We start from the raw sequence: 283,970 nt of genomic DNA on the forward strand, positions 1-283,970 counted from the left end.
TGCAATATGAGCAAGGCATATGGGGGGGTCCCCCGGGCACAGTTGTAAATCTCATCCCTCAGTGCCAACAGATATTCATCATGGAAATGTTGGAAAGAATCTGCCACTTGAGGAAGGTTGGACAGCTCCACTGGTGCCCCACAAGCAGGCAGTCCCTGCACAGTTCTGGAAATGCCAAAATCCTGGCATGACTCCTGATGCCCAGAGTCACAGAATGAGAGTAACAGGTGCCAACTGCAACTTATTCAGAGGGAGCCACCCTCTTCTTGCTAGGTACCCCTCCCAAAATGGCAGCAGAGCTTGCTCTCCACTCAAAGGACAACCTGGGACCCTATCTCAGGTGTGCTGGGTGGCAGCAAGGCTCCAAGACCCAAGGGGTAGGGACCTCCCAAATTTATGGTCCCTGGTTGTTGAGAAGAAAAGAGGAAGATATTTGCTAGCAGTCTGTGTCCTTTTGGGTTTTGTCATGTCACAGAAGCCATTCTTTATCATATACTGAGGACAGATATATAAATATTACCATATATACCATGGCTTTTTCGACACCTGGGGCACCATCTTGTTAAGAACAGTTAATAAAAATCAAGCAAAATACAGTATGTTTATATTCAGCTCCCTTCATTATGCTCTGTATGAAAATGTCAGTTTTCTCATAAGTTTAGACTTTGATGTGAACTTTGCACACAATTCCTATATTCCACAAATCCTTATCTTGGCCAGGGCTGTGATTTTTTCTGAAACTTTACTCCAAATGAAAATCTCTTTTATAATCAGAATATTATTAAGGATATTAAATTGAACTAAGTAAATGAAATCAGAACTGCTTTAGAGACAGGATTCTATAATTAAAATCAGTGAAAAGTAATAAAGCTATCAATATCTGAGTACAAAAATGGCTGGAGTATAAAAAATCACTTTGATTAGGAAAAGATTTACTGCACAACTAACTCTGTTAATGAAAAATTATTTTTAGCCCCAAAATAGTATTTATATTCAATGGAGGCAGAGTAGGATTGTTTTACTTTTGGTATGATTCCCAAATCTTTTATCATCTGCCTCCAGTCTTTCCCCAGTTATAAAATTATATACCATATTCCAACTGGCAGAGATAAGCACTATATTGGAGCTAGAAAGAGCACTCCTGAGCTTCCTGACTTGTATGGTGTGATCTCCTCTTCTTATTTTAATCCACTGTCCACCTGCCCTTTTGGGGGGGCTGTAGTGCAACAATAGCCACTGCTGCAGCTGGTGACTTGCCGTGTCACTCCACCTCAGGGTGCAGAGCTGCCCTGTTATATCTCTGGGCTGAGGCAGATTTTGTGGACATACAAAGCACACACAGCTGTAGGATCCCATAATATGAAGGACTTGGAGAAGGAGATTGTTTGCTTTCTTTTCTATAAAAATAAGTTTGTGGCCATTTTCCATAAGGGAGAGTTTTCAAAATGTAAACCACTACAATATAACCTCATAAATCTGGATACCAAAATTCTGAAATTATGAAAAATCCAGCACTTGCTCTGCCATTCCAGGACCAGTCGCCACTCCCCCCTGCCCTCCCAGATGCGGAAGGAAATGCTTGCACACAGCAGCTGTTGCTGCCATTCACCACCCTGTGCTGCTGTTCCACGTGCAGTCACTGCTCTGCCCTACCCTTCCCCCTACCTCCTCCCTCACCCCACCCCTCACTCCATGACTGGCTGCTGCATTAGTTTAAAAAATCTGGCATTTTCAAATTTCCAGCAAGTACTTGGTCCCGAGCATGCCGGATTTATGAGGTTGTACTGTATTACAATTTTCAAACCTCTGGGCTTAAATTCAGAGATCCTAAAGTCTTCTGATATTCATTTGGAGCTGCTCATATTCAGCACTTCTCAAATTTACACCACTTTTGTTTAGTTGTCTCTAGTTGCATTTAAGGGCCCTATGTCACTGTAGCCTCCCATGCCTTTCCCCTGAACATCGCATGTGTTGATTCTTCTCGAACCTCGCTGTGGCTCCTTGGGTGACACGGCCTGGCTATTGGGGTAACTTCAGGTAGGGCTCCCGGGGCCTCGTCTGCCACGTCTGTGATGATGGTGATGTTTGTATCAGGAGAATGATGTTTGGTCCTGCCTCCCCTGGTGCCTTCCTTTGGTTGTTTCTGTTGTTCCTTCTTCTTGGGGTTCCGCCTCCCCTACACCCCGCCAGCCATGATGTTGTCACCTGTGTCATGGAGGTTGATGATCGGAACCTTCTTGGCGCTCGGTCTCTCGGGGTCTTTGGCCACAGACTAGGGGTGATGCTTCTTTGCCAAGTGTCCCCTACAGCTCCCCTTCTCAGTGTCTACATGGCATTCGGCCTTGGCAGCATTCCATCCCCTGGCGTGTCGCCTCCTCCCCGGGTTTGGTACCTGCTGTCCATCTGCTGCGTCCGGATCCTGACCCTGCTGGATCCAACTGTACTCCAGTCATCGCTGCTGCTTCCCTCAGTCCACATTGACCCTGCACGTAGATCCTTGGGCCCTCTCTGGCACTGTGTCCCTGTAGTAACCCCTTTCCGGGGATCCACTAGGTCCCCTCACTGGGACCGCTCAAGTGCTCCTGTCCATCCAGGCTGGTTGAGGACTCCACTTCCCATCCTCCTAGCTTCTCTTCCCCCGGGTCTTTAACCCAGGATTGGGTGTCCACCTGACCAATCAGCCCCAGTACGCTCTTATAAAGCGTGCCCAGGTCAATGTGGGAGCCACTCCCAGCTCTTCCTGACTTTCCCACTTTTTTCCTTTTGATCTTTTTCTGCGGCAGCTCCAGCCACCAGCTTCATTTTTGCAGCAATCGACTCCCAGTGGGGCATACCGCTGCCTCCCAGTCTCTTCAGGTAAGCCTTTTCCACAGTCACACACTCAAGTTTGATTATACTGCCACTGACTTCTCTGTGAGGCCCTGTTGGTGAGTTAAAGTATTCCAATTTTATAATAGGAAATGGATATTGGCACCAAGGATGTTCAAATAAGAGGCAAAAGCTCATATGACAAAATTTGCAGATGACACAATTATTTAGGTTAGACCAGACCAAGCCAGAGACTACAGAAGACTGTAAGGAACAGTGGACGACTCAAAAAAGGTAAGTAGATAGCCTGTACACTGGAAGATGAAATTCATTGTTGACAAATACAAGATAATGCACATTTAAGGAATAATTTGAATTAATCATACACATACAGTCCAATGAAAAATTATACTGTCAGTTTCATCAGTTCAGTTAGTCAGTGACTTCTTCAAGTGCCTATAAGTCTACTGTGGCATAAAAAAGACAAGAAACAAGCCCTGTAGAAATGACAGCCATAGATCACAAAAAAGGACATCCTTGGGTGCCTGCTGAAATGCACAAAAATGGAAACTCTGCTGTTAATTTATATTGGTGCAAGGTAATAGTTTCATAGTTTCTAGGGTCGGAAGGGACCTGAGCAGATCATCTAGTCCGACCCCCTGCCATGGCAGGAAAGAATACTGGGGTCAAATGACCCCAGCAAGATGTTCATCTAACCTCCTCTTAAACACCCCCAGGGTAGGAGCCTGCACCACTTCTCTTGGAAGCTGGTTCCAGACCCTAGCCACCCTGACTGTGAAGTAGTGCCTCCTGATATCTAACCTAAACCTACCCTCTGCCAGCTTGTGACCGTTATTCCTGGTCACTCCTGGCGGTGCTCAGGGAAACAGTGACTTCCCCAATGCCTGCTGATCCCCCTTGACTAGTTTATAACAGGCCACAAGATCCCCCTTCAGCCTTCTCTTTTGGAGGCTGAACAGGTTCAGGTCCCGCAGCCTGTCCTCATAGGGCCTGCCCTGCTGTCCCCTGATCATACGAGTGGCCCTCCTCTGGACCCTCTCCATGCTGTCAACATCCCTCTTGAACTGTGGTGCCCAGAACTGGATGCAATACTCCAGCTGCGGCCTGACCAGTGCCGCATAGAGGGGGAGGATCACCTCTTTGGACCTGCTCGAGATGCATCTGTGGATGCATGCCAAGGTGCGGTTGGCCTTCCTAACTGCATCCCCGCACTGCTGGCTCATGTTCATCTTGGAGTCAATGATGACCCCCAGATCCCTTTCCGCCTCTGTGCTGACAAGAGGGGAGTTCCCCAACTTGTAGGTATGGTGCCGGTTGTTCTTTCTGAGGTGCATCACCTTGCACTTGTCTGTGTTGAAGCCCATCCTATTCTCATCCGCCCACCCTTGTAACCTGTCTAGGTCTGATTGTAGCCTGTTGCATCCTTACAATGTGCCCACGTCCCCCCACATCTTAGTGTCATCAGCAAATTTGAACAGGGTGCTTTTTATCCCCTCATCCAAATCGCTGATGAACATGTTGAATAGTGCGGGCCCGAGGACCGAACCCTGTGGAACCCCACTGCCCACGTCCTTCCAGGTTGAGAAGGACCCATCCACTACCACCCTCTGGGTGTGGCCCACCAGCCAGTTGGCAACCCATTTGACTGTGTGGGTGTCTACACCATAGCCCCCCAGTTTCTTAATGAGAACAGCGTGAGAGACAGTGTCAAAAGCCTTCCGGAAGTCCAGGAAGATTATATCCACTGCTACCCCTGCGTCTAATGATCTGGTGATCTGATTGTAAAAGGCCACCAGGTTGGTCTGACAGGACCTGCCACTGATGAACCCGTGTTGGTTGCCCCTAAGCATGCAGTCCCCTGCTGGCCCCTCCTGGATGTGTGCCAGCATAATTTTCTCAAACAGCTTGCCTAGGATCGAGGTGAGACTAACCAGCCTATAGTTTCCCGGGTCCTCCTTCCTGCCTTTTTTGAAGATGGGGACGACGTTGGCCCTCTTCCAGTCCTCTGGTACCTCACCAGAGCACCACGAGTGCTCATAAAGCCGTGCCAGGGGACTTGCAATGACCTCGGCCAGTTCCTTTAGGACTCTAGGGTAGAGATCATCTGGGCCGGCTGACTTGAATACGTCCAACCTCTCCAGAAGCTCCCTAACTAAATCCTTGCTAACCCGTGGCCCAGGTGTGCCTCCTCCGGGGCCCGAGGGGGGCCCAGCAGGGAGGTGGCTGTTCTGGTCCCTACTTAGGAAGACGGAGGCAAAGAAATCATTAAACATGTTAGCTTTGCCATCTGGTGTGACGACCAAGTTTCCCATGGCATCCTGCAAGGGCCCCACATTACCCGGGACCTTCTTTTTACCCCCTACGTATTTAAAAAAGGACTTCTTATTGTCCTTAATCTGGGAAGGTAGCCCCAGTTCCATCTCTGCCTTGGCCTTCCTAACTACCCCGCTACATCCCCGAGCAACTACAGAATAGCCCTCCCTGGTGATGACCCCTTCCTTCCATTGGGTGTAAGCCTCCTTTTTAGCAAGGAGACACTCCCGGATGCTTTTGGTGAGCCACGGAGGCTTGTGTGCTCTCCTGCTCCCTTTGATTCTCGTTGGAATTACCTTCCTTTGGGCTTGGAGGATCGTCTCCTTAAGGAGCGACCACTCTCCTTGGACACCTGGCTCCCCTCCCCTCCGGGACCTCAGCGCTTCTCCAACTATCCTCCTTAGCTCGTTGAAGTCTGCCCTCCTAAAATCTAGGGCCGCTGCCTTATTGCATGCCTTTGCCACCTTGCGCTGGATGGTGAATTCCAGCAGGCGATGATCACTGTCACCCAGGTGGTCGAGCACCCGCAGCCCCCTCACCAGGTCATCACCCGTGGCCAGCACTAGGTCCAACAAGGCGTCCCCCCTGGTGGGGCTGTGCACCTCCTGGGTTAGATGGAGGTCCTGCACTCTGGCCAAGAACCTACGTGAGCGTTCAGACCTAGCTGACTGCTCTTCCCAGCAGATGTCCGGGAAGTTCAGGTCCCCCATGACTACCACATCCTTAGCCTTCACTACCTCTGTGAGCGGACCCAAGAATTCCTGGTCAAGCTCTTCTCCCTGGTTGGGAGGTCTGTAGTAGACTCCCACCGTTAAGTCCCTTTCCCGTTGACTGCCTTGTACTCTAATCCAAAGCACTTCAGAGTGCCCCTCCCCTGACTCCTTGCTAATTAACGAGGATGTGTATTCCTCCTTAATGTAGAGCACCATGCCCCCACCTCTCTTTCCTATCCTGTCCCTCCTGTACAGCCTATAGCCCTTGACATTGACCGCCCAATCATGCGTTTTGTCCCACCACGTTTCCATAATCCCCACTATGTCCGGGCTGGTGTCAGCCAGCAGGAGGGTGAGTTCCTCCTGCTTGTTGCGCATACTATGAGCGTTTGTGTAGAGGCATTTGAGGCCTCCTGTGGGTGTGTGTACTGACCCCCTAGTCCCAGCGTTACCCTGCCCCTCCCTCTTACCTGTTTGATTGCTTCGCTCGTCGGTCTGGGCTGGGCTGTAGTTGTGGGTGCTGTTTGGTCTGGCCGTCTGATGTTTCCTCTGCCCTCATCTTCCCCTTCCCCCGACAAGCCTAGTTTAAAGCCTGCCGGAGGAGGTCCGCCAACCTAGAAGAGAACACATGCTTACCTTTAGGGGAAAGGTGGAGCCCGTCCTATCCCAGCATCTCTCTCGTCGTGATGTGCCGGTCGTGGCTGAGGAAGCCAAAGCCCTCCTCGAAGCACCATTCCTGTAGCCGCCAGTTGGTCTCCGCGATGCACGTTTCGTGCCATCTGCCTCGTCCACTCATTGGCAAGATAGAAGAGAAAACCACCTGTGCACCCATCTCCTTCAGCACGCACCCCAGAGCGTGGTAGTCCTCCATCAGGCGATCAGGGCTCCTCCTGGCCGCATCGTTAGTACCCACATGGACTAGGACCATAGGGTAATAATCGGTGGGCTGGATTACGGTCTGGAGCATCCCTTTCACGTAATATATGATCAGTCAGTTAATTATTTGAAGGAGATGGGGAGACAGAAAGCTGGCAGCAAAACAATTTGCTGGCCAGATGGGAGAGAAGTTAGAGCTGCCTTGATGTCTATTTGAGATATTCCTATTCCATAGCCAGAACAGAATTCTAAGGAGCAATACAGAAGAAGATCAAAGCTCCTGGGAACTCAAAAAACCTCAACATTTAAAGTTGAAGTTTTATCTATTATTTGTTCCCTTATTATTTCAAAAATGAGTTGCAAAGCATAAAGTAATAGTCAAATCAGTTTGACTTTAATGTATGGCAGTAGAAATAAACAAATACTTGCTGTCTTTTTTTCTTTATTCATAGACTTTAAAGTGAGAAGGGTACATTAGACTTTAAAGTGAGAAGGGAGCATTAGATCAGGTGGTATAACCTTCCATTTTGAAATGTGGACACCAGAACTAGACACTGCATTCAAGTATCTGTCTCAACAACAAGGTAAAATCATTTCTTTTCTTTTACTCACTGCCCTTCCATTATATAAATCCAAGGGCTGCTTTTTGCTATAGCATTGTACTAAGAACTCATGCATTCATTTTACCATTACAACTCTTACAGGTTTTTCAGAGCCCGACTTTGCTAAAGAAGTTCTTCTGTTGTAGAATGGTGTGGCAGGGGGCCATCTCATGATTGGCAGGGCACCTTTGGTGCCTGCCACTAGTGGCCTGAATTTTTTGTCCCTAGACACAATGGGTGACATGCTCCTGGGATAGGGGGCTGCTTGAATTAGAGCAGCTTCAAGAGTCACTCTAATTGAAGTGCCCACTGCATCATACGTATGCAGAGTCCTGAGCTTCAAAATGGCAGTGGGGGTGCTTGGACTAAAGCTTGTTTGCCAAGCTTTAGTTAAAGCGCCCCCATTGCCATTTTGAAGTGTGGGGACACTGAATAGATGTGACACAGAGGCTGCTGGGGCACATTAATACACTGCAACAGATTCCATTAATTGAATTTGCTTCTGGTCAGCCTAGGCAGCAGGGGGAAGGGAGCCAGGGATGGGGTGGAAGCATGATGACCCATGACCAAGGGGAGGTAGCGCCCTGAGCTCTTTCCTAGTTTTACCTGCTGAGGGGACAGGGGTCATGACAGGGAGGGTGACTACTAGGCCTGTGTGGATAGGGAACTGTTCGATTTGGATTCGCCCAGTTCGAATGCCAAAGATTTGATTCAGAGATCTGAATCGTTTTTCCAATTCAATTCGGCCGAATCGCTTTGGAAGATTTGGTGCCGATTCAGAGATTTGGCCATGGAATAAAATGGGGAATCAATTAAATATCTATAACTTTGTTGTCTTTTGGCTGATTCAGATGAAATATGCAGGGATGGTAGCTTCTGCTGAGAGCATGATACTTGCCAAGATTCAAAGTGATAGGTGCAGAGGTTTCTGGGAAACTGCACCTCAAAGTCCTTAAAGCAAAACTCAAGTCGTCTGTGTATGTGTTAAGGCACAGGGGAATGAAAACTGCAGGGATGGTAGCACTTGTTAGCATTTGACAAGTTTCCTTGAAACTTGGCAGGCTTTGTAGCCTCCACAGGGTCTACCATCCCGGCAGTTTTGACCCCACTGTGGCTTAACACATACATGTGACATGAGTTTTCCTTTCAGGACTTTGAGGTGCAGTTTCCTAGAAACCCCTGCACCTATCACCTCTCAGCAGAGGCTACCACCCCTGCAAGTTTAATTTGTATCAGCCAAAAAACAAAACAAGGAAGTTATAGATATTTCATTGATTCCCCATTATACCCTATAGACAAATCGCCGAATCTTTTCTGGATCAATTCGGAAGCTCTGAATTGATTCAAAAAGCCTAAAGCTTTTAGCGATTCGATTTGGATTCCTAGATTCAGCCTCCAAATCATCCGAATCATCTCCGAATCCAAACTGTGATCCAAAGCTTTGCACAGCCCTAGTGACTACAAACTCCAAGCTCCGCACATCATTGGCCCACCTGCTGCCTAGGACAGTCTGCCCTGACTTACCTGCTATGCCTTTGACATTACAATAATTGTTATTAAATAGGTGAGGCTTCCCTAAATGTGGCCCTGGAGTCCTGAGCCAAAATACATGGCTCTGAGCCACCCCTACGCCATGTCCCATGCCTCACAGATAGCATCCAAATCACCCATAATTCCCCTGGGCCCTTTGCTGAACTGCACTGTCTATGGCCCATATTTGGCATCAGGTCCCACTGTGTGGGCCTCGGCCTCCTGACCACTACTCTGCCCTCCATTGGGACCACTACTCTGCCCTTCACTTTTGCCCCCTGTCACTGTGCCTCACCCATTCCACCCTATTCCACACAGCCCTTCAGGTCTCACTCAGGCCCTACTCTACATGGTCCTTCAGACTTAATCGCTCATACACTGCAGGGCTGAGGGGACAAAGAGCTCCCCCATCCCCTCAGCATGCAGAGTGAGGGGAGAATTTGCAGAGCTGCTGCTGCTCAGCCATAGGGCATTACCCAAGACAGAACCACTGAGCTAGACTGTGATCCTAAGCTCCACATGGCTAGGAACTTTTCCTCACTCTGGGACAGATCCCCCTTGCTCCCTGGAGCCCAGACCTAACTCCCATACCCCCTGCCAGCCCAAGACTGGCACCAGAGGAGCCTGGAGCTCCCCTTGGCTGCTGTAGGGGGGCAGAGCAGGGCAGGATGGCACAAGCAGCCCTGGATTCAACTGCTCCCTTTGGGAGCAAATTTGCTCCCAATGCGGGTGCATATGTAGACACATTCCTGGATGCAGTTTACAGTGTCTTATTTTAATGTGCAGTAACCTTAAGGCACATTAATTGCATGTGTAGATGCGCCCTGTCAATCTTCTACAACTGTTATTCCTAAATGATTTATTAATGATTTTAGATGTATTTCCAAATCATTTAATGCAAATCCTTGAATATCATTAAGTCTAGAACAAATCCCCTTAAAGCCCAAATCAAAGCACCCCATTTAATAATTCCCATTTGACAACTACTTGTTCTGTCAATGGTCCAGTTCCTAATCTATTCAATGTGTTTATGATTACAAGCAACCTCCGCTTAGCACTCTTAATTTGTTCCTGAAAAACCAAGCATTAAGCGAAACGAGTGTTAAGCAAAACCAAAAGTATTTGATGACCCAAGATGACCACAAGTGTTAATGACCCAAGATGGCAACTGCGAGCATTATAACGAAACTCGTTGAGCACCAAGTGAAATCAGGTATCAATTTAAAATTAACGTTATAGCAAAATAGCACTAAGCGAAACAGCATTAAGTGGGGGGTGCCTGTAGTACGAAATAGTGCTAACTTCTTAATTAAACTGTCATATGCAACTACATCACACAGCTTATAGAAGTCTCTTGTAGATTTAGAAAATGAATGCAGAGGGTCAGACATCCCCTCAGCTGGCTGCTTAGGTGTCTTGGGTATAAGTTATCCAGGTCTCCTGATTTTTGTACATTTATCCCTAGTTACTGAAAAGCTGAAAAATACACAGGTGACATATTGTCCTGTTTCTTTTTTAATGCAAATCAGAAATATTGATTTATTTATTATTTTGGCACCAGAATCTTACCATCACTATCTAATAAAGTGCCAAAAAAATTAATTACCACTCTACTCAGGTTAGGCATCATATAAAATATTGTAGGAGCAGTTCTGGGCTTTACAGTTTAAGAAAGATGTAGAGAAGCTGGAGAGGGTCCAAAGATGGACAGCATAAATGATAAAGGAGTTGTACAGCAACCTATATGAGAAAAGGTTGAGAGTGCATCATGTTTAGCTTTGAGAAAACAGAAGTGAGGGGGAGGACACACGATAGCAGTTTTTTAATATATAAAAGACTGCAATAAAGAGGAGGGAGAATAGCTGTTCTCCCTTGCTGCAGAGAACAGGAAACTTATACTGAAGCAAAGGAGATTTAGATGAGCTCTCTAGATTTCAGGGGTGAAAAAAACTTCCTTATGGTTGGAATAGTAGGGCAGTAGACTAGACTGCAAATGGAAGTTGAAGAATCTTCATCATTGGACACTTTGAAGGGGAGGCTGGATCTATATTTGATAGTGATAGTTAAGAATAGTGTTTCTGCATTTGTGTGGGGAGCTGGACCAGGTGACCTTTGAGGTCCCTTCCAACCTTATGACTCTATGATTCTAGGCCCATCCCTTTTGGTTTTAGCATACTTAAAACTCCTTATGCTCCATAGCTCTGACAGCCACTGATTATTTTTCAATTATGTCTTTTGATTCCTGTCAGTTTTTCACACATTTAAAATTATATTATGGTAATGGAAATCCACATGCATTTTCCCCTTTCCTATACATATTTTTAAAATCCAGTTGCTGCCTTTAGTTCCCTAGAATGAGCCTTTACCCAGACCTGTCTTTGTGGCTTTTTGACCATCTAATAAACTCGTTTTAGACAGCTCAAATTTTTTATTCACAATTTATTATCCTTATAAACTTACATAAGAGTCTTGTACTTAGAACACTTGCCCATAAATAAGTGACCTAGGCTTAATGCCCTCCTCTATCTGAGGGGCTTCAAACCCATATCAATTACTTCCCAAGAGAGTTTCCTGGTCACCCAAATAGATACTAGGCTAGCATGGGGACAGTCTCCCTCCCTCCGCCTAGTGATGAAGTGCCATGGTTCAGAAATAAGTTAAAAAGAGAGAGCAAAAAGGGGTCCCTGAGATGACCCCTGGGGATCTTAAACACAAGACATTCGGTTTGGGAAATCAGCAAGCTAACCACCAGAGTACAGTGGCAAGCCTATTGGTCCTCCTTATGCTCCCCCACTTGTTGGCCTGGCAGCCTTGCAGAGAAAGGGGCTGGGCCTTAGGCATTCATCAGTGCCCCAGTCACATTGTGGCTAGACCCATCCTCACAAACACTCCCACTTCATAGGCTGGAATTATAGGCTTGGCACATTATGCCAAGTCCCCATGCCCAGTATGGTGCGCTGAGCCCTGCAGCTTTGCACCCCAGAGCCCTGTTACTGGTCATCTGCACTAGCTAAATCAGTGACTCTCAACTGTTTTAGCCTCAAGCCCTCCTCCCCCGCCATAATTTTTTTAAATTTAGATCGGAGTGATTTTTTAAAAAATCTTAATTTATTAATTAAACCAATTTCTCAGATAAGATTTAACATTTAAAAATATACCCAATCCTGTTTAATATACATAGAGATATTTATCTGCTATCAATAGTGTACCCATAACCCACATTAATGTCCACAGAAGTCTCATGTTCTGTTCCTCTCTGCCTTTCAGTCTCTGACAGTTCCTTTGTTTCCACTAATGCTAAGCTTTTGTATTTCTTCGTCTCTATATAGTAATTCACCCCCTTCTTTTTGTTAGAACTCTGCATAATACACATCTCATTATCCTCTACACATCTTTTTTAATGTTAATTTTATTCTAAATTTATTCTTAAAAATTAGCTTATAGAACTTGCATGTCAATATTTAAAAAAAATTTATCTTTTGCAGGGAGTGTGTTGTAAAGTGTCTCAATTGCAGGTATTGGAAAAATGAGATTTTAATGTCACCTGTGGTACATTATTTCATCAAAAGCAATATATATTTCAAAATCTATAATGCTAACATGTTCCTATATATTAAAGCCACCTAACAAATTATTAGGATTAAATTCAATATTATTACATATAAGTGCTAGAGGTGATGTGTGCGATCTTAATTTTCACAAAGCGTTGATTATATATTGAATTTGACCTGAAAGATTACTTCAGCCATTCTAATATATTAAGTTTTGACTGCTGGCCAGTGTATTTGCTCTATTTTTACTCAATGTTTACAGTGAATTGGTGTTATCCAATATACCACGTTTCTAAACTGGCTAGTTTGGTAGTAATATTTCATGATTGGAAACATTTAATATTTAATGTTTGGAAGACAACCCCTGGGGGTCTTAAATCCAAGAAGTTAGTTTTGGAAAATCTCAAAATTAGGTTTGGGAAATCAGATATTAGGTTTGGGAACTTTTGTGGAAACCACTGCACAATGGAATTTTGCAATTTAGGTTTATAAATTCCCCGAATAAATGTATTTATCATAGTTTGCCATTCATCTAAGACATTTGTTGGCGCTACAATAGCGGTAACATTTGGAATAGAAAATTAGAGCTAAATTTCAATGGGTTTTTTACCTGGGGTGCCATGAAATTCAGAAAAATTATGGAGTTATTTTTTTAACACTACATCTCAGCACTGATATGATTTCCTCTGGCAAGGGAATGGGATATGTTATGTTTTGAACAGAAAAATATATATATACAACTTTTTTGTCAAACATTTCTCCTGCCTGGTTTTGTTTATTGTTTATCTGTTTATAGTTCATGGTTGTTTTGTATGCATTCCTTAACATATAACATTTAGAAATAGGGAACTGACGTGCAGAAATGACCACAATTCCCACATAACTCTGCAGTATTCACTTCTGTTTCTTATGACCTCGTAACAATACCACAGCAGCAACTGTACAGAAATATTGTACATCAGGACAGTGGCACAGGATTTACAGCCCAGTCTGTCCTGGGAGCAGAGGGCAGCACCAGCTGGCTCCAGGCTTCCTGCAGCTGACTCCTGAACAAAGGGGCTACTCCTGGTGCTGCAGAAAAAAATGGACCTTTATGAGAAACTTAATGGGTCAAAGTCAGCTGTCTATCTTATCCACCCAGCTGTCTTTGACTGGGCCCTGTAGCTCAAGGCACATGACCAAATTAAGAAACAATTTGCCAACACAAGAAATCTCTCAACAGCCATCAGAAAATAAAAGGTCAACTTGTGAAAGTTCACTGAACACAAGTGGGGATTTTTCTAGTCCTTAAAGGAGGGATTCTTAACTGGGGCGAGATTCTTTTAAGGTGCTGATATTCACCGTATCAGCATAGTGAGGTCCTCTGAAGGATGCCTCATTATGTCAGCACAGTGAGATCCTTTGAAAGGTGCCTCACCAAATCCTTTGGTGAGATCCTTTGGAGGGAGCCTGACAAAATGAGCACAGTAAGATCCTTTGAAGGCCACCTCACCATAACAGCATGGTGAGGGGCAAACACCTAATACAGGCTTCACAAGCTAAACCCAGAGGTTTCAAACAGACCTATTTAACATGCCAAAGATTATGGGATTAGGCCCACCATGAGATACTATAAGCCTCCCTTAATAAGAGAGGCCACTGAGGACACATCAATTAATTCTGGAGGACTAATAAAGAGAAAACAGGAAGGGGAATGAGGTTACAGGTTAATAACAAGGGATTCTGAAGAGGACACTAAACTGAGCACACCAGCCAGCACCCACTGCCCCCTGAATAAGTCGAGAGAGCCTGCAGACGCTGATCAATGAACCTCTGTCTGGAGACGTGAGCAGAGGAGTCGCAGGAAGACAGCCTCACACTTGCTCGTGTTCCTCCCAGCTGGAGCCTCCTTCCTGGTCTTGTAAATGGCCAGAGCCAGGAGGAGGTTGACTAGAAGGTCCTGGGGCTTGGGGGTATGGATGGGAAATGCATAACAGAAATGGTGTGGGAGGAGGCAGGAGAGGGGCTGCAATGTGGTGCACTTGAGGTGCGCACAGAGATGTCAAAAAGGGATCCCCAGGCTATGTTATTTTCCCCTGATCAAATGGGGCAAAGGAACCATATCCAGACAAACATGTTAGGGAGAGCTGCCTGGAGCCTAACAAAACCAGATGCATAGACAAGTAGAAACTCCTGCACTTGGGACAGAATAATTACATGCATATGTATTTGCTAAGTGTTCGAAGATGTGAAAGGTGAGGATGAAGATGGGCTTTTTTCAGTGGCTGTAGAGGACTGGACAAGGAGCACTGGCCTCAACATTCAGCAGGGGAAATTTAGGTTGGAAATTAGGTGAAACTTTCTATGAGGACAGTCAAGCACTGCAATGGGCTACCTAGAGACACTGTGGCATCTTCATCCTCAGAAATTTTCAAGAGCAGGTTGGAGGGAGACCTGGCTGGGATGGCTGAGTCAGAGAGGATCCTGCCTTGAGCAGGGGGCTGGACTAGATGACCTTGTGTGGTCCTTTCCAGCCCAATTACATGACCTTGAGTGACCAGAAGTTGTTTCCAGCCCTTGTTTCCTGTGAAAACCCCCTGGCCCTAAACTGAGAAAGGTTTTTCTTTTTCCCTTCCCTTCTTCTCAGCCTACCCCGATCCTAGAGAAGCAGGGCTAGAAGCGACCTCCAGAGGCCACCCAGTCCACCCCCCTGCCTGAGGCAGGATCATCCCATCCAACCGCCTCCCTCCCCCCGCCTCACACAACTCTCAGGACTGCCTCAGCCCTGACATGGGCAAATAAGGTTATTTGGGCAGATGTGATATCTTTTATTAGGCGCACTGGCCTCTGGCTTCTTGTCTATTCCATCTAGGAAGAGCACGAACCAATTGCAGATGCTTCCTCAGCCTGATGAAGGGTGTTTCTACCCGACAAATTGTTGCTTGCAAGCAGTTGGGCACAAACACCCTTCTTGAGGCATAGGGAGAGCCTGCTGGTGAACTGTGGGGTCTCATACGTAGAACAGAAGCCAACATGCAGATCTGTGAAAATGCAAATGTGTGGCAATGGGGATCAGTTGGTTTAATAAAAGATATCACATCTACCCAAAGAACATTGTTTGCCCGTCAGGACTGAGGCAGTCTTAGGTACAGTTTAGCTGAGGGCTGTGTGGGGTTGGGTAAGGGTGATCCTGCCTCAGGCAGGTGGTTGGATTGATAGACCAACATGCCTACCACCTATACCCCGGTATCTTTTATTAGAGCAACGAAATAGTTGGGAATATCGTTCTTTGCAAGCTTTTGGGCACAAATGCCCTTCAGGCACAGGGAGAACTGTGTGCTGGTGAAATGTGTGCTCTCATGGGTAGAAAAGAAGCCAAAATGCAGGGCTGAGGCAGTCTTAGGCAGAGTTTAGCTGAGGGTTGTGTGGGGTGGGGGGTTGTCAGCACCATACCTAGACTACTGGTGGCCCCAGGCAAATCAAGAATTGGGGCCCCCTTTGCCAGAGATAATAATAATAATTAGACAACGGGAAAAAAATTAGTGCTTTCAAGCCCCCTTTCTGTCCAGGCCTGGGTGACCACCTGGTTCGCCCATGCCCGTGTCTGGCCCTGGGGGTTGTATAGGGGTGACTCTGCCTCAGACCAAGGGTTGGACTAGCAGCCTGTGTTCTCCTTAGACCAACACAGCTACAACTTATACCCCGATATCTTTTCCTAGACCAACTAAATAGTTGGACAATTGCTGTTTGCAAGCTTTCAGGCACACAGGGCAGGCACAGGGAGAGCCTGCAGGCGAACCCATGTGGGTAGGAAAGAAGGCAAAATGCAGGGCTGTGAAAATGCAAATGTGTGAGGATCTAATACCAAATACCACGTCTCACCGAAGAGCCTGCTGCGAACCTGTGGGTAGGAAAGAAGGCAAAATGCGGGGCTGAGGCCGGCTTGGGTACTGCCTAGCGGAGGGCCGTGTGGGGCGGGGGCTGGCTCGGGGTGACCCGCCTCAGGCCGGCGCTGGGACTGTGGCAACCCGCGACCTCGGACACAGCCCGGGATCCGCGCCCGGCTCCCAGCAGGGGGCGCTGCTGCTCCTCAGCGCCCAGCACAGCCGCAGCCGCCGGGGCGCTTGACATCACCGGGAAGCTCCTCCTGCCCGCGGCTCCCCCGGCCCGGCCGGCCCGCCTCCGCGCTCCGCACGCGCGGTGCATGTCGGCGGGCGGGCGGGCGCGGGGCGCGGGGATGCAGTAGGCAGCCCGGCGCGGCTGCCCCGCTCCCGCTCCCGGCCCCGGCCCGTGCCCTTGCACAGCCCCGGCCGCGGGGGGCGATGGCCGCGTGGCTGATGCAGGCGTGCCGCAACCTGGCGCTCTCAACATGGCTGCTGTCCTTTTGTTTCGTGCATCTCCTCTGCCTGGACTTCACGGTGGCGGAGAAGGAGGAGTGGTACACGGCCTTCGTCAACATCACGTACGCCGAGCCGGCGGCGGGGGGCGAGCCGCGCAGCGAGCGCAGCGAGTGCGGGCGCTACGGGGAGCACTCGCCCAAGCAGGACGCGCGCGGCCAGGTGGTGCTGCCCGCCGCCCACGACCGCCTGGCCTGCGACCCCGCCACGCGCTTCGCCGCGCCGCCCGCCGCCCGCGCCTGGGTGGCGCTCATCCCGCGGGGCAACTGCAGCTACCGCGACAAGATCCGCCACGCCGCCGCCCACAACGCCTCGGCCGTGGTCATCTACAACGTGGGCGCGGCCGGCGCCAACGAGACCGTCACCATGCCCCACGCCGGTGAGTGCGGCCCGCAGCCTCCGCCGGGCTCCCTCCCCTTCGGCCCGTCGTCTTCACCCAGCTCTCCACCTGGCCGTCCATTCATCTTCGTCCAGCCCTCCGTTTATCCCGCCACCCATCCATTTCTCTATTCATCCCTCATCCATTCATCCCTCCATCTGTCCTGCCACCCATCCATTCCTGTAGTCCTCCATTCATCCCCGTCCATCCATCCTTCCACCCACGCATCCCTCCCTCCCTCCATTCATCCCTTCATCCATTCCTTCACCCATCCATTCCTCTATTCATCCCCCATCCCTCCCTCTCTCTATTCATTCCTCCATCTATCCCACCACCCATCCATTCCTCCATTCATCCCGGTCTATCCATCCATCCTTTCCTCCACATATTCCTCCAGTTCTCACATCTTCACCATCCATCCATTCCTCCATTTATTCCTCCTTTTCCTCCATCCATTCATCACCATCCATCTCTCCATCCATTCATCCCTCCATTTATTCCTCCATCTTTTCCTCCATTGATTCAGCCCTCCAGCTGTCTCTCCCTTCATTCATCCCTCCATCCATTTATTCCTCCATCCCTGTCACCCCCCAGTGACCCTGGAGCCTGCTGCCCAGGGTACGGTCCCAGCAAGTTGGGGTGATGTCATGGAGTGGGAGGGTCTGGGCTGGGCCCCCTGGTCTGCCCTGCCATCCCTTCCCACAGACTGACATGTCCCAGGTTACTGCTGGCAGCAGCTGCTGGGCGTGCCCCTGTCACCTCCTGGTTCCCTACCTCCTTTCCTGTCCTCTGCAGGGTTCACGGGCTCCTGGGTGCTACATGGATGCTGCTGGACAAGACAGCGGCCAGGACTTATGCACTGTCGTGGGTGTCATTGGAGGGTGGTAAAGTTTGGAGTGACTTGGGGGGTGTTTCTGGGCATGACCCTGCAAGGACCTTTGCTAGGTAGTCAGGGCACAGCAGACCCTGTAGGGCTGGGCTTTGTGACCAAGCCACTCAAGGTGGGAAGCCTACATGTCACAATCCCTACAAGGTTTGATCCAAAATAATGTTGTTTGTAGGAACAACTAATCAAATTTATTTTTAGGGACAGTTTTCTGCCAAGGGTCATTGGTCTTGTGTGCCAAGAGTCCATTCTATGGTGACTGAAATGCCAGCTATTTGGGAAATATGAGTCTGGGTTTGCATCTAGTGGTTAATTGTGCCCAGGTGTTTCATGCCTATTGAATCTGAGTGGAGTTGGGGATAAATTGTAACACATAGGATGCAAAACCTGATATTTCTAATGACATTTTTAATGCTATAAATGACCCAGAGTGGACGAGTGGAAAAGGAAGTTGTTAGTAACATAGTAGTAGAGTTACTAGCAAACAGTATACTTTGAACCTCTTGCACTCTCTCTTTGAGAGCAACTGTTCACCTGAGCAAGTTCATACACCTTGGAAGTGGTAGATTGGATCAGTGGAAGGCTATTTTTAAAGATCATAATGTTCCTCAGGACTTTTCATGGCTTCTTTATGATTAGAAGTTCCTACCCTCCTAATATTTTTGACTGTTCTCTATATACTGCATATGGTTAGGTAGCTGGTCAAATTCTACCCCTTATTTTTGTAAATATTACAGGTTATTTAACGTTATTTAATGAGGGGCTTTACATCCATAGGTACTCCAAGTTCAGGCTGTTTCAACACAAAATATCATTTGTTTGTGTCTAATAAGTTTCTCTGAAACTGCCAACATGTTGGATCAATTATTGGCTTGCCTGGTTTCTAAAGAATGCACTAAGCTCGTTTCCCACACAAATGTTGTTTTATTGGGAAAGAGTGGATAAAACAATCTAAATTCAAAGGTTCAAGTCCAAAAGGGGTGAAGCAAAGAGTCTTTGTTACTGGAAGTTGTCTCAGCTTTTAGCAACAGGGGAACTCCAATTGTGATACCTGACTCCTTGTAGTCTTTTCAGAAGCTTCTTTTCAAGTACTGAACTTGCGTCCATTAGGACTGCTGGGTTTTATCAGAATACCTAACCGTGTGACTCTAAATGCTGGAATAAAATTAAAGTCTTTTTTTTTTTTTTAATCTGGTACACTATGATCAGTCAAACTATTGTGGATTGAAGTTAATATATTGTTCAAATTAAATGCAGAATTTCTGTTTTCACTGGAAAATGTGAAGACTTGTGTTTTGTGAAGTTAGAGCAAAGTTCATGAGTTTACCTCAGTAAAATCCTATTGTTGGCACAATGAAAATGCCATTTTATGGTTGGGTATGATAAGGGGGAAGGAAAGAATTTGGGGTGTAGAGATACTATGTACTGCCTGTTTCAGAGCCGTCCAGCTGGTGACCACAAGCCACATGCAGCCCACAAGGAATTAAGCTGCAACCCTTAGGTTCTCACTCAGCTGTAGCTTCCCTCCCCCACACCTCTGTTGCAGCTGGAATAACAGCTGCAACAGCAGGCAGTCTTAGGCTTCCCCTCCTTCCTTGTGCCAGGACTGGGGCAGTGCAATGTAGCACAGGGAGCTGAGAATGAGTCTGGACTGTACCGGTGAGAGGGATGTCATACCAATGCAAGGTCTGTCTGTGAGGATGCGTGTTGCAGCAGGAGGGTGGGAATTACACATGTGCGGTGCAGCAGCAGAGGAAGGCCCAATGCCGTGGTGGTGGGGGGTGTCCATGAGGAGCAACTGGGGCAAAGGGGTGTGTCTGTGCTGCCCAGCTGCCTGTAGCTGACTTGGTATGGCCCACACTGCTGTGGCCCACAAGGTCTTAGAAGCTGGACAGCCCTAGCCTAATTGTATCTGGGTAGAGAGAGAGAATCTGGTTCATCCTTAACTGTATGTTACTATCCAGAGAGAGGGCAAAGCAAATGTAAACATGCTTAAAATCATAACTGATACCATTCTGAGTTGTTAGTGTTTTTACATTCATCTTACCATGGTGTAAATCATCAGACAAGCTGGAAAGATGATTTGAGTTCATAGTCTCTCAGATCAGTATGTGCAGCTTGCAGAGCTGACGTGGCTGAAGTTCCTATTTTAAAAGCTACAACAAATGATATCAAGCTACTTTTTCTTCTTCTTTATCCTTCCTTCTTTTCAGCCTTCATGAATTAGATCAAATGAACTCTGACTTTCCTTTATAGAACTTCTCTTTCCCAGCTTCGTAATGAACTAGTGGTTCCCGCCCCTTACTCGCAAAGGAATTTACTGTTACTTTTTGCTTTCTTTTCTCTACAATTCTCCTCTCCAATTTCTTCTGCCTCCTTTTTTTGGCATGTCAGTTTCTCTTGTTGTTTCTCTCCTGCTTTATACCATTTCACCTCTTCTTACTTGCCCTGCAGTCTTGTTTTAGTGCCCCAGCTTCTCCTTTATCATCTTCATATTGCGGTGTCTCCCAGCCACATTAGTGTCTCATCTTGCAGCTCTTCCCTCCCCGAAACTCTTTTTTTTTTCCTCCTTCCAAACTGCTGACATCACACATGCATACTGTCTGTTATACAGTTAGGATGCCTATTGATCAGCCTTTCATTTAGTCACTTAAATTACTTTTTCTACTATGCCTGCAAATTCTGCTGGGATTCAGGGTAGAGTTTCTTTCTCACCTTAGAATCTGTTCATCAAAATCTATAGGATATTGCAGGAAGATAATCTATTGTCATTTGTATTAGAGGGTAGATTACCAGGTGCTTTAGAAACAAAAATAGTTATTGAATATGTAACCCTATCATGGAGCTTTTTCACAAACCCTAAGAACTGTACTTGTCATTTTTCAGTGTCCCAAACAGAGGAATCAGAATACTAGATATGTACAAAACTCAAGTGTAACATGACATTAAAATCCCACTCTCCAAGAACCTGATTCAAAGCTTATCAGTAATCTTCGTATCAGGTGATAAGTAAACATCACAGTGATGTCGGAGGTCTGATTTCAGATGAATGTGTAGTGAGCCCTTAAGAGAGATTTTTTTCTTGATGATAGTAACAAGGAGGAAAAATTTAAAATGCCTTTTTGTGGAAGTCGGGTGTGCATTTTAGCAACAGGTAGTGAATTACTGCTTGTTCTTCTATTTTTCTTGTTTTTTAAATAATATTAGCTTTAGATTTAGTGGAAGATACCAGGGAGTTAGTCATATGTTTGTTCACAAAACTAATGACAGTCTATATGTGTGACATGTTCCTAATTTACTCTTAGCATTTGTCATTTGTTAACAATGCTGTGGGGCCAATCCAAAATCTGAGATGCAATTTCCATATAGCTAAAAGGGGCAGAAACAAAACCCAGAGTTCAGACCATCTTGATCTGTGCAATAAATTTACATACCAATCTGAACTTTACCAAATGTGTGTGTTTGTGTTTGGCTCTTTAGCAGATCTGTTCAGTTGTAAACTCTGATTAAAAACCTATCAGTAGTGCCTAAAAGATGGAATTATAAGATTTTTTTTTTTAATAGTTGATACTTAAACTTGAGGATATTTTACTTATTATTTGCTCTGTGCTAAGATGATTATAAATAGGCGTGGCAGAATTTGATTTTTATTTTTTAATAATTTTGACAGCTAAAATTGTTTGTTTATCGCATTGCTTTTGATTTTTATTGATTTAAATTTTCTGAGTTGTACAAAATTAGGGGCGTGGGAGCAATTTAGAAATAACAGTATACTGTTAAAATCTTTATAAAATCACATGTTAAAATATAAAAAGTAAATATCCATAAATCAATGAAACATGCTTGCTTTAAAACATTCTGTTCATTTGGTTATACATTTGTAAAACCATGCAAGGGCTGGGCTGGGCTCACCGGGAGTTTGGTGCCCAGTCCCCAGCTAGGACCTGGGCAGAGTGAGCAGCCACTGGGCTCCAGGCTAACAACAGCCCTGCCCATCCAACCCCTGCTCCCAGAGCAGGCCTACCCAGCACGGCTCCCGGCTCCTACAGCAGCTGTCCGAGCTTTTGCCAGAGGAGAAATGCGTGGGTGACAAAGCCAGGGAGGGTTCCCCTCGCCTTCCCTGCAGCAGCCACCATAATTTTGCGTGTGTGTATGCACACACTGCCCCCCTTACCCTCCCTGGACTTCTTACCCACATCGTGGATTTCTTTTGTGTCCCCTTCCTGTGAATTTTGATGATTATCAACAAATATTTTTCCATCAGTCTGGAGTGTCAGGTGAAATCAATATTACTGATTAAAAAATCAAATCCTGCCACGCCTAAGTATGGATCACTAGTTGTACATACACAAACAAACCTCAGAAACAAGGTAGTACTGGGATCTTTACCTTCACAGAACCCAAACTTTCTTGAAGAAATGTTTATACTTCTGCTAGAACAGAATCCCTCTGCATCTTCGTTATACATGCTGAAGATTTTTTTAAAAATGGGCTATTTCAACTTATAATGAGCTGCAGTAGAACACAGGAGCTCTTGGCTGGAATGTGCTTGGTTTTCATTTACATTTTTTTAAACCATGGAAGAATATAACTAGCAGAATTTCTGTAAGCTTCAGAAACTGTTTTGACTCGAAAACAAGGAACTGTTCATAAAGCAAAACTCCCTAAGAAGAGATTATTTTGAGGATAATATTTCATAATGTCAATTAGGGTCCTGAGTGTTCTTCCTCCTTTTCCCTTCATTTGAAATGAAGTAGCACTTATTTAGGTTTAAAGTATGCATTGGCAACTGCTGTGCATACTTTTATTTTTAATGCCATGCACTCTATACACATGAATCATATTACATAACTAGTACGAATAATAAAAATGTAGTTGAAATCAACATAATTTACAAGATTGAAGAAATGTCACGTTGGGTCCTTGGTACTATCAACATTGTGTTATTGGATTTGAATCATTTGCAACTAGGATACAACCACTACTTTTGTTTAGAATAATAAGTATTGTAAGTGTTCTCCAGCAGGCATGCGTGAGTCAGAAAATCTGAATGCCACTTTGTACTCTGCTTGTACAGTATGTTACATGAATCTATATGTTATCATATATGCTTAAATGTATATTATGTCCTGTTTTCAACAAGAAGAAAATAATACATGGATCTTTTAAATGGCTATAATGTTTAGATAGAATTTTTGCCAGTCACTGCTTCTTTCATATGACAAAAACAGTGTCTGTATCTTAATTTTGTGCGCTTTAGCGTTTTTGTCAATTTGGGAGCTCTTCGCTGTCAGCAACGTTTCCAGGGTTCAATATGTGGAAGTAGCTCTCGTCAATCCCTGCCAATCACTGTTGCTGTTATAAGAGAATTTTTTTTTAGTAAGAACTCCTGGTGACTTCACTGAGACCAGGAATTCATCTCTGGCTTCATAGTCCTAAGTCTCTCCTTCTAAATCATTTTTTGGAAGCAGTGGCATTTCCTTGCATCTTAATGGCACCACCCATTAATATGTCTCTGCTCATGAATTTATTTTAGCTTATTTTAAAGCTGGCTTGCTAGTGGGTTTCTCACTTGGAGGAGCTTCTCTAGGCAGCTTGTTCTACTGTCTTACTGTTCTCAAAGATAAGAAGTTGTCCCTAAGATTTGATCTAAATTCAAAATTTTCTTTGATGCAGCTTAAACCTGCTGCCTCATGTCTTGCCCTGGCAAGGGAATATATTTTTTCAGCTTTATGGTAGTCTTTCAAAACTTATTTCCTTCCCCCTCCTTCCAAAATCTTTTCTCCAAACTAAACATGCCCAGGCCCCTCAGTGTTTCTTCGTGGCCTTCATTGTAACCTCATTATCTTCATCACTCATCGTTTCGCCATCTTTCTTATAATACCGTGTTCAAAACTAGACGAGCTGAAGTGTATGTAGCCAGTGCCCAGCACAGTAGTTACATCTCCTTTTGGTGCATGAGTGCTTTTGTTAATGGAATCCAAAACTGTATTCACTTTTTTTTTTTGTTGGTTTGCCAGATAATCATAATGCTAACACCAAGTTATTTGTATTTATTATTTAAAAACAGAATTAAACATACTAACTACGCTTAACACCTATAAAGGCTGTGGCTTCAACCAGCCAAGTAAAATCAATTCTAAGAGCTTTCATTTCAACCTCATTCTTGTAGTATTTGACTTTGACAACCCACAAAATAACATATGGCTTATAGAACCACATTTCAGTCTGCTTCAGCCATGATATCTGGATTTATGCCTGTCTAAAAAAAAATTGTGGAAATGCAAATATCTCAGTGTGTATCCCCTAGAAAGGTGGTGTCCCAGATCCCTACCCAGATGCCCATTTAAGCATTGATTAAAATAGAATTTTACAGACTTTTGGGAAAGCAAATATTTATGGACCTGTTTTAGGGAACACAAACCAAGAGACTGGAGTTGAATATTTATCCCTTTGGATTGTTTTGAGATTTAATTCAATAATATCTACTTTCATTTCACAACTGGCCTTTGCAATTACAGGAAGATAGTTAATTTTGCTTAATATAAAATTTGCATTTGGATTTTAGAGCTTCTGAAAACTCTGAAATTAGCTTACAGTTTCTTGAACTGAGCCAGGAAAATGTGTGAAAATATTCACATTATATTGCTGAGTGAATTTAGGGTTATATTTTCAAAAGTATTTAAATAATTAGGGGGGGGCAAATCCCACTGGCATTTTTGTGCAGATGTCTTGTACTCCCCAAATACTTGAGCCATTTTGAAAATCCCACACAGTGCTTATTGAAGTAAGGAATTTATAACACTCACTTGAAGTAATCACAGTGCAGAGAGGCACTGAATAAGCTTCCCTGCTCAGATGCCAGGGAACCTTACTTCAGAGCTCTAACTCTGCTAGTATTCTAGTCTTGGGCTTCTCTTTAGTAGACACTGTCAGTTATATCTGATGGTGAAGTGACTTTGTGAGAGAGAGAATTGGTGACAAATTCATCATTCTTGTAACTCCCTCAGCCTTAATTAAGTTGTAAGAGGATGGGATGAGTTTGACCCAAGTAGAACAGCAAACTAGCACCAATTCTGTGTTCTTCAAGATGAAAGAAAAAGCTACTCAACTCATCCACTGTGCCTTTTAAATTCAGGGGTAGCTACATTGAAAGCTGGCACAAGGAAAAGTATTTGTCATAGCTGTCCTGGCATTAAATTTTGCTCTTAGAAAATTTACTTCAGTTTGCTGAAAACTTCTTGTTTTAATCTGAATCTCTTAAGTTAACAGCTTAATTGCTAGCTTCAAGGATCATTGAACTTAAGGAGGAGACCCCCATTGAGCTCCATGGGCTTTGGATCAGGATTTGTGGTCAGCCCATTAAAGCAGTAAGTATTGGTTCACATGTCTGGTTTGTAGATTACATTGACCCTCCAAAATTTCTAGTTTTATTGATCCTTCAAATTTGCCTTGCGAGTTCCAAAAAGTGATGTCTTTTCTCCTTTCACCCTCCAGTTATCTGAAACACCACACTAGCCATTCCTCAGCATATTGCTTATACAGTTGCTAAATTCTGCATATTTTATTTATTCCGTTGAGCTATCTGCAGAAAGTACGTTTGAATCAAACGAAGGAAAGCTTCCTCTGAAATAAGACCGCAGTAGCATTGCTTCCCACCTTTGGTGATTAATCTTGCAGGGCATTTTTGTATACTGTTTTTGAAAGAGTGGCTTACAACTGCAGCAGTTATCTCTTATTGTTTGTTTGTAGTCATTAGTAATTTGGCATTCCAATGATATTAGCTAGTAAGGCTGGTTATGATATTGTAACAGTGCAGTCTGTCACTGTTACTTTAACATAGTTGCGGCTCATTAACTGACACAGATGTATTTCTGCAGTGACCCCTGTTTGCATTGTACAACAGCATGCATTACCACTGGAATGCTTTAAACAGAAGAAATAAAAATGAGGCTGCTTAACTGTTGGCACTTTGAGAGCGTTCTTTCCTTGTAAAAGAAAAGAAACACTATTTTCAAATGTAACAAAAGGACTGAAAGAGTCCATTATTTCATCTAGTTCGTTTGGCAAATCAGGGAGCACACTATCATGCGAGAAGCCTGAGTTTCAATTGACCCCTGCCTCCTGTACACCATCAGCCAGGATGATGAAGAGTTTGATTATTATAGAGGTATAGTCCAAGTGCTTTACCACATTCCAATAACTTCTGCATGGCAGACCTACATAGAAACAGTATTCATTTCAGACAAGGCCAATTTCTGCACTTTCAGCTACATTTGAGTGTTAGGTACTTGGCTGCTTGTTTGATAGAGACAGGGGGACAATACCATCATTGAATCATATAAACTAGATATGGAAAGGACCCACTCATTTGTGTAATCCATCGCTTGGCTAATGCAGGATTAGTCTCCACAGTATATATTCTAGTGATAGTACAGTGCTTTAGAGCTTATTTTTGCATACCAGCTTTCCAAGAAAATATCACAGGATTCTTTAGAGTGATTGTGGGTCTCCATATGCAGCTAAATGATAGTAAAAGTAAGGCTAGTAAAACAGAAGTGATGTATTTAGGGATAATATTTTATTCTGAAAGTATCCACAGGTAGGAACAGGTAGTTTAAAATGGCCAGTACTTAATAACCACCATGTTCAGTAGCGTATCAATGGATGAGGGAGTAGGGCACAGGCCCTGGGCACTGCCAACGCATTCCCTGTCCCATTGCCCCTGCACCCTTTACCTTCCTTGTAGCAGCTTCAGAGCCAGTTCCAGCCGCAGAGAAGGCAGAGAAGTGATAGTGGCATGCACTGAAAAAGCAGCAGATGGAAATTCTCTGCTGCTTGGGGAAATGTAGCTTGCTTTTTGTTGCCAAAAATGTTCTTTTGGCCATTCAGCATCTGTCGGTGACAAAAATGTTGACATCTGCCCTTCCACACTGCTGGAGCTGGAGCCATTCAGGAAAGGTACAGGGTGTGGGAGGGATGCAAGTTAACAGAGTACTGCGCGGGTCTTAGTGCTGACCAGTAACGACTCTGGCCATGTTGCATGATTCGAGGGAAGACAGAATGGCTTATAGATTAAATTACTTCAAGGCAAAAGTAGCAAAATGGTTGATAAATATGTGGGGAGAACTGGAATTTCTGTTTTGTGGGAAATTCCATGATTTTAAGAAGTGTTCCACTCTACAGTAGAACAAAACTGAAATCAGAAATGAAATGAAATTCTAGGAAAAAATCTCATTTCACAGGTTCTGTCAATCAAAATATTTCATTTAGGTAAAAATGAATCATTTGTTCCAATTTCAACTTTTCAGATGTATGCTGTCATTTTTTTTTGTGTGTGTGAAGTCATTTTGCAGTGAAAAATCAAACTTTTGACTCAATACAAAGAAAGGCCTCTACCACGTTTTTAAAATTTCAAGATGAAATTTTGTCTATGCATCTGAGAGACCTTGCTCTTCTGACAACTCATCGTGGTTCAGTGGAAAAGTGGTTGTTGGTTTGATTTTTTTTTTTTAGAAGACTGCAGCCAGTTGTTCCTGATATATTATTTAGATTTATCTATGGAGGATGACCTTCAATTCATGAATTCAATTCAAGGGATATCTCAGAGCAACACTCTTGCCCCAGGTATAATGAATATAAATGCTGATGAAAATGCTGTTGTCTTTAAGGCAACTTAAACACTACTGCAATATAATTTACAAATGCATTATTTATATTTTGGCATCTGTTTAACCCACCTTCACCCTTTACATCCTTTCATCTGCCTTTCTCTATCCTTTCTATTTATTATCCCTACTCTCTGCAAGTCCATTCGTAGTGTCTGACAAAGTTTCTTGTAGCTTACAAGTTTAAAGGAGTTAGTCTATAAGCGCATCATTACATGTGCTCCAGAGGTGTGCATGGGGTGGGGGGGCACTTTAATGAGAGCCACTCTAAAGTATGTATTTAGCATCCCGCGCTTCAAAATGGTGGTGGGGGCGCTTTAACTAAAGCTCATTCAACAAGCTTTAGTTAAAGTGCCCCCGCTGCCATTTTGAAGTGCAAGGATGCCAAATACATGAGATGTGGGGACGCTGAATACATGAGATGCATGAGAGATAACGGGTATGGCTGGGATAGGCCAGGGGTGGGTTAAATATGGCCCACGGGCTGGATCTGGCTTGCCAGGCAATTTCATCCAGCCCACAAGTGCACACCAACTAATTGTACCCCACCCAGCCCTTTTGCCCAGGAGGGTGGGAGCGAGGCAGCCACATATACCCCCCTCCCCCACCCCGCACAACATGCCCTATTGTGCCTCACTCATACCTCATGCACGGAAGGACCTGGCCCAGCCAGCATGCATCTTTCAAGCGGGACTGCTGCTGCCACTGCTGCAGCCGATAGGGGACCTGCTTGGCTTCCCCAGTGTCCCAATTACACCAGACATCAGATAGAGAAGTGGCAGGGGCGGAGGGGGGAGCTGCAGCTGGGCAGAAGTATGGAACATGGGGCTGGGGGTGGCAGCAGTATGGACCCCATGTCCAGGAAGTCAGTGGAGTGCCAAGCTTGGGTGAGAATAGTGTGGGTGTGAGGGAGGGTGGTGGGGTGTAGGGACTCCCTACACACTCTTCCCATGGTGAAAAGCCTCTACTAGCAGCAGCAGCAACAGCTGTTGGGTGCTCAGGGTGTTTGTGTTTGGTGCAGGCCATGCCGCCCAGTAGTGCATGGCTCTGGCCAGCACTGTACATGGGGGCGAGGAGAGTGGCCCAGCCAGCCCACATCTTGCACAAAGCTCGCCATGGTGCATGTGCAGCTCCTATACTCAAGTGCCACTGGGGGAAGTGTTATGCAATGGAGCTGGCTGTCTTGGCTGCTTCCTGCTGTGCAGGTCCTGGGACTCCATGGGGAAGCAGGGGCTGAGGTTCCCCTCCACCCCAGGCCCTGCCTCACTCCTTTGCCCTGGGACCTCAGTCTGGCCCATTCATGCCATTTCCCTCCCCCATGCCCCTTTCCCCTCTCAGACTTAGCAGGACACTGCTGTCCTAGCTGCCAGGTTGCATTCCTGGCCCTGTGCATGTGTGCACCTGCGTGCATATGTGTGGCATTTATCAGTGACATTATTGGCTACACTGGCCAAAAAGAAGCTGATAGCTGATAATGTTAATTTTCCTTTTATTGGTGCCAGGCTGATATGCGACCAATATATAGGTACACCTCTACTTTAAACGGTTTTATTTATTGCTTGATCTTATAATCCTAGACTGGAAGAGACAGTACGGATGTTTTGCCATCATGATCATATTCTTTTAAATGGGTTAGGGATTACATTGGCCAGTCCTGATTTCACTGTAGCAGCACCTGGACTCAAGTGTCCACAGTAGGTGTTCCTTCTAACTTCATGCTTCTTTAGCTTACTTGACTCCTAAGAGTAAGCATAAAATACTAAAATGTCTGTTCAGTAAAGCAAATGCAGATTAAAATAATTATTTGAAATCCTGTAAATAGATTGTCGTATTAAGATTTTATGTCATAATTATTTCAGTCACTATCCAAGAAATTAAAATATTCCATGATCAATGTTCTAGCTGTCTAATAAGCTCCACTAGTTAAAAACAGAACAAAACAAGATATATGCAGGAGGGTTATAGCACTATCCAAGGTGATCTGACTTCTTTTAAGTTTTGTCCTGATTTTCTGCTGTATTAGTCAAAATATTTATACCTTTCTTGCTGCAGTTGCATTAATGTCTATTACAGTGTATTTTTTTTGTCTCCTTTTTTTTCTTTATTCCTTCAGAAATTGTTGTATCCTGTTAAATATGTGGCCATTTTTCTGTTGAAAATATGTGATTTTAGTCAGACAATACCTTTAAAGCAGGAAGAGTTCATACTTCAATCTGACTACAGTTTGTATTTCTATAAAATATATGCTTCTCCTTCTTATGCCTTTTGTAAAATTTTACTTTATTCTTAATGTATTTTACAATTTTATCAAGCTATATTTTCTTTTTCCTACAAGCCCTCTCCCCCCCCATGTATTAGCATAGCACTAACTCAAGTCGTCATCCAAATCAGGGGTTGGCAACATAGGACCTGGGGGCTGGATCTGGTCTGTGGAGCCCAGGGGGGTTTTGTGGCATTCGAGTGGTGGTGGGGGGCCTTGCCTGTGTCAGTAATCAGGCTTTAGGGAGCCTGCTCCATTGACGTGTCAGAACTGGGTTTTTCTAGCCTACAGGTTGGATAGGTTGCCAGCTACCGATCTAAGTGATTCAAGAAAAGAGAAGAAGGTTAACCAGAACCTGTTTTTTAATATTGTATTTACTTGCATATTAAAAACCACATACACTCTTTTCCCAAAACTCAGCCTTCAAAATAGGGGGGCATGTCTTAAGTGGGGGAGCTAATTTATTTTTTCCCTGGAGTAGAAAGTGGGATGCAGACATCACTGCAAGATGGTTGTCATGCTTCACCCTCTGCCAGCCTTGGGAATAAAGGGTAGAGTTCAGGATCAGAGCCACAGTACTGGTTCTCTCACAGTCACGGTTGCTGCAGTCAGGATCCCCTGCCATCAGTATTCAGCCATGCTTGGAGAAAATCTTTTCTTCATTTTGCCATCCCAAACAATGTGTGATATATGAGACAATATAGTCTCTCTCTCTCTCTCTCTCTTTCTCTCTCTCTCAAACCAGGCATGGGCCAAATACAGGCCATGGACTGAATCTCGGCTGCCAATTGATTCTGTCCAGCCTATGGTAGGTCCCTTGGTCCCACATGGCTTAAGTGTGGGGGGCAGCCTGGGGTGTGGTGTGTGCAGCTGGTCCTGCCACCCATGGGTGCACAGTGGGATGGGGTGACATGGCAGCTGGACTCAGCCTCTTGACAGTCCCCCTAGTACCAGTTCTCTCTGCCCAGCTGCTGCTGCCTGCATCTCCACTGCTGCTGTCTAACCGGACGCTGCTGCCCTGGCACCCTGACCTGTCCACCCCACAGCCACCACTGGGGGTGCCAGACTAGGTGGGTGGGCAGGCGGGTTCTCCATGGAGACTGGGATGGGACCCCTGTAGGCAGGGCATGCTCAGTTGGGCGGATGGGATGGGGCTACGGGTGGGTGGTGACAGTGCGGTGAGCACTGGGGCCCAGGGCAGAGCCACAATCCTCTCCTTGTACATCTCTTCCTACAGAACCAGCACCCATCACAGGGATGTGTGGGGAGCAGATTGTGGCTCTGCCTCAAGCCCTGGCCCTGCACTGTTACCACCCCACAATCCCTGCCATGCCTACTGGTCCTGCTCCCAGACCCTGTTCCCTGATCACCTGCAGTGCCATCCCATCCATGCAACTGAGCACACCTCGATGGCAGAGGTGCTGGGTCGGTTTCCATGGAGACCCTGCCCAGTGCTCCCAGTGGTGGGTGCAGGATGGATGGGTCTGGGGCCAGACTGGATCAATTCCACCATCCCTCCCACCCCTCCCCTGCCAGGCCAGGTCAGCATTCCCCGGGCCTAAATAATTCCCACCCCTGCCTTAAGCATTTCCCCGTTCATCTTTTTTTCAGATCTTGCATTCTTCTGTCCTGACTCCATTTGATTTCATTCCATTTTCCTTTCCATTATTTTTTCTCCCTTTTCTACACCTTTTTTGCTTCCATTACTTGTCCCTGTTTTGCCTCCTTTATTTCTCTGTCTGCTCTGTACCTGCTTTTCATCTTGTTTGCTTTTGCATCTTGTTTCTTTCCCTTTCCCTCCCTTTCTCCCCCTCCCTTGTTGCCAGGTTGACAGCAACAGCCAGGAGCTAATGCTTTACACATGGAGTAGGCTTTAAAGGGAAACTGACTAGGATTATGCAATTTTAGTTGGTTTCTCTTTGCAGCTGACTCTAAATTTAAAGAGCATCTGCTGACTGTTGCTTCTGGTTGTCAGCTATCCAGAGTAAGTTTAGATGAGTAATTGCACAAGTAATTGGGAAGTGTATGAATGGAAGAATGCCAACAATTTGTAGCATATCTACCCTGTATAATTTAGCTTTGTGCTATATTTATATGCCCTTTTCATTAATTCTTTAAAGAAGATTTTGAATGTGCTCTTCATGCCTATGTGGAAACCTCCCCCCGCACTCCTAAGATCTCATTGTTGAGTGCTGCAAAGGATGATTTAGAAAATTTCCCTTCATAACCTTTTTTTTTTTTAAACCCCAAACCCTGGCTTTTCAACGTGTGTGTGTGTGTGTGTAGTTCCTCATTGCTGTATTTTTCATCAAACTTAAACCATATGTTTTCAATCAGTTTTTTCTGTGTTTTTTGTGTTGTTTTTGGCAAGAAGTCAACAAATTCCAGAATGGAAAATAATTTCCAGTCAGTTCTAGGTAGCAGTACCGCCTTGGGTTTCTAAGGGAGCATAACCTCTTTGCCCTTTTTATGATAATCAAAAGGTCTAATTTCCATTAGTTTATTGTGTAACCATTTATCTTAGCCCCTTTATTTGTAGTAGACTCATAATGCAGTGTCATATTTCAATATCAGGCAGGCAAGGTTCTTTGGGTGAATCTGATATCTTATCTAATAAAACATATCAGATTCACCCAAATAACTTTGTTCTGCCCATGTCCTTAGACCAACATGGCTATAACCTACACCCCCATATTTCAATATCTAAATGCTGTGTACTGATTCTCTTACATACATACCTTACGTGACAGTTTGCAAAATTTCCCATTTAGTTCTCAACCAGTATGTTGTTTACTCCGTATAGCGATTATACGGTCATCCTTATTTTAGTGATTACCTGGGTCATAGTGCAAGTACATTTTCTGCCTATTCAAAGATGAGTGAAAAATTGACTGCAAAGCCATTGTCTTTGATCCTGAAGGTGTAACTGATTAAAGCTGTACATAGACTAGAATGTGAAAAAGAAGTTACTATGCAGGAATAAAGCAATGGTGATGATTTCTAAACACATCTCAGATGTGCATTGAGGCAGAACATTCTCCCTATGTATGGGGAATACTACAATAGAAATAGTTACTATAGTTATTTTTTCATGATTTAAAGATTTGCTTGTTTAGTGTCATACTAGGGAGCTTCTACGACAGTGTTTTTAGCTGTATTCGAATTTAATTTAAATATTGTTTAATATTAGCTACCTTCAGTTCCCTGCTTACAGCCTCAGTTCAAGAAAGTTTCCTGATCAAGAGCAGCAGCTATGCCCATTCTGGAAAAATGTTTTGTTGTTGTTGTTATTTGTCCTTTGAATTTGAAGATGACCATGATATCACTGGTTGGTTTGGTTTATGGGAGCACGTAGTGGCTGATCAGGCCACAACTTGTGCTTTGATCTGTCTGTGGTACACTGAACAAGAGATGCCACTCTGAGTTGCCTGATCAACAGCTAATGTACTGCTGTTGTGAGAATCATGCAGTTTGTGCTTCTGCTCTGCCTGAGTAGTTCCCTTCCACTCGTAGACTGTAGCTCCAGTATGGATGAGGCTCTGCCAGGTGCAATGATCATGAGATCTTCTCAAGGCTTAGGGTCAGTGTTGAAATGTTTCAAGGATGGCTTGAGGGAGTCCTTGAAATGTTTCTTCTCGCCTCCTTGAGAGCACTTTGCCTCCCTCAGTTTGCAGTAGAAGATCTTGTTGTCGTTTGCTCATCTGACATGTGGTAACATGGCCTGTTCATCTCATCTGTGATTTAAATCAAGAGTATGGATGCTTGTCATTCCTGCCCATGAGAGAACCTCAGTGTCTGGGACCTTGTCTTATCCTCATTAGTTTCCTCAGACCACCCATGTGAAAGTGGTTCAGCTTCATAGCATGGCATCTGTACACCATCCAGGTTTTTTGCATGCATACATCAGGAATAGCAACACACTGGCTTTGTTAGACCTTCAGTCTCATGGCCTTTGTCACTCTAATGTCCTGTCTGTGTGTTTTCTGCTGCTGCTGATGTGATCAGTGAGATAGCAATGCTTGGAGCATAGGTGCATCCAAGACATCTAGTTGGTTAGGCAGGCAGAAGACTGTGTTGGTGATGAGGTTGTATTTGGTGCATGTCCTCAACAAGAAGAACCCATTGCTGTTGCATTTTCCAGGCCATTTTTTCTGATGATGCCTGGCTATGCCTGGTGATCTGCACCAACTCTAGCATTAAAGTCACCAAGGATGATGAGCTTGTCTGCCTTCGGCATTCCTGTGATATGAGGCTCCAGATCTTCATAAAATTTGTCCTTAATCACATCTGAGTTGGTCATAGTGGACACATAGGCGTTGATGATAGTTGCACATCTTTCCCCAGAGAGTAGAAGCACATGAGTTAGTCATTCATTTCCTTTGGGAGATTTGTAACCCAACACCAGCTTTGTGTCTGTCTTCTTTACTACAGCCAATCTAGAAGTAGGTGTAGCTGGCTCCTTTTTCATTGAGCTGTCCTTCAGCTAGGCAAGTTTCACTTAGGGTCACTGTCTGAATGTTGAACCTGGCCAGTTCTCTACCAGCTAGAGCTGCTTTTCTCTCTGGACTGTCTGCAGTTGTACAGTCCAAGCACTGATACTGAGTGGTGTTACCTTTTGTCTTTTTTGTCACTTGTGTGATTTTCGACTGCTATAGTGGGATCCCCATCAGCCAGTGATGACCAGGTGTAGCAGGGCACTAGGGTGCCTGCTACTGGTAATAGTAATATGGGCTCAGCTGCCACACACCAGGGCAGTGCAGGTGTGGGTTGCTGAGACAACCAGTTGGGTCAGCTGACCAGAAGGGGGCAGGGCCTGGCTTTTATAAACAAACAGGCTGAGGGTGGAAGGCCAGTTCCCCTCTGGCAGCCTAAGACGCAGGAGCCCTGCTGGAGCAAGCAGGGCGGGCATAGTAAGGAAGCCGGATGGCTTGAGCAGTGTTGGCATGATGTTATGGGGTGGAGAGAACCCTGACAGGGATATGAACGAAGGATAGCCAGGTTGGCTTAGGATTTATGTTATAGCCGAGGGGCTTTGCGTTTTCAGTTTTGGTTGTGATATAACAGCAGAGGACTGGGCGAGGCTGTAGGGGTGGAGGAGGCCTCATGGGAGCTCCCCAGTAGTGTGGGGGGGTTCCTGGTGCTGGAGAGGGCGCTGCGTTTTGGGGTGTCCCAACCCCAGCCCCAGTGTGGGCGATATCGGGACGAGCCCAGTGTGGGCGTAGGCAAGAAGCCCAGTGGGCGTAAGACCCAGGAAGGCGGGTCTGGAGGCCAGGTAAGACTGAGGCTGCCTGAGCCCCAATTGGGAGAAGCCCAGTGGGCGTAGGACCCGAGGAAGTGGTCTGGGGCCAGGTAAGGCTGAGGCCGCCTGAGCCCCAATTGGGAGAAGCCCCAGTAGGACGTAAGACCCGGGAAAGGGGTCTGGGGGTCAGGTAAGGCCGAGGCCGCCTGAGCCCCGGTTGGGGGCAGGAGCGCGGGGAGCGCGAGGCACAGGCCCCGGTTGGGGGCGGGAGCGCGGGGAGCGCGAGGCACAGGCCCCGGTTGGGGGCGGGAGCGCGGGGAGCGCGAGGCACAGGCCCCAGGGAGGGCAGTTCGCATAAAGGCAAAGGCAAGCCCAGTGTGGGCAATATCGGGAGTGCGAGACAGGGCCCGGTTGCAGGCGGGAGCGCGAGACACAGGCCCCGGAGCGGGTGACGAGATAAGAGCGAGGCCCCGGAGTGGGCGACAGGAGCCGCGGGAAACAGGCCCCGGTGCAGCAAGGGCCACAACGGAAGTGAGGGGGCACCCGTGAGAGCGCAGGCGGGCAATTGGACAGAGCCCCGGTACAGCAAGGCACCATGCCAAAGAGGGCAGGAAGGCAGCCTCCCTTTAATGATATTTACCAGCAAGACGTGGCGGGCGAGATAGAGGGTGCATTTGAGACCTGATTTGGCACAGTAGGTGGGGGCGCTAGGGGAGGTCACGGCACTCCTAGGTCGTCCTGCGACACCAGGGTTAAGGTGGAGCAGACAATATTTAGGGTACCTTTTCTAGCCCCTTCTGCATGCTATGGAGGTGAGAGTATGATCCTAAATGGGGCTGCTGAATTCCACTGCTGCTTCAGTCAGTGTAAAGCAACCCTATGCCCTGAGCCACCTGTATGCAGGTCTGTAGATATAGCTCCTGTCTATGGGAGGATATAGGTGATGTTATGACTTGTGCATGAGGTGGACTTAAGTGAAGGGAAGTTGCGCAGAGTCACCCTCACTTTCTCATCCAGGCCTGTTTAAATCCAGTGACATAACAATGTTGAGACATCTGGAGACAAGTGTGGATGCAGTGGATGGCCATCAGGTCCTGCTACAGCTGAACTGATGAACTACACTGTCCCCATAGCTCTTCCCCACAGAAATCATGTGCCTTCACAGCAGGGGAGATGAGCATATCTGCTCAGCAGCCTAATCCAGCAGAGAGGGCTTTCAGGAGGAAGCCAGGTATAGCTGTCTACTCTGATCAGCAGTCTGGCCTTGCCCTTACTTTTATTTCAGGGTTAGTTCCCCAAGCTTTTCTCACCCAGGGGTAACCCACAAAGCAGCAGTGGCTGGGGTTTCAGGGCACCCCAGGCATGCCCTTCCTTGCAGTTTGTCCCAGGTGGCACTTCCTAGGGGCTGCTCTGCCACAAGCAGTCCCACCACAGTGACCTCAAACCCCAGTAGGGTGCAGTTTTCAGTCATATCCATACCAATTGTGAAAAAGGAAATGGACATGTCTATTTTTGCATCTTTTGTTCCATAGCCCTCCTCCTTCCTATGTAGCCTCACCAACTTATCAGCTTCATTTTGTACTGAGCAATTCAGTTGGTGGGGGATGCTGGGTGGGGCAGAGGGGGACTGCTTAATGTTTCTGGGGAGGGTGTGAATGTGAATATGAGTGTAGGGTGGAGCTAACTCTCTGATTAATGAGTAGATACTAGTACTATTGTTGGAGACTCAGTCATGTGGCAGGATGATGTTAATTAAGGTATGATGAGAGGAAAGAAACCTTCAGCCAACAATGGGGGAAATAGAACTAACATGCAAAATATTAAATATTCATTCATTGTTTAAATACATATTTAGTTACAAATATTCATCTGGTGCTAATTTACAGGTGGCAAGCTTGTATCTAAAAATGTTTAACTTTCTAAGTTACACTGTTTTAAGTTGTTCCAAACATCTATTTCATAATCACAGCAACACATGCCAGGACAGACATTAGCTCTGATTAATGAACACTTTCGGTGGGCTTTGTGTTGTGGCTGGATACATGTATGTACTAGTGAGAGCCCAATGCTAAGAGATGCTAAGTATTCTCAATGTGGAATGACTTCAGTAGGAAATGAAGTGGTTCCCATCTTCAAAAAGGGTAAGAAGGAGGACCCAGGAAACTATAGGCCAGTTAATCTTACCTTGATCCTGGGCAAGCTGTTTGAGAAAATTATTCTGCAACACATCCACGAGGGGCCAGCAGGGGATTTCATGCTTAGGGGCAACCAACACAGGTTCATCAGTGGCAGGTCCTGTCAGACCAACCTGGTGGCCTTCTGTGATCAGATCACCAAATCATTAGATGCAGGGGTAGCATTGGACATAGTCTTCCTGGACTTTCGGAAGGCCTTCGACACTGTCTTTCACCCTGTTCTCATTAAGAAACTGGCGGACTGTGGTGTCAACACCCACACAGTCAGTTGGGTCGCCAACTGGCTAGAGGGCCACACCCAGAGAGTGGTAGTGGATGGGTCATTTTCAACCTGGAGGGATCTAGGCAGTGGGGTTCCACAGGGCTTGGTCCTTGGGCCCACACTGTTCAACATCTTCATCAGTGACTTGGACGAGGGGGTAAAAAGCACCGTTTCAAATGTGCTAATGAGACTAAGATGTGGGGGGATGTGGGCACGCTAGAAGGGAGGAATAGGCTACAATCGGACCTAGACAGGTTACAAGGGTGAGTGGATGAGAATAGGATGGGATTCAACACCGACAAGTGCAAAGTGATGCACCTGGGGAGGAACAACCGGCACCATCCCTACAGGCTGGGGAACTCCCTTCTTGTCAATAACAGAGGTGGAAAAGGGTCTTGGAGTCATCATTGACTCCAAGATGATCATGGGCCGGCAGTGTGGGGATGCAGTCAGGAAGGCCAGCCGTACCTTGTCATGCATCCACAGATGCATCTCAAGCAGGTCCAAGGAGGTGATCCGCCCCCTCTATGCAGCACTGGTCAGGCCGCAGCTGGAGTACTGCATCCAGTTCTGGGTGCTGCACTTCAAGAGGGAAGTGGACACCATGGAGAGGGTCCAGAGGCGGGCCACTCGCATGATCAGGGGGCAGCAGGGCAGGCCCTATGAGGAGAGGCTAAGGGACCTGAACCCATTCAGCCTCCACAAGAGAAGGCTGAGGGGGGATCTAGTGGCCTGTTACTAGTCAGGGGGGATCAGCAGGCACTGCGGAAGTTCCTGTTCCCCCAAGCACTGCTAGGAGTGACCAGGAATAACGGTCACAAGCTGGCAGAGGGTAGATTTAGACTAGATATCGGGAGGCGCTACTTCACTGTCAGGGTGGCTAGGATCTGGAACCAACTTCCAAGCCAAGTGGTGCTGGCTCCTACCCTGGGGGTCTTTAAGAGGAGGTTAGATGACCACCTTGCTGGGGTCGTTTGACCTCAGTACTCTCTCCTGCCATGGCAGGGGGTCGGACTAGATGATCTACTCAGGTCCCTTCCGACCCTAGAAACTATGAAATGAGAATGAACAGTACTTTTCTGGAGGTCCTCTGCGTTTTGCAGGACTGGACCCTGTTCTGTCTCCTGTCTCTCCATGTATAATAAAACCTATTTAGAGCTTTTCCTATAGAGAATTATTACAGTTTTAAGTTGAAAATTAACTTGTGCTTCTACTGTTCTCTTAAAGCATTAGTCAAAACTATTGTTTTGTTGTGGTGATTCTGCTGTTTGTTAGGGCTGTGTGAAGTTTCAATCCCTGATTCAATTTGGTGGAGATTCTGCCCGATTCGGTAGCCGAATCTCTGAATCCAAATTGAATCAGAGGACCCTTTAATCTCTCCAAATAGATTTGGAGGACCAGAAGCACTTCCAGTCCACTTCGGGGTCCTCAGGGGAGTGTGCAGGGTCCCATCCCCTGTCCCCCGCCCCCCCAGCTTGGCGACTGGTGCCCCCTCAGTTAGGGGGCATCCAGGGGTCCCCCCATGGCCAATCGCTGAGCTGGGAGGTGCAGGGGCAGGCCCAGCACACTCCCCGGCAGGCCTGGAAGTGGAACAGAAGTACTTGCGTACTCCCCCCCACACTTCTGTAAGACAGTCTATGTGCCCCAGCATCACAGCGATCACAAGCTGCACTTATACCTTGAGATATGAAAACTTGTAAAGCTGTGTCTGAATCGCTGATTCTTTGAATTGGCATCAAATTTTCAGATTCAGTTTCGGCCAAATCAAATTGGAGATATTGATCTGAATCAATGATTCGAATCACTATCCCTAATTTGGGCCAAATCCAAATAGAATAGAGCCCATTTTGCACACCCCTACTGTTTATGGTTGCATAGTAGATCTATTTTAAGGATGCAGTATTTTGTCAACTGCAGGAAATAATTGAAGCTTCTCTCATGTTTTTTGTTTGTTAATAATTTTAGTGTCCCCATCAGAAAAAAGGATGAAATATGTAATATTTAAGCATCCTGGATGGAAGACACCATGGGTTTTACCTTGTATTTGTGAAAGAGTTTCATGGGACAGGCTTGATTGCATGACGATACCAAAAAGACTGATAGGAAAGGAGATGGCTTTAGTGTCCTATTGTAGCAGGAACTGAACTGATGTAGCTAACGTTAACATAAAGCAGGCTTGTCCAACATATGGTCGGTCCGTGGGCCGCCAGGCAGCCCTCCAAGCTGTTTTCTGAGGCCAGAGATGCTGTGATGGAAAATGAAAGTAAACGCTGTACTTTCGTTTTGTGGGGGTGATGTGCTACTGCTTCCTGTGAGGTCTTTGAATATGGCTCGCTGGCCCATTGGGTGATAAAAAGTTCACGATCCGGCCCCACTTTAAAAATGGTTGGGCACCCCTGACATAGAGTGTAGTAGTAGTGAAATGTAACCATGTTCGTCTTGTCCTGTAAGCAACTTGAAATTTCCATTTTGTATCCTTTTGCTTGACATAAGCGAATGAATTGTGCATGGCCTTTATGCCATTCTCCCACCCTTCACCCTTTCACACACTCATACATAGAGACAGGAAAAGAAGATTTAACTGCTGATGTAAGCAACAAGATGCCAAATGTAAGTTACCAGTCAGTAAACTAGTTAATAGATGGCTGAAGAATCCCTTTGAGGCTTAGGGCACAAAGGAAATAACGAGGAGGAGAATGGGCAGCGAGGACACTCCGAGGCTGAGATACCAACTTTTTGACCAAACTAACCTTGCACTGAGGTAAGCAGAAGATGGATGAGGAACAGCTGCAAAACAAAAACTGGGTATGGAGAAACCCCAAAGCACTGAAACAAAGGATGCCAGTACCTATAAAAGAGGACTTTGAAAATGCCAAGTTCATAGAATCATAGAAGTGGGGTTGGAAGGGACCTTGCAGATCTTCAAGTCTGACCCCCTGCCTGGGCAGGAGAAAAACTGGGCTCAAATGACTCTAGCCAGGTAGGCATCAAGCCTCTTCTTAAAGGCCCCCAGGGTAGGACCCAGCACCACTTCCCTTGGAAGTTGGTTCCAGATCCTAGCCACCCTAACTGTGAAGTAGTTCTTATGGATGTCTAATCTAAACCTACTTTCCAACAACTTATGGCCATTATTCCTTGTTATGCCAGGGGGCGATAGGGGAAACAAGGTCTCTCCCAAACCCTTCTGGTTCCCCCTAGTGAGTTTATAGACGGTCACCAGGTCCCCGCTCAGCCTTCTCTTGTGAAGGCTGAACAGGTTCAGGTCCCGCAGTCTCTAATTGTAGGGTCTTCCCTGTAGTCCCCAGATCATGTGGGTGGCCCTCCTCTGGACCCTCTCAATGTTGTTCACATCCCTCCTGAAGTGGGGCGCACAGAACTGGACACTACTCCAGCTGTGGCCTGACCAGTGTCGCATGGAGGGGGAGGATCACCTCCTTGGCCCTACTTGAGATGCACCTGTGGGTACGCGGCAAGGTCGGTTAGCCCTGCCAACCGTGACCTCGCATTGTCGGCCCATGTTCATCTTGGACTCAGTAACGACTCCAAGATCCCTTTCTGCCTCCGTGCTCTCAAGAAGGGAGTTTCCCATCTTAAAAGTGTGCTGCTGGTTATTACTGCCCAAGTGCAGCACCTTGCACTTGTCAGTATTGAAGTGCATGCTGTTTTTGTTAGCCCACCCCTGTAACCTATCCAGGTCTTGCTGCAGTCTTTCCCTCCCTACTAGCGTGCTCACCTCACCCCAAATTTTGGTATCATCAGCGAATTTAAACAGGTTGCTTTTCACCCTGTCGTCCAAATCGCTGATAAAGAAATTGAACAGCGCGGGCCCAAGGACCGAGCCCTGGAGGACTCTGCTGCCCACTTCTCCCCAGGTGGAATATGACCATCACCCTCTGAGTGCGACCCTTCAGCCAATCTGCAATCCATCTGACTGTGTAGGCATCAATGCCACAGTCGCCTAGTTTTTTAATGAGGATGGGGTGGGAGATGGTGTCAAAGGCCTTGCTGAAGTCCAGAAAGACTACATCCATGGCGTCACCTGCATCCAAGGCTTTTGTGACCTGACCATAAAAGGCAGTCGGGTTGCTTTGACATGATCTCGCCCTAATGAAATCGTGCTGGTTGCCCTTGAGCAACTCGATGATCTCCCGAGGTCCCTTCCAGCCCTAATGTCTATGAAATCTATGAAATCATCTCTGAGGCCAGCCCATCGCAGGTGTGCTCCATGATGATCTTCTCAAAGAGTTTCCCTAGGATTGTGGTAAGACCGATAGGCCTATAGTTGCCTGGGTCCTCCCTCCTCCCTTTTTTAAAGATGGGGACCATGTTGGCTATCTTCCAATCATCTGGCACCTGGCCCGAGCACCATGTGCACTCGTAAAGCCGTGCCACGGATCCTTCAATAACCCCAGCTAGCTCCCTCAACACCCTGGGGTGGAGAGCATCTGGATCCGCTGATTTGAACATGTCCAACATGTCTAGAATCTCTCTAACCCGGTCCTCCCCACCCTGAGGTCTGGAGGCGTTCCCCTCAAGTCCGTCTTGCATCACGATGGGGAAGTCCCGGTCCCTGCACAAGAAAACAGGTGAAGAATTGGTTAAAGAGGTCTGCTTTCTCCTCTGGCACAACCACCAGATTGCCCAGAGAATCTTGCAGGGTCCCCACGTTTCCTGGTGTTTTCTTCATCCTCCCTATATATTTGAGAAAGGACTTTTTATTATCTTCGATTTTGGATGCTAGTCCTAGCTCTATGTCTGCCTTAGCTTTCCTGACAGCCCCCCTACAGGCCCGAACAGAGGAGGTATACTCCTCTTTGAAGATAGCACCCCCCTTCCACCAGTTGTACGCTGCCTTTTTGGCAATCAGGCATTCAAGGACACCCTTGGTGAGCCGGGGGGCTTTTGGGCACTCCTCCCCCCTTGCTTCTTGTTGGGATGATCACCCCTTGGGCCCTGAGTTTGGTCTCCTTAAGGAACGACCACTCATCTTGGGCACTGAGTTCCCCTGCTCGAGAACCCCAGCATCTCTCCCACTAGTCTCCTCAACTCGTTGAAGTTGGCCCTCTTGAAGTTGGGCGAGTCTCTCAACTGCTGTTTCTTCAGAGCAAAGACGCATCTGTTCACCCCACTCCAAGCTGCTGTCTCCAGGATCTTTCTCAATAAGGCCTGGGCCGGCCACACAGTGCTATTATTGAACAACTGCTGCTGGTAACTATAATGCTGAATGGAATGGTTTTTTTGGTTTGTGTGAGCCTGTGTCTAATGTTGTGCATGATGATCTGTGTGTGTCTATATGAGTGGTGTGTCCAAACCTCTATGTCTAATTCATGTAATCAATAAACACAGCATTTTGCTTTATCCCCCTTTATAAGGTCTTGCTCTTGATTTGGCAGTTGAAATCTAAAGTAACACTGTATTCAAGTCCTGTTTCCATTGTGGAAGCTGAAACAAGCAGAAAAGGTTTTTGGAAATTCATAGGAAAGAAGAAAAAATCTAGTAACTTCCCTGATAAATAGGAAAGATAGAAAATGCTGTGAATTTTTAGTGACAGGTTATTTATTTATTTATTTATTTACAGGAAATCTCAACACTTTTAAGCCAATGTGTATGTTTCCAGCTGTTTGTGAACTTAATCAGCATCTCTTTAAATTAATAACCCAGTGTGGTTCCATCCCATTTATTTATATGTAAAAACATAACCTTTTAATCCCAGAAAATAAAACAAAGATAAAACCCAAACAGGTAAAACCTGGGAAATTCTAAAACCAAAATATATATTTAAGGAAACAAGCTAAGTTTGCCAGTTGACAGCTCTGTGCTTAGCTGTTAAATTTGTTTACAAAAACCATTGGTAATTATTAGTTGAGTACAATAAGTACAATACCACATTTAGTGTACTGTTGATTGATACTTTTATGGGGAATTTATTAATAATGTGTCCATAAAAATTATTTAGTTAATACAACCAAGGTGACAAGCATACATTAAAATAAACCAGTGTTGTTTGGCTGTACTAACATAAAAGTGTATTTCTTTGTAACTGGTAAGAAATATAGGCTATGTTGTGAATGCCTTTCAGCCATTGGTGGGCAGCAACTTGCATAAATAATCCTACAAATGCCTGGAGAGGGACTATTTGTGTAATAATTTATTAGACGGTTGTATTTATCATGTGGTCCAAAGTGATTATATTCTTTTTTGGCTGGTATGAATTTTTTGTAGCCATTGCGCATTAATTGTCTTACCTAAGTGCTTGGATTGCCTTTGTGATATTATAAATACATCTTTGGCACTGGATTTTGAAGTAAAGTTTTCAAGAATATATAGCTCAATATCTTGTCCTTGCAGGATCTATAACTGTTGCATCAAATGGAAAGAGATGAAGCTGAGTATGTAGAGTGTTGTTATAGGAAGGAGCTGAAAAAAACTTGTTGAGAAAACGTTCCTGTCTGCCAGGTGACCATGATGAACTGTGAGCAAACAATCACACAACAGCTGCAAGAAATATTGCTGCCAGCCAAAAATCATAGTTCAGTAAGAACTTCCAAATCTCAAGCAGACTTTGGCTAAGTATACTATAAAAAAGAGACGCACCATATTAGGAGAGAGATTGGAATACAGCTTTCACACCATTCTTCACTGACTGATACACTAAGAAGGAGTTGCAGTGACATCTTTATCAGCAGAGAAATGACCATGGTAGGTGTCTGAAGAACAGTTAAAAATTAATACATGTGTGTGCTGAAAGCTAGGAATTGGAATTATATGCCATCTAGGTTAATGTGAACAGTCCTCAAAGAAACTGTCATAGAAATGGGAGAAAAGGAAATAACCATACAAGTAAAGCGGAGATGATTGCCTACTTCCAATCAGATCAAATTTAAAACTAGATATTGCAAATAGATAGTTATAGTAAAATTTAAATATTGAAACTGGCATAGTTGGTTTGTTTTACTTAATTGTCTGGAAAGGAGAAAAAAGAGGAAAGGAAAGGAGTAATATAGAGCACTATATATGACTCTGTGCTTAACTTGCATATATTGCCTACTAAGATGGATGGTGGAAGTTGTGGATCTTTCAAAATTACTATTCTGCTAATCTCATTTAACTCCCTGTAACAGACTTAAAGCCATTTGCTCTCTGATGTCATATGGGTGGTGCTTTGAATTATTCAGTGAATTTGTTTAACTATCTATTTCATGCTCCATAAAATGGGCTGATGCCTGCCTTTGGGTTGTGTTGGACAGAACATTACCTAGCATATTCAAGATTCAAAAGTTTACTGTTAACGATGCATTGTAAATTGTACTTATTTTCTGAGGTATAAAGTGCTGTCTTTTTTGACTGGTCTGTCAATTTTTAGGATCCAAAGTCTAGATACCACTCATATGATTACTAGTTTATGTACTAGTGGTAGAGGCAGATAGCTTAGCCAGCTTCAAAAAGGACTAGACAAATTCATTGATGCTAGCTCTATTAGTAACTGTTGAACAGAACAATTGGAGAGGTTTCCTCTGGCATCTCTAAACTAATAATGGTGGATGCCAGGAATGGTAATGAATAGGGGATAGATCACTCTAGATATATAAGCATCACCCCTGCCAGAAACTATATGGGGGTAGATGGACCATTGGTCTGACCCAGTATGGCATTTCTTATGTACTTAACCAAAATGACAAGAACTTTAGAAACTGCAATATATGATATAATAAGGTCCTAATAAGCATGTAATGTAAATAAATTCTGTGTTAAATATAGCATCCTCTAACAAAACACTTGCAGAAGACTTGCACTTGGACTCAGTATCAGCTTCCAATATTTTCCATTATTTACCTTGTCCACTACTTACTTTCTCTTGTTTATGGGTCAAGGGCTAAAGACAGACATTCAAAGTGGCTGAGCCTGAATTGAACCAGTCTTTGCAGGTTAGTCTAACCTGGCTAGGCTGAACCAGTTTGTAACTGAACAGACATCCCCTCTGCACTGAAGGAAGGCAGGCAAATGCCTGCAATGGCTCAGGCTAGAAGCCAGGGGGTGCTAGAGCAGCCCTGTCTTACCTTCCACAGTGCTGAGCTGAGGGGGAACATGGGCAGGCCCCGACAAGACACTATGACTAGGGAAGGGTCCCCCTTGCCGCCTCCTGACCAGGGAGAGAGCCAGCAGGGAGTTGGTAACAGACTATTGAGTTACACAGCAGGGAGTTACACCGGGAGTTGTTAGCATTTATCACCCCATCAAACAAAACAAAAGCCTCCCTCATTAGTTCAAGCTCTTCTTAAACAACTTTTTCCAAGGAAGGATGGAGGGACATTACCAGTTACCTGTTGATTAACTCAAAAAAGCACTAAACAGATACTGTTTTGTCTGTCTTTGTCCTGTCTTGCACAGCAAGGACCGTAGCCAGCATGTGGTATGCTAGCTAATGCTGAAAGGTGTCTGTGTAAGGCAGAGGGGAGGGAGGAATCCCTGCCTGAGCAGAGAGTGGGGTGGCAGGTGGGGCAGGAGGAAGCCAGGCAGATGCTGCTGTACCAGCAGTCTCTGCCAGAGCTCCAGCCAGGGAGCGGGGGGGGCAGCCCTGCTGGGCTAGAGCAGAGCCCCGCCCAGAGTTGCAAAGCATCTGGGATGCTGGGGGACTCTGGTTTACTTAAACCAGGAAGGGGTCTGGGACAGACATTGCATAAACCAGTTTGACCCAAATCAGTTAATTCTGGTACTGTATTCAACCAGGTTTACCTCAAGCCAGTTTCAGCCATTTTCAAACTGGTTTATGTGCACTTCTGTTACAGGTTTAAATCAGTTTCTGATCACTTAAGCTGGTTTATATGTAATGTGTGTCCCTAGCCAGGAACAATCTCCTCCAATACTTGCCTCCCCTTCACTCACTTCCAAGATCCCTGATGCCTACAATAACTTAAGTGTCTTTTGGAAGCAGTGTCATTTATTCTTGTGTCATAAATAGCAACTTATCTAAATAGCAGCAGAAGTTCATGGTGCAGCCACAGCTTTAATCTCACTCTTGGCATCACACTTTCACCCCTGTCTGCCACCAAATGGCCAAGAGGCAAAAACTGTAGGATTAATTGCCTCTCAGTTACTCAGTGGCAGGGGAGGACGGGAATCACATGGCAAAAAGAGAAAGGTGAAAGTTGCTGCTGTGCCATGAACTTCCTCCATGATTTAAGTAGGTCCCTAGTTATAATGAATGGGTCATGGGGAAATCTTCAAAAGCCCTGGTGCAGAGGGGAAATTCCCCCCTCCTACCTATCAGCATGGTTTGGCACCAGCTTAGCCCCAACCGTACAGGAACAGTCCCTCTAGCTCAGGATCAAGCTGTCCCCTTGCATCAGCCCACATGGAGGGATCCCTGTGCTTCAGTGGGGGCCTCCCCCACCCTGGGCAGGGTCTCCTGAATGCAGCCAGAGGGTGAATTCCCCTTTTCCACCTCTCAACGTGGTCTGGCACTGGCTGGGACCTACCCCCACAGGTGCAGTGGGAACAGTGCCTCTAGCCCAGTGCCAGCCCAGATCCCTGTGCCTTAGTGAGGGGTTCTCCCATCCTGGGCAGGGTCCCCTGAGCCCTGCTGCTGGGTGCAAAGGGAGAATTCCCCCCTCCCACCCCTCAGCATGGTCCAGCGCCAGCTTAGCCCTGCTCCCACAGGTGTGGGAGGAACAGTCCCTCCAGCCCCAGGCCGAGCTGGTGCCCCACATTTGCCCACATGAGGGAATCCCTACACCTCAGCGGGCATTTCCCTGCCCCAGGCAGGGTCCTCTGAACCCTGGTGCTGGTGCAAAGGGACAATTCCCCACTCCCCTCTGCGTGGTCCAGATCAGGTACAGACCTGGCTGGAGAGACTGCTCCTCCCCCTCCTACCTAAACATAAGTGACTGGCGTGGGCCTCAGGAGGAACACATACCTGGGATTGGGGCTGGGGTGGGTGTCTCAGTTCCTTCACCTCCCCCCTGCCCCTCTGGGCTGACAGGTGCAGGCAGGACCATGACTGCAGAACAGAGGCTTTGCTCTCCCGAGGCGGAAGTGGGGACAGCCTTGCTCAGCTTGCTCAGACAGCACGGGCCAAGCCTAGCCTGCCCTGGGATGCTGGGGACCTGTGAGTTAACTTGAGTTGGGAAGGGATTTGGGACAGAAGTCCAATAAACTGGTTTAACCTAAGTCAGTTATGTTTGATACTATGTTTACCCAGGTCTATCTTAAACCAATTTCAGCCATTTTGAAACCAGTTTATGTGCACCAAACTTCTGTTCTGTTCCAGGTTTAACTCTGTTTCCAATCACTTAAGTTTATGTGTAATGTCTGTCCCTAGCCATAGTATGTCACTTACTCTGAGGCACTCGGACAGCTAAATTGGTTGTGTAGGCCTACACTGAGTGCATATACTTTGTGGCCATGTCCACATGAGCTTGGATGTTTGGTTCCTTGGGGACAACGAGCAGCAGGACATCTTGTGCCACTGCTCATTGTCCCTGGGGAATGCTTGTGTCACACGCTTTCTAGTACGCAGCAGGTTACCCTGGGTGGGATAGGAAAGGCTGTGGCCAGCACTGGGCTAGCTCATGCAACTGTACTTGGGGTCCTGGGGCTGCAGCAGTGGTGATTCTGCTGTTTGGAGCCTGGCTGGCAGCCGGAGTGTGGCTCCAGCTGCTCAAACTCTGGTTTTGGGCAGTACACGCTGTCCCCACGTGTGCCACTCTGCTTTTCCTTTGCAAGGGCTTTTATGACCCCTGGATATCCAGGAGTCAAAAAACGCCTTGCCCTGCTCCCTTGCAGCGCAGAGAACAGCTGCATTTGCGGTAAGTGGCACTGCAGACCTGTCTGTGGTACCACATGTACCGCATGACCGTGATCATCTGGACACGGCCTGTCATGCAAATACAATGTATATACTCAAGCTTAATAGTACCCTGAACCCGGTTGGGGTCCTAACTGTTACTGGAAAACATATCATACATAATAATAGATCTTTGCTATCCCCACTTATTTTTGCTTCTGTAAATTGGCTACTCTTAGAGGTAGTTTGGAATATTACCAACCATGATAATGCTTCTTAAATGGAAGCGAGGGAGTTTCATGGCTATTTACAGCACGTCTCAGCTGTGAGGGGGAAGACAACATTAGAGTGAATTAGAGTTTTATTTGAATTGGAGCTGTGGTGAGCATTAAAAGTGCTACTTACTGGGTATAGGTTGGTACTTCAAAAATACCCTTCTTCACAGTCTTCTAATAGACAAATTTTTAATGTATTAGCATGTATTATTTGTAATGTATTATCATGGGTTTTTAATGTATTATCTTGGAAGGCTTATTAAAATAGCACTTTAGAGAAGATCAGGTAGAGTTATTAGGAGAGCTGCAAGAATTGTTCAAAAAATTGTAAGCCAATTTTTTTAAGGAGTCCTAAATGTAAGCTCCTATAATCTTACTTCAGGACATGACATAAGCTCCAGCAGTGGGAGCAACTGATGCTCAACACCTTTTGAAATTCACAGTCTATGTAGATTTACTAGTAGACTTAAGCACAATATGAGTATGGGGTCTTAGTTGTTTGTTTCAAATATCCTGGTTCTGGAGTTTGTCTTATGACTGACTGATGTGGTGGTGTGATGGCCTAAAAGGAAATATGCAGGCAGGATTCTTTGGGTAGATGTGATATCTTTTATTAGACCAGCTAAATAGTTGGAAAAAAGTTCTTTGCAAGCTTTCAGGCATAAGGAACTTTTTTCCAACTATTTAGTTAGTCTAATAAAAGATATCACATCTACCCAAAGAACCCTGCCTTCGTAGGTCCTTAGACCAACACGGCTACATCCAACAACCCTAAAAGGAAATATGGATTTGGGGATGGGGAAATGTTTTGAAACCTTTTAACCACCATAGTTGACTTCTGGGAATTTGTGAAAACTTTGTGTTGCAGCAAAAACCCCTGCACCGATGGAGAAAAGCATCAGATAATCAGGAGTATTAACCTTTTCCATTTCTTGCCTCCTTAATCCTCTGCCTCCTCCTCATGGCCTTATCAAAAGTCAGAGGTGGTGGAACTACCTCACTATGGTATAACAAGACAGTTGAACTGGTAACTCAAGGAGTGCTGGAAAAACAACACAAACTTAAATATCATCATTAGTGCTGTGAACGATACTGTGCATAAATTAGACCTAACAAACCGCAGAAGCAACATACTGCTCAGGTTTTATAAATGCTTCACTGTAAAAGCATTTGAGCCAGTGAGAAATGTTCTGTTGCAGTTGCTGGGTGAATTGTATTTTTTCTTTAAAAGGGACATTATAAAGGGAAGGATACATGTCAAAACATCTGTGTGGGAGACATTTAAATATATCTAGGAACCAAATAGCTATTGAAATTGACCAACTGGTCAATTGGTCAACTCAAATAATAAATTCAAAGATTTATATTTACATAAAAAATCATGAAAAGCACACTTCTAGTAGTATAGTCAGAAAAGAAAACCCCACTTGGTACCTAACCTTTAACTTCATACTCCACAGCTGATTCAAGGCATGTAACTGTGACTCTTTTAACATATTTTGTAGTGTTAACTGACTCCTTATCAGAGTTGTTTGAAAATGTTCCATCTATCTTCTCTCGCTCTCTCTCTCTCTCTCGCTCTCAAAAAGTGGCCTTTTGATAACTGTATGCTTTTAAAAGAGTTTCCATTTTGATTTCCTAATTCTTAAGGAAAAATATAATGAAAAAATGTTAATTTTTATTGAAAGCTATGTGGAGGGAAATAATTTCCCAGCCAGCTACTACTTAATCCTGTGAACATTTAGAATTTAAATAGAACACAAATTGTACAGCTTGCTCACTCATTAGATTTTTCTGTTTTCAGCTTACATGTACACAGATGAGATGTATTTGTAGATATAGGATATAACTTTCACTGATACTTTGGTTTTTGATTTAATTGATCAGGCTATTTTTAATATCAGCAATTAAAGATGCTGTGTGTGTATATTGAATGTTGTGTATACATATAGGGCAGAACACCAAAGAAAAATAAACAAACTGGAAATGCTGTCAAGCAAAAACACCTTGTTATTCATATTATATTTAGAGTAATGTGGGTAATGACTTAGGGCTGTATCTTGCTATTCTTCAGAAATGCTCAGGGAAATGTTTGTAGGATTCTTCTTTACAAGCATTTTCTTTGGCATTAATTAAATTAGTTTCCTGAGTAAAATCATGTCCTTCATGACCTGTTATTTAGAGCAGTGGCAGCCAACCTTTTTTTGGAAATCATGCCACAAATAACTCCCCCGTACTCCTGGAGCTCCACTCTGATCCCTTTCCCATGTCCTGTTTGTTGTTCTGTCCTGTCCTTCCTACCCAATCTGCTGCTGCCTTTCTGCTCCCTGCCCTATCTGCCACTGTGCTTCCTGTCCCCGCCCCATCTGCTGTGTGCCACACAGAGGCTGCCTGTGCCACTTGTGGCACTCCTACTGCAGGTTGGCCACCCCTGATTTACCTAGTACCTAGTTTAAACAAACCTGTTGTTCTTAATATCCTAGAATTATTAAAATGATCTTTTGATTATTTAAGAGAAACTGATAGTATTGTATGCCACATGAAATTATCTGCTAAATGGGTTTCTTGGTATTCGGTTGAAGGCCTTCACAGTTTTAGAGTTCCTTTCATTGGCTTTTAGTATAGATTTCAGTGAGACCAGGACTTCAGGCTTTCAGAAAACTAGAGGAGACTCCATTTGGATATGAATTTCTCTTAGATTTTGCAGGTAAACCTGTTCCCATATTATTCTGCTTAATTGGAGATAAGTCAGGAAATGGTCTGTGTTCCTTCCCATCAGTAAGTGTACATGCCATAAAGGATCGAATTTGAAATGATAAAATATTAATCTCTGCCAAAAAGAGAGGCTTTGTAGCAGGAAAACTGTAGCAAACAATTCTACTTTGGAAGGGACTGTTTCTGAAAATACGTGCACAGCTTTACTCATGGGACTGTTTCTGAAAATACTTGCATAACTTTATTCATACATATACTGAACTTCCTCAGTCTACCCACATTTGTAGTTACACAGCTATGTGTGTGTTCAGGCTTATACGGAGCTCCGATTTCAGTGGGGTTCTTGGTGTGCATGCAGCAGTCAATCTGTCCAGATCACAATCCATGCAGAATTTTGGCCTAAGATAACTGACTGAAATATACTATGCATTTTTTAATTTAAATACATGGTTGCAACCCATTAATACACTGTGTGCATGTCTACATGAGATGCTATATCACGGTAGTGATGAACTGCAGTGATGTAGCTTGTTGCTATGGCAGTATAGCATAGGCAGGTGCTAACTGTGGCACCACCACTACTGCAGAGTACCAGCAAGTACTACATGACTGTGCAGTACCAACTGCGCAGTCAGGGGCATGTGTAGAAGTACCCACTATGTGAATGATAACTGATGTCTTCATGTAAGAAGAATGGTGCAGTTTGAAGCAACTTAACATTTAAGAAGCCCCCCTTTAAAATATTTTGCATTCTTGGAAATTTCACTTGAGGCAGTTTGCAAAGACATGTAATATCAAACCCATTTTATGGATAAAGACACTGAATCAGAGTGGCTAATTGACTCATACAGATTCTTACAAGGAGCCATCAGTATTGGGAATGGCTCCCACATCTCATCATTTCCATACTTGCAGCAGTAGAAGGTCACACAAACGGACCTAAAACTGATTCCTACGCATGACCCCGACTCCTCCTGTTCAGTTTTTCCAACATATTCTTCTTCTTTGGACTCATGCCAAAATGAGTTTAGATTCAGCTTACAAGTGAGATTCCATTACACTTTTCTAAATACTTGGGTAAAAGGAAATACAGTAGATATAATATAGATGGGTTTTAGCTAAGTATTTAGGAAAGTGTAATGGAATCTCACTTGTAAGTAATTGCACATATCAATCGTTTTTTTTGTAGAAACCCATTTAGAGATCAGGACTTCTATGAGGGAGACAGGGAGGTTAGAGCAGGACTGGATTTTTAATTTGCTTTGCAAATCTCCTAACATCTTAAAATCACTGGAGAAGGGAAGAGTAGACAAATGTAGTACCTTCTGGTAAGCTTCAAATTCAGTATCTAAGAAAAAAAATAAAAACTCCAGACAGCAGTGTTTGCAACAAACTTATTAAATAATCCTCCTTTCCCTTCCCTCATCCTTTTTTTTTTTTTGCCTCGTAATGCATTTAGCTGCTGAAATGCACTTCACAGGTTTGCATGCTTTTCATAGGCACATACACAAGTGCATATACACACCTGCTAATTCTAACACTTGTATCAGCAGGTGCTATAATTGTATGTGGAAGTGTTTTCATCTAAAAAAAAAAAAAAATGCAGGCCTCATAAAAGCTTGGCTGAAAATGTCAGCCCTTGTCACCAGATGGTCAGGATATTAGCTTTCTCTTTCATAGTTTTTGTTTAAAACCATTTTAAAATAAATGTTTAATGATTTCCACTGTGTAATTAGATGAAGTGATTAGAAATATTTTACACTGAAACTCTTTCATAGGGTAAAGGTATGCATTAAGTTTATAATGAAAAGAGTTGCATTAATTATTAACAGTCCAATATTTTCTGTCCAATCCTTGACAGGAACAGGAATATCTCATGTAGAATTAAAAGGTGATGAGATTAATATATTTCTCAGGGAGCCATTTTCAGGATTTATTGAAGGTTTTTCATATGCTGCATGTGACTTAATCTTCCAGGTACAATGAGGTTTTGCATTCTACTTATAAACGAATGGTGAGTTTTGACATTTGAGAGTTGGAAAATCACAGTTAACTGATGGAAAAAGGAATCCTGTCTCTTTAGTCACAGCACTCACAAATGGTGTTTTTTAACTTTCCTATAGTTTCTATATATATGGCAATATAAATGGGTTAGGGTAAAAGTTGGCTTATTTCTAGAAAGCAGTTATTTTTTCAGACCATTCTAAAAGGGTAAAGATTAAATGGAAAGCAGGTCTGGAAAATAAAAGTGTTTTTGAAAGGTATTTTTAATCACTTGAAAGAATTTTTTTAACCACAAAATGTGTTAGCAGTTTTATAGCTGTCTGTTGAGGTTTCTTTTGCTCTGTTTTGAAAGTTGTAATAATTTTTGGGTTAATTGATGGCATGCTACTTTTCCTGAGAGTTTATGAATTAAGTTTTGTTTATATTTTTATATCTTAATATGCTGCTAGTACTAGTTCGAAGGATAGCATATTCAGCATGTTAAGTGGCTCCTTAATCCTGGGGTCTGAGTGCCCATGGATGTTTAAAAACCATGTGTGCAGCCTAACTTGACACGCAGTTTTCACATATCCCAGAGTGCCAGACTTTTAAAACTTGCACATGCAGCCCAGTGGGGCTATAGGTAGGGCTTTTAACTTGCCAACAGGAGGAAGCCTATCTGGCAAGTTGACTACCTTGTTCTGCAGATGCCGTGAGAGCTCTGGAACAAAGCACTTTAAAATATCAGACCCAAGGAGCCAGCATTTTAAAGTGTTTTGCCTTACTAACCCAGCGGTGACTGCAGGGCAAGGCAGAAGAAGCATCTAGGCATGAAGGTGTCCAGGTTTCCAGCAGGAGAAGCCGCTCAATTCAATCTGGCTGGGATTATTGCAACCCAGGCGTTCTGTCAGCCCATTTTTGGCATTGGGCCTGGAGCTGTCCCATCCTGATGCTGACCCTGTCCCAGTGCTGATACTGATAGTCAGCTACCTGTCAGCATTGGCATGGGGGCAATCTATATGTTCAGCTTATGGTACCATACTGACCAGCTACAAAAATGTTTCACATATTTAGGGAATATCTGTGTGGCTGGTTTGCTATTATATGGTGCTGTGAATAAGATGAACATGTAGCATTGTTTCTATTTATTGGTGTGATTAACCAGTTAATTGCACCATTAAAATAACTTGTGCCATACCTCTTTGTGAGATGTTTGTACCTTGAGAGTAGAGCAACTAAAGTGTAGGACCAGTCCAGCATCTGACTCCTTTATGCTTTTTACACTTTTCAAGAAGCAGAGGTCTAGTGTGAGTACTGTCTAAAACTCTTGATTCTGCCTTTGAATCTGAAGTAATTCATGCATTGCAAGATTTTATCTTGGCTAACAAACATCTTCTGGTAAAATTATGTAAAAAGCTTGACTTAAATGTGTAAGTTCAGGGTTGAATATTTTGCTTTCTAGGGGTGCACTGATAAAGATTTTCTTGGCCGCTATTGATAGCTGATTGTTAACCAACCATATTGGCTGATGCTGATCCGATAACCAATATTTACATAATTCAAGCAATAATTCAAAGCATTTTAAATTACTGACATAAATAAACCTTTTGTTTGTTTGTTTTGCATTTATAACACACACAGCTAGGGGCACCTGTACACCAGCAGCAAGGTTACTCTGTGCTGGAATTCCAGATGAATCAAGTCTGCTGGAGTGTGTCAATGTTCATCAAATGAGCTTTAGTTCAAGCGTCCTCGCTGCCATTTTTAAGTGCGGGGAACCTGACACATGAGACACAATGAAGCTTTAATTACAGCGGCTGTCGGAGCCACTCTAATCAGAGTGCTGCACCCTGCCCTCTCCCCCCCACCCCCCAGTCAAAGCACATGTAAAAGTGGCCCATGCCAGTTGCAGCAGGCAGGGCTGGCTTAGCAGTGACTGCAGCTGGCTGTTCAGAAACCTTCAGCCCCTGCTCTTCTGTATGATGCCCTTGATCCTCAGTTTAGGGGCAGCTGCCTGAGCCTGCCCAGCAGGGCTGAAGGGGAAAGTGTGAGCCTTCTTGGCTGCCCAGGCCTGGATGGTCTCTGGGCCAGGCTCCCCACTGCCCTCCCTCTGCCCAGGGCAGGGCGACAGGAACATTCCAGGCCTGGAGAAGCTGGGCCACTCCTACCCCACAGCTGGTCCTCAGGTCTTGGGAGCTAGACTCTAGCAGGGGGAAGGGTTCCTTCCCCTCCTAGTGCTGCTGCTACCAGGGTTAGGACAAGACCGTGTGCCCTTCAGGGGAGACGGAATGGACCCAGCCCCAGGAAGGGCAGGACTGAGGGGCTGGGAGAGGATCCTGCTGCACACAGCGGGGGGCATCAGTTGCCCTGCCCCTGCCAGGCTCTGCCCTCGGCCCCTGGGGCACAGACCCCCAGGCACTGCAGGCTGAGTCATACTGGGCTGGGCTGGAGAGCTCTGCCCACCCCTCCCCGTCCCAGTCATGTCTCTGCAGCACTTGTCACATTTTACAGTGCCCGCCCTGGCCCCAGCCTGCAGTCTGCACCATGCCAGCATGCAGGACACTGCCCACATCCCCCTACATCTTAGTGTCATCAGCACATTTGAAACGGTGCTTTTTACCCCCTCGTCCAAGTCACTGATGAAGATGTTGAACAGTGCGGGCCCGAGGACCGAGCGCTGGGGGACCCCACTGCCTAGATCCCTCCAGGTTGAAAATGACCCATCCACCACCACTTTCTGGGTGTGGCCCTCCAGCCAGTTGGCGACCCAATTGACTGTGTGGGTGTCGACACCACAGTCCACCAGTTTCTTAATGAGAACGGGGTGAGAGACAGTGTCGAAGGCCTTCCGAAAGTCGGTGAGGGGATGGGAGTAGGGATGGAGAACAGCTTGCATCCAGATCTGGCCTTCTGTGCTCAAGGTCACTCTGGTTTACAAGAGGGAACCCAGGCATCCAGGGGCAGCGGTCCTGTGGGTGAGAGGGAACCCAGGTGTCCAGGGCCCCAGCCAGAAGGCATAATTATTAGTAAACGTTATCAGCTATAACAGCCCAAAAAAAGCTGATAGCTGATAATGTCGTTTCCCTTTTATTGGTGCCGATCCAATAGCCAATTGATATATCAGTACACCTCTATTGTTTTCATATATATATCTCGACATGAAGTTGTCTGTCTACGATTAGTTACTTTGAAAACCATTCTTATTTTTAAAAATGTAAATGTTAGACCTCTACGGTAGATACAGAATAGCATAGTTTGCTTTCAGTTACGTGGATGTAAAGCCACAGCCATTCTGATGAAGTAAACTCAGTTTGTATAAATGAACACTATGACATAATGTATATGTCAAATCAAGCTATTTTAACTAGTCTGACCAAAAAAGAAATGCAGAACTAAGTATTTTTATGCTGCAGACCAAGAATTGCTAAAAATACAAGTTTTAATATAAGGTGGTAGATTAATCTGAGAACTAGCTTGACAAGTTGTAGCCCAATGCAAATAAAAAATGTTGAGTTATAAACATCAAACATTGAAGCAACATGTGACAGAATGGCTGCTTGCAGATGTTAAAATAGAAAAAATGGTGCTTTAAATTCTGCTTGCTCCCATGCCGAGCCCTGCTTATGCCCAGAAGAGGCAGCGCATTAGTTGGATGCAGCTCACTCAACATCTGTATAGATTGGGTGCTTTAGTGCGACTTTTGTGGTGCTTTTATCTAAAAGTTGATCGAATCAGTTTTAGCTAAAAGTGCCAAAAAGCCCTGCGGAAGCATACAATCTATATAGATGCTGCGTAGCTGGGTCAAATTAATGTGCTGTTGCTTCCGGTAAAGTGTGAGAGGTTTTTGTTTGTTTGTTTTTAAACCTCTGCAAGCAGCCAATGTTGCCAAGTACCATTAGCATGATTTACCTTTTTTTTTTTAAAGCAACAGTGTCAGGTCACAGTCCCAAACATAAAGTTTGTAAAAACAATCTTTTTGAAGTCTAGCAGAAATATTTTCCATGAATTTTTTTCAAAAATGCCAGGCAATGACATTTACAAACTTTCCTCTGCAGCGTTTGTATCTGAAACACCGTAATATATTTGTAGTGCTAGTGCATGATAACTTAGTGGGATAGGCTTGAATTCCTTATAAATAGGGGCATCACTAATAACAGGCCCTTTTTATTGTCAAAAATAATTATTGAAAGAAACAAGTCTTACATTTCTTTAACTGTAATAAGTCGATCAGTTTGGTTTTTTTATAACATAAGTTAGAACACTCATTCCTTGTTAATATACATTTTAACCTGCCCATGTCTGTTTCAACTTACAACTCTGATTTTATCTCTAGCTGGGTCCTCATACTGCCTATGTTCATGCAGTAGGCTTGACAGGGGTTTGAACTCTTGGTTTCTAAATCCAGCAGTTGGACTGTTGCCTCTTTTCATCATTCAAACTAATGCCAAGTTTTTAATCCATTCTCAAAGATGCATCTCAAGTCTCAAAATGTTGAGCTAATAATGTATACTTTTGAATAAACTAAGATATGGAAGATATCTGTAGTGAGAATATGGGAATTTGTCTGTGGCTGCACTCAGATGTGCAGGCACCTGCAGTTTGTGGTGCCACAAACCGCATGTGTGGAATGTTAATCACTGCAAATTTGCTACCAGGACTTCCCAGTAGCAAAAAAAAAAAGCATCAGGAAAGAAGTTGCATGGAGCATGCAAAAATAGTGTGCGCCAAAATAAACTGAGGCTCTGGCTACTGGCCAAAGTATCTGTACTGGTCCATTTCTCCCCCTGCTGCTCCAGCGCTCCAGGAGCTGGGAGGAGTTGGTCCAGGGTAGTTCACCCAAAGTGGGACAATGTCCTGCAGCAAAGCACACATACAAGGGCATGCTCTGAGACACAAAGTAGCTGCACAGATTTGTGCCACTACTTGTTTGTGCAGTTGTTAGCACATGTTGCTGCCCATCTGGTTGAGGCCTATATGTGCAACTTATTAGTTCCATTTGAAATGACTGATTCTGTAGGTATCTGTACCAAACTGCAAACTTCATGCTTATGGTAAAGCATAGACACCAACTTGGAATTTTGGCAGAGGGGGCCTAAATGATGGACATGTGAAAAGTTTTATACATTTCAGGTGACAGCCCTCTTGTCCACATACTTAGTTCTCCTGTAGTAAAGATCACTTGTGTCTTTACTGCAGCTGTAGAAACGAATTTCAGGGAGGGGTGATGCAAGGCTAACCACTATCTTCTATTTAAAAGGGTACAAATTAACTGACGTAGTCTGAAAAGTACAGCCAGTTTGACTGATCATTGAAATGGGGGCAGGGGTTTTAGGTTGATGAGGGAGTTACCTAGTCCATAGAAGGATTAGATTTACCTGGAGTAGCTGTTCCTACTGACCAGAATTGGTTATGTTATGCATGGAAGATGCTGCAGCATAGGCTTTAGCAAATATTACTAGCAGAATCCATGTCCTGCATCTCTGAAGATTTTGTACTCTGATGTCTAGCACATGCTGAAGGCTTTGTTTCTCTGTCTTCATGATTGCTGCTGGCTAGATAAAGATAGCACAGCATTATGCACCTTTGTTTAGCTGTCTAGACATACCCCAGACAAACCTTAAGGCTGCTGAAGGTTGCCTGATTACAGTGACTGACAAGGGCCATTTCAGCTGTCAGGGAGAGCAGGAAAGCACAGATGTGTTAACAGTTCCCAGCCATGATGCATTTGCTGGAGACTGTAAAGAAAAAATATTCCTTGGGTAGCCATTTAAGCCATGGAAGGGAAATGCAAAATGGAGATGAGGATCTAGTCCTTATTTTGTCACTCTGGACTAATCTAATCAATCCCAGTGCCTTATGTAGTGCCTGTTGGAGGCAATGAATATTAGTTCAGGGTTACAGTTCCCTGCTTATGTGAATAAGCACACTGACTTTTATGCAAAAGTAAACATTTTAAGGTTTGCAAGCTAAACTTATCAAAGGTGGACTAAAACTGTGATACTTAAAAACATGAATTAGCAAAATTACTGTATTTTGTAAAGAATTAGGTCTTACCTTGCTGATGCTTGTGTTTTGAAATAGGTCAAAGCTCCTTTTGATAAGGGCACAGCTTTCTGCAATACTTTGTCTCCTTAAGAGCTGATGATTGTCTTGAAATGTGATTGCAGTTGTTGTAATGTATGATTGATTTGTTGTTTTATTTGATACTGATGGGATTTGTAACATCAGGGTTTTGTATGTATAATTGTGGCTTCACTCATGCAATATTATATTGCTTGTATTCCCCCTGGGAGATGGCTGTAAAAAGAGATGTTTCATCAAAGCACATTTTCCCTAGAGAGATGGAATATAATATACATTTTACAAAAACACAAAAGTGGATAAGTAGTGCCAGCCATCTTGGCTGCATTTCAGCTGTTACCCTGCATGCATTTCAATTCCACAACATGTACTAAAGGAACACTTTGGAGTTCTTCAATTGATGCGGAAGTTCTTGTAAGAAAATGCTTTCTGTTTTCTGATCTCGCACAACCTGAAAATGAATGGGCGGACTTTATTAACTCATTTTATGTTTTGTCTGTTTTCCCTGACTTTAAGGCAACATATTCACCTTTCACATTGCTTTGTCATGTCACAGTAGATTCTTACTCTAGGGAAGAAGAATAAAACATAACTTGAAGAATGCTTGCTTGTAAATAAAGTGTGCTGCACATTTGTTAATAAAAAATGAGTTTTGAATTTCACTGAGAAATATGAAAAGAAGATAACCATATAATACCTCAGTAATGGAGTGCTCTGAAGTAGTATCTAGTGCTACAGCTGTCAGCCTCTCTGTACATGCAAATATCAGTCGTACTGTCAGATTTTAATAATGTAAAATAGGTTTTCATCCTGGCCACGCAAGAACTCCAATTATAATCTCTTTCAATTCCAGTTACTGTACTCTAGGGCTAAGTACAAACATTCAAAAAGCCTGAGCCTGAATTAATTCAATCTTTGCAGCTTCATCTAACCTGTGTAGATTGAACCTATCTGTAAGTGATTAGATATTCGCTTTTGTTTCTGGAAATGCAGCCACATGCCTGCAGTGGCTCAGGCAAGTCCTGGGCCGGAGGGGAAACTGAGCTGAGGGATGTGACCAGGCCCTGGCCATAGTATGATTGGAAAGGGAATTAAACCCCCACTGGCCTACAGGGACCCCTGCCAGGCATTTCCCATCGTTGCCACTTGAGCAGCAGGAGCATGGCCAGCCCTGGCACCAGCCCAGCATAGCCCCCTGAGGCAAAGGGGGTAGGGAGGGGGTTTATTCCTCTCTCTGTTCCCTCTCCATCTGGGGCATCACAGCTAGGGTCTGCCAGCTGCTGCCTCTGCTGCTTGCTCCAAGCCAGGCAGACCCTGGCTGGCATTTCCTGGGGGAAAGGGCAGGGAGGGGGGGGAATAAAGCACCTCCCTGCCCCCTTTGCCTCAGGGGGCCATGCCAGCCAGCATCTGGCCTTGTCCCTGCCCTTGCCACTGGAGCGGCGAGAGGGGAGGGACCCTAACAGAGGCAGCAGCCCCTATCGTGGTGTCCCAGGGAGTGCATGCACCTTCCAGGTGTGGGGGCTGTGCTGTGGGCAGGAGTGGGGCAGGCAGAGCTACCACAGCCTGTGCAGGGCAAGTATTGCCAGTGGGGCTCGGAGGGGTGGCACTGGGGGGGGCTAAGCCAAATTTTGGGATGGGCATAGGCCTCCAAGCTCCCCTTAGCACCGCCACTTGCCCAGCACAGATTGGAGCAGCTCTTCCCACCCTGCTCCTGCTTGCAGCCCCACACAGTGGGAGAAGGCTTGCACTCCCCAGGACACCATGACAGGGGCTGTTGCCTCTGTCAGGGTCATTGCCCCCTTGCTGGTCCAGTGGCAGGGATGGGGGTGTGGCCGGATGTGGCCGGCATGGCTCCCTGAGATAAAGGGGATAAGGAGGCGATTTATTCTTCCCTCCCCTCTCCTGCCTGCCCAGCTGAGGTCTGTGCTGGTGGGACAGAGGAGGAAGGAGGGAATAAACCCCTTCCCTGCTCCCTTTGCCTTAGTGGACCATACCTGCCAGTGTCTGGCCATGCCCCTGCCCCTGCTCCAGCTAGAGATCAGAGGGACGGGGCCAGCCCTGCTCTCTGGAGCTGAAAGTACAGCCTAGCCGGGGCTATAGAGCATTCTGGGATGCTGGGGACTCTGATTTAATTTAAACCAGGAAGGGGTCTGAAACAGAAGTTCCATAAACCAGTTTGACCTCAATCAGTTAAGTTTGATACTGCATTCAACCAGGTTTATCTCAAACCAGTTCTGGCCACTTTGAAATTGATTTATGTGCACTGAACTTCTGTTGTGTTACAGGTTTATGTGCAACTTCTGTCCCTAGCCCAGGTGAATGGGTTGAATATCAATTTATCATGTAGTAGGGGGGGGAAATGGCCATTGCATGTTGACTAGAATTTGCATTGCTAATGATAACTTCACACTAGTGGTGTTGATGATTAAAGTTGAGAGAGCACTCTACTAGAGCTGTTACTCGTTGAAAGAATGTACTTTTCAAGGATTTAGTTTAGCTTGCTTACTCTTATTCCAGAGGTGACTTTGTTGTGAAAAGTTGATAAAAGCACAAAGCTGGCCAAATAGAAATATCAGAATATAACAAATGGAATTTTTCATCAGGTAGAGGGAAAAGCACAGCCTCCTTTTTAAGTGCAACAGTTTTGGTTGTGTTATATTTAAGGTCATCTTATAGTTGTGTAAATACTGTACTTTTACTGATTCATTTCCACACTGAACAAAAGTGGCACCAACTATCAGGCCTCAACTGGTTTAGCTCTACAAAGGTGACACTTTTCTTCCTATAGTGAGATGTCACACTGCATACATGGTACAGTGTTTTTGCTTTTTCCTTTTCTTTTACTTCCACTTTAGCACAGGTTCCAGACATCTCATATAACCTTGTTTGCTCATTTCAAGATCAGACTTAAGAGTAGATTTCTGCTTTAAATGGACTTGATGAGAAACAGCACACACAAAACACAGAAATAGGATGTTAAGGAAAACCTGCCAACATTATATTATGCAACGAAATATGGCTATATGTGCAGTTCCCATAACCAGTGAACTCAGAATCTATTAAAGCTTTTTTCCCTGAAGCTGCCCACAGATAAGTCATTGGGTTACGTGGTCTAAATTGCTAGCTTCCTCTCTCCCTACTTCTTTTGGTACGTTCAGTTTCATTCAGCTTTCTCTTGGTATTATTCTTATTCAACCTATCCAAATATTTTCATCTCTTAATTTAGGATTCTGTCTTGGGGAAGAGTAAATCAGTAAAATCTCTATCAGACAGACTTGCATTCCACTTGATAATTTCAGTTTGAAGGACGAAGTAGCTAAGTGAAACATAGTTACTGTAAGGACAAAGCAAGCATCCATCTAGTGAAGAAACATTCTGCTTTCAAGCATATGTTTTCATTAAAGACTATTTTGCTGAACATTTAAAAAAATATTTCTTGCCTTGTGCATCCAATTTAATGCATTAAGTATGAATGCATTTATTATAAGGTTGTCTTCATAAAATGTGAACTCATAATGCACTAATACATAGCTCTTTATTTTCCCTGTCTCTATAGTAGCAAGCTTTCTTCTTTCTGGCAGTCAACTGAAGTGAAGTGATAGGATCTTTTTATGGCAAGCGAGTGAATGCATTTGCATTAAGACAACAATGCTTAATCTAGAATTAGAAATAAGGAGCGTGCTTTAAATGCCTCTTTCCTTTCTGTTGGCTTTATTCTTTCTCATTTTTTTTCTCTGAAGGCAAGTATAAGGTAGTTTTGAACAACGAGCATCAAGAAATCTCAGTGCTTAAAAGCAAAGCTGCTTTGTTTTGTTGGTCAGATATTTTGTTCTTAAGGTATTCTTTGAACATTTGAAAGCTAAGAATTAAACTATCTAAAATAGCTGCAGTAATAGCAGCACTCACTTCTAACTTAGGTGGCCAGAAGATCATCTTTGCAATCAAGAGTTCATTGAAGAGTGTTTCTGACTGAAACAGGAAATTCATTTTGTACAAGTTAAGTATTTATAGATTGATTTGGAGCTACAGGTGCCCAGTACCTCTAAAACTCAGGCCATGTCTACACGTATTGCCTCCCTTCCAAGCTCAGGACCACCAAGAAAATAAGAGCGCCCCATTCACTCCTGCCCTGCTTGTGCCCAACCTTGTCAACTGGGCAGAGTAGTAGATTCTTGCATGCCCTCGTACTATTCTCTGCATCAGGATAATAAATACATACTAATAGCGCGGTTCTAGTCTGTAAAGTGACTTTGCAAAAAAGGGGTGTGCTTCTTCATAAGTTCTATATGAAATCAGCTCAATGTAAAAATAAGGAAGTCAAATTGTTCTACCTCTTTCATTATCGCCACTAGTAAAAGTGAAACTGTGTGCTTATTTTACCTGGTCAATCTTATTGTCTAAATATTAGGCCCTTCGTGATATCTGTACAACTCCATGGCTTGCCATGATTAGTCTGGATTTAACAACATCTATTTACTTATTTTTAATCAGTTAATAATGGATAAAAACAGAAGATTACTAAATATTAAAACATTTAATATTTAAATATTAAATTGGCTCTATTAGCTCTGCAGAAATCTTATTTTCTCACTCAAGTGGGTTGGAATGAGTCCAGATACACAGATGGAGCACATCCAAGTAGAAATATACCTCAAAAGAAAAATCAGAAATTTTTTTGCTCCTCTAACAGTCTAAGACTGTCTTGATCCTTCATTTAGCCTTAATTCTTTGTGCATGTCTAGGACTGTTTTTCTCATCACAAGGAGACATGGCTATGAACAAACATAGTTGGTGACTTTATTTATAAAAAAGAAAGCTGGCATTCTGAGAATGATACTAAAGATACCATTTTGCTGAAAAATGAAGCTACTTTTGACACACATAAGCAAAAAGTTGCCAATCAACTTTAGTCATGATTCAAAACAAGTGTAATAAGCAATTCTATTTTAAATATTTAATATTTTTAAAGCAGAATGTTTTGCAGTATTTTAATCATGATTAAGACCCAAAATATGCAAGGAATTTATAAACTTAGACCCCTGTGCCTAGGCAGAGTGCCACTAACTATGGTAAGGGTTCACTTGCAAGGATGGTATGAATTGAATATATTGGAAGTTAGAAACCGGTATACAGTCTCTTCCAATGGACGCATTTTCTCTCTCTATTAAAGAGGTGGGTAATTATTTTGACTGGCGAGCCACTTAAGTTTTGGTGAGCTATTAAAGGCCATGCACACACAAACTTTCAGAAGGTATCATTTTAACAAATTATAGATAAAAGACAAATCATATATTAAAAATCAAACATCTACTGTATTTTAATTTTATTTCAAAAAATATTTTTTGTCTCGATTTATGGGTTTTTGGGTAGTATGTATAGCAGTGATAGCATAAGAGCTCAAAATAAAGCCTTGCTCGAATATTGCATTGGAAGGTTGTAGGGGGTGTGTGTGGGGAAGTGTTGGGGGTGGCTGTGTAGGGAGGTGGGAGGGTATATGGGGGGAGTGTGGGGTGGGACTCTGGGGGGCTGCCTGTGTGTTAGATCCCAGGAGTCAGCTGGGGATGGAGGAATGGGAGGCAGTGGGCACAGCTTTCCTGGGTAGTGCAGTACACAAGTGGTCTGCTCCCCTTCCCCCCCAGTCTGGCCTGTGGCTGCCCCCTGCAGCACTCGACAGGGGGCTGAGACCTGCCTGCTTCCACCTGGGGCAGCTCACACCATGCTCCTGCCAGGGGTACCGCCCTGGTTCTGGCCAGCATGCACAGCTTCCCAGCAGAGCTGCCTTCCACCCACTTGGCTGCTCGCAGGTGGCTGCTCATCGTGTGGAGCGGCTGAGTGGGTGGAAGCTGGCCAGAAGCTGGAGCCCCACAAGCTGTGGCAGGAGTTACCTGGCTGCAGCTTCCCCCCTGCCTGAATGGGCAAATGGTGCCTAGCATATGTCCCCACAGCTGCTACTGCTTCTGCACATTATCTGCTGCCCAGAGTGGTGTTGCAGAGGCAGGAGGAGGAGGAACTGCTGGGGGTGGGTGGAGATAAACAGTACCCAGGCAGCTGCAGCAGCAACGAGACCAGCTGTGCCAGGAAACTGTGTGTGCTGCCTGGGGTCGGTGCCATGTCAGTGGCATTGGTGGGTGTGGGGCTGAGCATGGTGCAGTCTGCCCCACATGGGAGTAGGCAGGACTCAGCCACATGTGGAGTGCTGCAGGGGCAGCCACGGGCCAGATACAACCAGTTGATGTATTTTGCCCACCCCTGCTCTGTTACAATATATACTCCATAAGACAACCCTGATGACTACCCTTTAATTAAATTCTATATATACAAAATGTATACATTTTTTATAATTTTCCAAGTATAGAATGTAATTATTGGAGGTGTGCCTTAAATGTTTCCCCTTCCCACTGCTGCAGCAGGGAAAATAAATTATTTAAATAAGTAAAATTCACTTCATTCATCTAACAGTGTGAACACACTGTTTCCCCTCTTCTTTTGGGAGTTTTCCAGAGTCAGTCTTTAAGAATAAGTTAGGGTTTCAGAAACTAATTGGTTATGTAGATTCTTCAATTAAAACAAGTAAGTCTGCATTGCCTTCAGAATTGGGTATGCACAAACTGTTTTCCAGTGTTGCATTTTTAGTGGAAGATTTCCTGAATGTTAGATGAATCCCATCTTCAGAAAACATCCTGCTACGTAGCAAGGATTTGACTAGCATGGAAGGCATAAAGGAAGCGTTTAAACAATCTCACATTCATGGAATAAAACTATTACTGTACAAGTTTGATCTCTTTTAAAGAGAAAACCTGTACTTTGGAAGGTTAAGGCTGAGTGAATGACACCAAGATGTACCTCAAGTTGTAGATGCTATTCAGTAAGTAAAGCAAATGGATAAGATAGCTCAAGAGGTACAAAGCTTTTGGATGGTCTGGGATATGATCTTGGGTCCTTTACGAACTTGTGTTGCCAAACTTGTATGTCACATTTTAAAAGGACCTAATGAAGAGTGATAATATGGAAAAGAGAAGGAAAAAAAAACAACTCTTGCCATTTTTCTTCTGCCAGGAAATCAAGAAAGTTGGAATCCTCAAGTAGTTTTTGCTGGTTGGTAGGTTTATGGTCCTACTTTGTGTGATAGCCATTAAACCAGCCCTGAAAGAAGTTTATTTTGGGTCTCAAAGTTTGCTTAACATCTATCCCATCTATACAGTTGATCCAAAAAAGGTATCACCAATAAAATCTGGTTTTGAAATGAAAGTGTAGAGATTGTTTGACTTCTGTTTTCACTATGCTTTACATATTCGATCTGCACAGACATCAAATCTCACCAGTATCAGTAGTAGTTGAATCAAACACCATAAGCAACAAAAACAGAGGTTTCTAGCATTGGGGATTCATTACCCATGTGTCGGGGAAACAGGTTATATATAGGAATATAAAGAGGGTCTCTGCCTATTCTTGGTTTCTTTCTCATGACAGCAAAATGCCTGGGGACTGTTTTGAGAAGAAATAGTTATGACCAGTAGGTCTGTGAATTACACTGAACCACTACTCAATTATCCAACTTTGGCCCTATTCCTAAATTAGGATTAATCAGTGTAGATTACTACTGCCAAGATGCATCCTGCTGATACCAGTGCCACTTCTGACAGAGACAGGGGCCTGTCTGCTGATCTTGATACCATAGACCAGTGGTTACCAACCAGTGGATCTTGATCTATCAGTAGATCTTGGAGCCTCTTGGAGTCGATCTGAGGCTGGGGTGAGGGGGTGAATACCTGCGTGCGTGCATGCACATGCTGCAGCCCATCAGGTCAGTTTGTGGGGAGGGAAGGGGCAGGGGCTAGATCGAGGCCCCCGCAGTGAGGGATAGTGCCACAAAGGCAGGAGCACAGGTAAGTTGAGTGGGGCCCTGGCTGGGTGGGATTTACCTGCTAGGGCATACCCCCAAATAATTTTTTCTCCCTCTGCCTCAGTCTGCCCCCCAACCCTCCCTCCCTACAGACTTCACCTGCTGGGCGGAGGGTGGGGAGGGGGTAGTAACGGTGCACGGTAGGTCTTGGGTTGCTTTTAAATGTCAAAGGTGATCTCCTACTTAAAAAGGTTGGAGACCACTACCATAGACTATCGCACTGGCCAGGGAATTCCTATGACTGCCCTGTGCCTTGGCTTCAGGTTGGGAGGGGAATCTGTCTCCCAAACCATATGCTGGCCCATCCAGTGAAACCTGTTTATTTTGTCTTTCAATAGGAGGGAAAAGAACCAAACAATTTTGCTCTGACTCTTCCAAACCAAGCAAACGCAGACAGCATAATATGCAACACCATATCCCCCCTCCCCTCCCCCAACAATGAATTAACCTGTTAAAAACTGCTGCATGTCATGAGGAGGACAATGCAAATAGAGGCAACCATTCTGATGGTTTATACAGAGTCCTATCAGGTTGACTGCAATAACAGTTCTGAATCAGTATAATTTTCAAAGTTTTTCAAGTAATTAGGGTACATGAATGACATCAGATTTAAAAGATACCATATTTACCCAAAGAACCTTGTCTGCCTATGTCCCTGTACATAAATGACGGTTTTGATTAAGAGAATTTTCAAATTTAAAAACCTTACAAATGAGCTAGAAGAACAACGTAAAAGGTGCAGCAAGAATCTGATTTTGTATTTCAGGGGTAAGGCAGACAACTGACTGCCTCCTGCTTCTGTGGATTTGAGGGAGTGGAATGTTGTTGGCAAATGTTCCCTAATGCAGGTAAATAGCATAAGTGTTACTTGCATTTCCTTTTATCTTTGTACTCTTAATAATTTGCATATGGGACTGTATTGTTGAGAAATGTTTTTTAATTTTTGTGGTCCTGGTTTTTTCAGGCCCAACTATAAAGGAGCAAATAATTACATCACACTGGTTACATCAGCACTGGCAATAATTATGTATAATTATGCATTTCACGCAAGGCTCTTCTTAAAGTTAAAATAATCTACATTTAATAATAGTTTAGACCTACCCTTGTCAGTCACAAAGGAAGAATAACATTAAGCATGCAGCATGGCATCATTTGAATTGTGCTGCCTACCCAACAATAAAGTAGGATGGTTACTGGAACATTTCTACAACAGACTTTAAAAACAGTAGCTTTTTGTTCTCCAACCCCCATCACTTGTTATAAAATATTTCATCTGTTTTATTAACCACTTGTAGCTCGTTAATTTTATTAAGAATATTTGAACAAGGAATATTCTGAATATCTTGCATAAACGTGGTGCTTACATGGTAAATGTTTAACTTTAGGTGATGTTAAGAACAGAAGTGGATTAGTCATGTGAAAAAGGCTTGCTTTGTGTATGTCTGTTTTGGAAGGTAACCTGGATGAATATGACTTTAGTTGTTTTGTGTTAGAAGCATTCTGTGTAGTTAGATGGTGGGCTGTGTTTAAAGTGTGTGTGTAATGTAGCTGGCTTTGAAAAGAAAAAAACACATCATAAACCAAGTATAACAGTGATACAGTTGAAAAAGAACAGTATGATTTTTACAGTTTTCCAAACATTTTTTGCCCTTTTCCAAAAGTGGCCTTCTCCTTTATTTGCTACTCCTTGCAAAAGTCAAATATATGTATAACGCTTAGGTTGTTTCTTGGAGATGGTGTGAACAGCAGTAACATCAGCCAGAAGAGGCCTTTCAAGGACAGGACATGGACAAACGTTGACTCATGATTCTCTACTGAATTAATATTCTATGCTGACTCTTAACTGGATTCATCATAATGTTCAGCATAGATTTGGGAACCCTAATTGATTCTAAAGCACAGCAGATTCCATTGCCCCTGTCCTGCTGCCCAGAACTAATAGGCTGTTTTCCCCAGAGAGGAAAGGGATGACAGGAACTGATTGAACATCCTGGGATCTCTTGGATGCTGGAAATCTTCAGTGGGTGCAGCAGTTTTGCTCCTACAAACTGTCTGGATTAGATTAGAAAATATGGATTCTAGTTATTATCAGCCATACGATATGTGCAGAAGAGGGAAGTGGAAAAGCAGGGGCCAATCATAGGAACTGAGACCTGCTCCAGTGGATTGTTTTGATCTGTTTGGACCTTCAGGAAGCAAAATCTTTGGTCCATGTTGATCTAATTTGTCAGGTGGCTTTCTTTTTACTGTTTTTCTAATATATGGGCATTTCTTCACTGCTGTAAGTTGATTTTTTTTTTCTCTTTATGTGTTCTGTAAATATTTAAAACTAAAATTTGTTTTAAAAATGCAGTAATGTGAGGGACAAGACAGAGCAAAAACTGCCAAATGAGAATAAAGAATTTATTATTGCTTAAGAGATTCACAGATACAGTAAAAACTGTGTTGACTAGCATTTTACTAACCAGAATACTCTGTTAAACAGAATTTCCAATATCCCCCGATACAAATCCTCACTTGAGCAACCAGAATCTTTGCCAAGTCTATCCAGCATGAACATGTGCATCAAGTATTTGCATTACTAGTATGGCACTGTCTTCCATATAACTCTCAGATAACCAAAATTTTTAGATAACCGCCACCCCCCTAACCTCACTCATGCCAGATAACAAAGCTTTTACTGTACATACTAAGGGAATTTCTGAGTGAGCTGGAAATATATGTGTCAAAAGTAGAAGAGACTAACTGCCTGCCAGTGGAATAATTGTATAATTGATGCATATGTCTAGTAGGGATGCTTTTGCCGTTATTTAACAATCCACTAAGGAGGTCTCCCCATTGGATGCCAATCATATGGGCTAAATACCGACAGTCAAATAGCCCAAGGCTGAATCATTTCAGTCTTTGTAGGTTAGTCTAAGCTGCGTAAATTGAACCAATAAGTAAGCGAACAGACATTCCCTTTTGATTCTGCCTTAGGCCAGAAGCCGAGGGGTGCTAAAGCATCCCTCCCTGCGCAGCTGGAGCAGACAGTTTGGGCCAAGGCTAGCCTGCCCACCCTGTGAGGAGGTGCAAAGCATCATGGGATGCTGGGGGACTAAATCTGGCAGGGGTGTGAGATAGAAGTTAAATAAATTGATTTAACCTAAATCAGTGAAGTCTGATACTGCATCCACCCAGGTTTATCTTAAACTAGTTTTGGCCATTTTAAAAGTGGCTAGTATGCACTGAACGTCTGTTGTGTTACAGATTTGAACTGATTTTTGATCGCTTATACTGCTTTACGTGTAACTTCTGTCCCTACCCATGGGGTTTGATCTCCCATTCCACATTTAAATGTCCGACAAGTTTAGAAAGTTCTTATGGGGACATGTTTGTAGCCTTTTTGTAACAAAAATTGTTCTGAGCATTTAGCTTTTAGACTTGTGGTCTCAATTCCTCCCCTTGTCCTCCCCCAAAAAGGGCCCAATGACTCAAGAAGGAGGTGGTTGGTATAAACTGAGAACCTGAATCGTACTGTAAATGCAGACATTCTCTAATCTGTTTCTGGAAAAAGTCATTGTTTCATTAGTTTCAGATAGTGTCCTACCTACATTTTTTTTAGCAACTCCTTTATTCAGGCCTTGCTTCCGTTAATTAAGTGTACTGTTCAGCATGCCTTCAAATATAGACATGGTCCCTGATCCTGCAGGCAGACTGCTGTACTCGTGCAGAGCTCATTGAGATGCGACTCAGGCTATGTCCAGGTTCAGTTCTTATGCATATTGGAATGCAAGAGCAAGGCCATAGTTCCTGTGGTTGCAAAAGTCAGTGCCTCTAGCTGCTGTGCCAAACCAAAACAATGATGCTTTGAAAGATATTAAATCCTGCTGAATGCAGCCTTAATCAATTGAGTTGGCTTGTTGCAAAACAAGCCAATAGCATACCTAGTTGTATCAACAGGTGTGTCATTTGCAGGTCAAAGGATGTGATTCTTCCTCTCTATCAGCACAGGTGAGGGCTTACCTGTAATACTGGATGCCTGTAGATGTGCTGGGAGGCAGTGTAATTACAGAACATCGGAGCAGACTCGATTAATTAGCACACTCCAGCCAGCCTCCACATCTCATATATGATCTTCCCCATGTTTCAAAATGGTGTAATCGAATGAGCTTTAGTTACAGGACCCCTACCACCATTTTGAAGCGTGAGGATGCTAATACACGAGACGCTGTGAGCGCTTTAATTAGAGCGGCTCTGAGAGCCACTCTAATTAAAGTACCCCCCACCCCCAGAGCATGTGTCAAAATGCCCATTGTGTCTAAGTTTGGGTACTACATTTCAAGAAAGACGTGGACAAACTAGACAGAGTCCAGTGGACAGCAAAAAAAAGAAAAAGATTTGAGGTCTAGGAAACACGGTATAAGAGAAGTTTGGACAAATTGGGACTGTTTAATCGAGAGAAAAGAAGACTGAGGGGGATTTCATGAAGATCTACAAATACCTGAAGGCTGATTATAAAGAGGATGGTGAGAAATTGTTTTCTGTGGTCACGGGACAGGACGAGTAGCTTGGTTTTAAATTGTAAAAAGGAAAATATAGTTTAGATATTAGGAAGAACTTTCTAATTACAAGGGTGATGAGCAATAGATTGCTTAGGGAGTTTGTGAACTACCTACCCTTGAGCAGGAGATTTTGACTAGATGAACTCTTGAGGTCCCTTTCAGCCCTATTTAGCTATAATTCTATGCTTCACTTATATCCAACAAGACTATAGTGGTAGAAAATGTCTTTTACTATTATATTTATTCTAAAGTTAACTAGATGCTTTTGTTCAATTGTTTTTTTAAAGAAAAAGAGAGAATTCAGACTTTTAACTATTTGGAAATTTCTCTTCCATATTCTGTTCACTTTCCTGCTAACTTTTTGCTTTTCCCCACTCTACTTAAGAAAAGGAAATTGAGGTTTTTTTCCCTTTAAATTCTAGTATTTAAACATTTTCTGCCCAAGAGTGTGGGGGCTGCCAAGGGGTGCATAGAGATTCTGCTCCCTTCCATTCTTCCATTTCCAAACTCTCCGCAACCACCTAAGGAATACAGCAGCACCACACTAACTAACTGTTAGAAGGACTTTGCGCTTCAGATAGCTGCCCGCATGTGCTTAGTGATACTTTCCCACCGAGGTCCCAGATCCTTATGTACAGCTTCTGATGCAGCTTCCTTCTGGAGTGCTTAACAGAGTGATGATAAGTCAGTCACAACAAGGCTGTAATATAGTCTGATTTCCAAGTCTTCCCTTTCAGTTCCCTATATATTTGTTTGCCACTATTTTTAAAATATTCTGGTGATGGTAAAGAATAATTGGGCTGTACACTTAAGAACACTGAGCTTTGTTAGGACATCTTGAACTGATTCAAATATTTTGCAAGCATGACATTTCAGAGAAAATCAACCCCTGGGCTGGCTGGTCCCCTATCTCTGCATGCCTCAGGGTGGGGGCTCCACTGCAGAGCCCCATCACTGAGGCACATGGAGTCCCCATTTCAAGGTGCACTGCGTCCCAGCCAGCTGCTCCTCAGCTGGCTAGGGTGCAGTATGCATCAAGACTGAGGAACAGGCACCTCCCTGGGCTGGCTGCTCCTCAAGACGTAATGTGTGGAGTGTGCCTCGAAACAGGGGCTCCATGAGCCTCAGTGTGGGGGCTCTGCAGTGGAGTCCCCACACCTGAGGCATGCAAAGATAGGGGAGCAGCTAGCCAAGGGAGTTGCCTACTACCCTGTCTTGGAGTGCAGGGTGCCTAAGTGTGGGGGCTCCTCAGTGGTGGAGATGGAGGAGCAGGCTGCTTGCTGGACTGAACTGCTTGCTCCCCCCCCATCTCTGCGTTTGCCCCAGCACATGGCATTTTAGTATGTTTTGCTCCACATTTTTCTCAGGGTTGGTTTGTTTGTTTGTTTGCTTGCTATCAGGAAACTCTGGTAGTAAATATTGCCCCAGCGCTGCAAATTGGCTGTGCTAGGCATGGTTTAATGTGAGTGCACGTGGTTTGAAATGCTGCAAAGAGTCTCGTGGCACCACAAACTGCACTTGCCTCCATGTCTGGATCCAGCAGAAGAGAAAAAACAAGTACACTTTATTTTAGTACTATACAGAACTAATATCAGGTGGATTGAGGATTCAGAGATGGTTTGAAAGAGGCTTACCTTGACATAAAAACGGGTTTTGAATGAAATTGCAGTGTCAAGGTGTGTGAAAAATATGTAGAGTCATCAGGAGTGATGTTTTATTAACTATAGTACCAACTTCTAAATCACACTTTAAAAAAGATGCTGCATACCTATACTGCATTTGTATACCAAGACAAGTGTATTTAATAGAGGTGCACCAATATATTGGTGCCATATCAGATGGGCACTGATAAAAGGAAAATTTAACATTATTGGCCATCAGCTTTTTTGGCTGGTGTAGCTGATAATGTCTCTGATAAATGCTGCATGCATGCATGCAGCCGCAGCACGCACATGGCCAGAAATGCAGCCTGGCAGCTTGGAGAGCAGGGTCTGGCCAGTAAGTCTGTGGGGGGAAGAGACATGGGCCAGGCAGATCAAGGCCCCCATGGTGATGGGGGGAGTGGGGCTGGGAGCGGGGCAGGTGCTGCCCAGCCAGGGCAATGATTGTGACTCTGAAGCCAGGAGCAGGACAGAGCTGCAGGTGGTTCATCCAGGGGGTACAGGAGGGTGGAGGGGAGAGGGGTCTCCCCACCACTGTGCACACCCCCGGGGGATCACGGGTGACGTGTGCCCACCCAATTTGTGCACGGGGCAGAGGCAGGCTTCCCACTGCGGGCTTGGGCCAGGGGTTGCACTGACCTCTTCCTGGTTGGGGGCTGGACCAGGGCTGAGCTCAGCTGTGCAGAGCGGGCGGTGGCATTGGGAGGCAGAGCTACAGGGAATTTTGGCGTGGCCAATGCCCCTTAACACCAACCCCGCTCAGGACACTCTGCTGCCTTTCCCACAGGAGCCTTGAACTGGCCATGCACCCCCTGCCTACTCCTCCTGAGGGAAAGGCAGCAGAATGGAGTGCCCTGAACAGGGGTGGTGCTTGGGGTGCTAGAGCTACCCCAATATTCCCTGTAGCCTTCCCATAGCCACCCATCCCAATGCTGGCACCCACCCCATGCAGCTGAGCCCAGCCCCTCCCCCCCCCCACTGGCAAGAGGTCGGTGCAACCCCTGGCCCTGAGCCTGCAGCAGGCAGCCCACTTCCACCCTGATCACAAATCCTGGGGCGCATATGCCTCCCCAGGGGTGTATGCAGTGGTGGAAAGCCGTCCCTCCACCCCACACTTCCGAACAAGCCGTTTGCAGCTCTGGTCTGCTCCTGGCCCCAGGGTTGCATTCACTGCCCTAGAAAGTCAGCACCTTCCCCAGCCCTAGTCCCTGCCCCACTCCCTTTCTCACTGTGGGGGCCACGATCTGCCCTCCCCTCCCCCAGACTTACTGGTCAGATGTTGCTTTCCAAGCTGCCCAGCTACATCCCTGTAAATCGGCTATTGGATCGGTATCGGCCAATATGTCTGGTTAATAATCAGCCAATGCTACCACCCAAGAAAATCTTTATCAGTGCACTCCTAGCATTTAACTGTTTGGATTTTGAATGCAACTTCATAAATTAAAAATCTGAACTAAATAGTGAAGGGACTTGTCAGTTCAAACTGTCAGAAGCTGCCTTAATGGGGAGCAGTGTTCAAAAGGGAAAAATGGTATCCCTGCAGTATGCCAAGGCATGGAATGAATGTGTTTATAATAAGTAAGTGAACTTGGATTTTAGCCATCAGTAAGTCAGAATTATTGTTTTGGCATTATGTAAGTGTAGAGCACTCATGGTCCATTAGGGGCACTTTTTGTGGTAACAAAAACAATCTTTTAACTTTTCCATTGGTTCTGTTCCCACGAACCATTTTACTGATTTTTTTTTTTTTTTTTAAACTTGTTGTTTGTTTGCACAGTGCAACAGGGGGATGTATATGTTTTTAGAAAAGTATTAAGTTGATGAGTCCTTTAACAAAGTGATCCATTTGCACTAGGACATTGACCTATTTTTGATAAATTTTAAGAAAAAAAATTGATATTGAAGAGCTGTTGAACTGAGCAAGAAGCTTGTTGTGCATATCATGTCACTTAGCAAATAGGTTCACCTAACTGCTGATTTTTCAGTCTCTCATTGCCTATGTTGTACCACTATACTCAGTGGTAGCTGAACCCTTGACTTCAGTGGAAGCAGGGCTGGGCTGTGTTTTGAAAAGTAGAATGTGCCGCACTTTTTAACATATACTATTAATGGTTCCTTTCATATGCCTCAGACTAGTTTCTCTTACTAAGTATTTGTTCCCCTTGGTTTTTATTAATTGCATCCATAGTTCTTTTAGTAGTTCTCCTTTTGACACACTCACTTTTGAAAGCTTTTGTTACTGTGTCCATAAATTAGACTGTTGATGGTGCCAAATGTAATTGGTTGTCAGGCCATAGAGTCTTTCCTTTTTTTTTTTTGCCCCAAGATCTAAATAAGATATATAGGGCAGAGTGAACCTGAAGTTTTGGGAGATGCTGATATTTTCATGACACCACATCTGAAAAGTGATTGTTAAGTTTGCTGTGAAAGGAAGTGTGGTCGACTGAAATTCTTGCAATTAAATTAGCTAATTATCACATCAAAACTGAAGTCTGATTGACAGCCCTAAAAACATATGTCAGCATCTTTCCTGATTTATTGGAGTAAAATGAAGAGATTCAGGAGAAGACTGGATTGTTTTATCTGTGGAAGGAACATCTGAAGTAGCTTGTTACCCCATTTGTATCATTTTTTTCAAACCCTTATTACTGGCTGCAAGCAGCTGGAAATATCATATTGCAGTTTCTCCTGATTCTTCAACCCCAAGACAAAAGAGCTTCTCTTTATGTTTTTGCACTTTTAATTATGGTGTGAAGCAAAAGTTAATGGGAGGGAGCTGTCTGGTTTTAATAATCTTTTACTTTGTATTTCGGTTTCTTACAGTAAGTAAAATTCCTAGACTATTTCTATCATAAAATAATGGGATCTTGCCCACTTGTCATAGGTGGAAGGAATGAATATGTTTCATGTTACTAGGAGCATGTGACCAAGAACCAAGCCTGAGAGGGGATATGAGGAAACACGCTCTTAATTTATGTAATGACAGCTACCTTGATATTTTCAGTGGTTTTTTTCCGTTTGCTGTATAGTTCAGTTATACTGTACAGTGTTATTATCTTATTCAATTCAACTTTAATTTCTCCACTTAACCAGGATGGTTTTGAGAGAGCTACCCCATTAACCCTGCAAGAAAAATTTAAATTAGAATTGCACTGCTCTGCTGCCGTAAGACGTCTATCTACACATGCTCCTGGAGTGGGATAGGGGCACTTTAATTAGAGTAGCTCTGAGAGCCACTTTAGTTAAAGCCCCAGGAGCATCTTATGTGTCAGCGTCCCCACACTTAAAAATGGCAGTGGGACACTTTAACTAAAGCTCATCAAATCAGTTTTAGTTAAAGTGACCGTGCCACTGTTTTTAAGCATGGGGATGCTGATACACAAGATGCTAGATTCTGCTGGAGCATGATAACTACCGTGCTCCAGCAGACTCGATTAATCAAGCCTGCTCTGATGCACTGTAATTACAGTGCATTGGAGCAGCCTCACTGCTCATGTATAGGTGCCATAGTTCATGAAGTTATGTTCAGATTTCTTATTTTGGCTAACATTCAAAGAGTGAGTACATGCTATTTGTAGAGTACATGCCTGTCTTTGACTGTGAGAAAACATTAATAATTGTTGCATCTTGTTTGCATTAAAAAAAAGGTCTGGCGATGGAATTTAACACTGCAGGTATTAGTTTATCTGTCTGTTCACTGCTGATTACTGTCATCAGGTGAGAAGGCCTTGTGACGTATCTTCTAATCTCAGCATTTGAGAATTTATACACACAACTCCTATTAGCATTTGTCTAAGCTGTGTATGTGTATAACACCTAAATTAAATTTAAAATGTGTGAGAAGTTAACCTTGCAATTAGGCAGGCAAAATCCTGTATGCAAATAATTGTGTAGGTATTTGTTCAGTGACATAGGGTAATATCCCATTTCTGTTCTGATATGTTAGAACTTGGCACATGGGAATTCTATATGCCAACGTTTAGGTAACTTTTAGGTAACTTTTGATAAACTGTGTTGCTTTTCATTTGAAACTCAGCAACACAGAAGCTTTTCATTGAAACTCAGATTTATGAATTTTGAAATGCTATTCCTGGAGCAAGAGGTGATTGATGACAACTTACCTTCCCTAAAATATGAACATATAGGCAATCTTCCATAAAACATATATATGGGGAGTCTAAAGCTCTGCATATTCAGAGTTCTTGTTAAAGGGGAAGAAGAATTTAAACAATGTTTAAGATGCATAGGATGTGTATGTGTGCATGTGCACATGTGGGCGCGCATGCATGTGCCTTCCACTCCCCCCCCCCCCCACACACACACACGCACAGCAACAGAGAAGGGGAGAGAAAGTAGGGAGACAAAGAGTGTGCACATCACAGAATTTCACAATAATTTTTGGAAACTATTTTCATCAGTTTGTCCAGGCATGGTCAAACTGTAAAATTGTCCTTGACCTTTATATTTGTGTTTTAAGGAACTGAATCCAATCTGGTATGCAGTTATCTTTTTTGATAAATTCATTTTTTTCATTATTTTCCTTCAGTATAATTGCAAGCAAAAGGATTAATTATTAGTTACACAATCCAAAAACCATTACTTGTATTTATATGGATGTAACTTTATTTTGTCTCTAACCTTGCCTTTTTCCCCTATGTTTTTTCATTTGCTTCTTTGAAGTCTTTCTATCTTTAAAACACATCTCCCACTGAAGAAGCTAAGCTTCAAATTAAATGTGGAAATAGCATCTTGTCCTTGGGGCTAAGCCTCTGTCAACAAACAATTTATTGTAATCCTACTGGCATTACAAATGTGCTGGTTCTTTGTAGGATAAAGCTGTTCTCTTTAAAAGCTTATCATGCTAGAGAAACTCAATATTGTAAGCATAAAGCATCAGGTAGAAATGCTGGCAGGGTTTGTCTTTTTTTAATCAAATGTTTCAGAACTGATTAGAATTTCTCAGTGAAATGCCTCAGAAAACAGAGAAGCAGAAAGGAAAAAAAACCCCCAAAAAACAGAATCATCATGGCTTTAGTTATTATATTGCTTTTCACCAAAAAATGCTACAATTACAAAAATATCCAATCCTGAAAATAGACATTACCAAAATATGCTACTGACTTGGGAAAATATGTGCTTCATGTTAAGAACTTGTCATCCCACTGACTTTGGCTATACCTGTAGACTAAGCGTATCTATTAAGCATAACACAGCAAGTATTTAAAAACTACTGTCCATGGGGAGTAGATGTTTTGTTTGATTTTATTGGCCAGGTGCCATCTTTTCTCCTAATTTTTGTTACTTTATTTGCTTTAATTTTCCCCCCAATCCCTTTCTTTGTGTAAAGAAAGAAACTATTAGGTCACTGCATCTTGAAACTTCTGCTAAATAATGATGTTCATGAGAACTACCTGCTTAAAATCTCTGAGGGTGTTTTTTTAATTTATTGGTGGGGTAGGGTACTGCCACCCCTTTTGGGTACAGTGTTACTTTCTAAAAGGCAAGCTCAGCTGAAAGATAAGTCTGTAAAAGAATACTTACTTTGCAGCTTTGTGTCTGTCTGATTTTTGCATGTGTTTAGATATTTTATTTGTTGTTTTGTTTTGTTAAAAGAGAAAGATTTGGAAATCTTGACAAAAATGAGCCTAGAAGATATTTTTATTTTTTCTAAGTATCAAATATAACAGGAACCCACCTTTTTACTAATGTAAATATTATTCTGAAAGGTAGGAGTGAGCTACAAATAAAATAGATTTGAGGTTTTGTTTTGAAGAGAGCTTTTTATTTTATTTTATTTTCCATTCTAATATAAACTGGTCTCAGAGTTTAAAAAATAGGGTTTTGAGGCTTTCCTCCTCCCTTGTCATCTCCTCAAATCACCGTTCATTCAATTTGAAACATTTTGACTTTGCTCTGATTTGGCTAGCAAACCAAAATATCAATTATTTACACAGTTGTATTTTGCCATTTCTTAGTTATAAATGCTTTTCCCAGCATAGAAAACATCAATAATAATAATACTCTAACCATTCATTTGAGCAAGAATCCAGCAAAATTTCTGATATCTGAAACAATATATACATAATCATCAATGTGTATTAGTAACTATTTCTAAAAGTGCAGCCTTAAACATAACTGTGCCTATATACAGGGCACATATAGCTAAGTTCATCTGAGTATCTAATGAAGGGTTCACTTGTTTATTTTGTTACTATAAACAATGCACTAGGTGCTGTATCTTTTTTTCTTTATTTGTAGTAAGCTATGTGAGCCTCGATTCATGACAGGGATTTTGGCCAGGAGGGATCTACATAACAGACAGAAATGTTAAGCTCTGTTCAGAAAGAGAAAATGGGCATATTGAATTCCTCTCCTTTAGAAAAGGGAGGGGGAGAAATCAAATGAACTTGTATTTGTTCTAGTTTCATTACAAGTAATTTGATTCGACTTTTTGAAAACATTAGTTCTGTGTCAGCTAGGTAGTAACCCAGGGACTAACTATAGCTCTTCAGTTAAAAATAGTATAATAGATGAAGCAGCACAAGGCTGATATTGTTTCTGGCATAGTAGTCAGAGGGTGATGTTCTGTACCTTATTTGTGCTGAGTAGCTTTTTACTCTGAAAAAAGAGCAAGGCATTCCCCACCATGAGTACCTGGAGCTCGAATTAAAATCTGTTGTCTTGTAGGGGGTAAGCTTAGCCTTTAAAATGGAGACTGATCATTAGGTAGCCTTTCATCCTACATCAAAGGCTTTTGCATGAAAAGTCCTTTGTTACTGGAAAGGGTAATTGAACTATCCATTCTGATGAAATCTTATAATTTAGAGATACGCCTAATACATGGTTAGTACCAGAGGAACCTGTCCAAAGAACAAGCACACTGACAGCAGCCAAATTAGCATGGGATCAAAGTAATCCATCAAAAGTAAAGAGATATCTCTGCTAAGTATGTGCTTGGGCCCTTAATTGTCTACAAGGAATTTGGATATATCAGTTCATACTTAAAATCAAAATTCCCATGCTTTATTGCACAGGAATTCCAAAAGTAAAACAAAAAGCCTACTTCATGCTTCAAAGGAGGAACTTAATCTGAAAACTGAATATAGGAAATTGTACAGCAAAAAGTAATACTCATTTCTTCTTTCTCTTAACTATTTCACATCTCCTTTTAAGGCCCCCATTGGTATGGTATCTACAAATAACAGAGATTTTAAAAACATTATTGAATGTCTTAGACAAACAAATTGTGCAAGTCTTCTTGCATGTCTACCTCTTCTTCCTCACCCCATCCATCATTATCTTATAAAAAAGTGTAGGAAAGAAATATAGGAGGTTGTCTGGGATGAAATGGAAACTAACACGTGCTGGGAATTGGTCCTAGAGAGAAGTTTATGTGCTACTTTAATCCTGCAACCAGAATTAATCCTTGAGAGCCACTTTTGAGCCTACAGCCAAAGCAGCAGAAATCGCATGTCCAGCCTCAGAGCTCAAGCTGCGTAGATAAGAGGAAACTGAAGAAGGGAGAGTGAGTTGGGCTACTAAGGACAGCAATTAGTCTTGGGCCCTGGTGACAAATCACACCAGGCTCCAGAGACTTAGTTGTTGTTGAACCAGAGACCTGATGTAAATTTATTAAGATAGTTCTTTTCTTGAGGCCTCCTCAGAGGGGAATTTGTTAGTTTATTTTGGGCTGCCGCTTGGCTTGGATCTTTTATACATTGTACTGTTGGCAGGATCTTTTGGGAACCCCCTTTCCCTCTCCTGCTATGCTTACAACAGCAGCAGCAGATGGAGATCAAAGGAAAACATGGAGTTCCAGGAGACACAGCTGGCTGCCCAGCAACACCTGCAGGAAGCTCCCTTGGCAGAGATTGAGCTGCCTGTTACAAACAGACAGGGCCAGACTGTTTATCCAGCTGCGCTGCTAGAAAGGGATCCTATCCTTAAGAGTCATCTGAGCTTCACCCTGACTGCATTGATGCTGACCCAGAAGTGTCTCCTTGACCACTTCTAATGGGATGCTATTGTGGCAGTTTGGGAAAGAAGGCACCCCTTCCAAACTAGGTAGGTATAGGTGGTCTATCAGAAGTTGAATGAGGATAGGGATAAACCATACACCGCAGCAAAGACTGTCTTGATGGATTGCCCTAACCCAAGGTATCGAACTTGTCTGGCCTGGTGGGATGGATAAATGGCATGGGGCTAGTCCATGAGCTGGATTGGGCCCAGGGACCCCCTCCCCTTCGCCCAACATGCCTGATCTGGCAGCTACTCCAGCCAGTGTAAGATCCACGCTGTATGTGGAGTGTGCCGGAGTGCCTGATATGAGCGCCGCGTGTGGCGCAGTCCAGCTGGAGCAGCAGCTGTGCTGCACATGGTGTCTGTCCTGGTCATATTATGCTGCCCCTTTCTCCTGCTCTAACTAGCCTGAGACCCATGCTGAATGCAGTGCCTATGTGCATCATGGGCCCCAGGCCAGCTGGAGCAGCCACAGTGTGTGGTGCGTGTCTCGGATTGGGTATCATATGTGCCTGGGATTGTGGACCATGCTGCACATGGCACCTGTTGCAGGCACTCTGGGATTCACGCTGTATGCAGTGCAAGTCCCAAACCTGCTGGAGAAGCTGCCAGATCAGGTATGCTGGGGTTGGGATCCGGTCTGTGGCTGGATCGGTGCTGCAAGCATGTGCCATACCTCGTGTGGGTCTGACCAGGCCCAGGGGCAGCACAGTGGGCCAGATGACAAGGCTCTTCTTATGTTTGAAATCCCTGGCATAATCTCTTCCTGGAAGCTTGTTGATAGGTCAGAACTCTGTCCCACCTATATGTTTTCACATGCAGTGGACTAGCAGCTATGATGGTTTGGATCCGACAGACCAAACTACATGGTAGCAGGGGGAAGGGGTTATTAAGGGATGGTTATGACCTGAAGCAGATACTTGCACATCCTCTTAGCTGTGGTTCAAGCCTGGATTCAGTTCCATCTGTAGCAGCAGCTGTGGAGACAACAGAAAAATTTCTTGGGGCACCCAGCCTGGGTTGCAAAGCCTCAACTCCACAATGGGCAAGCTTGCCCAGGAACACTGGCAGTAACAGTTCTGCTGGGTCTCAGCCCTCTCTGAATACTGATTCAGACAAGGAGAGCTCAGTCATAATCCTGAAATATACTCAACCATTGATGTTTGCTTCCTGGGGTGCATTCTCCCTGGAACTAGGTCAAACTGTCCTTGGCCCAGTACTAACTGGGTGTACCACAAGGCTGAACCTTTTCAGAAATTGTACTGAATGCCTGAAGGAAGGGGGAAAGGATTTTTAGGGAGAGACTAAAGCTGATGATGATTGAAGTTTTTGTTTTGCACAACAGTGCTTTACGTCAAACCTCAGGTGTGACCTCACCCAAACAATTTCAAGGCTACAAACACCCCATCCTATATATGATTAGACGTTTTTCCACAGAGAGACTTCATATAACTCTCTAGTCAATAGATTTAAGTGGCTTTTCCTTTACATCATGCTGAAATAATCAGTTCATTATAAAGATGTTTTGGCTGCAGGCTCAAGAGTCTTTCTTAATGAAATCGTATGGTCTTCCTTTCACCCATTCTCCACTTGAGGGGGTCCTTTACCATACTCATGGAAAAACTCCAGCATACTTAGCGCGAGAAAAAGTCTGTTATGATGGTCCTTTCCTGGACCACATTCCACTGGAAGGATTATGATGTCAAGTTCTATCAGCTGACAGCCTGGTCATAGAAGGAGATGAGGTTGGTCAGGCAAGACCTTCCAGTAATAAAACCATGTTGGCTGGCATTCAGTAGGTTGCCTTCCGTTAGCCTGTTGCAGATGGATCCCTTGATAATTGTCTCCAAGAACTTTCCAGGGATGGATGTCAGACAGATATGTCTGTAATTCCCTGGATCTTCTTTCTTCCCTTCCTTGAAGATTGGAACCACATTGGCTCATGGATTATTATATATTATATTATTATATATTTATAAAATGCTTTGCCTTGAGGGGATTTGAGATATTTTGACTTGCTTACTGATATTTTAAGATGAGCAACCATGGAAAGTCCTCAGGGATGGATTTTTCAAAAGCACTTCTAAAGGTTCTGGGACTCTGATGGCCAAGCCTGTACTCCATCTTGGTCCCACACGCCATCGGGGACCTCAGCTGGCAGCTCCTCCATGGAGCTGTGGCCACGGACATGTATCTGGCACAGTTTATGCCTGCCCCCAACACATACCCATGTTCCTCCAGTGTGCCAGGTTGCAGCTGCTGCACTTCTTCTTCCAGAACCTCCTACTGAGGTTCGGGCTTTGTTTCTCTTCACACTTATTTATTTTCTCACATCCCATCCGTGGCCCCACCAAGCCCCAGGGCCTGCTGGTCAGCCTCCTTCTTACCCTGGCTGAGCTGGCCATCTATCTTACCAGGAAGGCAGCTCTGGCCGGGAGAATCCCCAGGGGCTGTGGGGACATATTCCTGGGTTTCCTCTGTTCCTGTTTTCAAGTGGAGCACCACTGGGCTTTTGAGAGTCGGTAGGCACTGTCTGGGGTGCTCTGCTCGGTGTCCCCAGAGGGTACACTTTTTTTAAACCTCTGTCCTCCCTGCACATCCTTTTGTCATTTTCTGTCCCCCATATTTAGTTGTCCTTGTCCTCACTAGCCCCCTCCCCCCCCCATTCATAGAGGCTACTACGTTATGTGGTGAGCTTAGTCCGCGCTCTAGACAGGACAAGTAGGCTAAAGGTTCTGGGAGCTCACTAACATCAGTGGCTAAAACTGACTTAAAAATAACTTAATCATGTTATATCCCTATGTTACAACCTGGCATAGGCCATTATTGTAAATTAGCCCTATTGGATATGATCTTTTCTTTTACCAACATGGATAAAGACAGCAAAATTTAGCAGTGTTCATATCTCTGGTTTTGGTTCAGGTTCATCTGCATATTTTAATGCCAAACTTTTAACATTTGAGAGAGTTTTGCAGTCAGGTATGACTGCTACTATTTGTCAGCAAACCAGCTAGACAAGATTAAACTTCAACAGAAGAAAAGCTGTTGTAAGTAAACCTGCTTCTGTTTCTGTTGAAGTCACTGCTCTTTCATTTCAAAAGGAGCAAGATATCAACTACAGCTGGACAGAATTAGTTTACCACACAGCTTTGAAAATAAATGTCACAAAGTTTGAAACCAAAGCAAGCATGTCAAGTGGATAGTTTCCATCTCGTATTGTATTTTCACCTCCAGGTTCTGAAACTTTTAATTTGAGTTGACGTATTGTTACTGATGGAAAAAAAAGTAAAATGGGGTCACATCATAAAATACCTTTTTGAGGGATTATAGTGTGTGGGAATTCAGAGTATTGCTTCATTGCCTCAGTAATCCAACCAGTGCTAAGACTATTTCTAAATTCCAAGAAGACTTCAGGCAGAAAATTATTTACAGAAATTAAGCAGAGATCCCTTACAGGTGACAACCTTTTGCAACATATTGGGCATGTCTAGACCTGCTGATTTAAGTCATATTAACCATTTTTAAGGCTCATTAAGGGCACAGGTCTACATGTGTGTGCCCTTAATGTATCTTAAAATTAGCATTTTTAAGCTTCTAGTGCCTAAATTTGATACTTGCTTTATGCAGAAAGCAGGTATTAACTTTAGGCGTGATTAGTTAAAGTGCCTTAACCCATGTGTAGACACCTTAAGGGGCCTTAGCACTGTCTGTGTCAACTGAGTGGGTCAGAGCCGAGCCCATGGGGCTCCACGCTGTCTCCGGGTGCCACCAAGACGAAGAAGCGGTGGGTGCTCTTCTCTAAAGTGTGGCGCTGGAGCAGCAGTTCTGGCAGCAGCAGTAGCTGTCGGTGTGCCAACTGACTTCGAACTAAGTTGGGAGCGGGATAAGGGGGCATGGGGGTTCATGTCAAAGCACAAAGGAAAGACCTCCCTACAACTCCCTGCAGGTGGAGGGGTCAGCGCAGTGTGGGCAGGGTCTTTGCTAGTGCCTCCCCTTCATCTCTCCCTCAGAGTGGGTTTGCTGGCTGGGCAATGCAGCCATGCACAGGCTGGACTCCTCATTGCCTGGCCAGGATTCAGGTGCCCTTAGAAGCCTAAGCTGGGGCTCCCGCTTGGGACAGTGAACAGGCTGGCAGTATGTCTGCCCCCAGCACCCAGCATGGCTTTCCCTGCTCCACCCACCTCTGTCCCGCACAAGCACCCAGCCTCCCTGCTGGGCACTGCCCGTGGGAGAGACAGCATGAGCCCCTTGGGGCTCTACGTGGCTCAGCCCAGGCAGGCTGGGTGCAATACAGGCAGGGGCTCAGCCTTGGATCAAGCAAGAATTGCAAGGGGTCTTTCCCTTGTGCTTAACAGAACCCCTCGTGCCTCCTGCCTCCTCGGCTGACTTAGTCCCAAGTCAGTCAGCGTCTGCACCCGCTGCTTTGTCTTGGCAGTGCCCGGCGGCAGCAAGGGGCCCTGTGGGCTTAGCAGCTGTTTTTGGTGAGATGTATGGATTTATAAACTGTGACAACAGAGTTCATAGTTCTTTTATATAAAGCATCCTGGAATGGTATAATATTTTTGAGGCTTGCCAGTAAAAATTGTGGCAAAAGTCAACGTTTGTCAAACAAGTGAGGTGGTATTGCATGTTTGTTTAATAATCAGCTGTTGGCTAAAGAAAGTTCTGTTGTTGAAAATACTAAGCCATTCAAGTATTTTATGAAATAGATATAGCACTTCTTCTGAAAGCTTTACAAGAAGCATTTAACTGAAGGATTAAACAGTATTTGCAGGCATGAATATTGGGGTTTAATGGCCAAGGTTTCTGACTAATAGCAATCACTAATTCTTAATAAATGCCAGGTGTGCACCTATCAGCACTCTCTTGCCTCATCTTCTCAAGGCTGAATTGATTCAGTCTTTGCAGGTTAGTGTAAGCCGTGTAGATTGAAGCAATAAGCAAGTGGACAGACATTCACTTTTGATTCTGGAAATGTAGCCACATGCCTTCAGTGGCCCTGGACAGAAGCTGGGGGTGTTAGAGCACAACTCTCTGCTCAGCTGGAGTAAACAGCTTGGGCCAAGGCTAGCCCGTCCACCCTGCGAGGTGGGATTTGCAGGGAGGTGCAAAGCACCCTGGGATGCTGGGGGACTGAGTTAATTTGAATCAGTATGTCTCTTTCCATTTCCAGATAATCCTTATTAGCTGTTTTGGTGCAGCTTAGCTTTTTTTGTAAAGACTGAGTTGAGTATCTCTGCCTTATTTGCATCTTCTGTTTAATCATTTGCCCTGTCTTTTTAACAGTGGACCGACAGCTTCATTGGCCTTTCTTTTCTGACCAATGTACTTATAGAACCTCTTCTAGTTGTCTTTAAATTCTCTTGCCAGGAAGTTAAATTTTTAACTTTGCCTTCCTGGTTTTATCCCTACAAGTTCTTGCTATTTCCTGGTACCCTTCCTCAGTGACCTGCCCATCTTTCCATTGCCCATGTGCTTGACATGCCGGGTTGTGAGTGGCCAGGTCTCGGGGTACTCAATGATCAAGGTGCCAACCAGGGTCAGGAGGAGTGATCAGGAGGTCAGTCTGAGATGGGGGTCTAGGAAGAAGCTGAGTCCGGAAGCCAGGAGATCAGGCAGAGAGCAGAATCAGAAAGCAAGCCAGGTTGAGAAGCCAGGAGATCAAGTAGAGGAAAGAACCAGAGTACAAGCCAGAGGGAACAGCAAAGCAGTGGGGGATCTGGTTGAGTCCTATTGCCCAGACACTTCCTTATTACCAGTCGGGTTTATATGAGTGAAATGGAGGGTCAGGTGACCTCTGCCATCCATTATCATGTCAGTAAATGAGTGGAGGACTAGGCCCTGCTAGAAAGTACAGAACAGCTTTTGACAAGCTGAAGAGTAGCAGGTTCAGATAAGTGGCTGTGCTGGTCAGGTTGAGGCCCCAAGTTCGAGGCTGTGGCCTGACATTGCGGTCCTTTACATTTGAGGCATCCCAGAAGCTCTTTGTGCAGCCACATTGCTCTCTTGCCAATCTTTTTGTGCTTCCATCGTGTCGGAACTGTTTTTTGTTTGGCTTCCAATACTATGCCCTCTAAAAGTTTCTAACCCTCCTGGGTGTCTTTATCCTTCAGTCTTTCTTCCCATGGCACCATGCTTATTTTCTCCTTGAGTCGGTTGAAATCTGCCTTTTTGAAATCTAGTAACTTAGTTCTGCTGAACTCATGCGTTCCCTGTCTCGGGACCAGGAATTCTGTTGTATAGTGATCATTTTCTTGCAAGTGTCCCATCACTGTCACATCCTTCACTAGTTCTTTCCTATTGGTCAGGAGAAGATTCAAGGTAGATGATCCCCTAGTTGTACCTTCCATCTTCTGGAAAAGAAAATTGTCCTCCACACAAGTTAGGAACTAGCTTGGCATTTTATGTACGGCTATATTATTCTTCCAGCAGATGTCCAATTAAAGTCTCTCATCAGTACTATCTTGTAATCTTTGTATAATTTCAGTGCCGCCTTAAGGAGTGCCTTTTTCTTCCTGACATGGTGGCTTAATAAATCCCCACTCTTATTGGTGCTATGTCTTTGACCTTTTATCGTCATTCAGATATGTTCTGATCTCCTTCCTCCCTCCTGAACCAGTGACACCTTCCTTCTGAACCAATGAACAAGTCTTTATTTTTGCCTTGAAAGGCAGCACCACCACCTTTTCCCCCAACTTTGTCTTTCCAAAACAAAGTGTGGCTGTCATTGTTGATGTTCCAGCTGTAAGAGCTGTCCCACCAGGTCTCTGTGATACCCATCAGATCTGTTCTTTTCACAGGCTATGATTTTTAGCTTCTGTTTGCTCCCCATACTTCTTGTATTTAGATGCATGCATTAGACATATTTTGCCTTCTCACCTACTTGTTTGTCCTGTGGCTTTCTGTCCTTTGCCCAGAATTGAGCTGCTGTTTCTGGCCTTTTTCCCTCTAGATTGCTCTGTTGTTGGAGGGTATTGTTCACTATGCCCCATGGAATTCAGTTTAAAGCCCTCATTAGTAGGTTGGCTGGAGGATACCCAAAGATGCTTTTTCCAGTTCTGGTTAGATGGATCCTGTCTCTTAATAACATCCTCCTCCCTACAACATCTGCCCCTTTTCAAAGAATCCAAAGCCTTCACTTTGACACAACCGTCTCAGCTATGCATATATTTCCATGATAGGAAGGTCTTTGCCTGGGCCCAATCCAAGTGAAACATGAATACTGCTTCACACTTTAATCTCAGCTTTCATTTGATGTTCAGTATTAGTTGCTGTTCGATAATGTCAGGTATTTTTTTTTCCAAAAGTCATTACTCGTTGTTTTATTGTGTTATTTCTCATACTATATAGGAAGGATAAGTTTCCAAATATATGCAAATATGTATGTTCCTTAACTTCTTGTAGCTTGTAAGAGGCTAAAATCTTGCTCGATGAAAAGGATCAAAATGATATATCACATGAAAATAAAAATACAACTAAATTTCAAAACTGTGTTTTTAGTACCACCCCACAACAGCTGTGGCAATGCAAAAAATAAACAATTTTGTAATATAAATTAGTAAATTGTATAATATAGCAATATATTAGCTGTAACATTGTCTTAAAAGATGACTGCTGAAAATAAATGATGGTCTTACTTTTCTTATTTGTATACGCTTATTTGTTTGACAGTAGGGGCATCAAGCTTGTTTAATCCCCTGGGCCAGTTGAGGACCGCAGCACTTCTTGCAGGTCAGATCTGGCATCCCCTCTGGTGGCAGGGTAAGCTGCAGCAATGTTAAAGATGCAAGCATTAAAGTTGCTGTTCTTTGCCCTGCCACTGCCAAACCACGTATCCAACAGGGCTTCATACTTGGGAATTTTGAGGCAGAGCCCATAGAGTTCAGGTTAGGGGTCAGGGATTGATCTGTTGGCTTGGAGAACTGTGGAGGTTAATGCTGCTGCTGCTCTTCCTTCCACTAAATTTCTGCTTTCTCCAGGAGCTCCACAGGCCGTAAGTTTGATGCCCCTGATTGACAGAATAATTATAATAAAATCCTTGTTGAAATATAGCATAAAAGATGGTGCAGTGATTTTTTTTTTATAGTCTGTTCTTAATGTAACTAATAATTAAGTTGGGTGATAGTAAATAGTTATTAACGTTGTGGTAGGCAATCTATTAAAGGAACTTGCTTTATGTGGTGGCATATGAGAAAAGCAGAACAGTGTAACTATGTATTTACGCACAGAGCCACATATTTCAAACTGAAGGCAAGCAAAGTACATAAAAATGCATCCTCATTATCAAAGTGCATTCACTGAAGCTGTGTATGAAAATTAGAGTGCTCATGTAAATAGCTTCTGAGGTACTTGGGCAATCAGCAGTTTGCTCCTACAGTTACAGTTAATGTGCCAGCATGTACATGTGCTTTTGCTTATGCTTTTTCTATAATAACTGGGGTTTCTGTGAGCTAAAAATCAAGTTCTGTGTTCTTCAAGCAGGTTATTGCAAGTAGTAAAAAAAACCAAAAAAAAAAAACCATTTCCACTCTGTTGTAAACTCCTTGGTTCCAGAATTATGCACATTAGGGATTTATACAGCACCTAGCACAATAGATCCTCCTTCCCAGTTGTGTCTTTCAGATACCACTTACATACAAATGGTAAGTAATAATATCAGTACTATGTCTGTCTGTAAAATGCCATCACATGCAAATCAAATGCATAAGATTTTTCTTTAAAGGAAGTTATCATTTTCTGCTATCCATGACACTACAAATTCCAAAATAACATCTTAGATTCTCAGTAAAGATCTACTTTTTTTTTATGAAAGTCCACTTTGACTAGTCACTTTGCAGAATCAAAATTTAGTGGTTCATAGAATCAATGAGTGGGAAGGGACCTAGACAGATCATTGAGTCCACCCCCCTGCCATGGGCAGGAAGGAGCACTGGGGGTGGCAGGGGTCATAAGACCCCAGCCAGGTGCCTGTTCAGTCTCCTCTTGAAGATCTCCAGGGAAGGTGAGAGCACTACCACTCTGGGAAGCCTATTCCAGGCTCTGGCCACCCTTACAGTGAAGTAGTTCTTCCTAATATCTAACCTAAACTTATCCTCCCTCAGCTTGTGGCCATTGTTCCTGGTGACTCCAAGGGGGGCCCTGGTGAACAGACTGTCCCCAAGTCCCTGCTGCTGGCCCCTGATAAGGTTGTAGGCATCCACAAGACCCCACCCCCCCTCAGTCTCCTCTTGCAGAGACTGAAGAGATTCAGGTCCCTCAGCCTCTCCTCATAGGGCTGGCCACAGAGGCCCTCAACCATGCGAGTGGTCCTCCTCTGGACCCTCTCCAGGTTCTCCATGTTCCTCTTGAAGTGTGGCGCCCGGAACTGGACACAGTACTCCAGCTGCGGCCTGACCAGCGCTGCATAGAGGGGGAACAAGACCTCTCTGGACCTGTTTAGTGATGCCCCTGTCGATGCATGACAGGGTGCGGTTGGCTCTGCCTATTGCTTCATCGCATTGGCGACTCGTATTCATCCTGGAGTCAATCATGACTCCAACATCTCTCTCTGCCTCTGTGCTGCTCTATAGGTCAGCCCCTAACCTATAACCATAATGCTGGTGTCCTCTCCCCAGTTGCAGCACCCTGCACTTGTCCTTGTTGAACCGCATCCTGTTCAGATCCGACCACTTCTCCAACTTATCCAGGTCTGCCTGGATGCGGTCCCTGCCTGCTGGTGTATTCACTTTACCCCACAGCTTGGTGTCATCAGCAAACTTGAACAGGGTGGTTTAATGACTATAGTCAACACAACACATTTATAGATCTTAAAACCTTAATTACCAGGACTTATCTCAAAGGTTCTGGTGATTAAATACATATCTTTGACTTGAAAGCAGAAAAAAATGAAGAATAGTATTTTAAAGGGCTAAATAAGTGATGTTGTATCACTGTCTGTGTATATTGGCTATGTTGGTTTCAGTAGAGCTACTTGTATGAGGAAAGGACTGCAGAGTTAGACCCTAAAACAATATAATTGGCCCCTTCATGTTGCTTTTAGTAGGCTCCCCTTACTAAGGGGAGAGTTGTATGGCATTAATATTTTGCATATGTGCCATGTAATTAAATACGAAGTAGAAACGTAGATGAAAAACTTTAGAAAGATTTTTCCTGCTGGTGAAAATACTTCTAAATTGTGAGCTAGTGAGTCTAGATTGATTCTTTTCTTCATTTCAGGATTTAGCAACTCATTTGTCACCAAAAAAAAAATTTAATCAAACCTTTTATTGAAATACTTATCTAATGACACCCTAAAAGTGTTAAATCTCCCCAAGGATTAAGATGAAACATGGGTTTGCCTGGAATGTGACTTTTGTAAGAATCTTCCAGGTACGTTCATGTATAATTAGGCTTTCCTTTTACCTGAATGAATGTAGTTGATATGCCAGAATTATCCTTATACCATTTATTCTTGCTTATAAAATATTGAAAGTCACATCATAATCATCTTTGCAATCTAGCATTTAATGTTGGTTAAAACAAAGTAGGGTCCTAACACCTGCACAAATTTGTAAAGAGGTAAATTAAGAAAAAAGAAAATAAGTTTAAGACCCATATTTGAAAGGCTAATATGATCCTATATTTTTTCAGGCTGCTGCTCCAGCAGTTTTGGAAAAGGAGCAGCTGCTGTGTGCATTGTCTGCCTCTTTACTAGAAAGTGCTTTATCATTTAAATTGCTTCCTTTAGAGGGAGGGAAAAATCCCATTAATCCAACAACTGCTGTTTTGTATAAACTTGGCACCAAGAAATATTTTTTAAAGATTCTAAAAGGACCATCACTCATAAGCAAAAGATGCTCTTAGCCTAGGTACAACTGATTTTGATAAAATGAAAAATGATCGAGATACACTGGAGTTTAAATCATTGTTTTAAAAACCCTTAAATACCCTTTTTGTGATTGAGTTGGGGTCATGTAGCCATGATGGTCCAGAAATAATGCAAGATGCAAGGATTTTTGTGGGTGTTGAGGAAGGGTACTTCATATTTTACAGCTTATCTATATATCCCTCCCAACTGTTTTATCTCCCTAGAGAAAACATCACCCACAAAAATCCATACCCTATTTGTTCATTTTTTAAAAAATAAGGTTTTATATAGATCTGGAATCTATATGGAATCTTATTTTAGATGATCTGAAATAATAGCTCTGGAATAATAGCTCATACATAGTGCAATATATGTTTCCACGTGCTCTTTGTACCATTTTGAACAAGTATACTGATTCTCATCATGTGAAATCTATTTGCCTTTGTGCACATGGGGAGAAGACTTTCAAAACTGGGTGTGAGGGCGGTAAAAAGAACATAAAATTCAGCTTTCCCTTCATTATTTTTATTAGTGAAATGTGGCATGATTCGCGCGTGTGTGAGAAATCAGATTACTTAGCAGTTAATTTATTTGTTGATGTACTTAGGGAGGGGGCTGGGTTGCAGTCCTTCATTCAGGAACAGATTCAGTGGGGGAGGGAAATTTGGAACACTTGCGAGCAAGCTGCTTCAATTCAGTGTTTTCCTTTTACTGATTCGTAGAGTTAAATTTCTGACTGTTGCCTATGGAACCTGGAATTAGCCAACAATGCATTTGTTACATTAGAACTTCTCCTCAAATTACTTTTGGAAAATAAAATAGAAATGTAAAACAGTTTAGGTTGGTTGTTTGTGATAAATTGTGGCTTTGTAATTTACTTTCACCATCTTTTCAATAATGAGATGTTACTGTGTGACTTATTATTTAGGAGTTTTCCCTCTCATCATGCCCTGGGTTCTGTAACAATCTGGAGCTGATCCATTTTGCTTTCAGCTTTTTGCTTAAAAGATCTCATTATTATTTCTTGTGGTTTGCAACAACAAACATTCAGGTTACATAGCAAATCCAGCTCAGGTTATGTTCCATGCATCCTAAATTGGTGGGAGGAGGAAAATACCGGACTTCTGATTAATGCTACTAATATCATTGTTGTCTTTTTTTTCCAGTTAGTTTCACTTAATTTATCATTCTTGGTATGTTGGGTGTTTAGCAGTTTACATAGCATGTACCAGATAATATACGGTCAGTAACAATGCCTGCATTCTTCAATGGAATCTTTTTCCTTTTATTAATGTAATGGATAGTAAGGAAGGTTTGGGATTGGTATGGTTGCTACTGCATGAAACAATATGTTGTATGCCAGAGGTGGGCAAAATATGACCTGCAGGGCTGATCCAGCCTACCAGCGTATTTGATCTGACCCATGGGTAGATAGCCACCAACTAATTTGATCTGGCCGGTGGGCGACCGGCAGCTCTGACCACCACGTGGTACTGGGCTGCTGCTGCCCAGCAGCATCAGGCATCAGCTGGGAGGGGCTTCTGCTACAGCAGACATGCAACAGTGTCAGCTGTGAATACTGCTGGTTGCTTCAGGAATGTGGACACAGCTTCTGCAGTTCCAGGTCAAAGCTTCCAACGCACCAGAAGGCCGGTGGCATCAGCTGTGGATGCTGTTGGCAAGTTCTGCATCCAGGCTCCTGAACCTACTGGCAGAGTCCACAGCTGATGCCACTGCTCACCAGCTGCAGTGAACTACAGCTCTGGCAGACTCTGGAAGGAGGGGGGAGGGAAGGAGAGAGAGACAGAAGAGGACAGAGAAAGAGGAAAGTGAGATGAAGAGAGGAGAGAAAAGAGAGCCAGATAGAGATGGATGTGACCCTCAACAGGTCCCCAAAACTCATTAAGTGGCCTACCAGCTGAAAGAATTGCCCACCCCTGGTGTATGCAGGACTGGGGAAGGAGGGGTCTATTTATTATTTGCAGTATAATAGCACCTAGGAGTCCCAGTGATGGATTAAAGTCCATTGTATCAGGTGTTGTATATCAATAGAAGAATGGAATTTGTTCAGACAAGGTGAATTCAGACTGTGTGGCATTCTGAAAGTAGAGTATCTTCATGAGGGAAAAGAAGTATACTAAACTTGTTACCTAACACAACATTGTTTAGGGTTTATCTAGACCTGGTAACTCAAGTTAAAGTTACAGATGCTTTTTTTTTTTTCATTAGGATTTTATTCATGTTATTTAACATGTACGCTTAACGTGTGTTAGTTACATACATCCTTTTTTGTCTAATGAAGGGAAAGCCTCAAAACATGCCTGAAGGGGTGAATTGCTGAGAACATAGGAGAGAAGCTAGGGACCAGAAAACTGATGGCTTGGAGACGCAGCATCACACAGAGTGTTTCTTTTTGGTTATGCTGATTTTTTTTTTTCCTCTATCCTGGGTTAAATTTAGGGAAATGTGTTTTATCCGTTCTGGCCAGTACTGAAAGAAAGTAGACTATCTCATTATACTTCTATATTATTTGCATTTGGAAGTTTCTATTTGTGGAAGGGATTGTTCTGCATGACCCTCTGTGTCTCTATGGCATTCAAAAATTCCTGAAGACTGACTGATGCTGAATGGTCCTTTGGAAAGGCTGGGGTTCTAGGATATGCAGGGAGATAATGATTCTGGTAGGTGCAAGTCCATGATGCTTGTATGACTTCCATATTGACTTTGTATCTGTGGATAATATAAAATGGTAAAATGAGAAAAGATTCTCCTTCGGCACATATCCTGACTAGGTCTGCACTGGCAAGAAAACATTTATTTTTACAGTGTGGTAGCCAGTTTGACATGTTTAGTTTACTGTAAAATGTAGTCAGAGGCAAGACGTTGGTAGTTCTATGCAGCTAGGGTTTGCCTCAATTGACTACTGGTATATGGAGTTAAAAACTGCAGAGTCTGCCTCCACTAAGGTTTTCTTTTATGTCTACCCTGTTTGGGGAAAAAAACCCACACGTATTTGGTATTAATGACATGGCCCCTGTGAGATTGGGTAGAGAGTGGTATCTTCTCCATCTAAGCAAAAGGTGTCTTTCCCTTCTCCTTTCCTTCACTTGGTTCTAGAGATACCTGAGGATTATCATTACAACTGGGGTAATCCCAGGCTCTCTAGACATGCCTTTCAACTTCCTCATGTTATCCTCTAAAATTGCCTTAGTAACCGCCAACCCTGCTCTAACCTTTAGACCCCCTAGCACATTTTACCTTCTTGCCCTTCTCTGTTTATCATAGGTTTTAGATCTCTCTCCAACTCATGCATGTTTTCCCAGTGTCCAGTGAAAAGACCAACCACCCAGCTTCTGATGGCTGCTAATTTAAAGTTTCCCTGCCAAGACTAAGTCAGAAGCACCAGGTTGAGCGTATTGTGACATTTTAGTCCTTAATACTGCCCCAGCCCTCTTTCTGAAGCACTTGGAGGACCTGAGCATGACTAACAAGCTCTTCTGAAAAAACCTATGACTGAGAACACTGGATCCTTTTTGGTGCAAGCAGCAAGTTTCTTCAACATCACTCTGTCTGAATGCAGTCTTAGAAATCCACATTTATGTAAGAATGAGTGAAGGGAGTAGGACTATTCAATCAAGAAAAAGCTACAAGCTTCAGATTTTGCAGTATATGGCCATCTGTATTTCTCTTTCTTTTCTTTTTTTTTCCAAATGAGAGTAATAGATAAAATTCTGGCATCACTTCATACAAACCAGTAGAATCGCACCAGCAGCCTTTGGCCTAAAAATTACCAGGCTTTCATGGTTTGAGGTTTTTATACCGCAAGTGCTAAGTATTTATTACTTGTTCTTATTATGTGGTAGTGTTTTTAGGAGAACTTCTTAAGACAGTGATTGAATTTTCCAGTTATTTTTTTATCTAAGATGATCACAGCTGATCAAAATCAGATATAGCAATGTGCATTGCTTTTTAAAATAGCAACAAACGTTTGGTTCCAGGGGTTTGTCAAATTAAACAGGGTTTGAATTAAATAGAAGGCTGACAGGAAATGTTAACAGCCATGTATAATTCAAGAGCAAAAAAATAAAACCTCAGCAAGAGTTCATATAATGTACACAACTATTGAGCAGCCTAGTAAACAAGCAAACTAGAATGCAGTATTCGCTGTGCTCTGTACATCATGTTAATACATATATCTCCGTGCAGTCATGGAATAGACACTGGCTCAACACTGGATGTTGAAGTGTGGCTTAGTTGGAAGCAAGGCAGGTAATTATCGAAGTTCAAAGGTGTGGACTGGTGGTTGTGCACAGTACCATGACAGAACATTTCTTGGTTCCTAAGCATTAAGTGCCTTGTCAAGATGCTTGAGTCTTTACGAAGCTTTACCTTTTGCCATACCTAATGTTGACGAAGTAGCACAAGCTTTGAAATAAATACTGGAAGTCATGCTTACATAAAAAAGTTAAATTTTAGCTAGGTATGATAGACTGTAACAACAGAAGCTTTCTTTTTCAGAATAGTAGCATAGCAGTTAGCCTATGTTGTGTTCCACAGTGGGTTGCTTGAACATGCTGTACTATTTCAGGCAGGCTGCCTCCTAAACCAGAAGCAATGTACCTGTGTCTGCACAGTGTTGTGGAGCTGGTAGTATTGTCACGTAGCAGTATAGCGGCTTCTGTGGTTCCACTGCCTGCAGGTTAAGAAGAGATCCATTTGAGGTAGTACAGTGTGCTGGGGACACTGCTCAGTACAGTTAACCATGTAGATATAGTCTTAACTTATTTTAACCAACATTCAAGAAGATAAGTGAAAGGTGTAGAATATTTACCACCCTCAGACTTCTGCACAGGATCCTAGAGGAGAGTTCTTTTCTCAAAATCTTCAGGATATTGTCATCATAGGTCCAGTGAACCAGATCTGGCTTTAAGTTAGATGAGTACAAATCGGAAGTGATGGCATTTTATTTACTGAAATCACTTTGCATTGTGTGATTGGGTAGATAGATGTCCACCTCTAGACTTGAAACTGGAATAATAAAATCAGGCAGGCTTAGATCTTCAGCACAGTAGTTGAATTAACTCTTATGTAGTCCTATTTTATGTCAACATTTTTGATGGAGAACTTAGTAAAGTTCTTTCCAAGGAAATGGCAAACCTTGTTAAGACTTACTTTTGCCATAGCTTCCAGTAGCATCATGTTTCAACTAAGGCATTCACAGTAAACTTACCTTGTTAGCTCTTTAGAAATATGGAAGTCAGTTTTCATTTGTCCTTTTAATGCAGCTGTCATCCATTAAGTCTCATGTAAAGGAAGAAGGAAAGGCTGGGTGGGTTAAGCTTTTGCTGGGAAGTCAGAAGTCATATGTTAAACATGTATAATAGGGTACAGTTAAAAATTTTGCAGGCGCACTTTTGGGCAGCTTTGAATCCTGACACATTGGAAAATGGAGCAAATGGTGTTGGGCAGAGATTTCAGATATCTTATTTAGTTCAGATGACTGCATAGCTGCCTGGTGATCTGTCGGTTATATCCTGATGAAGCCTCCCTTTTAATCCACAGATGCTTCTGCAGTGACTCTTGATTAAAAGTAATCAAAAATTTCTCATGGCCTTACCCTCTGTTTGTAAACAAGTAGACTGTTGACTAGTTTGATTGTTCTTCTGCAACGGCTTTGTATAGCCACTTTTCTTAAATTTATACTGAAGTGGGTGTTGAGGTTGGGGGAGGGCAAGCTAATGAGTTTTGGTGAGCTCTTGAGGGCCACAAAGGTAATCCCAGCCCTTGACAGATGCCCCCCCTCCCCCCGCCCTGGTTGCCTCCTAACCTAACCCCAGGAAGTATTTGGGCTGGAAGAGGGGGTGCCATCTTGGAACCAGAAGAAAAACCAATTCATATACTAAAAACCAAACATCTGCTATAACATTTTAATTTTATTTCAAAAATACTTTTGTCCCGATTTATGTGTGTTTGTATAGTCTGTATAGAGGCGATTGCATAATAGCTCAAAAATAAAGTCTTACACTTGATATTGTGTGGGGGGAGTGGATGGGGGGGTACGTAGGTGGAGGGGTATGTGTGTATAGGGGGTTTGTGAGGGGGTGTAGCTGAGTGGGGGGGTGTAGGGTATGTTGGGGGGTGTGAGCTTGTATGCAAGAGGGTTGTGGGAGGTGTGAGCAGGGTGTGGCTGTGTGAGGTTTGTGGGATGTGAGGGAGGGTGGGGGCTATGAGGACCTCCTCACAGCCCCTGCTGCCAGTGGCAGCAGCAGCAAGCAATGGGCCCTTGAACTGCTTGTGGCCCTCATAGGCACAGCTGCCAAGCAGCGTGTGATTAACCATTTCCTGGAGCTGCCCATGATGACAAGGAACGGAGCCAAGCTGCCCTCCTATTCTGCGGGGCTCAAATGCAGCTCCCAGGACTGGCATGCCACCAGAGGGAAGCCCCACACATCCACACCCACACCCTGCCCACCTGAGCTCCATGCTCCTGCCACCCTGCTGGGCGCGGGCCTTGGGCTCCTGCCAGCCCCGTGTTCCTGTCCAGCTGCAGCTTCCCTAGCTGATGCCTGGAGTAAGCGCTGCAGCAGGGACACAAGGAGGAGCTGCTGGAGGCCAGGGAAGCCAAGCTGGTTTGAAAATATTGACCTTAGCTTATCTGTACCTTTGGTTTCTTTCTTATAAAAGGAGGATAATAATACTTGGTCTAATGAGGCCGACTTTATTAACATTTCTCTCAGTTTGAAAGCATCCTACAAGTACAATGGATTGTTACTACTGTTAATAATTATTTCTTCCCAGGTTTATATCCTGCCAATTTTTTAGGGACATCCCTGAAGCCTGAAAGTACAATACATTTGTAATTCAGCTTATTGAAAAAAGAGTTTGGTATATATCTTACACTAAAATTTGTATTTCCACCCCCATTTGTTTGCATGTTTGTAGGCAAAATCAGAGATCTTTATACCCTGAAAAAAAAATTGTACTACACTATAGGGTTGGCAAAGCTGGTCTATTGACTGGACAAATGTTGTCAGTTGACCAGTTAATTGACTACGTATTTTTGACCAGTCAAAGATTATAACAATGTTACAAAAAATTACTGTTTTTCTAGTTTTCTTGACAGAAATATTATTTTATTGGGTTTTTTACACATTTTTAATGTTTGCTTTTTCTGTGTATTATTTGGACTTACTGGCAATTTTTTACAATTTTTGACCAGTCAATTGACCAAACCTTATTTGACCGGCCAAATACCCAACCTTACTATGCACAGTGATTTACAAAAAAAATACATGTTGTAGTCATCTAATAAATTGTGATATTATGAGATTTTAATTTATTTTCATTTGCCAGAGAGGCATAATGCCTCTTCAGAAACATTCCCTCACAGGAAGTTAGGCTATCTTGAGTCCTTTCTAATCCTTTGGTATATAACATTTCATACTGACATGGGAAATAGGATCTCCAAAAATGCATGCTGACAAATCTGAATCCTTTTATCAAGGTATCTTATTGATATATTTCTCTGCATAGCAGCAAAAGAGAGCTTAATATCAAATATAGGGTCTAACTGAGGGGTTTTGAATGTCAGAAGGCTGCATTTGGTTTTCAATGTTTTCTTGGAGCTTTTTCTCAGATCTGAAGATGTAGAAATCCTACATGCCTTAGCTATTAGAATTAACCTACCAGCCTTTGCGACTGCCAGATTTTGGGCCCTTCCATTGGGAAGAAGCCAGGAATAGAAACCTAAAATCTTCTCTTGCTTGCCTTTGTACCTTCCAACCCTTCTGTAATCCCCCTTTCTTCCTCAAATTCCTCTTTTTCATGATCTTACAACATTTTACTTTTTATTATAATACTTTGTACTATAATCAAGATGGAAGAACAGAATGTAGGATTTTTTTAATGCAGATTCAGCCTTAGCATAACCAAAATCCTGATTGGAAGGTTGGGCCCTGTCTGAATGCTAAGGAACAAAAAGTCGTCACAGTTGAAAGAAAACTGACTGATTTGCTGTTTCAGAAACAGAAGAACCTCAGCAATATCACAGTAATTAGCATGCAGTATGTGAAAGCAATACCTATGCTAGTGCAGGAAATGGAGTGTAAAATACAAGGTGCTGTAGTACTGGTGTTATTAATTCTTTATTAATAAACATTGACATTGTGCCATAACTTTTCCTTAGGCACATAAATACATGTCTCACATCTTGGTGGGTAACTAGGCATCTAGCTCCCGTTGATTATAGAAATCTTCGAGGACCTGGGCAGTACTCCCAGTCCCAAAAAGCATAACAGTTTTCTGTGGCACCTTACAGACACAGATGAGCTGTCAGTAAAATAGACTCTGGATACATTGCTTCTGACGTTGCACTGCATAATCACATACATCACTTTGAAGTGCTACTTGCATTCACTTTACACTGATGTAAATGACTGCACACAATGAATAGCAACGGGGAGTCAGACTCTTTGTCAGTGACGGCTATCCAAGGAGTCTGCTACTCACCAGTGACATCAAGTGACGTATAAGTGAAGGTTTGTTTTGGTCAGAGAGAGACTGTTCCAGCAAGCTCTGTTCTGAAAATTGCTTTCTGATTCCAAAAACTTTCGGTGTTTTGCTGGTCTGGAATCAAGGCCAAGAAAGAAAAGCCGTATCCGTGAGGTTCCTTGGCTTCAAAGAAAATGCTGTTTTGTTAATCAACAGCAGTAATCCCCTGTAATACAAACTACTTTGGTACATACACTTCCAAGACAATGAGAGGTTATGGAGTAGACAGGTCAGGCTTGAATGGCAGGCCGTTACTCTTTCCTTTTTCACCGTTCCGTTTATTCGCATTCTCTCTTGTTGTCATCTCTCTGGGCTTCTCCCTGATGATAGATCAATTTCTCCATCTTCCTTTGAGAACAGAAAAAAGGTCCATAAAAAAACATTTTTTGAGCTTTTACTACTAAACAGTCAAAATAAATGTCAAGGGTTTTGCCAGGCCCAGAGGCTTTGTTTTTTCAAGAGATGCATCTCTGTTGCATTAATGTTGTACAGTGATCCCCAGGTCTTCATTATACAGCACCAAGCTGACAATGGCAGAAATAGTAACATTTTTTTAGAGCCTATGTATTTAGTGCTGGATCAAGAATAGTTCTCCAGTACATGTAGTGAAATCAAGTTAACTAGTAGACTTTTTTCGTGAAAGAAGGCTAATCAATGGGTAATGCATAGGGGTGTGCAAAGCAGGCCATGTTCAATTCAGGTTCGGCCTGATTCGGGGGGACAGTGATTCAATTCATTGATTTGGATCACTGTCCCAGTTCAATTCGACCAAATCCAGATCTGAAGATTCAGTGCTGATTCAGAGACTTAGCATTTGGGCCATAGACACAACTAAGTGTTTTTTCTACGTACCTCAAGGTACCAGACACGGCTTGTGAACACTGAGATGGTGGAGCGTCCCTCAGGAGCACGGGGGGGCTTCTGGTACTTGTGGTCCACTTTTGGGTCTACTGCCAAGTGCGTGAGGGACACCCCATGTCCCCTTGGGTTGCTGGTCAGCCATAGGGGAACCCTGCATGGTGCCCCGCTCCCTAGACCCAGGAGGCACCAGTCATGGAGCCTAGGGCCTGGGGGAGGGTCCCCCGCACACTCCGCAGCAGACCCGGAAGTGGACTGAAAGTGCTTCTGTGTCCACTTCTGGGTCCACCACTGAGTGCACCAGGGACCCCCCCGCGCTTCTGTGGGAAGCCCATCTGCCCCACCATCTCAGCATTCACAAGCTGCCTGGTGCCTTGAAGTATGTAGAAAAAACATTTAAAGCTGTGTCTATATCCAAATCATCGAATCTCTCCAAATCAATTCGGAGGGTTCCAGCTCAATTCAGAGAGATTAAAGGGTCTCCTGATTCAATTCAGATTCAGAGATTTGACTGCCGAATCAGGTTGAATCTCTACCAAATTGAATCAGCGACTGAAGCTTTGCACAGCCCTAGTAATGCATATTAGCCATGGGTTAGATGCTTGATTGATTACTTCAGTACCTTGTGGGGCACAGAGACTATTTTTTATTTGTAAACTTTTAGAAAATGAAGATTCCCTCACTGCCATAGACTAGAAGGAGACTAAGAAAAGATCAGAGGGAACGCTGAAAAATACCGTGGATGATTTCAGTTGCTTCCTGTTTGTACTGGAAGAAGATTATGCTGGCCATCATCATGTTATAAATAGTTCTTTCTTTATGAATGCAGTCTTAAGTTTATCTTAGTTAACTTCATTAAAGAAACTTACAGAAACTTACAGCTGTGAACATCTGTCTTACAAATCTTAATGTAAAGAGAGCAACTTGAATTTAACAGTGCGCTTTCTTTAATCTGCATTTCCAGTCAAAGAAGGAAATTTCAGAACTATACTTAAGCTTAAAGAAAAAGAATCTGTTCTTTGAACAATTCCATTTTGAAATATACTTCTATCAAATAATAGAATATAATGATAATGATGTATAATGTAATAGTCTAATATCTTTTAAAAAATGTAGATATGCCAGAAAGACAAATGGGAGTTACAGTGCTTTCCTTTGTATTAGGTATACCAATATTTGTTAGTGGAAAATAAATTCATTTTTGCAGATGCAGTGTAAATTTCTTTCCCTGAAGTTGAAAATGTTCTGCAATAATGATAAGTTTTAAAAGGAAATCTTTTAAAACAATTGTTTTGAATTGAGGCTATTGAGCGCCACCACATTGTACTTATGAGAATACTGCATTTTTAAAAGATATACCATAAAGTCCACAGTTCTAATGTTATCCCTGACAATCCTTAAAGCATTGGGACTTGTCATCATTTTAAAGATGATATTCCACTTCCCCCATCTCAGGACAGTTGAGTCTACATCTCCCTTCCATTTGGTGTCCTGGAGTACTTAGAGATGCTTGAGAAGGTTAGGTACAGGTTAGATCACATCAAGAATGGCCACCTGATCTAACTTAGTTGGCCCAGGTATGGACCTTACACTTAGATCCCTAGTTAAGTTGATCTAAATGCAAAATGCTCAGCAGTTCAGGAAGTTTAGATCGGTCTAAAAATGGCCAACCTGGTCCAATTTAATTGCACCTCAGAGGCAGTCTGACTTAGATTGGGTCCAGCAAGGCCAAGCTAACTGAATTTCTGTAAAGTTCCTAGTGCAGGATTGGGGCTAGAAAAGCCCTGCTGCTGGCCCCATCCCCAGGGCTGCACTGTTCCTACCGTCCCCCCATTAGTCTATTTTTGCAAGCCCTCCAGTCCCTTGTCCCACCTTCCAGATGGACAACATCCACCCCCACCCTGAGCCCACTAAATCCCCCATCCTGTAAATTGCTCCTGGTGCTGGTTTTACTAGCGTTTTCTAGTGCTGGGAGCCAAGGAAGTACGTTGGTGTGGAGGTAGGGGCAGGCAGGATTGGGGTGGGTTGATTTGTTGGGAGGTGAGTTAGGAGCTAAAAATAGCCCTTGATCTGGTGTGGGGGAGCCCCTTGTCTCCACAAGCCTGCCTGTGGACCTTGGTAGCCCCACTGATCCTCCCAGAACCTACCAGCCCCCCTGCATGCCCCTCTGATCTAGCCCAATCCTCCCCACGGATCCTGCTTGTTCCCCAGCCCCTCTCTAAAAAATTTTTAGTAAAAAAATGTTGGACGCTGACCAAGCTGTTGGACATTGATCATAGCAGTGGATTTCAGCCTTTTTTTGGACAGAACCCATTTGTAAACATCAATGGCCAGTCCTGACCCAGTAAATAGTTTAAGTATAAAACAGCCCCCTAGCCCTGCTGGTGACTCTCACTCCCAATCCACTGCCCCCAGGCCCCAGTGTGTGGGAAAAGGGGGAGACTGATTGGGGGGGAGAGCGGGTCCCAAGCAGCCCCTTGCGGCAAAACCCATATTTTCCCCTTGAAAGGAGAATCCATTTTTAAAGTTTCTTTGTGACCCTTTCATGTATTCTTGCAACCCACTTTTGGTCCATGATCCACGGATTGGGAAACACTGGATCATAGCATCTAATTCTCTCTGGATCTCTAGCTTCCAAGACTAGCACTTGTATCACTATTCAAGATTACTTTAAATCTGATATTAGATGGGAATACCGTTGCAATGGAAAGTACTACTGACCACTGTACACACACTCTCATACTCCTGACATGCTCCTTTTTTCACTTATATGGAAATAAATGCAGTATCATTCACATTTGGCTAGAAATATACATGTTGCATTTGTCTTGGGACAACCTGTGTTCGTGTTTGCCCCAGAACAGAAATGACCTGGGATTGGCATGTATGCACATTGCCCTTCCAGTTAGGGTTTAGTGAGCAGCTAAATGCACTCCTGCTTTTCTGCCATTCATTCAATGATGCAACCCCAGGATAGCTGTTCAGACATACTTGGAGATGTCCCAGCACAAATTGTTAGTATTTCTTATCCTGCAAACCTCTGTAGGGTTTGTTCTAGGACACCAGATAAGGATGTCTGAACAACTGCACTTTGTTCCAGGATAAAAATAGTTTATCGCAGAACAAATTCAGCATCTATTTGTAGCCTTTGAGTCCAGTCTTTAGCCCCATTATTATTGAATAGGATTAAATTTAGAAAAAAACAGTTCACCAGCTTTTACTTTCAGCTTTTTGTGTTGGAAAACATCAGGAGGCACAGTGTGAAGAGCCAACTTGAGGCGGCAGCCGGCTGATTTTGCAAGGAGATCGCAGGGCTAGCTGCCATTTTGCAGGCTGATCGTGGCAGGGTCCCCCCACGTCTCTGACTGAGGGACCCTCGTGGTCCTGCCCCTCGCTGCTGATTGATTGGCTGTAAGGGCTGTCCATCATAATATAGCCCTGGCCCTCGCCACTGATTGGGTGAAAGAACTGTCATGCATCCCCACCCCTCACCACCAATTGATGGAGATGGGTGGGGCCACATGACAGACAGCGCTCTCAGACAGTCAGCAGTGAGGAGAAACAGCCATCTTGGGCACCCCTTCATGCCAGCAGCTCTTCCCCTGCCCCCAGGGATCCAGCATTTTATTTTCAGTAATTTTTTTCTTAGATTTTGCAGACATTGCCTGATTTCATGGACAATGCCAGATTTGATGATCTGATGGTCTAAATGATTTGATGGTCCCCTTTGGTTTTGAAATCTGTGAATCTTCACAAAAGTCCTAGTGCACAATCACAATTTTAGTAGGTCCCTAGTGATGATTCATAGATTTCAAAACTAAAGGGGACCATCAGACCATTTAGTCCTGTTTCTCAAACTTGCAAATATACAACCAAGAGGAAGGACGATAGGAAATATAATTTGAGGAAAAGAAAAAAGAAAAAAATGAAGAATATACTTAGAGGTATTCAAACCAAAGGTGTTTTCAAGCCACTAATCTAGTCTGACTACCTGGAAATTACAGATCATTATATTTCACCCAGTTGTCTCTGTATTGAACCCAATAACATATTTGAATAAAGTATCCCTTCCACAAAGGCAGCTAGGCTTGATGCAACAGCCTTGAGGGGTGGAGAATCTACCACTTCCCTTGGTAGTGGTTAATCCCCCACACTGCTAAAACTGCATTTCCTCCCCATGAATGTACTTGTAATCAAATCTCTCAGTCTTAAGCTAAACAGACTGAACTCTAAAAGCTGTCAGACCAAGGCATTTTCTCCATCTGTCATATTACTGCATCATTTTCCCTGTACCCTCTACACCCTCTACAACATTGATTGGCATCCTTTTCAGGTTGCAGGCCAGAATGACCCAGCTCAGGTCAAAGATGGGCAGGCACAGATGTGTACCACTTCTGCTCCTGTGGCCTGAGGAGAGCTCCCATAGCTTCCACTGCACAGCTTAGGGAGAGCAGTTACTGCTGAAGCCCAACATCTATGGGCTGCATGGCATGGGTCCATGGGCTGGATCTGGTCTGTGGACCCCACAGGTTGCTGACCCCTGCTCTACAATTTTTCAGCATCTCTTTTAAAATAGACCCTAGGATCCAGCAGTATTGTGGTACTGATTTCAGTCACCAGTGCTGTATACAGAAGCAAAATCACCTCCAATTCATCATGTCCCTGCTTTATACAGCCAAGAATTGAATTAGTCTTCTCTTCTCTTCTCTTGATTACATTGAAGCTTGTGTTGAGGTTTTTATCCTTTATTGATCTTAAATTATTTTTAGAATCACTGCTTTCCAGGATATAGACTGCCCTTCTGTGGGTGTGGTCTGCATTCCTCATTCCTAGATTTATGATGTTGCATAGGGTGTATTATAAAACACGTTTTATTTAGTTAGGCCCGACTCACCAGGTGACATCAAGTGCAGTTTCACAATGGTGCTCTGCCAATCTTATTGTAGTCAGACCTTATTAGTAATAACACATTGATGCCCTTTTGGTATGTTTCTAAGCATGGTGTTGTCCTGACCAACAGTTAGGAAAATATTCCTAGAGATGTTGCTGCTAAACAACTGTTGCTTCTACCAGATATTGCTGCAAGAGATGTGATAATTGCGTTACCCAGAATTTTTGTCAGCCATGCCTTTGTATTTTAGATATGATGCTGCTTCTATTGTAGTTTACTTCCCAGGGAACAAACCTAAATATGTTTGAGGGAGTTATAAAATTAACGTATCTTAACATGTATGTGCCTCTACTGTATTACCATTAGCAAACAGGATTGTAATGTATACAAAAAATAGTATCTTATGTAGTGTTTACTGCTGTGTACTATACTAACAAAAAGGGAAGAGAACATGGTGCAGAGTCAGGAAACGTCTTCCTGGCTTGGCTATTGGTTTGCTTTGTTACTTAGGGCGAAGTTCTCCACTTGAAGAGACCATATTTACCCACCTCATTTTGGCTAAGTACAGACAATCAAAAAGCCTGAAGCTGAATCGATTCAAACTTAGCAAGTTAATCTACACTGCGTAGATTGAACCAATAAGCAAGTGAACAGACATTTGTCATGCTCCAGCTGGACTCTGCCAGCTTTGCCTAGCAACAGGTGCCGTCAAGCACTCTCTCGCCTCACAGTTTGGAAAGCCCCTATTTGGTTTCCTGCATGGCCCCTGGCCATGTGCTAGAAAAACCCTGTCCCCTGAGGAAAAACCCACGAACATTTTGGTGGGAAAATTTGACCAATCAGGGTTTGAGATTGGGCTTGTCATCTGGCCTATAAAAACTGGGGTGGAGTTTTCCACCAGGAGGAGGGCAGACGCCAGAGAGAGAGCACGGCAGGTGCCAGAGCATCCATTGCTCAGTCAGCTAGCTAGAACAGAAGCCAGAGCTTCCACTGCTCAGTGGGTAGGCCTGGCCAGCTTCCCACGGCTTCTCCTGTCTCCAGAGCAACTGTTTACCGATCGGTTCGTTTGGTTCTCAGGAGGTCCGTCATTTTGTTGTTTTTGCCCTTCACCCGACCCGAGATCCATTGTTTTGCCTTGCATCCATCCCTTCCGAACGGGATAGATGTTCGTTTATCCCCACCCGAACCAAGATCCAGCGTTTTGTTGTTTTCATCCTTTCGTCTCTTTCTTGAACCGGGACGGAATCCACCCGTGCAGCCACATTCACACCGGGTGGTGCACAAGTGAGAGACGTTGTTTGTCGTTTGTTCGGGACTGAACCAAGTGTGAACCAAGTGTAACTGCCTGTGCAGCCATATCTACATCAGTGGTGCGCATGTAAGTAAGAACTCAAATAAAAGAAAATGTTTTGGAACCGCTGCGAATCCACCTCTCCCTCTCGCAACTTAACATCAGGGGATAGAACCCACCGGGGCAACAGCCGCAACCCGGCTCGCACGCCACACAACATTCACTTTTGATACCGGAAATGCAGCCGCATGCCTGCTGTGGCCCAGGCCAGAAGCCAGGGAATGCTAGAGCATGCCTCCCTGCTCAGTTGAAGCAGACAGCTTAAGCCAAGGCTAACCTACCTCCATGCAAGGGGAGTTGTGGAAGAGGTCCAAAGCATCCTGGGATGCTGGGGGACTGTGAGTTGACTTGAATCTGGAGGGGAACTGGGAGCTCAGTGAACCGATTTAACCTAAAGCAGTGAAGTCTGATGCTACAGCTATCCAGGTTTATCTTAAATGAGTTTTTGCCATTTTGAAAGCAATTTATGTGTGCTGAACTTTTGTTGTGTTACAGATTCGAAGTGGTTTCTGATCACTTATGCCAGTTTATGTGTAATTTCTGTTGCTAGCCGTTAAGTACTGTAGAAGAGAAAAGTTTCCTGATTACAGAGAATAACATGCAAGCTTTCTGTGGGATCAGAGCCCACCATTTATAGAGAAGATCAAATGCAGAAAAACAGTATCCATGGCACTAATAGTGCTAGTCCAGCACACCAGTGCATTGTTAGAAGACAAGGACAGAGTAGGTTCAGTAGTGATGGTATTAATAGATAATTTTAACTTCTACCAGACATTGTTTTAACATATGAATTAGGGCTCAGGTTGATTAATTACTTATGCTATCTAGAAGTGGACAAGATTAAATTAGCCCCATGCTTGGTTGCAAAGCCAACAGTTGAATCAGTCCATCAGTCAACAGAAAAATAATTTAGCTGAAAAATACAGGGAAAAATTCCCAGAAGTCAAACTCCCACATTTAAAAATAATACTAAATATCTGGCATGCATTGTTCAAATATGTTGTCCTGAACTATGTATCTGTTTTCTGTCTTTATTACACAAATTAACCATGCTAATTACTGAATTTCACCCTTAGAGAACTCTGGCAGTAAATCTGACCAGTGGAAGAAATTGTATTTCTTTTTCATGCTGTATAAAGGAGGCCTAAAATTCTTGATTTTTGTTTTTCTGTAGTTTTGTATATTACAAAGGCTGATTTTTAAATATAAGTTGTTAACTTAGTGCTGTCCCTTATTAAAAAACTTGTAAATGGATTTTGAACTGGCTTATACTGATGCAGGAGATATGCATCCATTTCATGAAATCAATTTTAGAAAACAAATTGTAGTTAAACTGGCAGTAATGTGGGAGTGTTGTGATAGCTGTGATGGTCCAGAACATATGTGAGAGGGAAGAACATTTAGGGTTGATATATTTTATTGTACCAACTTTATTTTCTTCGCCCAAGAAAATCCAGGCCTCTTGCAAGTAAACATATATATTTTAATATTGGTAAGAAGTAGTATTTTCTTTTCCTTTTTGCTTTTTATGTTAAACTGTAAAACCTTGCCTACACCATAGGATTTCACAGACAGCTAGAGAAGAAGGCTAATGGTGTTAGAGTTACTAACAGAATAGAATGAATTTTGTTCAACCTAGGCCTTCTCTCACATACACCGCTTTAGTCTCTTGACTTCAGCATGAGAACTAGGCCCTCTATTTCTGTAAACATTCCCTTAATTAAAACAGCTAAAAGAAAAGCTCTCTTTGTTATGTATTCAGCAACTCTGCTCTTTCAAATAAGGATGGAGAAGCTCAGGTTAGAAATTTCTGAGTAACCCCGGGATTCTTCTAGTAATAACATGACATTCCTACTATTCCTAAAGTAAAATCAAGCAAGAAAAACAATAGTAGTTTTGAGTGTTTGTTTCATAAATACAACCATCCAAATAAACTGATATATTAGCAGCCCTCAAGTTGACTAGCTCCTTTCAGTGCTTCTGATAGCGGCACCAAAACTAAGTCTTGGAAATGAAGAGAACTAGAGAGTTTAAAGGCTAATACCAAAACACTGACTGCGCATTTGGTACCACGCAGTCCCAGTGGCACGTGGTTATTTTTAGATACTACGTCACAGTACCTCATTGCTACAGCGATGTAGCATTGGCATCACAGTTTGTGCCTGCCAATGCTGTGTCAGCATAGCAACAAGCTGCACCACCATAGCTTGTGGCTACAGTGACGTAGCATCTCATGTAGAAACATTCACAGTGTTGTGTACTTAACCAGCACAGTTTACAGCACTGTCAGTCCTGTGGTATTAATAGGGTTACTGTTCATCCTGGTTTTCCTGGACCATGTCCTCTTATTGGGTCCTCCCATCTCCATCTGGACAGTTCTTTAAAATATCAACAAATGTCTGGGATTTTGCTTTTCTCAGCATCAAAATTTTTCCTGGCACTTCCCAGCTTACCCTAGCAAGAAGCTGCTTGGGGCTGGGGGGAGTGGAGGGAGGGCAATTGGAGGCAGGGGCATCACGTGTCTGCAGGCACACACACATGTGGCCAGCATGCAACAAGGCAGGATGATGGGAACAGGCCAGTGGTTGGAGAGCCGGGGCTTGGAGACTGTGTGTGGCAGGGATGTGCGGAGGGCATGGGTGTGTGGCGGTGGGGGGGGGAGGTGCCTGCCGGCACTGAGGGAATCTGTCTGGGTCCTAGGGCTGCAGCAGGGTGGGGGAGGTGCCTGCCTCTCCAGGGGAGGAAGAGGCTGGGGTGGCCCTTTTGGGACATCAGGGAACTCTGTGGTGGGGCCAGCAGCACCAGGACCTGTGCCTGTGCTCTAAGGGGCAGGGCAGCCAGGAGACACTGCAGGGCTGTGGGGAGCAGGAGGCTGCAGGTTGGAAGTGAGGGACACTGACTTGGGAGTAAAGGGCAACAAGGGGGTGGGGGATTGTGGGTCAGGAGTGCAGGGCACAGGCAGTGCCAAAGAGCTGTGGGTCAGGAGTGAGAGTTATCAGCGGTGATGGAGTGGGCTGTGGGTTGGGAGTGAGGGTCAGCAACATGGCCCGGGGGGCAGGGTACTATGGCTTGGGAGTGAGGGACACAAGAGACGGACACATCACTGCTCCCCCCCCCCCCCATCATATTACTGCTCCCCTCCCCAACAAGTGTCCTCTTTTTTGAAACGGAAATATGGTAACCCTAGGTATTAACAGTCAGCCCTTTAGCAGCTGTTTTCCTTTTGCTGTTTGAGTCAGCTAAATAGATTATAGTTAGTTACAAGTAGACAGTGATGGATATCGTTAGTGTGCAGTTAACAAAAGTGCAGCTGGGTTTTGAAGTTGATGGTGGGGCTGAGAGAGACTACACTAAGCAATTAATGCACTGAACCAGCATGCATAAAACTGGTTCTTTTTTACAATGTGAACACTAGACCACACATCTGAGCTGATACTATGTTATATAGTGAAGTGAGTTATGCATGTATCTGATATGTCAATAAATGACTATACTAATACCAGTAGTTACTTTCCTGGCTGGATTGTGGCTTTGTGGTTGAGACTAGTACAGCCTTGTTCTGGGGTTGTGGTTGGGGCAAGGTTGAAATTTCAACAAGGAGCAGCTAAGGAATAACTCCATATGCCCTCTTTCCTTTCTCCTGGCCCCTTACTTTCAGCGAGCATGAACTGCTCTTTCTACTTTTTTTCTTTTCCCTACATACTTCATTTTTCATGCTACATAAAGCAAACACTACATGTTGCCAGACTCTAGGCCCTGCGCCACCCATTGGTGCTCCATTGGATGGTGGTGACAGTGCTGTGACTAGCAACTGTTCTGTTTGTTGGTGGTGGAGCAGTGAGGTTGTTGGCTGTGGTTTGCTAATTGGTAGGGGATAAATTGTTGGCTCCCAATTTCAGCCTGTCCCATCCCTTCACCCTTAATCTAGTTCTTAGATCTCTAGTGGGGGTGCTGGTTTGATTAGTCACTGGCTTTGGAGTCCAGAAGGGAATTTTCCCATTAGCAAAGTTTTCAAACTGCTGCGTAGAAGTCTCTAAAATCCATCCAGCCTTCAAGATGAATTACAAAGATGAACTCTTCATTACAGTTACAACTTAGACAGGTTCTAGCACATCTGGTGAGTTAGAGGTCTGAGCCCTTCTCACCCAATGGGCTGCATAACAATGGCGCTATGTATGTCTTAGCCATAAGCATGCACAACAAAGAGGTGCACCCTATTGTCTTTTATCTCTGACCTAGAAAGTAACTATTTGGGACTTTGATTTCCGAAGAAACTAAAGGTCTAAGCATGTATTGGGTTAGGGGACATCTCAGGGTAATAGTACCTCAAAGCCACTGGGATCTGCTGGATCCACACTGGAATAACACCTGCCTGGTATTGTGAATAGTTACCCCAGTTAGAGAATAGATTGGAGTGTAGCTGCAGACTGTATTTAGTCATCCTCTGCTGTTCACATCTCGCTGTTCACACCAGTGCATGTCATCTTTTAGTGTTTTGCAGTTTGTTGGAATTGCATTGATCACAGTAATCAATAAAAATTACCTTACATTCCCCTCACATTATGGAGGAAAATATCAGAGCCAACCTTAAGAGTGGATGATGCTGGTGACTGCCCAGGGTAGTGTGGTCATGGAGCTGCCACACATGTACACACATAACAGCACTCTCCCCCCTGTCCCATCCTGGCCGATTCCTGTCTCTGGCAGGAAAGCCCAGTCTGCCCCATAACCTCCAGCCACCATTCAGAAGGAGCCAGGCCAGACAGTGCAGGCAGCTTTGCCTCTGCCTGCAGCAGTGACTGGGGGGCAAAATACAAGTTTGCCCAGGGCACCATTTTCCCTAAGGCTGGCTCTGGAAAATATTGTGACTATAACAAGAGGTTATAGTTATAGGAGTTATAGGGGCTTGAGGGGTGGGGGGCGTGTTCTGGAGTGTAGGAGGGATTTTTTGTTTTTAAATAAACGATTAAGTCTTAAATCATGAGATGGCAGTCACTAGAAGGAAAAAAAAAATGTCAACTAGCCATGCCAACCTATCTAGCACCTGTACGAAAAAGTGCATAATATGATAAACAGCTTGATGAGGGTATTTGGGACAGCTTCTAGTTGGAGATTCCTCCCTTGCAATTATTTTGTGTTATAGATCTTATAGATTTTTAGGGTTGGAAGGGACCTTAGTAGATCATTGGGTCTGACCCCCTGCCCTGGGCAGGAAAGAGCGCTAGGGTCAGATGACCCCAGCTGGATGCCTATCCAGCCTTCTCTTAAAGACCTCCAGGGAAGGAGAGCACCACCTCCAATTCCAGATTCTGGTAACCCTTATAGTAAAGAAGTTCTTCCTGATGTCCAATCTAAATCTGCTCTCTGTCAGTTTGTGGCAGTTGTCTCTAGTTACCCTAAGGGGTGCCCTGGTAAACAGAGCATCTCCTATTCCTTCCTGCCCTCTTTCCTTCCCCCCCCCCCCCCCAATGAATTTGTAGACAGCCACAAGGTCACCTCTCAGCCTTGTCTTGCAAAGTCTCAAGAGATCCAAGTCCCTCCATCTCTCCTTATAGGACCTTACTTGAAGTCCCCATACCATACAAGTAGCTCTCCTCTGGAGGGCCAGAAGCAGGGTGTGGGGGGGGACGCAAGGGGGCACACGGGGATGGAGGCTGGAGGTGGGGGGGGGTGCACAGGGCCAGAGACAGAGTGGCAGCACTGCAGGGTGCTGGGTGGCAGTGCTCGATCCCTGTCTCCCCCTACCCCCATCATTCATGACGGGCAATTTGCAAGTAATTGAATATTTGGTAGCCTTGTGACTTGACATGCTAAGTGTTATGATTTCATGTAGGTTTATAACTCTTGGTATGGGAGCAACCGCCATCATTTTTGATCCCTTAATCGACCCACAGCAGCAGCCAGGGTTGCCACTACCTCTTTTTTTTTTTGCTAAGCTCTTTTTCCTTCACAGGCTTCTCATTCCAACTTACCAATAAATTAGGAGGAATGGGCAAAGGGATTAGCAGTGAGAAGCTGAGGGAGGCTGAGGTCACAGCTTCATAATCATGGTGGCCAGTAGGAGAAACTTTAGGAGAAACCCTTCTGCCTGCTATAAGCCAAGTGCGAGGTTCCCAGGGGGCTGTTGGTGGGTATGAATGGTGAAGAGTGTGTGTGTGTGTGTTAGATTCAATCTCTGACACTTCGTAGGTATCCAGAGAGGACCTCAAACACCAGATTGACTCAGGTTAGTTTAACTTTTCAAGACTTTATGCTTGATAGATGATGAATTGTTGGGGTTGGAACTGGGGCTAGAGCACTGCTGCTGTCTATCAATCTATAGCTAGCATAATGACTGCATGATGAAGCACAAGCTGTAAGATATTAAATTAGCTGCACATTTAGGGTATATACAGAAGTTCAGGGAGGTTAAGGGAAGGTTAGATTACATTAAAAATGCCCACTTAATCTAACAGTTTGCCCAGATGTGGACTTTATGCTTACTTCCCTAGTTAGGTGGTGGATCTAAGTGTGAACTGTACAGAAGTTCAGGAAATTTAGATGCATCTAAACATGGCCAACCTGATCTAAGTTAATGGTATCTTAGACTAACTCTAATTGAGATTGGGTCCAGGGAGACTGATCTGCCTGAACTTCTGTACAGTTCCCAGTGCAGCCCTGGGGCTGGGAAGGCCCAGCTACTAGCCCCAGCCCCAGGGCTGTACTTTTCCGATTCCTGCCCCCCAGCTATTTTTAACCTCCTGACCCCTTATCCCACCTTGAGACAGACTACCCCTCCCCAGGGGACCAACCATCCCCTCAGAGCCCACTAAACCCCACATCCTGCAAGTTGCTCCTGGTGCCAGTTTTATCGGTATGCACTAATGCCAGGAGCCGAAGAAGTAAGTCAGGACAGGGGGAGGGGCATACAAGATGGGGGGTGGGTTACTGGGCAGTTGTTTGTCTGGGGATGGAGGGTCAGGGGGCTAAAAATAGCCCCTGCACCCTGGGAGAGTGGGGAAGAGTCCCCCAAGGACCCCACTAGCCCCCCTGATCCCACCAAACCCTCCCAGACCTCAGTAGCCCCTCACAATCCCCCAATCCCACCACAGTGACCTCCCTGATCCCCTCCACAGATCCTGCTTGTCCTCCCAATCCCCCCAACTGGTGGACCCCACTTCCCCCCAATCTCCCAAATTCCCCCCTAGAGACCCTGCTTTTCCCCCTGGTCCCCTCAATTCTTCCCCCCACAGATTCCACTTGCTGCCCCATTCCCCTAAGCCCCCCACTAGCCCCCCCATCCTGACTTACCTTAAATCAGATGGCCATTTTTAACTCAGTCTAACCTTCTTGAATGTCCATACATAGTCTTACTCTGATTTATGTTGGGAGCTAGTTGATTTACCTTCAAGATCCTAGGAGCTGGCAATAAATAAGGTGATAAAAAGCTACTCTTGTCTCTGTCTGGGGCCTGTAATGATCAGAGTCCAGCCAGACCTATAGATCCAACACTGTGGGAGAGAACATCAGCAGTATTAGCTGTGTGGAAAATATTTTTAAATGGGGTATTTCACTTAAAATCGGATTTCTGCACATTTTTCCAATGTTATATTGCTCTGAAAGGTCTTAGGTCATGTTTACTTGGACATTAGTAATCCCACTGATTTCTGCATCATTTTCTCTGACTTGTCTGAATAAAGTGAATGGGATTTGGCTCATTTAACAAAATAAATTGCTTCCAACTCATATTAAGCAGAAAAGCTCATGTCGAGCTGCATACCAAAGAATAACATTTTTTTAAAATATTCTTATACTTAACTTCTAATTTCTTTGTGTGTTTTGAATATTTGTTCTTCATAAAGGGTGTAATAATTAAAAAATATACAAATTAAAAATTAATAATAATAAAGATTAATTTTTCATACGATCTTTTCATATGAAAGCATAGTAAAGTTTGAGTATTACTGTTAGCAATCTTATTTGCTTTAATTCTGAATTTTCAGTAGATCTTTGTGCAAATCAACATTTGTTTTTGTGGACACATATTTCCAATATATAGATCTGAAGCTCAGATTCAGTAAGGTATAATCAGTGGCATCCAGCCTAGTATTTGATGTAACATAATGTATACCTTTTGGCATATTTTACTCATTGTTTTTGAGTCTGTTGGTTCCCAGATTTATACAGATATATTGTTGCCAAAGACCTGATTTTTATTTTTTGTGGTGCCAGTCAGTTATTATCTTTGGAAGTTCACAGAATCAAGGCACCCCTCAATAATTTCAAAGCACCCCTTAGAAAATCCCAGACCTTAGTTTTCACTTGTTTTTTTGATTATAGAAAAATAGATTAATTCTTTTGTTTTGCAACTAAGAAAGACAACATCAGATCATAATGTTTTTAATACTCTGGATTCCTGTTTGAAATCTCTGAGCTTATTTTGTGAATCATATTTGCACACCTAATAGTGCTTGGCACCCTGTGGCAACTTTGAAAGGACATGAATGCACCCCAAGGTGCCACAGCACCCTTTTTGAGAATCGCTGATCTAAGGCATACAAGAATAATTTAACTCTTAGTGGGTGTGTCTATCCAACACATTTATGCAGAGCTGCCTAATTAGCTCCACAGTAAACATCTCCACCTCTATCCAGGCGGCCCAATTAGGTCACACAAAACTAATAAACTCCACCACCAGTTAATACTTTTAAATACAAATACTATTCTGTGGTGCAGTTTTTTTTAGCGTGCACCAGTGCATGTGTAGACAGGGACCAAGCTGGCTGGGGCATGAGGATGCTTCAGTGCAAGGGCTGCCTACTGGCTGTCTCTGCACTAGACCACCTTCATGCACCAGCCACCCCCTCCACAGCATGTTGAGCTGGGCTGGTGGGCTGCCTTTCCTCCCTTCTCCCAAACTTCCGCTATCCGGGCTGCTCCAGCTGGGCTCGATGTGCTGCAGTCCCGGGTACGCACATATACGCAGCACCCAAGAGCATTAAAGTCTGATGCAGTGAACAGCAGAGTATGTTGCATTGCATTAATAGCATGTGTATTTGCATCCACAGAGCCCAATACCCGTTTGTATCTGTATAGAGTCGAGAGTATACAGAGCCCACCTGAGAACACTGACTGTAGATATTTGCATTTGAACATTTATACTTGACATGAAGGCGTCCAATTAGCTCTCATTAGAGAAAGATAGAGAGGGCAATTAATTATACTTAAGATATTGTACAATACGGGGTCATGAAGTAGACTTCAAATGAATGATTTTCAGTCAGGAAACGATGAAGAAAGACATGAAGTATTAAGAATTCCTCCCTTTTGGCCTAATTACCAACTGAAATATTTCAGACATAATAGATCTAGAATTACACATGTTTGGGAATATAAAGGAATCCCAAAATGAAATCCTTGTAAAAGTAGGATCAAATTAAGCATGTTTAAATCTGACATGATTTCTGCAATAAAAATAATCCAAGCATTTGTTTTAGCTTGGCTGAATCTCCATGAATAATATTATGTAGGTAAACAATAGAAGCAGGCCTCTGTATCACAGAAATGTTGAGTATAAAGTAGAATTGATCTGGAATTTTTCATAAGATCATTTCTTTTCTCTTCTTTGTTTTTTTAAAAAAAACTTGTATTTTACACAATATTTTGCTGGAACTTCCAATTTCCTTTTGGGAGAGTCCGAATGAAGTATTTCATTTTAAATTATTTCAGTGAAACTTTGTCTGTCTAAAAAGTTGTGGGTTTTCAGGGGAAAACGCGCCAGGAAGTTTCCAATGAAACATTTTTCATCAAAAATGTTGACTCATCAAAACCAAAACTTCCCAACAAGGGATTGTTTTTTACACAACTTCTGTTGAAAAATGTTTTAGGCCTAATATGGGATTTTTGATGTGAAAGGTCAACCTGTCTCACTATAGCCACTACTGTAGTGGTTAGGACATTCACCTGGGATGCGGGAGGCCTGAGTTTCTAGTCTTTCCTCTGCCTATTTTAGGTTTCCGCTGCCAAATGAATGCCCAAGCCACTGGCCTGTTGGCTGTGCGGGAGTCTCTCTCTGGCATGGTCAGGGATTGAGTTTCCTTACTGCTGCTGAAGTACAGTTTGGTCCTCTTCAGTCCTCAGATGGTCAAGCAGAGGAATAAGAGGAAGCCTGTAAAATTTCTCTGATTGAAAACCCCATTCATACCTATTTAGTTGCACTGTTATATCTTCACGCTCTGTAATTGGTCATCTCTGACCTAATCAGTTCTTATTTTTCCCAAATCAATTGAATACATTAATTTGTTCCCTCGTTGGTTTTTCTGTCAGTTCTGTGCACCCTTGCCCCCAATCAAAACCATCCCAGGTCTTCTGATTGTGCTGGTTCTTTTGGGGAGAGGGGGCAGTGTTCTGGCTATGAGCCTGTTCCCTAAGCATCAGGTTGCGTTCCTGCTTGTGGACCCCTAATTTCTTTTCCCTTTCTTGTACTTTCAAAGGGGTAGTTTTGTTTCCCATTCTGCAGATACAGCAGCAACTTCACCTACTCTGCTTGCTCTCTGTCTCTCCCTTGTTTCTGTTATAGGAATAGCAGTTCTTACTCCTTGCTACCCTCTCCTATCCCTGCAGAAGTCCAGTATGACTGGAAATTGGATATTCTTGTGTTATATTCCTAATTCCACCCTTCTTCTCAGTGCAGCCTTTGACAAGTCACTTAATACCTTTGCTCTGGTTTCTCCACTTGTAAATGGAGATATGTTTTTTACAAGAGTGCTGTGTATATTAGCTAGTTAGTATTTTACCCCACTATGAATGCATACTGGTAAATAGCTATCTGGTATGACTCCATGGTTCAGCAAAGCTTTTGACAAGGTTTCACATAACCTCCTCTCAAACAAGTGTGAGCTGGACAAATGTGAGCTGAACAAAACCACTTTAAGGTGGATAGCTGGATAGACACCTGGCTCAATAGCCACAAGCAAAGAGTGATTATAAATGGATCCATGTCAAAGCAGCAGGAGGCTTTGAGTGGATCCTGCTGGGGTTTGTCCTGGGCCCAGTGCTGTTCATTGTGTTTATTAATATTTTGAATGCTGGAATAGAGAGCTTCTTGAGCAAGTTTACAGATGACATGACAGATGGCAGCACTATGGAGAAAAAATCTGGGAGGTTTGGTAGATCAGACTCAACATGAGTCTGTAGTATGATGCAGCCACACAAAAGGCAAATGCTGTCTTGGGATGCAACAATAGAAACATTAGGTGCAAGACTGGGTATGCCTCATCTGGAGTATGATGTGCAGTTTTGAGCTTCACATTTAAAAAAGGTCATAAAGAAGTTAGAGAGTCCAGAGACAGGTGACAGAAATTATAAAGGGCTTGGAGTCATACAAGGAGAGGTCGAAGGAAATAGGCATACTCAGCTTGCACAAACGGCACCTAAGAGGGGATGTGATAGTAGTTTTCAAATAGCTGAAGGGCTGTAATAAAGAGGTAAAACACATATCCTGTCCTGCTGCAGAGAGTAGGACGTGGACCAGTGGCTTGAAGTTGCGGCAAAGTAGGTTTAGAGTGAATATCAAGAACTTCACTGTTAGACTGGTGAGGCAGTGGAATAGATTAACTTGAGAAGTTGTGGAGGTGTTCAAGAAATGTTGGACAGACATTTGTGAGGGATGATCCTAGGCATAGTTGTGCCTCTGTTCTTCTATTATGAAGTTTTGGCTCTGGACCATGATGGTTGCTGCATAGGGTTGGAAGGGAATCCCCCCCCCCGTCCCCTTTCTGCTACATGTCAGGGTTTTCTAAGCCTTCTTGAAAAGCATCGCATGTTAGCTGCAACCAGAGCTGAGAACTGTGACTAGGGTGTGCCAATGCCCCTGCTGGGACTTAAATCCAGACGTTCCTGGATAAATTGTCTTGCCACTCAAGGTCAGACCAGTCATCCTATTTGGAATCGGGAAGGAATTTTACTCCATAGTGAGATTGGTACAGACCTTGGATCACTTGAGTATATTTTAATAATTTTTGCAGCAGCAGGACATTGACTGCCATGGTCCCCCTACTTTATCTGTGACAGATTAGGGGGTTATTTCTTGTAGTTGTGTCAGGGTTGACTGTAGTTTTGCTAATAGGTTAGATAATGGTTTTGTGTGGGATGGTTTGGATACGGATGATGCTGCCTTAGGCAGGGGGACTGTGGAATGGGTTATCTGTGAAGGCCTGTTCCAACCCGACGACTTTGTGATTCTATAAAAGTTAGTGGAGTAGTTTCTGCTTAGACTACATTTAAATTTTGCTCATCGTACTTTATATAGATTTCTTTTACTAAGAATGATAAATTACTCTTGTAACATTTTTGCACTGTTAATCTGGTCATACCATAATTTTAAGGACTTCACAAAAGGTGCTTTAAGTTCCACTATTGTATTGCATAGACTGAGAAAAATCTTGGGGTATTGTGAAATAAAACCAGGATTTCAGAATCTAAGCTTGTAGTGGAGTAAATAAGCAGTGACAGCTTATTTATCAAAGGTGTGTATAGATAAGAAAACAAAGGAGATTTCCACAGATCTTCATAGTAAATTACCAGCACTGGTAATGAAAGTATTTGACAGGCCATGATATGAAAGAGAAAAAGGCTTTAGTGGTATCTGGTAGAACTTTTAGCACCTCTGTGTTTCCAGCACTGTTTGTCCTATGTGATCTGATTAAAATAAATACAAATATTAAGAGTTTTTTTGTTGTTGATTAGGGTGGCTGATTGGCTGGAGTTACTAGCAGGCAACAAAATCCAGTAAAAATTTTGAGCATTGTGTATCTCACTTCTTTCTACTTATCCTATCCCTACACTTTCTGCACATGAAGTCAATCTGCAGTGAACTAGTAGGTCCTTATCAAGACATGCATTAAGTACAAAAATAGGAGCAGAAATATATTTGCCTCAAACCAGAAACTGGCTGGAGCTTTGGGCTCAGAGTAGTAATCAATGGCTCAATGTCTAGTTGGCAGCCAGTATCAAGTGGAGGGCCCCAGAGGTCAGTTCTGGGTCCGGTTTTGTTCAATACCTTCATCAATGACCTGGAAGAGGGCATAGAGTGCACCCTCAGCAAGTTTGCAGATGACACCAAGCTGGGGAGAGTAATAGATGCGCTGGAAGTTAGGGCTAGGATTCAGAGTAACCTAGACAAATTGAAGGATTAGGCCAAAAGGAATCAACAACAACATCATGAGGTTCAACAAGGACAAGTGCAAAGTCCTGCACTTTGGACAGAACAATCCCATGCACCAGTACAGGCTGGGTGCTGACTGCCTGGGCAGCAGCTCTGCAGAAAAAGACCTGGGGGTTACAGCAGACAATAAACTGAATATGAGTCAGCAGTGTGGCCTTGTTGCCAAGAAGGCTAATGGCATACTGGGATTCATTGGTAGGTGTGTTACCAGTAGGTCGAGGGAAGTGGTTATTCCCCTCTATTCAGCACTGGTGAGGCCAAATCTTGAGTACTGTGTTCAGTTTCCACCCCCCCACCCCCCCCACTACAGAAAGGATGTGAACAAATTGGAATGTGTCCAGCAGAGGTTGACAAAAAAGGTGAGGGGGCTGGGGGACATGCGTTATGAGGAAAGACTGGGGGAACTGGGCTTATTTAGTCTAGAAAAGAGGAGACTGAGAAGAGACTTAATAGCAGCCTTCAACTACCTGGAGGGGGGTTCAAAAGGGGATGGAGCTAAACTGTTTTCATTGGTGGTAGGTAACAGAACAAGGAGCAACAGTCTCAAGTTGCAGCAAGGGAAGTTTAGGTTAGAGATTAGGAAGGAGGGTAGTAAAGCACTGGAACAGTTTACCCAGAGAGGTAGTGGAAGCTTCATCCTTGGGGGTTTGCAAAACCTAGCGAGACAAAGCTTTGGCTGGGATGATCTTGTTGGAGCTGGTCCTGCTTTGAGCAGGGGGTTGAGCTAGATGACCTCCTGAGGTCCCTTCCAACCCTAACTTTCTATTATAGTGAGTAAGGTTGTTTATCATTGGAAAGATCACAGCCAGTATTGTGTTAACTCTTTGTCATCTTAGCATGAAAGCAATTCACCAGCCACATTTTACACTGGAGTCTTTTTATTGTTCAGCTAATGTCCAAAAAGAAAACTTCAATTGCAGTTGCTTTCTACTGTAGCCAGTCATTAAAAGACCAGCAAAGAAAAGCTCAGTTGATATTAATTACCCTATTAAACAATTATGCTTCTGCAGTGAGAAGTGGTGCATAGTAAAAAGTAGCTTAATAATTTAAGTAATAGATGTTCCCCTCTTTAAAAAGAAAAAAAAAGAATTCATTTCATAAGAACGTAACACTTATTCTCCTTCTACCAGCTGCTGCATTAGCTCTAGCAAGAGACGTGATTTGGAGGAGAATGCTCTGGAAAAGAGTCAAGGGAACTAGGGGGGTTATGAGCTAAGAGGTAGGTGCCAGGATAAAATAGCCAGTGAGAGAGAGAATAAGCTATTGGATCTCTCCCCCTTTTTCTAATTTTTAACAATTAAGACAATATCATGGAAAACCTTTCATAATTGCAAGGCAAAGGCTGTCGATTCAAATAGGTAAAAGGTTTATGTTTTTGTAGCATCACTAGCTCTTGCTCACATGCGCATACATATGGCATCTTTTTTATCTTGCTTTTCTTTTGTCCCATCTCTCCCTTCCTTTCCCCCTGAAAATGGTCTGATTCTGTGTGATGTGTCAGAGAACAGCAGGCAGGATCTGTCCATTATCTTCTCCACTTACTTACCTCTACTATCTTTATGCCTTGAAACCACATGGTATAGAGCCTGGTTCTTCTCTAATCCTGATGGTTCTCATTCCTCTCTTTCTGCCAAAGAACAGAGACCCTACTTCATCTTTCAAGTAGTACCCAACCTTCTGTAGGCAGTGTGGTTAAGGTCTCTTGCTTTGGCATTGAAGTACGAGTTTAAACCTCACTCTACATTCCTGCTAAAGGCTACCCCAGTACTGGTAATGATTGGTGTTGAATCATTTAGGCCAGTAAGTTAAAGATGGCCAGACTGGATGATAGCCATTCCCTTAAACTGTTAACTGTGGCACCGGTGAGCTTTACGCACACTAGTCTAGGCAGCTGTCTGATCTTTTTGTTTCCACCCATGCGATTTCCATTATCTACAGCTGACATAATCTTTTATCTGCCCATGGGGGAATTCAACTTTCAGTCCCAAAGTTGGGCACTTCTTTGATAAATTGTATTGTATCTCTAATGCCCTGCTTTAATTGGGTTCACATGTTGCAGCTCTGAAAGAGCTATATCCTCTGACTTCGCTAAAACTAAAATAATAGTTTGATTCTCCATGAACTGTAAACTAAAGGATCTCAAGTGAAGGACACCAACTCATTTACTAACGGTATAAGAAATAGAAGCATTAAGCTAGTTCTGACCACTTGTTATGGCCAGAAGGAATTCTAGGGGACATGAGCTATGAATCTATAAATTCTGTTCAGTTTTTGAAGTAAATGTCCATCACAACGGTGTTTGTTTCTGTTTATTTTACTTTCTCAAGCTCATAAATATTGTGTTGGGGAAAAATGATTTAATCCAAAATAAGGACAGATTTTCTACAACTTCTTGTGCCTTTCCGTGAAGCATCTGATACCAACTATTTTCAGGGACAGCATAGTAGATTCAAGAGATATTTAATCTGACTCACAAGGACATCTCCTAAATTCCTGCTGGTTTCTGTGTTCACTGTAGGAGAAACCTTTATTTGCATCTTAATAGCAAACTTCTGGAGAGAACATGTATGCTTCCAAAATCTGAATTCTGCTCACATAATTCAGTTAATTATTTCCCTACCTGAACTGACGCAGTTGCCAAGCCCCAAGAGTGAAATCTTCTTTCCTGCACTGTCAAAAACCTATCACATTTGAAAGCCTCAATCAAGAACTGACAAAGCATTAAAACAGTAGCCATCTGTTATAAGGCCAGACTACTAACTAGGCAAGCAAAGTAACATTTTCAAGACACTCTCTGAAACTCCCAAAACAAAATTCATAAATACAGTTTGTTTGTTTGCCAAACTATGGTGCAGGTGGCAAACTTTCATAAATCTTCTTTGTACAGCCTTCTCTGCTTGCTCATTTCCCAGAGGAAATGCAAATTCTGTTCAGCTGTTTTTGAGTTAGGCCGACAGCCAACTTTTTCCAGTGTTTAAAAAAAAAAAACAATGCTACATTCCCACTTTGTCTTTTCGCCCACTGCAAACCCACAAATTAATCAACAGCATGTGAACTTTGAAACTGGCAACTTGACATCTATATAGCCCACACTGGGCACATCTGCTTGTTCAATTAATGTGCTTTAGGTAATATGCATTAAATCTAGTACCTCCATTGTGAGGTAGTGGAAAAAAGTGCATTGGCCTATTTTAATGAGCATTTTCAAAAGAGCACAGGTGTTTTGGGGATGCTTTAATGCACATTAAAAAAAGCTAATGTGCATTAAAGGGCCTGTGTAGATGTGGCCAATGACGTGATTTTCTTGACCAATTTGGGGGGGAAAACAGTTTGGATAGTTAAGCTGCTTTCCATTCCGCAAGGCTTTACCAGTTAATTTTTATGAGGGCAGAGGGAGATCATATATCCCTCCCTTTCTATACATATGCTTATATTCCTGCCCTTCCTTACCCACCTCAGTCACTTTTTTCCTGCTTTTTTCCTCGTCCGCAGCTGTGCTCTCCTCCATGCAGTCCAAGAGCTGGATGAAGAGCATATTTTGGGGGAAAGGATGAAAGGTACTGCAGACACACCAACCCTAGCGTATATGCAGAGATAAAGAGGCTTGTGTGCGAAGAACTTTTTCTCTTACAGTCTAAAGTGTGGAAGAAGAGGAGCTTTCATAGGGTATCCATTGGTACATTATGACTCTACCTTTTACATCATATTACAGAAGAGTTGCTGTCCTGTTAGCTTCCTCTTGCACAACTCACTCAGCTATATATATATATATATATATATATTCTCAAATTAAAGTGATTTAAACCATCTTGATGGCCTGCAAATTCTACCTAACTTGTTTTAATAACAACATGGTAAGACAAAGCTTTGATATGTTAAATGTTTCTTAAATGAAAAAAAGACACAAAACCCATTCATTGAAGCCTGAATACCTTTGACTCATGAATCTGCATGATTCATCTTGACAGCTACTTAAAGACGCATGTCAAACTCTGGGTTAATTTTAGCCAGAAATAGAAAAGAGCTATGTAGGCAATAAACTGCCACTAAGGCAGTTATCACTGAAGATATGGGCTATGAAAGAGATTTACATTTTAACACAAGAGAAACAGCTGTATGTATTTTCAGATAACTTTTTAAAAGAATGGCACAGTAGGCCATGTAAATCCAGTGCTAGCATTCCTTGTCTTTGCTGTATTTGCATGAGTTCCCCACAAGTTAGGCCTTCCCCTGTGTAATTTGATATTGAAACTAGTAAGAAACACATGTTTTAGTAAACACCAGTGGAAAATGTAAACTTTTTCATTGTTCCTCTTTTCTTTGCAAGATGATATCTAGTATTTAAAAAATCTGAGAATGATAATCCAATCAACTGAGTCATAATATTCACAGTACCTAAGAGCTGTGGCTAGTAACACAAAAAAACTTTAAACAAATGATGACTTTATATTCAAACTACTGTGCTACTTTTCCTGGAAAACTTTATATACCAGAGGTGGGCAAAATACATCCCAAAATACATCCCACAGTGGGTCTTTGTCTGGCCTGTGACAAGTCCCTTGGTTCTGCTTGGCCAGGCATAGTCTAGCGGTGGCACATTCTGCTGCCCCATGGCCACGCAGTGGGGCTGGTACAGCTCTGCAGCTGCACTGCCTTTCTAGGCACCCCCAGCAGTGGTAGCTCCTTCTGGCTGCTGCCACCACTGACCTTAGCCCTGTGGTACCAGCCGGGATCCATGCTGCACAGCCCTGACTGCACATGCCCTGTGCCTGCTCTAGGCTTACCCACCCAGGCTCAGCAGCAGCAGCATGGGATAGAAGCTGTTGCTCAGCATCCAGGAGGAAGTAACTCATCCCCCCTCACCACTTCCTGGCCATTCCTGTTGTAGCTGCCTGGAGCCCATGCCACGCTGGGCTGCTCTGCATCAGGCTGCCCAGCAGGGCAGCGGTGGCATTGCAGAGCAGAAGGGTAGCGTGGTGTGGCACAGATTCCAGGAGGCTGCAGCAGGAACGGTCAGGCAGTGGCAAGGGGAAGGGGCCATTTTTACTCCCCCACGCTGAGCAACAGCTTCTGTCCTGCACCACTGCTGCTGAGCCTGGGCGGGTGACCCTGGAGCAGGTGTGGGGCACACAGGGTCAGGGCAGTGCAGCATGGGTCCCCACTGGTACAACAGGGCTGAGGCCGGCGGCAGTGGCAGCCAGAAGGGTTCACCTAGAAAGGCAGTCCAGCTGCAGAGCCGCCCCAGCCCCACTGCAAGCCCAGGGGGCAGCAGGATGTGTGTGGGAGGTGTGGCGCGGGCTGGGACAGGGCTGTGCCCAGGTTCCCACTGATCCACTCAGGCGAGGGTGAGTGCAGACCAGACACGTCGTGTGCTGGGGCTGATCACTGCTGTCAGTGGTGGGGAAGCACCACAGGGCTGTGGTGGGGTGGGTGCTGACTGGCTCAGGGGGGTGTGTGCAGGGGGCTCCCAGGCACATCCCACCATATCCTCAAATTCTTCCCCAGAAACCCCATTTCCCACACCTTCCCCCACCCATAATCCCACACCCCACAAACACTGCACCCACCCCCAGACTCCTCCCTACACGCACACCCCCTGTACACATACGCATGCACCTCTGGGGGAAGCATCACTCACTGCTACGCGTGCACACCTCACCACACATGCACACCCACACCCCCCACGCACAACCCACACCTACCCCCAGCCACCCTCCCCCTGCACAAATCCCACAGTCCCCCACAAGCCCCATACCCACCCACACATCCACACAAACATACCCCCTACAAACCTTCCATACCCACATCCACATCCTCCCTCACACCCCATGTACACACACATTCACACACACCCAGAGCCTCCCAACTCCATACCCCCCCTACAACATACAAGAGTAAGACCTCATTTTGAGCTATTACACAATCACCTCTATATACACCACACAATCAATCACACACAAATTAAGACAAAAATATTTTTTTAAATAAAGTTAAAGTATGTTATTGTCAGTGTTTGATTTTTAGTATATAATTTGGTTTTTTTCCAGTTCTAAGATGACAAACCCCCTTCCCAAAAGGAGTACTTCTGCAGGCAAGGGGAGGGACTTCTGGTGGCAAAAGTTGGGGGTTAGGTGACAGGACTTCCAGCCCCAAGATGGTGACCAGAGGGTGGGGCTACCCTTGTGGCCCTCGACAGCTCACCCAAACCCATAAAGTGGCCCTCCAGCTGAAATAATTGCCTGCCCCTGATATATATGCTCATGATGTGCTACCTCCCTATCTTTGACATTTCTATTTTCACAAAAGACGAGTATATTTAGCATAATTTCCTGTATTATATATATTTATCATCTTACAGTATGTTTTATGGCAAGGCACAGTGTTCAGTTTCGGTAGTAGGCTGCAAGCTGAACTTTAGCTACTTAAGTAGGTTCATTCTGTGGGGTTTGGGTGCTGCCTGCATGTAACCCATAATTTGTGGTAGTTGGTCTACCAGTAGGAGAGAGAGTGAAACAGGTACAGACTGAAAATGCTTTAAAAAGTCCCAGGAAAGGTTTAGATTACTGGAGGTAGGGAAGGAAGGGGGTGAGCAGCTCCTGGTTTCCTCTAACTGGCCAATGGGAGTAGAGAATCTGTGAAACAAGGTGGGGCCACCGCTTGAGTTCCCCAGTTCATTTCCTCCTCCTCCTCTTTCTGGGAGCTGTTCCTCACTTGAAGACTGATCAGTTCTCCCAGCAGAGCAGCTGGATGGATGGGAAAGGTATTTTTGGCAGAGGAAAGGGGAAATATTTCTGGCAAAGGCAAAACAGCAGAGGTGCTACTCTCCAGCAGGTAGAAGGGGCCACCGGGCTCTTCCAGCTGCATCCTTGGCTCTGCTCTGAGCTAGCACAGACACACACTGGAGCCCCTTCCCTGCCCCCCCTCCTCCCAGCTGGGTCCCTCTGCTCGGCAGGGCTCACGTCCAGGATGCAGCTACTGCCACTCTGTGCTCTGCTCTGTGCATGTCCCCACCTGGGCTTGGGGCTGGTTTCGCTCCCCCTCTCCCCACCCGATCCATCCTTTGCTCCTGGGCTGCCGCAAGTGAAACCTCTGCCCCAGGCTGGGAAGGTACAGCAGGATTACCCCCTGGCTGGGAGGGGGATTCTGGGGGTCCCGGGCCATGCTGAGCTACAAGCAGAGGGAAGACCCTGGTTGGGGTCCCATGCAGGTGGGAGAGGGGAGGCAGGAGGGGTTTAATCCCCCTCTGCCTGAGCCTGCTGTCCCATGCCCGCCCGCTCCCCCCCCCAGCAGGAAAAGTTGGGCAGGTGTTGCTGTGCCCTACCAGGCAGACCAGACTGTTCCCAGCTGGGTTTTCCACCCCCAACCCTTTGTCAGCCAGCCCTTGCTCCGGCTAGAGAGCAGGGAGACAGGGCCAACCCTGCTCTGCTCAAGCAGACAGGGCAGTTCAGCCCAGGGCTGCAAGACGTCCTTAGATGCTGGGCAACTGTGATTTAACTTGAACTGGAAGGGGTCTGGGACAGAAGTTCCATAAACCGGCTTGACCTCAATCAGTTAAGTCTGATACTACATTGAACCAGGTGTGTTTTACAGTAGTTGTGGCCATTTTGAAATAAACTGGTTTATGTGCACTGAACTTCTGTTCTGTTACAGGTTTAAACCAGTTTCTGATCACTTAAACTGGTTTATGTGTAACTTTTGTCCCTAGCCCAAATTTGGAGGAGTTTTGATAGCTAATATGTGGAACTGAGTTCCAAAAAAGCAAGTCCAGTGGACTGAGACAAGGCCTTGAAAACAGTTCTCTCTCCTCCCCACATCTCTTTTTCTTTCTTTCCACTAGGATAATTTAATAAAATATTTGAATTTGAAAATGTCCCTTGAAAAAAGAATGTTTTGGATTTGGAGACATTCTCTGCCCAGTCTTTATGTACTTTATTATAAGATTTCATAAGTCATAGTCTAATTGTACTGAAAGGTTTAAGGCATTAGAGAATCCTTGCTTTACTGTTGCGGATGTGAACAATTAAATGTGGCCCAGGATTTGTAAGCCACCTCCATTATATACATCCCCCATAAAATATATTTATCTTTATTAAACCCAAGAGGTAAGAAACAATCAATATAATTACATTTAAACAATTAAATACACTTGCATTTTAGCAATTTCCCTTTCCTGTTTAGTTGTAGAAAGTTATTTCAGGAAAACCATCTTTCTTTTGGTGCTCCAGATGGTATTAAAGATGATATTGCATGCCCTTACTGGAGAAGTGAGTCAGCTCAATTGGGAACTTTTGGGGAGAATCCATTGAAGTCATATTATGGGGTTTGCACGGGTTTTTTTGGTTTAATTTGCATGCTTTTTTGTCTTCAGAAAAAAGCAAGATCAGGTCATAGACAGCAGCAGTGAAAGGCTGGCTAAAATTACGTACAGCTTTAGTTTGTTTTTCTCACTTGCAGTTTGCATGCTGAAAACTTGTAGGCACAACATGTGGCTGGTGCCCTTATTAACCACTTTGAGACCTGGAAAATTCTCACTAACCTAGTAAGGATAGCATTTTCAAATTCTGTTTCTTTGGTCACAGATGTCTTGCAAGGGTATATTCGTCCCAGCTGGTTAAAATGGACTCTTGTTAGATGCAAGGTAGAGGTTCACCAATACATTGGTCCAATATCAGATCAGTAGTGATGTAAAGACTATTTGCTGCATGGGAGATCAACCTGATGGGGCCAGTAATTTGACTGATAAATGCCTGTACTGCTCACAGCCACAGCGCAGCACTCGGGTACTGAGCAGCAGAGTCGTCAGCATAGAGAGCTGCCTCCAGCTGGTCAACACCTGCCCCTGCCCCCTCCCTCACTATGGGGGGCGTTGATCTCCCCCATCACGCCCCTTCCCTCTCCCCTTCCCTTCTATCGCAACAGACTGACCAGCTGAAGCCAGCTGTATCAGAAATCGGATAATTATCGGCCAATCTGCCTCCTTAAATATCAGTATCAGCTCCAAAAATCTCTACCAGTGTTCCCCTAATACAAGGCACAAAGAGGAAGATGGGAAAAAATTTAAATATACCAGGGAAGAAAATTTACACACTCCTGAGGGGGAACAGCCAGAATCTCAGGGTCACACCACAGATATTCAGGGTACTTCTGAGCTAGTAAAAGAAATTTCACCTGATCACTTCATTTCACTTATTGAGAGTATCTTCAGAATCTTCAACAGGGAAGTTGTAGTTTTGGATTTGCATGAGCAGGGCTTGGTACCCTGTTCTAAAACAAGTTTCCTGTAGGATATTGGGCAGGTCACATAGGGATGGACTCTAAAAGGTTTTTAGGCCCTTAAGTATTTATAAGATCAGTGAGATTTTTAGAAAAGGCCAACAAGTAGAGATGACTTCATTGGACATTAGATAACTAACCCACGAAAGCATTTTCAAATGTCACACTAAGCACTTATCTGGAACATTAGGTGCCTAAAAACTAGGCCTGCACAAAGCAGCAAATATTCGATTTGACTTCAGATTCAGCCAGTTCATAGGGACAGTGATTCAATTCAGTGATTCAAAACACTGTCTCGATTCAATTCGGATTTGGAGATTCGGCCACCAAATCAAACGGGCAGGAGTGTGGCAGTGGCAAGCAGGCTCTCCCTATAGCTGGCCCGCCTGGCCTCGGAGTCCCGGCACTTAATAAAATAAATAAATAAAGCCCCAAACTGACTTGCTGCAGGATACCTGTTATTTGGATTCAGGGATAAGATTGGTCTGATCTCAATTACAGGACTGCTGGCACAGCCCTTTCAATTTGCAAGTGTGCATGGAGCCCTAAAGAGTGATCCCAGGCTCCACACGCAGTACAGAAACCATAGTTCAGCATAGGACCATCCTAAACAATGGTTTACAGGTGCTAGGTGGGGAAACTGACCCGAAAATGCACTTGGGTTTCTACTTGCGAGGTAGGAGAAGCCCGTTGACTCTGTGCCATGCATTCAATTTAAAGTGCCATACAAATCAGCCATTAAAATTGGAACTTCTTCGTAACTGGTTTGCCATTTTATGGTGTAATAAATTGGTTGAATGTGTGGTGTTAACACATTCATCTCTTGATAAATGTTATGTTTGCTATGGTCCTTGACCTCTCTTGTCTCTTAGTTCCCAGTCAGGAAGTGAGAGCTAGTAGTACATGGTTCTTATCTCACAAAGGTTGTATTTATTGTATTATAAATACAATAAAGATTGTGAAGTATTAGTATGCGGTGTTGGGATGCAAATAAGATGGCCATCTTAATAGTGTATCTGATTTGCATAATTAGACTTCTGTTCATCCAATTTTTCTTCCACATGTTGCCAAGCACCTCTCCCTCATCAGTGTCCAAAGACAGATGGTAGTCATGTCTTTTAAATAAAGCATATCTGATAGATCTACGTGTGGATACTTTTCCTTATCTAGCAACATTTTCTTTTATTGCTAAAATAATTTGTGAGCTCACCAGAAACTCTGAAATGCCCTAATCACATTGCTTTTCCTTGAAATATATCAAATTTGTATCACTCTTTTCAATTTCGGTTCATGTGATTTTTATACATCATATTTAAACAGCATGTGTCCAGATTTAAATGAGCTTTGTTTATTTTTATTCACTTCTGTGCAATTTGAGTTATGACCACTGCACAACAATACCACTCTTAGACTTCAAAATGATCTATGTCCTCTTCTTATAGGCTAGGAGGAAAGAAAAACCCTAATAGTGATCTATAATGAAGTTACAGTTTAGTGTGAGAGCCAGGCTCATTAGGAAGGAAGTTTAACAGATAAGCCCCCAGAGAACAGATGGGTTCAGATTACGTTCATAATACTGTGTACAAAAGTTACACATAGTACAAGACCAACTAATGTCTTGTAAGGAAAGTTAAAAGTGAGAGTGCACATTATTGCAAGAGAAACCAATACATAATCAAGAGTAATCAGATTGTCTCTTGTTAATAAACTAGAAAAAAGTCATTTTTTACTATAAATCTTCACAACATGTCAGACTGTAAATCCCCGTGGGATTTACTGTTTTTGAAGAAACTTATTTGGTAACACCTGAGCACCCTTCAAATGAAATCCAGGGACTGAATTATTGAAGTGTTGAGGAAAAATATGCTGTTATTCAAAAGAATACCAAGAGTGGTAAATTCTGCTTTTGTATGTATATGCAAAGCTCTCATTGACTTGAATGAAAGTTGTGTATTCCCATTTTAAAGTGAAATTTAACTTCATGCCGGGCAGATATTTCAGGAAGTTTTCTGTTCAATAGGAACCAGGGCTGAGTTTCTCAGTGCCTGACATTCTGTTTAGAAAGCAGAACCATTTTCTCACCATTTTTTTTCCTCCCATGGTTGTAAAAGCTCTCCTTTTGTTTCCCCTAGCTTAGGGACGGATTCTTACAAGACCTTTACAAAGGTGGGCAACTGCTGGAAGGGGCACAAAGAGCCACTTCCTCTTGCTTACATTATCTGCACAAGGGCATATGAGAGCTGTGCTTTTTACTGCCGGCCAGAACTTGTTCTCCTGCAGCACCCTGGGGATTTCCTCAAGAGACTACCTCAGCAAAGCCAAATTCATCACTCAGCTTCTAGGTCATTACAGCTAAGAGCTGTCTCTTACTTTGAAACCTTATGCAGTTGAAGCATTCTAGCACTTAGTATTGCTTGATCAAAAAGTTCCTTTCAGAGCCCAGTTTGGATATGTTTTTTTTAAAAGTTATTTTTAAATACTTGAGGTACAACCTAGAAGCTATGAACAAGAGCCAAGAGCTTGTGAGACCTGATACTGGCTTTGACATTGTGACCTTTCTGTGCCTCCCTGATCTGTAAAATGGAAATGATCCTTACTTGGTGGTGGTTTGGGATTTGATTATTATATGCATAGTGATTTGAAAGTATAAAACACTATTGTAATTATGCTGGTATAACAGGCTTCTAAAGAGGGTTATAGGTGACAGTTTCTGTGGGATCTGAAGTATATATCCCAGTGACCTGAAAAGAGAAAAATTGTTGACAGAAAGGTAGACATGCTGATTTCCAGGTAGTTAGAGATGGCTAGAATTTAATAGCTTACCACAACCCACAATATTCAAAACAATGTACTTTGCATTTTATCTTCATTGTCATTCCAAGATTCACACCTCTAAAGGCAAAACTGGCTGTAAGACTGGGAAAACAAAGGGAAAGCTTTTAAAACCATGAGCAAAAAAAAAAAAATGTTTAGAGAAACTTGTTCTGCTTTCCAAGAACCATTTTTAGAATAAGGTACTCTGAGTTTCTCTCTTTTTTTGGTGAGAGGCAAGGATTTCTTAAGGTAATATCTTTTATTGGACCATTTGTATGGTTAGAAGTCTAAGTTGGGATAAATTAGATAAGCTTTGAAATACAAGACATTCTTCTTCAGATCCCAACTATGCAGCCGATCCCAAAGTTATCCGAAAAGTTATCATGCTAAGAAATCCTTGTCTGTCTTATAATTCCTGGATAATTACATCTACACCATTCTTCAAAAATATTTTTTTTGCTTCAATCTCTTAAATCTTACTCTATTCTTAATTCATAGCATCTGACAAAGTAGGCTTTCACCTACAAAAGTTTGTCTCTTTGAATAGGGTGGATCTGATTTAAATCACTGGTCAGGAAGCCTTGATTTAATCATTATTGTTCTCTAGAAAATGTGCATTCTTGTTTGATATAACTTTTATTAAAATATTCCCCAACGGGGTCTCTTTTACAGCCTGGGAAGCCTGCTGCCATAATAGGTTTTCCCTTCTACCATACCATTCCTTCACTAGATCTCAAATGAGTGGAGAGACTATACTCAGAAACTTACCCCTCAAGGCCTCTGGAATATTCTGCTCAAAATGTTTCTGTTTTGTTTCTACTGCCCCTCCCTCCTTGCATTTATCTCCAGACTCCTCCTCCTTGCCCAGATCTACTTCATCCCCAAAGATCCTCTATTCATTTAACTTTTGAAACTTGCACTTTTAGAGAGAAGTAAGGGCTTGACTCTTGTCTCTCTGCGAGTTTGTGTACACATCTACAAAATCTACAGTCTGAGACTGAAACTAAGCATCACAGAGATGCTTAATGGGATCCTTGAGACTGAGCACTGAGTCCCATTGTGTAGAGTAATTTTCTTTAATCTTTACCAATCTATAAAGGAGCCTCTGGGAACCCCATAAGATTGGTCCAGTGATATAGTTCATGGCCGGATGTGACCTTTTTATGAAACTTTTCTAAAAAAAAGTTACATGAATATATTGTTTCAAATAATATATAATTAGAAGTCATAATCCCTATTCCATGATGATAGCTTTGAGCTCTAACATACCTTAAATTAAAACTATCTTTATATAGGTTTATTGTTTTATAAAGCATCTTAACAAAATAAATAAATACAATACAATGAAATAAAAAAATCTGATTTAAATAAAAATCCATTTTTTAAAACCATTGGTTTTTATCCACCCTGTCTTTGAACCAGTTGGCTCTAAGGTGGCACTTTTTCCTGCCCTGCTTTCTGCCTGACTTCTGATTTAACGAAGCTAACTACGTCTCTTCTATTCTTAGGATAATCTACAGTGCTCCATCACGCTGACAGGAAAACTGTCAACTGTCGTCAGCCACTAACAAATAGTGGGCTGAACTTAAATGTATGCTTTTTGTTCCTGGGCCTGAGATGCTCTCTGAAGAGTTGAATTTGAGCAGGAAAGTTGACAGCCCTTACGTTGTGAAAAAGAATTAATTCTTGCTGAAGTATATACCATCTCCTAAGAATATATTGGCTTGCTAGTATTTTTCATGAGCTGCCTTCTGAAAGTTAAAGCAACTGTTAAATAATAGTTCTTTTTCCTTATAAACCTTTATACGGCGTCCTAAAGCAGACACATCATGCTCGTTCTGTGAAAAGGTCCAAACAACTCCATGTTGAGATGAATGAGAGTTCTCACCCCTCAGAATTATTGTTTCAGACCACCTACACACTGATGTTTCACATTCAGGAGATTATCCCTTCTACTGTAGGAGGTGGAAATGTAATTATCCTTAAAATAAATGAACATTTGTATTTGGCAGAATCTGAGCTTTCGATTAACAACATCAAAGAGGCCAGGAATCTGACACCCCTACACCAGACTAATAAAGTATATGGAAAGAGAGCAAAGTCGATGCTTATATGTACTAACCTGTAATTCTTTGGGGGGTAGAAGAGGGATGTAATTTACTTACGTTTTAAATCGACAGAGAAAAGAACCTGTAATGAATCCTTTTGTGCTGTGTTTCTTGACCTTCAGCCTCCTAATCTCACTCACTTTCTAGCTCTATATTGACTGTGCACTGGAATCTTTATTGCAAATGAACATAGAATGTATCCAGCATCACCTGGATACAATTCTGACAATACTGATTCACTTTGTTTAACAGCATCAATTGCCTTGGGATGACTTTTGCTCACAGTTAAATCAGTGAAAATCCAGAGACATTCCAGTAACTCTGAAGGACTCAGTCTCAGTTTAGAATAAGTAAAAGCTGATTTTGATTTTTTGATCACAAAAGGTTTTTCTTTTGTGTAATTTCTGTCTTACTTCATATCCTGAACCACACCAGTAGGACCCAAGGGAAGCCATGGCAGGACCCTGCAACAGCAAGGCCTGCCCGGTCCTGCCCCGCTCCCCCCAGGAGGAAGCCTCTGCCTAACAGAGGTTTCTGGCCTGGGACTATGGGGCTGTTCCCATCTCCCTGCACTGGAGTGGGAAATTCAGGTAAGAAAGGGGAGGGCATTGAGGCAGAGGGGGACCACAGGCTATTGCCTCAGTTTTGGGGACCGGGCTGGCTCCTGCTAGGTCCTGCCATCGTGGTCATGCAGCCAGGAACCATGTGGTCCAGGAGCCACTGGTGGGCGGGCAGGAAAGTGGCAGTAGGGCTGGGGGCGAGTGGAAACAAGCAGATGTACAGGAGCACAGGGCCAGTGCCAGCAGGGCACTGGGGGAGGGGCCAGGAGTGGGGTGGCAGGAGTGTGGGGTGCAGGCTGGCAGGGGTCTGTGGAGCCTGGCTGGGCTACACCAGCAGGGAGAGAGGGGACCTGGCCTGGCTCTATAGAGTCTCTGCTGGCCAGGACCCCATGCTCCTGCTGTCCTGCTCTGGGCCACTCCAGTGCTGGCCCCGGGACACTGGCATGGGCCTCATGCTCCTGCCCAGCTCCTGCTGCCATGTGCCCACTCACTCTGACTCCCCCCAGCCCCGCAGTACAGGCGGGGATCAGTGCACACAGTCCAAACCCCATGTGCCCCACACTCACCCATCTGGGCTGGGCAGTGACAGCATGGGACAAACTGCTCCTCCGCGTGGAGGGAAAGTGGCCTCTCCCTTTCCCGGCACTTCCTGGTGCAGCCACTCAGAGCCCGTGCGGAGCTGTCCTGCATCTCCACCACATCACTGCCACCTCTGAGCTGCCCTATGGGGCAGCAGTGGCAGTGCAGAGCAGACACAGAGCAGCCCTGTGTGGGCTCTGAGCACCTGCACCAGGAAGCACCAGGAAGGGGAAGGGCCACTTTTATCCCATGCTGAGTAGTAGTTTTTCCCACACTGCCTCTGCTGAGCCTGAGCCCCACACCAGCTCCGAGCTCACCTGTCGGGGCTGAGCAGCAGCAGCAGCTGGACAGAAACTGCTGCTCGGCATGGGTGAAAGTGGCCCCTCCCCCTTGCTGCCACTAGACAGTTTTTGCTGCAGCTGCCCCAAGCGTGTGCTGTGCTAGGCTGCAGTGAAGCTTCTTCACCGCCACCTTGGGGCTGCCCAGCACAGCAGGAGGGATGGCAGGACCAGTCCACACCTTGGATGCAGCGGTGGCACGGGGTGCTGGTGGCGGGCATGGCAAGGCAAGCTTCCCCCCCTGCTCGTGGCAGGCAGCAGTGGCATGGGATGGTGGGTAGCAGCACTCCCAGTAGGGAGAGGGAGGAAGAGGGGAGGAAAGCAGCTGCATGCAAACTCCCTTCCCCCCCTCTTCACGGGATCCTGCAGCTGTGCAGGGTGGAGTGGCAGGGGGTGGGGGCGGGTACACGGCGCCGCACTGGGAGTGGCGGGAGGTGGGGCACATGGGGCTGGATGCGAGGGTTGGGGGGGGGTGCACAAAGGGCCGGAGGCAGAGCATTGGCACCATGGGGCACTGGGTGGCAACGCTCTATCCCTGCCCACCTCCCCATCATACATGACAAACAGTTTGCTAATGTATTATGGGTGTTTGATTTTTAGTATATAAATTTGGGGTTTTTTTACTGTTCTAAGATGGCAAACCCTCTTCCCCAAAGTAGTATTTCCAGGGGCAAGGGGAGGGACTCCCAGTGGCAAAGGTCAGAGTTTAGGGGTGGGACTGCTAGTCCCAAGGTGGCAACCAGGGGGCAGGGCACCTGTCAAGGGGCGGAGCTACCCATGTGGCCCTCAACAGCTTGCCAAAACTTGGTAAGTGGCCCTCCGCCCAAGATAATTGCCTGCCCCTGACCTACTGCATTTGAAGCAAAAAATGCTCACATTTGCATTTTTCAAGGTTATGTCAATATCTCCTATGTGAGTCTCAGGAGCCCTGGAAAGTGGTGTTCATGCCAAGCCATGACACTTGCTTCAGTTGTACAATCATATTTGCGGTAGTAGTATGCTGGATCAAACTACATAACTTATTCCAGATGAAACCAGAATCTTCTACTTGATTTATCTGGCTTACTGCTCGGCAAAACTAGAGTAATTACCCTACAGACCAAGAGAAAGATTCTGTTTTTGTTGCTGATACCCCGTTACCACCATGCTGCAGCTGTTTTTTTCTAACTGTATCTTTCTTCCATCCTAGGTGTAGAAGATGTTGTAGCGATAATGATTCCTGAGCCCAAAGGAAAAGAGATAGTGAGTCTGCTGGAGAGGAATATTACTGTGATGATGTACATAACAATTGGAACACGCAACTTGCAAAAATACGTCAGTCGTACCTCAGTGGTATTTGTCTCCATATCCTTCATTGTGTTGATGATAATCTCCCTGGCATGGCTGGTCTTCTATTATATCCAGAGATTCCGGTATGCGAATGCCAGAGATAGAAACCAGGTGAGTAGAATGTGAGTGGGCTTTGGCTTTTGTCCTGCACTATTTGCAGGAGTCATTTATCCTCACAAAAGAATCTCAGCATGTTTAAAATGTAAATAACATTAAAATAACATTAAATCTGTCCACGGAAGCCTTAACATGTAATGGCAAAGAAAGAAGGGTGGTTGTGATAGGGGAGCCAGCATTTGAGTGAAACCCAGAGACCTCTCAGCAACAAGAACAGGGCTCAAGAAGCAAATGAATTAATGAATTGTTCCTTTCCTGGAGAGTATACAGTGGGAAATACATAGCATAAAGCAACACGTGTTATTTCTTTCACACAGGATGTTTAAATATTGAAATAATATGTCTGCTGACAGTTTGCCCTTCCTCCTCCACATACACAATGCACAAGAAATAATCGGAAAAGATAATGCTGTGTCCAACAGAAGATATTTCCATAGTAAATTTGAGAGCTGTAGAAATGCACATGCATCTATTAGTGAATCTAAGCTTGAAGAACAGGTGACTAGAGAATAGTTAGGAGTGTGACTTTGCATGTTAAAAAAAGGGGGGGGTATGCTTTATGACTAACAAATTAATTAAGGTGGAAAAAGTGTTTCCATTTTAAAATATTTAGTTCACAATCACTAAAATTTGCCTGTACAAGTCTTTGTAGAAAGGCGTCTACATTGATATTGCAATGTAAATACTGTAATGCTAGTAATTAATATTCAATAATTGCTTTTCATTCTGATGGCCCCCACAAAATATGCCATGTCTGCAGAATTGCAGGTCAATTGTATTTCATATAATTTTTTTTTATATACCATATTTAAACAACACAGGTAGTCATGTTAAAATGAACCTTGTTCATTTTTTACTCACTTCCATATAATTTGGATTACTGTTGCTGCACAGCATACCACATTCATACTTCAAAATTACCTACATTGTCCTGTTATAGGATAGGAGGAAAGAAAATCCCTAGACTCTGTGGAATGCCAGGTAGGGATAAAGGCTTGCAGGGTGGAGCCCATAGCAGTTTTGGATTGTGAGTTTGGAGGAGGGTCCTCACTTGTTTGTAAAGAATCCTGCTCATTTTTCACAATCTGCAGGTGATAAATAATAATTAATTGCACTGTATCCCAACCGTTGTTTGAAATCTCATTCTGCCAACTACTTCCAAAAGCAGTCTTTACAAGAGAAAACGTGTACTATATTTCACCATTGAGTTTTGGCACATATAATACAGTTCTATTTGTGGGCTTTACTTTCCTTACTGTCTGTTTATGAACTTTACAGAGAAGGGAAACGATGAGGGATAATGTTTGTTTCATCATGATGGATATTAGAGCACTCTACAGTATACAAATAGCATATAGGAACCACTTGACCACCAGTGAAATTCTACCACTCTCTGGGATGGAAAACAGCTGTCATTTATTTAAAGACCTGAAGGATAAATTCTTCACTTAAAAATATGTCATGGAATTTTAGATAGCAAGACTATCATGATCTGAATTGGAATTTAAATAGCACACAAGTGACAACTGATTCAATCTGACCATCACAAGTATTTTTTTCAGAAGTTCTGGGTGCAAAAGTGCACCTGTGCCTAATTTATGCATGTAGATGCTATAGGTGTGGCCGGTCAAGTAATTGCATAATAAATAAAGAGTTCAGTCCAAAATTGGTCATTTCTGTGTGAAGGGGTTACAACAATCAGAGGAACTATGCATGCAAATTAGCAATGTAAATGTACATGCATTAGCTTCTAAAGAACAGCTGTGCAATGTCCTTGGCACCCAGTGACATAGATCCATTAGTGCTGAGCTACAGAACTTTAAAGCAGATTTTATTTTTCTGACCAAGCGCAAATTGAATTATGTACTGAGCTACTAAAACTATGTCACCATTCTTAATACTAACCCTATTCTTGGGAACCAAGCATTTGAGGCATAACAAAGACCTCTTGTTACAGCAGTAAATTATTTATAACTAAGACTTTTTTAATTAAGCACATTTTAACAACACCACTCTAACGATGCCATTGAAATCACAATACTTTCTTTTGTGCTCTGGTATTGTCAAGGAACGTTTTCAGTTCATCCTTTGCCTATTATGCTGGACAAGGTACTTTATCCTTTCACTGGTCCTTATTTACTGCTATCATTTTTCATCTGAGGAGAAAAGCTAAGACCAGCTCTTTGTGGTGGTGACTGTTACAGGGTATAAACCAGGGGTGTCAGATATACTGCCTGTGGGTCAGGTCTGGCCTACAGAACCTCTCTGTCTGGCCCATTGCTACCCATGGGCACCAGAAGTTGGGGATGTGGCCTGCCACAAAATCTGGGGCTCTTCAGCCACAGTCATTGGTGGTATGCTTGGCTCTCTACCTCTGCCTCTGGAATTGCTCCCCTGAACTCCACGCTGCTGCTGGACCCTGCTGCTGCAGTGGTCATTGCAACAGGCCTCATGCCCTGGACTGGATCCATCCTGCAAGGAGCCATGCAGTACAATCTGGATCCAAGTGAAGTTGACATTCGTGGTATAGTCACTTTAAGAGTCCAGAAGGTGCAACTACCCTTGCTTGCTGATGAGGTACAGATAGAAGGGATCAGGCCACTGAGCAGATCCCTAGCTGGGAGCATTAAAAAGGGCTAAATGAAAGAGAGCAAGGGACAGAAAGATCTTGTGGAAGCTGGAAAACCTTAAGAGCCTGAAGGAAGAAAGGCCATGGCTTTTGTTTGTTCGACTTCCTTTGCTGAGGAGGGTTTCAAACAACGGACATGCCTGGAGCTTGGAAACAAGTATAGCTATGGCTCATGAGACCAGCTGGCAGGGGACACTGTTAGTTCACAGTGATGATGAAAGATCCTATGCCTTATGTGTTGGTCCTTACCGTAGTGATGTGGCTTGCTTCCAAGTCAAATATATACTGTCTGCCTAACTAAATTATTCCTACAATTTTAATAGACTCAAGTGTTTTTCATGTTCTGTTGTGAACTCTTGTATTATTATTACTAAGGTATCTGCTGTATTCCTTCTCAAGCAGATGCCCTTTCCATGGTAGCCAGTAAGCCTTCCACATGCTGTGTAGAGGTCAAACTCACCCTTTTCCTCGGTTTCAGTTTTCTTAGCACAGAAATTAACAGTAAGGTACCAGAGCTCAGCTCAGCTTAAAACTATTCCTCCAGCTAAGCTGCTTCTAGGCTTCCTCAGAACTACTCATACCCCACCTTTTCTTATTCCCGTGAGAGTGTTACCTGCTGATTATGTTGTTAGAGGGTTGATTGGGTTCCATGGATTTATTACCCCACATGAACATAAGGAAGATAGGATTGGTTCAAAGTTGGCTGTTCTAGGCAAAATCTGCCAGACTGTTAAGATAATGAAACACATTAGTATTAAGTAAGAAAAAAGAGTGCTATGTTGCTGCTTAAAATGACAGAAAGACTGATTTTTGTCTCAGCAATCATTCCAGGGGCTGACTCAGTGCAGTTTGGGTTCTGCCAGGGCAGAAGGAACACCTGCTGTCTCAAGATCCCAAAATCCTTCCATCTCAGATGAGGTCTGTAGTTGCTTTTTAATCCTACTTTGCATGGAATATTTTTAATTTCCAGATCCATGCCTCCATGAGGTATAACATCAAGAGGGCAGGTCAGTGTACTATGTTGAGGCCTAGCCAAAATACTGAACAACATATCTGTTGTACTTCTTGCCTGTGCCCCCCCTCCTTTCTCCAATTTCTTCTGCACCCCCAGATTGAGGATTTGAACCAGGAATAAGCAAGACTGCAAACCTCAAGCATTCAAATTTAGACAAGACCTGGGAAGTCATGGGAGCTGAGTTATAAATGGTAATATTGAAGGAAAAAGGTAATAAAAGTTGGGGGCTTATTTGCCCTGTGGTTTTAGAATGTTTGAACAGAACATGCTCAAAGTCTTTTCAGTCGAGGGCTAATTTTAATTTTTGTCAATTCATATTCTCTAAAACACCAAATATGACATTTGCAATTAAAATCATGAGAGTTGGCAGTACCAAATAAAGTCAAGTAAAACAGAGAGGAGTAGAAGCTGTGCTGGCAACAAGCAAAAACATGCATGTATACCAAGCAAGGTTTGAGTCTGCTCAGGTAGAACAGGCTGCAGATGTTCAAAGGTATGGAAAACTCTCAGGGAAGCAGAGGAGAGACAGGACAAGAAAAAGAAAAATTCTTACATCACTGGCATTTGGTCAGAAGAAACTGTAATGATACATGTATGCTTCATTCTTTCTCTGTTTTACATCCCTTTTGTGACTTTTACTGTAAGTAGTTGTCAAAAGAGCTCAAATCAGACTTTCCCTTTCTGTCAGGGTTATCTCTCTCTTCTCTGCTGTTTTATTTTTCTTATCTTTGACATTTTTGTTTGGTGCAAGGATAGATTAACAGCACTCCTGTCCTGAAATCCTGTATCTTCTTCTGTGTACAATAGAGAAACAGTTTGTATTTCTTTGCTTGAGTAGAGTTTAAATCTCAGTCCTTTTGTCATGGTACTTAAAGGGTTTTGCCATTATAATCTGTGTGTGTGCCTTTGTATAAAGATGCTATGCTTATTTGCTAGAGAGGCTTGACACATGCACCATCAGCCAAGTTGGAAAAGCATGCTCCGAGTCCCCACCCTAGAGTGCACTAAATCTGGTATTGCAGACTGGCTGCCTAGCTCTGGCAGGATCTGTGATAGTTTAGTCAACTGTGGTTTCATTAAATAGGGTTTTGATATTAGAGACCTTTAAAATCCACTGCATTTAAGCCAGGGGCTTCAGAGGAGGGGTTAACATTTTGCCAAATTTTCATTTTTTCAGCCAGTGCATCTGTGTGCTAGAAGTTCATTGCCAGGGTGTTGATACCAGTACATGCCAAGACCGGTTGTCTGTATCTACTGATCAGTTGTCTTATACTTATTTGTTTGCCTGGCTTCTTGTAAAGGAAGAGTTTGAAAGTTTTGAAATCTGGTGAGCTACATGTGCTTTTACAGGATGGGTGAATGGTAATGATAGCTCCGTCCTGACTGACCAAGAAAAACATTTTGACCTTTGCCTGGAGTAGAGAGTGATCTGGTGAAGATTTATGGAGGAACATTTGTTTCCAGTGTTCAGATCTAGTCCGGTATGTGGCTGGCTGTGTATATGGGTCCAGAGATGATCCATGAGAGAGAGGTTGCAAGCAGTGTTTTGAACTTCTGAGTGAGGTCTCTGACACTTTAAGACATGATGGGATCTAATCACAATACCAACAGTCCCGCCTCCTGATTTGCCATATATGCATGGCAAAATAAATGTACGTCTTTGGGATTGGGGATTAGATCCCAGTTGCGTTTTATTTGCTGTTGCAGGGGGAGCCTGGGATTATGAGCCCAGGCTCTCCCTGTACCAGCAAAACGAAACAGGCGTGCTGGCAATCAGCTGATTGTCATTCGGGGCCAGGAACCAAACAGTTCCCATCCCCAGCTAACAATCAGCTGATTGTCAAAACCCCAGCGGGGCTGCACAGGGTCTCTGGGATTAGGCTGCCACAGCCTGATATCAGGGTCCCCAAGCTTTGGGAATGAGTAAAAACCTGTGTTCCACTTATCTGGGCAGCACACAGGTGTGGCTGGTGAACTCAGACTGGTGGGGCGGGTGGAGCGTCCCACGGGGGGAGGGTTTGCAGCCGGTGGGGGGCGCTTGCAGCCTCCCTGCTACTGGCCAGAGTGCCCGGCCAGCTGCAAACCCCCCCACTCCCGGCCAGCTGCAAACCTCTCCCCCCTTACCACCCCTCCTTGCTCCTGTGGGACACTCCATCTGCCCCACCAGTCTGAGTTCACCAGCTGCGCCTGGCACCACATGGACCTTTAAAAGGTCTGGGTTGTGGGGAGCCTAGCCTCAGGCTGCCACAGTCCAGTGCCAAGCTCCCAGTGTGCTGGGATCTAGGAAACTGTATGCCACTCAGCTGGGCAGCATGCAAGATTCTGCTGGGTCCTGGGGCAGGGGTGCCACATGTTCAATTTAAGGTGCAATACAAATGAGCCACAAAGTTACTCCACATACACATACATACATGTGGACTAACTGTATGGCTTATTTATTATCACACCTTAAATTGACTTGCATGCATGGCTGGGTTACTATTTAAGGTGTGATTAATCTGTTAATGGTGTTTTAAATATAAAGCCTGTTGAGGGCCTGAGAGACATTTTCTTCGTGGCTGTTGTGGGCTCCCAAGAAGACAAGCCTTCTGAACCCCATCATCATGTCAGACAGTTTCTCTGAGGTTAGCTGTGTTTGGAGGCTGTAAAATGATGGGAAGGCCTACTTTTGAACATGCAGGTAATTTGCTCCAGCAGTATGCTCAGTGCTGTGCAAAACACAAAGATAAAGACAAACCCTGCCCTGAACAGCTTAGAGCTTGTAAGACAATCATAGGGAAGAAAAGACCAATTATTTGGGAGAAAGTCAATTTAAGATGGGAGGGGTTCCCATTAGCACTCGCCCACGCCATCTATTAGCACTTGTTTTCCCAAAGACGGGAACAGACATACTTTCCACGTTACCATTCCATCTCATCAGTCAACATTGCCCTCCCTGAAGGACCTCTAGGCTGGACAGTCTTAACTCCTACCAGCCCAAGCCTGTGTCCCAGTGTTAATGAGATTATGAGTTTTATAATCATAAATCCCTAAACCTCACATCAAACTACTGTAAATGTTAACACTTCTTAACCTTGTGGGCAGCATCTGATTATGATAGCATGTATTTCAAACAAAAGCAAGAATGTTTTGACAGTATGACTTTATTCCAGCATCTACTGATGAAGGAGCTTTCTTTTAAAAAATTGATCTAATTTTTATTGAAATCATGAACTTGCCATCATTTGAGTTAGATAAGAAGAGGCAAGCTTGAAAACAAACAGATCAAAGTTTTAAACCAGTCTTTAATCTTGTTCTTTTCTCTTGAAGAATGTGCAGAAGAAAGACTGGATTATCTCATTGTAGAAGTAATAAAAAAAAAAAATCATAAAAAATTCCAGATATCAGACATAATGGTTCTTGTGTTTCTTTTATTTTAGATCATCAGGCTGTCTTTGATTTGCATGAAAGAGACAAATAGTTTACAAGTCATATTTTCAAATCTTGTCTGATCCCTTTGTTCAAGGCAAAGCTAGATGAAAAATGTAACATGTTTGTTGTATAACTACAAGATACTTTCTGGAATAGAATAGTTAATTATGGTACAAAATTCACACTTACACCTTCTCTTGGAAGTGAATAAAAGTTCTATGTCTTATGTCAGAGCTGAATTTGTTCTCTCACGTGTGATACTGTGATCACATTTAAACTGAGGTTTATTAGGCTATGATAAAATCCCTTCCTGTTGCAGGTCTCCAAATCCAATAGGCTAAATATATCTTTAAAATTAAATGCACTGCTTTTAAATGTATCAGAATAACAAGGTGGGGAAAAAGTTACCTGTGAATCAATTTGGAGGTGTGATACACCCTCCCTTTATTAATTTCAAGATCAGTTCTGGTTGTAGTTATTTCCAACAAAAGCAGACGCTTTGAATTCTGACATAGGCAGTGTTCCAGGCCTTAAGTGTAACGTCCTCACAATCCTCTGCTCTAAAATTTCCATGTATACAGTGATAGGAATCAGGATCCAAAATCCACACTGATCAAAAAACCAGCATAAGTGAAATCGGAAAAGGGCATTAGGTATCCAAATATGTTACTTAAGTATGATTCCCCCCGTCTCTATTTTAGTGAGATTGCACATGCAGACAGAAACCTTAGGATGATGACATAGGCGAACACTCAGTTATGGAACGTGAATTTACTACTGAAAGACATGGAGTTGTGGCTCCCTTCCACTGTTGGTGTTGCTGATTCTGCAAAGCAGTTTTGCATTTCTTGCTGCTGTAAACAAACACTTCCCAGTTTCTGAGAGTGTGTTCTCATTTGGCAGTTGCTTCACCCTTTGGGTTTGTCTGGAGATGCAGCATGAATACACAGACCCATACAGCACTGTAGCTTTTACAAATGGTATGAAAAAAAATATATGGCTAGGAAGTTTCACTGGGAAAGCACTTACAATTCAGCATCAAAGATAGAGAAAGGTGAAAAGGACGAAAAGAAAAGCAAAGAAACTGAATATGCCATATTTACTCACATTGAGCATGCCCCTGTATAGAACATGTATCTTGGTTTTTAAGAGGCAGAATGAAGAGAAAAAATATTCTTTGCAGATACGGAGTAGCAGCAGCTATGGAGCTGAGCCTGCTTCCGAGCCTGCTCCCAGCCCTGCATGCTGGTCTGGGCCTCTGAACTGAACCAGTGCACTGAGTCTGGGCCTGCAAGCTAGGTCCAACCCAGCAGGCTGAGTCAAACCCCGCATGGGTATGGGACTGTGACAATTAACATTTCACCAATCCCCCACTGCCAAATTTCTGTATGCACGGGGATCCATTTTTCTTGCATGTAACGTGCATCTGAAGTTTCACCAGCTGCTTTTAACTGGAGGACATGGGGCTCAATGTATGGTAAAGGGTTCAGCACTGACCCTGCAACTCACACTGTGCGGGCAGACTTCTTGCACCTGCATACAGCTCCATTGAAATCAGCTGGGGCCCCCACACAGGTGCAGTCATCTGCAGGTACTATCAGCTGCTGACCTAGTGAAAAGCACAGGAAGACATGCTTCTGCACAAACATTGAGCAACAATTAAGAATAATGATTGACATTTAAATGTACTTGTATTTTCTTGAATGAAAACCACTGGTGTTTCAGCATATCCTTTTGGAATAGCCGAATAGTATATTAAAGATAGGGGAACTGGGATCAGAATCTCATCAGAATGGAAATTAAAGCTAAATACACACAGTCAAAAAGCCCCTGGCTGAATTGATTCAACCTTCACAAGTTAGTCTAAACTGTAGGTTGAACCAGTAAGCAAGCCAACAGACACTCGATTTTGATTCCAGAAATGCAGCCACATGCCTGCAGTGGCACAGGCCAGAAGCTGGGGGGTGCTAGACCACATCGCCCTACTCTTGTTGAACAGACAGCTTGGGACAAGGCTAGCCAGCCCACTCTGCATCCATACTACATCCATCCAGATTTACCTTAAATTGGTTTTGGCCATTTTGGAAGTGGTTTATGTGCACTGAACTTCTGTTGTGTTACAGATTTGAACTGGTTTCCGATCACTTTTACCGGTTTATGTATAACTTCTGTCCCTTGCTGAAGAGAAGTATTTTTCACTGTGCCTCAATTTTTTAACTTTTGGTCTAAATGGCTTGCTCAAAGCCATAAACCAGATCAGAAACAAGGGTGGGAGTACAGTTCAGGAGCATCTTCCTCAAAAATATTTCATTAGTGTTATTTAAGAGAAGAATAAATTGGTCCCCCAATTAGCAGATTGGTTCATACAGATCGGTTTTTACCTGCAGGCCATACCCAAAATAAAATGATTTATTATAATCATAGGCCCGTGCTTGTTCTACATTGAATCTACATTATAAGTACTTTCCCCAGTGGAATTTACTCATCAATAACTGAGGAGCCTTTAATCCACGCAGAATTTTAAAATAAGTGGTTTTCACTTTCCTACAGCATCCTCACTGGCCCCATCAGTTTATTTACACAGCATTTCACTGTTTCATGTAAAAGTTGTGTCAGATTATTAAACAGCTTCCCAAAAATACGGTCATTTCTTCTGCATAAAAATATGCTTTTTACTAAAGAGGATTTTTGCATTTTCAGCGCCGTCTTGGGGATGCTGCAAAGAAAGCTATCAGCAAGCTGCAAGTCAGAACAATCAGAAAAGGTGATAAGGTAATTCTTCAAGGTTTTCACTTGAAAATGGAACTTGCAGAGAGGCTCCTTTCACTCTTCCAGGAAGCGGGAAGCAGAAGGGGGATGACAGCTACCTGTTCACACTAACAAATACCCCACAGCCAGGGGAAGAGTGCTTATAAGCAACTTAAGGATGGAATAGAGCAGGGAAGGGAAAGGAAATAAAAATACAGTAACAGTCTTTTTAGTCTGACCTGTAAATATGTTACTGTTAGAATTTACAAATCAAATTCTCCAGTTGTCATCACTCTGGCAAACCCCACATTGGCAACAATACTGAAGTGTAAGACCTACGGGACTGGATCCCTGAGGAAAAGCTTTTCTTTTCTTGTTTGTCTTCACATATACCATGTTTAATTCTCAATGAAAAATTAAATTCAAGAGGGTTACAGGGAGCTGGGGGCTTAGGTGGAACAACTGCTTTTCAGTAACTATTCATCTCCCTGTTCTTATCCTACAGTAAATGAAAGCTAATGCAGGAAACTTAACCTTTTTGCATTCAGGGGCAAGCTGCCTCACTTTACCTTTCACTTAGAGCCTTATTACACATTGCCCTTTGAGCTGGTCCAAATGTTAATTGGTGTTAGTGCTAGCTTGAGTTTGAAACAATTCACATTCAAACCCGTAGCCTTGAGGGCTGAAAGGTAAGTCTGGTGTTCCCTTCCCTACCATCCTGGGCTGTTCTCGGCCCCTAGGGCTCTCCTACACCCCTGTGCCCTCCTGGCTGACTTTCAGCCACCAGTGCTGTCCTGGGGGAGCAGGCAAAGAAGGGGATACCCCCCTGCCCAGTCCCTCCCACTGGTGCCAGTCTGTCTCTCTTTTCTGGACTGAATCCAGTAGGGTAGCAGGTCTAGGTGGTATGTGCACACAAACACATAGCCTAGAATGGCTACACCTTAGTGTAACACAAGCTGGGTAACGCAGATCAGAGAGAAACCTAGGCTGATGTGACGTAAGTTTAAGATGCCTAAAGAGTGCATAAAACTAATTTCACATGTTACTGTGTGGACAAACCGAGGGTTAAGAGCTCCAGGAGCCACCTAAAATTAATATGTAACAAGGCCTTAGCGTGGTGTAACAGTGGACAGACAGACAGTTATCATGGAGCAGCTGACAGAAGTCTCTACCCTTTGTTAATTCACCATATCTTATTATTGTCCATACCACTTAGGTTCATGTATGAAGAGATTAGCTCACAAGTTCTTTAAAAAATAATGTAATGAACACTCTTCCCCACCCTTTCTCTCTGTCTCTTTTCATAGGAAACCGAGCCAGACTTTGATAATTGTGCTGTTTGTATTGAAGGTTACAAGCCCAATGATGTTGTCAGGATATTACCTTGCAGGTAAGTTTAGTATCAAGAAGAGAGGCAGTTATAGTTCTGATATGTTGCTTTTAAGGAACATGGCCTCTATATTTAGACCTAACTCTGATCTCTGAGAACTCTTCAGATAAAATTATCTGAGAATTTACATTATTTGGATTATGTGCTGTAATGTATTCCCTATTAATCTGATCTGTTTTATAAATTTAAATAACTTTAAGGAGTAGCAAGAACCATGAAGAATCAGAGCCTACATTTCTCAGTGTTCATGTTTGGCATGAGATTAGGTCAGGCTTTCTGGGTAAGTGTAGGGTCTATATGGTAACCTTATAATCCCAGGAAGCAGCGCCCCCAAGAACACTGCACTCTTCCAGATGAGCTGCTTCCTGAAATGGAAGCTCACCATGACATTGGAAACTTTAGCATTGAATTACCTCTGGCACTAATAAACTAATAAACTAGCCTGCATGGCAGGAGGCTGGTGGCTACTCTACCTTGTGTAGATCGAGGCCCCCGTGGTGAGAAGGGAGTGGGGCTGGGGCAGGCACTGCCTAGTCAGGGCAGAGCAGGGCACGGGACAGAACCACAGCTTGTCCAGGGTGGGGAGGGGAGGGAAGCGGCTACTGCCACTGCGCGCACCCTGAGAGGGCATTGGGGCATGTGCCCCTGGACCTGCATGTGGGGTGGACTGGGGCCAGGGCTGTGTCAAGCTCTTCTCAGTGGGAGAGGCTGGGCCAGGCTGCAGATGGCAACAGTGCTGAGACGGGGGGCTAGGGGGGCTGCAGCCACCCCAAAATTCACCATAGTCCTGTTCCCAGTGACACCGCCACTCACCATGAGTGCAGCAGCAGCCTGCCCTGCCCCGCATGCAGATCCAGGGGCACACGCCCCCCACCCTGCTTTCCCCAGATGAGCTGCAGCTCCATCCTGTGCCTGCCCCATAGATATAGACTGAGTATTAGGCTGACAAAGTGAAGGCATTTTTGCTACCATTGTTCCCTCATAACTAGAAAAGCTGTAGGTTTCAGGCTATTTAGAATTCTTTTGGGGAGTTCTGTGCGCTTTTATATTTTTGTAAGAGCCGGATTGCTACATCTGTGGAATCTGTAAATTTGTAAGATCTTCACTTAATAAAAAAGGAGAGAGAGAGGCTTGATTTTGCTGTCATTTGTACCAGTTTTATGTTAGTACACTAATTCGGTTGACTTGCGAGAACTTTATTCCTGATCTAAACTAGTACTAAGGATAGATTCTAGCACAAGACCACAGGTATTGCAACTTATTCTGCTGTACTTCTTTCCAAGAAGGTCTAACTTCACATTTAAAAATTCAAACGCAAAAAAAATTCCCAAGAGTGCCTTGAAAATAAAATTAAAGGAATTATAAAATAATACATCTTGCATGGCATACATTAAAATATAGTCAAGTATTCCATTTCATGCCCTTTGTTGTATACAGGAATAAACACTGGATTTTTTCTTCTACTTGAAATAGATTCACTAACAAGAGTGTGTATTCCTTTTCAGCTCTGTAGGAAATATGTGCTTCCCTGTTACCAGCTAGGCAATTTTAATAATTTATTTGCCCGCTTATTGTTATCACTCAGTAGTCAACCAGAAACAATTACTTAATTATGAATTAAGCCAAATACAGATCCCCAGCATTAACTTGTTAAACAAGTAGTCTTTTTCCAAACATAGGCACAGACATGTCCCTTATTCTGGCAAAAGTACAGAAAATAGGAACATTGCACAAAACTTAAAACTTGGTTTAATAACCAGTATTTTCCTGTGGAACTATAACCAAAGTTAGGAAATTTTATACAAAATATACAGGTAATCCCTTTTGTGGCAATTACACAGAAGAACTACATGTTAGCAACATCTTTCATCATTATAAATCACTCAGGTTTTGGTTATGCTTGGTGTTATGAACAAAGTTCAGTTGAAATGTATAGTATTAAATAAGGCTGAATAGGAAACACATAGTCAACTTTTGGCCGTCTTAAAAGGTTGCTTGGAAATGACTCAAGCTAAAAGGTTAGTAGCACATCAGTCTTGTATACACAGTTTGAACTTTAGCAACGTTGAATTAAGAAAGCTGAAAATGATTCCCTCCCAAGTAGCTACTTTATGGAAACCATTCTCTCTACTATACGTGTTTTCAGTAGTAACATTTAATATATTGATAGGCATTTGCATACCCCAGTAGGTAACTTTATTAACGAATATCACTGTTGTTGTCAGTTAAGTGCCAACAGCGTGCTGAGTGCTATTTAAGAAATAAAAATAAAGCCAGTCCCCACATTCAGAGCTTACAGTATTAAAAAGAAACCAAAGATAAGCTGCATTGAGCAACTGAGAACGGAATGAATATTCATAATAATACAAAGTCTGTGTCAGGTTAAAAAAAAAGACTATTATGTAAGGGAAAAGCACACTCTCTTCACACTGAGTGTTTATTGCAGAAGGGAGACAAAGGCCTGCAGATATACATATATATGCTCTTTCAGATTTCCACCATATGCCTGCTGGGGGCACCTTGTATATCTAGCATTGGTACATTAACCTGCACTTCAGGGAAGATGTTAGATTCTCAACAAACCTTAGTAAAACTTCCATTTCCTTTTTTCTAACTTGTCTAAAAGCCAGCACCAGAACATTAGAGCTCAGTGATCTGGCTCAGTTTAAGATGATGTTTCTGACCCAGAAATTCATGTATGCTTTACAGATTGCGTATATGAGAGGTTGCCTCTTTCATCAAGCAATATTGCTCCCACCATTCTTACTAAAGGGACTCAACCTAAAGTCCCTTTGTCACAAAGACAAGAGCAGCTGGCAGAATGTTCTCCATGGGTCCTGTTCTTTGGAATTTCCTCTTCTGTGCCATGGATCCAAAATTACCCAATTGTGTTGTTTTTCATGGTGTACTGTGCAAAGCCCGTCTCCTTTTCCCAGACTTTTGGGGAGGGAGTTGGTTGGAACTTGTGACTGGGGTCACATTTATCTGTCTTCCTTTCTTTCAGGATGCTGTCAAGTTTATTTTTGTTTGACATACCTCAAAAATAAAATCATATTAAAGAAAGCTGTGTAGAGCCTTGGATCGATGCATGTAATGTATCAAATATACTTGCCTGTTTGTTTAGATTTGTGCATCAGCAGCTCTCCCACTCAATCACTGCATCTGGTAACTCTCTTGAGGCTTCTTTTTTAAGATTTGTGCTGTCCCCAAAATGTATATTGAAAATCCATCTGTCAGTACAGGCAGTCCTCGGACTTATGACACAATTGGTTCCTGAAAATATCATCTTAAGTCAAAACGTAACTCGGAACCAATTTTCCAATAGGAAACAATATTATAAATGGGGGATTGGTTTCTGAACCAAAGCCCAGTACCCTATTTTCACCAAAAATAACCCAGAATTTTATATTCGATTATAGATGAGTAATATAGCTACATTGATGTATTTACATGTTGGATATGCCCCTATTCACTGATGCACTGCATTCAGTGTCAGGGTCAGGTTCCTCAGACGGACATGGCAGCCTCAGCCAGCACTTTTGTTGTCAAGACTTTACGAGTAGGAGTCTCTTCAACAGTGGGTGCATCTTCTTCCTCTGCTACTTTTTACTGTTCATCCTGAATGATGCCTAAACTCACAGGAGCATGGTGTTTATCTTGATCCTCCAGCCAAATGATTAACAGCCCATAGTCCCTGAAGCGAAGCCATGGCTCATCTACCTACTCCCCCACGGGGAGGCTGGCAGTGCCCAGCTGCACTCTGGGGGCTATGGGCAGCCGTGGAAGAAGCTGCAGCTCATCTGGCTGTTCCCACCATGGTGAGACAGGCAGTGCTGGGAGCAGGGGCTATGGTCACGGGAGAATTTGCAGCTTGTCCAGCTGCTCCCCCCATGGCGAGGTGGAAGGCACTGGGAGCGGGGCCTCTGCCCTGCTGCTGCTTGTCCAGCTGGGGATGGGGGGAGGGTGGGATGTAGGTGCGGCTTGCTGGGTGGAAGGCGCTGGGAGCGAGGGCTCTGCCCTGGCACTGCTTGTCCAGCTGGGGCTGGGGAGCTCTGGGTAGAGGTGCTCCACTGCCTTGGACAAGTGGTGTGCAGCGGCAGAGCTGCTCCAGCCTCCCTGTGTCTCCCAGCTGAGCCGCAGTTTTGCTCTGCCCCAGAGAACGGTGGCAGGGCATGGCAGGGCCTTGTGCCCTGGATCTGCTTGGGCAGCCTAGGCTGGGGCTGCTCCAGGCGGGTGGTGGGGAATTTTAGGGTGGCTGCAGCTCCCCTATAGCCCCCACTCTGCCAACCACCCCACACAGACCCGGGGCACAAGCCCCCACCATGCCCTGCAGCTGCCACCACTCAACGGTGCAAAACCAAGGCTTGTCCAGGAGGCGCGGGGAGGCTGAAGCGGTTCCGCTGCTGTGCACCGCTTGTCCAAGGCAGCGCAGCACTTCTCCCCTGCACCCCAGCTGCGCAAGTGGTGGCAAGCCAGAGCCTCCACTTCCAGCACCTTCTGCCTGGCGCACAGCCCTGGCCCTGGCCACCCCACGCAGACCCAGGGCACACATCCCTCCATGCCCTCCCAGACCTGCAGCGTACAGTGGTGGGAGCCATCCCACTCCCTCCCCACACCCCACTGCCCCAGCTTGGTAGCGCTTACCCCAGTCCCAGGCACAATCCCTCCCTCACTGCGGGGGCATTGATATGCCTCCCCACACCTCTTCCCTCCCCCTTCCCCCCCCACCACAACAGACTGTCCAATGTCATAAAGGTGAAACCCGTGTCAGAACGTCGAAACAGTGTCAATTCACAAATGTTGTAAGCGGTATTCGATGTAACTCGAAATGTCGTAAGTCAAAAACTGCCTCTACTTCAATAGAGAAATGTCAGAGCCACACAAAGAGATATTTTTAGCACATTGATTATTTCACCGGCTTCTTCACTAAAACGTACTCTTTACTTGCAGTGAAGTCAGTGATGGGTATCCTGCCTTTATTTATGCCATACCAGATAATACAAGAGGGGAGATCCATTTCATTTATACCTTTTGTTCTCTATGGGACCAGATCTTACGACTTTTTTTATTTTTAAATTTCACTCCATGGACCACAGCATTTAAATTGACAGGTTGAGATAACATAGTGTACTACTTGGCTTTTGCATGTTGTACTGAAATAAGTTTCGGTTTAATAGCCAGTTTTAAGAGCAGCAGTAGCAAGCATCATTAAAATAGGTTTTTGAGGGCATTGACACTGCACTGAATGTAACCATGTTCCAGTGTTCCCAGTATGCTGTCAACTGTCCCAGTCCTGTCTTGTCTGTGATCTCAAATCTTTCTTCATTTTTTCTTCCCAATATTTGGGGATAGCCAGGTTGCTGGTACTACTGATGCTGCTTTGTCTTCCTCTTACTAACCACTTCCTTCATTGCACAGCACTGTTGCCTTCTAGGTTATTATCTCAATTTGTGTATACTAAGACTAGTGGTATTTCTTATTAATCTCTTTTTCTCTTTGGTCACCTTGTCTCTGCATTCTGTATCCTGCCCTGCCCTCACTCACATTCTTTCCCTGACTTCTATTCCATTAACAACCCTGCTTCACTGACCATTCTCCACTCATGATTTCCTCCACATATATTACTGAAGAAACCTAAGCATTCTGCAGAAACCCAAAACTCTACCCCCACCTCCACGTCTGAGGCTTAGTCTCCCTGACTCTATGCATTTTTTCATGTTCTGGCCCCTGTGTTGCTCACGAGAAAAGCAACAATCTATGCAGGCTTATTCCACTGCATATTTATCCTCTTTAATCAACTTACTTATCTTACCTTGAAAAACAGTCATACTCATGTACTCTTCACTAAATCCCATGACTACACCTGTAACTCTGCTGAACCCTTTTCATGTACCTTCCTAGCATCCCTCGGTGTCCTGGCATGAGATTTAAGCAACTTGTTCTTGCTCTTATGACCCTGTGCAATTTAGTTTTCTCTCTGCTTCTGTCTCACTCTTGCCTCATTCCTTGTTTCTGACTAGAACCTATGTGATGATAAACTTTCTAGTTTGCTTGCACTTCCAAAAATAAAAAGAAGATTTCAATAAAGGACGTTGGGTAAACCTAAAATGAAAGCTGCTCAAAATGTTTAGCAACTAAAATATAAGGAAAAGAAATCAGCTTGGGGCCAAACAGAGCATTTCATTTGACCCAAAATGTTTTGTTTTAAAATGCTTCAAAACAAAACTTGAAATGGTATTTTAAGACACTTGGGGTAAATTTGTTTTCCTCATTTCAAATCAAACCATTTCATTCAGAAAAGTTGGTGTGAAATGTTTCAGCTTTCTCAGAATATTTTTTCATAGTCTCCTCTGCCTCCCTGTCCCCACTGAAAAAGTTCTGAGGCTCATTCATTTGTCCCAAATCTGCATTTTTCAACAAAGTGTTGTGGCAAAAATAATTCACCTGGCTCTACTTCTGACCTCTCTCCTTCTTGCCTTTTTCTGTGCCGATCTCTGTGGTTCTTTCTCACCGTCCCCTTCATTTGGAAGACTCCTTCTGAACTCGCTGATAGTTCTTCCAACTTCATCTTGTGCTTTAAATTGTTTCAAAGTTCACGTCCCCAAGTGAATTTCAAACATTTAATCCTAAAGACTGCTGAGTTTTCTCAAATGACTGCATCATGTTATTGTTGTCCTTCCATCTTATTCTTTGTCTGTCTTTTTCTACCTGCTGTGGATTATAAAGTCGTCAGGGCAAGGATCCTCTGATTGTTTGTTAAAATGCCTTGTATGTGCATGGGAATGTAATATGGAATAAAAAATAAAACAGAGCTTCACAACAAAATTTGCAAAAATAGATTCCTCACTTACCCGAACAAAATATATGCACGCATAAAGAGATCATTTTGGCCTCTGATTTGTAATGAATTCACAGAAGTTTAGGGCTGGAAGGGGCCTCAGGCTTTAAACATACACATCTAATTTTGGATCCATTGAAACTAACACATTTTCTAACCGATAAAATGATCCTTCAATCTGACCAACTGTTGTACAAATAGGCTAAAACCAGTTAAACTATAGTGTATCATTTAATTTAGTATTTGAAGCAGTGCAAAGAGATATGTCACAGGGTTAAGTCATTTGACATTGATAGCTTTCCTTTAAGAGTGTTGTTCTATAAAACCAGCTGGCCTCAAGGAGAGCAGAACTTCAGTTCAATGCTTGTAAAACATGAAAATTCCAAATTTTCTCTGATTAACAGTCCTTATGAAATGCTGTAATGTGATCTGTAGCCTCATTGAGGTTTGCAGAGCTGGAACTTGAAAACAAAGGGGGACTTTCAAGTCTGTGTTGGAATGACCTGACCTTATTTCTGCAAGTTACATATTCTTGATCAGAAACAGATTTTTGTCCAGTTTTTTTCAAGAGCATATGAATATACACGCTCTCTAAAAAACCTGAATTGATTATTTTGGCCAAAATTAGCTTTAAATGTTGGCGCTTATGCTAGCATATGGGTTTGAGTACATTATTAAAGAGAACAAATCAACTAATTAATAATATTTAATATAGTTATTGCATATAGCTCAAAAACAAGACATTGACTTCCAGTACACTACATAAATCAATACACTCAGGGTAATTTGACTGAGCATAAGCTTTAAATGTAAATTATTTATTGGTTCTCAGTCACTGGTTCTTAGAGTAGCTCCTCAGGGATTGTAAATAAGCTATATATTGCAATGCTTTCACCAACTGGAAATGTTTGTCTGATGATATGCTGAATACAAACCTCCTGGGATAAAGAGAAGGCAGGGATTAGATACTACAGAGATTGAAATTTGATGCATTATGTGGTTTTCCCAACAAGGCAAAAGCTGTTTTAGAAAAAGAGTTGTGAACCTTAGTAACCTTAGCAAAGTAGTGGCTTTAACTTTTAAGTATCATGATACTTCATTTACATGAATCATGATGACATGTAGTGTTGGATGAGGCCTGACAAACTTTTATGTCACAGCCAATTGATATAATTAGACTAGATTCAGCTTCCAAGAAGAGATCTGCTGTCTGCCATAGCAGTATGAAGTCAGACTCAGAATAAAAGGAAGTATTATCAATTCTCTTTTAACTTTATTCCCAGAGGGTCCATGTCTACAAGAAAGGGAGCTGAGTTGAGTGAGTAAGGGTCTCAGATTTCATATACTTCTAGACTAGAATTTCTACTACTATTTAATAAGAAATCCAGCAAGTATACAGAATGATGCAACCACATAGTAAGAGTAGTTAAGAATTAACAATGATGAAAATGTACCTCAGTGTCTTCCAACTAGTTGAAAGACTGTTATATATCTTTTTATGTGAGGAACAACATTGGGGTTTGGTGTTGTTTGTTTTTTAAATATTGAAATGGAATACAGAAGCAAAATTATTACTTTGCATATATTGGACTTTAAATATATAAACATTCCTGTACATGAGATGATCCTGGCTTTCTCAGCAGTAACATCTTCTGTGCAGAGATAGTATTTCTGTTATTGATGATCTGCTAACTCAACAGATAGTATTAGTTTTGTTGGCAGATGTGCCTTTTTCTGGTAGGTCGTGACTCTAAAAAATACCAGTGAAATACATGTGTGGGTTAGTGAAGACCCAGTGAAATGCAGAACACAGGAAAATATGTGTTTTATATGCCTGTCTTCAGCAGTGTGGACAATACTTCAGCAAAGTTCTGCCTGACTGAAATATGACATGCAGTGGTACTACTTGAAATATTGCCTTATATACTTAAGAGAAGGCCTTTACACTTTCCCTGAAGTAAGCCAATTGGATTTAGTCTGCAGCATTTCTCATTTTAATTCATATGTGTGTATGGATCCTCCTATTTTAAAATAAAAATGTCTTATTTTAATTTTGTTTAAGTCCTTTGTATTTCTGTCCAATTTTTGTAGCTAGGTAAGTGTATAGTTCTTGCACAGAAACCTAGATGCCAAGACCACGGGTATACTGTTTTTAGATCAGTACAGGTAGGTCAATGCTAACAATAGAGTAGGTGGTATTATAGACTGAAATAGGGGTTGGAAATAGGTACAAAATATCCTAATGCAGATGAAGCTACAGGGCATGTTCAGGCAGGAGCAAACATACATATGAGATAAGCTGGTGTGTCTTACTCTTGGCTAAATAAATTCAGTGTCCAAGATAATGCAAAAACAACTGTTTAGTGACAGAAAAGAAAATAGCAAATATTCTCATGAAAATCCAAACGTGAATAGGAAGAACAATTTTTTTTTATTATTTTAATTTTTTTATTTTTTTTACAAAATACTCTGACTTTCAGGAGAAGAGGCCTCTGCACCAGAGTCTAAACTGAGACCAAGTCTCTGCCTCAACACGCCTCCATCCAGCTGCAGTCAGGTTCTCCCTCGTGAAAATCTGGGCATATGGACACCGTCTCTCTCCTGGGGATAGATTCCCCTCAACTGAAATATTTGCAGGATAACTTACAAACAAACCAGCCAAAGCCTGGCCAAAAGGCTGCACATGTTGCAGTAATTAAAAGGAGTGAGGAGCTCCCATTAGGCTCTGCGTGGGCACTCCCTTTATGGAAAATCTCTGAAAATCAGACACAAAGACAGCAGATAATTTCCTCACTGAGCACCCTGGTGCTCCCTTAGCTATCTTGAATTCCACACCCCACAGCACATCCTCCTGAGAAGAAGCAAAGGCATCCATAAAATGTACGCATTCAATCAGGGGTTCTGAAAGGGGTGTTGCAAGAGCCACGGCAGTGCAGTACGAGATCCCCTGTGTGAAGAGGGAATTGCTCTCCTCCCCACTCTGCACCTGCCCCAGCTACCCCAACAGCACCTGCAGCTGCTCCTCTGGGGACTGCCGCTACTGCTGCTGTTGCCTTCCCTGCCCCCGGGCAGCCCCTGGGCCAGCCTCCCCCATGCTCCCAGCAGCATGCTCTGCTGCAAGCAAGCAAGCTGTTGGATGCACCGCTCAGCTTGTCCCCTTCATTTCTTCCATGCTCCGAGGGACTACAGGAATGGTCACCAGCGTGTGAAATCCCGCAGGAGCAACCTGAACACCAGGAGCTGCCCTTGCCCCCTGAGCTACAGACCTGGGGTTGGAAGGGGGCAGAGAGGGGAAAGAGCAGGGCACGTCAGAGGGAAGTCTTGCCCCCTCTGCCCTTAAGTGGCACCAGGCAGCTAGACTAGTAGTTCTCAACTGTTTTAGCCTCAAGGCCCCCCTCCAGATATTTTCTGAATTTGGATCTATCTCAGTGATTTTCAACTCAGGTGCTGCAAAATTCAGAAAAGGTATGGAGGGGGCTTGGGGATAAAAGCGTTAAGAGCCACTGGTATAAAAACTAACCCTTTGCTTAAAGAAAGATTTTTTTTTAATGTCAATTTTTTTAATAATAAATCTCAGCCTGGTGTGATTTCCTCTGGCAAGGGAATGGAATGTATGTTTTGGAAGAAAAAAAAATTATATCTTTATATACACACACATGCACACCTTTTTGCGTGTAAGAATGAAGTATCCTGCCAATTTTAATCCAGAAAAAAGTGTGTCCCAGGTATCAAAAGTCTGGGAAATACTGCATTAAATGTTGATTTATACAGCCTCATTTTTGGCTGGGCGGCTGTAGGTACCTTAGACTCATGGTCAAGAAACTATGCTACCTGTAACTGGATAAAATGTGAACAGGATGCCTTGCATCATCCAGATGCCTTCATTGTCTTACTGGCCATCTTTTTCTGGCTGAAGGAACAGCATCAGCCATACGTTAGGAAGAGAAATATACAGCAAGAGTGCTTCATTTCAACAGCTGGTGGTTTAGGAGCAGGAAAATAAAAGTAGTAGAGGTTTTACTTTTTCTTGCTCTTATTTTTCTTTCTTTTAGGTATTGTCTTTTCCCTGCTTCTGCCTTTTGACATTTTTCCCACAAAAAGTGAGGCAGTACAAAGCATGATTATGGGATCACCTTTGTGTTCTGGGGCCATCACTAGAGAGAGACCTGTGTGATTTGACCTTTACTACCAGTCGCATTCTCTTTACAAGTATTATCGCTTACAGTCTATAACAGTTTAAGAAAGTTGTTTTGTTGCTTACATGTAACATACTATTTTTTTTTCTTATTTTTGGTATCTCTAGTTTGTATACATCTTGCTGGCACTGGCAGGGGGCTGTGCACATACCTAAATGAGATAAAAGGGAAGGGCATTTTATACTGTGTCCATGCCATTTTCCAAGCCTCTCGCATATGACAAAACCACACTTTCACCACCCCCAGATTTGACCAAGTTCAAAAGAGACTGCTAGGACTTACTGAAAAACTCTTAACCTCTGTTGGGGTGGATGGGAATTTAAAATATCTTGCTTTTCATTGCAGGCATCTCTTCCACAAATCTTGTGTAGATCCCTGGCTGCTAGACCATCGCACCTGCCCTATGTGTAAAATGAACATTCTAAAAGCTCTAGGCATTCCGGTAAGCATGGCATGTGGCCGACCAGCCACAAAGTGAAAACCTCTCCTGCTTGGGCACATGCCCATCTGTTTCTCTGTCTAGGTTTTCAAACCACCCTTAGTGCTATGGTACGCTGATTTATTTGGCGGCGCGCAAGTGAATAATGCATCCCATTTTTGCTTCCCATTCTTTACACCCACCTGTTGGGAAGGGTTGGGGGTGGGTATGCGTGTGGTTTAGTTTGTTGACCGTGTTTGTTTGTTTAAGGATTTGGATGGATTTCCACGTTCTCAAGTACACCTTTTCCGCCTCTAATGCTGACCACCAGATTTATGGCCCTTCTGTGATTGGTCCCATCCCTTATCTTACAGCATAGTTGCAGTAGGCTTCCTGCTTATGAAACCTTTCTCCCAAATAATTAAACATGGAGTGAATCGTATGATATAAGGACACATTAGACTGTTTGTCACCCAGTACATTCAGAGCTGTTTAGAAATCTGCAAAAAAAACCAAACTGAATTGTTACTTGAATTTTCAAATTCAGATGTTGCATATATCCAGTATTCCTAAAAGCTGGTATTATAAAGTTCACTGCCTCCTCCAGCAATAATGAAACCATCTATGCATTGGGTGGAAAAGTAACTTATGACTGTACAGTTCAAAGCTGAAACACTGGTAGTTGGTGGACTAGCAGCTGCTCCAAATACCATCCCCAAGCAGAGGTGGCAGTATGCCAGTTTTATATATCTATGTCTGCACAGTTTTATAGATCTGTGTCTACACAAGTGAGCTGTAGCAAAACAAAGGAGAGTATATGAATAAATTAGGACAACTAATGTAGCTACCTCCAAGTGCAGCAATGAATTGTCACAGAGATATAATCCAAACAGACTACTGGGATGAAAAACAAGGCTGGTAGCAAGTGATGTTTTATTACTCTATGGAAAAATGCAGAAGGAAAAAAAAACCATGCAGGTGTGTTAATTAGCTTAGAACAATCAAAACTAAAACTGCCTATGAAATTATTATTATATCACTATATATAAGCTATATATTTTTTCTAATATACAAATATATTGTCCACAAAGTAAAACATGAACAGAACATTAATATTACAATCTGAAGCATCTGGAGGTTAGGAAATGTCAGAATTAAGGTTGCCTGTGCAATTCAGCATTGTGTTATACTCTAATTACTTGATCATACAATTATTTTTTCATGGGGTCCCTGACTCAGTGCACAAGATAGGCAGTACTCGCTTAGTGAGCAGTTTTACAATATTTGATTTTATCCTCATTTAGTGTATGACACCATGTGTTATTTCCACATCATGCAGTCTGTGCTGAATGTAGAATTGTTCCTTTTGTCATGTGCGTTTCAGTGGCTTTATTACTGCAGTAGCTGAATGCTTCACAAGAGTCCAAAGAAGTAAGATAGAATTATTATCTGAATTTTACCCATGGAGGATGTAGTCAAGTCTCCGATAATTTTACGTGTCCAGTTTGATAAGCTTTAGGCCTGATTTTTCAGATGTGTAGTATCATCTACCATTTTTATGTTCTTAGTACAGTTCATATTTACTTCAGTTCTAGTTCTGAATGGCAAGCAGTTCTGCAAATGTGACTTGTTGTGACTCAGATTCTAGAAAATAAAGAATGTATTCTCATTTACATGACCTGCCCAACACCACATGCAAATTGTATGGCAGAAGCAGGAGTACAGTCACGTTCTCCTGAGTGCTACTGAGGAGCTTTGGTAACCATGAAACATGAAATCATAGAAAATTGGGGTAGAAGGGATCTCAGGAGGTCATCTAGACCAACCCTCTGCTCAAAGTTAGATCATCCCCAACTAGATTATTCCAGCCAAGGCTTTGTTTAGCCAGGTCTTAAAAATCTCCAGGGTGACCTGGATACCATTGGTTAAAAACCTCTGGGTAACGTGTTCCAGTCTTTTACTACCCTCCTAGTGAGAAAATGCTTCCTAATATCTAACCTAAACTTCACTTGCTGCAATTTAAGACTGTTGCTCCTTGTTCTGTCAGTTGCCACCACTGAGTATGGTCTAGCTCCATTCTCCTTTGAACCCCTCTTCATGTAGTTGAAGGCTGCTATTAAATCCGCTCTCTGTCTTCTCTTCTCTAGGCTAAATAAGCCCAGTTCCCTCAGCCTCTTCTCCAAAGTCATGTGCCCCAGCCCCCCTCACCGTTTTCGTTGTCTTGCACTGGACTCTCTCCAATTTGTCCACATCCTTGCTGTAGTGCAGAGCCCAAAACTGAACACAGTACTCCAGATGTGGCCTCACCAGTGCTGAATAGAGGGGAATAATCCCTTCCCTTGAGCTGCTGGCAGCACTCCTACCAATGCAGCCCAGTATGCCGTCAGGCTTCTTGGCAACAAGGGCACACTATTGGTTCATATTCAGCTTATTGTCCACTGTAACCCTCAGGTCCTTTCTGCAGAGCTGCTGCCCAGCCAGTTAGCTTCCAGCTTGTACCAGTGCATGGGATTGTTCCATCCTAAGTGCAGTACTTTGCACTTGTCCTTGTTGAACCTCATGGGATTCCTTTTGGCCCAATCCTCCAATTTGTTTAGGTCTCTCTGAATCCTAGCCCTACCCTCCAGAGTATCTACTACTCCTCCCAGCTTGGTGTCATCTGTAAACTTTCTGAGGGCGCACTCTGAGCATGGCTCCACAGCCCTGAGCGCAGCCCCCATGCACCAAGGAAAGCTGGCACCCCTGCAGCCCACCCTGCCCTGCCCCACACGGATCTGGGGACATATCTGCCCCCTCTCCTGTGCCCTCCCAGGGTGCATACAGCAGTGGGAGCTGCCCCCCCCCCCGCCCTGCACCACCTAGACGAACCACAGCTCTGTCCTGTGCCCCACCCCTTCCCCACTCCCTCACTGTGGGGGGCATTCATCTGTCAGTGCGCTCCCTTCCCTCCCTCCTTTCTGTCCACCACGACAGACTTACCACTGCATGCAGCTCTCTATGCTGCTGGGCTATGCTCCACACCACCTACATGCTGCGCTGCAGCTGTGTGCATGCACAAGCATTTATCAGCCAAATTATCGGCCACATTAGGCTGAATTCCGATACAATCAATGTTCTTTATATCGGTGCTGATCTGATATCAGACCAATGTATTGATGCACCTCTAATGTTTATACTTGTTTATACCTTTGATTGATTCTTTGAGTGAGCGTTGGCCATGCAGGAGTTCTGTGGGTAAAGCAGTGTGTGTCATTTAAATAAAGAATAGAATCACAATAGAGACCATGCAGTTGCCCCAGTGGGAGAAAATGAAGGTTATACTTCATTTTAAATTTTGCAATCTTAATTTTTTTATTCTGTTTATTTGCATAATTTTTTTAATGTATTTTCCCAGATTTCTTAGAAGCAAAACTGAAAAAACTCATTGCGTCATTTGGAAACCATGCTGACCACCACATGGACTGACAGCTAGTTAGAGCTGTTGGATCTATATCATGGCTCTCTATCACTTAAGCTATTGGAGTACCAGCTAAGGTTAGGCTGTTACCATTTATGTGGACCAGGCAGTAAGAAGAAAGTGACATACCTTTTGTCCTAAAAGTTTAGACCAATTTGCTGACAGCAGAGGGATGCAGAGACTCCAGATTACTGGATTCAGGAGAAGGGGAGTGCTCTCGTGGTTACAGACCTTCTGTTTCTGCTTTGCTTGTACAGTTGCCAAATGGTAACAGATCTCTGCTGAGCATATGTAAATTGAGAATTCCATATATTCTGCACTTGGATGAATCTGATTGGAACTCCACAGGCACAACCAAAGGCACATTCCTGGCACAAAGCCATCAGCTTGCCAAATTTCAGTCCCTGGTCCAAAGTGTTCGGGTACTAGAGCTTTGCAATGAAGTGGTTATAGGATTTTGTTTAAAATGGACAAAGCAATAGGATTCCAAAAAAACTCAGCCATAGGCTGAAGGCATATACCTATCATGTAAAAAAGCAGCCTAAGTAGTTAAAGTCATAAGCAACTCCAGACCATGTTTTATAAAGGGAAATATTGGGAAAATTTAACTATGGGCAGTACTTTCAGCTGTTGCAGCATATGTTATCTTCCTGCCAACTGTATGCTTATTGCCTATATTTTGCAAAATTGGCTTATGTAAATATAAATGGTGTGGCTTTTCCTTCTAACAAGAAGGAACAATATTTTCTAATTAAAATGGATTTAAAAAGGTAGATCTAAATTTTTAATCAGTACATGAAAATTTGGCAGTTTAGACGCAATTAACTATTTCATAGTCAAGATTTTCAAAATGTCATCCTGAAATAAGGTTTTAATGTAAGTAGCCAGATTTTCACATGTTCTCAGCTCCTGTCCGTTGAACTGGACCTCCATTACAAACCTTCACCACCATTTAGGTCAGTACAAGTTTGGCCTACATCCTTCTGCTAGTACCTGTATGTGCTCTTAAAGCTTGGTATCTTTGCATCAGGGTATTTAAAGTGACTCTCCTGTCTTTAAATTTCAAAGAGCTACCTCATTTTCAGGATGATAATGTAAAAAAATTCTCTCCTTGAGTCCTCCTCTTTTCTTTAAATGTGTTCTAAATATGCTGCACTTTTTGTAGTAGGTTGGGTGAGTTGGAGCCCTTCATAAAAAACGTGGTACACAATATGCAAAGGATATTTCAAAGGAAAGACTCCCATTGATTTCAGTGAGCTTAGCTCTGGATCAGACGCACAGGGTGCACCGGTACAGGGGACGAGAGAAGCCAATACAATAAACAAAACTTACCTAATGTACTTGTGTCATTCAGACAAAGAGTGTCACAGATAATGATTTTTAAAGAACAGTGCTTCATATCATTATTATTAAAGTCTGTTACTTAATACAAAAGTAAAAGTAAAATGCATGAATAAAAGTATGAATTACTTTAACTACAGCTGCCCAAATATCACTACTCAATGTTTTGTCTAGCTTTTCGTTGGAATTTCCTATTTTAAGGATTTAAAAGTTGCTGAATAGAGTCCTGTTCTCAGAGAGGAAATGCAGATACAAGAGCAGAGAGCAGGGATCAGTCATTGGAAAAAATAATTCAAGCATTTTTGTAAATACAATGCTAAAAAAACCAGCCATTTTTTTGTTAAATCGTTTAGAACTCTAAACCAAATTTGATTCTATTATGACATTTCAAAGGTATATATAACTAAAATGGGCTCTCCAACCACTGAAAAATGGGGGAAGGGGAGCTAAGTTTTTGCCCAGCAACTTTTGATTGTGCTTATAAAACGAAAATATACATTGCTGCACTCAAAAGAATGAATACCAGTTAAATGGTTTTCAGTAGAATTTCTTTTTCCTGAATATTCAGTATGACTTTGTGCCAGCCATTATTTAATCTCTTCTCCAGCTCTGAGTCTGCCTGCCTGTGAACTAGCTTTTTTTAATTTTCTAGTTATGTACTAATGTTTATCCTGAATTTGAGTCTGTGAACAAAAAAAATGATCTGAGCATTTTAAATACACATTTATTTCATTAAAAACTATGGCAAAAGAAAAGATGTAGTAATAGAAACAAAAAAATCCAAGAAATTCAAAGGAAAGGGTAAACTTTTCTAACATCCTGTTCCAGCAGAACACTTAAGCATATGCTTTACCTTATACAGTGGAATAGTCTCACTCCTACTCAGTTCAATAGGATTACTCCTGTACCTAAAGTTAAGCACATGTTTATGCACTTGGCTGAGTCAGATCATAAGGGCCGGAGGAATTTAGATGTCTTAAGATGTTAGCAGGCAGCTAATGAGATTTACAAAAGGGCCTCATGAGGTTATAAACCTAAATATATTAAAAATGTTGGCCGTAAGTGTTTGGTAACTCCTAAGCTTAACAGTGTGTCTGGGTACCTGCAGTTCCAAATGTTCCTCTTTCTACGTGCAGGATGTGAATGCACCTTCTCATCAGTCATCCCCTTCAGTTTTCTTTGTCATTATTTTATACCACAGCATAAAGAATCTGTTTCTGGGGAACAAATTGTATATATCCTTGCTGTGGAGAAAAGGAAATATGGCACCTCTGCTGACATGACATGGCATATTTGTTGGCAGAATTAAAACATTTTTTCCTGTGGCTGTAGGTAAGCAGTTTCTAACATAACAGCTACTAATGTGCATGGGGGTGCTTTCCAGTAATCACCCTTATGCGAACATGGGAGGAACCCACACAGAAATACTTGGAAGATCGCTAGAATTTTATTTTAGTTTGTTCATCACTTTTTAATTCATGAGGCAGTACTTAGAGAAAGCTAGTAGAAATCTCAGCACTTAAAAACAGAAGCAAGCTATCTAGCATTTTTCTTTCAGAGCATAGTCACATGCTTGCTGGATATGTCATGAGTTTTAGTTTGGAGATGAAACTTCTGTTTTATTTTTGTGCATTCTTGTTATGTTTTTTAAATATACTTGGCTTGTCTGAGACTACAGAACTGGGAAGACTGAGGATAGCATATAGCTCCTGAAATTCTTGTTTTCCTGTTATTTTCAGCTAAGAGCAATAAATGACATTATAGGCAAAATATAAAGCCCAGGCAGGTATTAACATGGTAATCACAATATAAATCATAATATGCTACATGTTCAGAGAATTTTTTGTGGGATAAAATGGCAAACCAGCCACAAAGATGTTCCACATATGGTTTGTATCAAGCTTTAAACTAAATGTGTGGCATATGTCCTGGACACCTGATTGTTGGCACTGGGCATAGGGCAGCCTTGAGGCCTGGACCCAAGACCTGAGGTTGCCCACTGGCAGATCCTACAGAGGCATCCCTAGGTCCTACACCTGAAAACTGGAGCTCCCCTCTTCCTTGCTGCACAGGACTTGACATGTCCTTGTTCAGGGGACATTTAAAGCTGTAGCTGATACTACAGGGTGGGCAGCTGGGTATTGGAGAACTCCCAACCCCCAGCCATTGTGCAGCTGGGGACAGGAATTTTATACCTGATCCCAAAAATCACACGGCCTGCCATGAACATCTGGTGTGGCAGGACTTCTGATTTTTGGAATCAGGCATAAAGTTTTTCAGATCCCAACTGCACAATTATATTAACATCTACCAGCAGCCTTAACATCATAAATATTTTCCATTATATAGCCAGTTCTCTTTATTCAGCTTTTTCTCCCACACACAAATGTATGTGCCCACTAGTAATTCTTGTCAGTTCCCTATCTTTACTACAAACTCTGTGATACCAACTCAGTAGAATATACAGTATTTTCACACATGCATCCTGTTCCAGAATATAATACATACTTTGGTTTCGAAAGGCAGAATGAAGGAAAAAGAGATGGTTCCAAAGTAATGGCAGCATAGAGCAGAGGCAGAACATTATCCTCTGCTAGCTCACTCTTCCTTTTCCATTTATTAAAGCTGAATCCCTAGCTGCTGCTGAGGGTTAGTCTCCATGGGTAATGATTTTTGAAGAAAGCTAAAGAATTGCTAAGTCTGAAATAGCAGGAGAGAGACCAGATGCAGCTACCAGACTTCAAAAATGCCCTTTAAAAGGTTAGCTTGATTAGTGGAACATCAAGACCATTAAAAAGGAGAGAAGATCATTAACACCTGTGCAGTAAAGAACAAAGAGTCATTAAGTCAGTTGACTCCCTCTCTCCCTGTTACTATTCAACTGCTCTGAATAGTAATATACTAGCTGCTGTACTGAGGAGCAGGAAACAAAGCAGGGTTCTTCTATCCCTGGCAGAAAATCAGCTTCCCTGCTTAAACCAGTAATCTCAATTTGGGGGGGAAGGTATGTGTTGTATGTGAGAAAATGTGGTATTATTTTGGGAAAGGAATGATTTAGAAGGTACAAATTCTCTTCCGTAGAGTGCCTGGGTTTATTCTCATAATCTGACTCTGCATAAATGTACTCATCTTTGACATCATACTTTACCAAATTTTGAGAGAAAAATATATTATAGATGGTAATACTTTTTTGTGATAAACATTTCTCCACATACTCTTAAGTCTTACCAGATATGCTATTAGGAGGATATAAGTACACAGAAAGCAAACTAACTGTGTATTTGTTGGATGTCACCGGAACTTTTAAATATTCATAAGTGGTGCCACTGAAATCGGTGAGGTGACATTATTAGCAGTCGGTAAATGATTTAAAGAGAAAGGTGCAGAGGAAATTAAATGTATTGTGCTATGAAAGCTCATAGTTTCTTCTTTTTATTTCCATTAGCCAAATGCGGACTGCATAGACGATATACCTCCAGATTTTGAAGCTTCCATAGGTGGACCTCCAACCAATCAGATTACAGGAGCTAGTGATATAACTGTGAATGAAAGCTCCGTAGCTTTGGATCCTCCTGTCCGGACCGTGGGAGTGTTACAAGTCATCCAGGATGTAGATCCCTTTCCCCAGGTTGGGGAGGGTAACTTCACAACAAGCAGTAAGTTTCTACTCCAAGTAGAGTTTGCACTACTTGTCATCTAAAAGCATTATGCAGAAACTGAAATAACAAGGCAAGTTTTGGAGGGCATTTTTTCCCCTGGAGTGTTTTCATTTCTTTAAATTTGGCTGAAATCTAGAGGAGATAAGGAACTTGGCTCAAAGTGGCAACCTTGAGTATCATGTAATACTACTCCATCACACCCTTCCCAACACTGTACCAGTGAATGTATTAAATATGATAAAACAGCAAAATAAAACTGAAGAATCTCTGAACAAACTATATAAAGCAACACACAATAAATTAAAGTGCTTTGGTCATCTTTGGAATTTACTTCAGTACATGTGAACTCTTTCGCCTTGTTCTTCTATGATAACCTATACTTATGCTCTAGCTCCTATGTTTAATATGCTTGTTAGATGCATTTTCTGCTTAGCTGAGCTGGTCCTTTTCTCCTTGTCTGGCTTAATTCAAAATACTGTTTTTACGTGGGTGGCCAAATCACGTGACACTCTTAAAATAAGTAGTTAGAAAGGAAATACTGCCATTGTTTACTTATTCATATATTAATTCCTGAATTTGATTTTCTTTAGTTCTTGCTTATTATTTATTCTCAGAAATCATTTATTCGTAACTGATTATTTGAGCTTGAGCAGTTTGTGTGCAAATCATTAACTCTGAGGCATTCACATCTCAGAAGTGTTGTGTTCTGCAACTCCCAGACCTGTCCAGCTTTAAACTAAATGTGTGGCATATGTCCTGGACACCTGATTGTAGCTAGGAGAAGGAGGACGTTTAGCAATTCCAGATGTACTTAAAATGGGAAGCTATTTGTGCTTCAGTAGCATAATACAAAAGATGGGGTTATAAACATTTTCCCTATTGTATGTTCCCTAACTTTGTAATTCAGAAACAATGTATGTTGAATTTCTTTGTGCTTTTTCATTATTTTCTTTATATCACTTGGAGTTTTACAGGCTCATTGTATTGGTATCTATTCATCTTTTCAAAAGGAGTATTGGTCAGAAAGCCTATACTGAAAAACAGATATTTTTAAAAATTCAAGAAGTAACAGTTTACTAGTTGTTTGTCCAAAAAGAAAACATAGTAGGAGTAATAAGTGTTTTTACCCTGTTTTTTTCTAGTAATTTTTACTTTTTAAATGGATACATGTATACTAACAATCCCCAAATACCATCCCCATCCCCTCTCCCTAAATAACATCTTACATTTAAAAAAAAAGCTTGTTAGCTCAAATGAGTGTTAGGAATTCTCACTTTTGGACAAAAGTAAAAGGCAACTAAAAGGCATCTTTCTGAGCAGTTAATCCATACTTATGTGTATATGCACTTATGTATGTGTGCTTGCATCATGGGTGTGCTGGTGGGCAGAAAATACCCATGTGCCTGCCTGACCTAGGATACAAGAATGTGACAAATACTAGTTTAGGTACAGGACTTGCCAAGATCCTAGGCTTGTAGGTATTTTAATCATCACTATCATCACCCTTGCTTAGATATTTTATTACTTTTTGTGAATGGAAAAAGAAGGAAAATAAAATGAGGTCCAAATGAGAAATAGCAAAAGCAGAGACAGCGCAGGGTGGGCAGCAGCAGCGAGGAGACCCTGGCATTGATCTCTGCTCCCTGCAGAGCCAGGTTGTGTGGCAGGGCAGTGCTGATCCCTGCCACGCAACCTAGCTCTACAGGAAGCAGAGATCTGCGCCGGGGTCTCCTCACTGCTTCTGCCCAGCCCACGCTGTCTCTGCTTTTGCTATTTTTCATTTGAACCTCATTTTATTTTCCACTGCCTGCCCCACGCTGCTCCATATCTCTGCTCCCTGGGAAGCCAGGTTGCACAGCAAGGACCAGCACTGCCCTGCTGCGTGACCTGGCTCCATAGGGAGCAAAGATCCGCACTGAGGGTCTCCTTGCCGCTGCTGCCCACTCCCTTCAGCCCTGCGTTGCTGGGGCAGAGTGGGGTGGGCAGCAGCAGCAAGGAAACCCCTGGTGCAGACCTCTGCTCCCTGCGGAGCCAAGTCACGTGGCAGGGCAGCCGCATACAGCTGTTTCCCAGCAAGCCCGGCTCCAAAACACCAAAATTTTCCGAAATATTGCCAAAACATTTTGGATGCCTCATTTTGTTGCAGAGATGTTTCAAAGCCTTGTATTTTGATCTGTATTTGGTGTTTTGGGTTCCAAAATGGCCCAAAACACCCCTGAAATGAAACAGCTGCGAAAATGTCACACAGCTCTATCAGACACCCACTGGAAAAATGTGGCCTGCCTTCTTTTTCTCTGCACTTATGAGTGTCCTGCACATGCTAGGCCAATGCCTTAGGGCTAGTGCATGAATCAGCATGTAGACCACTGTCCCCTGCATCTACTCAAGAACCAAATTAGCTCCAGGCATAATATGGAGAGGCTTCAGAGCTAGGGGGCCATTAAACCAACTGAGGGTTGTAAGGAGTATCCACTAGTCCTTCCTCTTCTGACAGCAAGGGCTGCCTGGCAAGCTGGTGTAGTGCCAACTACACTGATTCTACTACACAAAGAGCACCCTTTGATTTAGCTGCTTAATCCAGTCTTAAGCTTGCTTTGAGCCAATGGAGCATTGCGGTGCTACTGACCCACTTTCTAGAGATTTTGTATCTAAGAATGATGCCGTTGCCGAGATACAAAAATCAGGTTGTTCTCACATTAGACTGTCAATTCCTTATCCTCATAAAAGAAAATACACCATCATAGACTGAACAAATGTACTGGTATTTGTTTTCCTTTGTGCAGATGGCAGCAGAAGCCAAGTACACTTGTCACAATTTGGAAAATCTATCTTTGGCAGGCAAATTCTGTTGGATCCGTGGGACTCTTTATATCTGTATTAGAGTTTTATCATTTTTTCTAGACCTGTGTGTTTCTAGTAACTTCTAAAATAGAGATTCATAGTGAAACCATTTTAAAGTCCAATACACAATCTCAGTTCTCCTTTTTCAGAATGGCGTGTAAAGCTTTAAAATTCCTTGGCGGGGTGTGTGAGTTTGCACCATTTCAGCAACAAATCCACTCAGGAACTGAACTTTGTTATTCATTTTGCAAGGGCCTGACAAAAAACCAAACCCCTTCAGATTCATTTGGAAGTTTGGGGTTTGAGTTTCAGAGATAATGACAACTTGCAACTGGGGGGAGGTGCATTTGCTCACAGTTACAAAAGTTAGGTTCTAGAGCTCCGGTTTAGCTCAGTTGCAGGACACAGTTAGGACACAACCTATACTGCGGTTTTAAACCCAGTTGTAACCCAGTCAGAGGATAACCATGATGTAATTGTCTTTGTTAGGACTGTTATATCTTGCTTTAGAAAACAGATCATAATCTTGTTCATTAACTGTATTATTTTCAGAATGGTCCAGGCACTATAAGCTCTCTGTCCCTTGCTTGAACATGGCCTGTCTGTGTTTTACAGCTCTGAATACTGCCAGTAATTTATGGTGAGGTATTTGTTTTTTGGCCTTAGTGTTAGTGACAGCAGAGTACTCCTAAGATGAGGCTGCATTAGAGATTTTTTTCTTGTGATTGAACATGTGCAAACTGTAACAGTGCGGTGTGGATATAGCATATCATATCCAGACACTGAGCTCTTGGGCAGTGTCCCTGCTTTCGTGGATGGCTTCACTTATCCCATGGGAGTGCTGGTGCATCTGGAGGTAAGGAGCTTGCAGTCCTTTCATTCTTCAAAAATTCATTTCATTTTAATTTTGACTTTTTTTCTGTTTTGCTGTTTTGGATGAACTGTGTGGTTGCAGTAATAGGTTCTTTCTCCTTTTTGTCTCCAACTAGGAGCCATAGCCAGGATGCCTCTTACAAGGGGTCAGCTGGGGAGTACATTTTCAGAGCACCGCAGATCAACTCCTATTAACTTGTGTGGACTCAGAATTTCATCTAAGTAGTTTTGCGAGGTCTTAAATTTTACTTATGTATATGCGCTCAAAGGACAATTTCCGCCTCTGAAAAGAGGATATTTTTTTCAGGGCCCCAAACAATTCTTCTAAGCAATGAATAACTGGATGGAGTTCAGTTTTATTTATTGTTCTAAAACATATTTTTAGTGCTCCTCACTAGGTTAAGTACCTCCTGGATGACAGCAGACAGCAAGGACCAGCACTCTTTCAGCCAGGCATATTAGAGCAGCCAGCAAAGCACAACCTCAATCTTTATGGCCTTTGGGCACAGCCAACCATAAATATGTAACGTTTATTCTTGTTAACAAATCCTGTTGTTAACAGAAAAGATCGCTGCGTGACTTTTCAGGATTCTCATCCTTTTATGTTGGGGCACGTGACTTACGAGGAGAGGATAGGGGAACTGGGCTTATTTAGTCTGGAAAAGAGAAGATTGAGAGAGGATTTAATAGCCACCTTCAACTACCTGAAGGGTGATTCCAAAGAGGACAGAGCTAGACTGTTCTCAGTGGTGGCAGATAACAGAACAAGGAACAGCTGTCTAAGTTGCACCAAGGGATGTTTAAGTTAGATATTAGGAAAAACTTGCCTACTAGGAGGGTAGTAAAGCACTGGAACAGGTTACCCCGAGAGGTGGTGGATCTCCATCCTTGGAGTTTTTTAAGACCTGGCAAGAAAAAGCCTTGGGTGGAACAGTATGGCTGAGGATGGTGCTGCTTTGAACAAGGGGCTGGACTAGATGACCTCCTGAGGTTCCTTCCAACTTTACTTTCCTATGATTCTGTGATTCTTAAGTTCAGCTACAAATGTATGCTCTAATAGTGAGCTGATCTGTGTTAATAAGTGCTGTCACATTTTGAAACACCATTAGCTGTTTAGAGGAGGCTACATTCTACCTAAGTACTGATGGTGTAGTAGGAGCTGGATTGTGGCTTTTGGCTATAGCCCTGAACTGGGGGTAGTGCCTACTGGCAGTGCCAAGGGGCACTACCAAATGAGTTTGACTTTGGGCAGCACAGGAGAACTACACATTTTGCAGCACCCCTTGGGATGCTGATGAACACTTTCCTTTCTGCAGCTTTCAGTGTTGGTGCAGAGAAGAATTAAGACTATATTTCCAGTCTTCTCTTCCCCACATTGGAGGCATTTCCTCCCCCTCAGACAGTCTTTTTAAATTTCCCCAAGCACAGAAACTTCAGCGGTTTTAAACAAAGAATTCCCAAAGCTGGGGTGGAAGGCCCCTTGCTCGCTTCCCATCATGCAGTCAAGCTTCAGTCCAGTATAATTAACATTAAATAACTTGATTTAAAATATCCAAGGTCAGTTACAGAATAGCAACAAGCATTCAGTTAGTTATGTTAGCTAGTTGACATGTGGAGGGGGAAAAGCATCCATTCATTTTTTTTCCATCTATCTGTATTTTCAAGCTTTGTTTACTTGAGCATATCTTATTCTTGGTAAGAGCTATAAATCCTGTTAGCTTTTCAGGCTATGCAAGCTCCAGAGGACTACACATACCAGCCCCCACAGCAGGCTGACCTGTTTGAGAGTGACTGGCATAGAACTGCACAGACCTTCCAGCCCCCCCTGGGGTGAATCAGAGCCTTCAGAGGTAGGGGAGTTTTGATGCACAGATCTTCCCTTTGGTGCACAGAAGGTCTCAGCTGTCTCTGACATTTTAAAGAAAGAATTCCTGAGGCAGCCCTCTAATGGTGGAGGTGAAAGGGGCAGAGTCCCAGTTTCTGTCCCGCTGCTTCTGCCATTAATCACAGAACTTAATGCAGAAGTAATTGTTATTAATTTATACAACAGTAATGTCCATGGGCCCCAGTTGAAATCAGAGTTTAATTGTGCTTGGTTTTGCCCTTACCATAATAGAAAACTGACGGACCCTATTCTGAGAAATACGGAAGAGGCAGCAAACAAATCTAAAGAACGAAGTGGAAGGGAAGAAGGAAGGATTAAGGTAGACAGCATCATCAGTCTTACCTTCACTTAGTTGAGGAGAGGGAACAAGTTAATGAAGGCATGACAGGACCAATAAGTAAACTGTATGGCCTCTGTGTTTTCTTAATTCTCTAGGACTATCATAAAGCAAGCTACTCTTCAGCCCCCTACATGTGTACATGTATTTGGGTTTATGTGCATGAAGTCTTCCTAGCTGTTTTGTTTCAATAGTAAAAACTTTATTTCAGCATTCCAGTAGGTTGGAAAGCAGTGTAAAATAAAAGGTTTTTAACTCCTATGGGAAGCCATGACAGAAACTCAGTGTTTGCAATAATTTGGGTGCTTTTCATTTTTAAGGGCCATGGCTCTGCTTATACATGAGTAAATTTACACATGGAAGTAATCCCCTCCTATTGTGAGTGCTCAGTTTTCATCAGGAAACATGACTTAAATGTAACAGGAGGGAAGTGACCGATTTCAAGAAGCGTCTAAAACTTTTGTGCTTTAAAGCTATTTTCCAGATTTGTTTTTGGCTTACCAGTTCAAGTTCAGGGCTTACAACCTAATACAAGTTTTAGAGAGCAGTTCACTTCAATTTTTAGGTGTGGGTTTTTGTCAGTTCTTCTTTTGACTTGGGGCTGTCCAAGTGGTGGTCCATGGGCCCCTGCAGCTACCTCTCTGACTGCCATGCAGCAGGGGAGGGGTGGCATTGTGCACTGCTGATGCTACAAACTTGGCAGGGAATGAGGAGTCTGCCCATTCAGCCCTGTGGCAAGGATTTAGGAGCCCACCTATGGCAGGGGTTTGGGAGCCTGTGCTTTGGTGCTGCCTCTGGTGGTGGCAGGGAGATCCTGGGAGCCTGCCCCTGAAACATATGGCCCATGCAGTGTGCAGCGCCCAACCTCTATTTTAAGTGAATCAGTTTGATGGGCATAGATGACGTAAAGTGCAGGTAGTGTAGTGATATCTGCCTGAATTTGCTGATGACTTGAAATTGTTCCTCTGGGAAGAATCACTGCCCCATGACTGTCAATGGGGCCCTCCATAGTACAAGGAAAACAGAACAGCAAGTCATGCTGGTCAAAAACAACCTAGCTGCTGAGTTTAGTAGTGGGTGGGGACTTCCTGCTGTCACAGACTCTGGAAGGGGGAGAAGGTCTCCTCCTGCCATCTCAGAGAGGTAAGAGGCGCCCTTTTCAGCATAACATATATAGGACAAAGTTCTAGCTCTCCTTAGTCAGTTCTTAAACATGAAATATGTGAATCTCCAAAGTACAGAAGGGAAATGCTGTAAAATATACTCAAAAATTGGTTTCCTGTTTTGAGACACTCAACAGGCTAGCATGCTGTTGTCTTCATTTTCATTTAGATTAATATATCCAAGGCCCTTCTCTCTCTGGAGAGAGCACAAGAACATGTGTTCTGTTGTGATAACAGTTAAACCCTATAATATAACATGTGGTTTCTATCTGAAAACCCACATTTGGAAATCTGTGATGTAAATATTTCTCTTCCATTTGCTGCATTCTGATTAGCATGATGCTGCTAGATGACAAATAAAAAAGGGCTTCTTATAGGAAAATACAGGAACAAGATGAAGCCAACTAGAAGAGTGGGGGAAGCTTATGAAATGATGATGAACACTTCACAAGCACATATTTCTTTTATTCTATTAATTGCAAAAGCAGTAAGCTGATTAAAAAAAAAAAGTAACCCTGATTCCTGATTTAATTATAAAATGATACAGCAGTATCCTATTAGAATAAAGTGCCATTTCACTAACATCACAGGTAAATGAGCACTTTTTGCCTCTTGTTTATGGCATATTTAACACGTCTGAGGCATTCATGCAGGAGCTTTTGTTGGTTTGCATTATAGGGACATTTGAGCTAGCTCATGTACTAGATGTAGTAGCATCTGTCAGGGTTGATTTATTCTGCTGAGATAGTAGCACAAAGTAAATTACCCCAGACATAGCAGCACCATGTTAGTGTGCCTGTACTGTTCCCAGTATCCAGTTTAACTCATACATTGTGTACAGACATGCCCTGTGTCATTTTTGTGCAAAGTACAAAATGTAAATAGTAATGAGATTTTTTTTTTCAGATATTTTTCTCATGTATGAAAAATATCAACCACTAGAGATGCAGTAGTCTTACAGTAAGAGTTGTTAGAAAAGATGACCCTAAGCCAATCCTCCACTGGAATTTCTAATGCCTGCTCTCCCATCTGTTAAAAATTCATAGTTGGAAGACCTATTTTAAAGGAAAAGCTACTAAGAAACGCTGGAATGGAGGGATCATATTTTGGATTGATCATACTGGACAGTATTTCTTTAAACTACTAGTAATTACTGTACATTTCACTCAGTGACTGGAAGCACAGGGATTTGTTTGCAGGAATTCTTTATAAGGCTAAAATTAATGTAGCAATAAATACTTCAGTTTACATGTCATTAGCAAGGATCACACTAGTGCTTGCATGTAACTCTTCCTTCCCTGTGGAATTTGGCTTAGGCACAGTATGTTTGTTTTCATTCTGACGGCTCTACTGCTAAATTAAATAATTTGGCAATATTTAAGTTTTTGGGGGGTTTTTTTCAAATCCCAGTGACATTCTTCCATCATATGGAAGGTTTTATTTTAAAACAAATACTTTTAGGTCACAGTACTCAGCTAAAATACTGCATTTAAAATATGAAACAGGTATTTCTATGTTTGATGGCTACAGATAGGTTGAAATAAATTAAACAGAGGCCAAAGCTTATCAGCTTTAAAACAGCAGTCAAAAATATGACTGTGTGTAAAGTGTAAAGTAACACTTCCATAGATTCAGTATGTCTGATCCTTTTAGAAGCATTGCTTGCAAGGAAGATAGAGATATAAGTAACACACCTCCGGGGACCAGATGATCCAGTCTTCTAGGAACCTCTGTTTCCAGTTTTTTAATGATTTATTCATCTTTCCAATGTTTTTAAGAATTGCTGTATACTGCTAATTGCAAGACCTAGATGGAACTCTTTGGAAACAAAAATATTCTTTAAATAGAATAGAAATAGCAAAAGCTTTGCAGTTCTGCCTAGTCAATAAGCACCCTGCTGTCTCTCAGCTAAAAAGTCAGTTGAGTCTTTTTGCTCATTTTGGGTAAAATTACCTTAAAACACAAGACTTGCACCTCTTCAGTCCCATGTAAGGCTTTTGTTGTTCTCTACAGAGAAAAATTTTATTTACTGGCCCTGGGGGTGCTTCCTTGAAGCTTCATGTAAACTGGTAGTTGCACCTGGATAAAGTTCAATGAACTTCCTGGGACTCCCCAGCACACTGCTTGCACCTAAGAAATTGCAGGGCCCAGATGCCTTTATTCTGGGCTGTTCTCATGAGTTTTCCATCTGAGCAACTTGTTAGTGCCAGAAAAATGGTTGAAAAGTTGTCCATGTGGGACTGAACTAAGACTAAAAACTCATTTGAGATAGGCCAAGTAATTGATCAGATGATCCTCATCTTCATTGCTACTAGACTGGGCTAGATTTGCCTTGGTGACCTAGAACTGAGACTGAGCTAATTCCCTCACCTTAGTTGTTCTTCTTTTTCTCACCTTCTCCTCATTTTGGTGTGTAATCGTCACATCTCAGTATCCCTGGAGCAGGCAGTTTGTTCTTCTCTTTCATTTTATGAGTTATATGAACAAAGCAAGAAAAAAGGTGCTAATTAAATACACAGGCAGGGAACGCTCAGTTATTTAAAGACAGTAAAATAGAAACCTCAGCTTGACATCTTATAAGGTCAGGTCAAACTAAATCACTTCTTACCTTTGTCTTGAAAGTTTGGTGGTGTGGGGAGGTGAACAACGCTTAAAATTTAAATTAGTGAGTTTAAAATGTTTTATTTGAAACACTTTGTTACCTCAGTTTCAAGTAAGGGAAGGGCCAGAGTTTTGCCCCCTCCCCTCCCCAAATCTGTTATAAGGATATTTTTAAATAAGATTTTGAATCTACAGGCCGGATTTGAGATGCTAAAGATGATTTTTTTTTAATGGATAAATCAAACGCATTGATCCATTTCAGCATTATGAAGAACCATATTTGAATTAAAAGGAGGTTCCATTTCAACTATTTCAAAGGTTTTATTGGGATAAGACAAGGAAAAAAAAGTGCCTGGTAGGCTGATACTTAATAGTTTTTATAAATATGCATTTGTATGTGCATGCATTTATATGTACCCTCTAATTTCTTAGTTTGATGATGTGGAGCCAGCCCTGCTGAGAGAGATAAGATCTTGGAGCCTCCTGACTCAATTACACAGTGATTCCACTTCCAAGTCCTAGTTTACTTCATGTTTCAGCTGGACATAATTCCTTTTAGAATTGCATGTTTTTCCCTTTGTAAAATTAACTCTGTTTTTTACTTAAATCAAGAAATATTTCCACATCCTTTTAGCCAAACAGTAAAAGCTCCCTGAAGATGACTCAGAGGACATATAATATGTTTTATACTGTCCAAAATTGAAGACATACAGCCTGTCTTTCTGACCTAAGGAAAAGAACAGCGATCTTAATTTAAAAAAACAATTGTCTCCAGATGGATTAAGTCTATTAGTTTCATAGCCTACAGACCCGCAAATGTATAGGTCGATGGGGTTATTAAACATCCTTAGACCAGAATGTTGTTGTGCTATTCGGGCATGCTTGCATATTGTTACTAAATGCTCAGTGAACTTTTATGCTCAAGAGAAAGGAGCGCTCCTCACTGTACCATTCTACCTCTCTTCTCCCGCTTCCCTGTCTAGCCTTGGTTGTACCAGATTTATGGATGTGCCATTGCTACCAGGTAAAGTGGACCGGACACACACACATGTTCCTCTGGCACCATTTTTCAGTGCAAAACCGTTTAATGTAACAGTATTGTTGGAGAGGCACTCAAAATTCCCATGAACGAGAGCTGTGGGACAAAGTCACCCCCATACAGAGCACAAAGCATGGGCATACTTAAATCCCATTTTACAACCTCACATTAAATCACAGGCGCTTTAAGCGCTGCATAGGCCATCTGCACAGAGGTAAACTTCAGCTGAAGTCTAAACCCAACAGCATGAACTTCAGCATTTGGAAAAATATTGACAAGAGAATTAAAAGTCAGTTGGCAAGCAGGGAATGTTTGGTTGCTGCAATAGAAAAAGGATCAATGTGATGAGGATAATGAGTTAATGGAGCATTGCAGCTGGAAGCATTTCTAGTAGTCTTCTCTAAAGAAGGTGTGGTGTGAAATGTGTTGCAAGAGTTTTGATTGAGGGCCTGGTAGAAAGTGTAGCCAATTACTTATATCGAGGATGCCAAAATTCCTAAAATCTTTAGGGTTTTTGTTTTGGTTTTGATTTTTCTGTAAATCAGGCCCTGTAGGTTTTATCCAACCTCCAGCAGTCAGTCTGCAGTGGCAAAGGGAGAAACGTGATTTAAGATTTTTGTTTTCCCCCTGAAGTAGCTGGTCAGCTTACTGCTACCAAATATGAAAGGGATGATAAGATGTGTTTGCCTGCCATGGTAAGGAGCTGGATGTGGAGACCTGGCAGGACCCTTCCAGGCCTGTGTTTCTAAAGTGTCTAAGAATTTCTCCTTAAGAACGGAAAAACACTCGGATGGAAAATCTTGTTCTACTTCAGCTACTTGTGAAACTTCCCTCCCAGCCGCTTGTTCCCACCCTCACCTCGCCCCTTTTTAAACAGCATTGTTGCTTCTGAGTCCGGAGAAGATGAAAAATAAGAAAGAACAGTGTCAGGTTTCTTTACCTTGAGGGATGTGTTTAGTGTACCTCCAGCACCAGCTGGTGATGAATTGTATTCATTGTTTGTTAATGAACAATAGAAGCAGCTTGTTGATTTTGTGTGTAGATCTGGAGGTCTTCTACTTTCCAGTGATCATGGTGAAAGATTGCACTTCCAGGAGTGTATGTGGGGATATAACCTCTGGAAACAGTATGCTAGAAACCATGCAGAGACCATTTTCTTTCTTTAACAATCACAAAGAATGTAACAGAAGATGAAACTTCATGCAGAATTTTTTAATCATCCTATAGTCTTTAAAAGGAATTACATCTCTGTTATAGAAGTAAAGAAACTGAGAGGAGGGAGATTATTCTTTACAGTAAATTTAGAATTTTGAAGTAGTTTCTATCTTCTGTTTTATCATAAAAGTATTATCTGCATATTATACTATATGCACTATGTTCATTAATGACCTGGAAGTGGATGGAATAGAAACTATGCTTATAACATATACACATGAAGCCATTCTGCAGAGGCTGGTTGCAAGCACTCCAGAAGTCTAAATTAGAATTCAAAATACTCTCGACGAGCTGGAGAAATGGTCTGAAATAAATACAATGCAGTTCAATAAGAGCAAGTCCAAAGTACTGCAATTAAGTGGCAATAGTCAATGGCACAAACACAATATGGAGCATGCCTGTCTAGTCAACAGTTCTGCAGATAGATAAGGACCTGCAGATTATAGTGAATCATACATTTAACATAATTCCACAATGTCACATTGCAAAAAAAGCAGACATCATACTGTGGTTTATAAACAGGAGTGTGGTATATAAAATACGTGAAGTAATCCTTTCACTATGTCCGGTATTGGACACCACACGTCAGGAAAGACGTGGACCAGTTGGAGAGAGTCCAGAGGAGAAAAACAGAAATGATCAGAGGTGTAGAAATATAACCTATGATGAAAGAGGGAAAGAATATATGTTTGGTCTAGGAAAAGAAAAGAAAAAGAAGAGACACATTATAGTAATCTTCTCATTGTACATCTTGTTGTAAAGAAGTTCGTCTGTTGTTCCCCATGTTCCCTGAAGACAGAACAAGAAGAATTGTAAAAATAATTGTAGCTAAACATTAGGAAAACCTTCTTAATTGTAAGAACAATTAAACACTGGAATATATTACCTAGGGAGGCTGAGTAATAACTATCACTAAGGGTTTTTAAAACCAAGTTAGAGAAACCTCTAAGAAGAATGGTTTAGATAGCATTGAGTCTGCCTTGAGTTCAGGGTATAGATGATGTCTCGGGGTTCTTTCCCAACCTATTTACTGTGACTTGATGATTCTCTAAAAGTTCAAAGACCTGACTCTCACTTCTGTTTGTTGCTAATGCATATAGTGATCATTGAAGAAGTTCATCTTCTACAACAAACTTTTTCATTGTTGCCTTAATGTTTTGGCTTTGTAAATTCACGATTTAAGGGACTTTCTGTAGCTGTTCTTAAAATTCCTTTATGATCAGAAAAGTGATTGGTAAAGTGACACCTACCTAACAGAGTAATATTCATTTGCTTTTACAGCAAAAAGCAATTTTTACTTTCTAATTTTCTTAGACTCCGTACAGCTATAGAAGAGGCAACCTTCTGACTCACTGTTGTGACTCATGCATCAGTGACAAAATTTACTAAGTTTGAGTTGCAGTATATAGTACAGGGTTTGCAGGATTGTCAGTTTTAACAATCAGCCCCATAAACTAAGGTTAAAAACAGATGTGGGATTTCTCCCTGGGCAAAAAGCCTTTTTAAATTCTGAAATCCTACAGAGGTGCATGCCTGTTGTCCTGCTTTAAGTACCTCTAAATTATCAAAGATTACGTTATCCAAGATAACGCTTTTCCCAAGGAAATCAAAGCTAACTTGAGTTAAATACCATTCAAGGACAGCTGTGTTCTGCACCTGTTTTGCTGAGAGTCAAAGCCAGGGACAATCAGACCCAGGCTAAACCCCGACATCTGTTTTTACCCTTAGTGAACTTGATCTCACAACCATGAGAAGGAATAAATTTGAAACTCCTCAGTGATTTTTCAATGCAGATATGTACATCCAAGTTATTTGAATTGAACATTTTGAATTAAATATTTGGTTCATAGGTGCATTGTTGGCTAATTCCAGGATTTTTGGTTGTAGCCGTGTTTGTCTAGGGACATAGGCAGGCAAGCTTCTTTGGGTAGATGTGATATCTTCTATTAGACCAACTGATTAGTTGAAAAAAAGTTCTTTGCGAGCTTTCAGGCACAAGCACCCTTCTTCAGGCATAGGAAGTCTCTGCTGTTCTGAGATCTCCAAGGGATGAAAGAAGCTAAAAGTGTGACAAGATGTCAGTGAGAATGTAAATAGGTAGAAATTAGAAAAAAAATGGAAAGAAAAGGGAAGGGAGAGAAGAGGGGGAAATAATGCCAAAGATAAGTAAGGTAGAATCTGTTGTAATGGAGTCCTCCAAGGTAAAAAAACGAGGCAGTCTGTGAAAAAGTAAATAGCTGGAAATTAAGAAGACAAAGGGTAGAAAAGGAGGGGAGGGGTGGAAGTGGGGGAGGGAACAAGTGTAAATGGTAAGGTCAAGCAAGTACCTAATGAATTAGATGTCAGGCAGGTTCTAATGTGTGATAAATCCAATGTCTATATTGAGTCCATGATTTTTTTGTATCCAGTAGATTTATGAAATGAAGTTCGTAGGCTCATCTACAAAAGGGGTTTTGTAAATTCCCTTTGAGGATTAGAACTAAGAGATCGGAGAGGGAGTGATTATCTTGTGAGAAGTGTGCCCCCCACAGGTAATCGGATATTTTTGTCTTTGATAGATTTTCAGTGTGCGCTCATTCTGATGCGCAGTTGTTGTTTTGTCTGTTCTACGTATTTTCCATCAAGGCATTTGGTGCATTGGATGAGATATATGACATTTCTGGAGGCACAGGTGTAAGATCCAGGAATGGCGATGGTTTTGTTATGGGGTAGTTATTGTGGGAGTGTTGGAGCATGTTGGCAGGCTTTGCATTTCTTGCCAGCAGGCAGGACCCAGCAGGACAGGGAGGAACAGGGCCAGGCAGGGAAACTCCTTACTGCTGCAAGCCCCACGCTACCATGGCATAGTGCCCCCTGCCCACCCAGCAGCAGCAAGGGCACAACTCCATGCCACTACCCCTGCTACTGCCGGGTGGGAAAGAGGTGCCTTGCCAAAGTTGCACGAGGCTTCAAATGACAAGGAGTTTCCCTGCCCTGCCACACCAGGTCTCGCCCACTGGATTGCAAAGGCATCGGGATGGCAGCAGGGTGGGGAGCCCACAGGAAGCAGCCCACCCCTGCCCCATACACAGATCTGAGGGGCACATGCCTCCCGTTTGCCCCCACTTCCTGCCTTGCTCCCTGCCCTGGCCCTGCAACTGCACATTCCAGCCCTGAGCCCCAAGCCCCACGTGCCGCCCTGGCTGGACAGGAGACCCAGCCCTGCCTAACACCCTTTCTCCCTCCTTATGGAGGACTCAATTACCCCTCTCCCCACCAGACTTACCTGCAGGAGCTGCTCTCCATGCTGCCTGACGGCCATGTACACATACATGTGCACATGCACATGGCGTCCCCTGCCTGATTTCCCTCCTCCTGCTCCCCCCAGCCCATTGCAGGCTGAAACTCTGCCAGCTTGCAGAGAGTTCTTTGCAAAAGTGCAAAATCCATGTTTTTCTCAGTTTAAAGGGAAAATCCATGGGTTTTTGCATTTTTCCATGGGAAATGGAAAGCCCAGATCCCTGATTATGATTTACAGATTTGTTTATAGATTATTTATTTGTATTATTATAGCACCCAGGATTCCTAGCTGTGGTTAACTCCATTATGCTAGATGCCATGCAGTGACAAAACAGTAATGGCTGGAAGTACTTATTTAATTTGCCTTAATGCATGAATCATTTCAGTTGTTATGAAACTTCATTTTTTAAGTTTTTTGTGCAAAAAAAATAGTGTCCATCTCTAATCAGCTCAACAGCAGCATAACCAGTGTTAAATTTGTTGGATGTCTTACAGGAAAGGAAAGTTTTAAGAAGGGCTTTGAATAAAGATAACAACATGAATTTTTCAAGATTTTTTTTTTTTTTTAAATACAGAACTCAAGCATGAGGAAAAACATATTAAGAAATCTTAAAGGTGCTTGTTTGAAAACTTAGTGAGTGAGGGAGGCCAGCATGAGGGAGGAGATTGGCCAACTGGAAAAAGGAGTCAGCTTTTTTTATTGCAAACGAGAGCTGAAAGGTAGGAATAGGAATAGACAGCAAAAGGGCTGGTACTCAACTTCTGTTTAATGAGCTAGAGAAGTGGTGCAATATAGGACATTCAAAGACTAGGTGACATGATCAAAATGTGGAGTGAGGAAAATGATTTTTGCAGCAGCAGTCTGCATGTTTGAGTGTGACAAGATTGCTCAAAAATTCAGAGACAACAAGAGTCTCTCTGGAAGAAAGTTTTAGCTACATGGATGGCTAGAAGAATCCAGAGCTTTGAGATAGCATGCAGAAGAAGCTGCAAGATTTAGATCCTCTGGATGTGAGGATTAGGAGAGAGATCCAGTTTGAAGATGTTACTCAGGTTATAGACTTGAGCAGTAAGCAGGAGACAAGGGATCACGGTGTGTGTTGCTTTGTTGGTATTTTGGATTTTTTTTGTAAGCTGAGAGAGACTAAAGTATTTTCATACTGTGACAGAAAAAGGAAAGAAAGGAGGGGAAAAAAGAAGAACAAGGGAGACACGAGAAAGATCTGGAGATGGGTTGGGAGAAAATCCCCAAAGCAAGCAAGTAATATTATCCTAGATATGGTTTCCCTGATGAAAGTCAAAAGCTTCCTGTACTTTTGTGCACTGCAAGCCCTTCCTCAGTAGCTCTTAACCTTTTTTACTGGGGTCTAACTCCACCTGCCCCCCGCCTAGACACACACACGTTCCTTGCCATGAATCAACCAAATCCCACAGTCTGCCAGGAATTGTTGGGCTGCGGACACAGTAAAAAGACTGACTGTGGATTGGGCTGCTGTTGCTTAGAGGCTGTTTTTGTGGGCTTAGGTGTTAGGTGTTGTGGTGGTGTTGGAATCATCAGCTGAAGGTGGTCTCTCTGAAGCACTGCCTTCCCACAATGTTTGTCGCATACTACCTGTCTGCTAGAAAAACTGCATGAGCAAAGCACTGTATTGAGTGAAGGAGGAGTAGACATAGAAGCAGCTAAAATAGAATCAGTGATGGTGTGGAAGAGGTAGGGAGAGGACAGCAGATGGGGGGAAAAAAGGGAGGGAGAAAGATGCTTCTTCTTTATCCTGCCATAAGTCCTGCTAGCATCCCACAGCCCATTGTGTGAGAATGACCCAGCCAGATGGCTTCCACAAGCCAATCCCACTTTGAGATCCTCGGTTTGAGAAGTTTCTCATTGATTGTGATTCCCAGCTTCACATACCTTGAATGTTTTGTGTGATTGCAAAAATATTTATTGAAGTGGTTTGCACATCCTTACTCTTCTCTCCATGGAGTATGGGGCTATATTTAATATGTATACAAACATACTGAAATTTCTCTTGACATTTCATCAATATCTTTGTCAGGACATGATTAACAACTTTTTGATGGGCCTAAATGGGCCTTTTAAGGTTTTACCATTGCAGTATTTACAAGTGAATTATATAGCACTTAATGATGATCAGCAGTGGCAGCCTGTCAACTTGCTAAGTGGCTCTGCTGTGCTTTCACTTTCCAAGATGGCATTTCATGTATTATACATTTGCTGAGACATATCATCATGGGTTAAAATCATGCAGGTTTCCAACTCAGAACATCTTTGAATTATATGGCCATTTGGAAGAATCTAGTGCCAAAATATGGAAACTATGTGAGACTGCGTTCTAAATATTTCTACACCTACTGAGCAAAACAATAGCTTTATCAAATATGTTAAAACAATTGTAATGGTTATGAATTGTAATGATTAGAAAAGTTTCCTTACAAATAGAGAATAGGACACTAGAGACCTGTAGCCTGTAACTTATCAGAACTATAATCAGTCAATTAATAATAGTTATAGACATTTCAAGATATTGATACTCAAGAGATATATGTGGAACTTTATAAAGAGGTTAGTTATTCTTGTTACAAGGCTTCAGGCCTATGAACACTTAAGCATTTGCAAAGCTTATTCACCCAAGTAATACATTGCATTGACTTTAATAGGTCTTAGGCCCTTGAGCAAAGTTACACAGATACTCAGTGTCTGCAGGAGCAGGACTGTGTATATTGTTATATTCCACAGGAGGAAACAATGACCCTTGGCAAGAAAAAGGGTCTATTATGGCCTCTTTACTACATCCTATAGGCTGCAATCATGGAATGATAATTATTCGGTACTTTGTATAGTATCTATCCCAATATGGCCATAGTCTTGTTGGGCCTTAAGGCATTTCTTAAGATAATAACTATTAATTATTATTAATATTCTTTAACATTATGGTAACATAGGGATTGTAATAATATGAAAGCAAGTATACATAGAATAAAGATACTAGGTTTTCTTGTATCACACAGTTACATTTGTTGTTTATATCACAGGTACAGTTTGTAGTGCCAGCTATTACTAATGTCACCCAACACTTCCCAGTAGGAAACCCTGTTTTCAGCTGGCTATAACTTTACCCATCTTTATAACCTGGACTGAAATTGCATAGAGCAGCTATCTGCTTCAGGCAGATTTTTGGCTTTCTTGAAAATTTTGGCCAAAATGGTTCAGCTTTTTCTTAGAATGAGCAGGAAAACATACTGCTTTGCTCATGTTAACAATTCTTGCCTCTATTGCTTTGAACTCCTCTATATCCTGTTCAGAACAGGGAATTAAAATTTGTCTTGGGTTTGTGCCTTTTGCCTTCCCAGTGAAGAACTGCCCACGTTTTGTTCTGTAAACAATGGGGGGTGCAAAATCAACATTTTTGTGTGCTCAGTAGAGGGTTTTTTTGGAATTGTACATAATATCTTAGAGAAGTTGGACTAGAAAGAACCTTGCAAGGTCTATAGTCTCTGGGTGCCTGCACACGAGCCAGGAGGCTGTTCCAATGTGCTGTAATTACAATGATTAATCAAGTCTGCTCAGTTAATCGAGTCTGCTGGAGCATGGTAATTACCACGGTCCAGCCAGCCTCCGCATCTCATGCATCAGTGTCCCCACACTTCAGAATGGCAGCAGAGGCACTTGAACTGAAGCTTATTCAGCAAGCTTTAGATAAAGTGCTCCTGCTGCCATTTTGAAGTGCAGGGACACTGATACACGAAATGCTACAGGTGCTTTAATTAGAGTGACTCTCAGAGCTGCTCTGATTAAAGTCCCTCCCCCGACAAGCCCCAAAGCACATGTAAAAGTGACCTCTTATGGGATGGGAGTGGGCACAAGGTTGGAGACCATGGAACCTAGATCTCTTGAAATCTCAATGATCTCTTCTCCCCTTCCCAACTTACTAGTGAGCTGCAGGTGGCAGAATGCATCTGATTCAAAGATAGGACAGAGGACAAAATAAGAAGGAGGAAACTAGTAGAGTGGGATAAGGAGTCTAGAGCCTTTTACATCCTGTTAGATAGGCTCCCCATCTCCCATTTTGGAAACAGGAAAGAGTGATCTACATTTTGGGATCCCCCAAGCTTGGGGGACTGGTACAACTAAACTTCTGTTCCCCCCCCCACCTGCTTCACCCTTTCCTTCAGGCTCTGAAGGAGTCTGGCAGTATTGAGACTAGAAGGTGCAAGGGTCTCAGATACATTGAGAGTTGGACTGAGAACCATAGGGAGGCTTTGATTGATTGGGTAAGGAGACTGGGACTGGGGAAGACAGAGACTGGAAGCCAGACGGATGGAGGGGACCCCTGAGACTGGAAGAGGTGATTGGTGCACAAGGTGATTGGAACAGTCTGGAAAGAAACTAGGAGCAAATGTGAAGGAAGATGAGGCCCATGCAGAGGGGAGACGAAACAAAAAAACAACTTGTAAGCAAAGAGACAGTTGGGGCTTTCTAAACAGAGAGCTGGGGACAAGAATCCAAAAATGAAAGAGACTGGGGCAAAGAACAGGCAGTAAGTAGAAGGGAAAGACAGATAAGTTTGGCAAGGACACTGGAATAGGCAAAGTAATGTGATCAGAACTAAGAGCTGGGGATGGCTGAGAGTGCTATGATAGACCAGACTGAACTGAATTTCCAGGGGGCATTCAGTTTGCTTTTTTAAAAAGCTAAAAGATGACACTAGAAGACTGTTAAAAGGGTTCAAAATCAAGCACTAGGAAATGCTGAAATTAAAGTTGCCTATGCAACCTTAATTCAATCATCTATGCATTATGATGTAGGCTTTCATTGCACCATATCCTTTTTTTTGCCAGAAGACCCATAATTCATTTACTGCACAAGAGAGACCTACTCTGAACATGACTCAGTTGTATATTGAAGAAAGCAGGATACCTGCTTCATTTGTAGCAGTAGGGGCAAGGGTTGGCAGGCAAAGGAAGACAGATCGCATGGCAATGGCAGCTGAAGGCTGCCCTGGAAATCCAGATTCTCCCTCTGGGTGTGCTCCAGAGATCTTGGGTGATGCTAGTCGAATCACTTAAAACAGACTTTTCATAGATGGACAATAATTACCTGGCAATGTCTGAATTGATGCCCTGGCATTTGATTTGCTGTGGGTGTCAGCGTTTACACTACAATTGAAGAGTGCTGTGTGTTCAATGCATTGAAGAGTTATATAATTCTAAGTACCCTGAAAATCCAGTCCTAAGTATCTGAAATGGGGCACTCAGAATTAGTGGATACATGTGACATTAATCTCCGCAATCTCACTTCCTTGTGTATAAAGTGGTGAGAACAATATCCTACCCTCACACAGGGCTCTTGTGAGGATAAATTGTTTGTGAAGTGCTAAAAAACTGTGATGACGAGTGCCACAGAGGAGTCAGTGAGGAATTTAATAATTCTGTCCTCAGAGGACATTGTGAATTGTATGCAGTAGAGAAGGCCTGTGGCCACCCATTGAACAGCAAGAAATCAAAAATGTTAAATACCTGCCCATGAATTGATTTAATCAAGGATTTAATCAACCATAAAGGAGTGAATCAATAATTTAGGCTGAGGGGAATTTTCAATATAATTAATGGTTTAATAATATAAAGCTTAATGCTAGAGTTCTAAATATAAGTGGCCTTGTTTCTGATTACTGACAGATGCCTTTTGTGAATTGCAGGTGAAAGTCTGAATATTATTTTTAGATGCCTAAATATGGATTTAGGAACCTAGCTTTAGGTCTGGAAGTTTTGACCTTAGAGTGCAACCTTCAGTAGAACATAGAAGATGGCATTGGGCAGACCCAGGTGAAGCAAGGAGAATGAAGCTTGGGAGAAGTGACTGTCACCACCATTTGATGAGATAATCTCATCATGATAACAGGGCTGTGCAAATAATTTGTGCATAAATATGAATCCACCCAAAACAGTTATGTTCAGGTCCCACCAAAGAAACCCAAACACTGAGTTTAGATCAACATGCACTTTACTCACAACACAGACAACATCTTTTCATCATGCCGATTTCTCCACATCATGGCACCCTACATTCTGCAAGCATCAAGAAGACAGCGACTTTCCCACATGGCCAACCAGACGAAAAGACAGACTACTCTACCCCATCCCAACAGAATATGTCCCAGGGTAAATTCCAGGTCAGGGATGCCGATCTTAGTGGTGAATAATAGAAGCTCAAATTCTGTGAGTTTCTGCAGTTTATGGCAGAGGCAGCAGAGTGTCTGCATCATTGTGCTAACAGTAAACAAAGGATGGGATGAAATCCTTATCTAATTAACATTTGTGGGAGTAGAGAGAGAATTCATCCTAGGAATAGAATTCAACGAAAAGACACATGGTGGACAGTTTCTGACACATTAGGTGACCTGACAACACAAGAGAGCTGCCTGTGTGGTGTCTTGTCTCAGTATACTTACTTTTCTTTTGATAGTGCACAATAAAATTGGAAGGAGTAATAGTTACAACCCATAGCTGTAAAATTTGTAGGATCTGTATTACTTGGTAATCAACCCTGATTGATTTGTTTGCCTGGCAGATGTTGGATTTGGGACCAGAATGTATGTTACTGAAACAAAACTTAAGGACCATGAAAAAACCAGGCATCAATATGGCGATAAAACAGAATGAGACCCAAACCTTGCTCCAGATCTATGAAGAATTGCAGCAAGCATGGTTGCTGCGCAGTAACATAGAGCATAGCATAGCAAAAGATCAGGAGCATTCTGAATGCATAGACTTTAATTTTTAATTCATGTTAAATTCCAAAAGCATACTTTCCTGCCTTTCCTTTTTTCCTCTAGATCTCTCTCTCAGTTGTTCAGCAGGTGCCTCTCAAATGAATCAAGAATCTCCTGGTTTGTTATCTATTTAATGTACCTCAGACACATGCAGGAAGTGAAAGCGACTTTCAGATATATAGCAAACTTAGAAGGAAGTCCTTTAAATTACCCATACCCATGACCATGTTTTAACACACGTGAACTGTTCTTCCACTCCTCTTTCCTGAAAATACAAATAAAATACAGTGGACCAAATTGCACACAGTGTTGATTGACTTCAGTGGAATTCCTCTGGTTTTACACAGAAGTGGGTTCATAATCCCTAAGTACTACTTCATGGCAACATAACAGTCTGGCCTTGATTATTCCTTGAACTATACCAGATCTATTCCAATGTGAGACTACTGATTTTATTGAAGTCACCCTGGTGCAATGCTTGTGTGGGACAGCAGGGAGGCACCGTATGTTGAACACTGAATAAATTCAGTTGAGAAATGGACCTATTTGGTTGCCAGACCTGCATCTACATATGCATGGATACTTGCGTCTAGTTTAAAGCTGTCTGGTTCCAGGGCTTTGGCTGGATGAATTTCACAGTATAATGATATGAGCTTCCTTATCATCCAATCCAGATTTTAGACCTTAACTTCACTTTATACAAGCTGAGGATCTGGCTAGAAAATTGTAATAAACCCAAAATTTTGTAAGATGCCTGAGAGGTCAATTTAATTAATAATGGTTTTTATATGCCCTCAAAGCCAGACTTCCATTGTCATATATAAGTGTCAAGTACCTCAGTCACTTGCAGATCTGTAGGACACCGCCTGCCGATAGACTAGGGTGGGACTGTTTCTAATTGGAGATCTACATGCCCACGTTCATCTGCCACAACTTGAAGTTAAAGGAGTTGGTTCAGTACCTGTGCATGTAGTCCCATGAGTAGTCTGACCGTCATCCTGTGAAGGTCCTACATTCCTGAGGGCTCTGCCACCCCTAAACCCTCGCCCGTTCCACCAGGTTCTGATCAGCCAGTTGGTCTTTCAACGTGACCTCAATTCCAATCAAAAAAAAAAAAACAAAAGTCAGGAAAAGAAGAAAACAAACAGGCACTCCTGGCCTGGTTTATTTTTCTGGCTGCTTTTAGCCAAGAGCAAACCAAATTGACCTTTGTGAGATCAGTCTCTCTTTGGTGGCTCTGAGCCTTTTGTTGAGGTTGCCACGATTCCCTTTTAGCACATTAGGTCCAACTGTGACACCATTTTTGGCTTGTGCCACTTTTACGTGCTTTACAGTACCGCAAAAATCTATAGTACCCCTCTATTAGGGATATTACGGTAGAAAACTCTGCCGGCCAGCTCGGCATGGAAACAAACAGTTCTGAGCCCCACCCAGTCAGTAGTCTTTGCTCTAAGTTCCCTCTGTAGGGTTTACTCTCGCAAGAGTCTCCTACCAGCTCTCCACGTGGCTCTCAGGGTTCCACGTAGCGTATGTCGGCGCACTTCTCCTTCTCCTCCTCCTCCTCCTCCTTCCAGTTCTACACTCCCCCCTCTTTCCTGTCCCGGGCTCTTCTTTATACTGGCATGGAAGTTCCCTGCCCCTCCCCTCCAGAAACATGTGGGTAAGAGAGATTTCTGCCGGGCTCTTTGGAGCTTTGGACCTGGGATTGCTGAGCCTTTGTTTAGCCCTTGTGCTTTGGAGCACAGTGACTCTTTCTCTTTCTCACAATAAGGAATGGCAGAATTAATTAAAGTATCAAAGGATGGTACAAGAGAAGTATAACTAGCACAAATAAAGAGCATCATCTTAGAGTTAGCAGCATGGACAGTATATAAATAATAGGCATGTGCAAAGCGGCTAGTATTCGCTTCAAATTCAGCTGATTCAGGGGACAGTGATTCAATTCAGTGATTCGACTCACTGTCCCGAATCAATTCGGCCTCCACTGAATCTCCGAATCAAACAGCCCCCATCCCCTGTCTGCTCTCCTAGCCCCGTCAATGGCTGCCCCACCTGGCCACAGCGTCCTGGCTCTTAAAAAAAAAATCCCTGCACTCGCCAGCTGTTGCTAGGCAGGTGAGAAATCCCCACTGCCCCATGCTGCATGGGGGACTCTGACGTGAGCCCTCAGAGACCCCGATGGCCACTGCAGCTGTGGTGAGTGCGGGGCTTTTTTTTATTTGTTATCTTTAAGAGTCAGGATGTTGGGGCCAGGCAGGGCAGCCATTGACAGGGCTGGGAGAACGCGAGGGGTCAGGGGATGCTCAGGGGATGGGGCCTGGCGGAGGTCCCCCCATGGTCCCCTCCCACATCCTCCAGCCCTGCCCCCTACTTAGCAGCATGAAGTCTGGGTCCAGCTCCCTACAGCAGCGAGTGGGGACTTCCTGAATCTCCAGATCTCTCCAATTCTTTTCCAAATTGATTTGGAGAGCTTTGAATCAATTCAGACCTTTTTACTGGTCTCCCTGCTTGATTCAGATTTGGAGATTCAGCTGCCAAATTGGGCCAGATCTCCTCTGAATCAAATCGGCACCTGAAGCTTCGCACAGCCCTAATAAATAAGTGTTCCCATGCTCATTTTTCGTTACTGCCTGATTCATGTGACTGTCCAGGTTTAAAAAATTTGTAAACAACTAGGTGGTTTTATGCAATGTTTAATTGTGTACATGAAAGACTGGATTCTTTAGCAAACTGAATTAGCTCATAGACCATTGCTAAAATATGAAGGAACAGAGATCAACTCCCCACTGAATAGCCTATTGCTGTAGCCTGTGGTTTTAATCCAGAAGAAGAAAAGAATTTTGACTTGAGTTACACTTTTAGCAGCTGAATTATAACAGCTTTCATTTACAGTGTACTAAGACATACTTTCCTGGTTTCTCAAGGGAGAATATAATAACAAAGTAATACGTGAAGGTCCAGGGCTGGGAAAAAGCAAGTCTAGCCAAATTTTATTTATAACATGGAGAACTTCTAGTGTACATAGGCTTTCTGATATTTATGCTTATGTGATCTGTTGAACCCCTGGGCATTATGGCAAAAGTGCATGCACAATCACTGGCCCTGTAAGCAGCTACTGTCACTTTCACACTTCCATTGCAATTGGAACAGAAGAGGCTGATTTGGCCCAAAGTGTACTGAAGAGCAAGTCTGGAGTTGTCCTATCTTGCACTAGCAGGAACAGTTCCCTGGACCATTCCATGGACCCAGGGTCATCTGCTCCAACCGCACCCCAGGACTGCCTCCTGTGCAAGGGAACAAGAGCAAGTTGTAGAATTAGCTACATCAGGGGTGTGAAACGTATGGTCCAGGGGCTGGATCTAGCCTGCAGAGGCATTCCCTTCAGCCTACAAGGCTCCTGGCAAGCCAGGGGCAGGATCTGATTCAGAATCTGAGGCTATGGGTCTCATTGGGTATGGCTGTCACTGGTAGCGGGGTGAGCACAAGCTATGCCGACACAACCCCACATACCCTGCAGCCACTTGTCCCATGGCCACTCGCCCTGCTTTCTTCACGACTGGCCCTGCTGCTGCCTCTACCACGGCTGGCCCTGCTACCTCTTCTGCTTGCATCACAACCATCAGCTATGGGTCTTCTAGATCCTACCCAGAGCACGGAGTGAGTTTGATGCCACCTGAGCTACACTGACTTACATCTCTCAGGGATAATCACTAGCTGCCTTGTTAGAAGAAGTCAGTGTCTCCTTGACATTACTGGAACTGATCTGAAAGGATGGAGCTGAAGCCTATTATTTTTCTGACTCTCTTTTTACTAATAGTTTTCTTATTCCAAAATCTATACAACTATTCAGGCTATGAGGAAAACCTTTAAGCATAGATAAACATTGTTCATCTGCTGTCTTCCTTTTAAACCACCAAAAGTAACTAAATATTATCTATCCATATTTCTCCTGAAATCAATACCCACAAGATAATATAACTGTTTTTTCCTAATAAAATTACAAAGAGATGGCTGCATCATTATTGTATTATGCCATATGCAGTCATAGCAAAATAAGTGGTGGAGCACCAAAAAAAAGTTGAAGGTAGAGCATAGGTTAGAAATATTTTTTTTGTTTTCTTTCAGGTTTCTCGTGAGGGGTTAGGACACAACTGGAGATTGTCTACATAGAATTAGGCATACTGAGACGTGCAGTTAGCCTCTCCAGCTTGAAAGGAATGTGACACTGGAAGTTATGCGACACAACACACAATGCTAGTTATGTCCTTTCAAGCTGGAGAGGCAAACTGAGTGAGGTACCTCTGGTAGATGGTAAAACACACTCAGGAATCTAGCTTAGGATGTGCTGCTTTGCCTCCATCTGCTGCAAGCCCATGTCACAAAAAGCTACAGTTTCAAACGTAAAATATTATGCTGCACATTGTTAAGCAGGTTTGCCTCAAGCATTCTAAAATCATGGCTCAACTCACCCAGAATCACAACTTTGCCTTTAAAATCATGAAATTTTTATAGAATCGTAAATTCAGGGTTCTTTTTATTTCCTTTCTGTTCCCATTTTCAAGCTTTCTTGCACAACCACTAGAGCTAAAAAGACTGTTTTAAAAAAAAATCTCAACTGTGATTCTCGCCCAGTTCTAAGAATGGAGGCCTTAATATTACAACATTTGCAAGATTTCATATGAGTTCTTAATGGCACATACTATGTGATTCACCGTTTCTATATTCATAAATAGGAAATGAAAAATGGGAATACACAAATGCTGGCTAAGCTGCTTGATACTTGCAGTTCAGCCAAAGTTTATTTGCCTCCTACCCTGAAAATCTCACTGGTTGTGCTGGTGTACAGTAATGTACATCTGGTAAAGAAATAACTGGGAAGCCTGTATTTTTATTAGTACAGCTAAGTGGGACAGTTGGTAGACATCAAACATTTCTGGAGAGCTGTATGTGATCAGAGGTCTGAATGTATTACTGAGCATATTGGCATAGACATCATTCATCTGGAACCCTGCTTACAGCCAGATAGAAAATTGTTGAAACTCTTGTCTTATAACTCCTGATGTTATGGGATGTCACCCTCTGTCCACTGAAGTCACCTGGACAAGTCTTATTATTTCTCTGGTGCAGGATCATGCATTAAATGCACAGAGATGCATCTGTTTTCTTGTGTTATTCACATCTTTCAAATGAGATTCAGCACTGAGCCTGTGAAGAAGAATGTAATTTCACTGTGAAGAAACTGGCTTTCCTTTACATTTTCCTTGCATCCTTTCTTTTGAATGTACTGGACTGAAATGATGGGGCTCCAGCATTCAATTCTAAAGTTCTTATAGCATATGAGCAAACCTTTTAAAAGAGGAAATAGATTAATATGACCCTCAAAGCATTGTCTGAATGTTAGTTTTCATGACCCATTGCATCTGACTGAATTTCATTCTCAACAATGTAGTTTACAGTACCAGCACTTGGACAACAGGTTATTTTTTCTTTTTTATGAAGGCAGACTTTACCCAGAGTGTTATGTAATGGCTAGTGCAGTTCATTTTTCCCCCCAAAGAAAATAACCTTTAATGGCAGAATGGAAGTAAACAAGTTTGGAAAGTTTTTACCATCTCTGAATGTGGAAACGTAAGAACTAGGCACGTCTCCACAACCATTCTCTCCATCTGTTGGGACACTGATGAGATCTTTCTTTCCGTGTCTGTGTGGCCCTGAAAAAAAGTGAATCCTTGAATACCACTGCAGCACCAAAAATGTGTATACTGTAGTACTACCACATATGCACTGGAGAGCCACCATGATGGTTTGGCATAACTGTGGAGAGCAGGCCCAAATCAGGTGGTTCAACTTCTCATCTCATACCTAGTTCAGGTTAAAATTGCTTTTGTCTTGAGAACCCTCCAGCTGTTCGTTCTAATACATGATCAAGCAATGTAATATAATGAATGTATCATGTTCTCAATGTAATGTAAACTAACCTCAATTTGTCTATATCATCTTTTGTTACATTTTCAAAATCCTATTAGTTATAGAACTCCCATTAAAGCCCATTGGTCTAAAATAGTATATTTTAGGCCCAGGTAAGTTTTGTTACTAAAAATGCTGTCATAGGTTTAAATACTATATGACTTTGTACTTTTTCACTGTTTTGATCCAACGAACAATTCAATATAATTAAAGCTGTTTTTCTGCATTATATGTTACGCATTCAAAAACTATTTCCTTCACTTCCAGTGGCAACACTGAAGGTCAAGGCAAATGATTTCAGGCTTTTACCTTCTGTGATACTGATGAGTATATACTAGAGGTGCACAAATAAAGATTTTTTTGGCTGATACCGATGACCAGTTATTAACCAGCCATATTGGCTGATACTGATCCGAGAGCCAATATGCAGCCTGCCAGCTTGGAGAGCAGTGTCCAGCTGGTAAGTCTGTGAGGAAAAAGAGGCATGCAGGGAGCAGGGCTATCGAGGCCCCCACAGAGAGGAAGCGAGTGGGGCTGGGGCAGGGGCAGGCATTGCCCAACCAGGGCAAGCTACAGGGCGGAGGCACAGGCAGCTCATCTGGGGGAGAAGTGGGGGGGTGGCTCCCCACTGCTGCGTGCTTTCCCAGGGGAGGTATGGGGGGGGCATGTGTCATGGATTTGTGTTCAGTGGGAGGGCAAGCTGCCCACTGCGGGCTCAGGGCAGGGGCTGTGCTGGCCTCTTCCCAGCAGGGAGGCTGTGTCAGGGCTGCACTAGGGGTGGGGTGGGTGGTGGGGGGCATTGGGAAGGGGGTCTACAGGAAATTTTGGGGTGGCTGTAGCCTACCCTATACCACCCCCCCCAGCGCTGCCCCTTGCCCACCGCAAGCACAGCCCCAGCCCAGCCCCACTGCTGGGAAGAGGCCAGCACAGCCCCTGGCCCTGACCCCACAGCAGGCAGCCCACCCTCACCCCATGCAGAAATCCAGGGGCACGTGCCCCCCATGTCTCCCCCAGGGGTGCACGCAGCAGTGGGATCCCCACACACACACATGCCCCAAGCAGGCCATTTGTGGCTCTGTCCTATGCTCCACCCTGCCCCAGCCCCACTCCCTCCCTCACTGTGGGCGCCTCAGTTGGCGCCCCCACACACACACCTCTTTCCCCTCTCAGAGACTTCCTGGGCAGACGCTGCTCTCCTAGCTGCCCAGCTGCATTCCTGGCCGCATGCATGCTGCAGCTGTGTACATGCACATGGCATTTATCAGTGACATTATCGGCTACACCAGCCAAAAAGAGCCAGTCGACAATAATGCCAATTTTCCTTTTGTTGGTGCCGATCTGGTCAATATATCGGTACACCTCTAGTATATACAGAGATAAAGGAGCATGAGTGTCTAATTATTTGTCTTCTAGTTATATATAAAAAGAGGGAAGAAATGATAAGCAGGGATTGATTTTAACCTTTACTTACCCAGCTGTTCCTAACTTTTCTTTCCAAAGTCTCACCTCTGACAGGAGCATGAGAAACTATATACACTTTTTCTTTAATAACCACTTTTTTAAGATTCCACAGGCATTGTGAGATGGCTGACAGGAGATTGTAACATTTAATTTAGGATAAATGAGCAAACTGCATGTTTCACTTTTCTGGCTTGCTTAAGGTATTGTTTGAATATCTAAGAAATTACAATTTTGTATCTGTATTTAGACTTTTTAGTTTAAGTGTTAGTCTAGCTTGGTTTCTGTCATCTAATTATGAGCTCTGAAAAATAAAGAAAGGAAGAAGTGCTCTAGCTTCATCAAATATTATCACCCTAATTAAACAGTTTTGCCAGCTATGAAAGAATCGCCTTCTCTCTGTACTGTCGTGGAGAGATGGCCTCCTAAGGTCATTTAATATGCAGATTAGCCATTGGCTTCAACAGCAGTTGGATGCATTACAATAAGAGCTCAGGCTACGAAAAAGTGTGGTTCATTCTATTAATACAGCATAGAGAGAGATCTGCACTCAAGTGAAGGTTAATTGATCTGTCTCTAAATTTAATCAAGATCAGGGTGGATTAAGAAAAAAACCCCTGGGACTCTGAGTGAGATGTCACCAGAGTATAGCTGCAGGTCTTTGCAAAAGAGATTATTTTTTACTGCTTTGTCCTTAAAGCAATGATTCTCAACCAGGGTGCCATGCGATCCTTTTAAGGGTGATACTCAATATTAACACTTTTAAGCATGCAGACTTCTACAGGCGATTCAGAAAACAAACCCAGAGATTTCAGATAGGAATCCATCGTATCAAAAAACACTCCAAGTTCTGAGGCTTTCTGAGTTCTTTTGCAACAAAAGAAGACTTGCTCTATCTTTTTTCCATAGTTAAGGAAAGAATAAATGCTAAGAACTGGCATTTTCTGAAGGGTGCCTTGAGTCAACATGATTGAGAACCAGTGCCCTAGAGGGAAGACAGGAGGCAAAGACTCTTCTGCCCAATATGGAATAGACTGCGCTGCCTGGATGGAAGAACCCAGGAACTGGTGGTTGCCTATGGGACATCTGTTGATCAAATGCCAGCTAAGCAGCTTAATCCTGCCTGGTATATTCACCTCTTGGCCACTTTTTTATTTTTTTAATGACAAGCGAAACTGCTCAGATGACCCATACTTAAACACGCTTTGCTAGCATAAAATGAATGAAACAGCACAGAACAGAAACAAAGAAGTGCAAGCATGCAAGGAAATGTGTTCTTACTCAGTTGCCTTCCTTTAACTTCCTTCTGAGGTTGTGGCACACAATAAATAGGAATCCTACTTATTTTATAACTCTGTTCCCAAGCTAAGCTTTTAAGCCTCTAGTTTATATGGTGTGGGGAAAAGAGTACAATTTAAAAAAAAAATCTCCAATAATTCTGAGAGTCTAGAAAACCAAACCAAACCTATTCTTCAGTGAACCTTGAAAGGCATTGATGGAACGATATGTAATGGTCTAGGGAAGATCTGGTTCCTAGATCTCTTATCTGCCCACCTGCCTTACTACTAATTGGTACTGCCCCATAAATTACTTCTTTCTTATTTAATGCACTTTATTGTTTTACACTAATCAAGTTCAAAAGTTATTTGGTTCTTTGTGCTAGTCTCTGCTAATTCTGGGAAAATAGGCCTTAGCACAGAGATATAATTTCCCTAAATATTTTCAGTATACTTGCAACTCATCTACAACTTGGAGTATGTCTGTGTTTAATGTGTGTAACCAACTTAGGGATCTCCATGGTGTTGTAGAGAGTTGATGGGGACTGAGAAGAAGTATCTATGGATAGGGGCGTACCAAATTCAGGGTGGCTGCCCCCCAATTTGATAGGCAAAATGCTGGGTTCAGCAGCCATTTCTCAGGTGGAGGGCAGCAGGCCTCACATGCCTCTAATTGGCTGAGGACCCTGGTGGCCCTGCCTATCACTGCTGATTAGCTGTGAGGGCTGCCTGTCATGTGGCCCCTCCCATTGCCACTGACTAGTGGAGAGGGGAAGGGCTATATGACAGGCAGCCATTGCAGCCAATTAGGAGCAAGGGGTGGAGGCAGCACTCAGACTCTCTGCAGTCCTTAAAGCAGGCAACTTCACCCTGGTGGACTGCCACAGCACCATGAAAACTACTGGCTCCCTCTGAGAAGCCAGCACTTTCTTTCTAGTATTTTTTTTTTTCTTGTGGATTTCAGGGGCATTGCCCAATTTTGTGGGCAATCCCGGATTTCGTGAAATGGACAAAATTGCAATTTTGGTAGATCCCTATCCATGGAGGAGAAGGGTGATTTTGGGGACCAGGGGACAGGGCCAGGAGCCTTTACAGGACTGGAAGAAATGAGTGAAAGTTCTGGTAATCTTGTTTTAGTCACAGGTAACCCCTGTCTGGGTTTTGTGATTTCTAAAAAAAAATTTCAGGCAAAGATTGATCAAGAACAACCTTCAGGATCCAAGCAGACATCAAGGAGGTTTGGATTCAGATTTCCAGAGTACCCCTGCATTTAAATAACTGTGGCAAACTGATGTAAGGGCTTGAATGTCATTCCTGTCTCTGTTCTTCTTTCAGATGAACAGGAGCCTACTGTGAGCAGCGACTCAGATATTTCATTGATTATGGCGATGGAGGTTGGACTGTCTGATGTGGAGCTTTCCACTGACCAAGACTGCGAAGAGGTGAAATCTTGAAAAACAAACAGCGATTCCTCACTAAACTAAATGGTAAGGGTGAGGGGAAGGGACAGAGTCAGCTTTCAAAGATTTGGACCAGTCACGCGCGCACCTCCAGAACACTATAACTCCAGTGCACTCCATTCTGAGATGGCCATGAAAAGCAATAGCAACAGTTGTGTCTACCTGGATGCAGTTTCATCATCTACATATGTCCATTTCATTCATATGGAAAATGAAAGTTGATTGGTTTCCCACATGCTTAAGAACAGTCATGTACCTCTTCAGTGGCTCATCAACATGCAACTAAAATGACAGCTTGAGTGTTTTCTACGCCTGTTCAATCTTTTTTCAAAAAAAAAAAAGATGATGATGATGTTTATTTATAGTTCTTTCTGGATGGACACTTTCTTTCTTTGACTGACCCCAGCTTTTTCAAGAATTCAATCTGGAAATTTGACTTCCTCTTCTCTAGTCACTTCATGATCCGTCTCCAGGATTTGTTATTGCCTTGACATTTCTGCATGAAGTATGCATGGCTTCACTGAGAAATGGTGCCTCAGCACCCTGTATTAATATGAAGCCTGCTTTCATTAAGATTTTAAATCCTTTTGAAGTGGTTCTCAGAGATTATATCTTCCAGAGGCCCTTATCTTATGAGCTAAAGCTCTGAATTAATTGAGGTTGCTGACTTGTTGTTTAAAACTACATTATGTTGATTTCTGTTTGCAGAGCTCCATTAAAGGGGCATACGGTACCACGTAAGGGTGAGAAAAACAACAGCATTAGAATTCGCCTGTCCTTGCGATCTTTTGCTGTGTTGTCTGCCATTAGCAACCTCCAGTGCATTAATGCTCTTCCCCATGGTTCAGTAGCTGATGGAAAAGGTTCTACTTTAAAATCCGGTACTTCCTTAAATTTGAAAAGAAACCTCTGCCCAGCAGGCCAGTGAGTGTATGTGCAGTTTCCTAAGGACACTTAGTAACCCGTTTGCTGTTTGTGTGACTGAAGAAAATACAGTTAGGCCAGATTTGAATGGGGGAATGCCCTGTAATATCACAGAAAGAATAAATGGTGAAAGTAGAAGCTGGTGGCCAAAATGTATACCTTACTTTTTCAACTGGGTTTTTGTACATCTTTGTTATCAGCTCCAAGAATCTAGGTGAATCCTTAGTTAACTACTCTCTAGAGACCCCTGTATACTGCGGTGATATAAGACACTTATCATACATTTGTGGCTGAAAAATGTCAGCAAAAAAAGTCGGGATGTTTTTTTCTGGTCGGAGATAAAAATAGAGACATCATACGAATGCTAAAATCTAAGTTGTTTTAACCTATGCTTATGATTTTTTCTATCTTTGACTACAATTTGTAGAAATGTGCTACTTATAGCTGGGTATTCAGAATGCAATTTATGTTTCAAAAAAAAACTATTCAAGTATGAAAAAGGACTTTCATCTTGTCATTATACTAGAGTGAACAGTCTCAGTTGACAGTCAGATGATTCAAATCACATTACCCCCTGTTGAGTAGGTCAGTAAAATCAACAATACAGCTCATATCAAAATTTCAAGGAATGGAAAGCTATTTTCATTTCATTGTGTTAAAGCAACATCTCCAAATAACACCATTAGGTTCTTTCAACATTGTCATTTTAGTCCTCTTCATACTTTTAGTTATACAAATTTACTTCCTGCTGAAAGTTGACATATGAGATTTTACTCAGAAAAAAATTAATGACAATTTAAAAAAAAATAACTGATTCTTTCTTAAATTACAGGACAAATGGGGGTGGGGACTTCCTTTATAATGCAAAGTTCCTTTTGTAGGTTAAATTTTGAGTATTATTAGCTCTTAAATTGAAGAAGGAGTTTAGGCAAAATAATCTGTGCAAATAATGATTCTGAAGTATAGCTTGTGAAGCATCATTTGTTTTTTATAGATACTTTTTTAAATATATTTTTTTAAATAAGAGATGTAATCATTTGGAAATCTAGGCTGCTTAAAAAGAAAAGCAAAGATCGTTTCAGGGTGTACCCCAACCAATTGCCAATATTGGTGTTTTTAAAAACCAGATTGTCGTATTTGACTGATGTTCTATTTCCTGCAGCCACATGCAACACCTACACTAACAGCAGAGGAATCTGAATGAGAATTCACCCTGCAAAGAGACTCATCTGCAAAGAGTCTGCATAAGGTGATGGACAAACTCCACTTAAGCCCTGAAAGTAATGCTGAACTAAGGCTTAGGTGGTATAGAGAGCTGCCATGGTACATAAGAACAGAAATGAAACTCACCTAAGCTAAGGGTTCCAGCCCACAGATGTGTGCTTCAGTAGGGAACTTCAGTTGTGGGCACTTTCCTAGTGCTGCCATAGGTCCTAGTGTCTGCCCACCCATCTCTATCCCAAGGCAGATCAGTCTGATGTGCTCCCCTCTTCCCTCCCCTCCCTGCTCTCTGAAACTTGAAACCCTGCTCCCCAGCAGAGTTTTGTCCAGGGTGTCAAACCTGCTAGTTACACCTCTGTGTTAATTTGTGCTTTGATGCAAGTGCATGCTTACGTCTCTCCCTATTCCGGAGAACACGTTCACAGGCTTAATGTTATGGTTGTATTTAAATACCTTTGATTTCAGCAGGATTTAACAATATGCCTATAGTTAAGCTTCAGTTCCAAGTGGAGATGCTTTCCTGAACAGGACTTGATGAAGTATCTTCTTACATATAACATTTGTAAAATGCCTTCAGAATCTTTGGCTATGAAGTGCTAAAGAGTACTGAAGAATATGAGTAATATATAGGTCCTAATTCTGCAAATATATATGGGTAGACACAGTTTTACTCGTGAGCAGTCCTTTGGACTTTAATTAGACTATTAACATGTGTAAAATTAAACATGCAGATGTGTGAGACCAAGCCATGTTATACAAGATTAACCCTTGTACAGATGTTCTATAGTCCCTACATACTTACGTCAAAACCTGGGATACAATGTTAAAGGCTTGGTCTATTGTAAAATACTTCCGGGTGCCAGACACTTGATGCATAGCAAACCTGTTTCCTGGCCTAAGATACAAGTCAGCCTGCTGCATATCAAAATACAGTTCTGTGGTGCACTACAAATGGGGGCAGTTCATGTAAATAATCTGCCAGCCTCATACTGTAACTCTCTAGAGACTATTTCACTTCATCCCAGTGAGGAGCCATAGTCCAAGAGAGTTAAGTTCTCATGCTAGAATAATCTCATGTAGGCTATCACTGGCTTGATCAATGCTTTAAGGAAAAAGGTTGCCCATCACTGATCATCTTGCTTCTCCCCACATTCTTGCTGGTCCTTTCATCCAAGTGATCGTCTCTTTTGTTTCCCATTCGCAACCTGGATGAATGGTGGGAAATCATCACCTTGGTGAAACCTTCTGTTCTCTTTCACTGAAGAACAACTTGTATGAGCCTCACAGATTTTCTCAATGGCGGAGAGCCCAGTCACATAACTGCTGAGCTCATTTCCCATTCCCAAAATTCTTTGTGCTGGTCAGAGACTTCTCCTTTAGCTCTATAAGGGAACAATCCTGGGCAGTCCTGACATGCAGGAATTGTTACTGAATGGGCACTTTCCCCCTCTGGAAAAGTAGCAACCTCAGCAGCTGTGTAGTTCAGGAAGCCTGAAGGCTTCAGGGACCAGGCGTTGTCTATGTGAATTAGAGCAGACAGAGCCTGGATTCTGAATTTCCCTTGCTTTTATGAGTTTAATGAAGCTACTTCCCAAATAGCCTCCTTAGCAAATTAGCCACATAAAAGTGTTGCCTGGGCAAAAGTTTGCATTTGAGCAAAATTATTCAGAGTAGTCAATTTGTATATGCAAATGATAATTTATGTAGGGCTTTGTCTGATGCACTAGCACCAGCTGTGTATCCATCCATGATTCATCCATTCTGGTTGGTGATGAAAATTTAGCACATATTGATTTTTTTTTTTTATTACAACTTCATAATAGTTTATAACATGCAGGAATGACTGGGACAATCGTGGACTAATAGTGTGTTGACTAAATAAATTGATATTCACATTCAAAATATAGCATTGAGCTTACATGTATACATGCAGTAAACTGATTGATGCCACTTTTAAAAATGAAATGGAATGCAAACAGATGAAGATGGCAAGTGCTGACTGGTTTTAGCTGTTAAAGACGATGGCACCAAAATCTAGTTTAATATGAGCAATTGGAAAACCTTGAAAACATATATGGGACTGGGTGGAAATCATTGCATTTATTTCAGTGAGCTTTGGATCAGACACATAGGAAGCAGCTGTATGAGAGAGTTTTTTGGTATGGATTTGCCACTTATTACAAGAGGTGCTAGTGGTAGGTGCTTATTCATGGTAGGGAAGCAGATCCATAGAAAACGGTTCAGATCCAATTCTAAATTAGGAGTTTCCTGAGGAACAAAGGCTTCAGGAGCCAATATTTTTGTTCACACCAAACCTGAGTTTCTGTTTATTAAATCTCCTTCTCTTCTTTTGACTCTAAAACACCTTGCTTAATTAGAAAGATGCCTGGATCAAAAGACCAACCTTCACTCATCAGTCATAGCACAATTGCTTAACAGGCACCTGCAGACTGTTTTATACATGTATGAGCCCTTACATTGCAGAAGTCAGCTGCTAAATTTCCAGAACACAGTTCCCATTAAATGTGGGACCCCTCAATGCACAGTAATTTGTTTGTGTAGATGTTCAAATGTACTGCCCTTGGAAGGTTCTCCATTTAATGTGTGTTGCAGCTCTTCTCCCAGGATCATTTGTTATTAAAAGGCAATGATCCAGTTACAGTCTTTTATGTAACACAAGATTCAGATTCTTACTGCCAGAGTTGCTTTGCACTGAAACAACAATGCATGTTATATGCAGGGCAAAAGTTTGTGCAGCTGTGAATTCCCCAGATTTTATTTATAGGTGGCTTGTTCCTCACTGTCCCCAGGAAAGCTTAGGACTAAGCATAGAAGTCAGAATGAGGTAAGAATGATGGCCTGCGCAAAAGGAAAGGAAACCAACCAGCAGATGATTGCTTGAGGTTTATTTCTCCTTTATTAGACCCTTTACTTTTGAGTTTGGGGGCATTTCTGCCAATATCTATAAAAGTGAAGATTGCAGATCTGCTGGGAATATAATAACAAGCTCATATTATCACAAGTGCAGGCTGCATCCAGCTGAGGCTGACCCGACAAACAGAAGAGATGCTGCCAGATTCTCTGGTGTGATGCCTTTGCGTTACATTGCTGCCCCAGGGGCTTCTGACCTTTACCTGTTCCACGGAGAATACATCACACAGCAGACACACAGGATTTGGGGCCACCCAACTTGCAGGCAGAAGGAGCCGGGGGGGGACACTGCCACGATAACACCCATGTTACACCAATCCTCTGCTGCATTTTTGGCTGCTTGTTGCTATGGCAGCAAGTAAGACCCAGTCATTAGCCTGCCCTTGTTCAACACAAAGGCCAAGTACAAACATTACACTTTTACCAGTGAATCCGGCCTATATCTGTAATCGAAAACAAGTTTGACACACAAAACCTGTCTATACCCGTAACAGAACATAAGTTTGGTGCACACAGACTGGTTTAAAAATGGCAGAACCTGGTCTAGGACTTCCCACCCCTCCCAGAGAGTGGCCAATGTATACTCTGTTCACTAGTTCTCTAAACTATGCCACTTACAGAAAACCACGTAACAGATCCATTCTGCCTTGGGTGTTTTGAGTGCCTGTGCCTAGCCAAAGGACCTAGTCTGTCCTAACTAGCAGTAACAAGTCAGCTTTATACCAGCTTTGCATGGCAGCCCAGTTTCTGACATGTAATTTTTATACCTCCCCCAAATCTGGACCATTACAAAGATGAGGCCCATTTTACACCATTTTGATAGTGGAAATGAAAATCAGGTCCTTAGTTGTCTTCCCCACAACAATCCAGTTAACCTTAAATGCTTAGTAAAAATTGGCCCTGTGTTCCTTGAGGCTTTCAGGATAAACATGACTTCATATACAACTCTACCTGGGGCAGCTCTTTGATAGCTAAAGGTGGATCATTACCTTATTGAGGAAAGCTGATTTACGTAGTCATATGTGTAAGCACATATTGGACAAGTCTTGTAGTGAATTGGTTTTCTTGAAGTTATAGTTAAAATAATAACTTGAAATATTTTGCAAGAGATAGAAGAGAGGGTGAAGTTAGTTTGGGGGATTTTTTTAATCTGAACAGTTGATCCAATACAACTGGTTCTTTTTATTTTAACAAACTGTTGCCTGAACTAATCAACACTTTTGCAGCTGAAAGAAGAACACCAGATGGATTCTTTAGTCTGGAATTTGTGCATCCAGATGGTACTTATTGCAAGATAACAAGGGAAAAGATCGCCCTCTACTGCATGGTTTCAAACATGGTCCCTAGAACCTTTACATTAAACAAGTTAAACATGAGCTGTCGTTCTTTTGGTCACCAAGTGTGACTTGGTATCTCAGCAACTAAGAATTTGGTCCATATTTTAAAAAAAGAAAAGTAAAAGATGCATTAAGGATGTTGCCAAGGTTGAGTACCAAGCCAAAGCAAGAACTTTTCACCTGACATAAACCCTGTATTTCAAAACTCTTTCTTGTGGATTGGTCGCATCTTGCTGATTGCAGGGGAAGGGGAGGTGGAAGGAAGGAATAATGTTTTTCTTTGGGGGCAGGGGGTGTTGTCTGATTATCTAAAGCTTGTATAATTTTTACCAGGCATCAGGATCGACATACTCCGTAGCTATGAATGTATAAGTTTATTACAGATGTGAACGATCAACATGTTTTCTATGTGTACATACCACCATCCTCACTTGCTGTTTCACATTAGTAACTGGACATGGCTGTACCATTTTATACAGTTGGGGAAGGGGGGGGGGGCGGGAGGGTCTGTTATTTTTATAGCAAGATGTTCCTTGTATTTAAAGAACATTTAAAATGATTTTGTACTTGTCAAAATATACATTCCATCCATTTCCAGAAAATAATAATTTTTATTTAAAGTAGTTTTTAAACAAAAATGAAAAAAAAGTGGCAACTATTTAGTACGCACTTCAAGAGAAGAGCAAAAGTATTCTGTTCTCCAGCGATGGCTCCAAAGTTTTATCTAGCAATGTATTCTCTCTCAGATTGCAGACCAGTACCAGCAAATGCCAAGAAAAAAAAATAAGAAAAAAAGGGGGGAAATTAAGCCCTTGATATACTTTATTTTGTATTTCAGTGCATTATTACTGAAATATTTCCAATTGAGAAAATAGTACTTTATAATAGTGAAATATTATTAAACATTAAAATATAATCCTGCTTCCCATACTTTCTTCAAAAGCTGAAAGGGGAGGAGGTGGTTAGCTACATGCAAAAACTGTCTTGTTTTGCTGAAAACCAATAGTGAGTGAGTTGTATGTTTAAGTGAATCGCCTTAGCTGGCATTATCATCAGTTTCTGCAGAGTACAATGTTTGCTGTTTTGACAGTGGAAATTACTATTCACCTCTGCATTAAGAAATTTTTCTGTCCTCCAAACAAACTCACCCTGATTTGTAAATCATCTGCCCAAAAACAGTAAGAAATTCTATGGTGGCATTTGCATAGACAATTTTTAATTTAGCATCTTTTGCTAGCTGTGAAATGTCTGCCTAAACAATGCAGTAGTGGTTTGTGAAGCAAGCCTTTTTTTAAGCATTATTTTCTGTACAGTATTGCAAATGTATTTCAAGTTTTTGCTGTTATTTTATTATGCATACATCTTCCCCCTTCAATGCACTTTATATCTCTTGAAAAATATGGGAGTCAGAGAATTATCATCTTTAAAGGGATTTGCCTGAAATCAAGAGGCGCACTAACTTTTATTTTGCTTTATTATATACTGTAAATGCTTAAGAGCATAGACAGTGACTCAGTTGGGGGAAATGCTGAAATGTTAAGACTGATATTTGGAATCATTATTCAGTAGTACAACATGGCTATTTTTGTTATATAGAAGATTATAATGTAAATACGTGAGACTGTGTTATTATGTATTAGTAAAATATTGCAACTATAAAAGTTAAAGGATTGTGAATCCCAAGGAATTTTATTGCAAGTTTTTTAATAAAAATGGATCTGATTACTGTGTCATACATATTTCCTGACAGAATGGTAAAACTAGCTTTTGCTGATAAAATGAAAATTACTTTTGCATTCTCATTCCTTTCTTAAACTGAGTTTGGTGTTTGTGGAAAGCAGTAGCATGATACAAGAAGTAGATAGGGCTCTGCTGATGAGACTTAAGACTGGTATTCAGTGCTGCCACTATTGCAGTTCTGTGGTCAAAGGTTTTGTCCGACTTCCCCACCCCCCGTTCCCTCTCATACATAGCCATGGACATTAGCACCTGACCAGTGCCCCCAGCATTTCAGCGTGCAGGGCTGAGAAACAGCAGCAGGCAAGCACATAATGGTTATTGTGCTCACTACATATGTAGCCGTGCCTTGGGCAATGGAAATGCATTTTAGTAGATATGAAAAGAGCTGGCTGGGAAGCTCTGGAAGTAGAAGCAATATTTATTCAATAGCAGAGATATTGCACAGACAATGGCAGTCTCAGTCTCCTCACAGTACCAGACTAAGCCTATGCTGGAATAGCCATCTGTAGTAGATTGATTCATTTTCCATACTTCTCTGCTGAGCATGCCAATAAAGAGGCGAGTTACTTCTAGCTGTGCTGCTAGATTAGAGTTGTGAACATATGTAAACTGGACAGAGGTGTAGGTCATTTCACAGAGACTTTCCAAAAGCTATCAGGTATTAAATTCCAGTAAGGTTAGAACAGTGCCCAGAAAATGAGATCTGCTGGCTCCAGTTCCTTGTTTCTTTAGTCACCCACATCTCTCAAACTATCAGAATCAAATAACTTTTTGTAGCATACTCCTGAGGTACACAAGGGTGGGTGCTAGCCAAGACTTGTCAGACTCTTAAACCTAATAATAATGGACTTTTCAAGCAGTCAATACAATCTTGTTCATTGTACGCTGCGCTGCCAGGGCCTTTTCCTAAAGATAAATCAGCCTATTTGAGCTATCCGCATCAGAGATCGCAACTTGAATGGTAGTCCTGCACCATCCCCCTCCAGCTTTGGCTAATAGTATCCCTGCTGTGCAGGTGGGTATGAGATACATAATCTGGAGTGAAGGATGGGCCGGAGAAGCAACTCATGCCTATAATAGGACTGCTGTGGATCTCTCATTTAGCTGGCAAGAAGTGAGATCCAAATTATGACTCCAACAGCAATGGAAATATATGTAGTCCCTTACTCAGGACTGATTTCAAGGTGGCAGTATAGCCCTAGGTGATCAGTCTTTGTCTTAAAAAGTGCCATGACTACTGAGAGGGAGAAACACTTGCATTTGTACATAGTCAGCCTATAGATGAGATCTAATCTTGCATCTGGCTGTTGTCCATTGTACTGTAATCATGGCTACACAGACTGTTCATATGGAGCAGGAAGTTGATTCAGAACTAGAAACCACATCTGATTTAACAGGGCTTTATCAACAGTACTGGAAATTATTTTCCAAGCAGCTTATGCGTGTCAGCCAGTTGCTGATATAGCCCTGGAGTTCCCCAGTAGGTCTAACACTACATGTGCCATGTGTAACCGGCTCCATATCTCTGATCCAAAGACTGAAGCAATAGTCACAAAAATAAACACAGGATTATGTGTGGAGGGAAGGGTTTTTTACACATTATTAGCCAAGAAGTCTGGTCTTACTCTTCCTTGCACTGTCACCCTCCCATTCTCACTTTGTTCTTCACATTCATTAAATAAATGGTCATGGGAGAAGCCATAGCCAATTTTCCTTGGCAGACAGCTGTGCTCAGTTGCTATGTGACCCGCACACACAACACAGCTGTTACTAGTATTATAGATCTTATGGGAGGCAACAATCTCAGATATCTTAGGAGAAGCAATACAATTTGAAGCTTCTGGGAATGGCATCAGTATCTATAAATAACTAGGAAAGCAGAGCTGTTAATTCCTGGATGTAAGCACATACTGTACGTCTTAGCTTACATCACTGTTTCTCTACTGTATATGGCCCTTGGTCTTATTCAAAATATTAAAATAAAAATATGCCTCACCCCACTCTGGTTTCTTCATCAAAAAGCAATAAGGTAACTTCTATGTATGCCATTAAAAGTCATGTTGAGGCCGTATGCTGATACATTGAAGCCAATGGAAAGTGGGCTTTGGGTCAGGCCCAAAAGAGTATTACTCTTGGTTTGCACCATTCTAGTTTGTAGCAGTACACGTTTCTTTATATTTTCACGACAACCAAAACATGCAAAGAAAGAAAAGCAAGGATTTTTTGATTGATATCCTTTATTGGACCAACTGCACAGTTGGAATAAGTTAGACAAGCTTTCCAATGTGAAGCATTTTTCTTCAGGACTCCCAAAAATCCTGGCCTCTCATGGCTACAACATCACACTAACTCTACCAGAAAAAGAAAGAAAGCTTTGTGCTACAGATGCACATAGTGCCCTGAGGGGGTTTTGCTTAGTTAACACAGATTCTTGTGAGCAACTCTGAAAAGAGCCTTAAGATGGACCAAGCTCAGGAGCTCTCAAATGGGCAGGGAGCGTGATGTCCCAAAAATAAGAAAAGGGAACAAAGAGAGTCAACATATACCCATAGATAATTTCTTAGGACTAAATTACAAGGGGACATGACAAGCAGTAAGCTAGAGCTTGAGTATACAGTGTACTAGTTAGTCTGTACTAACTCCCTAAGGCCCCTGGCACATATTATGCCTACGATGTGATTAACCAGTTAATCATATCTTAAGTTGTTACTCAGCCATATGTTAATGCAATTAATGGCATGAAAAGCAAGGAATAAACAAAAATGTTTAATAACTTTGTTGCTGGTTCCTATCACAACATTAATTGAACATGTGGCCAGGCTAGGGCTCCCAGCTGCAGGGTGTGCCCATATCCCTGGGAGCTGCATCAGCTGATAGGGCTCCTAGCCACATGACCTTGCTACTTGCCAGTGCAGGAGGATCCCAGGATTTTGATCCCAGGCTCCCCCTGCACCTGCAAGAAGGGGTGATGGGCTCTGAAGCTGGATCCCACAATCACACCTCCTGCTACATATGTGTGGCATGACAGAAAGCACATTGTGGGGATCACACATCAGATCCCATGGTGCTTTTACTTGCATGTCTGCCAAGAGTGCAGACAGCGTGAGGCAGTGTGCCGCACTTTCAGAGGTACTGTATAGTAGAGACAGCTGCCCCCCAGTTTTGCAGGCAGAACATGGGGGCCAGCAGCCATTTCATGGGTGGAGCACAGTGCCCCCCACGTGCCTCTGATTGACCGAGAGCATCCGGTCACCCTGTCCCTTGCCACTGATTGGCTGTGAGGGCTGCCTATCATATGATCCTGTCCCTCACTGCTGATTGGCTGCAAGGGCTGTCCATCATGCAGCCCCACCTCTCTCTGCCAATTGGGCTGCCCCATCCTTCTGAGGAGCCAGCATTTTATTTTACATAAATTTTCTTGTTTCTTCTGCAGATTTCACAGGCAGTGCCAGATTTCACAAAATCCACAAAATGTGTGAAATGGTGATTTTGGTGGGTCCCTAGCTATAAGTGTTGGAGACAACTTCCTGATGCAAGTGTTAGAGAGGCCATGCTCTGCTTGACCTGCTGTCCACAAACAGGGAAGACTTGGTGGGGGATGTAGAAGTGGGTGGCAACTTGGGCAGCAGTGACCACGAGATGATTGAGTTCAGGATCCTGAACTCAATCATTGTTGAGGGAGCTAGCTGGGGTTATTGCAGGGCCCTTGGCATGGCTTTACGAGCACTCGTGGTGCTCGGGCCAGGTGCCAGATGACTGGAAGATAGCTAACGTGGTCCCCATCTTCAAAAAAGGGAAGAGAGAGGTCCCAGGCAACTATAGGCCCATCAGTCTTACCTCTATCCTTGGGAAACTCTTTGAGAAGATCCTCAAGGAGCACATCTGTGATGGGCCGGCTTCAGGGATGATGCTCAAGGGCAACCGGCATGGTTTCATTAGGGGCAGGTCATGTCAGACCAACCTGATTGCCTTTTATGATCAAGTCACAAAAGCATTGGATTCAGGTGTCGCCATGGACGTAGTCTTTCTAGACTTCAGCAAGGCCTTTGACACCGTCTCCCACCCCATCCTCATTAAAAAACTAGGCGACTGTGACATTGATGCCTACACAGTCAGATGGATTGCAGATTGGCTCAAGGGTCGTACTCAGAGGGTGGTGGTGGATGGGTCATATTCAACCTGGGGGGAAGTGGGCAGCGGAGTCCCCCAGGGCTCGGTCCTTGGGCCCATGCTGTTCAATTTCTTCATCAGCAATTTGGACAACGGGGTGAAATGCAACCTGTTTAAATTCGCTGATGATACCAAAATTTGGGGTGGGGGGAGCACGCTAGTAGGGAGGGAAAGATTGCAGCAAGATCTGGATAGGTTACAGGAGTGGGCTGACATAAACAGGATGCGTTTCAATACTGACAAGTGCAGGGTGCTGCATTTAGGCAGGAGAAACCAGCAGCACACTTATAGAATGGGAAACTCCCTTCTTGAGAGCACGGAGGCAGAAAGGGATCTTGGAGTCATTATTGACTCCAAGATGAACATGGGCCGACAATGCGAGGTCACAGTTGGCAGGGCTAACTGACCTTGCCGTGTATTCACAGGTGCATCTCAAGTAGGGCCAAGGAGGTGATCCTACCCCTCCATGCGACACTGGTCAGGCCACAGCTGAAGTAGTGTCCAGTTCTGTGCGCCCCATTTCAGGAGGGATGTGAACAACATTGAAAGGGTCCAGAGGAGAGCCACCCGCATGATCCGGGGACAACAGGGCAGACCCGACATTGAAAGACTGCGGGATCTAAACCTGTTCAGACTCCACAAGAGAAGGCTGAGGGGGGACCTGGTGACTGTCTATAAACTCACTAGGGGGACCAGAAGGGTTTGGGGGAGACACTGTTTCCCCTAGCGCCCCCTGGCATGACAAGGAACAATGGACACAAATTATTGGAGAGTAGATTTAGATTAGACATCCGCAAGAACTACTTCACAGTTAGGGTGGCTAGGAGCTGGAACCAACTTCCAAGGGAAGTGGTGCTGGCTCCTACCCTGGGGGTCTTTAAGAAGAGGCTTGATGCCTACCTGGCTGGACTCACTTAAGTCCAGTTTTTTTTCTCCTGCCCAGGCAGGGGGTCAGACTTGAAGATCTACAAGGTCCCTTCCGACCCCACTTCTATGATTCTATGAAAGGAAGAAAGAAGAGCAGCTGATTATGGACCCCGGACTTCAGAAAAGCAGCCTTTGACTCCCTCAGGGAACTGATGGAGAGGATTCCCTGCAAGGCCAGTCAGAGGGGGAAAGGAGTCCAGGAGAGCTGGTTGTATTTTAAAGACATCTTACTGAGGGCACAGGAACCAGCCATCCCAATATTCAGGAAGAATAGCAAACATGACGGGTGACCAGCTTGGCTTACCAGAGAACTCCTCGCTGAGCTTAAACACAAAAAGGAAGCTTACAAGAAATGGAAACTTGGACAGATGACTAGGGAGAAGTATGCAAATAGTGCTCGGGCATGCAGGGAGAAAATCAGGAAGGCCAAAATGCATTTGGAGTTGCAGCTTGCAAGGGACATGAAGGGTTTATACAAGTATGTCAGCAACAAGACGAAGGCTAGGGAAAGTGTGGGTCCCTTACTGAATGGGGGAGGCAACCTAGTGACGGAGGATGAGAAAAAGGTTGAAGTACTCAATGCCTTTTTCACCTTGGTCTTGTGGTAATAAATTTAGTTGGGCTTCTGGCCTACTCGACTAGAAAAACAGGGACCAGAAGAGCTGATACTGCTTATTTCAGTTACATGTTCTGAGATAAGAAATCCTGCATGCCTTGGTTGTCTTGATATATTACCCTGTGCACAGATGGGTTGTTTAAGTAAACTTTCTAAATGTCTGTGTAATTTACTATTGTTTTGTTTCTCCAAGGTTGGGTTTTTTTTCTCTGTCTTAAGTATAAATATGCTTGTAAACTTAGAGAGTCTGAGAAATCCTTTGAAACAGACAAGTGGGAGATTCCCCTTGCTGTATGGAATTCTCCCTGTGATCATAGCCCTAAATAAAGAAAAGCTGGCTTTGTCAGTTCTGATTCAACCACAATGCAAAGTTTGATTTCTTCCACAGTCTTCACAAGCAAGGTCAGCTCCCAGACTACTGCACCGAGAAGTAACATTTCAGGAGATTGTGAGCAGCCCCCAGGTTAAGGACCATTTAAGTTAAATGTGTGCAAGTCCATGGGACCAGATGCAATGCATCAGATGGTGCTAAAGGAATTGGCTCATGTGATTGCCGAACTGCTGGCCATGATCTTTGAAAAACGCATAGTGATTGGGATAGGTGCCAGACAATAGGAAAAGGGCAACTATAGTGCCTATCTCATAGATTTCATAGACATTAGGGCTGGAAGGGACCTCGGGAGATCATCGAGTCCAGCCCCCTGCCCAAAGGGCAGGAAGTCAGCTGGGGTCATAGGATCCCAGCAAGATAAGCATCCAATTTACTCTTGAAGGTGTTCAGTGTAGGTGCTTGAACCACCTCCGATGGCAGACTGTTCCAGACCTTGGGGGCTCGGACAGTAAAGAAATTCTTCCTTATGTCCAGCCTGAAACGGTCTTGCAGGAGTTTGTGACCGTTCGACCTCGTCATCCCTTGGGGCTCTCTGGTGAACAAACATTCCCCCAGATCCTGGTGGTCACCCCTGATAAACTTATAGGTGGCCATCAGATCACCCCTGAGCCTACGCTTTTCCAGGCTAAAGAGTCCCATGTCTCTCAGCCTGTCATCGTAAGATCTGTTTTCCTGACCTCTGATCATGCGCGTGGCTCTCCTCTGGACTCTCTCAAGCTTCTCCACATCCTTTTTGAATTGTGGAGCCCAAAACTGGACACAGTACTCCAGCTGCAGTATCACCAAGGCCGAGTACAAGTGGGGAATGACGTCCCAGGATTTGCTCGAGAAGCATCTATGGATGCAAGCCAGCATTTCGGTCGCTTTATTAGCCGCAGCATCGCATTGCAGGCTCATGTTCAATGATGACCCCCAAGTCTCTTTCTTCTGTAGTGCTATCCAACATAGCACTGCCGAGCCTATAAGGATGCTGCAGGTTTTTCCTCCCAAGGTGAAGAACCCTGCATTTTTTGGTGTTAAACACCACCAGGTTCTCGTCTGCCCATTTGCTGAGCTTGTCCAGGTCAGCCTGGATCACCCGCCTATCTTCTGGCGTGAATGCTTTGCCCCAAAGTTTGGTGTCATCGGCAAACTTGCCCAGTCCACCCCTGACTCCAATGTCCACATCATTAATGAAGATGTTGAACAGTATGGGTCCAAGGACAGAGCCTTGAGGGACCCCACTGGTCACAGGGCACCATGATGAGTGACTGCCATCAATCACAACCGTCTGGGTCTGACCACGGAGCCAATTTCCCAGCCAGCGGATCGTGGTGGAGCCAAGGCCACACCTGGCCAGTTTGGCCAAGAGGTGATCATGGGATACCAGATCAAAAGCTTTTTTGAAGTCAAGATATATGACATCAATCTCTTCTCCCTGGTCCAGGTGATAGGTCACCTGGTCATAGAAGGAAATGAGATTGGTCAAACAAGACCTACCCGCAACAAACCCATGCTGGCTATCCCTTAGGATGTTAGCCTGGGCCAGTCCATCAAGGATGGCCTCCTTAATAAACTTTTCTAAGATCTTCCCCAGGATAGAAGTCAGGCTAATGGGCCTGTAGTTAGCTGGATCCACTCTCCACCCTTTCTTGAAGATTGGCACCACATTGGCCTTCTTCCAGTCTTCGGGCACTACACCAGAGCACCAGGAGTTTTCAAAGATCCTTGCCAGGGGCTGGGCTATGACGCTCGCCAGCTCCTTGAGTAGCCTGGGGTGCAGATTATCAGGGCCGGCTGACTTGAAGGTATCCAGCTTCTCAAGGTGTTCCTTCACGAGGTCAGCATTGACGGATGGTAGGGGATCCCCCTCACCAAGATTTCCCTGTCCCATAGCAGGCATGGGCATCCCATGGGACTGATGAAAGACTGACGCAAAGTACCTATTTAATAAGTTGGCTTTTTCCTGGGCGTCAGTTGTCAGTTGCCCCATCTGGTTTAGCAGGGGTCCAACGTTGCCCTTGCTTTTCCTCCGGCTCCCCACATATCTGAAAAGGGACTTTTTGTTGTCCTTGATGCTTGAAGCTAGTTGGAGTTCAGTTGCAGCCTTGGCTTTCCTGGTTTGCTCCCTGCAGGACCAGACCAGTGCAGAATAATCCTCCTTGGAGGTGAATCCCGTCCTCCATCCTTTGTAGGCTTTCCTTTTTAGCCGCAGGAGGTCCGCTTTTCCTCTGTGTTGGAATAGATTTAGCTTGTGCACTGAGGATCGCTTCCTTGAGAAGCAACCACTCTTCTTGAACTCCCATCTCCCTGGGGTCATGGTCCCTAAGGGCCTGACCGACAAGCCTCTTGAGCTTGTCAAAGTCGGCTTTTCTGAAGTCAAGGACTTCTGTGTTGCTGACTGACTTGCCAGCTTTACGGCGGATGGTGAAGGTGATCAGCTCGTGGTCGCTGTCACCCAGCTTCCCATCGATCTCTACGTCGCCGATTAGGTCGTCCCCTGTAGCCAGTACCAGGTCAAGCAGTGCTTTGCCTCTCGTTGGCCCATAGACTTCTTGAGTCAGGTAGAGGTCATCCACGCATGAGAGAAAGCTTTGCGACAGCTCGGATTTTGCTGAGTGACCTTCCCACGAGATGTCCGGGTAATTGAAGTCACCCATGACAACCAAGGTCCTGGAGCAAGCGGCCTCAGTCAGTTCCCGGGCGAACTCCTGGTCAAGCTCAGGACTTTGAGTGGGAGGTCTGTAGTAGACTCCCACCGTTGTGTTCCCTGTCCCGTATTCCCCACGAATTTTTACCCAGAGGGTCTCTAGCTGTCCATGCCAGTTGCCAACATCAGCTTGCAGGGACATGTAGCTTTCCTTCACATAGAGAGCTACACCCCCGCCCCTTTTGTCAACATGATCCCTCCTGTACAGGGTATAGCCCTCTATACCCATGGTCCAGTCATGGGTGGAGTCCCACCAGGTCTCTGTTATCCCAATGACGTCATAATTCTCTGCACTGAGCAGGAGGATGAGCTCCTCCTGCTTGTTGCCCAGGCTCCTGGCATTAGTGTACAGGCAGGCAAGTGTCCCCTTGGGGGCTTTTGCCTTGCCCACAGATTGTGCCAGGGCTGGGGCAGGGGTGGGCTCCCTTAAGTACCTTGGTCTGCTGGCTCTGCAAGGGTTGCTCAGTGGGCCAGCAGTGGCAGTAGTCCCCCCATCCCCCAGCGGGCTTAGTTTAAAGCCCGGTGAAGCAGGTCAGCCAGCCTGGCTGAGAAGAGCCTCCTCCCCAGGGGGGAGAGGTGGAGGCCATCTCTTCCCAGCAGCTCGCTGCCTCTCTCACCAAAGAGTGGGCTGTGGTCATGGAAGCCAAAGCCTTCCCGATGACAACAGCTCCGCAGTCTTTGGTTCACTGCGTGGATCCTCCTCTCCCTCCTCAGCACATAGCCCGAGACTGGGAGGATCGATAAAAACACCACCTGAGCTCCCAGACCCCTAAGCCCCGCTCCCAAATCCCTGTAGCGCCTCATGACCTGGCTGGGGGTGCTCCAAGCCGTGTCATTGGTGCCGACGTGAATAAGGAGCATGGGATAGTGGTCTGTGGGCCAGAGGAGCTGTGGGATCCTCTCCGCAATGTCTTGGATGCGGGCCCCCGGGAAGCAGCAGACTTCCTGGGCTAAGGGGTCGGGGCGGCAGATTGCCCCCTCAGTCCCCCGCAGGATGGAGTCTCCCACAACAAACACCTTTTGTTTTGTCTTGGGGAGAGCGGGAGCGGTAGCTGTGGTTGAGCCTGGGTTGCCTGCGGGAGCTGGCAACTGAGCAGGCTCTGCTGGGGCTGCAAGAGGTGTGAACCTGTTGCTAAGCTCCGGCGAGGGAGGGGCCTTGGTGCGGCGGGCCTTAGGGCCCTTGACCACCTTGGTCCATGCCCCTGACTGGGCAGAGTGGGAGGTCCCAGAGTCCTCCTTAGTCGTGGAGGGAGACGGTGCTCTACCCTGCGGCTCCCGGGGGAGAAGGGCCTGGCAGTAGGAGTCTATCTCCTGCTCGCAATCCCTGATGGCACGCAGTCTCTGGACTGTGGCCTGGAGCTCCTCCAGCTGGCGCGCCAGAGACCCCAGTAGGGAGCAGACCCCACAAGGGGAGGTGGCCATGCTCCCGGGCCCCAGAGCCTGAAAAAGGGACAGGCAGCCCCCGCAGCCAAGAGCCAGGGGCTCCGTCTGCGTGGAGCCCGGAACCATGGGCTCCGTCTGGGTGGCCATCTCTGAGGTGCCCAATGGGGGGGCCACAGAGCCCTCAGGGACCCTCGGGGTGCGGCGCGTGCCCATCCGTGTCATGCCACTGACAGGCTGGCTACGGCTGGGACTGACTACTCTGGGTGGTTTGCAGGCAGGGTCTCGTGCCCTCCCACGTCCTCTCCTGCGCGAACTCCGCGCTAACTCAAGTGCCTGTTTATGCAGCCTGTTCGCGCGGCTCCGGTCGCGTGTCTCCCTGGGGGGCTGGGCCAAGTAGGGGCCTGGGCGGGGGCTTGACCCAGCCCGGCTCCAGGCAGCCGCCTCCTCCCAGGGAGTGAGGAGTTAACCCCTTCCCACCACGAGCCCACTTACCTCCAGCTGTGCTGGGGGTCAGCAGGGGACTCTGCGGCTGCTGAGTCTGGTGTCTGGGGGGCTTCGGGGGAGCAGGGGCGCAGCGGGCTTTAAGAAAAGGAAAGAAGGAGGATACAGGGAACTACAGACCAGTCAGCCTCACCTCAGTCCCCGGAAAATCATGAAGCAGATCCTCAAGGAATCCATTTCTAAGCCCTTGGAGGAGAAGAAAGTGATTGGGAACAGTCAGTATGGATTCACCCAAGGGCAAGTCATGCCTTACCAACCTGATTGCCTTCTATGATAAGATAACGGGCTCTGTAAATGTAAGGAAAGCAATGGATGTGATATATCTTGACTTTAGCAAGGTTTTTGATACTGTCTCCCACAGCAGTTTTGAAAGCAAGCTAAGGAAGTATGGGCTGGATGCCTGGACTGTAAAATGAATAGAAAGCTGGGTGGATTGTCAGGCTCAACTGGTAGTGATCAGTGGCTCAAGGTCTAGTTGGCAGCTGGTATCAAGTGGAGTGCCCCAAGGGCTGGTTTTGTTCAATATCTTCATTAATGATCTGGAAGATGGGATGGATTGTGCCCTAAACAAGTTCATGGATGACACCAAGCTGGAGGGTGTAGTAGGTATATTGGGAGGTAGGGGTAGGATTCAGGGTGACCTAAACAAATTGGAGGATTGGGCCAAAAGGATCTCATTAGGTTCAACAAGGACAAGTGCAAAGTCCTGCACTTAGGACAGAACAATCCCATGCATCGCTACAAGTTTGGGACCAGCAGGCTAAGCAGCACCTCTGCCAAAAAGTACCTGGGTGTTGCAATGAACAATAAGCTGGATATGAGTCAACAGCGTGCCCTGGTTACCAAGATGGCTAGCAGTATCCTGGGCTGCGTTAGTGGGAACATTGCCAGCAGATCAAGGGAAGTGATTATTCCCCTCTATTCATCACTGGTGAGGCCACATCTGGAGTATTGTGTCCAGTTTTGGGGGCCCCACTGCAGAAAGAATGTGGACAAATTGGAGAGAATCTAGCAGAGGGCAACACAAATGGTTAGAAGGCTGGGGCACACAATTTATGAGGACAGCCTGAGGGAAATGGGATTATTTGGCCTGCAGAAGATAAGACAGAGGGAGGATTTGATAGTAGCCTTTAACTAGCTAAAGAGTGGTTCCAAAAAGGATGGAGGTAGCCTGTTCTCAGTGGTGGCAGATGACAGGAGCAATGTTCTCAAGTTGCAGCAAGGGAAGTTTAGGTTAAATATTAGGAAAAACTTTCCTACTAAGAAAGTAGAGCAGCACTGGAACAGGTTACCTAGAGAGGTGGTGGAATCTCCAGCCTTTGAAGTTTTTAAGACCTGGCTTGGCAAAGCCCTGGCTGGAATGATCTAGTTGGGGATGGTCCTGCCTTGAGCAGGGGGTTGGGCTAGATGACCTCCTGAGGCCCCTTCCAACCCTTATTTTGTATGACTCTCTGATTCTAAGTGAACCTAAATGTGCCAAGGGCCCATGAGTGCTGAGGAGCTTGTGCTCTGTAAATTCACACCCTCCTTTACTGAGCACTCACTTCCCTGTGTAGCAAAGTCCTGACAAGCTCAGATTTAGTGAGGCACTAAAACGTTTCTGAGAGTGTTTTTAAGTGAGGTGCTGAAGTGATTTGCTGTACTGGGGCTTAAAATATTTATGCAATAAGTAACTTTAATAAGTAATGAAAACACATCATTTCCTAAGTCAAAGTTTCTTGCCTGCTGTGCAAACTTCTCATTAGCAGGCCGATAACTAAAGATGATTGAGGGGATTCTAACTCTGCAACACTTAGCTGCCTAAATGCAAAAATAAAGGGTCCAAAGATGCCATCTGGAATCAATAACGTATTTGTGAAATGGATGCCCTTTGTGGCAGCAAGTAGTCAAATACCTGAATTGGCTTCAGTGGCCTGAGCCTTTTAAAACTTATGGCAATCCTGTGCTTGGACTATGTAGCATTTCCATCACTTCATCATGCCTCACAAGCTGGGATCCCAGCCCTTAGCACAGGAGGGAGGGAGGGGATTGCTTGCAGTTGAGCTTGCACATGTCAAGTAAAGGATGTGGAACAAATGGAGAGCCTCCTTTGTGTGATGCACACAAGCGCATTCACCAATGAGGTGTCATTGTGAGAGGGAGGAGGGCCGAGGAGCAGCACAGACTGTTTGGATTACTTATATTCCTTCCAGGCTTGGGGCCCCGCCTTGCAGCCATGTATTGCTGAGCAGCCACACAGGCCTGCTCATTATAGTCCAGAATTTATGTTTGCACAATAAAACCCTTGGTTTCTTCTTCCAGATAACCTGAGAGAAAGGCCTTTAACCTGCAAGCGCTTTGAAATACCATCTCACCTCCACAGCAGTGTGAATCAGACATGGACATGAGCCCAAGAGGTGAGATCCAGATGTCATTGCCCCAGGTTGTCAAGGTGCTTTTACCACACATCTTACAACACTCGGTCCCTTTAAACTGTCACCTTCCACAGGTAAATGATTATGAATCTCAGGTGTCTTGTCTTTTCTTTCTTTTTAAAACTAAGCATATAGCTCTCATGACTGGAAAAATTGGAAAGGCAAAAGGAATGCGCCCTACAGGTGTAACAAGCAAAAGTACAAATTTAAAAAGCTTTAAAAAATAGTCCCACAAATGTTACACAGGCCCTATGAATGTCATGTTTTACTCATGAGCTTTGATAGTGTGGAGTAGATAGTCCCCTTGGGGATCCAGACCTAGTTATTTGGTTCTGGCACATCTTGAGCACTGAACACATTTTGTTCCTGTACCTTGTGTCCAGAGGCAAATCTGAGGGCAGTGGGGGAGATGCAGCTGCACCCTTCCTTTGGCTATGTGGTATGTTCACAGTGAGCTCTCACTGCCATTCCCACCCCCCTCCCTTTTTCTCTGCCACTGAATTCAGTGGTGGGAAAGGGCAGGTGGTGAGCAGCAGTGGCATTCACCCCCTAGGTCCCGGGGCTGTGCCAGCGCAGTCTCTAGCAGCTGCACTGATAAGCCAATGAGCCCAGAGAGCTCCTTGGACATACATCACCCAGCTGAAGAGAGGGATGTGACCGTACCCTGAACGTGTCCCCCTGGATCTGCCCATTCCAGTGTTCATTTTTTATATAATTCCCAAAGTTTAAAAGCCACCACAAACATAATAGAGCTGAGCTGCAGAACTCTGCGAGAAACAGCTACCTGGCCAAAGGAGAAGAATGAAGTAGCAAAAGCAAAATGAGTTTGTGAAAAAGAAAGACAAAGAACACGTGACCCAGACTGCAAGGCTTCCATGGAGCTTTGCTGACACCTTCAGAGAGTAAGTGGAGTCTCCATAGTTGGTTCCAAGGAGCCCTGCTCCTGGCCCAGTGCAGCTGATGTCACAGTCACTCCTGTAGGATGGCATAACGGAGTGCCAACCCGGGGTTTGTAAGGCACAAACTTAGAAAATGCTCAGGTGTAACTTGAGGCTCAGTTTGCAGTGTCTGCGCTAGAACTACATTAGAGAATAGGACCAATTTAACAATATATTGTTGAATTGGGCTACTGGAGACAGATTAGGAACAGCTCAAAAAATCGAGGAGATATGGAGTTTGCTAAGCAGTGGGTGCAAATCTGCACGTGCCGTTAATGCAATTGAATAAACCCTGGTGCAGTTGACACCAAAGTTTATTGCTCCTGGGTGCCATGTTTACACATGCATCAGGGACCACAGCATGTTGAGCTGAGTCAGAGAAGCCCTGGCTGGCAGGGGGCTGGGGTTCTGGCTGCCAGCCCAGGGCTGCTCCAAGCCGGCTCAACGTGCTGCAGAGGGGCTGGCTGGGGCATGAGGGTGCTCCAGCATGGCTAGCAGGCAAGCAGCTCCTGCACTGAAGCACCCTCGTGCTTCAGCCAGCCCCGTCAGCATCTACCCATGCATTGCAGTGCACTAAATAACACCACAACGGGATAGTACTTGTGTTTACAAGTACTAACCTACAGCAATGTTTATTAGTTTACTGCAGCCTAATGGAGCCACATGTGTAGAAGCTGAGACTTTACTGCCTAGCTAATTAGACAGCTCCACAGTAAATAGCTCATGTAGATGTGTCCAGTTTCTCTGTAACTGAGAAAACGTCTGCTGCAGTTCAATTTCTTATGAAAATATATAAGAATTTCACCAACAGGGGGCTCTCTCTCCCTTCACATTTAAAGGTTTCCTAAAAATGTAAAGCCATGAAGTAGGCAAAAGGAAACGAAGCTGCCCAGGTCTAGGTAGGTCAGTCGTTGAAACCAACTTTACCAAACCTAATAATTTCTTCATAGAGTTTATCACACTGTAATAAAGCTTATTGTATTCACATACCAGATACCGGGAATGGGGAAAAGGGGCAAAGGGTCGGACTCAGTGACCTACTGAGGTCCCTTCCGACCCAAACATCGATGTAAAAGTGATTCTGTAGGACAAAAAATGTAAGAACAGAAACAGGAGTGCAGGTCAGAGGTTAATAACAAGAGCTTCAAGGGAGGACACTGAGCAAAGCACACCAGCCAGTTCCAACTGGCCACAAAGATACCAGAGACCAAGGAACAGATATGAAGAAAAAGTGCAATGGGAAAAGAGTGAGGGATGTTTCTAGAACTAAATCAGGAAGATTTGATTCTGGGGTATCTTGAGCTTGAGCCACAAAGTTAGGAAGAAACATAAAAAGAAAAAAAAGAAACAGGTATTCTGCAGTTCGACTAACCTGTGTGGCTGATCTGTCTAGAAAGGCCTTGTTGTGTCAAGCCCTAGGCGAGAAGGGGGTAACAAGCTTTTTTTTTTTTTTTAATTAAAAAGGAAAATTAGGACTACAGTACACCATGGCAGTTTTCCAAAAGTACAACTCAGTATGAGGGATATTTGTTTTTTCCTATGCATGTAAAAGAATAAAGTTTATTCTTAGTTCCATTCACCTGGCATTAAGAAGCGATGCAAGAATACACCACAACATTAATCTGTTTAATATAAACTGACATCTAGTGGCTGATGTAGATAATTGCAATTGTGGATTCAGCGTTTTCCATTCTGAAACTCACAATCCATAGACATATCCAGAATTTGCCCTCTTTACAGCTCAAAGCAAGGCGTAGGAGTATGTCCTGCAACGGGGCAGTCCACCAATACAAAGGGAGCCCTAATACTGTCTGAACAGCCAACATAAAGGCCTTAAGAAACCCTAAAAATAGCACTGTAAACAGCACTGTAATTGCTGTAAATTGTGGTAGGGAGTAAATCAGATCTGGCTGGCCTCAGAATGAGAGGCTGGTGGGAAGGGACTTTTGCCCTGCTAATCTAAGCAAAGCACATTACTTCAGAAGTCAGGAAATAGATGTAAGGTTTATTTGACAATGAGTTTGCATGGCATAATTCCTGTTTGCATGGCAGTGTTGGCCATTTATTAGGGCCCATAGACTTTCTGTTTGCAAAAAGCCACAGGTCGACTTCAGAAGCAGATGGCATTCAGTTCTTGCTTTGGGTGTCATCTGACCATGGCAATAAATATTGGTGACTCCAAGAAAAACAAGACAGAGAATATTTTGCTGAAGTTGAAATGTGAATGAATTACTACAGCCTCTCAAAAGTGACACAACCCTTTTACTGTTGGGCAGTTGACCACTGCAGTTCTGAGCTTTTAATGCATCATTGTTTTAAGTAAACCACCTGGTGTTAGCTGCTGTGTTCATAGTAATCACAATTAGTGCATTTTCCCTGCACATACCTGGCCAGGTCAGTTGTGTTTGGGTTACATAATAAGAAGTGAAAAAACTACAGCATTGTGTTACACAGGTGTTTGACTAGGGACTCCTTTGTATTTGTTTCACCTGGCCAGGCATATATCAATGGTACAATCCAGAGTGTTTCCCCAGGCATCTTTTTATATGTTTTATTTCTGTGGGCAGATTAGTTCTCTTTCTTTCATCCCCACACATGGCCTTAGGCATATGGACGGATGTTTTTTTACTTTCTGCTGATTGTGTTTTCTGTCACTCAATCAAATATCTAACAACAAGAAATGTCAGATGTCAATTGTTACCTGAATTTCTGCACCTGTCCAGTGCATTTTGGGGTTTTTTGTTCATCGTGTTAAATTACTTCACGCTTCCAAAATAAGCAGCTGTCTTACCCACAGGGCAGGAACAGCACAAGGCAGAGCTGTATGAGTGGCCCCATCTTTCTCTGCCTCAGGGCCAAACTCTGACCTAACAGGATTATTACCAAAAGTGAAAGTCTCTTCAAACAATTAATGTCTGGTCCTGCTGATGAGAGTGCCACCAAATGACACCCATTCAAACCAACAGCAGGGCAGCCTATGACTTTTGTAATATAGACCCAACTTTACTGAACTAACACTAGCATTTGTGACAAGCACTGCTGTGGAGGTGGGAAAAGGCTTGATATTGTTGCCCAATGAGATCTTAAGAGAAATTAATTGATTTAGAATATTCTTTTTTAAAAGTAGCTAAGGATTTGAGTTAAAGAAGAGAAGTAGGCTATGCCTCTAAATGGAAGGAAAAGGAAAAGGTTTTATTAATTAGGCAGTGCTCTGTGGAGCAAACATAGGGCAGTGGTTCCAAGACACTGAAAAAACAGAACTAATGAGGATCCTTAAAGAAAAAACATAAAGCTAATATGGAGTCTTGGAAAGTATCATGCTTTGGTTCAAGATGGAATTGCAAAGTGCACTAATGTGAAGCTTGTTGTTGTTAAGATTGATAAGGAAATGATCCTCACAGATTTAATACAAGAAACCAAGAAGCTTAAGTAGTAAGACTAGAAAAGTGTTTGATTGGGGTCACCAGCTTTGAAGTGCAACTTGACACTCAGTTGGGGTGCGTTCTTTTCACCACCTGAATTGTCTGATCAATGTGTTTTGTTAAGGTGACTTGTCATTTGTGACATTACCATAACCCTATAGACATTCTAGTGCAGTCCTAAATCTTATCTAATAAAGGTTTACTGAAAAAATCTTTAAATGTCAGCACTCTTCAGCCTTTTAGAGTCCTCCATATAAAAAGTTGTCATCTGGGGCCAATCTGGGTGAAACTCTGTAAATTAAGAATAACATAAACGTTCAATTAAAGATAAAGGAGAAAACAGTAACATTTGTAATAGTATTTCCCAATTGCCAGTCCCCTACTGAATGTTCAATTTTAAGAGGAAACCTGGTGCTGTGAAAATTAATGGGAGTTTTGCACAGACTCCAGCAACGCCAGTATTTGACTGCCACCTCCTCCCCTGGCTCCCAACCTCTTCCCACACATTCACAAGTCCATACAATAGCAAGCACCTTATTCTAAATGCTGGAACATTTTTCCTTCTGGATATTGTAATGATCTGGAAAATACCCCCCATCCTTCTGACAAAGACCTAAGAGAAAAACAAATTACAGCCCATCTCAAAAAAGAAAGCAGTCTTAACAATGTTCTCAGGAAGAAAATAGGGCAATCAGGGTGTTAGCTAAGAAGTTTATACACTAATGCAAAAAATATGGGGAACAAACAGGAAGAGTTGGAAGTCCTAGTAAAGTCAAGATGACTGAAGTATTTAATGAAGGAGATAAATAGCTTAGACTAGTAGAACAGGTTAGGGATTACTTAGCAAAGTTTTCAAGTCCACAGGGCTGGATTGAATGCATCTGAGAGTACTCAAAAAATTAGTGGAGGGAATAAGAGAGCCACTAGGTATTGTCTTTTAGAAGACATGAAGTCTAATCCCTGATTTTACATGTGACCTGATGCCTGCTGAGACCGGGTTTGGGAGTTTATATGTAGAAGTGGCTGGGTGCCCAACCAGAAAGAGTGTGTTCAATAGGGGTTTAGAAGCAACATTATTAGGGAAGTTTCTCAACTGCTTGGTGTTCTCTATTTGTGTGTAGGCTATGAGGAAAGCATTTGCTAGCTGTTTTTTTGAGAGGCAACCAGGAACAATACCTTCTTTTGCATCACATTTTTCCTTAGGGGATATTAGCACTTTACAAAGGTATCAGTTTGCTCAGGGTACAGATGAGGAAACTAAGGTACAGATGGGTGAAATGACTTATACTCCATGTCATTCAGCAGACCAACAGCAGAGTTGAGAAAATAATCCTTGCCTCCTGAGCTACAGCCTAGCCTCTGTATGGAAAGACACAGAGTCTATCTTACTTATATGAGAAATATTTAAGGGTGCCACTTTTTTTGAAAACCAGTTTAGTTAAATAGGTACAAGCTATTATGTGGATGTTCTTATTTCTGTATAATGGGACTTATTTTGATTTATCTTACATTGCTTAAAAACCAGTTTATGTAAATTTACTGTCATTTTCCACCATGGTCTATTGCATAACTTGAACTTAATTTTGGGCTGGAAAACCATAAATATCAGCATGAGGCTCAGCTTAAGTGTGTTGGATTTCACCTCCTGTTATGAGCATACCATGAGAAAATCCACTTAAGAACAATTTAGGTGCAAAACCTTTAATTGTACAAGGTTCACCTGAAACGTGATCCTGCTTTACTACCAGTAGTATAACTAGGGGTGGGCAAGAGGGGCATCTGTCCAGGTGCCAATTTAGAAGGGACATCAGAATCACTCCCACCCCATGGAGGCTGAGCCCCGGCAGGAAGAGCAGCCATGCCAAGAAGTCCAAAAGAGTCCCTGGCTGCTGCTGCTACTACTTTAAGGGCAACAGCCATGGCAGGAAAAGCACACTGGAGGTGGCAGCAGCAGTGCAGCTGTTTCGGAGTTCCCAGCATGGGTAAGACTGCTGTGCCCCACTCTGCTCTTGCTATTTGAACCCGTGCCCTTTCTCACTGTGCTCCTCTTCTTCCCTCTGAGAATTGTACACCTTCTTGCTCTTCCACAGGGCTTGCCCTGGGCACCAGCTCTGCTTGTTATGTTGCTGTTCACTACAGTTAATGAGCCTTAACTAATGTCTTGACTGACTCTAGGCTAAGTTTCAGGTTTGTAAAGTAACACAGGAGCTAGTTAACATGGGAACTGCTTCATTGCTGTTGAAATGCAGCCGCCACTGGAATAAATTGAGGTCACTGTTTAACAGTCACAGAAATGCTACTTGGTAGTTTTAACAAGGGAATAATGGAGAGTATTGCATCCAGCTGACACAGAAAGAAGATTAGGGAGGCAGAATGCAATTACTGGTATCAGGTTGTGGTTTGGAGAGAGGGCTGGACAAACTTCAGATATACTGATCACAAATCAGTGTGGATGAGCAAGGCTACATACATGAGAGACATTTGTCTTTTTTCTTAAAGTATCTGAATGTGTATGAACATATTTGTTAATTTTAGATTATTCCTCAGGCTATGAAGCTACGGGCAAAAGCGTGTTGTTGTTAGTGCCAGTTGACAACTCTTCTACCTGCTTTAGGTGAACGAGACCTTATCTATCAACAGGTGCTGAAATACCCAGTGTGCCAGTGACAATTCACCTGAATAAACTGACACATTGCCAGTTTCCTTATCTGCAAGTATTGGAAGAGAGATCCAATGTATTTCAAGGGGGCAAGAGATGAGAAGTGGCCTCACTAAAAGATACCACACTTCTTCACATTCAGTCAGATTCAACTGAAAATTGCATAACTTGTTCCTTATTCTTCCCTTGTGCTATAGTGCTTTCTTCTCTTTCCTGTTCCCTGTGAAGTAGGGCTGCATTCTTAGGAGATGCTGCTTAAGACAATCACATATTACCTGCTTTTCCCATACGATCCTCGGGTGCCAGATGGATAAGAAAGAGACCCTTGAATGTTTAGAAGACAGATGGCAAGTAAAAGGCTGTTTTCCTCAAGGTGATTAACCATTGGTTGAGTAATTTACCTAGCTGATGGTACAAAATGTTCCTGCAGTGAACGTTGAGCTATTCAATACATCTGCTTTGAATAGATATTTAATACGTGTGCCTCATCCCACTATTGGACGGGGTCGGCAGCAGTGAATGGCTTACTCTTAAAAACCTGCTAATGGAAAGTGAGGGATGTTTGGCAGCTTGATTGCCATTTCTGGGAATCCTTTATTCTTGAAGAGGAGTTGCAACCTCTCCATGTTCAAATCTTAGCCACCTGTGCCCCAGCTATTCCTAATGAAAATTGTGTACTATATTAGTAACAGCTCCATCCTTGGGTTTTTTCCCTGTAAAATCATGGAAAAGATGCCTGCATAAACAAGTGAACTAGACCCATTTTTCAGTAACAGGACAAGGCTCATAAGAAAAACCAGTCCTTAAAAAAACATGTGAACCAAAGAGTACCAGAGATGGGACATGAAAAAATGTTTTATTCTTTGGGTATATGTCATATTCACTCGCTCACTATCATATTTGTTCTGTGTGAGTAGGTAGATCTCCTAGAGGAGCAAGCAATTTAATTTCAACCCGCAGGTTCCTCTCATGTGTTGATGATAATCTCAAAGGGAGATGATCTCATAGCTTCATGAATTTATTAACTCTCTGCTTCAAAGACAAGAACAGATACACACCACAGAATCCTACCAGTCAAACACATCAGAAGTTAAAACAGGGCAATTTAAAAAGTGTATTTCAGTGGCTCCAAGGTCCAGACACTGACTACACAGATGTGATTCATTAAATACATAAACCATTTGGGGGATAAAAACCTAATTGTATCTGTGCTTTAACACAATCACCAGCTTGGTTTTGTTTGGCTTTTCACTGAGATGCCAGAAATTTTCTGAAAAACCATCAACTCCCGCTGGTATTTGGAAGCATCTTTGATGTTGCTGTTGTCCAGCTCAAGCAGCCTTTTAAACGACCAATTGCTTTTTCTTTTTTGATCATTTAATAACCAAAGATGCATTGTAGAAAACTCTTTCCCTCTTTCCTTTAAGTGGTGTGTATGTGTGTGTAAGAGAATGAGAGAAAGATTTTTCACACTTGTTCCATCAGATTAATTCTATTAAGTACTTTTTAAGATGGTCTAGAAAGCCGTATGGTCTAGTGCTCTAAAACCAGCCTGGGAGCCAGGAGAAATGAGTTCTGTCTGTTCCTGGCACCATTGCTGGCTGCATGACCATAAGCAAGTTTCTTGCCTTTTGCACCTATAGATAAATAACAAGGTAAGATATGTTTTAGACTAGAGCCTCTGGACCTGATTCTGATCTCAGATGAACAGGCTTCATGCTAATATTACTCCTTTGCCACAGTTTTCCCCCATATAAATGGAGATAATGCATTTAAACCAATCTCTGTAAAAGTGCTCTGAGAAACATAAGTGAAAAGGAATAGTTATTGATATTTATTTTTCTTCAGACTTTTTAAAAATGTAGAGTACATTTTCCTTAAAACGTTCTTTTTCTATTAAATAATTGGAAGTGTGGATTGTTTTGATCTGATTTTTTTCTTTTTACTACTTCTAAACTTACACATATTTTAAAAGTGAATTTTAACATTTATGTCTAAAAGTCAACACTGGTAATACATTTAAAATTATAGTTTCAAACCTGGTGAGTTTGGGGGAAAGTACATCTTGTTTCCCCTTAATTCCCTTCATGGAGTGAAGTATCTAAGTTGATTGTGCTTAAAAGTGCCTCCAGTCCAATTTTATTTTGCTTTTTGTAACTGGATTTCTAAAGTTATACACCCCCTTCTTCTCTTCCTCCTCTACCTCTTTCTCCTGGTGAGTGTATTACAGGTCTTGGAAAAGTCTTAAAGGCTTTCAGTCTAGTGTCTGTGCTCTGTAGTGTTTCATCAGCAAAGTTCTTTTTATAGTTCCTTGTTTCCGCAATCAGTCAATGAGCAGTATAACTAGGATATGCTGCTGCCACCTTTTTTTACCATCTTTACATCCTGGAATACCAGCACTAATTCCCAGTACTCTGGTTATACAGAGCTGTTCCTCGGCTTTAGAGATAAGGCTACCCTCTCCAGCACACTACCTGAAACCACAGCATCAGCCTCTAGCTGAAATTCAGCTTCGGTAGGCATTGAAAGGACAGATACAAAACCTACCAAGTAAGCTTTGTTTAGGCTTTGGTTGTCGGTGATGCTGTGCTTGAAACAGCTGTGAGAGCTGTACAGAAGCTTCCTACCATGTATGCCGGCACAGTATTCATACACACAGGGTGCATCTACACAAGACACTAACTGCACAGTAGCCTAATAACGCTGCATAATAGTGTGCTGGGCAAAGCCCATGCTAATACGCTATTGTGCAGTACTATTAGGCTACTGTGCAGTTAAGATCCAAAAAACCCCATGAGCTGGCACTACTGTAACTCAAGTTACTGTGCATTAATTTAGCACTTGATCATTCAAGTACTAAACTTAATACACAGTAGCTGCAGCACATTAATGAATGTGTAGATACACCCACAGAGCGGCTTGGGTGGGCCAGGGTACAGGGCCACAGTAGTACAGTGGTGCTCAACCTTTTGGCCCTGAGAGTCGGAAGAGTGTTATGGGGCAGGTCTATGGGCTGGATCTGCCCCTGCTTGCTGGGATTGGGGCCCCCCCCTTGGCCCCACACACTGGGATCAGGCCCCAGGACTCTATGCCACCCCTGCATGCCCGATCAGGTGTGCACTGCCCTGCATGCCCAGTCAGGCTCTGTGGACTTCCTACTGCCATTTTTTGGCTTCCAAGGGAGGTGGTACTCTCCCCTACCTTGCGGGTCTTTAAGAGACAGCTAAATAGGCATCTGGCTCGGGTCATCCGACCCCAGTGCTCTCTCCTGCCCAGGGCAGGGGGTTGTACTCAATGATCTGTTGAGGTCCCTTCCGACCCTAGCATCTATGAATCTATGACTCCCCACAGAGCAGATGACATGGCACTGGGGGCTGGATCTGGCCTGCAGGCTGGTGGTTAAGTACTCCTACTCTAGTACTCATTTGATCTAAAACCTAGCAGGTTGTATCTGCCTCACTGGCATGCAGGAGACCACGGGATCATAGGAAAATAGGGCTAGAAGGGACCTCATGAAGTCATCTAGTCCAGCTCCCTGCTTAGAGTAGGATCATTCCTAACTAAATCATCACAGCCAAGTATCTGTTCAACCTGCTCTTGGAAATTCCCAAGGCTGGAGATTCCAAAGCTTCTCTAGGCAGCCCGTTCCAATGCCCAATGGCCCTCATAGTAAGAATCCTCCTAATCTCCATCCTCAGTTTTCTTCTGCTGCAGCTTGAGGTCATTGGTCTTCATCCTGTCCCATAGTCACAGAGAAAAGGCAATTTTCAACCTCTTTATTATTGTCCTCCAGGAGGTATTTGAAGACTGTAATCAATCCTCTCCCTACCCTCAGTCTTCTCTTCTCCAAGCCAAGTAACCATAACACTTTCAGTCTTTCCTCATAAACCATGTTTCCCAGGTCTCTAATCTTTTTGTCACTCTCTGCTGTACTCTTTCCAATCTGTCCATATCTTTCTTGAAATGTGAGGCCCAAACTGGACACAGTACTCCAAGTGAGTCCAAACCAGTGCCAAATAAAACAGAAAAATCACTTCCCCTGATTTGCAAGTGATTTTCCTGTTAATTAGAAGGCAGGGTAGATTTTCACCTTATAGACTACATCTCCCTGCTCCTGTTAATACAACCCATCATGCTTTTTTTACAACAAAAGCACACTGTTGGCTTCTATTCAGCTTATGGTGCACTGTTTCCCCAAGGTCCTTTTCTGCAGTACTGCAACCAAGCCATCATTCCCTAGTCTGTATTTGTACATGCAAATATTCTGTCTCAAGGACAGAACTTTACACTTGTCCTTGCTGAATTTCATCTGATTGATTTCTGATAATTTCTCCAAGGTATCTGGGTCATTCTAGATCTTCGCCCTACCCTCCTGAGTGTCTACCAGTCCACCCAACTTGGTGTTGTCTACAGATTTGCAAAGCATGCAGTCAGTCCCATTGTTCAAATAATTAATAATGACATTAAACTATACCAGACCTAAAACAGACCCCCTGAGAATCCCCCCTCGATATCTCCTTCCATCTAGACATTGAGCCATTGATGAATACTCTAGGAGCATGATGATCCAATCTGTTTTTCCTTGGCTTGTTAATGAGAATATCATGGTAGACCACATTCAAAAGCCTTGCTGAAGTCAAGGCACATTATATAGCATATCCATTGCATTCCCCTGATTTCCCCGCCCCTCCCCAGTCCTCAGAGCCTGTCACTTTTTATAATAGAAGGAAATTAGGAAGGTCAGGCATGACTTGGTGACATGCTGGTTGTTCCTGATAATGTTGTTCTCTTCTAGGGGCTTCAAAGTAAATTTCTTGAGGACCTACCCATGATCTTTTCAGATATCAATGTCAAGATGACTGGTCTATAAATTCCTGGATCTTCCTTCTGCTCTTTCTTAAAGATAGGCACTATTTTTGCCTTTTTTAATTATCTGGGACCTCACCCATCTACTATGAGTTCTCAAAAAGGGTAGCCAATGACTAAAATTACCACAACCAATTCCTTCAGTACACCTGAGGATGTATCCCATCTAGCTGTGCCAACTTGAAGGCCTCTAGCTTTTCTAAGTAATCCCTAACCTAGTCTTTTACTACTCTAGGCTATTTGAGTCCTTTCCAGTCTTTGCTGCCAACTGTCTTAGTCATCTAATAGTTGCCCCTATTTGTGAAGACTGAAGTAAAAAGGGGAATTCAGTACTTCAGCCTTCTCTGCATCATCTGTAGCTAAATTGCTTTCTATCTTCTATAAAAGACCTACCATTTCTTTGGTCTCCTTACTCCTTTGAATCCTTTTTTATTATCCTTTAAGTTCCTTGCCCTTCCTGACTTTTCTCCCTGCACACCTGTGCCATTATTCTTATACTCTTTCCTAGTAAAATGACCAAGTTTCCACTTTTTGTAAGATTCCTTTTTGAATGTCAACTCATTGAAGAGATTGCGGGCTAACTAGGCTGGTCTCCTATTGCATTTCTAAATCTTCTGTCACACCAGGGTGGTATGGTCTTGCAACCTTAAAGAGCCTCTTTTAAAGCACAGCCATCACTCCTGAAGTCCTTTCTCCACAGACTTGTCTCCAAGGGGATCCTGCCTAGCAGTAGCCCCCAGTTTGGTAAAGACTGCTTTTCTGAACTTCAGCGTCTTTATTCTACCATTCTCCTTTCTTCCTCCCCTAAGGATCTTGAATTCTGTCATTTCATGGTAACTGTCACCCAAGTTACCGTCCACTTTCACATTCTCAAGCAATTCCTCCCTGTTTCTGAACAGCAGGTTAAGAAGAGCTTCCCCTCTAGTTGGCTTCTCCATCAACTGTATCAAAGAAATTGCTGGACTGCCTGCGCCCTACTGGGAGGGTGCATGGGGAACCCTGCAAGATTAAAGGAAATGGCGTGCAGCCCACTTCCGCCATGAATGTGCTAGGGCTCAACATATTAAATACCTCCTTTCTCCCCCTACTTGTCCTTCCTGAACAAACTACAGCCACTCATGACACTACTCTAGTCATGTAAACTAACCCACCACATCTCCATAATCCCAATGATATCATAATTCCTTGACTGTGTTAGAACAAAACCCAGGACATGAGGTACATTTAGACAATCCCTTGCCCAGCACTGAAACCAGTTCTGAAATCATCTTTCAGTTCCACACTGAACCTATGCAAGCTGAGGCAGGTCCCTTGATCAGATCCAGATCTTGCATTCAGTCGTTTTTAGTATAATAAATCTGGCAGCTTTAGCAGTTATTCCTGATTTGCAGTCAAGTAAATAAGATTAAAAACAAGTCCTTTGTCTCCATGTAGAATTTGCATTTCTCCTGACTTGTACTTCCCAGACTTCGCTTGCATGTGACCTGCATTTACTCTCCCCCTCTGTATCCTATCTCTGCCTGTCTCTCTTCATTTCCTCCACTATGGAGTGATCCTCACACATTCAAGCAGCAGTATATGATCACTGTCAAATATATTCTAAATACCTCAGGTGTTATCATTATTGCATATAGCAATCATTAATATGAAAAACAAGCATGATACTTGCAATCTAAACATTAAACACGCCCCGAGCTGCATTAGCGTGGGTGTTCTTTGGTAAAGAAGGAGTTAAAGAGAACTTCTGAACCGAGCCAGCCCGACCCCACACCGCTATCTCTGCAACCCATACCAGATGTGGGGGGAGGTGAATAAAAGGGAGGCAAGAAGTAGCTACCTGGTCTGCTGGATGAGAGACTTACTATCCAGTGGGGAGAGGTTGGGAAAAGAAAAGTTATTTCCAGACAGCATTGTGTGCCTCAGAAGTTGGCCAGGGAAGAGGGTAGAGATGAGTATGGCAGCCATCTTGATGATGCCAAGCACACACACCCTGTTGTTACATGTACAAGATGTCAAGAAAATACTGGACTAATCTGCTGCCTTTAGTCTCTTTTGTTCCACGTTTCTGCCAACAAAAAGGAAGGAATAAGGAGGAGAGGAAGACACTGCATGTGGAAGATATCAGAGGTATCTTAACCCCAGTTTGCATGCATTATCTAAACTGGAGCAATAGCAAACACAGATGAGGGCATAACCAGAGTGACCTAGAAAGAATAGAACAGTCCCATTGAAATGGCTGTGATATTATAGTAATACCTGCCTAGAGAGAGGAAAGAAACTGCACAGATATCAATCGGGAATCAGCTGGTGCAGGAGAGCTGAAACAATAGTAGACAAGAAATGGCAACGTGGGAACAAACCAAACAAACCCTGCCCTGCTGCTCATGAACGTGGTGCTTTCAGTTGCTTAGCTACAGCACAGACTTGCGAATTGTTAGAAGTTTACTGGATTGTTATGATAATGTTTAGAAAGTTTAAATGAATCGATTTAACATCTTGTGCTAACATTTACCCAGAAGATCTGTTTTAAATAGCAAGAAACTGTGTTTAAATCCCTGACTCACTGATAAGGAAGATGGATTTGAGTCTGTCCTCCACATCTAAAGGGATGTTTTAACCCCTGAAGAAGGAAAACCACCTTTACCTGCTCTTCCCTTGTGTTGCATGAGACTCAATCCAGGATGCATGTTCTGACAATGCCTGCTGGATTAGACCCTGCAGTCAAGACTGGTGGAGGAATGCTTAGTTTGTGAATCCTTCAGGGAGTTACCAGTAGGTGCTAAGCAACTCTGTGCCAACAGGCTGTGTGCATACCCAGCAGCAAAAATACAGGCACCCAAGGAACTTTACCTGCTGAAATTTAAGCAACCATGGGAATTTTAAAACTGCTCTAATTGTTCTTGGAAAAAACAGCTGTTAGGTAGAAGTGCAGGTAATCTGTAACCATGGCCTTATTTAAGAATCTAAAGGGAAATGACTTTAACCATGTGTGTACAACAATAGCAAACATAATCAGTAGTCTTATATCTAAATAAGTATGGTTTGTTTATACTTGAAAGTTAATTCAGATAAATGAAGCATGTGGGTTTAAAGCACAATGGCTATTTCTAAATAACTGCATGCGCAAACTCTCATTGTTCAGTAAGCGTGCATTTTTTCAGTTCAGTTTAATCTACAGTCAATGTGAGTAAGATTATTCTCATTTCAGAGTAAAAGTGTCCACATGTGCGTAATTAGCTAAGATTAGGTACCTTGGAATAACTAAATCTGGCGGCATCCATTGGCCAGTAGGACCTGTTGGCTCAAGAGGTGTGCTGCCTGCCAGGAGTCTGCATCAGAAACATCACAGAAAGGTTTCTGAGACTCCTGATCCTCTTCCCATGTGCTTATCAATGTGGGAACTAATGATATTGCTAGGGGAGACCCTGAGCAGATCAAAAGCAACTACATGGCTCAGCATGCAAGGATGAGGAGATAGGGGGCCAGGTAGTGTTCTTATCAGTCCTTGCAGTCAAGGGTAAAAGCCCAACTAGGAGAGAGACATCCTAAATATCAATGTGTGGCTGCATAGATGGTAGCGATGGGGTGGTATTTCAAGCAGAAGTACTACTGAGAAGAGATGGGGTCTACCTGATGAAGGCTGGGAAGAGTATCTTTGTATATAGGCTCACTAAACTAGTGAGGAGGGCTTTTATCTCCATCCCTAATGTTGGTTTAAAGCCAGGGTAAGCAAAAAGCCAGGAGACCCGGATAAAAACTTAGTATGGGGAACCAATAGGGGAAACTAACAATGTTCACAGGGTGACTATGGGACAATCAGTTACTTGAAATGCCTATATGTTAATGTGAGAAACTTGGGAAATAAAAGGAGTTGGAGGTCCTAGTGCCATCAAGAAATTATGATGTCATTGGGATTACAGAGGTACAGTAGGAGCTCTCAAGACTGGAGTACTGCCATGGATGGGGTATACCTTCTTCAGAAAGCTATAGTGGAAGGGTAGGCCTGTTGAAAGCTGCTCAGTAGAGGGGTGTTCTATGAGAGCAGCAGGGGGATGTCATGATAGACATCTGCTACAGGCCAGCAAACCAGAAGGAAGAGGTGGATGATGCCTACTTTTTACAACTGTTGAAAATTTACAAATCACAGGACCTGGTTCTTATGGGGGACTTCAATTATAGATTCATATGCTGGGAGAGAGAGCAGTCCAGCAAATTCCTTGAGTGAGTTGGGGATAACTTTTTGATACAGATGATAGAGAAGCCAACTAGAGGGGAAACTCTTCTCAACCTGCTGCTCAGAAACAGAAAAGAATTGCTTGAGAATGTGAAGGTGGAAAGTAACTTGGGTGACAGTTACCATGACATGACAGAGTTCAAGATCCTTAGGGGAGGAAGAAAGGAAAATGGCAGAATAAGGACCCTGGAGTTCAGAAAAGCAGCCTTTACTAAACTGGGGGTAGTGCGGGGCAGGATCCCCTGGGAGGCAAGTCTGTGAAAAGGTCTTCAAGAGTGGTGGCTGTGCTTTAAAGGAGGCCATTTTAAAGGCATTGTTTGTATCCTTCCAGGTGGTCTTTCCTATGAACTACATGTGTAGACAAGCCCTATATAAATCAAGTTTCAATCTCCTATGGTTTTTACAAATAAGTTGCCTGTTCTGTGAAAAATATTAACTTAAACCAACCAAATTTTCACATGAGTAAATATAACATTTTTCTTACCAAGCACGATCTCTGTGCAAATACATTTTCCAGTTAAGTGTGATAATATGCAAATAGAGCAGACTCCTGTAATAAGCATAACTTCAATTCAGTTCATAGTATTATTTCAAGGTGGTATTATCATCCTGTTTCAGTACTGCGGCAGTGTTCTCTTTGCTTTTTGAAAGACAAGAGTTGGCAAAATACTTGTCTTGGACATCTCTGTCAGATCATGGTGATTTTAATAAAGATTTTGTCCCTCCCTCCTACTTTTTGTTATTTGCTTCTATGAAACTGGCTGAAGGATAGAATTCTAGTAGTTTTTGTCAGTACAATACTGTTTTTTTTAATTAAGTGATGTACAAATTCTTATGTCATTAGCATTTAGAAATTCCAGCCATAGCTCAGGAGCGCAAACGCTGTTCCCTGCCATGCTGGGTTGTGCCCAGCAGGCTGCAGAGGCCCTGGGGTAAACCAGCAGGTTGGGAACCCAAGCCTGCAGCATGCAACCACCCCTGCCCCATGCCAGCCTGCAGAGGGCTTGTCCCAAAACTGCAAAATCCAGGTGTTTCTCTGGTTGGATGAGAAACCTGCGTTTTGCCTCCGGGAAAGGGTAAAATTCATGGTTTGCTCCATTTTTCTGTGGGAAATGGAAAACCTGGATTCCTGGTAATGAGAGAGCTTTGTGGATACTTACAGTAATCTCTTAAAGGCAATGTCAAGCTGGTAATGGTAAGGGCAATGGCAGTATCGCACATAATGAAAGTACAAAGGTGCTTGCTTGAAAACTTAGGAAATAAACAAGGCAGATCAATCAGAGGAAGTAGTAGCAAAGCAGTATATGAAAGCTGAAGGGTATGACACGTTTGGTTCAGGGTGGCTTGTGAAAAAGGAAGGCAGACAGCGTATGTTCATTATGGAAATAAGGAGCTGATGGAGAGATGTAAAGAGAGGGGTGACTTAATCAAAGCCATCAGTAATATTATTTTCCTACCTAGTAATTCTAATAATTTTCCTATAATTCATTAGGAACGTTATGTTTTAAGATGTTACTTAGGCCCTCAGTTGAGACTCATAGGGGCAAGTGTTTGATCCTTTGCTTGCTTTGGCAAGCTAGTAACTGCACAAACAGTCCTACCAAATTGCTCAGGAATGGAAACAGGAGGTCAATAATCTGACCCTAGTCTGACATGAGGTAGGCTGTCTCACAAAACATAATTGTGCTACCCAATGCAGTTTTGTTATGACGTTGAATGCTGAAGGCATCTGCTTTTATTATTTTTGAGTAGAATATCCTAGGTAAAATACCCTTAATAATGAGGTTGGAAAATAAAATAAAGGCAATTATCTGCTGCTGGCTCTTATTTCACTATGAAAAAAATGGTCTTACAAAATTGTTTTTTATTGGACTCTGGATCAGACCCTAGAATGGAGATGGTCTGGTTAAGAGAAACTAATGTGGCTTCTATAAACATGAATGATATGGTCTAAACAGTTTGAATTCCTTGAAAGAGTTGAAAGAAGAGTGGATTAAAACAAATCAATGAATATAACTTGTAGTATCAAAAGCTTTTGATAAAGTCTCATCAAAGACTATTAGAAAAATTTGGAATGAGAATTAAGGTCATAATTGGAATTAAATTCTGGTTAAGAGTTGAGAAATGAAACGTAGGAATACGCCACTATTTCAGTCCGAGAAATAATGGGTGTTTTAAAACAAAGCCTCTTGGGCTTGTTCAGTCAATTATATTATTATTTGTACTGCTGTATCTCCTAGAGATCAAGGCCTAATTATAATCACTGTACTGAAATGTAGCAAAGATTTTGGGAATTCAGCATTTGCACAATGCAGCCCAGTACCATGCTAGGTGTTACTCCAACACTTACTATTATTATTATTATTATTATTATTTGTCAATCTTTGCTAATAAGGCAAGATTGCAGCTGGTGTAGGTGCAGCTGTGCTTACAGAAATCTTTTTCTGTCACCATAATTACACCAACCTCTCTGAATGGCAGAAGCTTAGTTGGCAGAAGCTGCCTTCTTGCTCATGAAGGGCTTTTTTTGCTTACAGTGGGGATTTTCCTTGCATTACTGTGTTGATTAGGCTATGAGATCTCTTCATGACTATCCTGGCAGAAGTTTTTAATGTAGACAAGGCCTAAAACCAGAAAATATTGTAAAAAATATAAGAAGAACTTAGCAAAGTTAAGTTCCTGGGCAACCAGGTAGCCAATGAAATTCGGAACAGACAAATGTGAAATGTAATGTACGGTGAAAGCAACTATGGTTAGTTGTGTGCTCTGCACTCTGAATTTCTTGTGGCTTCTGAGAGGACAGGCCTGAAAATACTGCAGATGACTTGGTGATAAAAAGCCATCTGCTTAAGGGGCAGCAGTGTTTGTTTTCTTTAAAAGAAGTTAAATATTTTAGTGTCATTATATTGAATTAAAATCGTGGTTCGTTTCTCGGGAGGCGGAAAAAAATCTTCAGCTACAGACACACTTTATTAGCAACACAAAAGGTATATATTTGCAAATAGGGTCAGAGAGAGAGACAAAAGATCAATCACTCTGCCCCCGGGCACAATCATTAGCAGGCTTTTATCCCCTCTCTCCTGACCACGTGTGCAGAAGGAGGAATTTTTACAACTCATTTCCGGTTCATACAAACATATATGTAAACATGTCGCTTCATACGTCCCATGTGCATTATAATTAACTACTTAAGTATGCGGGGCGGGTAGGCTTAATATGCATTAGGTTATCACGCGTGCGTAGATGGGACCCAAGGTTACTCAAGGTTCAACCTGAAGGCAAAAATGGCATTTGCTCTTATCTTAGCCTAAGAATGTGGGGGTCATGAAAGAAAGTGTGATTTAGTGTAACAAAGAGATAGTAAATTTGCAGAACAGAGAGGGAGTGATACCTTAGTACAAAGGGCCTTTGGTGGTTTTTCCCTTCAATTTCCAACCCCCCCCTTCCCTCTCCCATTAAGGAGACAAGGAGGGGTAGCAGCTGTTTTTTTTTCTAAATCTGCTATTGATAATGCATTTTTAATAATATTTCTAACAATTATATAAATTCATGTCAAGTTCTGTGACTTTCTGTACTGTTCACAGTTTAGTCACCTCCAAATATATCTAGGAAAAAAGGGAACAATATGCTTGGTATCCCACAATACTTCCCTGGGAGATGAGACTTCAAAATAAAAGTTATGCTATTTTCTTTGTATAGGGGGCATGGAGAATAGCTATAAAAGAAGCAGCCAGTTGGACACTTTTATTTAACCATTCCTATAATGCAAAACCAAAAAAGGATCCAAGTATATGACATATGCTACAATGTACCATATAATCTATGGAATTATCTGAGGCGTAAATTTATTAAGGCAGAAATAGCACTTGCAGCTGCACTAAGATAATTATATTTATCCCATAATTATTTTCTATGTTTTATTAGTGCTTATACTTCAACTTTTATGCTTGCCATTTGTTGGGGACCCTTGACTTCTCGATTCTCTCTGTAAGACTATTAATGTTATTTATCACCCATAATTAAGTTACAGTTGAAAACACTGTATTTAATTTCAAAATGCACTTCATGATGATGTATAATGATTCACTGAAACCTGTGGGGCCTTTGTACACACCACAAAATTGGCCTTTAAAGTGGCTGAAACGCTCTTTTGCACTGCTTTAATTGTGTTGTTGTTTGCACACTTGGCAGCATATTGCACTTTGAATGACTTTGGTATGTAACAAGATAAAACACCTCCAAGGTGTTTTAGTTTGTTATCTAACAAAATGCAATGGTGCACAGGGCACTGGAAGCCAACATGCTCGGGGCTTGGTGGGCCCCAAGCAGCTTAAGGGCTGTGGGACCCGGTAGCAGCCCATACAGGCAGGCTCCACTGAAGAAAGAAAAAAAAAGAAAAAGTTGTGAGCCTGATCCTTCTCCCCCCCACCCCATGTGAGCTGTGCAGGGGTCTGGTGCTTCTCCTCTGCAGCTGTGGGGGGGCAGTGCTTCCCTCCACAGCTACAGTGCCCTCCCAGGACCACCCAAGCCGGGTGCCAGTGGGCAGGTGCTGCCTGAGGGGGCCTGTGCAGCTCAGGGACCACTTGGCCCGCTGGCAGCTCACCGCCCCACTCCCCACAACCAAAGAGGCCAGTAAGAATTGGGCCTCTCTCCCACTTGTGTATATGCCACAGGGGGTTAGTTGGTTTTAATTCTCCCTAAATTGGAACAGTATTTTTAAAAACCCACTAAATCGAATTAAACCCCCCTGGCGTGTAGGAGCAGCCATGAACTGCATTAGCAGGCTGAGGTTGAAGGGGAGATGGAAAATATAAAAGGTTTCATTAACTGAGCAATATTTGTACCTGGAATGTTGCACCTTAGATTCACTTTTTTTTTTAATTATTAAAATTATTGTCAACAGTTATCCCTTATGTGCACGCCAGCTACTCATTTTCCCATAAGAACAACTCAGATGAATATTAATAGCTCAGGTACCTACTGGCTCTACTCGCATACAGCAGACCCATTCTGGAGTCAGAGCTGTCATAAATAGCTTTCTATGCATCTGGGATCAGACAGTCCTTTGAGACGGACTTTTATTGCACAGTTCCTTAGGGAACTCCAAAAGAGAAGCAAAAGCACTTTGAATGATCTGAATGTTAATTCCGTCTATCGCCACATTCCCCACACATGTCACCATGATTTACACTGAAACCAAACTACTTTTGCAGTTGCAGAATGTTTTCTTTTTCCAACTCAGAGCCAGATATTTGATAACTATTTATAGTTCTAGAGGTTCTTCAGAGACTTGTGGGTGAGAAATCACAAGCCACTCCTGACAAACATGTACGGCATCTTGGTTGCCCACGTTCGCAGACATCTGCTGGAATGTCCTTCTGCCTACTCGCAAACTGTTCTTACATTTGCCTTGGAACGCTGGTCCCAGACAACGAAGGGTTTAAGTACATGGCCCAATGTACAAAATTAATAGAAATGGCAGTTTTTCCATAAATAATGTCTCCTCCATACTCCAGTGTTGTCAGTTGCCATCCCATGGAGGACCAAATATGTTGTAACTTGATAGCAATAAAAGAACAAGTTAACATGGTAAAAAAAATATCAGATGACAGACGTTTGGGACCTGATTCTTGGAAGGCCTTTGGAGCACCTCCAACTCTTATTGTGGCTGATGGGCATTTATGGTGTTCAGACTCCCCTACAGCATCTGTCAAAACATTAGACTAGTCTAATCTACAGTTCTCACAGAAAGTACGGGTGTCGACATCTATAAATATGGCAAAATATATGCTAAATCTATCTTGCAAATCACAAACTGGAAAAAAAGCAGAATCTAGAAATTCTCTGCTCCCTGCTCTGTCTGCTGCAGCTCCATCTGAATAGTGGTTGTCAACCTTTTTAGACTCAAGGTACCCTTTGGAAAATGCCAGCTCTTAGACTTTGTTCACTTCTTGACTCCAGAAAAATAATAGAGCAATTCTTCTTTTGCAAAGAACTTGGAGACCAAAATTGGCCATCATGTTTTTAATACCATGGATTCCTATTTGAAATCTCTGGGTTTATCTTGTGAATCATGTGTAGGTGTTTGCACACCTAACAATATTGATATTGCACAGCACCCTTGAAAGAATCTCGCAACTCCTCAGAGTATTACAGCATCCTGGTTTAGGATAGCTGCAATAGAGGCACCACAAACAAAACTAATCTACATCAGAGATGAGACATAATGGTATTTGTCCTCAAAATGTATAGTATCATATTCTTTGAGTCTGGTAACCTGAGACAGCAGTACCATAATGGTATTCATTTCTGTAAGTAATATAGGAAATGTATGTTGTGGACTTCTTGTTCTACACAAGACAAGATGTTGAAGCTCAAGTTTTGGGCATTGTTTGATAAGAACAATGCAGGAAAGCCTATGGAATCCAAACTGAAATTAAAGGAATTGATTAGACCTAAAAAAGGGAACACTTCCAAAATTTAAATTCCTTATAACTTTACCCAGTGAATGTTCAGATATTGACAAATAGGTTGTGCAGTTTGCAAACGGTTCTAGGGCAGGTTTTAAAAAATCAAAATTTGAATTTTTGAATTCTATTTGAGAAATAGGGTAGCTTAAAAAAATGATAATTCTATTTTTGACCAGCTCATGAACCATTTCTGAGAACATTCCAGTGAAAATCACAGAAGCTAATCTCCTGCCTCCAAACCAGAAAATTTGAGAGAACTTTTTTTCAGTATTGAAGGAAAATGCAAGCTCTATGAGCTAACACTTAAGAACAAATTTGGAATAAATCTAAAAGCAGAAATGAATATGTGATAGTGAGATTTGTATTATATAGAATTCATGGGAAAAAGAGGGGGTGACATTATATAGAGCTGAAGAAACACAAAATCTATACATCAATGGGAACATAAAGGAACTCTCAGAGACTGAAAAGAAAAGAACACAAGACTTTTGTGGACATAGACTTGGATTAAGGGAGTACTATTTATGGAAAATAAATATCGGTCTTTACATATACGTTAGGCGACTGGTTTTATCTTTAAATGTCAAATCTGTTATGTGATAAATTGGATTAATTAATTAATATAGTTTTAAAAAATGGAAAAATTCACAGAAGCTGCTTCCCCGCCATCAACTGCTAGTATTCCGTAATGTTGCAACAATTCTTTTTATTTTACCCCATTAATTTTTCTGGAAAAACATAAGCAAATGAGCAAAGATTTAGTCCTTGTTTTGTGAGTTCCTTAATATGCTTTACCAGTTTGCACCTGGCTTCTGTAGGATCTCAGTACATTAGGCTTCAGTATCAGCCTACAGAGGTTTCTCATATACTATAGCACAGAGTGCCTGAGTCATTGTCTAAAAATAGTGAGGGAAATGTCAGCTTAGCCAAAGTCACAGGCTGATTAGCAATGAAATTTCATGATTCCAAACACCTCTAGACACGCTCATGACATTAACTGTGCTTTTTAGTTAAAAAATCATGAATAATAATAGCTGGTAGCTTTATTTTTAAAAAGATTATGTTAAAGAGGTAACAGCAATAGATTCCAGGCCATCCTGAAGTAAAAAATAATTGTTAACTCCTCAATGGCTCACTTCAATGGTGGACTCAAGTGTGTGGCAAATTTAAACTAATAAAGTCTTGTGACATTGGTGGGCGTTGCTATTCCCATTTTACAGGTATCAAAAACAAGGATTTTGTCCTGGTCACAGAATGAGTCAGAGGCAGAGATGCTGGATTTCCTGATTCCTAGTTCTATGATCTAACTAGTAGGTTATGTTGTCCGTGTGATGGCATCCTAATGAAACCCCTGCAATTAAAATATCCATTCTGATTGCCCTGAAACAGCTATGTCAGTGGTGTAAAGCAGCAATGTTGTGCTACTGAGAATTACCACTGCAGCACTATTGTATGATGCATGCAATTAATGCAGCTAAATAAACACCAGCACAGTTTGTGCTGGAGTTTATTGCTCCCACGTGCTGTTTGCACATGCACCTAGGACCAGAGCAGGTTGAGCCAAGATGGAGCAGCCCCAGCTCAGCCTGCCAGTTCAGTGCTCCTTGGACCTGGCTCAGTGTGCTGCGGAGGGGCTGCCTGGGGCACAAGGGTGTGCTAGTGTGGAGATGGCCAGCAGGCAGCCCCTGCACTGAAGCACCCTTGTGACCCAGCCAGCCCTATCAGTATCTACACATTTGTGGTGGAATAAATAACTCCATTGTAGGATAATACTTGTTCTGGCAGTACTATCCTGTGGTAGAGTTCATTACTTTACTCCAGGGGCAGGCAATTATTTTGGCTGGAGGGCCACTTTACTGAGTTTTGGCAAGCCATTGAGAGCCACGTGACAGGCAGCCAGGGGTGGATAAATATTAATTTTCTAAATTTTTTAGGGGCCCCGTGGGCTGGGTAGAATGGCCTGGAGGGCCGCATCCGGCCCCCTGGTTTACTCAGTCCTAATAGCACCACACATGTAGACAGTGACACTGAGGATTACTCAATTCCACAGTAAATACGTCGTGTAAATGCACCCTGTCTGAGGCAGCAGCACATTAAAGTCTCCATAGGAAATACGAGGTCCTGAAGTTTGAGGAGGAGAGCTGGCTCTAGAAATGTCAGCCACAGCCGGAAAAGGTGCAGCTGAAGTAAAAACGTCTCTTACAAAGAAGGTGTGTGGTGGCCTTCAGCTCTGGAAGGTGGGAGGTGGGGGCATTTTAGGACTACAGAAGATGGAGCTGGAGGTTACACTGGACTAGCCTGCAACTGATTGATCGAGTCTGCTGGAGCATGGTAATTACTGTGCTCCGGCAGACTCCAGTGTTTTGTACATCAGTGCCCCTTTGCTTCAACATGGTGGTGGGCAAGCTTTGGTTAAAGCACCCCCACCACCATTTTGAAGCACAGGGATGCTGATATATGAGATGCTATGGGCACTTTAATTAGAGCAGCTCTAATTAACTCTAATTAAAGCACCATACCCCCCCCCACACACACACACACAGACACGCACACTGCCAGAGCACAGGTATAAAAGGCCAATGTTTTGGCATTGGAACAAGATTCCTGAAGTGGTGGATGTAATGGCTGCTCTTCATTTAAGATAGGTAAGTATAAAGAAAAATGGTAAGGTACTTCATGATATAGTAATGCCCAGATTGAAACACTGGCACATTTTTACCGAAGACATAACAGGGGAGCTGTGTTTCCTGATAGCAATGGCTCACAGGGCAGTACTGACTGCCAGTGGTTATTTTTGTAATCTCTTCTCAGCCCCCTGCCCAAAATGGGTGTCTAGGGCTGCTATCCTAGGTACTCCTTCACCCTTCCCCGTTAATTATGCTACCACATTTTATATACTGCAACAAAGACACATGCAAGGTTGCGCAGGAATCTGAACATGGCTGACAGAGGGTTTTTGCTGAGTATTGTTTTAAGTAAGGCTGCGACGGTACCAAAGAAGGAACAGAGCTTCTGGAATTGCCACAGAAACATGACTCTCAGAAAAGCCTTGAGAGACTTTCTCTATTGAGTATTAGCGCAAAGAGGCTGAGAGGTGTGACTAGAAAAATCGTCTCCTGTTCTTTGAGTCCACTTCCATTCAGGTATGGAGAACTTCATATGCTGATGATGCACCTGATTTCCACCATTTTCTCCTGCTAGCAGGATACCTCACAAAACCCAAAGCTTTTGACTAGCCACTTAAGTCAAACGGGAGGATATTTGATTACAGGCAGGTTCAATACTCAGTTAGAGGCAAGTCTGTTGCACTGCTTTTTAAAAACAATAATCAAATTGAATTTAGAAAGTGTCCTTCAGAGCAATATGTGCTGCGTTGTACAGAGGTAACACCTGAAATTACACCCAGACAAAATTGTGTAGCTTCTATCAACTGTTGAAGGCTGAAAATTGACAGCATCAGGAAGGGTAAGTTATAAATGCCAGAGAGGAGTGAAAGCATACAAATCCCTAGCTGATGCAGGCTGCAGAGAAGTCCAGGATTATATGGCAAAAGGACATTACTAAAGTCTATGGGAGTTACTTCCCTTATCTTCCTAAAAGATAAATAAAACAAAATCTGTATAAAAGCTAATGTGAGTCCAGTATAAGAGCTGTAGAACTAAAATAATATCTTATAACCTTTATGTGTCCTTTAGAATATATATGCCTGCATTTTGAATGACTTTCAGGCTAAATATGATAACAAGCTGAGTGAATCTGCAAGGAAAAGGTATTGGGTAAGGCTATCTGGGTAAGGCAAGAAAAATAATCAATAACTAGATTATGCATTGTAGCTTGACAATATTCATCTTTGCCAGATAATAAATTGTTCAGCAGGCAATTTATCAATCTTTTTTTGTTGGTTTTACTACGTACATTGTCCTGAGAAAGTCTTCATTCGTTTATCGATAGTTTCATAAGCTAGCTTTCAACCCGGCTCTTCTGCTCATAATTGTCACCTGGAGTTTGAAGGGATGTGACTTCTGATGGACATGGTTTTGCCCAGAGAAGCCCCTCATTTTATTTCTTTTTGAGTAACAGAGAACTCCAAATGATATCTCCCCAGTATTTTTCCTGTCCTATAAGGGAAGTTGACTCTTTTCCAAGTGAACCCATAATACCTAGTCATTCAGCCAGAGTTGTGGGAACACATGGGCTAAGTACAGACAGTCAAGAAGCCCAAGGCTGAACTGATTCTGTCTTTGTATGTTTGTCTAAGATACAGAGATTAAACTGAGGAACAACTGGACAGATATTCACTTAAGATTAAGGAAATGCAGCCACATACCTGCAGTGGCTCAGGCCATGAGCTGGGGGGCACTACAGCATGGCTCTCTGGCATATAGCCAGCATGGACTGTGTGTTCACTTCTTCTTCCTGCTGCCCCCAAGGTGTCCAGGATTTGCAGTCCAGAATCACAGCAGCAGGATTCTGCAAGGTTACTCATCACTTCCTGCTTCTAGGTGCCTATGGAATTTGTAGTCCACAGTTGCAGCCAGCAGTAATTTTCTAGGAGGGCAGGGCAGCTCTGTACTTGAGGGAAGGTATGTTTAACCCCACTCCCTGGCCCCAGACCCTAGCCAGAGTTTTCCTGGGGTTGAGGGTGCAGTCCCTGCCCCCTCCCCCCAAAACCATCTCCATGGAGCAGACAGCACAGCCCAGGGCTGGAAAGCATGCTGGGATGCTGGGGGACTGTGATTTAACTTGAACCAGGAAGGGGCCTGGGACAGAAGTTTCATAATCCAGTTTGACCCAAATCAGGTGAGTCTGATACTACATTCAACCAGGTTTATCTTAAACCAGTTTCATACATTTTGGAACTGGTTTATGTGCACTGAACTTCTGTTCTGTTACAGGTTTAAATCAGTTTCTGATGACTTACAAGTTACACACAAACCAGTTGTCCCTAGCCAGCTGGATGCAGCCAGTGTGGGATATGCACACCCCAACCAGGTGTTATACAATGACACACCTAAATGCTACATTGCCGTATAATTACATGTTCTTTATATTATTATTTTATTTAGATTTATATCCTTCCCTATCCAGAAGGGCTTAGAGAAGATTAGATTAACAGCCAAACAATTCAAAATAAGATACAAAACAGACTCTCCAATTGATGAAACAGAAATTACTTTTTTTGAGTTGGGCCCCGACAGAAACTCAAATGCCTTAAAAAATACACAAAACCAGCAGCTATGTATAGCAGAAAATCATGTGGAAGGACTTTGGATGAATTCTGAAATCCATTCTTCTTGTAGAAAGAGTAGGGTTAGGGAACCTAGGTACAGGGACAGATATAACAATTCTATCAATATCAAATGATATTATATATAAAGTGTTATGCTCTAACTGTTAGAGATGCTTGCTCCTGAAGCAGCACAAACATAGAAAAGCAGTTGCAACTTGAACCTTCTTTCAGTCAGGGTTACAGTGATTTAATTCACAAGCATCATACAGACATAACAGTTGCACTGAAATACTTAAAAGGTTATGTTTGTTCATATCCTTATACTGCAAGAATAGTACAGAAATATTGGTACAGAGTTTACAGCCTAGGAGGACTTGAACAATATCATCTGTTACTGCCAATGCCTATTATTTTAATGAGCTGTAAGAATTTAATTACCTCTGGCCAGAGAAGTAATTGTAATTACTTGTAATTATTCTTCTCAGCTTTGGAGACCTAGTAGGTGCATTTTTAAAACAGGAAGAAACACAGATACAAATGTTTCCTTTTTGGCAGACATTCATTTCTCACAGAGGATAACACAGCCAGAGCAGAGAATTGTGAGATGCGTTGAACTGGCCTGTTCCTTCTCATAATTATAGAATAATTGTGCGTTTCATCTTGATTTGGTAACATCTATTTATCTTCTCTTGGTTTTCCTTTTAGCAGGAAACCTTCCAGTTGTCTTCTTTTACATAACAAATACTGAAAAATTTGATTGGTTAAATGGCATGAAGCTTTGAAAACCTCAGATAACAAAATAGGGAGGGAGAAAAGGCCAGGGCATGGACTAATGGAAAAGGCCTCACAACTATCAGTTCCCAGACTACCTGTCAGTTAAATACATATGGGCACATACAGAAAAACAAGCCTAAATTTTCCATCCTTAGAGGCCAGCTTCCATGCTCAAAAGTGCATGTGTGCATGCATTCATGCATACACATACACACTCCTGCATTTGTTCAAGAAAATAGTGTCATTGTAAATGCAGGTCATGGTAGAAGTCAAATACTCACTTTTTAGACTTGAGCCTTGTCCACATTTGTAATATGTATGCATCACCAGAGCTTCTTTGACACACTGATTTATACCAGCTGTGGACACTGCCCTGAATTTTCAGGGGCCTCACCAGTGCATTGCTCTAATTTTACACTGGTGTGACAGCATTGAAATCTTTGACTAACTGAAAACAATGGAGTATTAACAAGTATTAACAAGTGACAGTAAGAATATTGTAATGGTGCACATGCCTGTGACACTACAAAACATCAACCCAACAAAGCCTTAAGTGTAAAACATGGCAGCTGTAGTATCACCCAAGAAGCCATATACCACATGTCCACATGCCAAATCTCCCCTAAGGGAGTCTGCACCCATAGTCCTACAGACTAGTCCTAAGGAACTCTGCCTCCATAGCTACCCCAGCCCACAGAGCTATGACTTCAGCAATTGTTTTTGTAATCCAGTTCCTGCTGCAGGATTAAACTAAAATGCAAAAGCTAGCCTAATTCTATTATAAGATTTTTCTCCACAGGGTTTGTTTGCACCTTAAATTCATACCCTTTTTAATCAGAATTAAATTTCAAGTGCAATAGATGTCTCTGAGTAACTACCTCTGGAGATAAGTTTGTTCTGGAATAAACCAGAACAAGGCACTCTTATTTTAATTCACTTTCAAAACCAAATTGGAACTTTGTGTACTTATTCCAGAATAAGTATCCAGATCTGAAGGTAGTCTGAAATAATCCTTTGTGTAGGTAAGGTAGCTAATAAATGTCACTCCATACACATTTGCCTGTCATTTGTTCTTGGAGTAGATTTCATGAGGCCCTTGCTAATAGTGTATTCCTCCCTCAGTCGTCGTTCAATAGCATTACATGCTAAGGTACACACAAGAAATTCGAGTAGAAGAGTCACTAAAATTTTCCCATTAATTTACTGGGAAGAATCAGTTCTGAAAAAGGTCTTCTCACTATATTTGTGTTTGTTTTGACCTAATCCTGTTGATGAAGCACCTACATATGCTACACAATGAAAAAGAAATAAAGGGGTCTGTGACATCCTGTCAGCAAAGCAAACAACAGAATAGTTATGATGGCAACTTACATTTGCTTGTTTCACACAAGATAGGTATTTTAATACAGGCATAACAAGCCAGAATGGGTAGCATTTTCTGTGTTGCATTCAAAATGTAACTATAGTCTATTAGTATAGCTTTAAAGCATTAACAAGCCTTCAAAAGACAGCTTTATTTTTTAACTGTAAAATGTTGTGTAAACAAATCTATTGATATATTGTATGATGTGAGCTGAGCACTGTCATCCCTGGGGGGGATGTGAGCTGAGCACCACCTACCTGGGGGAGACACAAGCTGAGCAGTGCCTTGCCTGGAAGGAGGTGTGAGCTAAGCAGCACTGTGCTTGGGGGAGGAGATAGGAGCTGAGCAGCCCCAGGACCAGGGGGAGACACATTTCCCCCTGATTCCAGCACTGCTCAGCTTACATCTCCCTGCGGTCCCTGCACTGCTCAGCTTGTGTCCCTCCCCACCCCCCAGGCATGGGTGGGGAGTGGGAGCCAACCGAGTCACCAGGGATGACTATACTGCAGTTGCTCGGGGATGTAGGGGGCAGTCAGGAAGGCCAAGGCAGAGATGGAACTGGGACTAGCTTCCCAGATTAAGGACAATAAGAAGTCCTTCTTTAAATACATAGGGGGTAAAAAGAAGGTTCCAGGTAATGTGGGGCCGCTGCAGGACATGTTAGGAAAATTGGTCGTCACACCAGACGACAAAGCCAACATGTTTAACGGTTTCTTTGTCTCCATCTTCCTAAGCAGGGACTGGAACAGTCACCCCCCCGCTGGGTCCCCCTCAGGCCCCAGGGAAGACACACCTAGGCCAAGGGTTAGTGAGGAACTAGTTAGGGAGCTTCCGGAGGGACTGGATGTATTCAAGTCAGCCGGTCCAGACGATCTCCACCTGAGAGTACTAAAGGAATTGGCTGAAGTCATGGCAGGACCCCTGGCACGGCTTTATGAGCACTCATGGTGCTCTGGCATGGTGCCAGAGGACTGGAAGAGGGCCAAAGTGGTTCCCATCTTCAAAAAGGGGAAGAAGGAGGACCTGGGAAACTATAGGCCAGTTAGTCTTACCTCAATCCTAGGCAAGCTGTTTGAGAAAATTATTCTGGCAAACATCCATGAGGGGCTAGCAGGGGATTTCATGCTTAGGGGCAAGCAACACGGGTTCATCAGTGGCAGTTCATCCCAACCTGGTGGCCTTCTATGATCAGATCACCAAATCCTTAGATGCAGGGATAGCAGTGGACATAGTCTTCCTGGACTTTCAGAAGGCCTTTGACACTGTCTCTCACCCAGTTCTCATTAAGAAACTGGGGGACTGTGGTGTCGACACCCACAGAGTCAATTGGGTCGCCAACTGGCTGGAGGGCCGCACCCAGAGAGTGGTGGCGGATGGGTCGTTTTCAACCTGGAGGGATGTGGGCAGTGGGGTTCCGCAGGGCTCAGTCCTCAGGCCCGCACTGTTCAACATCTTCATCAGTGACTTGGACAAGGGGGTAAAAAGCACCCTGTTCAAATTTGCTGATGACACTAAGATGTGGGGGGATGTGGGCATGCTAGAAGGGAGGAATAGGCTACAGTTGGACCTGGACAGGTTACAAGGGTGAGCGGATGAGAATAGAATGGGATTCAACACTGACAAGTGCAAAGTGATACACCTGGGGAGGAACAACCGGCACCATCCCTACAGGCTGGGGAACTCCCTTCTCGTCAGTGCAGAGGCAGAAAAGGATCTTGGAGTCATCATTGACTCCAAGATGAACATGGGCTGGCAGTGTGGGGAGGCAGTCAGGAAGGCAAACCGTACCTTGTCATGCATCCACAGATGCATCTCGAGCAGGTCCAAGGAGGTGATCCTCCCCATCTATGCGGCACTGGTAAGGCTGCAGCTGGAGTACTGCATCCAGTTCTGGGCGCCACACTTCCAGAGGGATGTGGACAACATGGAGAGGGTCCAGAGGAGGGCCACCCACATGATCGGGGGCAGCAGGGCAGGCCCTATGAGGAGAGGCTACGGGACCTGAACCCATTCAGCCTCCACAAGAGAAGGCTGAGGGGGGATCTAGTGGCCTGTTACAAACTAGTCAGGGGGGATCAGCAGGCACTGGGGAAGTCCTTGTTCCCCCGAGCACTGCCAGGAGTGACCAGGAATAAAGGTCACAAGCTGGCAGAGGGTAGATTTAGGCTAGACATCAGGAGGCGCTACTTCATAGTCAGGTCGGCTAGGATCTGGAACCAACTTCCAAGAGAAGTGGTGCTGGCTCCTACCCTGGGGGTCTTTAAGAGGAGATTAGATGAACACCTTGCCGGGGTTGTTTGACCCCAGTAATCTTTCCTGCCATGGCAGGGGGTCAGACTAGATGATCTACTCAGGTCCCTTCCGACCCTAGAAACTATGAAACTATGAGTCGTGTACTGCATGAGCAGCAGCAGGGCTGAGGGGATGAGGAAGGTCTCTGTCCCCAAACAGTGCTGTGGGGACAGAGAGCTCCCCCAACCCAATGCCACTCAGCCCTCAACTCCTGAAAGACGCAGCTAAGCAGCTGTCATCTCCTGGATGGAAACTACCATGTTTCCTAGCTGCAATGATCCCTACAGACAGCTATGCTTCCTGTCCCCTGTGGCCCCCTGCTGCTTCAGCTGGCCAGAAGCAAATTGCTCCCTGTCAGCATCTACATGTGCACAGCTAACGTGCATTAATCTAGTACCTGTATTTGTTGGTACTAGCAAATGGTGCATTAGCTTAATTTATTGCACAGTAAGTCCTGTGCATGTGTAGATGGTGATGCTTTACTGTGCATTAGATTAGCCTCATGTACCTCGTGTAGACATGCCCACTGTTACTCAACACAGTAGTTTTATGGCTAGACATATATTAATGCTATGGCTATCTTAAAGGAATGCTGGTGCATAGAGAAGTGCTTCAGTGGCAAAGACACTTAATCCAGTTTAGAAATATCTCTTTCAGTGCCCTTTATTCCAATCTAATTCAGATCTAATTTTCATTTATCATCTCCCACAAATACACCTGGCTAATTGGAGACAGACAAAAAACCCAAGGCTGAATTGATTCAATCTTCACAGGTTAGTCTAACCTGCATAGGGTGAACCTAATAAGTAAGTGAACAGCTATTCACTTTTGTTTCTGGATGCCTTAGTGGCCCAGGCCAGAAGCTGCAGGCAGAGGGGGGGCAGCACTAGAGCATGCCTCTCTGCTCATCTGGAGCAGCCTGGGCTTGGGCCAAAGCTTGGGCCAAAGCTTGCCCACCCAACCTGTGAGGCGAGGTTTACAGGGGAAGCACAAAGCATACTGGAAATCTGTGAGTTAACTTGAATCTGGGGGGGATCTGGGACAGAAGCACCATAAACTGATTTAACCTAAATCAGTGAAGTCTAATACTACATCCATCCAGGTTTATCTTAAACCAGTTTTCGACATTTTGAAAATGGTTTCTATGCACTGAACTTCTGTTATGTTAGAGATTTGAACCAGTATCCAAACATGCAGCCGGGCCCAAGGTCAGAGAGGACCTAGTCTGGGAACTTCTAGTGGGACTGGACATGTTCAAATCAGTAGGTCCTGATGATCTCCACCCCAGAGTGCTGAGGGAATTAGCAGAGGTCATTGCGGGACCCCGGCATAGCTTATGAGCACTCAAGGTGCTCTGGCATGGTGCCAGAGGACTGAAAAAGGGCCATTGTGGTCCCCATTTTCAAAAAAGGGAGGAAGGAGGACCCAGGAAACTACAGGCCCGTTAGTCTTACCTCAGTCCTGGGGAAGCTCTTTGAGAAAATTATCCAGGTGCACATCTGCAAGAAGCAAGCAGGGGAGTGTATGCTCAGAAGCAACCAACATAGGTTCATTAGAGGCAAGTCCTGTCAGACCAACCTGGTGGCCTTCTATGACCAGGTCACAAAATCTTTGGACGCAGGTGTAGCAGTGGATTCTGGACTTTAGGAAGGCCTTTGACACTGTCTCTCACCCCATTCTCATTAAAAAAATTAGGAGACTGTGGTGTCGAAGTCTACACAGTCAGAAGGGTTGCCAATTGGCTGGAGGGCCACACCCAGAAAGTGGTGGTGAATGGGTCATTTTCGACCTGGAAGGATGTTGGCAGTGGGGTCCCCCAGGGCTCGGTCCTCGGGCCCACGCTGTTCAACATCTTCATCAGTGACTTGAACGAGGGGATAAAAAACACCTTGTTCAAATTCGCAGATGACACTAAGACGTGGGGAGAAGTGGGCATGCTAGAAGGAAGGGACAGGCTGCAGTTGGATCTGGACAGGTTACAAGGGTGGGCGGATGGGACTAAGATGGCATTCAATACTGACAACTAGGGAGAAAGAACCAGCAGCATACCTACAGATTGGAGAATTCCCTTCTTATCAGTGCAGAGGCAGAAAAGGATCTTGGAGTCATTATAGACTTCAAGATGAACATGGGCTGCCAATGTGGGGATGCAGTCAGGAAGGCTAACTGCACGTTGTCATGCATCCACATATGCTTCACGAGCAGTTCCAGGGAGGTGATCCTCCCCCTCTATGCGGCACTGGTCAGGCTGCAGCTGGAGTACTGCATCCAGTTCTGGGTGCCGCACTTCAGGAGGGATGTGGACAACATGGAGAGGGTCCAGAGGAGGGCCACGCACATGATCAGGGGGCAGCAGGGCAGACCCTACAAGGAGAAGGTACGGGACCTGAACCTGTTCAGCCTCCACAAGAGAAGGCTGAGAGGGGATCTGGTGGCCGTCTACAAACTGGCCAAGGGGGATGAACAGGCACTGGGAGAGTCCCTGTTCCCCTGAGCACTACCGGGAGTAACAAGGAATAACGGCCATAAGTTGATGGAGAGTAGATTCAGGCTAGACATCAGGAGGCGCTACTTCACGGTCAGGGTGCCTAGGATCTGGAACTGACTTCCAAGGGAAGTGGTGCTCACTCCTACCCTGGGGGTCATCAAAAGGAGGTTAGATAATCACCTAGCCAAGGTCGTTTGACCCCAGTACTCTTTCCTGCTGTGGCAGGGGGTCGGACTTGATGATCTGCTCAGGTCCATTCCAACCCTACCAACTATGAAACTTATACAGGTTTACGTGTAATTTCTGTCACTAGATTATGTGATCATATTTAGAGAGCAGAAATCCTGATTCATTAAGAAAGACATTCATGTTTTGAAAGTTACTACTTAAAAATTGAATCTTCTCATGTTTTGTGCCTGTACTTGCTTAAGACTTACAGGCTTCTTTACTATGCTTCAGCTCGGAACAGGCCTTGCATTTGCCCCTGGACAAGTTGTGTCTGTGTTTGTGTTTACAAACACAAAAATGTCACAGCATGTATACACATCACCCTTCTAATCCTTCTAATCAGGATTTAGTAAACAGCTGAATGCACTACTGATTTTCTGCCATTGAGTCAATGATGCAATCCTGGGATGACCGTTCAGACATAATTTACAATGTCTTGGGAAAACTATCAGTACTTCTTATTCTATGATTGTTTTTAGGATTTATCCCTGGACAGCAAATATGGACATCTGAACAACTGCATTGTGACCTGGGATAGTTTATCCTGGGATAAATGCAACCTAGCCATAGATTGCTAAAAATTTTCATTCTTCCAAATTTGAAAAGAAAAAGATAGATATTTTTTGCAAGCACAGTCAAGGCATTTGATCTGCCACTGATAGTGTAATACATGCGTCAAGACTATTATTGTCAGATATGCATTTGAAGATTATATAGATTTTCATATTTATTTTCAGATTTTTAATTGAATTAATTCTGCAGGGTATAATCAGAATTAAAGGAAGCCTTTATGAAACAGGAAGGAAAGGTCCACGGCTGCCTTGCTGAATAAATCAAGCAGTAACAGAATCTTCAGGTACATCAAATCCTTACATTTTTTTAATTCTTGTGCAGCTATCTGCTTTGCTGTCAGTGGCTTCCTTCCTCATTTTACCTAGCTCCCTTTGAAAGGAAGTGAGAATGCCTGAGCCAATCAGCATGGATTGTAATTCAGTTTCTTCTTCTTTCAAGAGCAGTTTTATTTTATGTTCTCAAAAAGAGCCTCAAAAAATCAAAGATTTTCTCCTAAACAAGTTGAGCAGTAAAGCTGGAGAGAGTATGTAGCAATACCAATGTTACATGTGTGACTACTGCTTGTAGTTTGTGGTGGGTTTTACTGTTTTGAAATGGGGTGTATTTGCCAAAATCTACCTAGGAATGTATGTGTTGGATGCTCATCTGGCTCCTGAATCAGTCAAGACCACCTGTCACTGGTCCAAAGTATGGTCTCTATTACAAAGTTTTCCTGGCATAGCTATATTAGCCAAGGTGTGAAAGGGTAATACCCTCCCAGCCAGTCTAGCAGTGTCTACAAATACTCTCTGTTGAGATCCAGCATTGATGACAGAAGAGGACTTTGGGCAGAGTTGTCACTTGGGGAGGTAGTGTAGGTGCAGAAAAACACCCGCAGCTGCTGCTATATGCCACGTCAGTGGAGGTAAACCTTTTTAGCATGGATGCCACAAGGCAAGCCCTACCTGCTCCAGGAGTGCCACTCCAATCCCATCCCCTGCCTAATATGTTGCTGTATCTCCTACTTCCCACCCTATCTGTCCCTGTGTCCTCTGCTCCCTCCATGATCTTCCACATGCCATACATGTAGGTTGCTTGTGCCATGTGTGCCACAGTTAGCCATTTCTGTGCCCCAACCCCACAAGGGGCTTTTGCCCCTGTAGCTAGCCAGCAGAGCTCTGACAGCAGCAGCTTCCTAATAGATACAAGCCCTAAGTTATCTGAGATAAGAGGTAAGCAAAACATGCAGAAGGAGTGTTCGTTTGTCTGTCTGTAAATGATAGAGAAAGTAAGGTGGAATGGTGAGCCCTTTTATGAAAGGCCAGATCTACTAGAAATCATTTTGCATTGCCTAGCACCTGGCTTTCCATCATAATTTGTTGACCTACATACACCAGTGCCGTCAGAAGCTCTTCAAAATGCTTTTTTAGCTGTGATAGTGAGGTTGTCATGGAGCATTGCACTGACTCATGACCTGAGCCAGTACTTATTTTTAGAGAGAAAATAAGAATTGCTGCAGCGAGGGTGCTAGTTTTTTCTATCTTCCACTCCCTCCTTTCCCCTAGGAGGTTCTTGCAGATCATTCCACTGTCAGTGTTTTTTGAACTACCCAGAAAAGTATCCTATATTCTTACCTGTGAGAGCTGAAGTGTCACTGAGTAGAGATGTTCTGCTACTGTTTAACTTTACGAATAATGTTATCTACTAAAAATACTCTTGCTGCCTGTGATTAAAGCATTATAGTTCTCTGTGCAGTTCCTCTTTTCTCTTTTGATTTGCTCAGGCATCCATCCTAGTCTAAAGTCAAGATAGATGGGGTGACACTGAGTCTGTTTAATCTTTATGCAAAAGTCATTTGTGCTCCATAAAAATAATGCAAAGCGTTATCCAGTAATTATCTTTAAACATAACTCACTGTTTTGTGCTGTTGAAGTTCTTGATGATTCTTAATGAAGTGCAAGCTGGTGAATTCTGTAGATAGTTTTCTATACACATAGTACAAAGTAGTGAAAAGAAGTTGTATTCATACTGATCACCCACACTGAGCCCTGAGAACTGGCTGACCTGGTTACCCGGACATAAATTAAGCAGTCCCACCTGTGTATCACATGAACTGTAAAATTAGTTGGTAGCTTGTCAAGAAAGCCACAGCCCTTTTTTACAAATAGTGACTGGGTGGTAAATATCAAGGGCTATAGGCTGTACGGGAGGGATAGAACAGGAGGAAAGGCAGGGATGTGGCGCTCTACGTCAAAGAGCAATACACATCCTCAACAAACAGCACTGGGTCAGAGGAGGTGCAGACTGAAGTGCTCTGGGTCCGTATACAAGGGGGTTGGGGGGAAAAGGGACTTAACAGTAGGGGTTTGTTACAGGCCACCCAACCAGGGGGAAGAGCTGGACTGGGAATTCTCAAGTCAGCTTGCGGAGGCAGTTAAGTCAAGGGACGTGGTCATTATGGGTGACCTGAACTACCCAGACATCTGGTGGGAAGAGCAGTCAGCCAAGTCTGACCGCTCATGTAGGTTCCTAATCGAGTTACAGGACCTCCATTTAACCCAGGAGGTGCACAGTCCCACCAGAGGAAATGTCTTGTTGAACCTGGTCCTGGCCATGGGAGATGACCTGGTGAGTGGACTGCGGGTTCTCAATCACCTGAGTGATAGCGATCATTGTCTACTGGAATTATTCACCATCCAACTCAGGGCGTCAAAGGCCCGCAGCAAGGCAACAGCCCAAGACTTCGGGAGGGCAGATTTCAACAAGGTAAGGAGACTAGTTGGGGAGGCACTGAGGTCCCAGAGGGAAGGGGAGTTGGGAATCCAGGAAGAGTCATTGTTCCTTAAGAAGATGATCCTCCAAGCCCAAAGGGTGGCAATCCCAACACAGCTCAAAGGGGGCAGGAGTGCTCTAAAGACCCCATGACTCACCAGAAGCATCCAGGAACGTCTCAAAGCCAAAAAGGAGACGTATACCCAATGGAAGGGAGGGGCCATCACCAAGGAGGAGTATACCTCCATTGCTCAGGACTCTAGGGGAGCTGTTAGGAGGGCTAGGTGGAGATGGAACTAAGACTAGTGACCCAGATCAAAGATAACAAAAAGTCCTTTTTTAAATACATAGGGGGCAAAAAGAAGATACCGGGTAACGTAGGACTTCTGCAGGATACACTAGGAAATCTAGTGGTCACACCAGATAACAAAGCTAACCTCTTTAACAATTTCTTTGCCTCCATCTTTTTGAGCAGGGACCATGGCATCCCCGCCACTGGGATCCCTGACGGACCCGGGGGGGGGCACAGCCAGGCCCAGGATCAGTGAGGACCTAGTCAGGGAACTTCTGGTGGGTCTAGACATGTTCAAGTCAGTAGGTCCAGATGATCTCCACCCCAGAGTGCTGAAGGAATTAGCAAAGGTCATTGCAGGACCCCTGGCACGGCTTTATGAGCACTTGTGGTGCTCTGGCAAGGTGTCAGAGGACTGGAAAAGGGCCAGTGTGGTTCCTGTCTTCAAAAAAGAAAGGAAGGAGGACCCAGGAGACTACAGGCACGTTAGTCTTACCTTGGTCCTAGGGAACCTCTTTGAGAAAATTATCCAGGAGCACATCTGCGAGGGACCAGCAGGGGGGATCATGCTTAGGGGCAACCCACATGGGTTCATTTGAGGCAGGTCCTGTGAGACCAACTTAGTGGCCTTCTACAACCAGGTCACAAAATCCTTGGACGCAGGTGTTGTGGTGGACGGAGTCTTTCTGGACTTTAGGAAGGCCTTCAACAGTCTCATCCAATTCTCATTAAGATATTAGGCAACGGTGGCATCAATGCCTAGACAGTCAGATAGGTTGCAAATTGGCTGGAGGGCAACACCGAGAGAGTGGTAGTGGAGGGGTCATTTTGACCTGGAAGGATGTGGGCAGTGGGGTCCCCCAGGGCTCGGTCCTCGGGCCTGCACTGTTCAACACCTTCATCAGCGACTTGAACAAGGGGGTGAAAAGCACCTTGTTTAAATTCATGGATGACACTAAGATGTGGGGAGAAGTGGGCATGCTGGAGGAGAGGGACAGGCTGCAACTAGATCTAGACAGGTTACAGAGATGGGCGGATGAGAACAGGATGGGATTCAACACTGACAAGTGCAAGGTACTGCACCTGGGGAGGAAGAACCAGCACCATACCTACAGGCTGGGGAACTCCCTTCGAGTCAGCATAGAGTCAGAGAAGGATCTTGGAGTTATTATTGATGCCAAAATGAACATGGGCTGCTAACGTGGGGACTCAGTCAGGAAGGCTAACAGCACCTTGTCATGCATCCACAGATACATCACAAGCAGGGCCAAGGATGTGATCCTCCCCCTCTATGCAACACTGGTTAGGCTGCAGTTGGAGTACTCCATCCAGTTCTGGGTGCCATGCTTCAGGAGGGATGTGGCCAGCATCGAGAGGGTCGAGAGGAGGGCCACCCTCATAATAAGGGAACAGCAAGACAGACCCTACGAGCGCAGGCTAAGGGACCTGAACCTGTTCAGCCTTCACAAGAGAAGCCTGAGAGGAGATCTGGTGGCTGTCTACAAACTGGCCAAGGGGACCAACAAGCTATAGGAGAGTCCCTGTTCCCCCGAGCAAGTGAGCATATATATATCTACATATATATATGTGTATATGTATATATGCATGTATATATGTATGCATGCATGCAAGTGCGTATATATGCATGTATATATGTATGCATGCAAGTGCGCATATAGATATATAGATATGCAAGTGTGCATATAGATATATAGATATGCAAGTGCGCATATTTATATCCATGTTTCATTTCCTTGTGATTAGTTAATGTAAATAAATGTGTATATAGTTAAGTCTCCTGACTGTCCTGGCCTCGTTCTATAGGGACAGAGGGAAACTGAGTGGTCTTCAGTTCCCCCACAGCATGCCTGCCAGCTAACACTTCCCTTCAACTGGAGAAGGGGAGTACATACCCGAGTTACCTGGGCTACATTGGGATCTTGTGTTAACCACATATAAGTGCTTCTACTGAAACACTGGCATTTGTATGGCACCAAGCACCTTGCCTCAAAGGAACAGCTACAAGCAAGCCCTGTAAATCCCTTATGGCTGAAAGTACAACTGCCACCTCCAGCCCTCAAAGTCAGACTTCGACTGGCTCTTGCACTAGTTTTCAGAAATAGAGGAAATGGTCAGCTCTTTTCCCACTCTCTCATGTGTCTGTTGGTAGGTTTGCCACAATTGTAGCCTTTGCTGCTGCTCTGCGGTTCTGCCCTATCCCTTCAGATCAGACCGAAGAGAGGAGTAGCGAGGCACTTGGAAATGGTGTGTGGGGACTGTGCTATCAGCAAACAATCTACCCTCATTTAGTTGTCCTGTGCTTAATGACTGCAACTGCACATTCCTCCAAGGCCATTTTATTCCCTAAGATAACAATTCAAATTTTAGCTTTTCTGTTCTAGATAGAAGCCTTAAGCCCACTTTATGTCTGGCAGGTATTGTGCAATTAGCTGGTTAATTGCCCAATTAACTGAAACCAGCTACACCTGCAAAGTACCTGCCTGGCACATCTACATGTCACACTACATCACTGTAGCAATGCACTATGGTGACATAGCAACCACGTGTATCTACATGCGACTAGCAGCTACTTTGTGGTAGCAGCGTGCTCCCCCAGTATAGCGCACTGCTACAGCAAAGTAGTGGCTAAAAATAACCATGTGCTGCATGGCACTGTACGGGCCAAAAGGAAGTACTAAAGCACAGCACAGTAACAATGTCGCCAGAGAGTGACATGTAGTAGTCCATCATGCTACCATGTCCATCATGCCATAAAAAGCTCCAACCAGCTATACAGTTAGACCTCAAAAATGTGTACTAACTTTATAGCTGGTCAGTATCCAGCTTTAATTTGCATGTGTAGCAGGATCTTCAGGTGCTGGGATCCAAGTGGCTTCACACACCCCCAGGGCTGGGAAGCAATGGCAGCCATAATCTCCAGCCCCAGGGGTCTCATGCAGCTGGGAATCCCCTCAGCTGAGCTCAGGATCAGGCTCTCCTTGCATCAACAAAAAGGCTAAGTGGGATCTAATATGTGATCCCACAGTAACACCTCGTACCATCCATATGTGGCATGGCAGGAGGTGCAATTGTGTGGATCATGCATTAGATTTCATTCTGCCTTTACCTGCACAAGTAAAGAGACCTTTTCTCATCAGAGAAACTGAAAATCCACCAAGAGGAAGCATTAAATTAGGAGGGCAAACAGCTTCAAAGAGTTGTACACAACAGACTGACCACAAACCACATGTGAAACTAGATATGTTACAATCTGGTTACAACTGTGGTTGAAATTTCACAGTTTCATAGTTGGTAGGGTCGGAAGGGACCTGAGCAGATCATGAAGTCCGACCCCCTGCCATGGCAGGAAAGAGTACTGGGATCAAACAACCCCGGCAAGGTGTTCATCCAGCCTCCTCTTAAAGACCCCCAGGGTAGGAGCCAGCACCACTTCTCTTGGAAGTTGGTTCCAGACCCTAGCCGCCCTGACCGTGAAGTAGCGCTTCCTGATATCTAGCCTAAATCTACCCTCTGCCAGCTTGTGACCGTTATTCCTGGTCACTCCTGGCTGTGCTCAGGGGAACAGGGACTTCCCCAGTGCCTGCTGGTCCCCTCTGACTAGTGTGTAACAGGCCACTAGACCCCCCTCAGCCTTCTCTTGTGGAGGCTGAACAGGTTCAGGTCCCACAGCCTCTTCTCGTAGGGCCTGCCCTGCTGCCCCCGATCATGTGAGTGGCCCTCCTCTGGACCCTCTCCATGCTGTCCAAATCCCTCTTGAAGTGCGGCGCCCAGAACTGGATGCAGTACTCCAACTGCGGCCTGAACAGTGTCACATAGAGGGGGAGGATCACCTCCTTGGACCTGCTCGAGATGCATCTGTGAATGCATGACAAGGTGCGGTTGGCCTTCCTGACTGCGTCCCCACACTGTTGGCCCATGTTCAATTTGGCATCAATAATGGCTCCAAAATCCTTTTCCACCACTGCACTAACAAGAAGGGAGTTCCTCAGCCTGTAGGGATGGTGCTGGTTCTTCCTCCCCAGGTGCATCACCTTGCACTTGTCAGTATTGAAACCCATCCTGTTCTCATCCGCTCATCCCTGTAACCTGTCTATACCCTATAGTTTAGAAAAGTAATAAGCTGTAGTTAGCAGAATCTTGCACCTGAAGGTTAGATACAGACGTTCAGAAAGCCTGAGGTGGAATACCCATTCATATGCTAAGTTTCACACTGAAAGCAGTGTAATTTAGGTCAGTAGCAAACAGAACACACATTTGCCCTTTGGGGGGACAAATCTTAGACCAGGTTCCACCATTTTTAAACTACTCTATGTGTGCCTAATTTCTGTTCTGTTATGGGTATAGACCAGTTTCTGATCACTTACCAGTAAAACTGTAATGTCTGTATATGGCCTAACTGTTCTCCTAGCTGTTGTATCTGAGTTAGGTTGTGAACTCTTTGCATTTGTGGAGCTATGTCTTTTCAGATGTATGTTTATGGTATTCTGCAAATAAATAATGACAGATGGGCTTTATTTCCCTTAGTCTCTAAAAACTTACCATGCTTTCAGAAGCAAGTTTACCTATATGCCTCCTCTATGGAGAAATGAAGATCACACAAAATCTTGTGATACTTTATCCATCATATACCTGTCTCTGACACAGTTTTGTACTTAGTCATAACATGTAAAAACTTAGAACTCGTGAAAGTGTTAAACTGTTTTTCTGCTGTGGCTGCCTGCCAATAATAAGAGGGCTACAATCTGTTCAGTAATGATATAAAAAATGACAGTCTTCACTGTATTTGATACATGGTGCATAACCTTAGCAGAGAAGTATTTCATTCTTGGCAGGTTATTATGAAGGAGTTGTGCCCCTTCCCTCTTCTACATATGGCTAGATGATAGAGAATTTAGGAAACTCTTTCAGGAACAAATGATCACGTTTTTACTTTCTCTCTAAAGTGGGTTCTCAACCAAAAGATAATCTCTTACACCACACATGCATTTCTATTTTATATTTGGTGGAGGAAAAAACCAATAAAGATTGGGGGTTTTTGCATTTGGGTAGTGCAATGAAAACAAGGTGCTTACATTTTGCTTCTAGCTAAACTAGCGGAGGTCATGTAAACACTGCTCCTGCCTTGACCTCACTTAGCAGCCAGCTGAGCAGGTAACTTTGATCAAAGGACTGTGACACCATCCAGAAGGTACACACATTCGTGTGCATTACCTGGTAGAAGCCCAGTTAACAACCCAGCCCCCACTTACATTTCATTTTTTGCACTTTGGTAGGGGGCACAAATATCAGTTGATGCTTGATTGTACACTATAATGCCATGTATTCAGCCATATTTGTTGTAAGCAAATACAATTAGTCAGAAATTGCCTACAAACTGCCGTAGTGTAGATATGGCAACAGGGATGACTGAGCTAGCTCTTTTTTTGCCTTGTTTACCAGTAACAAAACTATCAGGTAAACTTAGGTTGTGTTTTGTTTTTTTTTTAATTACTGACAATGACTTAAAAGGCAGGAAAGAACCTTTGGCTGCATCGACATATGCAGACGTGTGCTTACAGCAGCTCAAATAGCAGCAGCACAAATTTGTGCCAGAGATTTGTGCCTCAGCACATGTACCTGCACATGCACTTTGGAGTGGGGCAAATTGTGCCACTTGGGGCAAACTGACCCTGCCCAGCTCCTCCCAGATATGCAGCCAGTGGGAGCTAGAGGCTAAGGCATGGGCAACTGGTACCACCTTAATCAGGGGCATGTGCCCCCCCACCCCCCCAGTGACCAGTTAGTGACCAATCAGGGGCAGTCCCCCCATGGCTGATTGCAAGGTAGCCAATCGCTGCGGCCACTTCCAGAAGTGGCTGCAGCTGCTTCTGGGAGCACCATGGTGCTCCCACTCCCCAGCTGGTGTTTGCAAGGGGGGGCACCGGCACTCCTGCCTACCCCTCTGCCCATCGCCTAAGCAGCTAGTGCAGCTGGACAGGGGGTGCACTAGCACTCTCAGGGGGTGCATGTGCACCCTCATGAACCCCCTACACATTGCCACTGGGCTAGGGCCAGCACCTGTGCTGATGCCAGCAGTATAAAAAGCTGACCTGGTGAGCAGCTCAGAGTTACTTACCCTCAGGAGCTCCTGAGGCCTAGTATCTGGGGACGCTAGCCTCTTATGCCAGCTGGACTGCTGAAACAGCCCTAATCTAGAATGACCCTTGTACCCTCTATCCATTACAGCAACCTGGCAGTGGGGACTACTACCTGGCTGTGCCCTCTGCCACCTGCAACAGCATCTACCCCCGTGGACCTGCGGTCCCATGTCTGTGCACCTGCCAGACCCAGAAGGGAACTGTACAGCCACTTGGGTGGTATGGGCACTGCAGCAGAGCTGCCTGCACCTCTGGGCCAGCTGCCAGTGGGCCATGGCTGCAGTTGGCCTTTGGGCAGCATTGCGTTCATGTCTTCTGGTGTCTCCGCTGCCATGTAGGCAGCTATTGCCCAGATGTGGCCTGCTTTGAACTGTTGATGCATGTCCTCCTGGCCCCAGATGGCCAACAGGTCAGCCACCTCATCTCCCTTCCAGCTGGCTCCCCAGTGCTGGCCCTGAGCAGGCTCCTCTGCCCATGCCACTTGCCTCACCGCAGAGATCCTGGCCTGTTTAAAAATTGCAAATTCTCTAATTAAAAAAAACCCAAATTCTTTCCTTAAAATACCCCAAATCTGTGTTCTTCTGCAATTAAAATCTCTCTATATAGAGATCAGTTGGGCAATGTTTTATTGATATATTTATACTTCTAAAGCAATTTGGAAGCCTAGCAGCTCTGTCATTATAATAAAATTAATTCAAAATACCTATACACTTTGGCATTTGCTTTTGGTTTTTCTGTCATAAAAAAATCATAACTGCCCCTGCCCCCTTCACTCACCAGGATATGGGCCACTGAGCACCACTGATATGCCAGCTTCCTGCCCCTGCTCTTGCTCCCGATTCCCAACCCACAGCACCCCCCTCCCCCAGTACCTCTCACTCCTGACAAGCAGCCCCTGCCTGCCCCCACTAGCTCCTGGCCACACCTCCATCCCTGCACCAAGACGTGAGTCCAGCTGCAGCTGTACTCCCAGCTGCTTTGTGCTTACCTTCAGATATATGCTTCGAGCAGTGCCAGCCCTTGTTGTTCCGCTCCCTGCGCCTGTGCCCAAGCCCCAGCGATCTTCATGATATTCCTGGGACTAGGCTGGGATAGCCCCTTCCCTTCCAGGCTGGCCTCCTCCTGCACAGGTGGCCTCCTGGAGCATGCCCTGCGCCACATTTTTCCCACAGGGTTTGGGGGTTTTTTTGATATTTTGATTTCCTGGTATCAACTTCAGAGCCCATGCTGCAAATATGCAATGCAGGGAACATTTTTTCATTCTTAGCATGCCTCTTGCAGCATCTCAAACTGCTTTGAGGTGTCTCAACTGGCACATCATTCATCTGGTTGCAGCCTTTTTGTTCAAATCTCAGGCATAGTTTGTCAAGTCAATAGTTTGAAAAAATGTTTGACTGGTAAATTTAAGCAGCTGTGATACAAAGGTCCCAGCATGTCAAGAACATGGAAGCTGGTGATAACCTTTTAGTCACCAACGACACCGACTCATGTTCACATGCTGTCTAAAAAGTCCCATAAAAAAATCTAGAGCAATGTATCATGGCAGGGGAAACACTGACAGGATTTTCTTTTTATCATTTCCTGTAGTATTATTGAAAAATACCTGGTACTGGCTTGGTTTTATGTAATAAATTATCATTTTCCTTCTTTAATGAACACTCATCTCTGTACAGCCTTCAGCCCCTTGCTGGCATGCCGCCGCCAGTACAGAAGCGTGTGACATGAAACAGAGCTATTGTTTGTGGCTTTCACACAATTCCCCAGGGGAGATCTCAGAATACCCATTCATATGCTAAAGTAGCCAGATCAGTTTTTCCTGTCTGGCACTCAAGCTTTTAACACAACTTAGTCTGTCTTTGTCCTTGTGCAGATACAAGATGGGCCAGGGACAGAAAGAAGCTGCTAGGATGATTAGGGGAGAAACAATCATATGGGGTCAAAGAAGAAGATTTCGGATTGCATGGCTTAGCAAAATGGAAGCTAAGAAAGGGAAGTCAGGGGCTGTTATAAAAATATCTGAAGGTAAGCACCAAAAAAAGGAAGAAATGACAATGGCTAAAAGACAATGTTGGGACAAAAGCAAAATGGCATGAACTGCCCAACAATAAGGTTATCCTCGAAACTAGAAAAAGTTTCCTTACCATCAGAAGAGTGAGGTTCTGAAACAATCTTCTGGCAGCAGAAATGGGAACAAAATAGCAAACTATTTTAAAGGTAGCTAGGAGCCATTTATAAAAGGAATTATATGGGGTAACTGGGGAAACGACTTGCTGACCCAAAGGCTGCTTACAGTTTTATGCTCATTGTACTGCTGCTGGGTGTAGCTTACATTGACAAACAGCACATACATGTTAATGTGATGCCCAATATGTGATTTGACATGTGGTCAGTAGAGGTCCAGAGCACTTGGCAGCCTGCAGATTATGACCTTTTGTCAACTCAGCCCCATAAAAGCAAAGCAAATTGAAAACACAGGCCCCAATCCTGCAGTGAATCCTGCATTGGGTCCTGGGGGAATACCTGTCCTGATCTCATTGCAGGACTGTGGTCTTTCTTTGTGCTTCTGACTGAATCAAATACTAGGCTAATCGTATATGGCTTGTTTGTATAGTACCTAGGCACAAGTGACGTACATGTTACTCAAGACTGAAAAAAAATTAATTAGTGAAATTAGAAGTTTTATGCCTATTCACACCCCCACACACAGACAGTGGGGAAAACAGTAGCAACAGCTGATGGGAATAGTAGTGGATACAGCAGTTGTTTGGTGTAGTTCTTGGTGAAAATAATAGGAAAGCAGCCTGCAAGTGAAGCCAAGAACTTACACCAAAATAATACTACCTTTGGAGGGGAAGATGCTTACCCTGGAGAGCACACTGTGTAGTGCAATAGTGCTCAATCTTGGCAGTAAAGCTGGCCATGTGCCAAGAATTGGAGGGTGGAAACTGCTTTGCCTATACATTGACATGCTTTTAAATGAATTCTGTGTCTGTATTCCCAGGCCACAGTGAAGCAATATGGGATGACTAACCAGTTTCACTAGCCATAGCTTCTGGATGTTTGTTCTGTGCCTCTCATTTTTCTTCTTTCTCTTTGACATGCCCTCTCTCCTCTCTGCCCCAGCACATTCTACTTTTACTCCTCCCCTAATGTCACCAAGCAATGACTTGTTCACTTAGAGTCATATAAGCATAGAGAAGTAGGGCTGGAAGGGACCTCCAGATACCATCTAGTTCAGGAGTGGCCAACCTGTGGCTTCTAAGCCACATACAGCTCTTCAGAAGTTAATATGTGTCTTCATGAATCTTTGCACAAGCATATGACAACCAGCTTCCATAGCCGTTACGTCATGCCATGTGCTTGTGCAAAGGTTCAATGAGATGCCTATTAACTTCTGAAGAGGCATATGTGGCTCCAGACCCACAGGTTGGCCACCCCGATCTAGTTCAATCCCATGCATGAGGCAGGATCATCCCTGTCCAGATCATTCTGTACAAATCCCTTGACTAATCTAATAGCAAAACTACACAGCCAACCCTGACACAACCAAAAGACCCCAATCTACCACAGGTAAAGTAGGGGGATGATGGCGACCAATGTCCTGTCTTGTAAGCTGGCTCAGTCTAAATGTGTCTCCAAATCCAATCTAAGTCTTTTCTTTGTGGATGATATAGGTTAAGTGCAGATATTCAAAAAGCCCCCAGCAGAAGCACTCTAACTATCATGTTTTACTTAAAGTGCTATTAGTTCAAGACTGAGCAAACCAAACAGATGTTCACTGTTTGGTGAAGGGTGCCCAAAGATTGCCCTCACTGGCTGCTGGGGTGCTCCCACATGCCTCCCAGGAGAATTAATTGAGTCTTCTCCATGTTCTAATTAGTATTGCCACAGTGTCACATGTATAAGGCATGGAGGGCTTAAAAATGGCCACTGGGGCATTCTAATTAAAAGTTGTTGAGTGACCTTTAGTTAAAGCATCCTGCGACCATTTTTAAATGCTTAATACACATGACACTGCAGCGTTTTAATTAGAGAGGCTCTCCAGAAACTGCTCTAATTTACATGCTCCCCCCCATCCCACATCTATAGGCACCCAAAGTCCCTATGATTTTTATCATGGAGTTGGTAGGTTGATCATCACTAAAACCCTGCCTGTGATTGATCTTACCCCCACCAGCACATCATAAAAACTAGGGGAGGCTTGTCTTCAGTGGGATTTTACAGTGACATTGTACATTAATTAACTTGTAGATCTACTCCATCTTTTAGCAGTGACGACAAAGACAGAAATTATTGGAAGGATTAGGCATTTAAAGGACAACTTACTTTAACAAGGATGTTACAACTGAAATTGCTATTCAGATTGCATTCTTTTTTCTTTAATCACTATCTGACAATAAAAAAAATAGCTACATGTGCAGGCCTTTAAAAGCAGAATTATTATATTCAAGGATGGCCTATGAGGAGCAATTCACTACATCCATCTGTATTATTATTCCAAGCTGTCTTTCTGCAGATGCTGATAGTACTGTATTGATTCACATTTGGAAGGTTTCCTTCACAGACATAAGGACTATCAACTTACTAACAGTATTTTATTTCAGTATGTAAAGGCATAAAAAGAGAGCAGGGCTCCAGTTAGACAGGTAGTGTTCATACACATAGTAAGACAGTTCCTACCCTGAAGAGCTTACATATTATCTTGTCTCCTTAGACCAGGGCTTGGCAATCTATAGCCCACAGAGCCTTCTTATTCACCCCTTGGAAAAGGTGGGAGGGCTCCAGCTGCATTTTGGTGGTGGGGGACTTCTCCTGGGTGGTGAGGAGAAGAGGTAGTGGTGGCAGTGTTCCTTGTTGTTTAGCAGTGTGTTTGGCTAGGACTATACAGCAAACCCCCTGTAGCACATGCACTTTGAAGAAGTGAATTTGGTTTGGATTTATAATGTAATTTCTTATGTAATATACAGAAGTGTTTTTACAAGAGGAATCTTGTCTTGACAGGCTCACCAGCATCTTACATTAATATTTCCTTCCCAAATGTTCTTAGCTGCATCATGTAGGGATGGAGGTGATGGAGGTCAGAAACAATAAGAATGGGATAAGAGCATCCCATAGATTATTTTTTTTAATTCTAGATTGATTAATTTCACAGAAATTTTGTATTTATGTCAAATGCCAAGTCACATTTAGATTTAACAATGCTCTAGCAGCATCCAGCAAATAAAAAGAACACAATGCCCTGAATAATCAGACTTTCGTATGAAGACCTGTGAAAGGGAGGAGGGAAGAATGACATTTGAGCCTCATCGTGAAAAATATTAGAGTTTAGCATTACCTGACTTTTTCAATAACATCTTCAATTTGGCCTATGGCCTTAATAGCAGGATAATCTAAGCATTCTTCATGTACCTGTTTGTTCTTCAAATAGATGATTTCTCTCAAACTACTTTTGACCATTCTCTTTTATCTCAAATTAAATTGAAGAGTCTCTAAATATATACATCACCTTTCATCCATATTCTCAGATGAAGTGAGGACAGGTTCTGTTGCAGTAAATTATCTAGCTTAAATAGTGGCTTGCCTTTTCATGGGTATAGCTTAAGGTACATGTAAAAGTGTAGGCACACACAAACATTACTTGCAATTAGAACTCACCATCATTTTCTAACTGAAACTTTCTTTCTTGAAAAATGCAAGGCAAACAACACATTTCACAACTTTATGTTGATGCTACTAAATTCCTTTAGTTTGAAATAGTAACCTGGATGAAAATTAAAAAGAAAAAGAAGAAAGAGGAATCTGTTTCAATGTTATTTGAAATGACATTTGATACCAAAGCTTACTTTTTTATTTTCTACAAATTCTGAAAAAGCTTGAAGTGAAACGTGGTCCCCATCTTTAAAAAAGGGAGAAGGGAGGACCTGTGCAACTATAGGCCTGTCAGTCTTACCTCAATCCTAGGGAAACTCTTTGAGAAGATCATCAAGGAGCACATCTGCAATGGGCTGGCTTCAGGAATGATGCTCAAGTGCAACCAGCACGGTTTTATTAGGGGCAGGTCATGTCAGACCAACCTGATTGCCTTTTATGATCAGGTCACAAAAGCCTTGGATGCAGGTGATGCCGTGGATGTAGTCTTTCTGGACTTCAGCAAGGCCTTTGACACCGTCTCCCACCCCATCCTCATTAAAAAACAAGGCGACTGTGGCATTGATGCCTACACAGTCAGATGGATTGCAGATTGGCTGAAGGGTCGCACTCAGAGGGTGGTGGTGGATGGGTCATATTTGACCTGGGGAGAAGTGGGCAATGGAGTCCCCCAGGGCTCGGTCCTTGGGCCCGTGCTGTTCAGTCTCTTTATCAGCGAATTTGGACGACAGGGTGAAAAGCAACTTATTTAAATTCACTGATGATACCAACATTTGGGGTGAAGTGAGCACGCTAGTAGGGAGGGAAAGACTGCAGCAAGACCTGGATAGGTTATAGGGGTGGGCTAACAAAAACAGCATGCGCTTCAAAACTGACAAGTGCAGGGTGCTGCACTTGGGCAGTAGTAACCAGCAGCACACTTATAAGATGGGAAACTCCCTTCTTGAGACCATGGAGAAAGGGATCTTGGAGTCATTATTCACTCCAAGATGAACATGGACTGATAATGTGAGGTCACAGTTGGCAGGGCTAACCAGAACTTGTTGTGCATCTACAGGTGCATCTTGAGCAGGTCCAAGGAGGTGATCCTCCCCCTCTACGCAACACTAGTCAGGTCACAGCTGGAGTACTGTGTCCAGTTCTGTGTTCCCCAATTCAGGAGGGATGTGGACAACATTGAAAGGGTCCATAGCAGGGCCACCCGCATGATCCGGGGACAACAGGGCAGACTGTAAAATGAGAGACTGCGGGACCTTAACCTGTTCAGCCTTCACAAGAGAAGGCTGAGGGGGGACCTGGTGACAGCCTATAAACTCACTAGGGGGGACCAGAAGGGTTTGGGAGAGACCTTGTTTCCCCTAGCACCCCCTGGCATAACAAGGAATAACGGCCACAAGTTGTTGGAGCGTAGTTTTGGATTAAACATCTGTAAGAACTACTTCACAGTTAGGGCGGCTAGGATCTGGAACCAACTTCCAAGGGAAGTGGTGCTGGCTCCTACCCTGGGGGTCTTTAAGAGGAGGCTTGATGGCTACCTGGCTGGACTCATTTGAGCTCATTTTTTCTCCTGCCCAGGCGGGGGTCGGACTTGAAGATCTACAAGATCCCTTCCGACCCTACTTCTATGATTCCATGATTCTCTTAAATGTTTCTGAAGTTAAGTTATCCATTCATATTAAACCTAGGAGAGAGGGTTGGGAGTTTTGTGTGTATTGTTTTTTTCCTTTTTCATTGACTGAACACAACACTTCCAGATGAAGGTTTTATTTAGGGCAACATAAGACAATTGTTTTTTCCCCTTCCAAACTGCTCAGGACAGCCAGCAAACCAAAACCACCAGTTCCAGGCAGTCACAATTTATGAGCCAGAAGGCTGGGCAGGGTGGCGCCTTGGGAATTGATTTCTTTAGTTAATGTGCCACCCTGCCCTACCTTATGGACAAGGATCCTGGTTTTCTCTGATTAAAAAAATCCCCAATTTTTGGTTTAAAAAAGTAACCCAAAATCCACATTTTTCAGTGATTAAAACAAAACGCCACTATATATACATCTATATATAAGTGGTGTTTCATTTTAATAATGGTAAAATGTGTATTTTGGGTTACTTTTTTAAACCAAAAATTGGGGATTTTTTAATCAGAGAAAACCAGGCTCCCTGCTTATGAACATGACTAAGCACCAGTCTCTACTCATGAATCTGTCTGTGAGTGCAGGAGCTACTCTCTACCAGTGCCCTCTGGTTTACAAGGGATACAAGCAAAATCCCCATGGTATAGTCCAAACCTTTGCTCAAAGATGTGCTTTTATGGTACAATTGAACATTGTGCAAACACTTTTGTTAGCCGTTTTCAAATAGGCTTTACTTTAAAATCCTACGGTTCACCTTATCTCTGGTGTAACTCCACTGAACAGGGTTATATCAGAGATTAATATAGTTCAAATTCCCTCTCTCTGTCCCTTAGCTCTGACCTTTGACCTATCTGTTTGTAAAATGCTCAACTACCTGAAAGCTTTTATAGTAAGCTGCAAGCTAGGAGTTTCCCCAATCTGTCACAATTCAGTACTATCAAGAACTCTCATGTGAAAACTATGTTCAGTGTAGTCACCACTAACTTTGTTAAAAATTAGAACTGTAAAGTGTTCCTCTTTTATACTGAATGGTATCAGTTTTGCTCTTGACAAACCCTGTATTTAATTTTTCACATATGCTTAAATTATTTGTTAAATATTTAACCTGTTTTCTTTCACTGGAGCAGTCCCAGTTTTATGAGAAGAATATTTTGCCCATACCTGTTAAAAAAAAAAGTAGCCAAAATGTCAATTACGAGTGCTTACAATTTAAGGCCTATCTAAACAGCTTAATTTTAGCGATTCTGCATGCCAGCAGCTGAAAATCAGTCTACTAGAGGGTCTAAATGTAGCTTTTGATATATAACTTTTCATCCATGCAAAAGATTTTGGCTATAAGGCCTAAGAAGGAAAGTTCTTTTTTATATTAATGTTCTGTGTGCACAAAGTGTCTAGTAGTCTATTTGGTCAAACCCTCCTAGTTCCATCCCTGTTAAATTACCCACCACTTTACTAGAAGAAGCAACTCCAGCACAGGTTTCCTAAAGCCACCAGATTTGGAGGAATAGAGTGGCTTCACTGCAACTCTAGCATCTCTCATCTAGCACTGGTATGTGCCCTGTCCTGAATGGTGATGAGCAGAGAGCTATCCGTGCAATGGCACCTGCAGGCCAAGGCGCAGCATGTCAGAGACATCCTGCTGCCTAGAGCTGATGTGATATTTCTGACAGAAAAATGCCATCAAATGCTTTTATGTTGAAATCAAAATTTTGCATAAACATCTCAATTGTAACAAAATCTTATTTTGGAGAAAAGCAATAAATTGTTTCCCATAACATTCTGATGATACTTAGAAATTAAACTGAGAAACAACTGGACGCACATTTACTTTTGATTCAGGAAATAAAGCCACATACCTGCAGTGGCTCCAGCCAGATGCTGGGGGCTACTAAAGCATGGGTCTCTGGCATGTAGCCAGCATGGGCTGTATGTTCACTTCCTTTTTCTGCTGCCCCCAAGGTCTCTGGGATTGCAGTCCAGAATCACAGCAGCAGGACTCTGCAAGGTTGCTCATCGCTTCCTCTTCCTTCTTCCAGGTACCTCTGGAATTTGTAGTCCACAGTCACAGCCAGCAGTAACTTTCAGAAAGTTTAGCAGGGCAAAGAAGCTGTGTACTCAGGGGTAGGGGGGTTTAACCCTCCTCCCTAGCCCCAGACGGGCTTTGCTGGGGCAGGGGGCAGTCCCTACCTCCCCTCCCACCCACAATCCTTCTCTGCTGGAACAGACAGCCCAGGTCAGTCCAGGGCTAAAAAGCATGCTGGGGTGGGGTGGGCACTGTGATTTAACTTAAACCAGGAAGGGATCTGAGACAGAAGTGTCATAAATCAGTTTGACCCAAATCAGTTAAGTCTGATACGACATTCAACTAGGTTTATCTTAAACCAGCTTCATCCATTTTTAAACTGGCTTATGGTGCACTGGATTTTTGTTCTGTAACAAGTTTAAACCAGTTTCCGATCACTTAAACTGGTTTATGTGCAACTTCTGTCCCTGGTCAAGGAGTTTAGGTAACTTGGCAAACCTATACCCATTGCTAGAAATGTAGTTGCCAAAATCAGTCTGGGACTTGGAGTTTGTAAGTAAATTAGCCGAGCTACACAGTCAAAGTTTAATGGTAGTGAAAGCTGTAGTATAATTCAGGTTGTAAAATAGTTTCCAGGATCCTTTTCTATTTTTTTCTGATTATAACTTACTAAAAAAGGCTTTCTTCTTAGCTGAAACTTTCTGCTTGGTGACAGTGACATTTTTTCACATAGAGAAAGGGAGTTCACAGAAATTCCACTTAGCTGTTTTTGAGGTCAGTGGGAATGGGAAAAATCCAGCAGTCCCTTTTGAAAAATTACACATTTTCTAAAGAAAGCTACTGCAAAATTTTCTAGTCAAGTTACAATGTTTTATTTAGAGTAAACTGTCCTTTACTTGGTGTTGCTAGGCTCTGAGGGTAAAAGGAAGATGGGTATAAATTACTAAAATCACTTCTGAGCTTTCCCAGGACTCTTACTAGAACCCAATAAAGTCCAGCGTCCCGTGATATCATTATATATTTGCCATGCCTAATTCTGTCAGTGCAGATGCTGTGGCTTTCCCTGAGTAGGGACTTGGACTCCATCCAGGGCTGATGCTTCTGCTTAGGTAGTGGTTGAGATAATTTATATGAGGCAGACCAGCAGTGTTCTACTGAACATGGTAATACCCTTCCACATGAACAACAAAAGCAAGAGAAAAAAAATCACAGACAAACAGGAAAAATGATCTCAGATCGAGTGATGATAGTGGCTTACTACAATTTTTGTTGCATTTTGGAATGTTTTACTAATTCTAAACTCAATTTGTGTGTTGTGCTGTTGTAAATATGTAGGTCTTATAGTGTGATGTGCTGGTAGTGTGCTGCTTCAATCAATGTAGGGCTAGTCCATGCACAGAAATTGAACTGATTTACATGTTTTGGCTAAAATATGAATTTAGTTAAGAGATTTAAGGGTGATGGATAATTGATTTCCATTTATTCAGCAAGAAAGCCAATATCAGTCACTCTTCCCTGTGGTGCAGGGACACTTGATAATCTGAGGGAAGGGGGGACACAAGTGTTTCAAACTACAACTGATGAAGTAGGCTGTTGCCTATGAAAGCTTATGCCTCTGAACCATGGATGTGGACAAAACTAGAAACCACAGTTCCTAAGTTACAAAGCTCTAAGGTTCTTAGCATAATCTACAGAATGACTCTTCTGTAAATGAGGGTCAGTTACTTTCTATGGTTTCATAAAACTGAAAGAATCAAATGCTACCATAAAAATTTGTCCTTGTGAAGCATTTTTAAAATCACAGCATCTTAGAGAATTTTATAGGGAATTTGGATGAGTTTGGATGGAAGTGATGTAAGGTTTTAAAATAATATTGGCTCTTAAAATTGCTATAGTTCAGCTCTTCTTGGAGTTGGCAGTTTCCAATAACCAGATAGATAACTTGCAAATGGTTTATTACTCATAATTTAGAAACTTGAATTAAATACATTTTTTCAACATTACAGAAAATCAATTTTTTAAGGCCATTGAGTCCAAACAGGAAGTTCTTTCTGGTTCCAGTTTACAGAGCTGTTGTTGCATGATGTATTATTAAGTTTTTAGACACATACAGAAAAAATTATCCATGATGTAACTCTGTTGATTTCAATGAAGTTAGGCCAGGGATGCATTTGATCTATATCTATCATTGTCTTATGCACACAAGTTCAGGATATCTTGGGGGCACTTAAGATATACAATAGGCAAAATTAAATAAGGCAAGTTGAAAAGGTAAAAGAACATCACAACTTGAAAAATTAAAGGTTAAAATAGTAGGATGTTGTCATGTGTGTTGTGTCCAAACCCTGTATTCCAAAGTAACTTATCTCTGGTTTTACTCTTGAATAAATTACATGCGTGTGTAGGGCACCTGTCCTACAGCTCCTTGCCACTATAGCTCAGGATAGAAATTGCACATAAACCAGTATAAGTGATCAGAAACCAGTTCAAATCTGTAACTCAACAGAAGTTCAGTGCACATAAACTGCTTTCAAAATGGCCAAAACTCATTTAAGATAAACCTGGTTGGATGTAGTAGCAGACTTAACTGATTAAGGTTTGTGAGGGCGTAGGGCCTAGGAGAGGCCGTGTACTCCCTAGCACCCCCTACCGTCACATAAGGTGGACTCAGCACCCTCGGATTCTCGCCCGCCACATCTTTGATAATAAATAAGTTTAGATGGGAGGCTGCATTTCTCCCCCAGTGAACAGTACGTATGTTCCTGCCCCTGCTCCATATGGGGTACCTCTGTGCACCCCTGCCTTAAGGGCTAAGCGTGCCTCCAAACCTCCCCTTTAGCACACCCCAAGCCTTGCAGCTGTTGCCTGGGACGTTGTGTGGTCCCCTGCCCTCTGGCGCCTTCTCTGGCACCCCGGGCTCATCACCCACCTTGCACCCCTAGGCCTGGCCTGTAGCTGCCACCCCGTTACCAGCGCCTCTGGGCCTGTTACATTCTTGGGCTACTACTCAGCCCGCTGCCCCACTCTGGGGCCTATGACACACTCTCCACGGCCGTTGCCCCCTTCTGGGCCTACGCCACGCTCTTCACACGCACTCGTTGCCCCCTCTGGGGCCCCGCCCTCTCTGGGGCCTAAACCGCGTTCCTCACGCTTGGGGCTCAGGTGGCCGCAGCCATACCTGGCCCCTTGACCCTTCTCTGGGTCATTTGCCCCACTGGGCAAAACACCGCCCTTACGGGCTGGGGTCCGAAACCCTGCACACCGCGCCTCTCTGGCGCAACACCGCGCCTCTCCGGTGCAAACAGTAGTGCCCCACTAGCACTGCTCTTGTGCCACTACTGGGCACCCAGGACCCCCAGGTTATTGGGGAGCTCCCGTGAGGCCTCCTCTCACCCCTATAGCCTCACCTGGTCCTCCAGTTAACTATAACTGAAACCCTAGCCAACTGGCTGTAACACAAACACCCCAGAGCCTTCCTGCTCATAATGTAAACTCCAAGCCCCCTCTAAGGCTCCCAACCATACCTCTCTTCAGGGTGTTCTCGTCCCTAGCATCATCACAGCCAGTCAGCCAGGTAAGGCTGCAACCACCAACTCAGGCTGCTCAGCTCAGCCACAGAGGTCTTGCTCCTACAACAACCAGAAGGGAACTGCTCCTGGGCCCAGGCCTGAGCTGTTATAAAGGGCCCAGCCCTGCCCCCTTCTGGTCACCTGACCGGCTGGTTGCCATAGCAACCCGCAGCTGCACTCCCCTGTTGATTGGCAGCTATTTACTTATCTAAGGCACAGGACACCCCAGTGCTCCTGTGACAAGGTTAAATTGGTGTATTTAGGGCACAGACAGAAGAGCAGCTCCTCATTGAAACTCATAGCACTTTGCAGGAAGCACTGTGAGTTGCAATGATCCCCAGTCCCAACAGAAGTTTGCTGCCAGATCTAGGAGTTGGGAATTCATTCTTGGGGTTCCCCAGCTGAGACTGGAGGATAGGATGGGTGGATTGGAGTCCACAGAGGAGCTCCAATCCACCCACCTCACCCACCCCACCCTACAGCACTAGGTGAAAAAACTCCAGATCAAACCCTCTCCATTCCCTTTTCCCACTTACATTCTGAAAGAAAAGTGACAGGCTGGGAGCTCCACAGACACAAGTTATAGAAGGCCTTCCATCTTAGAGTATGTTCATATGAACACTTATGTAATGAGGGTTCAGATTTTCATGGGACTGGGCCCTTTTAAAGCAGTTTGCAGCTATGCATTTCTGTTTGGTCATGGCTATAGACCACTTTGTAGGACCAAATCAGACAAAAATTGTCACTTCTGTCTGCACCCTTAACTTCTGTCCCAGATCCCCTCCAGATTCAAGTTAACTCACAGTTCCCCACCCTGCCAGGATGCTTTGCACACACCCCACCCCACCCCAGCCCTTCCCCCCTACCTCCTGCTTGCAGCATAAAAGGCTTAGCCTTGGCCCATGCTGTCTGCTCCAGCCCATCAGGAAGATGGGCTGTAGAGCTCCCCAGCTTTTGGGCTGGGGCACTGCAGGCATGTGCCTGCATTTCTGGAATCAAAAGTGAATGTGTATTCACTTGCTTTTTGGCTCAATCTACACAGATTAGACTAGCCTGCAAAGATTGAATTGATTTAGCCTTGGGCTTTTTGACTGTCTATACTTAGCCTGTATGTGGTGGAAGAATGAGTAATAGCCTGCTTCCTTTGAACAAAAGCTTACCTGGAATGAAACTCATTAGAGCTCTGAACACATGATTTATAATTTGCTACCATAACTCACTCTGGGGTATAGTTACTCTCTACTTTCCAATGATTCATTTTACATTGGAAAAGAGTTACCCTACATCTGTGTAAAGTTGTATGACATGAGTCTGACAACAGTTTTACCCTGCAGTAAAGGCAAATTACTATAAAGTAAATGTGCCGTGTGTCTGCCCCATACTCATACCAACACTAAATTCCCAAGTGCAGCACTGAATCAATATATAGCTATAATGCTTCCTGTTCAGGAGCTGGCAGGTATGGAGCCACTGTGCATGTCCCAGCACCATGCTGCCTTGTGCCCAAGATGTCTAAAAGGCAGATGTAGTTAAATTAGATTTATTTAATCTAATGTAAAGCAATTAGATTAAATTCTAATCGATGATAGCTATGCAGGGGGCTAGTTGTGAGCTATGAGGTGAGAAAGGTTGAGAGCCAGTGGTTCAGAGAAATGAGGCCAATCTAAGTAACACACTCTCTTGCTGCCAATTCAGGTATGTGACTCCCACTAATTTATTCCCCAGGATTCTTTCCTAAGACTTCAGAGCTGTGATTTCCAAAGGGTGTGTGCTGCAATGAAGTTTATTTCCTACCTATGGGGACTTTTTACCATCTTGCACCATCTCCACTTTTCCCAGAGCCTGATGAAGGGACTTTGATCCCGAAAGCTTGCAGAAAAGGACACTTTTCTTGCCATTTTCCAGTTGGTCTAATAAAAGGTATCATTTTGGAACCAAGAGTTCTAGTTTTTTGTATGTCTTTTTGTCTCAGACCAACACGGCTACCAAGCACACCCCTGAAATATGGAAGATGCCAAATTTCAGCCAATTTTGGATTTTAAACTTCATTGCAAAACAAGGAAGGGTTTTTTTGCCTCCCTGCCTGCCATCTGACACCTTCAGGGAAGGAATTCTACCCTATCAACACATCAAAGAGCTACTCAACACCACTCACAAAGACACACATGGACCCAGAGGGACAGACTTCCATCTTCAGCTCCCTCTGTGGAAAAATGAAGTTTATTTCCTACCTATGGGGACTTTTTACCATCTTGTACCATCTACACTTTTCCCAGAGCCTGACGAAGGGACTTTGATTCCGAAAGCTTGCAGAAAAGGACACTTTTCTTGCCATTTTCCAGTTGGTCTAATAAAAGGTATTATTTTGGAAACAAGAGTTCTAGTTTTTTGTATGCTGCAAGAATGGAAGAAGCGTGCTGTGAAAAATGGTGTGGATGGGGCCCTAGTCGTGCTGGCCTCCTGCACTGAGAGAGGGCTCATGGACTGGATCTGGCCCACAGACCAGTGAGTGAAGTATGCCACCAATTTTAATCCAGAGAAAAATTGTGTCCAAGGTATCCAAAGTTTGGGAAACACTGCTTTAGATGCACCAAGACTCAAGGCAAGCAAAATGACTGCAATTATGACAACTGACTGGTGGCTAGATTATTTTATTAAGTCAAGCAGAACACAAGGAAGAAATACCAGTAACTTTAGTTACAATATTTTAGCAGGAATTACATCTCTGAGACAGGCCCACCTCTGGTGGAAGTGCTCTTCTTACGGTAAGTCCTCCACATCAGTAGTGAGTCCTCTAAGTATACAATAGATAACACAAACAATTTAAAGATAAGCAAGGAATTTCATTTAAGGGTAAGTGAATCCTGACTAGCTTATCATGGGTAACCTAGACAGATTTATAAATGGGCAAAGGTGAGTGATCTTAACTAGGTCTTACAAAAGCAAAGAAAGTATGTAAACTCAGATTTTAAAAGAAAAGTCATTTGAGCATGGGTCCTGAAACAAGCAATTAACAAATGTTAGTGCTCTTAAATCCAAAGTAACCCTACTATTTACAAAATTGTCTTACGTTTCATTTCCAGGAAAACATAGATTAGACAATTCGGTGTTTTAACAGAAGAAGCAGTTGATATTAATTAAGTACAGTAGTATTTTAATATCCCATTAAAATCACTGCAAGAAACAAAATAATGCAAATGTGCTAGTAGTGCATTTGCAACAGAATTGCACCTGGCATGCTGAAGACACAGCACTTAAACATTGTTGGTTGTAGCCGTGTTGGTTTAAGGACAAAGGCAGACAAGGTTCTTCCGGTAGATGTGATATCTTTTGTTAGACCAACTAAATAGTTGGAAAAATTGTTCTTTTTTGT

At 43.3% G+C, this 283,970-nt stretch overlaps 1 protein-coding gene across 1 annotated transcript; it reads left to right on the forward strand.

The window, feature by feature from the left end:
• Positions 1 to 16,510: 16,510 nt before the first annotated feature.
• On the forward strand, positions 16,511 to 209,881 carry RNF150 (ring finger protein 150). Its single transcript, XM_090036490.1, has 7 exons — positions 16,511 to 17,169; positions 138,205 to 138,455; positions 148,217 to 148,288; positions 149,572 to 149,654; positions 161,034 to 161,130; positions 169,350 to 169,560; positions 201,622 to 209,881. Exons 1-7 carry the CDS (start codon positions 16,716 to 16,718, stop codon positions 201,738 to 201,740), a joined length of 1,287 nt encoding a protein of 428 aa, XP_089892616.1. The 5' UTR covers positions 16,511 to 16,715; the 3' UTR covers positions 201,741 to 209,881.
• Positions 209,882 to 283,970: the final 74,089 nt, after the last annotated feature.

This window comes from Crocodylus siamensis, chromosome 2 (assembly GCF_052110815.1).
Source record: "Crocodylus siamensis isolate JL-2025a chromosome 2, ASM5211081v1, whole genome shotgun sequence".
Lineage (NCBI taxonomy): Eukaryota > Metazoa > Chordata > Crocodylia > Crocodylidae > Crocodylus > Crocodylus siamensis.

Bases quoted from the DNA above. Each gene is read 5' to 3' on its own strand.
- RNF150 (XM_090036490.1), top strand. From the start codon at position 16,716: ATGGCCGCGTGGCTGATGCAGGCGTGCCGCAACCTGGCGCTCTCAACA. The intron at 149,655-161,033 runs GTAAGTTTAGTA...TTTTCATTGCAG, and splicing joins GTCAGGATATTACCTTGCAG to GCATCTCTTCCACAAATCTT. The intron at 169,561-201,621 runs GTAAGTTTCTAC...TTCTTCTTTCAG, and splicing joins GGGTAACTTCACAACAAGCA to ATGAACAGGAGCCTACTGTG.